This window comes from Scyliorhinus torazame, chromosome 14 (genome assembly GCF_047496885.1).
Source record: "Scyliorhinus torazame isolate Kashiwa2021f chromosome 14, sScyTor2.1, whole genome shotgun sequence".
NCBI classification, from domain to species: Eukaryota; Metazoa; Chordata; class Chondrichthyes; order Carcharhiniformes; family Scyliorhinidae; genus Scyliorhinus; species Scyliorhinus torazame.
In genome coordinates, this window is record NC_092720.1 from 171,128,686 (window position 1) to 171,374,936 (window position 246,251).

General features: G+C 50.3%; 2 protein-coding genes and 1 long non-coding RNA gene across 3 annotated transcripts; all 3 read left to right on the top strand.

The window, feature by feature from the left end:
* Positions 1 to 21,937: 21,937 nt before the first annotated feature.
* On the top strand, positions 21,938 to 136,624 carry LOC140389076 (uncharacterized). Its single transcript, XM_072473237.1, has 15 exons — positions 21,938 to 22,137; positions 43,697 to 43,960; positions 45,880 to 46,155; positions 52,387 to 52,662; positions 54,858 to 54,995; positions 63,458 to 63,508; positions 64,777 to 64,958; positions 69,052 to 69,184; positions 69,290 to 69,460; positions 90,072 to 90,362; positions 120,076 to 120,318; positions 128,388 to 128,660; positions 128,797 to 129,072; positions 134,827 to 134,954; positions 135,065 to 136,624. The coding sequence occupies exons 1-14, from the start codon at positions 22,086 to 22,088 to the stop codon at positions 134,910 to 134,912; spliced, it is 2,712 nt and encodes a 903-aa protein (XP_072329338.1). The 5' UTR covers positions 21,938 to 22,085; the 3' UTR covers positions 134,913 to 134,954; positions 135,065 to 136,624.
* A 15,907-nt stretch (positions 136,625 to 152,531) lies between these two features.
* LOC140390216 (zinc-binding protein A33-like) lies at positions 152,532 to 170,866 on the top strand. Its single transcript, XM_072475186.1, has 6 exons — positions 152,532 to 152,971; positions 160,142 to 160,237; positions 160,318 to 160,551; positions 161,989 to 162,011; positions 164,511 to 164,737; positions 169,910 to 170,866. The coding sequence occupies exons 1-6, from the start codon at positions 152,558 to 152,560 to the stop codon at positions 170,449 to 170,451; spliced, it is 1,536 nt and encodes a 511-aa protein (XP_072331287.1). The 5' UTR covers positions 152,532 to 152,557; the 3' UTR covers positions 170,452 to 170,866.
* A 21,786-nt stretch (positions 170,867 to 192,652) lies between these two features.
* LOC140390219 (uncharacterized) lies at positions 192,653 to 195,668 on the top strand. Its single transcript, XR_011934587.1, has 3 exons — positions 192,653 to 192,733; positions 195,384 to 195,406; positions 195,490 to 195,668. It is a non-coding gene; the product is annotated as an uncharacterized lncRNA (long non-coding RNA).
* Positions 195,669 to 246,251: the final 50,583 nt, after the last annotated feature.

Here is a 246,251-nt window from a genome sequence, read left to right on the forward strand (position 1 = left end):
CGCGGTCATCCATCCCCGGCATGTACGAGGGACACCATCCCCGGCTGAGGGGCTGGTTGCTGGGCGACAGGGGCTACCCATTGCGATCGTGGCTGATGACGCCTATACGGAGGCGACGCAATGAGGCGGAGAACCGCTACAATGATGCCCATGTAGCGACAAGGGGAGTGATCGAGAGGTGCTTTGGCGTGCTGAAGATGCGTTTCAGGTGCCTGGACCTCTCTGGGGGCGCCCTCCAGTATCGGTCAGATAGGGTCGGCCGCATCATTGTGGTGGGCTGCGTCCTGCACAACATAGCCCAGCAGAGGGGCGATGTGCCGCAGGCGGAGGACGGCGGAGTGGAGGAGCAGCAGGAAGAGGCCCAGTCCTCCCCAGATGAGGGGGATGGGGGCAATGGTCAGGGCAGACGGGGTAGACACAGGCGGGTGGCTGTCCACCGTTACCGGCTGGCCCAGCGGGCAAGGGACAGACTGATAGACGCCCGCTTCACTGACTAGATGGGCGTGGGAATCGGGTAGTATGGCCACAGACCGCACACCATGACAACAGCCGACCACCCACACCCCCCACCCATCCACCCACCCAGCACCCTCACCCCCCTCCCCAACCCCACACACCCCACCCGCATGCACACCACCCCCCCCCCCCAATTGCCGATCCACCGGCGGCACAACGGGCCGGGCTCACCCAGTTGCGGGTGGACGCGTGTCTATCGCAGGCCATGGAGGATGATGACAACCCGCCTCCGATGAGCTCCTGGCTCTACATCGTTGGACTATGTCTGACCCATGGCCACAGTACCACCATCCACCCGGACCATCCCTGCATGCGGCTGTGACACTGCAGCGCACGGTCCCGTCCTCTGCCCGGGGGATGTTGATGGCGGCCCAGGGGGAAGGGGGCAGACTCACCTGGGGCTGAGGTAAGACCACCCGTCACACACACACTTGCGCTCAACGTACATGACATGCCCGCACACTTTGGACAGAGCACAAAGGCAGCTTCGGTAGGTGTAACATTGACTTTAATAACCAAAGGAGTTCATGCACGTGCCCTAGCCCCTAAAACTCATCTGTGCCCTGCACCCATGCCAACTTACTCAGTGTCTAATTGTTTGGCCTTACGGGCCCTTTGACTACGTCTACGTGGTTCCCCAGACGGTACAGCAGAACTGGAGGTGGACTCCTGTGATTCCTGCCCTCTGACACGGGATCCCTTTGGCGGCCGTTTCCTGGGGCGTCCTGGCCTAGATGGGCCAGGCTGCGGCCCGGGTGACTGGGATGGCGAGCTGCCAGCCTGTCCTGCCCGTTGCCCACCCGATGCACCTGGGATGGAAGGGGGGGAGTCCGAGGTGTCGCGGTGTACCGGGACCTCCCCTACAGAGGGAGCCGGGACGGACCACACCACCTCCTCCTCCCTCGGGGTGCCCGATGGCCCCCAGGCCTCTACATGGGTGGGGGATGCGAACGGACTGGCCATCCGACGCGCCCCCGACATCTGACGCTGCCAGTCCTGGAGGCCTGTGCTGGTATCGACAGGGGTCTGCAGGTTTGCAGCCATGGAGCCCAGGGGGTTGTCGAACCCTGTCTGTGACAGTGCGACGCCGGCTCGCACATGGCCACTGGCACCGATGCCCTCAGCGATGGCCTGCTGAGACTGGGCCATGGCCTGCAGAGACTGGGCCATGGCCTGCAGAGACTGGGCTATGGCCTGCTGAGACTGGGCTATGGCCTGCTGAGACTGGGCCATGGCCTGCTGAGACTGGGCCATGGCCTGCTGAGACTGGGCTATGGCGTTGAGCGCCTCTGCCATCTGGCGCTGGCACTGGCTCATGGCCTCCTGTGAGAGGGCAGCCATTTCCTGGGCCACAGATGCCGCCTGCATGGAAGGCCCCAGGCCTCGCAAACCGTTCCCCATGTCTGACACCGTCGCACCCATTGCCTCCACCGCGGACGCCACCCGTGCGGTGTCAGCCTGGGTGGCACGCATGACCGGGACCACTCCCACCTCCTGGACGCGGGTGGACTCCTCCACCTGCGACCGCAGCCGCCGCAAGCCACCCGTCACCCTATTCGCTCGTCTCCGTGTCGGTGGTTGCATCGGATATATGTGTGGGTGTGGTAACTGCAGGAACCCTGGATCCATCTGGGCGGCAGATGTTCGCTTGGCCTGGGCTGCCCTCCGACCGCCCGGTCCCTCTGCTGCTCCTACCTCCACCTGCTGTACCGGGACGGCTGTGTTGTGCGCACCAGTGAGTGTACCAGACGCCTCATCGCTAAAGTGCCCAACCGTGGTGAGTGTTTCTGCGATGGTGGAGGGTGTTGGTGACAGCAGTGGCGTTGTGTCGTGCTCTTCGTCCCACTCTGAGTCCATGGCACTTTGGGGTGGGGGTTCGTCTCCACCCATCCACTCTGAGTCACTGTCCGGTATTTCGTCTTCCCGGGTAGGGGTGTCCTGGGTAGTGCTGTCCCGGGTAGTGCTGTCCCGGGTAGTGCTGTCCCGGGTAGTGCTGTCCCGGGTAGTGCTGTCCCGGGTAGTGCTGTCCCGGGTAGGGGTGTCCTGGGTAGTGGTGTCCCGGGTAGGGGTGTCCTGGGTAGTGGTGTCCCGGGTAGGGGTGTCCTGGATAGTGGTGTCCTGGGTAGTGGTGTCCTGGCTCGGATGTGACGGGGGCCTGTGGCTGCCCCCCTCATCGCTGGGTGGTCGCTCCCGCACGTGACGGGGGTGCCGTCTCCCTGTTGCTCCAGGTCTCTCCGTCTCCCGTGGTGTGCGAGGGGCATCCTGCGGGCATCGCATGCTGGAGGGTCCGGGTCTCTCCGTCTCCCGTGGTCTCCGAGGGGCATCCTGCGGGCGTCGCATGCTGGAGGGTCCGTGTCTCTCCGTCTCCCGTGGTGTGCGAGGGGCATCCTGCGGGCGTCGCATGCTGGAGGGTCCAGGTCTCTCCGTCTCCTGTGGTCTCCGAGGGGCATCCTGCGGGCGTCGCATGCTGGAGGGTGCGGGTCTCTCCGTCTCCTGAGGTCTCCGAGCGGCATCCTGCGGGCGGTGTGCATCTGCGGGGATGGGTGCCTGGACGTTTGGTCCTGCGATACACAATGAAGCATGCATGGTTAGACATCAGGCAGTGATCAGGTGATACGGGGGAGGGGGATATAGGGGAGGGGGGATATGGGGACGGGCTGTTGGTGGCTCACTTGCTCGTGGGGCCCCGACCTCTGCATCAGCAACCTCCCGGTCCTCAGGTCCGCCAGCCAGTTCCAGGGCCCTTTCCTCATGTACGGTCAGTGGCCTCTCATCAGCGGGCCCTCCTCCAGTCCTTACATGCTCCCTATTGTTGTGTGCGCGCTTCTCCTGTGGGGGGGGGGGGGGGGGGTTGGTGGCAGGGGTAAAAGGCAACAGTGTTAGGCAGGTATATGAATGCACGCCATCGGTTGCGCGTGCATTGCAGAGGTTAAGGTTAGGGCTGGATTCACTTGGGGATATGGGGGATATGGGGAGGGGGGGATATGGGGGAGGGGGTATGGGGGAGGGGGGATATGGGGGAGGGGGGATATGGGGGATATGGGGGAGGAGGGATATGGGGAAGGGGGGATATGGGGGAGGGGGGGATATGGGGGATATGGGGGAGGGGGGATATGGGGGAGGGGGGGATATGGGGGAGGGGGGATATGGGGGAGGGGGGGTATGGGGTAGGGGGGATATGGGGGAGGGGGGATATGGGGGAGGGGGGGATATGGGGGATATGGGGGAGGGGGATATGGGGGAGGGGGGATATGGGGGATATGGGGGAGGGGGAGATATGGGGAGGGGGGATATGGGGAGGGGGGATATGGGGGAGGGGGGATATGGGGAGGGGGGATATGGGGGATATGGGGGAGGCTCACCCTGCCTGCTCTGACGAGGTCGTTCACCTTCTTGTGGCACTGGGTGCCTGTCCGTGGTGTTAGGGCCACAGCGGTGACGGCCTCTGTCACTTCCCTCCACAGACGCCGGCTGTGGCGTGGGGCAACTCTGCGGCCGTGCCCGGGATACAGGGCGTCCCTCCTCTGCTCCACCGCGTCCAGGAGCGCCTCCACATCGCGTGACTCGAACCTCGGGGCTGAGCGACGGCTAGCCATCCAGTCGGGTGTTGCGGTCGGGTGTTCCGGTCGGGTGGGGGGGTGCTGCGCGGCCTTATGAGCCGTCACGCCGTGCAGCGCGTATGACGCTGCACGGCGTGAACCATTGTGCAAGCGCGGATCCCGTCACGTCGCTGCTAGCCCATTTCGGGCCGGAGACCATCGGCCCATTTTTATGATTAAGTGGGATTTGCGCCGTTTTTTGCGCCGATCGGCGGGCTTTCCGCCGATAACGGAGAATTTCGCCCCAGTTGTCTGATTTTGCACTGGCTTATCAAGCACAGTAGGCATCACTCCCACCTGCGATCCAGCTACATCATTACCCAAGATAAACTGTATTCCTGGACAAGATAATTTCTCTATTACTCGTACTACCACTTTACCACTCTTCACTGGACTTTCCAACCTTACCTGATATAAAGGAAAACTACTCTTCTCACCCTGAATTCCACATAGTACCTCCTTTTCTGGCAACATTCTCCCCAAACTACATAACTCCTCATCTCTTACCATTAAAAATAGCTCCCGTATCTCTTAAAATTGTGACTTCTTTACCTGCTCCTCCTGATACACGAGTAAACTTTACCCACACAAGTAAATTATTTAAAGACATCTGACACCTTTTTATCAATCACCTCTTGAACAGGCTGTACAATCTTTTGCTCCTCCTTCGCTTCACTTGGGCTTTCCTTTACCACTTTAACAAACCCCACTGTCTTATCCTGTTTTACCACATCAGCCTTCCCAGTGCTTTTCTTCACCCACCAACACTATGACTTTACATGGCCTAGTTTATTACAGTGAAAACGTTTGAAACTTTTCATGTCTCTTCCACCCTCCTGGATTTATTTTTTAAACTGAGCTACACTCTGCTGATTATCTCCCATCAGATCACCTTTACCTCTACCACTTGAGTATTTCTGTTTTCCCCATTTTCTATCCCTCACCAGCTGAAATTGATCTCGGAAACCAAGCTTTTATATATGAACTAATTTATAAGCATCTGCCATTTCTGCTGCTAATCTCACAGTTTTAATCCTTTGCTCTTCCACTGAGTTCTCACGACATCAGGAATTGAATTTTTAAACTCCTCCAAAAGTATAATTTCTCTGAGAGCTTCAGACGTTTGGTCTATTTTCAAAGCCCTTATCCACCTATCAAAATTACTCTGTTTGATCCTTTCAAACTCCATGTATGTTTGACCAGGTTCTTTCCTTAAATTTCTAAACCTTTGTCTGTAGGCTTTAGGCACTAGTTCATATGCATCTAAGATGGATTTTTTTCACCTCCTCATACGTCCCAGATACCTCCTCTGATAGTGATGCAAACACTTCACGAGCCCTACCTACCAGCTTTGTTTGAATCAGTAATACCCATAATCTTCTGTGGCCATTTCATTTGTTTAGCTGTCTTCTCAATTGAAATGAAAAAGGCTTCTACCTCCTTCTTATCAAATCTTGGCAAAGCTTGGACATATTTAAATTGATCCCCATCAAGACTTCGACAATGATGCTTTGTCTCTTTTTCCTCATCACTAACCTCCAATTGTACGTTTCCCTTTACTTCCACCAATTTTAACTGACTGTCATGTTTCGTGGCCATTTTCTGAAGTTCAAACTCTCTCTCTTATTCCCTTTCCTCCCTTTCTCTTTCATTTTGTTCTGCTGGGGCTATTCTTTCATTGTTTCTTTCTTCTCTCTCCTTTTCTTTTTCCCTGATCTGTATCTCCCTTTCTCCCTGTTGTTCTCTTTCCTCTTTCTCCATTTCTTTTTCCCTGATCTGTATCGACCTTCTCTCTCTTTTTCTCTTTCCTCGCTCTCTTTTTCTCTCATTTCATATTCAAGCTGTTTTAATTCTTTTTCATGTTCAAGTTGCATGATTTGTAACTGAATGTTTTGCCATTTCTAATGAGTTAGACTGTATCTCAGGCCATTCTAAATTCTCAGCGAGCACCGTAAGTATCTCTTCATTTCGTATTCTGTCAGGTGATGTTAACTGCAATGTTTTGCCAAATCTAAAAGCCTGTTTTTAGTCTCTGTTCGTAAGGTATTGCGTGTGACTGTCTCCACCCCCAAAAACTTCAGAGCCTCTGAAAGAACCATTGTCCACAATACACTCCCTACTTAAACTGGAATACCACACCTGAAAAGCAACCACAATATGCTCACCCCTCACTGTCTTTAAGTTCACAAAGCCAACCCAAGATAGACTTTTATCCCCCTCAAGCCCCCAATTTATTATGGGCCAGGGTTTCGAAACCCCAAAGTATATGTTGGAGATCACATGACCCATAACTTTAAATAGATTGTGGTTATGGGGAGCACAAGGGCCTACTTTACAACATAGAACAGTACAGCACAGAACAGGCCCTTCGGCCCTCGATGTTGTGTCGAGCTTTGTCCGAAACCAAGATCAAGCTATCCCACTCCCTGTCATTCTGGTGTGCTCCATGTGCCTATCCAATAACCGCTTGAAAGTTCCTAACTAAAAGTATTTTTAAACAAAACATAATATTTATTCTATGAATCCAGTTAAGATTTTTAAACACACATAGTAAACATCTTAGCAGTCATCAAATCAAATACTCCCCCCAAAAAATACAGTACTCTATAAGTAACCCTTAATTTTTCCTTGCAACATCCATAAGACAAATACCCTCTTAATAAATATTGTCACAAGTAGGCTTCAATGAAGTTACTGTGAAAAGCCCGTAGTTGCTACATTCTGACACCTGATTCGGGAGGCCGCAATGGGAGTTGAACCCGCACTGCTGGTCTTCTTCTGCATTGCAAGCCAGCTGTCTTAGCCCACTGTGCTAAGACAGAGATCAGATTTAAATTCTTTACTGAGAGCAGTTATCACTTTGAAATCACCAAATGAACACTCTTTAGCTTGTAGAGAAATCCATACTCATCTGCTGGCTTTCACTGCAGCTCTTCTCTCTGAAAATGAAACTAAAATGCACACACACTCACCAGCTTTTGTTCGAAGCGAAAGTAAAAGCAGAGTCACAGCTCAGCTCCACCCACTCTGTTATCACTGCAGCTACGTGACAAACGCCCATTTCTTAGAGGTACATCCACTCCATCTTTTACATAGAACATAGAACATAGAACAATACAGCGCAGTACAGGCCCTTCGGCCCACGATGTTGCACCGAAACAAAAGCCATCTAACCTACACTATGCCATTATCATCCATATGTTTATCCAATAAACTTTTAAATGCCCTCAATGTTGGCGAGTTCACTACTGTAGCAGGTAGGGCATTCCACGGCCTCACTACTCTTTGCGTAAAGAACCTACCTCTGACCTCTGTCCTATATCTATTACCCCTCAGTTTAAAGTTATGTCCCCTCGTGCCAGCCATATCCATCCGCGGGAGAAGGCTCTCACTGTCCACCCTATCCAACCCCCTGATCATTTTGTATGCCTCTATTAAGTCTCCTCTTAACCTCCTTCTCTCCAACGAAAACAACCTCAAGTCCGTCAGCCTTTCCTCATAAGATTTTCCCTCCATACCAGGCAACATCCTGGTAAATCTCCTCTGCACCCGCTCCAAAGCCTCCACGTCCTTCCTATAATGCGGTGACCAGAACTGTACGCAATACTCCAAATGCGGCCGGACCAGAGTTCTGTACAGCTGCAACATGACCTCCCGACTCCGGAACTCAATCCCTCTACCAATAAAGGCCAACACTCCATAGGCCTTCTTCACAACCCTATCAACCTGGGTGGCAACTTTCAGGGATCTATGTACATGGACACCTAGATCCCTCTGCTCAGCCACACTTTCAAGAACTTTACCATTAGCCAAATATTCCGCATTCCTGTTATTCCTTCCAAAGTGAATCACCTCACACTTCTCTACATTAAACTCCATTTGCCACCTCTCAGCCCAGCTCTGCAGCTTATCTATATCCCTCTGTAACCTGCTACATCCTTCCACACTATCGACAACACCACCGACTTTAGTATCATCTGCAAATTTACTCACCCACCCTTCTGTGCCTTCCTCTAGGTCATTGATAAAAATGACAAACAGCAACGGCCCCAGAACAGATCCTTGTGGTACTCCACTTGTGACTGTACTCCATTCTGAACATTTCCCATCAACCACCACCCTCTGTCTTCTTTCAGCTAGCCAATTTCTGATCCACATCTCTAAATCACCCTTAATCCCCAGCCTCCGTATTTTTTGCAATAGCCTACCGTGGGGAACCTTATCAAACGCTTTGCTGAAATCCATATACACCACATCAACTGCTCTACCCTCGTCTACCTGTTCAGTCACCTTCTCAAAGAACTCAATAAGGTTTGTGAGGCATGACCTACCCTTCACAAAGCCATGCTGACTATCCCTGATCATATCATTCCTATCTAGATGATTATAAATCTTGTCCCTTATAATCCCCTCCAAGACTTTACCCACTACAGACGTGAGGCTCACCGGTCTATAGTTGCCGGGGTTGTCTCTGCTCCCCTTTTTGAACAAAGGGACCACATTTGCTGTCCTCCAGTCCTCTGGCACTATTCCTGTAGCCAATGATGACATAAAAATCAAAGCCAAAGGTCCAGCAATCTCTTCCCTGGCCTCCCATAGAATCCTAGGATAAATCCCATCAGGTCCCGGGGACTTATCTATTTTCAGCCTGTCCAGAATTGCCAACACCTCTTCCCTACGTACCTCAATGCCATCTATTCTATTAGCCTGGGGCTCAGCATTCTCCTCCACAACATTATCTTTTTCCTCTATCCTCCACAACATTATCTTTTTCCTTTCTCCTCCACAACATTATCTTTTTTTAGATAAACACCCATTTCTTAAAGGTACTCTCACATGACAGTACGCCACAACAGTACTGTGGAGGCAATGGAGCCAGCACATCAGACTGGAGGGGGCATCGGTGTGGTCGCCGATCTGTGATAACCACCAGTTCGCTCCGGGGGGCTGGACGGGGCTTTAGGAGGTGGCAGCGGACAGGGTTTTAGAGATTTGGGGATCTCTTCATTGAGGAGGGTTTCCCGAGCCTGGAGGTGCTGGAGGAGGAGTTTGAGTGGCCGGGTGGGAATGGATTTTGGTACCTGCAGGTACGAGACTTTGCCCGGACGCAGGTTCCAGGCTTACTTCGTCTCCGTCTAAGGGACTACAGGATAAGGTGATGTCCAAAACAGGGGTTGTGGAGGGAGGGTCTCGGAAATATACAAGGAACTGATGGAGCTGGAAGGGGTCCCAATCGGAGAGGTAAGAGGAAGTGGGAGAATGGTTGCAAGGGGAGTTGGAAGCCGTGATACGGGAGAAGGCCCTGAGAAGAGTCAATGTGCCAGGCTGAGCCTGATCCAGTTGAAGGTGGTCCACAGGGATCATATGACTGTGGGCCGGATGAGTAGGTTTTTTGAGGAGGTGGAGGACAAATGTGGGCGGTGTGGGGGGAGCCCGGCGAATCATGTACATCATGTTTTGGGCGTGTCCGAGCTGAGGGGATTTTGGCAGGGATTCTCAGATGTCATGTCAGAGGTTCTGGAAGGGAGGGTGACTCCGAGTCCAGGGGTGGTAATATTTGGAGTGTCGGAAGATCCGGGAGCCCGGGGGGAAGAAAGGCGGACGCTTTGGCCTTTGTCTCCCTGGTGGCCCGGAGACGGTTTTCGCTGGGATGGAGGGACTCGGAGCCTCCAAAGTCGGGGATATGGGTCAGTGACATGGCAGGGTTTCTCAGGCTCGAACAGATTAAGTTCACCTCAAGGGTTCAATACAGGTGTTCACTCGGAGGTGGCAGCCATTCGTCAACTTCTTTAAGGAAAATTGACTGTCAGCAGGAGGGGCAGGTATGGAGGTGGGGGGGTGAGGGGGAGGGGGACAGGGGAGGCATGGCAGTGAAGAATTAGGGTAGGAATCTAATATATAGGTAGCTAGGAGTTAGGGCGGGGGAAGTTGGGTATGTTACTGTGGAGTTTTTGCGTGTGTCGGACCGCTCTGTTGTTTAGAATGTTAAAATTATTATAAATGCCTCAATAAAATGTTTTCTAAAAAAAAAAGGAGTAAAACCTCACGGTTTTGACGCCGGGGTGGGGACGTAGTCCCAATAATGGAGAATACAACCCAGGCTGTTTAAAAAGATGCACCTTGCTGCTGTGGGATTAGGTCCCGTTAAAATGAAAGTATCGAAATCATCCGGCCCTCACATTCCCCGCACACTCTCCACATCGTATTCATGCCACCTCATGCCCTCCATCCATCCCTGGTCCCAAATACAGCCGTACTGAATTCTACCCTTCCACTCCTTAAATGCCCAATTGGCACTTCCATGGCCCACTGACCCATTATACATGATGAGAACCAATGTGTCCAGTAATGACAGCAGAAATGTAAAGCAAAGTGTGAAAGAAATATTTTATTCATAGATTTCCACTCGATCAAAAATAATTATTTCAGTAGAAGCCATTAAAAGTGTCAATAATCCAAATCCTTTAAATTATCGATAACAAAAGCCACAAGAACTTGCAATCACTGAAACTTGGGACAAGAAACCATAATGAAATTGATCAGAGAGATCAGAGAGACTGAGCAGTCAATCAAGTAATGTTTTATCTGGACTGCAGCTGTTTCAACAGAGTAGTGGATGTCTGGGTTCTCAGTCAAACCTCATTGTGTATTCTGAATGAAGAATTTTAATGGACCCTGCCATTAGTTATTCATGACAGTTAAGGACCACTTCCCACCGAGTGCAAAGGGGGAAGCCGAGGTCAGCCAGCTGACTTCTGGGAGGAACATGGGGGGTGCAACTACGCTAGAGGGGGATCTAGCGGAGGGGGGGGGAGTTAACTGGGTTGCTGCTGCTAAGGAGAAGGGGGAGCTGTTATGGGACGGGGTGGTCGAGACGGGGGGGGGCACCGTTGGTTGGATATACGGGCACGTGGGAACCGGGTGAGGAGCTGGGTTACAAAAGGGGATGGCTAGTCGACAAGGGGTGGGGGGGAAAGAGCCCCCCAACCCGGCTGATCACGTGGAACGCGAGAGGGCTGAACGGGCCGATTAAAAGGGCACGGGTATTCGCACACCGAAAGAAATTAAAGGCAGACGTGGTTACGTTGCAGGAGACGCACCTGAAACTGATAGACCAGGTCAGACTACGTAAAGGATGGGTGGGGCAGGTGTTTCATTCGGGTTTAGATGCGAAGAATAGGGGGTGGCTATCTTAGTGGGGAAACGGGTACTGTTTGAGGCAAAGACCATAGTGGCGGATAGTGGGGGTAGATATGTGATGGTGAGTGGCAGATTGCAAGGGGAGGCGGTGGTTCTGGTGAACGTATACGCCCCGAACTGGGATGATGCAAACTTTATGAGGCGTATGTTGGAGCGTATCCCGGACCTGAAGGCGGGAAAGTTGGTAATGGGGGGAGACTTCAATACGGTGCTTGATCCAGGGCTGGACCGGTCGAGGTCCAGGACTGGGAGGAGGCCGGCAGCGGCCAGGGTGCTCAAGGACTTCATGGAGCAGATGGGAGGAGTAGACCCCTGGAGATTTATTAGGCCCAGGAGTAAGGAGTTCTCATTTTTCTCCCATGTTCACAAGGTATATTCGCGGATAGACTTTTTTGTCTTGGGAAGGGCACTGATTCCAAAGGTGACAGGGACGGAGTATACGGCCATAGCCATTTCGGACCACGCTCCACATTGGGTAGACCTAGAGGTAGACGAGGAAAAAGAACAGCACCCAATCTGGAGAATGGATATGGGCTTATTGGCGGATGAGGGGGTATGTCTAAGGGTGAGGAGGTGTATCGAAAGGTACTTGGAGCTTAATGACAACGGAGAGGTTCAGGTGGGAGTGGTCTGGGAGGCGTTGAAGGCAGTGGTCAGAGGGGAACTGATATCCATAAGGGCACTTAAAGGGAAGCAAGAGGGTAAAGAAAGGAAGAGATTGTTGAGAGAACTTCTGAGGGTGGACAGGCAATATGCAGAGGCACCGGAGGAGGGACTGTACAGGGAAAGACAAAGGTTACATGTGGAATTTGACCTGCTGACCACGGGTAAGGCAGAGGCACAGTGGAGGAGGGCACAGGGTGTACAGTATGAGTATGGAGAGAAGGCGAATCGGCTACTGGCCCACCAACTGAGGAAGAGGGGAGCGGCAAGGGAGATAGGTGGGGTGAGAGATGAGGAGGGAGAGATGGAACGGGGAGCGGAGAGAGTGAACGGGGTGTTCAAGACATTCTATGAGAGGTTATATAAGGCTCAGCCCCCGGAAGGGAAGGAGGGAATGATGTGTTTCCTGGATCAGCTGGAATTCCCGAAGGTGGAAGAGCAGGAGAGGGCGGGACTGGGAGCACAGATTGAGATGGAGGAGGTGGTAAAGGGGATTGGGAGTATGCAGGCGGGGAAGGCTCCGGGACCGGATGGGTTCCCGGTGGAATTTTATAGGAAATATATGGACTTACTGGCCCCGCTTTTGACGAGAACCTTTAATGAGGCCAGGGAAAGGGGGATGTTGCCCCCGACTATGTCGGAGGCGACGATATCGTTACTTTTGAAGAAGGAAAAAGACCCGCTGCAGTGTGGGTCCCACAGGCCCATTTCCCTTTTGAACATAGATGCTAAGCTCCTGGCTAAGGTGATGGCGACGAGGATAGAGGATTGTGTCCCGGGGGTGGTCCACGAGGATCAAACTGGGTTTGTTAAGGGGAGACAGCTGAACACGAACATACGGAGGCTGCTAGGGGTGATGATGATGCCCCCACCAGAGGGTGAGGCGGAGATAGTGGTGGCGATGGACGCCGAGAAAGCATTTGACAGAGTGGAGTGGGATTACCTGTGGGAAGTGTTGAGGAGATTTGGTTTTGGAGAAGGGCTTATTGGATGGGTACAGCTGCTATATAGGGCCCCGGTGGCAAGTGTGATCACGAACAGGCAGAGGTCTGACTACTTCCGTCTTTATAGAGGGACGAGGCAGGGGTGTCCCCTGTCTCCGTTACTGTTTGCATTGGCAATTGAGCCCCTGGCCATAGCACTGAGGGGCTCCAGGAAGTGGAGGGGAGTACTCAGGGGAGGAGAAGAACACCGGGTATCATTGTATGCAGATGATTTATTGCTGTATGTTGCGGACCCAGTAGAGGGGATGCCTGAGATAATGCAGACACTCAGGGAGTTTGGGGAATTCTCGGGGTACAAATTGAATATGGGGAGTGAGTTGTTTGTGGTGCATCCGGGGGAGCAGAGCAGGGGAATAGATGATTTACCGCTGAGGAAGGTAACAAGAGATTTCCGGTACTTAGGGATTCAGATAGCCAGGAGTTGGGGAACCTTACATAGGCTTAATCTAACATGATTGGTGGAACAGATGGAGGAGGATTTCAAGAGATGGGACATGGTGTCCCTTTCACTGGTGGGTAGGGTGCAGGCGGTCAAAATGGTAGTCCTCCCGAGATTCCTCTTTGTGTTTCAGTGCCTTCCGGTGATGGTCACGAAGGCTTTTTTCAAGAAAATCGAGAAAAGTGTCATTAGTTTTGTGTGGGCTGGGAAGACCCCAAGAGTGAGGAGGGGGTTTTTGCAGCATAGCAGGGATCGGGGGGGACTGGCACTACCGAGCTTAAGTGAGTACTACTGGGCCGCCAATATCTCAATGGTGTGTAAGTGGATGGGAGAAGGGGAAGGAGCGGCGTGGAAGAGATTGGAGATGGCGTCCTGCAAAGGAACCAGCCTCCAAGCACTGGCGACGGTGCCGTTGCCGTTCTCCCCGAAGAAATACACCACAAGTACAGTGGTGGTGGCAACACTGAAAATTTTCGGGGCAGTGGAGACGGCATAGGGGAAGGACGGGAGCCTCGGTGCGGTCCCCGATAAGAAATAATCATAGGTTTGTCCCGGGGAGAATAGACGGGGGATTTGGAGCGTGGCAAAAAGTTGGGATTGTGCAACTGAGGGATCTGTTCTTAGACGGGACGTTTGCGAGTCTGGGAGCGCTGACGGAAAAATATGGGTTGCCCCAAGGGAATGCATTTCGGTACATGCAACTGAGGGCTTTTGCGAGGCAATAGGTGAGGGAATTCCCGCAGCTCCCGACGCAGGAGATTCAGGATAGAGTGATCTCAGGGACATGGGTGGGGGATGGTAGGGTGTCGGATATATACAGGGAAATGAGAGACGAGGGGGAGATTATGGTGGATGAGCTGAAGGGAAAATGGGAAGAAGAGCTGGGGGAAGAGATTGAAGAGGGGCTGTGGGCAGATGCCCTACGTAGGGTAAACTCTTCGTCCTCATGCGCCAGGCTTAGCCTGATACAATTCAAGGTTTTGCATAGGGCGCATATGACCGGAGCAAGGCTCAGTAAATTTTTCGGGGTGGAGGATAGGTGTGGGAGATGCTTGAGGAGCCCAGCAAACCACACCCACATGTTTTGGTCATGCCCGGCACTGCAGGGGTTCTGGATGGGGATGGCGAATGTGCTTTCGAAGGTGGTGGGGGTCTGGGTCGAGCCAAGCTGGCGGTTGGCTATATTTGGGGTTGCAGAAGAGCCGGGAGTGCAGGAGGCGAGAGAGGCTGATGTTTTGGCCTTTGCGTCCCGAGTAGCCCGGCAAAGGATATTGCTTATGTGGAAGGAAGCCAAACCCCCGGGCGTGGAGACCTGGATAAACGACATGGCAGGGTTTATAAAGCTAGAACGGATAAAGTTTGCACTAAGGGGTTCGGCTCAAGGGTTCACCAGGCGGTGGCAACCGTTCATTAACTACCTCGCAGAACGATAAAGGAAATGGGAAGGTAACAGCAGCAACCCAGGGGGAAGGGGGGTGGGGTGGGGGGTGGAGGGCTCGGGTGGGTCCTCAGGGGTGTTTTTGTATAGATATTTGTACTTGGTTATGCATATTGGATTGTTTGATTTTATTATTTGGGAGAGTTATTATTTTTGTTATGGCAGTTGCCATTTAGTTTATATATTATTTATTTATTTGTTAAAAACGGTTACTGTTATTTATACTGTTTTATTGTGGTAAAAAGGGAAAAACCTTTGTACTGTTTTGTTTGGCCGAAAAATTTGAATAAAATATATATATTTTTAGAAAGCACCACTTCCCACCCAGGATGCCGGTGGGAAGAGGTTGGGTATGGTGGGGTAGTCTGGGACCTTAGGCAGGAGGAGTGCCTCTTTTGTGATCAGTTCCCTGGTGCCTCCTCTTCACTTGCTGCCATGTGATCACAGATTTACCTTGTCCTGTTGCCCCTGGAACATAGTTTCTGGTCAGAGTAGTTCAAGGAGGGCCATTGCCACTGGTGGGGCTGCTGGGCATGCAGAGCTAGTGGCTACTGAGAGAGGCTGATAGATCTCTGAGATCAGTCATCGTTCTGAGATATCGGCAGCGATCTCACTTCCTGACACCACGGTGCTTTAATTTCCAGGTGGTGACCCTGATTGGTGCAATGCGTCACTTACCTCTCTGATGCTGAGATGGGAAGCTGTAAGAGTGAGATTGAAGAGACCTCGTCCAGCAGCTCCAGTGTAAAGAGAGGAGACACTGGGACCCTGGACTCCACCCTCACAGTGAGATTGAAGAGACCTCGTCCAGCAGCTCCATTGTAAAGAGAGGAGACACTGGGATCCTGGACTCCACCCTCACAGTGAGATTGAAGAGACCTCGTCCACCAGCTCCAGTGTAAAGAGAGGAGACACTGGAACCCTGGACTCCACCCTCACAGTGAGATTGAAGAGACCTCGTCTAGCAGCTCCAGTGCAAAGAGAGGAGACACTGGGGCCCTGGACTCCCCCCTCACAGTGAGATTGAAGAGACCTCGTCCAGCAGCTCCAGTGTAAAGAGAGGAGACACTGGGATCCTGGGCTCCCCCCTCACAGTGAGATTGAAGAGACCTCGTCCAGCAGCTCCAGTGTAAAGAGAGGAGACACTGGGACCCTGGACTCCCCCCTCACAGTGAGATTGAAGAGACCTCGTCCAGCAGCTCCAGTGTAAAGAGAGGAGACACTGGGATCCTGGGCTCCCCCCTCACAGTGAGATTGAAGAGACCTCGTCCAGCAGCTCCAGTGTAAAGAGAGGAGACACTGGGACCCTGGACTCCCCCCTCACAGTGAGATTGAAGAGACCTCGTCCAGCAGCTCCAGTGTAAAGAGAGGAGACACTGGGACCCTGGGCTCCCCCCTCACAGTGAGATTGAAGAGACCTCGTCCAGCAGCTCCAGTGTAAAGAGAGGAGACACTGGGACCCTGGACTCCCCCCTCACAGTGAGATTGAAGAGACCTCGTCCAGCAGCTCCAGTGTAAAGAGGGGAGACACTGGGACCCTGGACTCCCCCCTCACAGTGAGATTGAAGAGACCTCGTCCAGCAGCTCCAGTGTAAAGAGAGGAGACACAGGGACCCTGAACTCGCCCCTCACAGTGAGATTGAAGAGACTGTAGTGATCTCTATATGTGCATGTACACAAGGGGTTAATGTGTAATCAATAGCATCACATGATCACTAGAGGGCCGGACCAACAGGGGTATAAAAATCAACCACATTGGGTCTCTCGCTCTCTCTTGGGTGCAATGTGACCAGGGCATAGCAAACTAGTTCAGATGGCTAGTGGAGTTACGTATAGTTACTGTAGTTAGATCTTGTTAACCTTATCACTAGTATCAAAGTTAAATTAAAGAACTCATGCAATTATTGTTATAGTTACTCAATAAACTTTTTGTTACTACGGGATGAGTTTGAGTGTTCTTCATCGAGATTCAGAAGACCTCATCACTAACCAAGGTTTGAGTATCACATGTTACCTACCACACAGGTAACAAAACATGGTACCAGGCGTATTGGCTTTAGCAGAACTAGTTAGATTAGGTTAGACAAAAAGAGAAGAAAATTCAGACCAGATATTCGACTGTGGAAGACTTTGCAGCAAATGGATCCTCGATGACTAACTATGGGACTCACTGGACCTCTTGGGCAGCTGGAAACAACCGGTAATTTAAGTTATGACTGGAAAAGATTTGAACAGATATTCCAACTATTTATCGCAGCTAATGATTTAAGCACAGTCTCTGACGCAACGAAAATAGCACTACTACTCTCAATAGGAGGGCATGAAGCTAGAGAAATCTATAATTGCTTTAATTACTTAGAAGGTGAAGACAACACCAAATTAGAAGTAATACTCAAAAAAAATCTAATGAACACTGGAGGAGTGAGTCTGGTGAGATGCTGGAAAGATTTAACTCTTGTCATAAATGCCAAAGAAATGGAGGGCCCGTCACTGATTTTATTACAAATCTCAAGTTAATATCACATGTCTGTGATTATGCTGATTTCAGAGACACTATGATAATGGATCAATTAATTTATGGACTATCTGACAAAAATTTGAAGGAAGAACTTTCACAAGATAGGTATCTAACTCTAGAAACTGCTATACAAAAATGACTTGCTTATGAACAAAAACAAAATCAATACTGTGAGTCTTTACAAGCACAGAATCAGTATCTAGAAAACAAAATCAGTAAAAATGTCGCGAACACACACCACGAGGCAGAGATAGGATGTCACTCGATGCAACAGCACTTTTTGATTGGCAGCCATCTTGAGCGAGAGCGTTCCGGCCAGTATGCACATGTGCACTTCTCAAAAAGAAGGAAAATGGCAAAATACACTTGAGAATACACGAAAAGAGCGCACAGTAAAGGAAACTCGAATTGCGCATGCGCAATCGATTCCTACGCATGATGTCACAAGCGTCATGACGTCAGAGGACCCGGACCATGCCCACTTAAAAGGGAAATACACGGAAATGAAAAAAAGAAATGTAAAGCTGCAAAACTCAATTTTCTTGCCTCAAAACAATGCCTGAACTTATACCAGCAGTTGAAAATAACTTTCACAACACCCCGAACAAGCAGTCTGCACCACTCAAAGTGAAGAGCACAATGACAAATCAGAAACCCAAGAAGATGATTTGTTCATTGAACATGAAGAGAACGATAACAACTCCGAAACAAAAAGAGATGATTTGTCTACCGAACAATACACACAATACTACTCAGACATGGCTGAGTTATTCGGATATGCTGATCACAGCATCAGCAACACGGTTGCAAAGCTCAACACAACTCTACTCATGGTAGATGATTCCAATACAATGATGCCATGGCAGATCATCGATACATTGGATGACAGCAACCTGTCAAATACCAAAGAAGAAGACAACGCCACACAGAGAGCACAGAACGACTCCATTGAGAGAGCACAGACCGACTCTACAGCGAGCACACTGCACAACTCCACAGAGAGAGCGATGACAGACTCCACAGAGAGAGCAATGAAAGACTCCACAGAGAGAGCGATGAAAGACTCCACAGAGAGAGCGATGAAAGACTCCACAGAGAGAGCGATGACAGACTCCACAGAGAGAGCAATGAAAGACTCCACAGAGAGAGCGATGAAAGACTCCACAGAGAGAGCGATGACAGACTCCACAAAGAGAGCAATGAAAGACTCCACAGAGAGAGCAATGAAAGACTCCACAGAGAGAGCGATGACAGACTCCAGAGAGAGAGCGATGAAAGACTCCACAGAGAGAACGATGAAAGACTCCACAGAGAGAGCGATGACAGACTCCACAGAGAGAGCAATGAAAGACTCCACAGAGAGAGCGATGAAAGACTCCACAGAGAGAGCGATGACAGACTCCACAGAGAGAGCAATGAAAGACTCCACAGAGAGAGCGATGAAAGACTCCACAGAGAGAGCGATGACAGACTCCACAGAGAGAGCAATGAAAGACTCCCCAGAGAGAGCGATGACAGACTCCACAGAGAGAGCGATGAAAGACTCCACAGAGAGAGCGATGACAGACTCCACAGAGAGAGCGATGACAGACTCCACAGAGAGAGCAATGAAAGACTCCACAGAGAGAGCGATGACAGACTCCAGAGAGAGAGCGATGAAAGACTCCACAGAGAGAGCGATGACAGACTCCAGAGAGAGAGCGATGAAAGACTCCACAGAGAGAGCGATGACAGACTCCAGAGAGAGAGCGATGAAAGACTCCACAGAGAGAGCGATGACAGACTCCAGAGAGAGAGCGATGAAAGACTCCACAGAGAGAGCGATGAAAGACTCCACAGAGAGAGCGATGACAGACTCCACAGAGAGAGCAATGAAAGACTCCACAGAGAGAGCGATGAAAGACTCCACAGAGAGAGCGATGACAGACTCCACAGAGAGAGCAATGAAAGACTCCACAGAGAGAGCGATTAAAGACTTCACAGAGAGAGCGATGAAAGACTCCACAGAGAGAGCGATGACAGACTCCACAGAGAGAGCAATGAAAGACTCCACAGAGAGAGCGATGAAAGACTCCACAGAGAGAGCGATGAAAGACTCCACAGAGAGAGCGATGAAAGACTCCATAGAGAGAGCAATTAAAGACTTCACAGAGAGAGCGATTAAAGATTCCACAGAAAGAGCGATGCAAGCCTCCACAGACAGCTCGGTGACAGACTCAGAAATGGAAACAAGGAAACACTCCATAGTGAACACCATGCATGGACAAGACTCTGAAGGTCTATCCACCTTATCTGCGCAACCAGCAGCAGACTATGAAAGTCTGCCCAGCTTATTTGAGCCACTAGAAGAAGACTATGAAAATCTACCCAGCTCATTTAACCAACAAAAAGACACTGAATGTCTTCCCGCTGTATGTGAGAATAGTGTCAATGTGATCACAATCGACATACAGGATGTGCAGGATCACAGCGAGACTGACAGATCTCAGCTTGTCTGTGCAGAAGTACTCAACAATCAGAGGAGAGCTACCCATGAGTCCAGAGAGACCACATCAATTGAAATCTTGAAGATTTTGACTCCAGAAGAGGAGCACAAAGAAACCAAAGATGATTCAAATGAACCTGAAATGACTCCAAAAGAGGAGCACCAAGAAATCAATGATGCTTCAAAGGAACCAGAAATGACTCTGGAAGAGGTGTACCAAGGAAGCAAAGAAGAGGAATCAAATCCACCACAAATGACTGATGTCACCAACATCAATGCAACATCAGATCATTCTCACAATTCTCAAGAAGAAACGCTCAATGTAACAGATACCACAAAGGACACTGACACCAATAACTGTGCCAATGACTCAAATCATCCACACAGAACACTCATTGAGCGCACAAGAACAACAAAAACTGCAAGAAGCACAGCAGAAACAAGAACAACAACAGCAACAACAAAGGCAACATGCAGCGCAACAAGAACAACAAAAACAACAAGAAGCATGACAGAAACAACAAGCACGACAAAAACAACAAAAAGAACGACAACAACAAGAACGACAACGAAAATAACCAAGACAGAAACAACAACAATGAAACAATGGCATGTACAACATGGTACAACTCTGCACATGAAGGACAATGCCACAGCACACTGTAAAACAATGGCAAGAGTACAAACATGCCATGGCATGGCAACAAATCTCACAAATTCACATTTGCTCCACAACAAACAAGCAAACGAGCTTTCAAGAAAGATGACATACAGGGTTAATACCACAAACACAGGAAAAAGTCCAGGTCAGACAACAAATATGGCATACAGAATCAATACCACAAGCACAGGAAAAAGTTCAGGTCAGACAACAAAGCTGACATACAGAATCAATACCACAAACAGAAGAAAAGGTCCAGGTCAGCTAACAAAGATGTAATTCAGAATCGCTACCGCCAGCAAAGAAAAAAAAGCATAAATCAGACAACAAAGTGATTCGACCATTCAAATACCTCATTGATGACTTCTTGGTTACTTAAACAAAGGAACACTGACGACATTCACAAAGAAATAACAACATCAACATCACCACTTCACCAACAGAAGAAGAAAGCAACTCGACCGAACAAACTCATAAAGCATGGACTCACAAAAAAATGTTTTTTAATTAAGATTGGACTCCTAAATATTAATTGGCTTTGTATAATCATCAAGATCATCACAACTTGTACATAACATCATTTGTCTACCGATTTCACGCAAGCGAAAAAACCTAAGAGGCTAAATATATTAACATTTGACGGGCTAACTCATTGATTTTATGTAATGCATTTGCAAACTGCATCCATTATGTTTGTTCAATTTTCTTTACAACATACAGAAAATATGTAACACGAAAAAAAGGGGGATGTTAAGATCTCTATATGTGCATGCACCACAAGGGGTTAATGTGTAATCAGTAGCACCACATGATCACTAGAGGGCCGGCCAACAGGGGTATAAAAGGCAACCACATTGGGTCTCTCTCTCTCTCTTGGGTGCACTGTGACCAGGGCAATAGCAGACTAGTCCAGATGGCTAGTGAAGTTATGTATAGTTACCATAGTTAGATCTTGTTAACCTTATCACTAGTATCAAAGTTAAAATAAAGAACTCATGTAAATATTGTTGTAGTTACTCAATAAACCTTTTGTTATTACTGGACGAGTTTGAGCCTTCTTCATTGAGATTCAGAAGACCTCATCACTAACCAGGGTTTGAGTAGCACATGTTACCTACCACATAGGTAACAAAACACACCTTACTGCAGTCTCTCTATAAGACACTCCTGAAAATCTACTACTGTGAGATAGTTTTGGGCCATTGGCCTGTGTGTGTCTCTCAGGGTCAATCTTTGTTTTATAAATACTGCCCTTGGGGAGGTTTCAGTTTGTGAAAGGCGCTGTACAGAGATTAATTGTTTTTCAGGCTGAATCCCAACCTGTCTGAGTTTGATCTTCCTGGTAACTAGTGACAGCCCGACTGTTTATCTCTTTAATTGGCTGTTTTTCTGAGATTAACCAATCAGCCATCCTCTGGTTCAGCATTCAGGAAATGATCAAAGTTTAAATCAGACAGTAAAATGGAGTCTGGATAAACCTTTTGTTATTTTTCTTGTTTCCGTCAGTCTATAAAGTTGTTTCCTCCTTCCCAGTCATTGAACAGGAACAGTGGAATTCCAGAATGTTCCTGATCCTTTTCTCCATCTCCCTGTGTTTTTCCTGGGTCTCTCCCGGTAAGTACAGAATTCACTCTTCCATTCTCACTCTCTCTCTCTCTCTCTCTGGGGTTAATGTGAATCTTTTGGGGAGAGTTTGAAATGGGTGATATTTGATCAGACGCCTGTTATCCAGCCAGCCTGATATCTGACACCATTGAAGTCAGCACAGTGTAAAACTCTGATGGGATTTGTGTTTTGGACAGGTAGAAGCACGAAGGGCTGGTTCCCGGAATGAAGTGGGTTGTCTTCCGAGGAAAGGTCGATCCTGTATGCATTGGAGTTTTGGAGTCTGGGAGGTTATCTTATTGAAACATATAAGATCCTTCGGGGAGTTGAGAGGATGGATTCTGAGAGGATGTTTCCTTTTGTGGGAGAAACTAGAACTGGGGGACGCAGTTTTTAAAAAGGCATCTCTCATTTCAGACTGAAAGTAGGGGAAAGAAATGTTGGGTGGGATTCTCCGACCCCTCGCTGGGTGGGAGAATCCCCGGGGGCCGGCGTGAATCCCGCCCCTGCCGTCCTCCTAATTCTCCCGCACGCCCAAAATTGCCCCGGCGTGAGTTGCGCCACCCGCCTTGGATAATGGCGAGGTCCGGCGCGACTCAATTGGCCCCGGGGCTGACCGAATTCTCCGGCCCGTGATGGGCTGAAGTCCCGCCTGTTCTTTGCCGGTCCCGCCGGCGTAAATTAGAGTAGGTCCCTTACCGGCGGGACCTGGCGGTGCGGGCGGGCTCCGGGGTTCCTGGGGGGGTTGCAGGGGGATCTGGCCCAGGGAGTGCCCCCAAGGTGGCCTGGCCCGCGGTCGGGGCCCACCGATCCTGGGGTGGGCCTGTGCCGTGGGGGCACTCTATTATTCCGCACCGGAGGCCGTGGTCCTCCGCCATTCCCGGTGCGGAAGTGAATACCTCTGCGCATGCGCGGGGATGACGCTGGCGCTCCTGCGCATGCGCCGATTCGCTTTGGCGTGGCGCCAAGCCTCTTTCCCGCCGGCCGGTGGGGCGGCAACCACTCCAGGGCGGTTCTAGCCCCTGAAGGTGCGGAGGATTCCGTACCTATGGGAGGGCCCGACGCCGGAGTGGTTCACGTCACTCCGTGCTGCCGGGACCCCCGCCCCGCCGGGTAGGGAAGAATTCCGCCCATTATCTCTGAGGGTGGTGAGTGTGTGTCACACTTCCCCAGAAAGCCATGGACACAGCATCATTGAATGTTCCTAATGTTATTATTTATAAATATTATATATTTATTAAAGTTTTTTAACACAATTTTTCTCCCTTACAAACAATAACCCCCCCCCCCCCCCCGTAACAAAATAACAAGAAATCGCGCAGAGCAAGATATATACATGGCAAAATTATATGTTTACATAGCTTTACACACTGGCTCTCTCCCGTACGTGCCAGTTTCCCCCACCCTCCATGTTATCTCTTGTTCATCCACCCTCCCAGGCAATCCCCCGTTCCACCCCCCCACACCCCCTCCCAGGACGTCCCCCCCCCTCCCCCCCAGGTTGCTGCTGCTGCTGACCGACCTTCCTCTAACGCTCCGCGAGATAGTCTAGGAACGGTTGCCACCGCCTGTAGAACCCCTGCGCAGACCCTCTCAAGGCGAACTTAATCCTCTCCAACTTTATGAACCCAGCCATATCATTTATCCAGGCCTCCACGCTGGGGGGCTTCACCTCCTTCCACATTAGCAAGATCCTTCGCCGGGCTACTAGGGACGCAAAGGCCAGAATGCCGGCCTCTTTCGCCTCCTGCACTCCCGGTTCGTCCACTACTCCAAATATTGCTAGCCCCCAGCTTGGCTTGACCCGGACTTTCACCACCTGAGATATTGCTCCCGCCACTCCTCTCCAGAACCCCTCCAGTGCCAAGCATGACCAAAACATATGGACATGGTTCGCCGGACTCCCTGAACATCTTTCACATCTATCCTCTACCCCAAAGAACCTGCTCAATCTCGCCCCCGTCAAGTGCGCTCTGTGAACCACCTTAAATTGTATCAGGCTAAGCCTGGCACACGAGGAAGAGGAATTAACTCTACCTAGGGCATCAGCTCACAGACCTTCCTCAATCTCCTCACCCAGCTCCTCCTTCCATTTACCCTTCAGCTCCTCTACTAGCGCTGCCCCCTCTTATTTCATCTCCTTATTTCATTGCCGACACCTTGCGCTCCCCGACCCATACACCCGAGATCACCCTGTCTTGAATTTGTTGTGCCGGGAGCAACGGGAGTTCCCTCACCTGTCGCCTCACAAACGCCCTCACCTGCATATATCTAAAGGCATTTCCCGGGGGTATCTCGAACTTCTCCTCCAGTGCCCCTAGGCTCGCAAACATCCCGTCAATGAACAGGTCCCCCATTCTTCTAATCCCCGCCCGATGCCAGCTTTGAAACCCCCCGTCCTTCTTCGCTGGGACAAACCGGTGGTTACCCCTGATCGGGGACCACACCAAGGCTCCCACGGCACCCCTGTGCCGTCTCCACTGGCCGCAGATCCTTAGCGTTGCTGCCACCACCGGGCTCGTGGTATACTTTGTCGGCGAGAGCGGCAGCGGTGCCGTCACCAACGCCCCCAGGCTCGTTCCTTTACAGGACGCCATCTTCATCCTCTTCCATGCCGCCCCCTCTCCCTCCATCACCGACTTGCGGATCATCGCCACATTTGCTGCCCAGTAGTAGCTCCCTAGGTTTGGCAGCGCCAACCCTCCTCGGGCCCTACTGCGTTCCAGGAACCCTCTCCTGACTCTCGGGGTCTTCTTCGCCCATACAAACCCCGTTATACTCCTACCTACTCTCTTGAAAAAGGCCTTGGTGATCACGATGGGAAGGCATTGAAACACAAACAGAAACCTCGGAAGGACCACCATTTTGACCGACTGCACTCTACCCGCTAGCAAGAGCGGTAACATGTCCCATCTTTTGAAGTCCTCCTCCATTTGCTCCACCAACCTCGTCAGATTCAGTTTATGTAGGGCCCCCCACCTCCTGGCTATCTGGATCCCCAGATACCGAAAGCTCCCCTCCGCCCTCCTCAGCGGTAGGTCCCCTATCCCTCTTTCTTGGTCCCCTGCCTGTAATACAAAGAGCTAACTCTTCCCTACATTGAGCTTATAGCCCGAAAACTCCCCAAACTCCCTTAGAGTCTGCATGACCTCCACCATCCCCTCCATTGGATCCGCCACGTACAGCAACAGGTCATCCGCATAAAGTGACACCCGATGCTCTTCTCCCCCTCGGACCACCCCCCTCCATTTATTAGACTCCCGCAATGACATGGCCAAGGGTTCGATCGCCAATGCAAACAACAGGGGGGACAGGGGGCACCCCTGCCTCGTCCCTCGGTACAGCCAAAGGTACTCCGACCTCCGCCGGTTCGTCGCTCTGTAAAGGAGCTTAACCCAACTGATAAACCCTCCCCCGAACCCAAACCTACGCAGTACCTCCCAGAGGTACTCCCACTCTACTCGCTCAAAGGCCTTCTCCGCGTCCATAGCTGCCACTATCTCCGCCTCTCCCTCCTCCGATGGCATCATTATCACGTTTAAGAGCCGCCGCACATTGGTGTTTAGTTGCCTGCCCTTTACGAATCCCGTCTGGTCCTCGTGGATCACCCCCGGGACACAGTCCTCGATCCTCGTGGCCAGCATTTTTGCCAGCAACTTAGCATCCACATTGAGGAGCGAGATCGGCCTGTACGATCCACATTGCAGTGGGTCCTTGTCCCGTTTTAGGATCAAAGAAATTGTCGCTTCCGACATTGTCGGGGGCAGGGTCCCCTCCTCTCTTGCCTCATTAAAGGTCCTCACTATTAGCGGGGCCAACAGGTCTACGTACTTCCTGTAGAACTCCACAGGGAACCCGTCCGGTCCCGGGGCCTTCCCCGCCTGCATACTCCCCAAACCCTTGCTCAGCTCCTCCAACCCAATTAGTGCCCCCAAACCAGCCACCTCTTGCTCCTCCACCCTTGGGAATCTCAGTTGGTCCAGGAATCGTCTCATCCCCTCTTCCCCCGCTGGGGGCTAGGATCTGTACAGCTCTTCATAGAAGGCCTTAAATACCTCGTTTATTTTCGTCGCACTCCGGACCATGGCTCCCCTTCCATCTTTGACTCCCCCTATTTCCCTCGCTGCCATCCTCTTACGGAGCTGGTGTGCCAGCATCCGACTAGCCTTTTCCCCATACTCGTAGGTCACCCCCTGCGCCTTCCTCCACTGTGCCTCCGCTTTCCCTGTGGTCAACAGGTCAAACTCCGTCTGGAGCCGTCGTCTTTCCCCAAGTAATCTCTCCTCCGGGGCCTCTGCGTATCTCCTGTCCACTCTCAAAATCTCCCCCACTATCCTCTCCCTTTCCATGCCCTCTGTCTTCTCCCTATGAGCCCTGATGGAGATGAACTCTCCTCTGCTCACCGCCTTCAACGCCTCCCATACCACCCCCACCCGAAGCTCCCCGTTGTCGTTGGCCTCCAAGTACCTTTCGATGTACCCCCTCACCTTCCCACACACCACCTCATCTGCCAGCAGTCCCACATCCAGACGCCACAGCGGGTGTTGGTCCCTCTCCTCTCCCAGCTCCAGTTCCACCCAGTGCGGGGCGTGATCCGAAACGGCTATGGCCGAATATTCCGTCCCCTCCACCCTCGGGATGAGCGCCCTGCCCAGAACAAAAAATCTATCCGGGAGTAGGCTTTGTGCACATGGGAGAAAAAAGAAAATTCCCTGGCCTGCGGCATTGCAAACCTCCATGGGTCCACTCCCCCCATCTGATCCATAAACCCCCTAAGCACCTTGGCCGCCGCCGGCCTCTTTCCAGTCCTTGATCTGGAGCGGTCCAGTGCTGGGTCCAACACTGTATTGAAGTCCCCTCCCATTATCAGGCCTCCTACCTCCAGGTCCGGAATGCGCCCCAACATGCGCTTCATGAATCCAACATCATCCCAGTTCGGGGCATATACATTTACCAACACCACCCACGTCCCTTGCAACCGACTGCTCACCATCACATATCGCCCTCCATTATCCACTACGGTAGTCTTGGCCTCAAATGACACCCGCTTCCCCACCAATATTGCAACCCCTCTATTCTTCGCGTCTAGTCCCGAGTGGAATACCTGTCCTACCCATCCCTTTCTTAACCTGACCTGGTCCGCCACCTTCAGATGTGTCTCTTGGAGCATGACCACGTCTGCCTTCAGTCCCTTTAAGTGCGTGAACACTCAGGCCCTCTTCACCGGCCCATTCAGGCCCCTCACGTTCCACGTTATCAGCCGGGTTGGAGGGGCTCTCACCCCCCCCCACCCCCCCGCGCCCCGCTGACTAGCCATCTCCTTTTCGAGGCCAGTCCCGTGTCCACGCCTCCCTCACCCTCCAGTCCCCCAAACGGGGGCCCCCGTCCCGACCACCTCTTCTGTGTCCCATTCCCTTTCGGCCAGTGCAGCAGCAACCCTTTTCTCCCCCCCCCCCCCCCCCCCGCTAGACCCCTGTCTAGCTTTTTTGCTCCCCCCATATCACTCCTGTAAGTCAGCTGACACCTGCTGACCCCGGCTTCCCCTGCCGTCCCATTGACCTCCCGGTGTGGGAGTGTCCCAATCCATATGCGTTCCTTAGTTCCCCTTCCCGCCTTTCTTCCCGCGCGCGGGAAAAACCCCGCGCTTTCCAAAGCCCGCTCCGCCCCCTCTGGCGCAGCTCCTGTCGCGGCCTTGTCTCTCTCGTCCAGCCCATGTAACATTTCCTGCGCGTGATTGACCCCCTATTTACAACAACCATCACACATCAAACCTCAAACATCCCCCCCACCCTCACAAACCCTCAGTTAGAGTCCAACTTTTCGGTTTGTATGAAGGTCCACGCCTCTTCAGGCGTTTCGAAATAATAGTGTTGGTCCTTGTATGTGACCCACAGTCGCGCTGGCTACAGCATTCCGAATTTCACTTCTTTCCGGGACAACGCCGCTTTGGCCCGGTTGAAACCCGCTCTCCGCTTTGCAACCTCCGTGCTCCAGTTCGGGTATATTCGGATCTCTGCTTTGTCCCACTTACTGCTCCGCTCCTTCTTGGCCCATTTCAGGACCCTCTCTCTGTCTGTGAACCGGTGAAATCTCACCACCATCGCCCTTGACGGCTCATTTGCCTTGGGCTTCCTCGCCAGCACCCGGTGTGCCCCGTCCAGCTCCAGCGACCTCGAAGGGGCCTCCGCGCCCATCATTGCCTCGAGCATCGTGCTCGCGTATGCCCCGGCATCGGCCCCCTCCACTCCTTCAGGGAGACCCAGGATCCGCAGATTCTTTCTCCTCGACCTGTTCTCCAGGTCTTCGAGTCTTCCCGCCCACCTCTTCTGTAGCGCCTCGTGCTGCTCCACTCTCACCGCCAGGCCCAAGAGCTCGTCCTCATTCTCACTGACTCTTTTCTGTACCTCCTGGATCTTTACCTCGTGGGCCTTCTGGGTCATCCTTGGTCCTTTAATTGCCAACAGCATAGGCGCCAGCATCTCCTTCCGCAGCTCCTCGAAGCAGCGCTTGATGAACTCCTGCAGCTCCGGACCGCACTCCGCTTTGTCCCCGGCCGCCGCCATTTTGTTTTTTCCCCTCGCTTCTCCCGCTGCTCCAATGCCGCTTTTCTGGCAGTTTCACTTCTGGTCCGGTCCATAAAGGTTGGAGGGGGACCTCTCTCTTCCCTTCCCCACGGGTTGTCTTCGAAAAAAATTCCGTTGGGGCTCCTCTAACGAGCCCGAAAGTCCGTAATAGCGGGAGCTGCCGAATCGTGCGGCTTAGCTCCGCATAGCCGCAACCGGAAGTCCCAATGTTTCTAATGTTGAGTTTGATAGTCTCTTGACAAGAGAGTCAGAGTGTACGGTGGGGAGGGTGGGGGGGTGGTGGTAGTCTGGAAATTAATGTTTTTTTTTTACAAATATTTTATTGAAAATTTTTGGTCAACCAACACAGTACATTGTGCATCCTTTACACAATATTATAACAACACATATAACAATGACCTATTTTATAAACAAAACAAAAAAAAGAATAAATAATAAATAACAAAAATGAAAACTAACCCTAATTGGCAACTGCCTTGTCACAAGTAACACTCTCCAAAAATATAATTTAACAGTCCAATATATAATTATCTGTAGCAACGACCTATACATATTATACAGTATATATTAACAACCCTGAGAGTCCTTCTGGTTCCTCCTCCCCCCCCCCCCCCCCCCACCCCGATCCTGGGCTGCTGCTGCTGCCTTCTTTTTTCCATTCCATCTATCTTTCTGCGAGGTATTCGACGAACGGTTGCCACCGCCTGGTGAACCCTTGAGCCGACCCCCTTAGAACGAACTTAATCCGCTCTAGCTTTATAAACCCTGCCATGTCATTTATCCAGGTCTCCACCCCCGGGGGCTTGGCTTCTTTCCACATTAACAATATCCTGCGCCGGGCTACTAGGGACGCAAAGGCCAAAACATCGGCCTCTCTCGCCTCCTGCACTCCCGGCTCTTGTGCAACCCCAAATATAGCCAACCCCCAGCTTGGTTCGACCCGGACCCCCACCACCGGGCTTGTGGTGTAGTTCCTCGGTGAGAACGGCAATGGGGCTGTCACCATAGCCTGTAGGCTAGTCCCCCTACAGAACGCCCTCTCTAATCTCTTCCACGCCGCTCCCTCCTCCTCTCCCATCCACTTACTCACCATTGAAATATTAGCGGCCCAATAATACTCACTTAGGCTCGGTAGTGCCAGCCCCCCCACTAGCCCTGCTACGCTGTAAAAATCCCTTCCTCACTCTCGGGGTCTTCCCGGCCCACACAAAACCCATGATGCTCTTTTCAATCCTTTTAAAAAAAGCCTTCGTGATCACCACCGGGAGGCACTGAAACACAAAGAGGAATCTCGGGAGGACCACCATCTTAACCGCCTGCACCCTCCCTGCCAGTGACAGGGATACCATATCCCATCTCTTGAAATCCTCCTCCATTTGTTCCACCAACCGCGTTAAATTTAACCTATGCAATGTGCCCCAATTCTTGGCTATCTGGATCCCCAGGTAACGAAAGTCCCTTGTTACCTTCCTCAACGGTAGGTCCTCTATTTCTCTACTCTGCTCCCCTGGATGCACCACAAACAACTCACTTTTCCCCATGTTCAATTTATACCCTGAAAAATCCCCAAACTCCCCAAGTATCCGCATTATTTCTGGCATCCCCTCCGCCGGGTCTGCCACGTATAGTAGCAAATCGTCCGCATACAAAGATACCCGGTGTTCTTCTCCTCCTCTAAGTACTCCCCTCCACTTCTTGGAACCCCTCAACGCTATCGCTAGGGGCTCAATCGCCAGTGCAAACAATAATGGGGACAGAGGGCATCCCTGCCTTGTCCCTCTATGGAGCCGAAAATATGCAGATCCCCGTCCATTCGTGACCACGCTCACCATCAGGGCCCTATACAACAGCTGCACCCATCTAACATACCCCTCTCCAAAACCAAATCTCCTCAATACCTCCCACAAATAATCCCACTCCACTCTATCAAATGCTTTCTCATCATCCATCACCACTACTATCTCCGTTTCCCCCTCTGGTGGGGCCATCATCATTACCCCTAACAGCCTCCGTATATTCGTGTTCAGCTGTCTCCCCTTCACAAACCCAGTTTGGTCCTCGTGTACCACCCCCGGGACACATTCCTCTATTCTCATTGCCATTACCTTGGCCAGGATCTTGGCATCTACATTTAGGAGGGAAATAGGTCTATAGGACCCGCATTGTAGCGGATCCTTTTCCTTCTTTAAGAGAAGCGATATCGTTGCTTCAGACATAGTCGGGGGCAGTTGTCCCCTTTCCTTTGCCTCATTAAAGGTCCTCGTCAATACCGGGGCGAGCAAGTCCACATATTTTCTATAGAATTTGACTGGGAATCCATCCGGTCCCGGGGCCTTTCCCGCCTGCATGCTCCTAATTCCTTTCACCACTTCTTCTACCTCGATCTGTGCTCCCAGTCCCACCCTTTCCTGCTCTTCCACCTTGGGAAATTCCAGCCGATCCAAAAAGCCCATCATTCTCTCCCTCCCATCCGGAGGTTGCGCTTCATATAATTTTTTATAAAATGTCTTGAACACTCCATTCACTCTCTCCGCTCCCCGCTCCATCTCTCCTTCCTCATCCCTCACTCCCCCTATTTCCCTCGCTGCTCCCCTTTTCCTCAATTGGTGTGCCAGCAACTTGCTCGCCTTCTCCCCATATTCGTACTGTACACCCTGTGCCTTCCTCCATTGTGCCTCTGCAGTGCCCGTAGTCAGCAAGTCAAATTCTACATGTAGCCTTTGCCTTTCCCTGTACAGTCCCTCCTCCGGTGCTTCCACATATTGTCTGTCCACCCTCAAAAGTTCTTGCAGCAACCGCTCCCGTTCCTTACTCTCCTGCTTCCCTTTATGTGCCCTTATTGATATCAGCTCCCCTCTAACCACCGCCTTCAACGCCTCCCAGACCACTCCCACCTGGACCTCCCCATTATCATTGAGTTCCAAGTACTTTTCAATGCACCCCCTCACCCTTAGACACACCCCCTCATCTGCCATTAGTCCCATGTCCATTCTCCAAGGTGGGCGCCCTCCTGTTTCCTCCCCTATCTCCAAGTCTACCCAGTGTGGAGCGTGATCCGAAATGGCTATAGCCGTATACTCCGTTCCCCTCACCTTCGGGATCAACGCCCTTCCCAGCACAAAAAGTCTATTCGCGAGTAGACTTTATGGACATAGGAGAAAAACGAGAACTCCTTACTCCTAGGTCTGCTAAATCTCCACGGGTCTACACCTCCCATCAGCTCCATAAAATCTTTAAGTACCTTGGCTGCTGCCGGCCTCCTTCCAGTCCTGGACTTCGACCTATCCAGCCCTGGTTCCAACACCGTATTAAAATCTCCCCCCATTATCAGCTTTCTCATCTCTAGGTCCGGAATGCGTCCTAGCATCCGCCTCATAAAATTGGCATCATCCCAGTTCGGGGCATATACGTTTACCAAAACCACCGTCTCCCCCTGTAGTTTGCCACTCACCATCACGTATCTGCCCCCGTTATCCGCCACTATAGTCTTTGCCTCGAACATTACCCGCTTCCCCACTAATATAGCCACCCCCCTGTTTTTCGCATCTAGCCCCGAATGGAACACCTGCCCCACCCATCCTTTGCGTAGCCTAACCTGGTCTATCAGTTTCAGGTGCGTTTCCTGTAACATAACCACATCTGCCTTAAGTTTCTTAAGGTGTGCGAGTACCCGTGCCCTCTTTATCGGCCCGTTCAGCCCTGTCACATTCCACGTGATCAGCCGGGTTGGGGGGCTTCCTACCCCCCCCTTGTCGATTAGCCATCCCCTTTTTCCAGCTCCTCACCCGGTTCCCACGCAGCTGTATCTCCCCCAGGCGGTGCCCCCCCGCCCATCTCCTCCCATACCAGCTCCCCCCTCTCCCCAGCAGCAGCAGCCCAGTAATTCCCCCCTCCCACCCCCCCCCGCTAGATCCCCCGCTAGCGTAATTACTCCCCCCATGTTGCTCCCAGAAGTCAGCAAACTCTGGCCGACCTCGGCTTCCCCCCGTGACCTCGGCTCGCACCATGCGACGCCCCCTCCTTCCTGCTTCTCTATTCCCGCCATGATTATCATAGCGCGGGAACCAAGCCCGCGCTTCTCCCTTGGCCCCGCCCCCAATTGCCAACGCCCCATCTCCTCCACCTCCCCTCCTCCCCCATCACCACCTGTGGAAGAGAGAAAAGTTACCACATCGCAGGATTAGTACATAAAACTCCTCTTTCCCCCCTTTTTAACCCCCCTCTTCGCCCCCCACATTCGCCCCACCACTTTGTTCAAACGTTCTTTTTAATAACCCGCTCATTCCAGTTTTTCTTCCACAATAAAAGTCCACACTTCATCCGCCGTCTCAAAGTAGTGGTGCCTCCCTCGATATGTGACCCACAGTCTTGCCGGTTGCAGCATTCCAAATTTTATCTTCTTTTTATGAAGCACCGCCTTGGCCCGATTAAAGCTCGCCCTCCTTCTCGCCACCTCCTCCCTCCAGTCTTGATAAACGCGGATCACCGCGTTCTCCCATTTACTGCTCCGAGTTTTCTTTGCCCATCTAAGGACCATTTCTCTATCCTTAAAACGGAGGAATCTCACCACTATGGCTCTGGGAATTTCTCCTGCTCTCGGTCCTCGCGCCATCACTCGGTATGCTCCCTCCACCTCCAACGGACCCGCCGGGGCCTCCGCTCCCATTAACGAGTGCAGCATCGTGCTCACATATGCCCCGACGTCCGCTCCCTCCGCACCTTCAGGAAGACCAAGAATCCTCAGGTTGTTCCTCCTTGCGTTGTTCTCCAGTGCCTCCAACCTTTCCACACATCGTTTCTGATGTGCCTCATGCGTCTCCGTCTTCACCACCAGGCCCTGTATGTCGTCCTCATTCTCGGCAGCCTTTGCCTTCACGACCCGAAGCTCCCGCTCCTGGGTCTTTTGCTCCTCCTTTAGCCCTTCGATCGCCTGTAGTATCGGGGCCAACAGCTCTTTCTTCATTTCCTTTTTGAGCTCTTCCACACAGCATTTCAAGAACTCTTGTTGTTCAGGGCCCCATGTTAAACTGCCACCTTCCGACGCCATCTTGGTGTTTGCTTGCCTTCCTTGCCGCTGTTCTAAAGGATCCACTGCAATCCGGCCACTTTCTCCTCATTTTTTCATCCGTATCCAGGGGGGATTCCCTTCTGGTTTACCGCACAGTGTTTTTAGCCGTCAAAATTGCCGTTGGGGCTCCTATCAAGAGCCCAAAAGTCCGTTTCACCGGGAGCTGCCGAAACGTGCGACTCAGCTGCTCATCGCCGCACCCGGAAGTCTGGAAAGTAATGTTGAGGCACAATCTGATCAGCCATGATCTTATCAAATGGTGCAGCAACTCGAGGGGCCGAGTGGCCTACTCCTGACCCAGTTTCTATGTTCACAACACCCGGATCAGAGAAACTGGGAACAAATGGAAAATGGTTCAAATGGACAGTTTTAATTTTCACATCGATTGGGAGAAGTAAAAGACGTCTGGCTGTGAAGACGGTGAATTTGTATTGTGTTTCCTGAGCAGTTTTCAATATGTTTTATAAAGTAACAAGTTAACAGGCTGCACTCGATTTTGAAACGAGGAAATGAACCATAATTAATTTAAATCAGGGCAGCAAAGGGAACAATTCTCAAACAGTGAACATCCCATGGTGGAGTTTGACATTTAGCTTGAGGTGGAGAAAGATTCAAATCGAGGAATTAAGTTTAGTAAAAGGCTGTGACTGCCAAGGAAGGAGAATGGAGATGAACCTGTTAAACTAGGCCCAGCTGTCAGAGATGCACCTACAGGGTGCGGCGATGACCAGCTGAGTCGCACGTTTCGGCAGCTCCCTGTGAAACGGACTTTTGGGCTCTTGATAGGAGCCCCAACGGCAATTTTAACGGCTGAAAACACCGTGCGGTAAACCAGAAGGGTGTTCCCCCTGGACACGGATGGAAAAAGGAGAGGAAAGTGGCCGGATTGCAGCGGATCCTTTGGAACAACGGCAAGGAAGGCAAGCAGAAACCAAGATGGCGTCGGAAGGTGGCAGTTTCATATGGGGCCCTGAACAACAAGAGTTCTTGAAACGCTGCGTGGAGGAGATAAAAAAGGAAATGAAGAAAGAGTTGTTGGCCCCGATATTACAGGCGATTGAAGGGCTGAAAGAGGAACAAAAGACCCAGGAGCAGGAGCTTCGGGTCGTGAAGGCGAAAGCAGCAGAGAATGAAAACGACATACAGGGCCTGGTGGTGAAGTCGGAGATACAGGAGGCACACCAGAAACGATCTGTGGAGAGGTTGGAGGCACTGGAAAATAACGCAAGGAGGAACAACTTGAGGATTCTTGGCCTTCCTGAAGGTGTGGAGGGGGCGGACGTCGGGGCATATGTGAGCACGATGCTGCACTCATTAATGGGAGTGGAGGCCCCGACGGGTCCGTTGGAGGTGGAGGGAGCATACCGAGTTATGGTGTGAGGACCGAGAGCAGGAGAAGCTCCCAGAGCCATAGTGGTGAGATTTCTCCGTTTTAAGGATAGAGAAATGGTCCTTAGATGGGCGAAGAAAACTCGGTGTAGTAAATGGGAGAACGCGGTGATCCGCGTCTATCAAGATTGGAGTGCGGAGGTGGCGAGAAGGAGGGCGAGCTTTAATCGGGCCAAAGCGGTACTTCACAAAAAAAAGATAAAGTTTGGAATGCTGCAACCGGCAAGACTGTGGGTCACATATCAAGGGAGGCACCACTACTTTGAGACGGCGGATGAAGCGTGGACTTTTATTGTAGAAGAAAAATTGGAATGATTGGACTACGAAAATGAACGTTTGGACAAAGTGGTGGGACGAGTGGGGGGGGGGGGGGGGGGGGGGGGCGAAGAGGGATTGTATGATTAATCCTGCGGTATGGTAACTTTTCTTTCTCCCACAGGTGGTGATGGGGGGAGGTGGGGAGGGAGAGGAGATGGGGCGTTGGCCATGGGAGGCGGCGCCGAGGGAGAGGCGCGGGCTTGGTTCCCGCGCTATGATAATTATGGCGGGAATAGAGAAGCAGGAAGGAGGGGGCACCGCACGGGGCGAGCCGTGATCACGGGGGGAAGCCGAGGTCAGCCAGAGTTTGCTGACTTCTGGGAGCAACATGGGGGGAGTAATTACGCTAGCGGGGGATCTAGCGGGGGGGGGGGGAGGGGGGAACTACTGGGTTGCTGCTGCTGGGGAAAGGGGGGAGTGGGTGCGGGAAAGGATGGGCGGGGGGGCACCGTCTGGGAGAAATACAGCCGCGTGGGAACTGGGCGAGAAGCTGGAAAAAGATGATGGCTAACCGGCAAGGGGGGGGGTGGGAAGCCCCCCAACTCGGCTGATCACGTGGAACGTGAGGGGGCTTAACGGGCCGATAAAGAGGGCACGAGTACTCGCACACCTTAAGAAACTTAAAGCAGATGTGGTCATGTTACAGGAAACGCACCTGAAACTGATAGATCAGGTTAGGTTGCGCAAAGGATGGGTAGGGCAGGTGTTCCATTCGGGGCTGGATGCGAAAAACAGGGGGGTGGCTATATTAGTGGGGAAGCGGGTAATGTTCGAGGCAAAGACTATAGTGGCGGATAACGGGGGCAGATACGTGATGGTGAGTGGCAAATTACAGGGAGAGATGGTGGTGTTGGTAAACGTGTATGCCCCGAATTGGGACGATGCCAATTTTATGAGGCGAATGCTAGGACGCATCCCAGACCTAGAGACCGGAAAGCTGATAATGGGGGGAGACTTTAACACGGTGTTGGAACCAAGGCTGGATAGGTCGAAGTCCAGGACTGGTAGGAGGCCGGCAGCAGCCAAGGTGCTTAAGGATTTTATGGAGCTGATGGGAGGGGTGGACCCGTGGAGATTCAGTAGACCTAGGAGTAAGGAGTTCTCATTTTTCTCCTATGTCCATAAAGTCTATTCACGCATAGACTTTTTTGTGTTGGGTAGGGCATTGATCCCGAGGGTGAGGGGAACGGAATATACGGCTATAGCCATTTCGGATCATGCCCCACACTGGGTAGACTTGGAGATAGGGGAGGAAACAAGAGGGCGTCCACCCTGGAGAATGGATATGGGACTAATGGCGGATGAGGGGGTGTGCTTAAGGGTGAGGGGATGCATTGAAAAGTACTTGGAACTCAATGACAATGGGGAGGTTCAGGTGGGAGTGGTCTGGGAGGCGTTGAAGGCGGTGGTTAGGGGGGAGCTGATATCAATAAGGACACATAAAGGGAAGCAGGAGAGTAAGGAACGGGAGCGGTTGTTGCAAGAACTTTTGAGGGTGGACAGACAGTATGCGGAAGCACCGGAGGAGGGACTGTATAGGGAAAGGCAAAGGCTGCATGTGGAATTTGACTTGCTGACCACAGGCACTGCAGAGGCACAATGGAGGAAGGCGCAGGGTGTACAGTATGAATATGGAGAGAAGGCGAGCAGATTGCTGGCACACCAATTGAGGAAAAGGGGAGCAGCGAGGGAAATAGGGGGGATGAGAGACGAAGATGGAGAGACGGAGCGGGGAGCGGAGAGAGTGAATGAAGTGTTCAAGACATTTTATAAAAAATTGTATGAAGCTCAACCCCCGGATGGGAGGGAGAGAATGATGGAGTTTTTGGATCGGCTGGAAATTCCCAAGATGGAAGAGCAGGAAAGGATGGGATTGGGAGCACAGATCACGGTAGAAGAAGTGGTGAAAGGAATTAGGAACATGCAGACGGGAAAGGCCCCGGGACCGGACGGATTCCCAGTTGAATTTTACAGAAAATATTTGGACTTGCTCGCCCCGCTACTGACGAGGACCTTCAACGAGGCAAAGGAAAGGGGACAACTGCCCCCGACTATGTCAGAAGCAACGATATCGCTTCTTTTAAAGAAGGAAAAGGATCCGCTACAATGCGGGTCCTACAGACCAATCTCCCTCCTCAATGTAGATGCCAAGGTCTTGGCCAAGGTAATGGCAATGAGAATAGAGGAATGTGTCCCGGGGGTGGTTCATGAGGACCAAACTGGGTTTGTGAAGGGGAGACAGCTGAACACGAACATACGGAGGTTGTTAGGCGTAATGATGATGGCCCCACCAGAGGGTGAAACGGAGATAGTAGTGGCGATGGATGTCGAGAAAGCATTTGATAGAGTGGAGTGGGATTATCTGTGGGAGGTGTTGAGGAGATTTGGGTTCGGAGAGGGGTATGTTAGATGGGTGCAGCTGTTGTATAGGGCCCCAGTGGCGAGTGTGGTCACGAATGGACGGGGATCGGCATATTTTCGGCTCCACAGAGGGACAAGGCAGGGATGTCCTCTGTCCCCATTACTGTTTGCACTGGCGATTGAGCCCCTGGCGATAGCGCTGAGAGGTTCCAAGGGATGGAGGGGAATACTTAGGGGAGGAGAAGAACACCGGGTATCTTTATATGCGGATGATCTGCTACTATATGTGGCGGATCCAGCGGAGGGGATGCCAGAAATAATGCGGATACTTGGGGAGTTTGGGGATTTTTCAGGGTATAAATTGAACATGGGAAAGAGTGAGCTGTTTGTGGTGCATCCAGGGGAGCAGAGTAGAGAAATAGAAGACCTACCGTTGAGGAAGGTAACAAGAGACTTTCGTTACCTGGGGATCCAGATAGCTAAGAATTGGGGCACATTGCACAGGCTAAATTTGACGCGGTTGGTGGAACAGATGGAGGAAGATTTCAAGAGATGGGACATGGTAGCATTGTCAATGGCAGGGAGGGTGCAGGCAGTTAAGATGGTGGTCCTCCCGAGATTCCTTTTTGTGTTTCAGTGTCTCCCGGTGGTGATCACGAAGGCTTTTTTCAAAAGGATAGAAAAGAGTATTATGGGTTTTGTTTGGGCCGGGAAGACTCCGAGAGTGAGGAAGGGATTCTTACAGCGTAGTAGGGATAGGGGGGGGCTGGCACTACCGAGCCTAAGTGAGTATTATTGGGCCGCTAATATTTCAATGGTGAGTAAGTGGATGGGAGAGGAGGAAGGAGCGGCGTGGAAGAGATTAGAGAGGGCGTCCTGTAGGGGGACCAGCCTGCAGGCTATGGTGACAGCCCCATTGCCGTTCTCACCAAGGAACTATACCACGAGTCCGGTGGTGGTAGCTACACTGAAGATTTGGGGACAGTGGAGACGACATAGGGGAAAGACCGGAGCACTGGGGGGGTCCCCGATAAGAAACAACCATAGGTTTGCCCCGGGGGGAATGGATGGGGGATATGGAATGTGGCAAAGAGCAGGTATAACGCAATTGAAAGATCTATTTGTGGATGGGAAGTTTGCGAGTCTGGGAGCGCTGACCGAGAAATATGGGTTGCCCCAAGGGAATGCATTCAGGTACATGCAATTGAGGGCTTTTGCGAGGCAGCAGGTGAGGGAATTCCCGCAGCTCCCGACACAAGAGGTGCAGGACAGAGTCATCTCAAAGAAATGGGTGGGGGACGGTAAGGTGTCGGATATATATAGGGAAATGAGAGACGAAGGGGAGACTATGATGGACGAACTAAAAGGGAAATGGGAAGAAGAGCTAGGGGAGGAGATTGAGGAGGGGATGTGGGCAGATGCCCTAAACAGGGTAAACTCGTCGTCCTCGTGCGCCAGGCTAAGCCTGATTCAGTTTAAGGTATTACACAGGGCACATATGACTGGAACACGGCTCAGTAAATTTTTTGGGGTGGAGGATAGGTGTGCGAGGTGCTCGAGAAGCCCAGCGAATCATACCCATATGTTTTGGTCATGCCCGGCACTACAGGGGTTTTGGATGGGGGTGACAAAGGTGCTTTCGAAAGTAGTAGGAGTCCGGGTCGAACCAAGCTGGGGGTTGGCTATATTTGGGGTTGCACAAGAGCCGGGAGTGCAGGAGGCGAAAGAGGCCGATGTTTTGGCCTTTGCGTCCCTAGTAGCCCGGCGCAGAATATTGCTAATGTGGAAAGAAGCCAAGCCCCCGGGGGTGGAGACCTGGATAAATGATATGGCGGGGTTCATAAAGTTAGAGCGGATTAAGTTCGTCCTAAGGGGGTCGGCTCAAGGGTTTACAAGGCGGTGGCAACCGTTCGTCGAATATCTTGCGGAAAGATAGATAGGGGAGAACAAAGAAGGCAGCAGCAGCGGCCCAGGACTTGGGGGGGGGGGGGGGGGGGGGGGTGTGGCCTGAGACAAGGCAGTTGCCAATTAGGGCTAGTTTTTATTTTTGTTATTTAATATTTATTTATTTGTTGTTGTTTTCTTTTGTTCTTGTTTAAATAAAAAAGGTCATTATTATCTGTATTGTTATAATGTTGTGTAAAGGATGCACAATGTACTGTGTTGGTTGACCAAAAATTTTCAATAAAATATTATTTAAAAAAAAAAAGAGATGCACCTACAGAGAAACATTGGGAGCTGCTGAAAGGAGTATTTAGCACAGCACAAGACCAAAACATTCCCCGAAAGAGCAGCAATTTCACGTCTGCAGTCAGGCAGCCAAAGTCCAGGAAGTGGGGTGTGACGCAGTGTAAAGATTCAGGAAATGGTTCACACAAATACAAGCGACAAGTGGGAAAGTAAAGTGTGGTGAATGTAAATACAGTTAATTCACCAGTTATGTTCTATGCTATTAACCCTGTGGGTTTTATCTGTGGGCCATTGTATGGCTTCACCCACAGGGGGAGATGTTGGAGGATGTGGAGCATGTACGGGCTCAGCCCATGGCTCCGCCCCTTTGAAGGAGTATAAGAGTAGCTGGCCTGTGGGACTGTCCTCAGTATGTACCAGTCGCAGGCAGGCAAAGTTGATAGTTAATTAAAACTACTGTTTACTCCGATACGAGTCCTTGAGTGAAATAATGGTCGCATCATAAAGTTCCAGAAATAGAGCGAACAACAAAGGAACAGAAGGTTTAAATTGAGGGTTTTCAGAAGAACAAAAATCAGAGTTTGGGGAGTAGAAAGGTGATAGTAAAACTTTTTGGAAGCTGGTTGAGAGTAAGGGAGTGGCTCTGGGAGATGTGTGGCCATTAAAGGCCGACAAGTGGTACTGTAGATAATATGGAGGGTTATTAACCAAGGATGTCCCACAGCCTCGATGAAGTACTTTTTGAAGTGTGGTCACTGTGATAATTTGAGAAAGACAGCAAATAATCTGTAATGCTAAAGTTGATTCAGGGAACAATATTGGGGCAGGGCAAAGGGTACAATCGAACCCTAAAGATCCCACACTCCACACACTGCTTCTATTTGATGTAGTCACCCAGAGTTTTATACGATTACCAGAGAAAGCACAGAAAGCCGGGGATTAATGGCTCAAAGAAAGACAGCACAACTCACAATGCAGCACGCCCTCAGTACTGACCCTCTGACAGAGCAGCACTGCCTCAGTACTGACCCTCTGACAGTGCAGCACTCCCTCAGTACTGACCCTCTGACAGTGCAGCACTCCCTCAGTACTGACCCTCTGACAGTGCAGCACTCCCTCAGTACTGAACCTCTGACAGTGCAGCACACCCTCAGTACTGACCCTGTGACAGTGAGGTACTCCCTCAATACTGACCCTCTGACAGTGCAGCACACCCTCAGTACCGACCCACTGACAGTGCAGCACGCCCACAGTACTGACCCTCTGACAGTGCAGCACACCCTCAGTACTGACCCTGTGACAGTGCAGTACTCCCTCAATACTGACCCTGTGACAGTGCAGCACGCACTCAGTACTGACAGTCTGACAGTGCAGCACTCCCTCAGTACTGACCCTCTGACAGTGCAGCACGCCCACAGTACTGACCCTCTGACAGAGCAGCACTGCCTCAGTACTGACCTTCTGACAGTGCAGCACTCCCGCAGTACTGACCCTCTGACAGTGCAGCACGCCTCCGGTACTGACAGTCTGACAGTGCAGCACTCCCTCAGTACTGACCCACTGACAGTGCAGCACTACCTCAGTACTGAACCTCTGACAGTGCAGCACTTTCTCAGGACTGACCCTCTGACAGTGCAGCACCCTCTCAGTACTGACCCTCTGACAGAGCAGCTCTCCATCAGTACCGACCCTCTGAAAATGCAGCACACCCTCAGTACTGACCCTCTGACAGTGCAGCACACCCTCAGTACTGAACCTCGGACAGTGCAGCACTCCCTCAGTACTGAACCTCGGACAGTGAAGCGTTCCCTCAGTCCTGACCACTGAGAGTGCAACCCTCCCTCAGTACTGACCCTCTGACTGTGCAGCACTCCCTCAGTACTGACCCTCTGACAGTGAATCTTTCCCTCAGTACTGACCCTCAGACAGTGCAGCACTGCCTCAGTACTGACCCTCTGACAGTGCAGCACTCCCTCAGTACTGACCCTCAGACAGTGCAGCACTGCCTCAGTACTGACCCTCTGACAGTGCAGCACTCCCTCAATACTGATCCTCTGACAGTGCAGCACTTCCTCAGTACTGACCCTCTTTTAGTGCAGCACTCCCCCCATTACGTACCCTCTGACAGTGCAGCACTCCCTCAGTACTGACCCTCTGACAGTGCAGCACTCCCTCAGTACTGACTCTCTGACACTGCAGCACTCCCTCAGGACTGACCCTCTGACAGTGCGCCACTCCCTCAGTACTGACCCTCTGCCTGTGCAGCACTCCCTCAGTACTAACCCACTGACAGTGCAGCACTCCCTCAGTAGTGACCCACTGACAGTACGGCACTCCCTCAATACTGACCCTCTGACAGTGCAGCACTCCCTCAGTACTGGCCCTCTGATAGTGCAGCACTCCCTCAGTACTGACCCTCCGACAGTGCAGCACTGCTTCAGTACTGACCCTCTGACCGTCCAGGACTCCCCCCATTACGTACCCTCTGACAGTGCAGCACTATCTCAGTATTGACCCACTGACAGTACGGCACTCCCTCAGTACTGTTCCTCTGATAGTGCAGCACTCCCTCAGTACTGGCCCTCTGATAGTGCAGCACTCCCTCAGTCCTGTCCCCCTGTCAGTGCGGCACTCCATCAGTACTGACCCTCTGACAGTGTGCCACTCCCTCAGTACTGACCCTCTGACAGTGCAGACCTCCCTCGGTACTGACCCTCTGACAGTGCGGCACTCACTCAGTACTGGCCCTCTGATAATGCAGCACTCCCTCAGTACTGGCCCTCTGATAGCGCAGCACTCCCTCAGCACAGACTCTCTGACAATGTAGCACTCCCTCAGGATTGACGCTCTGACTGTGCACCACACCCTCATTACTGATCGTCAGATGGTACAACACTCCTTCTATACTAACACTCGGACTGACAGTGCAGCACTCCCTCAGTACTAACCCTCTGACAGTGCAGCACTCCCTCAGTACTAACCCTCTGCCTGTGCAGCACTCCCTCAGTACTGACCCTCTGACAGTGCAGCTCTCCCTGCCATGTGAGAGTACCTTTAAGGAATGGATGTTTATCAAATAGCTGTACTGCATGCACCTTTAAGAAATGGCTGTTTATCAAATAGCTGCAGTGATGTCAGTGTGTGGGTGGAACTGAGCTGTGACTCTGCTTTTACTTTCGCTCTGAGCAAAAAGGCTGGTGTGTGTCTGCGTGTTACCCCCCTCTTCCGTCCTCACCCCCTCCCTCACTGCCTCCTCACTGCCCTACCTCAGTTCCCACCCTCTCTCCCCTCCCCTCTGCTTCACCAACCCTACCTCCCTCGCATCCCGAAACCCCCTCGCATCCCTCCCCTCACTCCTCCCTCTCTTACTGACACTCCATCTTCCACCCTCCCCCTCTCTTCTTGCTCTTTAAGATCAGGCCCTGTGGTGCATAGCCTTTCATCACATGTCTTTCATCGTCATTTCTTCATTCGTTTTTTTGATTCGTTTTCATCAAATAAGCATTGATCTGAATATTTTTTCGTTAGTTTCAGCTTCGTCGGCCCTCGTGCAGATTGTGTTGGGCCGGAGTCGTGGTGTTGGGGTGGAGGGGTGTGTGGTAAAGTCTTCATGTTGCTGTCCCTGTAATGAGGGTGGATTTTGTTTTGCCTTTTACAGTGAGGCACTCTCTGATGTATTACTACACTTCGATGCTGAACAGTGGTGAGTTCCCCAACTTCATTCACGTTGGAGTGCTCGATGGGCTTCAGATTACTTACTTTGACAGCGAGAGCAAGATTGACATCGCACGGATGCCCTGGATGAACTCATCAGTGGAGCCAGACTACTGGACTCAGGAGACACAGAGATTGATGGATCGAGAGAAGCTATCGATGGCCAACGTGCGCATCGCAACCAAGAGAACAGGCAGCAATGACAAAGGTAAGTGCACAGTCGTGTTGGAGCGAGACCCAGGTTCGGAGAGGGCTTGTGTAATGGTGAATATGCACTCGTGTTGGAGCGAGACCCAGGTTTCGGAGAGGGGTCGTGCAATGGTGAACATGCACGCGTGTTGGAGCGAGACCCAGGTTTCGGAGCGGGGTCGTGCAATGGTGAACGTGCACTCATGTTGGAGCGAGACCCAGGTTCGGAGAGGGGTCGTGCAATGGTGAACGTGCACTCGTGTTGGAGCGAGACCCAGGTTCGGAGAGGGGTCGTGTAATGGTGAACGTGCACTCGTGTTGGAGCGAGACCCAGGTTCGGAGAGGGGTCGTGCAATGGTGAACGTGCACTCGTGTTGGAGCGAGACCCAGGTTCGGAGAGGGGTCGTGCAATGGTGAACGTGCACTCGTGTTGGAGCGAGACCCAGGTTCGGAGAGGGGTCGTGCAATGCGGATCAATCTGACTTGTTTTGCTGCTCGATGTGGATGCGAAAATATTGCAACAGTCCTGGCAAGGGACTGGAGAACTGCGTACCAGAGGTGGTCGCAGAGGATCAAACAGGCTTAGTTAAGGGTAGACAGTTAACATCCGGGAAGAGAACACCAGAGGTGATCGTCTCCCTGGATACAGAAAAGGCCTTCAGCAGAGTCGAGTGGAAGTACCTCGGGCAGCATGGTAGGATAGTGGTTGGAACAGCTCCAGTGTCCCAGGTTTGATTCCTGGCTTGGGTCACTGTCTGTACGGAGGGTGTAATAGTGATCACACACACTCGTCTTAAAGTGACACAGTTTCACAGAGTTGTGTGTGATGGTGAACACAGATTCATGTGAGCATATGACACAGGTTCACCATGGAGTGCATAACAGTGAGCACATACTCGTGTCGGAGAGTGACAAAGGTCCACGGGGTGTGCAATCGTGAGCGCACACATGGCTGAGAGTGTCCCAGGTGCACGGATGAGCGTGCACTCATGTTAGAAAGTTACAGGTTCACATTGGAGAGTATAATAGTGAACACACACGTGTTAGATGTGACCCAGGTTCAAAGGGGGCGGTGCAATACTGAACACATGCTTGTCGTAGAAAGTGATCCAGTTTAACGGTGTGTGTAATGGTGAGCACACTCCTGTTTCATAGAACTATTTCATTCAATTTACGGTGCAGAAGAAGGCAATTTGGCCCATCAAGTCTGCACTGGCCCTTGGAAAGAGCACACCATTTAAGCCGACACTTCCACCCTATCCCCGTAACCTAGTAACCCCACCTATCCTTTTTGGACACTAAGGGCAATTTAGCGTGACCAATCCACCTAATGTGCACATCTTTGGACTGTGGGAGGAAACCGGAGCACCCGGAGGAAACCCACGCACACACAGGGAGAACGTGCAGACTCCGCACAGACAGTGACCCAGCAGGGAATCGAACCGGGGACCCTGGAGCTGTGACGCAACAGTGCTAATCACTGTGCCACCGTGCTGCTGCCAACGAGTGGCACAGGTTCACAATGGAGTGTTCAGTAGTGAACACACTCATGGAAAAGAATAACCGAGGTTCACGGGTGTGTGTAATGGTGAACACACACTCGTGTTAGAGAGTGACACAGGTTCACGGGAGTTTATTGGTGACCCCCCCATGTTAGAGCATGACAGTTCCGCATTGAGTTTAATGGGGAACACACACTCATGTTAGAAAGTGACCAGATTCACAGAGAGTGTGTTTAATAGTGAACACACACTTGTGTTAGAGAGTGACCGAGGGAATGAAGCACGATGGTGAGCAAGCCCCGTTGTTAGAGTGTGCATAATGGTGAGCTGGCTCTCGTGTAAGAGTGTTGCTTGGGTTTTGAGTATTTGAGTTGCAGTGTAAGTGACTGACTTCATGTCCTTGAGATGTTGGTGCTGATTATTGGCCTGTCTTTAGATCGGAACTTCCTGCAGTACACCTCAGGCTGTGAGGTGGGTGATGACGGACAAGTGAGCGGAGTTCGTCAATATGCTTTCAACGGGCAAGAGTTGATCAGCTTTGACGTGGAGCGTGCCACCTGGGTTGCTGCCTCTCGGTTCGCCCGGACCACCCAGGACAAGTGGAATAAGAACAAGGCCGACAACCAATACAAGCAACAGTACACCAAGAAGATCTGTGTTGATTGGCTAAACACCTACCTCGGGTATGGAGCTGCGGCACTCAATCGCAAAGGTAGGTGTGACTCGGGACATCCTGCCACATTATCCAGTAAAGCAGTGGGAATCACATTCTCACATCATCACCCCCTCTGCACACACATTCTACCTCATCCAGTTACAGTGCAGGCATCTTCCAACCTGGGGAAACACAAGATCCAACTGCACAGGGCACAGTGCATGGAGAATTGGGCACGGGTCACAGAGACAGCACAGAGCAGAGTACACCGGGCACAGAGACAGCACACAGCAGAGTACACCGGGCACAGAGACAGCACACAGCAGAGTACACAGGGCACAGAGACAGCACACAGCAGAGTACACCGGGCACAGAGACAGCACACAGCCGAGTACACAGGGCACAGACACAGCAGAGTACACAAGGCACAGACACAGCACACAGCAGAGTACACAGGGCACAGAGACAGCACACAGCAGAGTACACGGGGCACAGACACAGCACACAGCAGAGTACACAGGGCACAGACACAGCACACAGCAGAGTACACGGGTCACAGAGACAGCACACAGCCGAGTACACGTGTCACAGAGACAGCACACAGCCGAGTGCACGGGTCACAGAGACAGCACAGAGCAGAGTACACCGGGCACAGACACAGCACACAGCAGAGTACATAGGGCACAGAGACAGCACAGAGCAGAGTACACCGGGCACAGAGACAGCACACAGCAGAGTACACAGGGCACAGAGACTGCACACAGCAGAGTACACAGGGCACAGAGACAGCACAGAGCAGAGTACACCGGGCACAGAGACAGCACACAGCAGAGTACACAGGGCACAGAGACTGCACACAGCAGAGTACATAGGGCACAGAGACAGCACAGAGCAGAGTACACCGGGCACAGAGACAGCACACAGCAGAGTACACAGGGCACAGAGACTGCACACAGCAGAGTACACAGGGCACAGAGACAGCACAGAGCAGAGTACACAGGGCACAGAGACAGCACACAGCAGAGTACACAGGGGACAGACACAGCACACAGCAGAGTACACGGGGCACAGACACAGCACACAGCAGAGTACACAGGGGACAGACACAGCACACAGCAGAGTACACCGGGCACAGACACAGCACACAGCAGAGTACACGGGTCACAGAGACAGCACACAGCAGAGTACACCGGGCACAGACACAGCACACAGCAGAGTACACAGGGCACAGACACAGCAGAGTACACAGGGCACAGAGACAGCACAGAGCAGAGTACACAGGGCACAGAGACAGCACACAGCAGAGTACACGGGGCACAGACACAGCACACAGCAGAGTACACAGGGCACAGACACAGCACACAGCAGAGTACACGGGTCACAGAGACAGCACACAGCCGAGTACACGGGTCACAGAGACAGCACACAGCCGAGTGCACGGGTCACAGAGACAGCACAGAGCAGAGTACACCGGGCACAGACACAGCACACAGCAGAGTACATAGGGCACAGAGACAGCACACAGCAGAGTACATAGGGCACAGAGACAGCACACAGCAGAGTACACAGGGCACAGACACAGCACACAGCAGAGTACATAGGGCACAGAGACAGCACACAGCAGAGTACACCGGGCACAGACACAGCACACAGCAGAGTACACAGGGCACAGAGACTGCACACAGCAGAGTACACAGGGCACAGAGACAGCACAGAGCAGAGTACATAGGGCACAGAGACAGCACACAGCAGAGTACACGGGGCACAGACACAGCACACAGCAGAGTACACAGGGCACAGACACAGCACACAGCAGAGTACATAGGGCACAGAGACAGCACACAGCAGAGTACACCGGGCACAGACACAGCACACAGCAGAGTACACAGGGCACAGAGACTGCACACAGCAGAGTACACAGGGCACAGAGACAGCACAGAGCAGAGTACACAGGGCACAGAGACAGCACACAGCAGAGTACACAGGGCACAGACACAGCACACAGCAGAGTACACGGGTCACAGAGAAAGCGCACAGCAGAGTACACAGGGCACAGACACAGCACACAGCCGAGTACACGGGTCACAGAGACAACACACAGCCGAGTACATGGGTCACAGAGACAGCACACAGCCGAGTGCACGGGTCACAGAGACAGCACAGAGCAGAGTACACCGGGCACAGACACAGCACGCAGCAGAGTACATAGGGCACAGAGACAGCACACAGCAGAGTACACCGGGCACAGACACAGCACACAGCAGAGTACAGAGGGCACAGAGACTGCACACAGCAGAGTACACAGGGCACAGAGACAGCACAGAGCAGAGTACATAGGGCACAGAGACAGCACACAGCAGAGTACACCGGGCACAGACACAGAACACAGCAGAGTACACAGGGCACAGACACAGCACATAGCAGAGTACATAGGGCACAGAGACAGCACACAGCAGAGTACACCGGGCACAGACACAGCACACAGCAGAGTACACAGGGCACAGAGACTGCACACAGCAGAGTACACAGGGCACAGAGACAGCACAGAGCAGAGTACACGGGGCACAGACACAGCACACAGCAGAGTACACAGGGCACAGACACAGCACACAGCAGAGTACACGGGTCACAGAGACAGCACACAGCCGAGTACACGGGTCACAGAGACAGCACACAGTCGAGTGCACGGGTCACAGAGACAGCACAGAGCAGAGTACACCGGGCACAGACACAGCACACAGCAGAGTACACAGGGCACAGAGACTGCACACAGCAGAGTACACAGGGCACAGAGACAGCACAGAGCAGAGTACACAGGGCACAGAGACAGCACACAGCAGAGTACACAGGGGACAGACACAGCACACAGCAGAGTACACCGGGCACAGACACAGCACACAGCAGAGTACACGGGTCACAGAGACAGCACACAGCAGAGTACACCGGGCACAGACACAGCACACAGCAGAGTACACAGGGCACAGACACAGCAGAGTACACAGGGCACAGAGACAGCACAGAGCAGAGTACACAGGGCACAGAGACAGCACACAGCAGAGTACACGGGGCACAGACACAGCACACAGCAGAGTACACAGGGCACAGACACAGCACACAGCAGAGTACACGGGTCACAGAGACAGCACACAGCCGAGTGCACGGGTCACAGAGACAGCACAGAGCAGAGTACATAGGGCACAGAGACAGCACACAGCAGAGTACACAGGGCACAGACACAGCACACAGCAGAGTACATAGGGCACAGAGACAGCACACAGCAGAGTACACCGGGCACAGATACAGCACACAGCAGAGTACACAGGGCACAGAGACTGCACACAGCAGAGTACACAGGGCACAGAGGCAGCACAGAGCAGAGTACATAGGGCACAGAGACAGCACACAGCAGTGTACACCGGGCACAGACACAGCACACAGCAGAGTACACAGGGCACAGACACAGCACACAGCAGAGTACATAGGGCACAGAGACAGCACACAGCAGAGTACACCGGGCACAGACACAGCACACAGCAGAGTACACAGGGCACAGAGACTGCACACAGCAGAGTACACAGGGCACAGAGACAGCACAGAGCAGAGTACACAGGGCACAGAGACAGCACACAGCAGAGTAGACAGGGCACAGACACAGCACAGAGCAGAGTACACGGGTCACAGAGACAGCACACAGCCGAGTACACGGGTCACAGAGACAGCACACAGCCGAGTACATGGGTCACAGAGACAGCACACAGCCGAGTGCACGGGTCACAGAGACAGCACAGAGCAGAGTACACCGGGCACAGACACAGCACACAGCAGAGTACATAGGGCACAGAGACAGCACACAGCAGAGTACACAGGGCACAGACACAGCACACAGCAGAGTACATAGGGCACAGAGACAGCACACAGCAGAGTACACCGGGCACAGACACAGCACACAGCAGAGTACAGAGGGCACAGAGACTGCACACAGCAGAGTACACAGGGCACAGAGACAGCACAGAGCAGAGTACATAGGGCACAGAGACAGCACACAGCAGAGCACACCGGGCACAGACACAGCACACAGCAGAGTACACAGGGCACAGACACAGCACACAGCAGAGTACATAGGGCACAGAGACAGCACACAGCAGAGTACACCGGGCAGAGACACAGCACACAGCAGAGTACACAGGGCACAGAAACTGCACACAGCAGAGTACACAGGGCACAGAGACAGCACAGAGCAGAGTACACAGGGCACAGACACAGCACACAGCAGAGTACACAGGGCACAGACACAGCACACAGCAGAGTACACGGGTCACAGAGACAGCACACAGCCGAGTACACGGGTCACAGAGACAGCACACAGCCAAGTACATGGGTCACAGAGACAGCACACAGCCGAGTACACGGGTCACAGAGACAGCACACAGCCGAGTACACGGGTCACAGAGACAGCACACAGCCGAGTACACGGGTCACAGAGACAGCACACAGCCGAGTACACAGGGCACAGAGACAGCACACAGCAGAGTACACAGTGCACAGACACAGCACACAGCAGAGTACACGGGCCACAGAGAAAGCGCACAGCAGAGTACACAGGGCACAGACACAGTACACAGCAGAGTACACAGGGCACAGACACAGTACACAGCAGAGTACACAGGGCACAGCACACAGCCGAGTACACGGGTCACAGAGACGGCACACAGCAGAGTACACAGGGCACAGAGACAGCACACAGCCGAGTACACAGGGCACAGAGACAGCACACAGCCGAGTACACGGGTCACAGAGACAGCACACAGCCGAGTACACGGGTCACAGAGACAGCACACAGCCGAGTACACAGGGCACAGAGACAGCACACAGCCGAGTACACGGGTCACAGAGACAGCACACAGCCGAGTACACAGGGCACAGAGACAGCACACAGCCGAGTACACAGGGCACAGAGACAGCACACAGCAGAGTACACAGGGCACAGAGACAGCACACAGCAGAGTACACAGGGCACAGAGACAGCACATTGCAGAGTACACCGGGCACAGAGACAGCACATTGCAGAGTACACCGGGCACAGAGAGAGTATGCAGCACAGTACACAGGTCACAGATTGTGGGTCACAATGTGCAGGTCTAGGGGACAAATATGTGGGCGACAGCACCAGGCAAGGACGAGCAGAAAGCATTGCATTCAGGGGATGAATCACAGTAACAGAGCACTGCACGTGGTACAGTGAGGGGAAGTGGTACGGAGCATGGCAGAAGGACACACACACACACGTACGGGTCCACACACATACGGGTCCACACACGTATGGACCCGCGCACACGTACGGACCGGCGCACACAAATAGAGACACAAATGTACACAGACGCACACCTATTGACAGCCACACGCATATACAGAGATACACACACGCAGACCCACACACACACGCAGACCCACACACACACGCAGACCCACACACACACGCAGACCCACGCACATACATGGATCCACACACATACACGTACCCACACACACTTACAGATCCATAGAGATCCACACACACAAACCCACATGCATACACACCCACACATTTCTGCATGCAGACCCACACACACGGATCCACGCACATACAGACCCACACACACGGATCCACACACATACAGACCCACACACACACGGATCCACACACACACAGACCCACACACACACGGATCCACACACACACAGACCTACACGCAGGCATACAGATCCAGAGATCCACACCCACAAACTCACACGCATACACACCCACACACCTCTACACACAAGCACACACACGGATTCACGCACACACAGACCCCGACACACACACACGGATCCACACACACACACGGATCCACACACAGACATACAGATCCATAGAGATGCACACACACATGCACACATGCATACACGCCCACACACCTCTTCACACACACACACGACCACATACATACAGACAGGCACCCACCCATACACATACAGACACACAGACACACTCACACACATAGTCACCCACACATACATAGACACACAGACACAGACATACAGACACCCACACACAGTCACACACCTATGTACACACTGACACAAACACACACACAGATACACAAAGACATGAAGATATATACATATATATATATACAGACACACACATGGGCACAGACAGACACACACACGGACGCAGACAACGACAGAAACACACATACACAAGGATCCAGTATAGTGTACGGTCAAAGTGATCCCCCCTCACGCACTCTTTCTGTGTCTCCTCAGATGTCCCAGACGTGATAGTCTATCACACAAAGACCTCAGACGGCCAGAATGTCAATGTCCACTGTCTGGTCACTGGCTTTTATCCACAAGCCATCAATGTGAGCTGGCATACGGACGGAGAACCCCTCGTACGTCCCCAAAGCACTGGCATTCTGCCCAACCACGATGGCACCTACCAGACAAGGATATACTTCGAGACCAAAGCCGGTGATTCCCGCAGCCACGTGTGTCATGTCCAGCACAGCAGCTTGCCAGTAATATTGAAGAAACCCTGGGGTAAGAAATGGTGGAGGCTGAGTGACCTGCTGGGGGTGGGGGGTTGGTACAACCCAGCTCCAGGAATGGGAATGAACAATTATCTGGGATAAAGTACCAGAATAATCCAGGAGAGGGAGAGGTCATTCCTGGGACAAGGAACGCGAAAGGTCTGGCAGAAAGAATAGGGATATCCTGCAAAAAGGCATGAGGATGACTCGGGAGTTGGGCATTGGGAATAATCCTGGGACAGAATGGGGAGGATGCTGGGTAAGGGATGGATGGGAGCTGGGAGATGGAATGAGAATTTAACAGGGTAAGCGATGTGGATCACCGGAATAAGCAAGGGGAACGATAAGGGGATGGGAACATGGAGATCTTGTGGTGCAGTGGGTAGCATTCCTGCCTCTGAGCCGGAAGCTCCGGGTTTGAGTCCCACCCCCAGGACTTGATGGATAAGGAAGGAGCGTTCATAACGTGGCCTCACAGGGAAAATAAACTCGGAAATCCTTCCAGCTCACACCAATCACAAACGGGAAGTGCAGGGGCAAATGCTGGTCAGCCATGTGATGGAAAGAAATGGGAGCCTCCACCGTCCCTATCCACAACTCCAGGCTCCAACATGTTGGAAAGGTTCACTTAGCAACTCAGACTCTTTTGATGGGGGGTTGGTGCTGGTTGGCTGAGTGGGCGGGGAACAGGGCGGAGAGGTGGTCATTGGTGTTGGGTGGGGGGGGGGCATTGGGAATCGGAGTGGGGCCAATAGCATTGGGTTTGATTCCTTATTGTGGCTGGAACGGACACGGGGGCCTCCAGCCTCACCCCACCCATGATGAACGTTGTGCCTCCGGCAGAGAACTGGAGAAGAAGGAATGGGAATGGACCGGGATGGGAAAACAGGAAGAATGTGTGCTGAAATTTTCCGGCCCTTCCCGCTGGCTGGGCGATGTGTATCCCCCTTTATCCTCTGTGCAACCCTGCCTCTTCCCCTCAACTCCCTGCAGAGCCAAACCTCCCCTTTCAAACACAGACCCCGCAACGTCAGCATCCTCGCTCACCTCATTCCTCCCCTAGGGAGCAGCGCACAGCTGCCTTGAAGCATCCTGGTGAGCTCGGGATAAATAAGGACCTTCCCCACAACCACTGAGGGAGAGGTTTGGTCGAGGTGCACGGGGCTGTTGAGGGGGGTAGGAAATCATGTGCAGGGGAGATGGGAGAAGCCATTTACCCCACTCAGAGGGGTCAGGGACTGTAGGAGGCATGGTTGAAGGGGAGATGGGGATGAAACGCAGGCAGACACAGGGAGAATGTACAAAGTCTGCACAGACAGTGATCCAGGACTGGGATCGAACCTCAAAGCCAGCAATTTAGCCCTGTGCTAAACAGCCCCTGGAAGGGGGGGTGGGGGGAATGAGCAGGGATATCCAGGAGTGGCAAGTACCTGAAATGCTCCTGGTGATGGCCTGCATGGGAATGATGGGCCGAAGGTGGCACAGTGGTTAGCACTGCTGACTCACAGCGCCAGGGACCTGGCCTCAATTCTGGCCTTGGGTGACTGTCTGCGTGGGTTTCCTCCGGGTGCTCCGGTTTCCTCCCACAGTCCAAATAGGTGCAGGTTAGGTGGATTGGCCATGTTAAATTGCCCTTAGTTTGTTTAAATATAAATTTATGGTACCCAATTATTTTTTTTCCAATTAAAGGGCAATTTAGCGTGGCCAATTCACCTCACCTGCACATCTTTGGGTTGTGGGGGTGAAACCCAGGCAGACACAGGGAGAATGTGCAAACTCTGCACAGACAGTGACCCAGGACTGGGATCGAACCTGGGTCCTCAGTGCAGTGGGCAGCAGTGCTAACCACTGCACCACCTTGCCACCCCCTAAATTGTCGTTAGTGTCCAAGATGTGCAGGTTAGGTGGGGTTATGGGGGATAGGACAGGAGAATGGGGCTAGTCAGGGTGCACTTTCAGAGGGTCAGCGCAGACTCGGTGGACCGAATGGCCTCCTTTTGCACTGGAGGGGTTTTCTGGTAGGATTCGATATCAGGAATGACGCTTGAGGCCAGTTCTCTCTCATCAGTTCTCTCGAACCCCGAGCCCAGTGATACAAGCTCAGGAACATGCTATGGGACAAAGAACACCCCTTGCACAGGGTTGGGATATACGGTGTTCGGAGATGGGCGCTGGGAGCTGAGACTAATCATGTGATTTAATCAGTTGAAGGTGGCATATCGGGTGTGATTATCGGTGTCGTTATGGTGATGATCCTGATTGCCTTTGTTGCTACTGCTGTCACTTACGACTGGAAACACAATAAGCTGCTAAAGAAAAAATTAGGCTACTTTTGTGGCGGAGGTAAGATTTCATTTTGTGTACTCATTCCTCCCTCACAGTCCTCAGTCGTCACACCACATCTGGCAGCCTCTGAATATTAAAAGAAAGATTCATGATTATGACAGACCTGTGAATGTCACCGCGATGTACTAAATCACACCCCCCAAAAGGTGCACAGCAACTCCCCACTAAGAGCAGTAAACACGTGAGCAAATGAACGTGTAGTGCTGACGGCGCAGGTGTCAATGTTGTCCAGGTTACGAAACAACATTTGACTTCTCTACTTCGCAGGGCACCATGGGATCATTAACATTCACCCAACAGGACAAAATGTGCCCCAGTGGAATGAGGGACCCAAATGTCAGCATCTCTGACAGTGCAGTGCTCCCTCAGTACTGACCCTCTGACAGTGCAGCGCTCCCTCAGTACTGTCCCTCTGACAGTGCAGCACTCCCTCAGTACTGACCCTCTGACAGTGCAGCACTCCCTCAGTACTGACCGTCTGACAGTGCAGCACTCCCTCAGTACTGACCCTCTGACAGTGCAGCACTCCCCCAGAACTGACCCTCTGACAGTGCAGTGCTCCCTCAGTATTGTCCCTCTGACAGTGCAGCACTCCCTCAGTACTGACCCTCTGACAGTGCAGCACACCCTCAGAACTGACAGTCTGACAGTGCAGCACTCCCTCAGTACTGACCCTCTGACAGTGCAGCACTCCCCCAGAACTGACCCTCTGACAGTGCAGTGCTCCCTCAGTATTGTCCCTCTGACAGTGCAGCACTCCCTCAGTACTGACCCTCTGACAGTGCAGCACACCCTCAGAACTGACCCTCTGACAGTGCAGCACTCCCTCAGAACTGACCCTCTGACAGTGCAGCACTCCCTCAGTACTGAACCTCTGACAGTGCAGCACACCCTCAGTACTGACCCTCTGACAGTGCAGTGCTCCCTCAGTACTGACCCTCTGACAGTGCAGCGCTCCCTCAGAACTGACCCTCTGACAGTGCAGCACTCCCTCAGAACTGACCCTCTGACAGTGCAGCACTCCCCCAGAACTGACCCTCTGACAGTGCAGTGCTCCCTCAGTATTGTCCCTCTGACAGTGCAGCACTCCCTCAGTACTGAACCTCTGACAGTGCAGCACACCCTCAGTACTGACCCTCTGACAGTGCAGTACTCCCTCAGTACTGAACCTCTGACAGTGCAGCACACCCTCAGTACTGACCCTCTGACAGTGCAGCACTCCCTCAGTACTGAACCTCTGACAGTGCAGCACACCCTCAGTACTGACCCTCTGACAGTGCAGCACTCCCTCAGTACTGACCCTCTGACAGTGCAGCACTCCCTCAGTACTGACCCTCTGACAGTGCAGCACTCCCTCAGTACTGACCCTCTGACAGTGCAGACTCCCTCAGTACTGACCCTCTGACAGTGCAGCACTCCCTCAGTACTGACACTCTGACAGTGCAGCACTCCCTCAGTACTGACCAACTGACAGTGCAGCACTCCCTCAGTACTGAACCTCTGACAGTGCAGCACACCCTCAGTACTGACCCTCTGACAGTGCAGCACTCCCTCAGTACTGACCCTCTGACAGTGCAGCACTCCCTCAGTACTGACCCTCTGACAGTGCAGCACTCCCTCAGTACTGACCCTCTGACAGTGCAGACTCCCTCAGTACTGACTCTCTGACAGTGCAGTGCTCCCTCAGTACTGACCCTCTGACAGTGCAGCACTCCCTCAGTACTGACCCTCTGACAGTGCAGCACTCCCTCAGTACTGACCCTCTGACAGTGCAGCACTCCCTCAGTACTGACCCTCTGACAGTGCAGTGCTCCCTCAGTGCATTTTTAAAAAACATTTTTATTGACCTTTTTTGATTTTGACAGAATAACAATTTAACGAACAGTGCACTTGATATTTACATGTTGTGCAGCTTCTTATTTACGTACTTTCTAACATGCATTCTCACCATCCACTCTCCCTCCCTGCCCCCGTTGGTTGCCCCCCCCCCCTTCGCCCTGGGTGTCATATTACTGAACTCTGCTCATCTTTTCCGCGGCTTTTGTTGTTGTCCTTGTGCGTTCGGGGTGGGGCGGGAGGGTGGCTTCCTGCTCCCTCTCCTCCTCCCTTTTTCCCCATTTTTCTCTCTGTTACTCCCTTGGGTTCCCTTCTCGTCTCCTCTTTCCCCTTTGCTCCTTGTTGCGTGCGTTCTTGTCTGCTCTCCCCCTTCCCCCACCCCTCGCCCCTCTCCCTAGTTGTCGTTGGCCGAGAACAAGTCTTGGAATAAGCTGACGACTAGCCCCCATGGTTTGTGGAAGCCCTGGTCCGACCCTCGGATGGTGTACTTAATCTTTCCGCCAGGTCTGCCCGCCAGTCTGCAGCTGTGGGTGGTGCTACTGATCGCCAGCCGCGCAGGATTTTCCGGCGTGCAATTAGGGAAGCAAAAGCGTCGGTCCCCTTCCCTATCTGAAGCTCTGGCTTGCCCGAGCTCACGAAGACGGACACTCTCGGGCATGGCTTCACCCTCACTCCCACAACCTTGGACATTGCCTCTGAGAAGGCTGCCCAGAACCCCACATGTCTGGGACAAGCCCAGAACATGTGGGTGTGGTTGGCCGGGCCCCTCTGGCACTGTTCGCATTTGTCCTCCACCTCCGAGAAGAACCTGCTCATACGGTTTCTGGTCAGGTGCGCTCTGTGCACCACTTTAAGCTGCAGGAGGCTGAGCCTTGCGCAGGAGGAGGTGGAGTTCACCCTGCTCAGTCCTTCGCTCCACAGGCCCCAGCCCACTTCTGTATCCAGTTCCTCCTCCCATTTTCGTCTGGCTTCATCCAGTGGTATTCTTGCCCTATCCAGTAACCGTCCATAGATGCTCCCACTATTCCCCCCCTCCTTGCTGTTTGTGTTTATTAGTTCCTCTAGTAGTGTGTCCCTCGGGGTCTTGGAGAGCCTCGCCATCTCCTTACGGAGAAAGTGTTTGACTTGGAGGTGGCTGCGTTCCTGTCCTATCGGTAGTTCTAGATCTTCCGTCAGTTCACCCAAGGTCGCTAGTCCGTCCGCTACGTAAAAGTTCCTGACTGCTAGCGTTCCCACACACACGCAGATGCCATGATCATTTTGTCTATATTATGGAAAAAGGCCTTGAGGATGAAGATCGGTACGGATCTAAACAGGAAGAGGAGCCAGGGCATTACGTTCATCTTGATCATCTGCGCCCTCCCCGCCAGGGAAAGTGGGAGTGCATCCCATCTCTGTAGGTCCTTTTTAACTTCCTCCGCCAGACTGGTCCGATTCCAATTGTGGATCCGTGTCCAGTCATGGGCTATCTGGATCCCCAGGTAGTTGAATTGATTCAGGGCTAGTTTAAATGGGAATCCCTCCAGCTCTGCCCCTTCCCTGTTTGGGTTCACAGGGAATGCTTCCCTCTTGCCCAGGTTGGGTTTGTAGCCCGAGAAGGCTCCAAACTCTTTCAGGAGCTGCATGATTGCTTTCAGGCCATTCTGTGGATTCGAGACGTAGAGGAGGAGGTCATCCTCATAGAGTGAAACTCTGTGCTCTCTGCCCCCTCTTCGGATATCCTTCCAGCTTTTCCCGTCTCGGAGAGCATCACCAGGGGTTCAATTGCTCGGGCAAACAGGAGCGGGGACGGTGGGCAACCCGGACTTGGGCCTCTGTGCAGCTGGAAGCATTCAGGGCTGGTGGTGTTGTTCCGAACGCTCCCCTTGGGGCATTGCACAGGAGTTTCACCCACAAGGTGAAGCCCGCTCCGTGCCCAAACCTCTCCAGCAGCTCAAAGAGGTACTTCCACTCGACTCTGTTGAAGGCCTTTTCTGCGTCCACGATGACGATCACCTCTGGTGCTCTCTTCCCCACTGGGTGGGGGGAGCGGCATCTGATGTTTCCAGTTAGCTCTCTACCCTTAACAAAGCCCGTCTGGTCCTCTGCGACCACCTCCGATACGCAGTTCTCTTTGTCTCTGTGGTAAACCACTGAGTTCTGATATTAGTGCCTCAATTTATTAGTATCAGATTCAGAAGATGGACCTCCGGATTAAACCAGATCGCCTGCAGCTGGATCCACACGCAAGCGACGCCAGAAAGGACTTCCAGCACTGGCTAGCTTGTTTTGAAGCATATATCAACGCAGTGCCGATCCCTGTTCCAGAGGCTCAGAAGATCCAAATCTTGTACTCCAGACTCAGCTCCAAAGTCTTCCAGCTGATCCAGGATGCGACCAATTACGCTGATGCCATGACTCAACTCACAGAAAATTATGAACAGAAGACGAACACGCTCTTCGTCAGACACGCGCCTGCAACGCGTACTCAACTACCTGGTGAGTCAATCGTGGACTTCTGGAGGGCCCTGATCCCACTAGTTCGGGACTGTGACTGCCAGGACATTACAGCTAAGGAGCACTCAGATCTCCTTATGCGGGACGCTTTTGTAACTGGGATTGGTTCTGATGTTATCAGGCAGCGGCTCCTAGAAGGGGCGACTTCGCAGAGACTAAAACACTAGCGCTCTCCATGACGGTCGCCCTGCGCAATGTCCAGTCCTACGCCCCCAACCGCGCGACCCACTCCTCCTACGCTTCATGGGCCCCACATGCAGCTGCCCCAGCGGGGGCGCTACCCACCCAATACACCTGCGCTACGCGCCAGCCAGTGATCTCAGGGGGGCCCCGGTGCTATTTTTGCAGCCAGCAAAAACACCCCCGCCAATGCTGCCCGGCCCGCGCTGCTCTTTGTAAGGCCTGCGGGAAGAAGGGCCACTTCACTGCGTTGTGCCAGGCCCGCTCAGCGGCCGCGGTCTCCCCCACCACCCCCCGGTCACGGACAATGGTGCCGCCATCCTCCTCTCCTCCCCAGGCCATGTGCGACCAATGGGTGTCGCCATCTTCTCCCCCGCACAACACGTGCGTTCCATGGGCGCCGCCATTTTGTAATCTCAGGATCTCAGGGCGCCGCCATCTTGTCCACCCCGCAGCACATGGATACCAACGGCTGCCTCACTACCTGACGATCAACCACGGCTTGCCTCCATGGCAATCGACCAGTCCCGACCACACACTCTGACCAACGCATCCACCAGCGTGAAAGTCAACGTGACCTCCTGCCTACTGGACCCCGGGAGCACCGAGAGCTTTGTACATCCAAATACGGTAAGGCGCTGCTCCCTTAAGGTACACCCTACCAATCAAAGTATCTCCCTGGCCTCCAGATCCCATCGCGTAGCGATCCGGGGGTACTGCACGGTCACTGTCCAAGGCCTAGAGTTCCCCGGCTTTCGCCTCTACGTCCTCCCTAACCTCTGCGCTGCCTTTATCCTCGGCCTGGACTTCCAGTGCGGCCTCCAGAGCCTGATCATTAAATTCAATGGACCCTTACCGCCCCTCACTGTGTGCAGCCTCGCGACCCTAAAGGTCGATCCTCCTTCCCTCTTTGCCAATCTAACTCCAGATTACAAACCCGTCGCCACAAGGAGCAGACGGTACAGCACCCAGGATAAGGCCTTCATCAGGTCCGAGGCCCAGCGTTTGCTTCGGGAGGGAGTCATAGAGGCCAGCAACAGTCCCTGGAGAGCTCAAGTGGTAGTGGTTAAGTCTGGGGAGAAAAACCGAATGGTCGTGGTCTACAGCCAGACCATCAACAGGTACACGCAGCTCGACGCGTACCCCCTCCCACGCATATCTGACATGGTTAACCAGATTGTGCAGTACTGGGTCTTCTCAACGGTGGACCTGAAATCCGCCTACCACCAGCTCCCCATCCGTAAATCGGACCGTCCATACACTGCCTTCGAGGCAGGCGGCCGGCTATATCACTTCCTCAGGGTCCCCTTCGGCGTCACCAATGGGGTTTCGGTCTTCCAAAGGGAGATGGACCGAATGGTCGACCGGTAAGGCTTGCGGGCCACGTTTCAGTACCTGTACAATGTGACCATCTGTGGCCATGATCAGCAGGACCACGACGCCAATCTCGCTAAATTTCTCCGCACCGCCACTCTCCTCAACCTCACATATAGCAAGGAGAAGTGTGTGTTCCGTACAAACCGCCTAGCCATCCTCGGCTACGTGATCCAGAACGGAGTTCTGGGGCCCGATCCCGACCGCATGCGCCCCCTCATGGAGCTTCCCCTCCCCCACTGCCCCAAGGCCCTCAAACGCTGCCTGGGGTTCTTCTCATATTACGCGCAGTGGGTCCCAAACTATGTGGACAAGGCCCGCCCACTCATCCAGTCCACCCTTTCCCCCCTGACGGCCGAGGCTCAACGGGCCTTCGCCCGGATCAGAGCTGATATTGCCAAAGCTGGAATGCACGCTGTAGACGAGACACTTCCTTTCCAAGTAGAAAGCGACGCATTGGACGTCGTCCTTGCCGCCACCCTCAACCAGGCGGGCAGGCCCATGGTATTCTTTTCTCGCACCCTCGCCTCCGAAATTCGGCACTCATCCGTCGAAAAAGAGGCCCAGGCTATCGTTGAGGCTGTGCGGCATTGGAGGCATTACCTGGCCGGCAGGAGATTCACTCTCCTCACTGACCAACGGTCGGTAGCCTTCATGTTCAATAACACACAGCGGGGCAAGATCAAAAATGATAAAATCTTGCGGTGGAGAATCGAGCTCTCCACCTTTAATTACGAGATTAGGTACCGCCCTGGCAAACTCAACGAGCCCCCAGACGCCCTATCCCGAGGTACATGTGCCAGCGCACAAGTAGACCGACTACGGACCCTGCACGACAGCCTTTGTCACCCAGGGGTCACTCGGTTGTACCATTTCAATAAGGCATGAAATTTGCCCTATTCCGCCAAGGACTGCCAGGTCTGTGCGGAGTGCAAGCCGCGCTTCTACCGGCCGGACCGCGCGCACCTGGTGAAGGCCTCCCGCCACTTTGAACGCCTCAGTGTGGATTTCAAAGGCCCCCACCCCTCCTCCAATCGACACACATATTTCCTCAGTGTGATCGATGAATACTCCCGGTTTCCCTTCGCCATCCCATGCCCCGACATGACGTCAGCCACCATCATTAAAGCCCTTAATTCTATCTTCACTCTGTTCGCTTCATGAGTGATGAGCTACATCAGTTCCTGCTCAGCAGGGGTATCGCCTCAATGAGGAGGGCCGTCCAGCTGGCCCTACGGTCCAGAAATCTCCCAGCCTCCCGCTGGCAAGAGGTCCTCCCTTATGCACTACATTCCATTCGCTCATTACTCTGCACTGCTACTAACAGTACAGCACATGAACGTCTTTTGGCCTGCCCCAGGAAGTCCACATCCGGAGTATCGCTCCCAATGTGGCTCACAGCTCTGGGAACCGTGCTTCTCCGTAGACATGTGCGGCTCCACAAGGCGGATCCGTTGGTGGAAAGGGTGCACCTGCTCCACGCAAACCCACAGTACACCTACGTGGCGTTCCCCGACGGTCGCCAGGATACCGTCTCCCTCAGGGACCTGGCACCAGCAGGTTCCACCCCTACACCACTCCCGGCGCCCTCGGCGCCACCCTCCTCTCCCCCGCCATCCCCATCACCTTCCCCTAGGACCATCCGTCCTCCCCCTGCCCACCCCTGTTGATGAAGAGGATTTCGGCACGCTCCCGGAGTCAACTTCGACCACGACAGCACCAACATCGCTGTCATCACTTCGTCGATCCCAGAGGACGATCAAGGCGCCGGACCGGCTGTACCTCTGACCGGCCCACCGGATGACCAGAGACATTTTTTACTGCTCTGTAAATATTAAAGATTGCGAATTGTATACAGTTGTCCACCACACCCGCCGGACTCAACTTTAACAGGGGGTGAATGTGGTTAACCACTGTGTTCTGATATTAGAGGTTGTACGGTAGAACCTGTGCTACAGGTTCACCTGGGCCCCTGCCTGCTAGCTCCGCCCAGGAGGCGGGTTATAAATATGTGTGGCCTCCAGCTCGCAGCCATTTCGTCAGCTGCTGCAGGAGGCCACACATCTGATACTAATAAAGCCTCAGTTTGGATTCAACTTCGTCGCCAGTCAAATTGATCGTGCCTCAGTCTCTTGGTCAAGACTTTGGCGAGTATCTTTGCCTCTATGTTGAGCAGTGAAATGTGTCTGTACGATCCGCATTCCGTCAGGTCTTTGTCTTTGTTGGGTATCAGCGATATCGTGGCCTGTGTTATCGTAGGAGGCAGGGTGCCCCTCGCTGGCAAGGCTGCGAACCTATCCGTTAGGTGTGGGGCACTCCTTCAGTGCTGACCCTCTGACAGTGCTGGACACCACTTCATCTGACCACCATCCCATTGCCCAAATCCCTGGTCCCTGTTTTGTTTCCATTCTAACCCGAGTCTAAAACTGAACACACTGTAATAGTTCCTGAGGATTTACTGCTGTTTATCTGACTGTACATAGATAATAAAATGGTTTGTGAAAACTCCTAGTGACTGTAATATATTCAGTATGATTTCTCACGGACTGAAGCGGTGTCTTTTTCATCTTCAGGTTCTGTCAGTAGTGGCTCTTCAACAGGAGTTAGTGGCTCTTTGACAGGAAGTAAGTAAATTGGGAACATCCACATAAATGGACTAAATTTTAGCCCAGAATATTCCGGAATTGATCACGCCCTAAGCAGAGTCACAGTGTCCATCCAAATGTTATCAAGTCCGGTGGCAGGAGGGGGAAATGGGGAACAAGGATGCGAGGAGGGAGGGGGGGGGAAGAGGAGGGAGAAGAGGCAGGGGGTAGCACGAGGAGGCAAGGGGCAGTGTCATAGAATCCATATAATCCTACAGTGCAGAAGGAGGCCATTCGGAGCATCGAGTCTCTGAAAGAACACCCTACCTCGGCCTGCTCCTCCGCCCTAGTCACCCTAACCCCACTAAGGGGCAATTTACAATGGCCAGTCCACCTAACCTGCACATCTTTGGACTGTGGGAGGAAACCGGAGCACCCGGACGATACCTACACAGACACGGGGAGAACGTGCAAACTCCACACAGACAGTGACCCGAGGCCCGAATTGAACCCGGGTCCTTGGCGCTGACAGGCAGCAGTGCTAACCACTGTGCTACCTCCGAGTGTTGGGAGAGAGTGGGAGGGGACGGAAAGGGAAGTGAGGGTAGGTGAGGATGGAGGGGAGGGAAATGTGAGTGGAGGTCTGGTTGAGGGAAAAGAAGGTTGGGTGGGCAACTAAAGGGAGAGGCGGGGAGCGGTGGAGGCGACCTGACAAATGGGAGGTTGGGGGGAGTGACGAGTTACAGTTGGTGAGGGGAGTCAATGGACGGACAATAAGTGGGGATGGGATCAGAGGAGAATGGAGTCATTGCCCCTGTGCTTACTGATAGCAATGACATTAACATTGTCCCCAGCGCTGAGGAATTCTGCAGAGTCTCCCCTTCCTCTCCTGCTCGGCCAATACCCCCTTTTTCCATGCCGATTGGCTTTCTCCTGAAATCTCTGCCGTGGTGGAACGGGAGAAGGCGGGAAAGGTTTTCAGCCCTGCTGTTTTTGTGAGCGGTCCGCCATTTGTGGTGTCTGAGTTATCCGGGAGGGGGGGGGGGTGCACCGTGGCGGAAAGGGCAGCCCCAGCAGGTAGACTGGCCCGACACCCCACTCCGACAGGTCAATGTGACCGACTTCACACCGGAGTCACACGGCGCAGGCTGCAGGTCGGGGTTCTCCTCACGCTGACAGGAAGGGACCGTGACTGCTGTAACCTCAGTGCCTGGTGCACTGTGTCCTGGGCTTAACCCAAACACGCTGAGAGTGATTCTCTGTCGGCTGTGTTTGCTGACACCTTCTTGTCTTGTTCTATTCGTCAGGTTCTGAAATCAGCAAGTCAGCGCCCTCAGAGCACAAGGCAGACGGAGAGGGGGAAGCTGGCGATCCGTTAATGTCCGTAAGCACCTCCAGTTCAAACAGCAGTGTTGAGAATGTGCAGGAACCACTCGTTCAGCATCCGGAGACGGGTATACCCAGGGACCAGGCGACGGTGGAAAGGGGGTGATGGCACTCTGTCGCTATCACACATCCTATCTGAATTTCTCTGTCAATAATTTTAATCTCTTGGTGATTTGAGGTGGGTGCTGACCTGTTTGAAAGGTCACCTTGTGCTCGTGGACTGACCTGTGCTCTGCTGCTGTCAGTCCTGATCTACTGCTTCTACTGAGCATTTCTCATTGGACAATCTCCGCCATTTCCTGACCCGCCCAATCATGTGACTGTAGTAGTCACCACTAGCAGTATTATATGTTTTACGGTAAGACACATATACTAGGGGTACATGGGTAAATCCCTGCCTGCTGGCACCGCCCAGTAGGCGGTGTATAAATGTGTGAGCAGCTGGTAGCAGCTACAGGAGGCACAACATCTTTGCTCAACAAAGCCTCGATTATTCCACTACTCTCGTCTTTGTAGTAATTGATAGTGCATCAGTCACCTTCCCCAATGCCCTGAGCCACTCGCGGTCCGGTGGATCAGGGATCCTTTTCAGTAATTTTTTCGGCCTGTGATGGCCGCTTGTCATCTGAATTAGTGCCTCAGTGGCAGCGGCTCTCCTGGCTGGCTCACTGCGAGGTGTGGGGCGGCTATCTCACCTTAAAAATGGGTGATGGCTGGGCTGGGATTCTCAACAGTCTCGCCTTTAGAGTGACATGGGGAACTCTCAGCTGGGCCTATCCGAGGCTCCGTAACATCCCCACAAATGCAGGGTCAGGTCTCAGGCTTTATGCTGCAACTGGAGGATCGAACACCAAGTGGGACATTGGTACTGAGCAGCCCTGCTCGGGAGCTGTACACCCACTGATCCAGCAACCTAAGCTCCTGGCAGCGAGATGATTGTCAATAGATGCTGTACAGTTTATCCAAATTGTGTTAGTTCTGGTGGTGGGATAGCTTCGTGCTCGGGGCGGGGGGATGGGGTGAGGGGGGTGCAGCTTAAGACTCAGGGAGTATATAACCCTCAAGAGGGCAGCTGAAGGACATATGAAGGCTTTGGTGATTAAAGCTCAAAGCCGGGCTAATGTTCAGTGCAAGTTGAGGGGGTTAATGCTCAGAATGGGTAAATATTTAGTAGGGATAATACTCGGTTAATGCTTGAAGAGGGGTTCAGGCTCAATATGAAGGTTATTGCTCAGTGAGTGTTTTGGGGGGAGGAGGTGAGTGTTCCGGGGGGGGGTGGGGGGGGGAGTGTTCGGGGGAGGGGGGGAGGTGAGTGTTCGGGGGCGGGAGGTGAGTGTTCGGGGGTGGGGGGGAGATGAGTGTTCGGGTGAGGGGGGAGGTGAGTGTTCGGGTGGGGAGGTGAGTGTTCGGGTGCGGGGGTTGAGTGTTCAGGGGGAGGAGGTTAGTGTTCGGGGGGAGGGGGGAGTATTCGGAGGAGGGGGAGGTGAATGTTCGGGGGGAGGGGGAGGTGAATGTTCGGGGGGGGAGGTGAGTGAGTGTTGGGGGGGTGAGGGTTGGCAGTGAACATAGAACATTACAGCGCAGTGCAGGCCCTTCGGCCCTCGATGTTGCGCCGACCTGTGAAACCACTCTGAAGCCCATCTACACTATTTCCTTATCGTCCATATATCTATCCAATGACCATTTGAATGCCCTTAGTGTTGGCGAGTCCACTACTGTTGCAGGCAGGGCATTCCACACCCTTACTACTCTCTGAGTAAAGAACCTGCCTCTGACATCTGTCTTATATCTATCTCCCATCAATTTAAAGCTATGTCCCCTCGTGCTAGACATCACCATCCGAGGAAAAAGGCTCTCACTGTCCACCCTATCCAATCCTCTGATTATCTTGTATGCCTCAATTAAGTCACCTCTTAACCTTCTCTCTAACGAAAACAGCCTCAAGTCCCTCAGCCTTTCCTCATAAGATCGTCCCTCCATACCAGGCAACATTCAGGTAAATCTCCTCTGCACCCTTTCCAATGCTTTCACATCCTTCCTATAATGCGGCGACCAGAATTGCACGCAATACTCCAAATGCGGCCGCACCAGAGTTTTGTACAGCTGCAACATGACCTCATGGCTCTGAAACTCAATCCCTCTACCAATAAAAGCTAACACACTGTACGCCTTCTTAACAATTCTCTCAACCTGAGTGGCTGAAAGTTAGGAGGGGTTGAGTGTTGGGAGGAGGAATTCTTGGATAGAGTTTAATGTTTGGAGGTGTTTAATGGTCAGAAAGATGGTTAATGCTGGGAAAGGACACTATATTCAGGAACCTAACTATCATTTGTTTGTTTTATCCCAATCCTGTACAGTTTTCTTTATTTTGTAACTCAGATTATCTGTCCTCTATTCCTGTTCTTCCCTCTCTATTTTGTAATATGTGCAATACAAATAAAGATAACCTAATGATGACACAAATGAGTCCGAAAGAATCACTCGACACTCGGGTCTGCTCCAATCGTCAACTGTTTATTGATTTAACACCGGCGGGAGCAAGTCACTGGGCTCACCATGGCCTTCTCCACGAACAAAGACAATCCTCCAGTTTAATACAGTTACTCAGCCCAGCCTGGCTGGACACAATCCCATTATAATGTCTGTCGATTATATACATTGTATCTGGGTCCAATGAAATTAGTAATTTAAACATGATGGGGCTGTGTGATCATCTCCTGGACAGTGAGAGGCCCTCTCATAATGTTTACTGATGCCTTATCTGTATAAATGCCAGATCAGTCTGCTTTACACTGGTACAGACAGGCCAATTAGACAGTTTTCTAAAAATTAATAGTCCGCCCCAGTTGGACTTGATCAAATCCTTTGAGCTGTCAATTTTATATTGACCAGTGAAATTTACTTGAAGCAACATACCTTAAAAGATCACCTTTATACTGCTTTGTTCCTGAATTCAGCTCCTTATTAATGGGCTGTTCACCAGAGGCCCTGGAGCTCATACCAGCACTGCTGTGTCCTGTTGTGAATTCTCACTGCAGCAGGTTTAGTTGTGAAATCCTAGCCCTTTTCCCTCATTATGAAACAATCCATTTTAAATTCTTCAGACCTGTTGCTTGCTTGCTCCTAACACAGTGAAACAGTCTGTCTTCAGCCCAGGCCACGTGACGTCAGTGTACAGGGAAGGCGTGACCTGTTCTCTACCGACATTCCAGGCAGAAAAACTCTTGATTTTAAAAAAAAAATCTGCTCCTAGGTGTAGGAGTGTTTCCAAGGACTGAGTATTGAGCTGGCTTTTACGTGGGGTTCCTCCCACTTAGTAACAGCTCAGTTGAACACACAGACCTGCAGACACATTAACTCCGGTAAAACGGCTTTATCTTTCCAAGCTTGGTCCACGAACGTGGGAGAGGGATCTGCATAGATGCCAGATCAGTCTGCTTTACACTGGTACAGACAGGCCAATTATACAGTTTTCCAAAAATTAATAGCCCTCCCCAGTTGGACTTGATCCAATCCTTGGAGCTGTCAATTTTATATTGACCAGTGAAATTTACTTGAAGCAACATGATGACTGTGATCAGCTCATGATTTTGCCCCATCATGCCACTTGTTGTTTACTAGGATACTGTATCCATTTTAAAGTTGTTTTTCTGATATTCCCATCTTCGTTATCGCAGCCAGTTGCTGTCCACCTCATTGTTCATCTAGGGGCAGGATGCCAAAGTTGGTTCCTCTTTGCACCATGGATTGTCTGGGACAGGATGTTGGGGGCACTGATAAGAAGTGCTTACTGAGCTGACTGTGTTATTGCTGACCACACTACTTCTGTCTAATCCTGTTTGTCTCAAAAACATGGGCAGGTTAGCTAGCTTAAATCCCATCATGCATTGTGGCCAGTTTGTAGCACGAATTTGAATGCTTATCACTGCTATGTCCTAACAATACACGTTTAATGGTTAATAATGATTACTGGGTATACTTTTGATGATTTCAATACTCAATAAACTAACTTATATAGAACTATTCTAGTCTTATCCTAGCTATTCAGTTTTAAGGGGTCTCATCTCAGGACACTCCCTTTCAGTCCCCTCTCCACTTTTGGCCCTTGGCTATCCCAAGAATAGGCCATTAAATAGACATGCTGAATTTGTTGGATTCAGACCGAAGTGTAGAATGGTCAGTTTCTCTTTATCTAGGGGGCAACTGTCTTTCCGTCATTCCCTAATGCGGCGTCTGAGGTAACAGAGTGTAATAAAAAAGACGAGCAGTATAAACAGCTGCAGAATTACAACATTGTGCGATATAATGCGTATCCATGGATGGATATTGGTATTCAGTTCCCAATTCCATATTTTAGAGAAAAAGTTCTGTGATTTAAACAGTTCCTCAGCTTTCTCGGCGTGAGTGTTAATTAGCTCATGCTCCTTGTTCCAGAGGTGGTCAATCTGAGTCGCCTCTTTCTCCTGTCCTTCCCAGTCGACCCGGATGCGTGGAAGTCCTTTCTGGACGTATCGGTGAATTCGTTGATCATCATCAGTTCGCTCGAGGTCATCTGCGTCCACGATGGACACATCCCTGTATGGAGTCAGCTCAGGATGGCCAATGGTAATAGACTCAGATAAATTGATTAGAGCAACATTGTGCCCGGGCAATTCACACACAACGCCTCGCTTAGTATAGTTGCTATACGTCATAAATCTGGTTGTTTACTTCGACCGCTAATGTGCAGTTCTCGTATGAAGTGTAACACAGTAATCTTCCGTACTAATGGCTATCTCTGGGCACAACCAGTTATTTCCCCCTCCTTTGCAGACCCGGAGGTCGATGAAGTCTCCCCTACCTGACTTGTGGATTGCATGTTCAGGGGCATCCTTCAGTTTAACTAACACACTATTCCCAACCTGAAGAGGTTCATGAGTACTGTTCTCCCCTGCCCTGGGAATATGCAACATCATTCCCACTAGGAGGTTATCATTTGCAAAGAGAAGGAGATTGGTCAATGTCAATTCCCTTAGGCGTTCAGGAGCCTGGTGGGCTGTTCTGACCCAAGCCTTCAATTTATCATTGCTCACCAATTAGGTACTCGGTGTGCATCCAGCTGGAGTAGGTTGGCCTGGAGGCTTTGTAATAAGTGTGTTGCATACATATTACATGCCTGCACTCGGTAAATTTCCTTCGAGGTAGCATGCTATTAATTAACTCATTAATTGTTGTCTGATGTGGCTGCAACTGTTTAAGTTCCTTGCACACGAGCTGATATACTCGCTGACTAAGATCTGTAGGCATTCCGGCATCCTGGTATATGTCTTTAACTGCAGCTCTCATTTGCTATTTCGTAATCTCAATCTCTTCATTTATTTCTGCAATGTCGAGGGCGTTGACAGTGAATCTCCTGCCCCACATCCTCCAATCGCTAGTTGCACTATGTCTCTCTGTTGTCACTTAGTGTTTTCAATCCACTCCCCTCCAAAATCTCCCTCTCCAGGGCTACAAACAATCCCTGACCACAGCATTAGGCTGGTAAGTGTAAACTGGCGAGATTAACCATAACGTTCACATGTTCATATCCAGGTACTATCGTTACTAATTTGTCAGTGGGGGTCACAACTGACCCATGTCCCACAGTGTGGCTAGTGAGATACCCGTCACATTCGGGTCTGGGGTTTGTCCTTGGGCTTGTGGTTGTAACCGAGCCGGAGCTCACCGGTGTCACAGTGGTGGTTGGAGGCTTCTGCCTGGTCCCTACCCTTATCCGGTGGCGTCCTTGCTTCCTGCAATATCCCACCCGATTCTCGGGCTCCTGTGCTGCCTGGCTGCCTACTGTACTTCCCTGATACATGTCGTGTTAGGTACACTGGTCTAACACTGGCTGCAACTTGTGCAGCTTAGATCAGAATGATACTCCAGACCTTGAAGTTAGTTCAATCAAGTTTATTGAACTACCAGCACAGTTCTCTGAGTTCGACTCTCTGCTAACTTAAGTGTGGTTACTCTGTCTGACTGAACCAGACTAGCTCTTAGCCACGTGGTGGAGGTGTGAGATTGTAACAACACCCTTGACTGACTCTGTAGATGTTCATCAGTGGAAAGAGGCGGAGTGTGAGTCCCTCGTGTCTTTTATAGTCAGATCCCACCCCTGAGTGTCCTGCCTGCTTATTGGTCAGGTCCTGTTCTCTGTGTCCATTAGCTGCTTGTCTGTATATCATTATGTGTGTGTCTGCATATCATGACAATACAAAACTGTTCATCTATCACATATCATCTCATAATCTTTCGTACAATAAAGTGCCTGGCAGAGATCTACACAGTGAATCTCCAGACGGTCCCCTATAACTTTATATTTCACAACAGGGCGATTTGGGTCATTGAGGGCATTTAACGCTCTCTGATCGGTCATTTTAAAAAACAATGTTATCTTGCCTGGGGGCAAAGGTCCTGCATCGCAACTTTCCGTATCACCTGTAATTCCCTTGATTCTGGGTTCCCAACTGATATAGGGCCCAGGTATTTCGGAATTGCAAGTAATTTGTATAAGTTGCACCACAGGAACATATAGAGTCATGTTTGTGCATACATCCTGAGTCCTGTCATAATAAAAACCTAAACCGGATTTCCGGGTGCGGCTATGCAGAGCTAGGTCGCATATTCGGCAGCTCCTGCTTGGAACGGACTTTTGGGCTCTTTTACAGGGCCCCCACGGCATTTGTTTGACATTTCCCGGTGTGGGAAGAAGACTGCAACATTCCCCTGACAGTGTCCCCCAGGAATGGTATGTCTAATGGTTACCAGACCCGGCAGAAACAGTAAAAGATTTGGCCGTAACTGCAGGGGAGAGAGGGGCCTCTTCCAGCATGCAGGCAGGGGAAGGGCAAGCTTAAAGCTGCAAGCTGACTTGAGGGCCTCTATTAAAGGTGAATTCTAGCAGCAGAGGGAACAACTGTGAAGAGATCTACCAAGGCCATTGAAGAAGCGGGGACGAGGCTTCTGGTGGCGGCCATGGAGGAGTAGGTCGCGCATTCGGCAGCTCCCGTCTGGAACGGACTCTCAGACCTTTTTCAGGAATTTCCACAGACTTTTTGTGACAGGTTGGTGAAGCGAACACTGCCAAAAGGATTCCCTCTCGAGATTTCCGGTTGCGGCTATGTGGAGCTAAGTCGCACATTCGGCGGCTCCCGCAAAAACGGACTGTTGGTCTCGTTTCAGGGCCCGGCCCTGAAACGTCTTCGACGTTTCCCGGTGTGGGAAGGAGTTAATAATAGCTCCCCGTCAGTATATGGCTTTAACTAGGAGCAGGGCGACATAAAAGGTGGTGGTGGACCAGAAGAAGGGAGGGAAGAAGGACAAAATGGCGGCGGGCAGAGACCAGGCAGCGTGGATGCAGTGGGCGGAAGAGCAGCAGGAGGGTATCCAGCGCTGCCTCAGACAGATTAAAACGGATTTACTAGAGCCAATGAAGGCTTCTATTGATAAGCTGCTGGAGTCACAGACGGCCCAGGGGGTGGCAATCCGAGAGGCTCGACAAAAGATCTCTGACAATGAGGACGAGATCTTAGAACTGGCGGTAAAGGTGGAGGCGCACAAGGCGCTCCACAAGAAATGGCAGGAGCGGTTCGAGGAGATGGAGAATCGGTCGAGGCGGAAGAATCTGCGGATTCTGGGCCTCCCGGAGGGGCTGGAGGGGCCGGACATGGGGGCCTATGTGGTCACCATGTTGAACTCGCTGATGGGAGCGGGGTCCTTCCAGGGGCCCCTGGAGCTGGAAGGGGACCATAGAGTGTTGGCGAGGAGGCCCAAGGCTAACGAGCCTCCACAGGCGGTGCTGGTGCGGTTCCATCGGTTCGTCGATCGGGAGTGTGTGCTCAGGTGGGCCAAGAAGGAGAGGAGCAGCAGGTGGGAGAACGCGGAGGTTCGGATATATCAGGACTGGAGTGCGGAGGTGGCGAAGAGGAGGGCCGGGTACAATCGAGCGAAGGCGGTGCTGCACAGGAAGGGGGTGAAGTTTGGCATGTTGCAACCGGCGCGACTGTGGGTTACCTACAAGGATCGGCACCATTATTTTGAGTCTCCGGAGGAGGCGTGGGCCTTTGTTCAGGCCGAGAAGCTGGACACAGACTGAGGGTCGGGATGGGCGATTGGGGACTGCGGTGGATATGTTATGCCTATTTGTGGTTCCGGGGGGGGGGGGGCCTTTGCATTGTTTTGGGTTTCTTTTTCTCTGTGTTTTTCTCTTTCTGGTTGGGGAGGGAGGATGGGGCGGGTTGGGCACTGTTTTGGTTGGTGGCGGGGCCTGGTAGGTGGAGAGCGCGGGCTTTTTTCCTGCGCGAAGACTGGGGGGGCGGGGCCGGGGCGGGGAAGCGAGGATTGTTTCCCGCGCTTAGAACGGAGGGGGAGAGCCGGTGGATGGGGAGCGGGAGAGGAGGGTGTGCCACACAATGGGAGGAGTCGAAGGGGAGGCGGGAGTGGCCGGGGTCAGCAGGAGTCAACTGACTTGCGGAAGTGCAATGGGGGAGTAAACCAGCTAGGATGGGTCCTAGCCGGGGGGGGGGATCGAGTTGCTGCTGCTATGGTCAAGGAGGAGCTGGAGCGAGTGGGGGGGGTCAAGACGGGGGTATGTCGCTGTGGGGAACGGGCCGGATGTGGGGTGCGGGCGCGTGGCTGGCCGAGGAGGGGTCATGACTAGTTGGCGGGGGAGGGGGGCGGGTAGCCCCCTGACCCGGCTGATAACCTGGAATGTAAGGGGACAGAATGGGCCGGGTAAGCGGGCCCGCGTGTTCGCGCACCGGAAGGGGCTCAAGGCTGATGTGGTTATGCTCCAGGAGACACACCTGAAGGTGGCAGACCAGGTAAGACTGAGGAAAGGGTGGGTAGGTCAGGTGTTTCACTCGGGGCTAGATGCCAAAAATCGAGGGGTGGCGATCTTGGTGGGACAGAAGGTGTCATTCGAGGCGTCGAGCATTGTGGCAGATAATGGCGGTAGGTACGTAATGGTAAGTGGTAAGTTGCAGGGAGAGAGGGTGGTACTGGTCAATGTGTATGCTCCGAACTGGGACGATGCGGGTTTTACGCGGCGTATGTTGGGTCGGATCCCAGACTTGGAAGTGGGGGGCCTGATAATGGGGGGAGACTTTAACACGGTGTTTGATCCGGCACCGGATCTCTCCAGGTCTAGGATGGGTAGGAAGCTGGCGGCGGCTAGAATGTTGAGGGGATTTATGGACCAGATGGGAGGGGTGGACCCTTGGAGATTTGCAAGGTCGGGGGTTAGGGAATTTTCATTCTTCTCACATGTCCATGAGGTTTATTCTCGAATCGACTTTTTCATTTTGAGTAGGGCGCTGATAGCGAAAGTAGAGGATACCGAGTATTCGGCAATAGCCATTTCGGACCACGCCCCGCATTGGGTGGACTTGGAGATGGGGGAGGAGAGGGACCAGCACCCGCTGTGGTGCTTGGAGGTGGGGCTGTTGGCGGACGAGGAGGTGAGCGAGCTGGTCCGAGGAAGTATAGAGAGGTACTTGGAGACCAACGACAAAGGGGAGGTCCGAGTGGGGATGGTATGGGAGGCACTGAAGGCGGTGGTGAGGGGAGAGCTGATCTCTATTAGGGCCTACAAGGAGCGGGGGGAGAGGGAGAGGCTGGTGGGGGAGATGGTGAGGGTAGACAGGAGGTATGCGGAAGAGCCTGAGGAAGGATTGTTGAGGAAGAGGCGCAGCCTCCAGGCCGAATTCGACTTGGTGACCACCAGGAAGGCGGAGGTGCAGTGGAGGAAGGCCCAGGGGGCGGTTTATGAGTATGGGGAAAAGGCAAGCCGGATGCTGGCGCATCAGCTTCGGAAGCGGGATGCTGCTAGGGAGATCGGGGGAGTTAAGGACAGGGGAGGGAGCGTGGTGCGGAGTGGGGTTGGCATCAATGGGGTCTTCAGGGACTTCTACGAGGAATTGTACCGATCCGAGCCCCAAACGGGAGGAGGGAGGGATGGGCAGTTTCCTGGACCAATTGAGGTTTCCAAAGGTGGAAGAGGGACTGGTGGCGGGACTGGGGGCCCCGATTGGGCTGGAGGAGCTGATCAAAGGGATAGGAAGCATGCAGGCGGGGAAGGCACCAGGGCCGGACAGTTTCCCAGTCGAATTCTATAAAAAATATATGGACCTGTTGGGCCCGCTGTTAGTTAGGACCTTTAATGAGGCAAGAGAGGGGGGGCTTTACCCCCGACGATGTCCCGGACACTGATCTCCTTGATCCTGAAGCGGGGCAAGGATCCTCTGCAATGTGGGTCTTACAGACCGATTTCCTTGCTAAATGTAGATGCCAAGGTGCTGGCGAAGGTCTTAGCCACGAGGATTGAGGATTGTGTGCTGCAGATCATCCATGAAGACCAGACGGGGTTTGTGAAGGGGAGACAGTTGAACGCGAATGTGCGGAGGCTTTTGAACGTTATCATGATGCCGGCGAGGGAGGGGGAGGCGGAGATAGTGGTGGTGATGGACGCTGAGAAAGCCTTCGATCGGGTAGAGTGGGGGTACCTGTGGGAGGGGCTGAAGAGGTTCGGGTTTGGGGAGGGGTTTGTCAGGTGGGTTAGGCTGTTGTATGAGGTCCCGATGGCGAGTGTGGCCACACATAGGAGGAGGTCCAAGTATTTTCGGTTGCACCGAGGGACGAGACAGGGGTGTCCCCTGTCCCCCCTGCTCTTCGCACTGGCGATTGAACCCCTGGCTATGGCACTGAGAGAGTCGAGGAACTGGAGGGGGTTGGTGCGGGGTGGGGAGGAGCATAGGGTGTCGCTCTATGCGGACGACCTGCTGCTGTATGTGGCGGACCCGGTGGGAGGAATGCCAGAGGTAATGAGGATGCTTAGGGAATTCGGGGACTTTTCGGGGTACAAGCTCAATATGGGGAAGAGCGAGCTGTTTGTAGTTCAGCTAGGGGACCAGGAGAGGGGGATTGACGAGCTCCCACTGCAAAGGGCGGAGAGGAGTTTCAGATATTTGGGGGTCCAGGTGGCCAGGAGCTGGGGAGCCCTGCATAGGCTTAACTTTACAAGGCTGGTGGAGCAAATGGAGGAGGAGTTCAAGAGGTGGGACGCGTTGCCGCTGTCCTTGGCGGGTAGGGTGCAGTCAATCAAAATGACGGTGCTCCCAAGGTTTTTGTTCCTGTTCCAGTGCCTCCCTGTGTTTATCCCGAAGGCTTTTTTCAGGCGGGTTAACAGGAGTATAATGGGGTTTGTGTGGGCGCGAGGGACTCCGAAGGTGAGAAGGGTGTTCCTGGAGTGGAGTAGAGATAGGGGGGGGGCTGGCGCTGCCCAACCTCTGTGGGTACTACTGGGCCGCCAATGCGACAATGGTGTGCAAGTGGGTGATGGAGGGGGAGGGGGCTGCATGGAAGAGGCTGGAGACGGCGTCCTGTGTGGGTACAAATCTGGGGGCGCTGGCAACGGCACCGCTGCCGCTCCCTCCAAGGAGGTATACCACGAGCCCGGTGGTGGCGGCCCTCAAAATTTGGGGGCAGTGGAGGCGGCATAGGGGGGAGGTTGGGGCCTCGGCGTGGACCCCATTACGGGGGAACCACCGGTTCACCCCAGGAAGAACAGGTGGAGGATTTTCGGGGTGGCACAGGGCAGGGATACGAAAGTTGGGGGATCTGTTTGTGGACGGGACGTTCGCGCGCTTGGGTCAGCTGGAGGAGATACGGGCTCCCCCCGGGGAACACTTTCAGGTACTTACAGGTAAGGGCGTTTGCCAGACGGCAGGTGGTGGAATTCCCGCGGCTACTGCCACACACAGTACAGGATAGGGTGCTCTCGGGGGGGTGGGTGGGTGTGGGGAAGATCTCGGAAACCTACCAGGTGATGCAGGAGGAGGAGGAGACCTCAGTGACGGAGTTGATAGGTAAGTGGGAGGAGGAGTTGGGAGAGGAGATCGAAGAGGGGACGTGGGCAGATGCCCTAGGGAGGGTGAATTCTTCCTCTTTGTGCGCGAGGCTCAGCCTCATACAGTTTAAGGTGCTGCACAGGGCACACATGACCGGGACAAGGATGAGCAGGTTCTTTGGGGGTGAGGACAAGTGTGTTAGGTGCTCAGGGAGCCCAGCAAATCACACCCATATGTTCTGGGCATGCCCAGCACTGGAGGAATTTTGGAAGGACGTAGCGAGGACGGTGTCGAGGGTGGTAGGATCCAGGGTCAGACAGGGCTGGGGGCTCGCAATATTTGGGGTGGCAGAGGAGCTGGGAGTGCAGGAGGCGAAAGAGGCCGGAATTCTGACCTTTGCGTCCCTGGTAGCCCGGCAAAGGATTCTCCTTCAGTGGAAAGATACGAGGCCCCCAAGCGTGGAATCCGGGATCAGCGATATGGCAGGGGTCATTAAATTGGAGAGGGTGAAATTCGCCTTGAGAGGGTCGGTACAAGGGTTCTTTAGGCAGTGGCAACCATTCTTAGACTTTCTGGCAGAACGATAGACATTGGTCAATGGCAGCAGCAGCTTGGGGGGGGGGGTGGGGTTTACTTTAGTTTTGTTTATGTTACACTGGAGGGTCTGAGGGGGTGTATACACCTGTTGTGTTAAGACGGGGTGTTAATGTTAATTTATTGTTTATGTACAGGGGGGAGGGGTTTGGGGGGTTGCTTTTTTAGATTGTGTTTTGTACTTAACCCTGTTGGGTTCTTTTTTCTTTCTCACTTTGTTATTGATATTTTATGAAAACCTTTAATAAAAATTTTTTTTTTTTTTAAAAACCTAAACCACACCTTCCCCTTAAGTCTCTCATAACATTTACAGCATCCCGACGCACCCGTGTGACATTAGTATACATGCAATCATTGTTTTTTTGTCAGCGATGTCCGGCTCCTTCTGTGTCCATGGTGAGGTCGATGTCGGTGGGTGTTTTGCGGCCCACATCGGCGATCTTCACGACCCACGCTGGCCGACGTTCGTGACCCATAACAGCCGACCTTCACGACCTACGCCAACCAACCTTCACGACCCTTTGTGTCCATGGCGAGGAGGTCGATGTCGATGGTTGCAACCAGAGATGAAGTGGGGCCCCAAAGTGTGCTCGCAATAGAATCCTGTGCTTCCAGCGCTCAGTTACCGTGCTTTTGTCCCATATCCTGAGCCACAATGGTGGCCCATCTACTAATCCAGATAATTCCTTTTCCAATGCCATGGCTACCCCCTGCTCCTTGGGTTCACTGACCCATCAATGGGTTCTCTCAATCCTTGTGACTATGGGACTACTCATGAGGGTATGGTCTCAACAGCGTCCAGTGCCACCACCGCGGACTGGGTTTCTCGTCTTTTTTAAAAAATATATTTTTGTTAACCCCCCCCCCCGTCACAAAATAACGCAAATTCTCCCGGAGCAAGATATATACATGGCAAGATGGTATATTTACATAGCTTTATACACTGGCTCTTGGCCGCGCGTACCGTTTCCCCCCACCCTCAATGCTATCTCCCGCTCGTCCATCCCCTCAAACAGTCTCTCGTTCCCCCTCCCCCGCCCCAAGGTTGCTGCTGCTACTGATCGACCTTCTTCTAACGCTCCGCGAGATATTCTAGGAACGGTTGACACCGCCTGTAAAACCCCTGCGCAGACCCTCTCAAAGCAAACTTGATTCTCTCCAATTTTATGAACCCCGCCATGTCATTTATCCAGGCCTCCAGGCTAGGGGTCTTCGCCTCCTTCCACAATAGTAAGACCCTTCGCCGGGCTACTAGGGACACAAAGGCCAGAATTCCGGACTCTTTCGCCTCCTGCACTCCCGGCTCAGCCACTACTCCAAATATTGCTAGCCCCCAGCTTGGCTTGACCCGGACTTTCACCACCTGGGATATTACTCCCGCCACCCCTCTCCAGAACCCCTCCAATGCCGGGCATGACCATAACATATGGGCATGGTTCGCCTGGGCTGCCTGAACATCTTTCACATCTATCCTCTACCCCAAAGAACCTACTCAGCCTCGCCCTCGTCAAATGCGCTCTGTGAACCACCTTAAATTGTATCAGACTGAGCCTGGCATATGAGGAGGAGGTGTTAACCCTACACAGGGCATCAGCCCATAGCCCTTCCTCAATCTCCTCCCCCAGCTCCTCCTCCCATTTACCTTTCAGTTCTTCTACTAGCGCTTATCCCTCTTCTTTCATCTCTTGGTATATTTCCGACACCTTGCCGTCCCCGACCCATACCCCCGAGATCACCCTATCTTGAACTTCTTGTGCCGGGAGCAACGGAAATTCCCTCACCTGTCGCCTCACAAAAGCCCTCACCTGCATATATCTAAATGCATTTCCCGGGGGTAACTCAAATTTCTTCTCCAGTGCCCCTAGGCTCGCAAATGTCCCGTCAATGAACAGGTCCCCATTCTTCTTATCCCCGCCCGATGCCAGCCTTGGAAGCCCCCGTCCATCTTCCCCGGGACAAACCGGTGGTTACCCCTGATCGGGGACCACACCGATGCTCCCATTGCACCCCTGTGTCTTCTCCACTGGCCCCAGATCTTTAGTGTTGCCGCCACCACCAGGCTTGTGGTGTATTTTGTCGGCGAGAGCGGCAGCGGTGCTGTTACCAACGCCCCCAGGCTCGTTCCTTTACAGGACGCCATCTCCATCCTCTTCCATGCAGTCCCCTCTCCCTCCATAACCCACTTACGGATCATCGCCACATTTGCTGTCCAGTAGTAACTCTCTAGGTTTGGCAAAGCCAACCCTCCTCGGTCCCTTTTGCGTTCCAAGAACCCTCTCCTAACCCTCGGGGTCTTATTTGCCCACACAGACCCCATAATACTCCTACCTACTCTCTTGAAAAAGCCCTTGGTGATCACGATGGGGAGGCACTGAAACACGAACAAAAACCTCGGAAGGACCACCATTTTGACCGACTGCACCCTACCCGCCAGCGAGAGCGGGAGCATGTCCCATCTTTTAAAATCCTCCTCCATTTGCTCCACCACCCTCGTCAAATTCAGTTTATGTAGGGCCCCCAACTTCTGGTTATCCGAAAACTCCTCTCCGCCCTCCTCAGCGGTAGGTCCCCTATCCCTTTTTCTTGGTCCCCTGCCTGTAATACAAAAAGCTCACTCTTCTCTACATTAAGCTTGTAGCCCGAGAACTCTCCAAACTCCTTCAGAGTCTGCATGACCTCCACCATCTCCTCCATTGGGTCCGCCACGTATAGCAGCAGGTCATCCGCATATAGCGATACCCGATGCTCCTCTCCCCCGCGGACTATCCCCCTCCATTTCTGAGACTCCCTAAGTGATATGGCCAAGGGTTCAATCGCCAATGCAAACAACAGGGAGGACAGGGGGCACCCCTGTCTCGTCCCTCGGTACAGCCAAAAGTACTCCAACCTCCGCCGGTTTGTCACTACGCTCGCCACCGGGGCGCTGTAAAGGAGCTTAACCCATCTAATAAACCCTCCCCCGAACCCAAACCTGCGCAATACCTCCCAGAGGTACTCCCACTCTACTCGGTCAAAGGCTTTTTCCACGTCCATAGCTGCCACTATCTCCGCCTCTCCCTCCTCCGATGTCATCGTTATCACGTTTAAGAGCCGTCGCACATTGGTATTTAACTGCCTGCCCTTTATGAATCCCGTTTGGTCCTCGTGAATCACCCCCGGGACACAGTCCTCAATCTTAGTGGCCAGTACCTTCGCCAATAGCTTAGCATCCACTTTGAGGAGCGAAATCGGCCTGTACGATCCACATTGCAGTGGATCCTTGTCTCGCTTTAGAATCAGGGAGATTGTCGCCTTCGACATTGTCTGGGGCAGGGTTCCCTCCTCTCTTGCCTCGTTGAAGGTCCTCACTGGTAGCGGGGCCAGCAGGTCCACATATTATCTATAGAATTCCACCGGGAACCCGTCCGGCCCCGGGGCCTTCCCCTCCTGCATGCTCCCCAAACCCTTACTCAACTCCTCCAGCCCAATTGGTGCCCCCAAACCAACCGCCTCCTGCTCCTCCACCCTCGGGAACCCCAGCTGGTCCAGGAATCGCCTCATCCCCCCTTCCCCCCCGGGGGCTGGGATTTGTACAGCTCTTCATAGAAGTCCTTAAATACCTTATCTATTTTCGTTGCACTTCGAACCGTAGCTCCCCTTCCATCTTTGATTCCCCCTATTTCCCTCGCTGCCGCCCTCTTACGGAGCTGGTGCGCCAGCATCCGACTAGCCTTTTCCCCGTACTCGTAAGTCGCCCTTGCGACTTCCTCCACTGTGCCTCTGCCTTGCCCGTGGTCAGCAGGTCAAACTCCGCCTGGAGCCGTCGCCTTTCCCCAAGTAATCTTTCCTCCGGGGCCTCTGCGTATCTCCTGTCCACCCGCAAAATCTCCCCCACTAGCCTCTCCCTTTCCATTCCCTCTATCTTCTCCCTATGAGTCTCGTCTCTTAAGGCACATATTTGTCCAGCAAGGATTACTGCATCGGGTCCCTCCCATCAAACCCCTAATCCCTTTTTATCCTTCATGAGTTTGACCATTACCCTATCCCCTGGTGTTGGTAGTTTTGGGGTATCCTTTCCAGTCATTTTGGTCCAATCTCTATGCTGTTGCTGTGCAATAACCTGACCCTTAAGGACATGCAGGCGGTTCACCAGATCTTTCATATATCGGAGTGCAGTTCCTTTGCTTATCTCGAGTTCCGTCCCTCCCGTTATCACCTCCGGGAGGCGCATTGCTCTTCCTGGCATTAACTCAAAAGGGGTTAGACCCGTTCCCCGGGCGGGGGTTGATCTTTGTCACAACAATATTGCGGGCAAGGCCCGTACCCAATTATTCCCATCCTGCAGTATGGCTTTGGCAAGGCTGTTTTTTAAGGTTCAGTTCATCCACTCTACCATTCCCGAGCTTTGAGGATGGGATGGGATGTTGAACCTTTGCTGGACGCCAAAAAACCCACAAGCCTCCCTCATGACTTTCCCAGTGAAATGTGCACCTTGGTCAGAATCCAGTTGGAGGCCCCCCCCCCTTGGTATTATTTCATTAGCCAATATCAAAGCCACGGTGCTAGCGGTGGCGCCCTTACACGGAAAAGCTTCCACCCACCGGGTGAATTGATCTACAACCACCAAACAGTATGCTTTACCCTGTATCCGAGGCAATGGCCCAGTAAAATCGGGTTGCAAATTTCCCCCTGGTCCCTTGGGCCGGAGCTGACTTCCCATTTTTATCTTGCAAGGACGGCCTGGTTCCACCAGGGCGCACTGTATGCATCGCTGGCAGAATTCGGCCACATCCCTGTCCATTCCCTTCACCACCAACATTCCTTCAATAGTTTGATCCTATTGTCTCTCCCTGTGCGCGCTTGTACATGGTCAATGTCTAACAGGGATTGTTGCACGGCCTCGGGGGCTATTATCTTTCCCTCTCTCCTCCATATTCCGTTATGGCCTATCTTTCCCTGTTATTTTTCCACCTCACTTTTTCCTCCACTAGTGCTTGTTCTTGCATCTGCCTTACATCAGTATCGCAATTATTTGTGGCCTTCATGGCTGCATTTCCTGGAGGCTGCATCCCCACCCGTTCCTGCTCTAATAGGTCTTTTGCTGCCTGATTAGCCCAACTATTACCTTGCTGTGCATGATTCTCAATTTTTCGATGGGCTTGGACCTTAATCACGGCTGCTTCTAAGGGCTGTCGGGTGGCCAGGATCAAGTCCTTGATTAAATTCTCATGCTGTATGCGTCCTCAATCTCAATAGCACAAGCCTCAATCTCGCTAATACCAAAGAAAGACAAAGACCCGACTGAATGCTGTTCATACAGACCCATCTCACTAAACGTAGACGGCAAAATACAGGCCAAGATCCTAGCCAAAAAGCTGGAGAACTGCGTTCCAGAGGAGGTCGCAGAGGACCAGACGGGCTTTGTCAAAGGTAGACAGCTAACATCGAACATCAGGCACCTGCTCAACGTGATCATGATCCCATCTGGAGAGAGAACCCCTGAGGTGATTGGACGCAGAAAAAGCCGTTCGACAGAGTCAAGTGCATTACCTCATAGAGGTACTGGAGTGGTTCGGACTTGGAACAGGGTTCACCTCCTGGGTAATGCTCCTGTACAACACTCCCATGGCGAGCGTACGGACAAACAACACCAACAGCCAGTACTTCCAGCTACACCCTTGCCTTTGCCTCCCTGATCGGCCGCCGTAGAATCCTGTTCGGCTGGCGGTCAGCAGCACCACCTAAAGCTGCAGACTGGCTGTTCGACCTGTCGGAGTTTCTCCAAATTCGCTATCCATGGGCCGAAAGATGGCTTCCTCAAAACATGGGAGCCATTCACCCGGCTGTTCCGGGACATGTTTGTGCCAACACATAAATAAATAAGCAGCCAGGAGCTAGGGACAAGTAGCCAAGACAAGATAGAAGAGAGGGAGGGGGGGGGGGGGGGGAGCCAGAAGGGTAGCCAAACCCAGCAGTAAAGTAAATGGGGTAGCAGAGAGAAGGGGGGGGGGGGGGGGGAGAGGGGGGGGGCAGGGAGGGAGGAGGGCAGGGAGGAGAACAATAGAGGGGAGCCAGAAGGAAGAAGAGGACACAAACTGGGAGGAGAGCACAGGGGAAGACAGCGACCACATAACCATAGCAAGGCGAGAGAAAGTAAGAAGAAACAGGAAGAAGGAATGACCAACGGCAGGTGCTGATCCAACCGTACGGAAAAATGTAAATAGCATTAGGGGCACCACCCGGGTGCCACCTCCACCCTCTTTTGTTTTTAAAAAGGAAAGAGAAGAAAGGTGGGGGGTGGACCCTCTTTGCTGTAACGTGTTTTCTGCGTCTTTTGTGTTTTATTTTTCTGTGCGTATATTTGTAATAATATCATGTGCAAAACCAGTAAAAACATTTTTTTTAAAAAAATCCAGCTATTGGAGCTGAGTGGTTCCCAGGGATCTGTTCTCCTGCAATCAACTCACCTTCACTATCCATTACAGCCCATGCTGTACGGGGCTCTCCTCCTCTATACTTCCTTGCTCCATCCACATCTACGTTGCTCATTCCCTCTCCCACTAGTAGCTCTTCTGCAAAGCCTCCACTAGTGTCCTCCTCTACTTCCACAACGCATTCATGCTCCGTTCCTTGTATCGTTAACCCGATTGTGGGATTTTCCCTCATATCTTTACAAATTTCCACATGTCTGTCCCCAGGTAACAATATTAGCTTCCTACTTTGGGCGCCGACTATCCGAGACATCCTTCAGTCTTCCAGCCTCTCAGATTTGAACAATGGTGTGAGGGCTAAGGGGGATTATCTTACCCGTCAGTGTGATGGGTTCGGATGCATTTATTGCCCATGAGGCGCACGCCAAAGCCGGCACACATCGATGCATGCCTGTGGCTACCGCATCCATTTGGGCGGAGTAATAACCTCGGTATTAATTTATCCCCATGCCTCTGGGCTACTACAGCGGCCTGGATTCCACTATCCTCATGGCAGAAGATGTGGAATGGTTTACTGAGCTCCGGCAACCACAGGGCGGGCACCTTCATCATTGCTTTCTTTAGATTGGAAAAAAGCTGCACCTCCTCCTCCCCCCACTTTATTTTGTCTTTGCTAATCCTTCCCCATTTGCTAAACCTTGTCGAGGTTTTGCAAGGGTTGTTTACCCTCCCACTAGATTTTAAATTATGCCAACTATTGCTGCACTATTAAAAGTATACAAATAAATTCTGAAATTCTCGAAGCTACTGCAAATCTTGTTCCAATTGCAGTTACCTAGAAAGTAAAACACAAAAGATTCATTCTGCTTGGGGCAAAATGTAACCCATTAGTCTGGAATATCTGATAATTCAAACTTAAATTTCTCAATTCCTGTAAAAAAATAGCATCTTCAGCTGTTAACAGGCAAGGGTTAATTCTCTGCTGTTTGAAAAGGTTTTCAACTGGACATCATTACATCACCACCCTCCTTTGTTTGACTTAACCAGAAACACGATGAGGACCTTCATTAATCTCTACTTTATAACCATTTTTTCTCTTCAAAATTTGTTTCCTTTCTTCCCCGTTGTATTAGTTGTGTCAGGAATAATTATTTTTTTCAACCTGATCCGAATTTTTAACACAAGATCAATCCAACACAGGTCAGCCATAATCATTTCAGATATCCCAAACTCCAATCAATCCTATTAAATTAAAATGGTCTCATTCTTACATATGTGAATTTATATCCAGATCAAAATTCCCATACGTTGTTCAAAGATACCCTGGAATCATACCTCTGACCAGCAAACATGACTGCAGGTTTTTGTCATCTGTTTTGACTTAAATCATTTAAAAGATTAAACTTCAAAAATCACAACTTCAGACAGCACGTGCTTTGAAACAACAATAAACAACATGAATTATGTAATTGTCCTTGCATTTGTTTTTCTACACTTCCGATATCTGTAATTTAAAAACTCAAGGTTAATGCCCCAGAAAGATAAACCTTAATGATAACATTACTCGATGATTCTCCCCAAAACAAACAAAACACAATTTTTGCTCGTCAAGTTCAGTTAATCATCAGCCTTCTCTAGCTGAACTGCAAGCTGACACTCTCTTGGCTAAAGAATAAACAAGATCCTCTACTCTTCTTCATTACAAGACTCAAATTATTTATTTGATTAATTTATCTTTTTCTTTTCATTTAAGCCAATCCTCAACAACTGATTTCATAGGCATCACCGCTCCTTTATTAAATTCAAATCTCAAAGGCATTTCACTCAAACACATTATGAGCTACAAAACCCTTGTTCCCCAGCAGAGGTGATGTGATCGCACAATAGAATTCTCACATTTGTTCCAAATTTCCTATAGAGCTTGCTTAAAATTTCTACTTTTAACTGGTGTCATTAAATTTCCATAAATCCACAATCCAACCTTGTATCAAGAAATTTACACATGTTTCTGGGCAATTTAAAAACCAATCAATCGCATGCTGAAATAGTTAACTTGTGTGCTCCAATTTATTTTCCTTTGTCCTTTATTTTTCCTTCAAACCGATTCAAATTCCAAGTTTGAAAGAAATCTTGCCAGTTCACTTTTAACTTGTTCTGAAGAAATCAAATTGGATCACCACCGGACTGCGAGGACCTATCTGTGCAGGGTGGAGGCTGGCTGTCTCTCCCTCTAAATCCTCAGTGATGTTTCTCCATGGCTGCCCTGAAGCATTAGTCATGGGGTTTAAATCTTGATGTACATACAGACTCAGAACATCATAGCAGCAAATATGACAGCTGCAATTTCCAGGTTATCTTTTGACCTGCCGTACCCACCAAGTCTTCTGCTCGGTCTCGGGCACTTCTGAATCATATCCTCTCTCAACCATCTTTCTGAACAACTTCTTATGCTCAATAACAATGGTTTGTATCATACTGCCATTGGGTCCCTCCTGGGGGTTCCCAGTTTTAGCCTCCATCGAATCGTCGTGGGGCCCGACCTTCTCCAGTCTTTTTAACTTGCGGCAGTTTATCCTGCACAGCTCATCGACGTGATAAGTCCGTCTTTGCCCACCCAACGTTAGCACGTTCTCAGTGTTGCTTGTGTCTGCTGCTACCTACTTCACAGCTTTTACTATTCGAGTGTCATCCTATTCAGTTTTAAGTGGTCTCATCTCAGGACACCTCCCTTCACTGGGTCAACATGCTGACATCAGGAGGAGGCGGTCTACCCGGCTGGGCTCAGAGCCTGTGCACTGCTGGGGGGGGTACAGACCGCCGGCATTCTGAAAGCTGGTCGCGGTCGGTATTGTGAAAAGCTGTTTGCGGCCATTGGGCGTGACGTCCTGTGATCGGGAACAACGTATGGCCCCGCGACCCTCCTGACACCCGCACCCGACCCACCCGCAGGTCATGAACCTGGGTTTGAAAATCACTGTTTTACAGCATTTAAGGTTTAAGACCCAGGTTCTTTTTAAAAGAGTTTGGGGTCTCTGCCTCCACTACCAAATTGGGCAGCGAATTCCAGACTCCCACTATCCTCTGCGTAAAAAGGTTCTTCCCCATGTTCCCTCTACATTTTCTGCCACTTATCTTGAACCTATGACCAAATAAATCAATTTTATCCTGTTCACTCTATCTCTTCACCTCATAATTTTGTACACCTCAATTAAGTCACCCCCTCAGCCTTCTTTGTTCCACGGAAAGTAACCCCAACCTATCCACTCTCTCCTCATAGCTACACTTTTCTAGCCCTGGCAACATTCTTGTAAACCTCCTCTGCACTCTCTCCAGAGGAATTAGATCCTTGGGGATTTGGGGGTAGAAGGTCGAGGAGTCCAGGAGTGAGGGGTAGATGGGTGAGAGAGAGGATGGGGAGGAGGACAGGGGTGAAAGCAAAGTAAATGGCAGAGGACTGAAAAGGTACTGGAGTCTGCAGGCAAGAGTGAGGGCTGGAGATGTGAGAGTTTGGGGGGATGGGAGTAAGGGGTGGAGGAGTGAGTGGATTAGGAGAGAGGGGTGGAGGAGGGAGGGGACAAAGTGGAGATGTGATGGGTGGAGGAGTGAGTGGTGGATGTGTGAGGAGGCAAGCAGTGAGGGGTGAAGAATTGAGGGGACAGGGCTTATGTGTGGATGAGTGAGGGGAGGAAGAGTAAGGGGGAGTGCAGGAGTAAGAGGTGGAGGAGTGAGAGGGGAGAAAATGTGGAGTATGAGTGAGGAACAGAGGAGTGGGGGCATGAGGAGTGGGGGATGGATGAGTGGGGGAATTAGCAGTGAGGTGTGGAGGTGTGAGAAGTATAGGAACGAGGGGTGGATGATTGAGGGATGGAAGAGTAAAGTGTGGAGTGGTCAGAGGACGAGGAGTGAGAGGTGGATGTGAAGGAACAAAGAGTGAAGTGAGGGATGAAGCAGTGAGGGCTGGATGTCAGAGGATGAGGAGTGACAGGTGGGTGAAGGATTGAGGGTTGGAGATTGACAGTGGGGGAGTGAGGGTTGGAGAGGAGAGAAATAAAGGAGTGAGGGATGGATGTCAGGGATATGTATTGAGGGGCGGAGGAGTGCAGGGTTGAGTAGACAGGATGAGGGGATGGGCAGTGAGGGCTATTGTAGTGAGGTGAGTGTCGCCATGTAAACAACTTGCTCCTGACTAGCAGATAGGCCATATCGCACACATAGACCTGCTGAACCTGAGAAAAAACTTTCCTTTCAAAATAAATCTGAACTTTCTGAGAACTTTCACCCAATACTTGGCAAATCACAGCTGTCCCGAGTAGCATACACAGATGTGTCTGTTAAATATAGTACTTTTATGGAATTGGTGTACTCGTGATTAGTGGCGGTACAGTGGCTAGCACTGCTGCCTCCCAGTGCCGGGTTCGATCGCAGCCTGCCGTGACTGTCTGTGAAGTCTGCACGTCCTCCCCGTGTCTGCGTGGGTTTTCTCCGGGTGCTCCGGTTTCCTCCCACAGTCCAAAGATGTGCAGGTTGGGTGGATTGGCAAAGCTAAATTGCCCTTAGTTAGGTGGTGTAGCCACCGAAATTGGCCAACTCCCGATTTAAAATGGCGAACGGCAAAGGTTGATGGGAAAGTCAGCCAACATAGACAGAAACCAGCAGCTGCAGGTTTGCTGTGTATTTACCTCTGCAAAGGCCAGGCAACATCGATACCAGCGACCATCAGCATAACAAAGTAACAGCCATCTGCATACTGATGAGCAATCCCCGGGAACAATAAGTAACATTTTGGACACACAAAGCAAAGCCAGACTCCTCGGCGCCAGCAGGAGCCAACACAAAGGAGGTGAACGAGCACCTCAAGACCGCCCATCGATCAGGGAACCGCTCCAGCATTGGAGAAAATCGAACCAAGCGATTGGGACAAAGTCCAATCACTTGGGACCAGGTACAGGGTCCGCCCCGAAAGGCGGGAAGCCCCTGGGGACTATAAGAGTTGAGCCCCAAGTTCAAATCGCTCTCTTCTTCTCTCTTCACCTCTTCTTCCTGCCCGGGTCACCCAGCAACACGAACCAACATTGACCGTGACTGGTGCTGTGATCGCCGAAAGCCCGTAAGTCTTAATTCAACGCTCGCTACGAGATAGGCGCTCCTAGCTACCAATCCGTACCAACTTCGAATCCCGCAGACTCAGAACCCGAACGAAAGGCCATTTGTTCCCCTGACCTGGTGGGCCAGTCCGAAGTTAAGTATAGGCCTGTTAGTTGTAGAAGTAGCTTAGACGTAGAATTTGTGCATGAGTAGCGATTACTGTGTATAATAAATGTGCTTTGATTTAAACCTTACTAATCGGTGTATTGGGTTATTGATCATTACTCGGACTTGAACCTTGTGGCGGTAAAGATACCTGGCGACACGAGAGCAAAGGTAATAAAACAGAGCAATTGAACCAAGGAGAAGGTTAGCAACAGTGGGCCTACCAAAGTGGGGTGCTCTTTCAGAGGGTCGGTGCTGACCCGATGGGCTGAATGGCCTCCTCTGCACTGTAGGGATTCTATGACAGAAATTAAAATAGACCTAACTCCCTATTATCTAGGACTTGGTCAGTAAAAGTCATGTTTCCCATTTAAAATGTGTAAAATTAAAAGAATGGGGTTCCCATGGTTAAAAATAAACTTTCTAATAAATATCCCATTCAGAATAACTGAATATCTCAGCCACATCAGAAACATGGATGTATCTCCATGGTGGGGGGGAAAACGTCCCTTCCCGCGCACTGTAGCCATGGTGTGGAACAGTGGCCCCCAGGCCCGAATGAAGCGCTCCGATCGGCCCGCCCCCGACTGTGGCGCCGGACTGAGTCCGCAGAGGAACCGCGACAGTGTGAGGGCAGGTAGCCCACGCCATTGGGAGCGCGGTCGGTCGGCAACGGAGCATGGCGGGGCGGGCCTCGGCCAATTGACCCCACAGTTTAAAATGCAGCTCTCGAGTTTTAACAAATGAGTTTTTCTTTGAGGCACCTTTTTGCAGGTGATGCAATCCGACAGGAGAGACATTAGGAGGTGCCAGGTTAGAGTGGACAGCTTGCTGCACCTTGCCTAGTGTGGGTGTGGTGACCGGGAGAGGCTGTGGTTATCACCCCTCCGGTGGAATAACAAAGCTGACACATTGTATTGTCCTCCCAGCAAGATTGCAGAAGTCTTCCCGGAACTGCTGTACTCTGGACTCATTTCTAACGAAGGGCAGAGGTTTCGACCCTTGTCCACACGAATTGTGATGGAAGCAGCGTGCTGCCTCACAGGGCTTTGGGAATTCATTCTGAGCACTTCCCCTTCCCTGTGCTGGTAAACTGACCGCACGCCGACCGGTTGGACTGGTTGACCAATGTTTCAGCCCCTCCCCTGCACAGTGTCAGACTCACTCCGGGAGACCTTCAATCCGGGCGGCTATTAGACAGAGGATCCTGGTCAGGAGTGCAGCCAGGCAGTGGACCGGAGTCACTCAGATCCAGGCACGGTTGCTGCTGCCAGTGTTTGCTCCGGATAGTCTTCATATTCTCCAGGATGGAGGCTTGGAAGATGCATATGGCAGGGACACCTCTCATTGTGCTAACTTTCTGCCTCACAACAGGAGTCCATGCAGGTAAGGAAATGGCTTCCTGGTGGGAGGGGAGGGAGGAAAGAGAGGCCATGAGGTGGGGTGGAGAATGGGCACCGGTTCGGAATGCCAGTGGAACTGCCCTGAGTGGCAATGGGTGCAGCCTGGCATGATGGAACTCTACTCTGTATAACACCTCGACAGCAGCACAGAACAGGAAACCCACAGATCCGGTTCCGAAACAGCATTGAGGTCGCCAACCCACTGCAGGCAAACGATCCAAAATTAGCAAGTGTTGCCCGGTCAGAGGGTCAGGACTGAGGGAGTGCTGCACTGTCAGAGGGTCAGTACTGAGGAAGTGCTGCTCTGCCAGAGGGTCAGTACTGAGGGAATGCTACAGTCAGAGGGTCAGTACTGAGGAAATGCTGCAGTCAGAGGGTCAGTACTGAGGGAGTGCTGCACTGTTAAAGGATCAATACTGTGGTACTGCTGCACTGTCAGAGGGTCAGTACTGAGGGAATGCTGCACTGTCAGAGGGTCAGTACTGTGGGAATGCTGCACTGTCAGAGGGTCAGTACTGAGGGAGTGCTGCACTGTCAGAGGGTCAGTACTGAGGGAGTGCTGCACTGTCAGAGGGTCAGTACTGAGGGAGTGCTGCACTGTCAGAGGGTCAGTACTGAGGGAGTGCTACACTGTCAGAGGGTTAGTACTGAGGTAGTGCTGCACTGTCAGAGGGTCAGTACTGAGGGTGTGCTGCACTGTCAGAAGGTCAGTACTGAGGGAGTGCTGCACTGTCAGAGGGTCAGTACTGAGGGAGTGCTGCACTGTCAGAGGGTCAGTACTGAGGGAGTGCTGCACTGTCAGAGGGTCAGTACTGAGGGTATGCTGCACTGTCAGAGGATCAATACTGTGGTACTGCTGGACTGTCAGAGAGTCACTACTGAGTCAGTTCTACACTGTTAGAGGGTCAGTACTGAGGGAGTGCTGCACTGTCAGAGGGTCAGTGCTGAGGCAGAGCTGCACTGTCAGAGGGTCAGTACTGAGGGAGTGCTGCACTGTCAGAGGGTCAGTAGTGAGGGAGTGCTGCACTGTCAGAGGGTGAGTACTGAGGGAGTGCGGCACTCTCAGAGGGTCAGTACTGAGGGAGTGTTGCACTGTCAGAGGGCCAGTAGTGAGGGGGTGCTGCATTGTCAGATGGTCTGTACTGAGGGAGTGCTGCACTGTCAGAGGCCAGTACTGAGGACGTGCTGCACGGTCAGAGGGTCAGTACTGAGCGAGTGCTACACTGTCAGAGGGTCAGTACTGAGGGTGTGCTGCACTGTCAGAGGGTCAGTACTGAGGGAGTGCTGCACTGTCAGAGGGTCAGTACTGAGGACGTGCTGCACTGTCAGAGGGTCAGTACTGAGGGAGTGCTGCACTGTTAGAGTCAGTACTGAGGGAGTGCTGCACTGTCAAAGGATCGATACTGTGGTACTGCTGCACTGTCAGAGGGTCAGTACTGAGGGAATGCTGCACTGTCAGAGGGTCAGTACTGTGGGAATGCTGCACTGTCAGAGGGTCAGTACTGAGGGAGTGCTGCACTGTCAGAGGGTCAGTACTGAGGGAGTGCTGCACTGTCAGAGGGTCAGTACTGAGGGAGTGCTGCACTGTCAGACGGTCAGTACTGAGGAAGTGCTGCACTGTCAGAGGGTCAGTACTGAGGGAGTGCTGCACTGTCAGAGGGTCAGTACTGAGGGAGTGCTGCACTGTCAGAGGGCCAGTACTGAGGTAAGTGCTGTACTGTCAGACAGTCAGTACTGAGGAAGTGCTGCACTGTCAGAGGGTCAGTACTGAGGGAGTGCTGCACTGTCAGACGGTCAGTACTGAGGAAGTGCTGCACTGTCAGCGGGTCAGTACTGAGGGAGTGCTGCACTGTCAGAGGGTCAGTACTGAGGGAGTGCTGCACTGTCAGAGGGTCAGTACTGAGGTAAGTGCTGTACTGTCAGACAGTCAGTACTGAGGAAGTGCTGCACTGTCAGAGGGCCAGTAGTGAGGGGGTGCTGCATTGTCAGAGGGTCAGTACTGAGGGAGTGCTGCACTGTCAGAGGGTTAGTACTGAGGGTGTGCTGCACTGTCAGAAGGTCAGTACTGAGGGTGTGCTGCACTGTCAGAAGGTCAGTACTGAGGGTATGCTGCACTGTCAGAGGATCAATACTGTGGTACTGCTGGACTGTCAGAGAGTCACTACTGAGTCAGTTCTACACTGTTAGAGGGTCAGTACTGAGGGAGTGCTGCACTGTCAGAGGGTCAGTAGTGAGGGAGGGCTGCACTGTCAGAGAGTCAGTAGTGAGGGAGTGCTGCACTGTCAGAGGGTCAGTACTGAGGGAGTGCTGCACTGTCAGAGGGTGAGTACTGAGGGAGTGCTGCACTGTCAGAGAGTCAGTACTGAGGGAGTGCTGCCCTGTTAGAGGGTCAGTACTGAGGGAGTGCTGCACTGTCAGAGGGTCAAGACTGAGGGACTGCTGCACTGTCAGAGGGTCAGTACTGAGGGAGTGCTGCACTGTCAGAGGGTTAGTACTGAGGGAGTGCTGCACTGTCAGAGGGTCAGTACTGAGGGAGTGCTGCACTGTCAGAGGCCAGTACTGAGGACGTGCTGCACTGTCAGATGATCAATACTGTGGTACTGCTGCACTGACAGGAGGTCAGTACTGAGGGAGTGCTGCACTGTCAGTGGGTCAGTACTGTAGTAGTGCTGCACTGTCAGAGGGTCAGTACTGAGGGAGTGGTGCACTCTCTAATCGTTAGTACTGCATCAGTGCTGCACTGTCAGTGTGTTAGTAGTGAGGGAATGCTGTACTGTCAGAGGGTGAGTACTGAGGGAGTACTGCACTGTCAGAGGGTCAGTACTGAGGGAGTGCAGCACTGTCAGAGGGACAGTACTGAGGGAGTGCCGCACTGTCAGTGGGTCAGTACTGAGGGAATGCTGCACTGTCAGAGGGTCAGTACTGTGGGAATGCTGCACTGTCAGAGGGTCAGTACTGAGGGAGTGCTGCACTGTCAGACGGTCAGTACTGAGGAAGTGCTGCACTGTCAGAGGGTCAGTACTGAGGGAGTGCTGCACTGTCAGAGGGTCAGTACTGAGGGAGTGCTGCACTGTCAGAGGGTCAGTACTGAGGGTGTGCTGCACTGTCAGAAGGTCAGTACTGAGGGAGTGCTGCACTGTCAGAGGGTCAGTACTGAGGGAGTGCTGCACTGTCAGAGGGTCAGTACTGAGGGAGTGCTGCACTGTCAGAGGGTCAGTACTGAGGGTATGCTGCACTGTCAGAGGGTCAGTACTGAGGGTATGCTGCACTGTCAGAGGATCAATACTGTGGTACTGCTGGACTGTCAGAGAGTCACTACTGAGTCAGTTCTACACTGTTAGAGGGTCAGTACTGAGGGAGTGCTGCACTGTCAGAGGGTCAGTGCTGAGGCAGAGCTGCACTGTCAGAGAGTCAGTAGTGAGGGAGGGCTGCACTGTCAGAGGGTGAGTACTGAGGGAGTGCTGCACTGTCAGAGGGTGAGTACTGAGGGAGTGCTGCACTGTCAGAGGGTCAGTACTGAGGGAGTGCTGCACTGTCAGAGGGTCAGTACTGAGCTAAGTGCTGTACTGTCAGACAGTCAGTACTGAGGGAGTGCTGCACTGTCAGAGGGCCAGTAGTGAGGGGGTGCTGCATTGTCAGATGGTCTGTACTGGGGGAGTGCTGCACTGTCAGAGGCCAGTACTGAGGACGTGCTGCACGGTCAGAGGGTCAGTACTGAGCGAGTGCTACACTGTCAGAGGGTCAGTACTGAGGGTGTGCTGCACTGTCAGAGGGTCAGTACTGAGGGAGTGCTGCACTGTCAGAGGGTCAGTACTGAGGACGTGCTGCACTGTCAGAGGGTCAGTACTGAGGGAGTGCTGCACTGTCAAAGGATCAATACTGTGGTACTGCTGCACTGTCAGAGGGTCAGTACTGAGGGAATGCTGCACTGTCAGAGGGTCAGTACTGTGGGAATGCTGCACTGTCAGAGGGTCAGTACTGAGGGAGTGCTGCACTGTCAGAGGGTCAGTACTGAGGTAAGTGCTGTACTGTCAGACAGTCAGTACTGAGGAAGTGCTGCACTGTCAGAGGGCCAGTAGTGAGGGGGTGCTGCATTGTCAGAGGGTCAGTACTGAGGGAGTGCTGCACTGTCAGAGAGTCAGTACTGAGGACGTGCTACACTGTCAGAGGGTTAGTACTGAGGGAGTGCTGCACTGTCAGAAGGTCAGTACTGAGGGTGTGCTGCACTGTCAGAAGGTCAGTACTGAGGGAGTGCTGCACTGTCAGAGGGACAGTACTGAGGGTATGCTGCACTGTCAGAGGATCAATACTGTGGTACTGCTGGACTGTCAGAGAGTCACTACTGAGTCAGTTCTACACTGTTAGAGGGTCAGTACTGAGGGAGTGCTGCACTGTCAGAGGGTCAGTAGTGAGGGAGGGCTGCACTGTCAGAGAGTCAGTAGTGAGGGAGTGCTGCACTGTCAGAGGGTCAGTACTGAGGGAGTGCTGCACTGTCAGAGGGTCAGTACTGAGGGAGTGCTGCACTGTCAGAGGGTCAGTACTGAGGGAGTGCTGCACTGTCAGAGGGTCAGTACCGAGGGAGTGCTGCACTGTCAGAGGGTCAGTACTGAGGGAGTGCTGCACTGTCAGAGAGTCAGTGCTGAGGCAGAGCTGCACTGTCAGAGAGTCAGTAGTGAGGGAGTGCTGCACTGTCAGAGGGTCAGTACTGAGGGAGTGCTGCACTGTCAGAGGGTGAGTACTGAGGGAGTGCTGCACTGTCAGAGAGTCAGTACTGAGGGAGTGCTGCACTGTCAGAGAGTCAGTACTGAGGGAGTGCTGCACTGTCAGAGGCCAGTACTGAGGACGTGCTGCACTGTCAGATGATCAATACTGTGGTACTGCTGCACTGACAGGAGGTCAGTACTGAGGGAGTGCTGCACTGTCAGTGGGTCAGTACTGTAGTAGTGCTGCACTGTCAGAGGGTCAGTACTGAGGGAGTGGTGCACTCTCTAATCGTCAGTACTGCGTCAGTGCTGCACTGTCAGTGTGTTAGTAGTGAGGGAATGCTGTACTGTCAGAGGGTGAGTACTGAGGGAGTACTGCATTGTCAGAGGGTCAGTACTGAGGGAGTGCAGCACTGTCAGAGGGACAGTACTGAGGGAGTGCCGCACTGTCAGTGGGTCAGTACTGACGGAGTGGTGCACTGTCAGAGGGTCAGTACTGAGGGAGTGCTGCACTGTCAGAGGGCCAGTACTGAGGAAGCGCTGCACTGCCAAAGGGTCAGTACTGAGGTAGTGCTGCACTGTCAGAGGGTCAGTACTGAGGGAGTGCTGCACTGTCAGAGGGTCAGTACTGAGGGCGTGCTGCACTGTCACTGGGTCAGTCCTGACATCAGTGGCACGCAGTGACTAGTGGGGTACCACAAGGTTCAGTGCTGGGACCCCAGTTGTTCACAATATACATTAATGATTTGGACGAAGGAATTGCATGCAATATCTCCAAATTTGCAGACGACACAAAGCTGGGTGACAGTGTGTGCTGTGAGGAGGATGCAAAGAGGCTGCAGGGTGACTTGGACAGGCTGGCTGAGGTGGCAAATACTTGGCAAATGCAATATAATGTGGGTAGATGTGAGGTTATCCATTTTTGTGGCAAAAACAGGAAGGCAGATTATTAGCTGAATGGTGGCAGTTTAGGAAAAGGGGAAGTGCAACGAGACCTGGGTGTCATCGTGGAACAGTAACTGAAGATTGGCATGCAGGTACAGCAGTCGGTGGGGAAATCTAATGGCATGCTGCCCTTCATATCGAGAGGATTTGAGTCTAGGAGTAGGGATGTCTTGCTGCAGTTACACAGGGCCTTGGTGAGGCCACACCTTGAGTAATGTGTGTAGTTTTGGTCTCCTGGTCTGACGAAGGACATCTTTGCTACTGAGGGTGTCCAGCGAAGCTTCACCAGACTAATTCCTTGGATGGCAGGACTGACAAATGCAGAAAGACTGGATCGACTGGGCTTGTGCTCACTGGAGTTTAGAAGAATGAGGGAATCTCGTAGAAATATATAAAATCCTGATGGGACTGGACAGGCTAGATGCGGGAAGAATGTTCCGGTGTTGGGGAAGTCCAGAACTAGGGGTGACAGCCTAAGAATAAGGGATAAGCCATTCAGGACTGAGATGAGGAAGAACTTCTTCTCTCAGAGAGTTGTAAACTTGTGGAACTCTCTACCACAGAAAGCTGTTGGGGCCAGTTTGTTTGATATATTGAAGAGGGAGCTGGGCGTGCCCCTTGCATCTAAGGTGGTATACCGAGAAAGCAGGAGTGGGATACTGAATTTGCATGATCAGACTTGATCATACTGAATGGTGGTGCGGGCTCAAAGGGCCGAATGGCCTCCTCCTGCACCTATTTTCTTTGTTTCTATGTTTCTGAGGGAGTGCTGGCCTGTCGGATGATCAATGCTGAGGGAATGCTGCCCTGTCAGAGGTTCAATACTGAGGGAGAACAGCTCTGTCGGAGGGTCAATATTGAGGGAGTGCTGCCCTGTCAGAGAGTCAATACTGACAGGGAGCTGCTTTGTCAGAGGTTCAATACGAAGGGAGTGTTGCACTGTCAAAGGGTCTGCACTGAGGGAGTGCTGCACGTCAGATGGTCAATACTGAGGGAGAGCTGCCCTGTCGGAGGGTCAATACTGAGGGAGAACTACCCTGTCGGAGGGTCAATACTGAGGGAGAACTACCCTGTCAGAGGGTCAATACTGAGGGAGTGCTGCACTGTCAGATGGTCAATGCTGAGGGAGCACTGCCCTATCAGAGATTCAATACTAAGGGAGTGGGTAGTGGAAGTGTTGTTTAACAGTTCAGGATTGGGGAGTGGAGGAATGACTGCTGGAGGAGTGATGAGTGGGGGAGGTTTTAAAAATGCTTTTCTTAAAGTTTTTCAAATTTACCAAATGATACACAAAAACATAGCTGTTTTGCAAAACCACCATTACAACATGGAAAAAAAATACTAAACGTAGCTGAAACCCATGCACCTAATCCCCTTTTCCCCATTTCCAACCCTTCTCTCCTTCTAGTAACTGACAGTGATTAATTCCTTAAAATAGGCAAAGAAAGGCCACCACTTCTGATTGAATCCCTCAACCGATCCCCTCACGATGTACTTGCCCTTCACTCGATACAGGATCTCCATAAGGTCCCTTCACCAGGCTGCAGTAGGGTTGGGGACCTCGACCCCAGCAGAACCTGCCTCCAGGCAATCAACAAGGCGAGGTCGAGAACATTCCTCTCTGCCCCTGTCTTCAGCCCTGGCAGTCCCGACAGCAACCAGGGGACAGGGCTCCAATTCAAAATTAACAACCTCCAACATAGTGCTAAAGAAGGAAACCGAAAAGCACACAGGTTTGGGATAGGACCTGTAGCCATCTGGGATGGCCACTTCCAGAATACAAAATGGACGCTCGCAAAGAATATAGGGAACTGTGGACAATGCTAGAAAACAAGCAGGCACAGAGCCTGAATGTATATTTGGGAAACAGCTCCCAGACGGAATTGAAACTATGGGTCGATTAGCAAATTGATGGCCCATCTCCGGGAAACAAAGGAATGACACTCAGGCAACCGATTCTATTGCAGACATCCCGGAGCCAGCTCCCCAACCGAAAAGCACAAACAAAGCGAGGCCAACGAAGACACGCCCAGCCATCAGGGCGCCCACCCCTTTATTGGTCAAGATTGATAACCGTGATCGAGAAGCGGCCCAATTAATTGGGACAAAGTTTAAGGCCCGCCTAAAAGCGCGCAAAGCCCCACCAAGTATAAGAAGGAACTCCCCATGAGAGCTTCGTTCTCTTGGACTTGGCTCTCAAAGCGGAGAGACCCATCCACCAGCATCACCAGAAGCAAGTACGTTCAGGGTCAACACTCGCTACCAAACGAACGACCTTAGCTGTTCTCCTGTATATCTTCAAACACAACAGCCTCCGATCCAAACAACGGCCATTGTTCCTCTGACTAAGTGGGCACCCAAATTTAAGTATAGGCGTTAGCGTTAGAGATAGTTTCGTTTGTAGTACTGTTGTGCATGAGTAGATATTACTGTATGTAAATAAATAGTATTGACTTTGAACTAACTAACTGGTGTATTGGCTCTTTGATCAGTATTCGGGTTTGAACCTTGTGGCGGTATCGAGAGATACCTGGTGACTCTAAAGTAAACATAATTAGGATTAAGGAAGGCAACCATATTGACCGCCATATTTATAACCAGATAAACAGAGCAACAGACCCGAACATGTGCGTGTGGTTGGCCGGGCCCCCGGAATGCTGCTCACACTTGTAGAACATAGAACAGTGCAGCACAGTACAGGCCCTTCGACCTACGATGTGCCGACCATTTATTCTAATCTCAGATCAACCTAACCTACACCCCTTCACTTTACTGCTGTCCATGTGCCTGTCCAAGAGTCGCTTAAAAGTCCCTAATTACTCTGACTCCTCCACCTCTGCTGGCAGTGCATTCCACGCACCCACCACTCTCTGTGTAAAGAACCTACCTCTGACATCTCTCCTATACCTTCCTCCAATCAGCTTAAAATTATGTCCCCTCGTGACAGCCATTTCCACCCTGGGGAAAAGTCTCTGGCTATCCACTCTACCAATGCCTCTTATCACCTTGTACACCTCTATCAAGTTATCTCTCTTCCTTCTTCGCTCAAGTGAGAAAAGCGCAAGCTCCCTCAACCTTTCTTCATAAGACGTGCCCTCCAGTCCAGGCAGCATCCTGGTAAATCTCCTCTGTACCCTCTACAAAGCATCCACATCCTTCTTATAATGAGGCAACCAGAACTGGACACAATATTCCAAGTGTGGTCTAACTAGAGTTTTGTAAAGCTGCAGCAAAACCTCGCGGCTGTTAAATTCAATCCCCCTGTTAATGAAAGCCAACGCCTTCTGAACAACCCTGTCAACCTTGGTTGCAACTTTGAAGGATCTATGTAAGTGGACCCCAAGATCCCTCTGTTCCTCCACACTTCCAAGAATCCTGCCTTTAACCCTGTATTCAGTATTCAAGTTCGACCTTCCAAAATGAATCACTTCACATTTATCTAGGTTGGACTCCATCTGCCACTTCTCAGCCCAGCTCTGCATCCTGTCAATGTCCTGCTGTAACATGCAACAGCCATCGACACTATCTCCAACTCCCCCAACCATCATGTCATCGGCAAACTTACTAACCCACCCTTCCACTTCCTCATCCAAGTCATTTATAAAAACCACAAAGAGCAGAGGTCCCAGAACAGATCCCTGCGGAACACCGCTGGTCACCAACCTCCAGGCGGAATACTTTCCATCCATTACCACTCGCTGTCTTCTTTTGGCCAGCCAATTTCTGTATCCAGACAGCCAAATTTCCCTGTACCCCATGCCCGCTAACTTTCTGAATGGGAAAGGGGAAAATGTTTTGAAGGGGAACGGCCACGAGGGATACCTGCACTGTCTGCCCATTCGTTTTCCTTCCCCTGCACTTTGGGTGTGGTTACCTCCCTGTAACTCCTCTCTATTACCACCTCTGCCTCCCGGATGATCTGAAGTTCCTCCAGCTCCAGTTCCCTAACACGGTCTCTGAGGAGCTGGAGTTGGGTGCACTTCCCGCAGGTGTCGTCAGCGGGGACACCGGTGATATGCCTCACCACCCACATCCTACAGGAGGAGCATGCAACTGCCCTAGCCTCCGTCCCCTCTGATCTGAATTCCCAAATAGTTTTCAAGGGGGAAAAAAAGAAGAGATTAAACACCCGTTAGGCCCTTAAAAAAATAAATATATATATATACTGCTGCTACTCTCCCAAGTGAACCCTCGAAAACTGGTGATTCTGTTGAGTGATACAATGATAGCTTGCTACCCCCCAAAAATAAAATAAACACAAAAATAAATAAAAAATTAAAATTTAAAAAACCCTAAAACAAACAACTCTTACCTTACAGAATGTAGCTGCCCTGTGGACCAACTGGATCTCCGCCCTCTGACTCTGCTCCCAGTCAGCTGCACTCTCTGTAAACTCCCGGCTCCCTTCACGCTCTTTAAGGAAATGGAGGAAATGAATTGAAAGGAGCACCTTACTCCCTCCTCACCTAACTCCCTCAGTCACCAAACTCTCACTCTAACACTCTAATGCAACCCAGTCAGCACTCCAGTGCGAACCCCAGTCAGCACTCCAGTGCGAACCCCAGTCAGCACTCCAGTGCAAACCCCAGTCAGCACTCCAGTGCGAACCCCAGTCAGCACTCCAGTGCAAACTTATCATCCGCCTCCGGGAAAAGACTTGGTCAGGTGTGTGCCCTAAACATTGCTTTAAGTTGGATGAAGCCCAGCCTTGGACACGAGAACGAGGAGTTCCCCGTACGAAGGCCCTCACTCCGCACCTTGTCATCTACTGTGGGTCTCAGCTCCCCTTCCCACCTCACTCTCACCCCCTCCTCCTGGCCCACTTCCTCTGTCATGACCTGCCCATAGATACTGGATGTGCTACCCTCCTCCGACCCTGCCAGATGTTGGTGGAGCCATGGGAAATATCGGCAAGGACAATTCCGAACCTGGAGACACCTAAACGGATATGACCCCACGAGGCTGTACTTCACCGTCAATTCCTCCCACGCTGGTAAATAGCCCTCCAAAAACAAGTCTCTTAATCTCTCCACCGTGTTATTTCAGTCAGGCTTTTTTACAAAAACAAACCGAAGCAGAAGCAAAATTGTACAACATTATAAATAACCAACACCAACCCCCCCCCCCCCACTCTCGCCCCCTCCTCCCGCCCTGCCTGCCACATTTTAACTCGCTCCTCCCCCTCTGGTGACTCCTCAATTCTCCTGAAAGAAGTCAATGTTCGGCTTTCACCTCCGGGTGAACCCATTAAGCGACCCCCTCAGGACGAACTTGGCCTTCTCCAGCCTCAGGAATTCTGCCAGGTCGCAACCTCCCACCCCCCTCCCCCTCCATCCATCCATCCATCCAAGCAAAATTCATCTTCGGGCTAATGGGGAGGCAAAGGTCAAAACATCGGCCTCTCTCACCCCCTGGACTCCCGGATCTTCCGACACCCCGAATATCATTACCTAATAATAAGCTAATAATCTTTGTTAATGTGACAAGTAGACTTACATTAACACTGCGCTGACGTTACTGTGAAAAGCCCCTCGTCGCCACACTCCGGCGCCTGTTCAGGTACATAGAGGGAGAATTCAGAATGTCCAAATTTCCTAACAGCACGTCTTTCGGGACTTGTGGGAGGAAACCGGAGCACCCGGAGGAAACCCACACAGATACGGGAAGAACGTGCAGACTCTGCACAGACAGTGACCCAAGCCGGGAATCGAACCTGGGACCCTGGTGCTTTGAATCAACAGTGCTAGCCATTGTGCTACCGTGGACTCGGGGCCACCTTTACCCCCAACACCTCGGATATTACGCCTGTAAACCCCTGCCAGAATCCCCTTAACTTCGGACACGTCCAGATAATGTGGATATGAATCGCGGGCCTCCCCACGCACTGCCCACACTTGTCCTCCACCCCCTCAAAAACCTACTCACCTGCGCTACGATCATATGTGCCCTATGGACCACTTTAAACTGAATGAGGCTTAGCCTCACACACGACGAGGATGCATTCACTCTCCGCAGGGCCTCAGCCCACGTCCCGTGCTCCACCTCCCCTCCCAGCTTCTCCTCCCACTTTATGATTTATGTCCCCCACCAGGGCCCCTCTTTCCATCAGTTCCTTATTTACCTCAGACACCTTCCCCTCCCCTATCTCCTCCTTCGCCAGCACCTTGTCTTGCAACCCCAAGGGCGGTAACCCAGGAAAAGATGGCACCTCTCTCTTCACAAAATCCCAAAACTGCAGGTACCTGAAACCGTTCCCCTTGGGCGGCTCGTACTCTTCCTCCAGGTCCTCGAATTTTGTGAAACTGCCCCCTATAAACGGGTCCCCGAATCACTCAATCCCTGCCTACCTCCAAGCCCAACACCTCGCATCCAACCCCCCTGCCCACGTGCAAACCTGTGATTATCACAGATCTGTGCCCACACTGAGGCACCCTCCAGTCCCAAATGCTGCCCCCCATCCCTACAAGGCCGAGCTCACAGAGTACCTGGCCAGTGAGAACGGCAAAGGCGCTGTCAACAATGCCTTCAGCTCTTTCCCCTACAAGAAGCTGCCTCCATCTGCCTCCGTGCCAGCCCCTCCCCCATTACCCATTTCCTAACCATGGCGATGTTCGCTGCCCAGCAGTAGTTCATTATATTTGGCAATGCCAGCTACCGGACCCAGTCCACAAACCCGCCCAAACCCAAATTGCCTCAGCTCCTCCAACAGATATTCCCACTCCACCCTTCCCTACCTTTAATAGTGATATTGGATGGTACGATCCACACTGCTCTGGATCCTTGTCCTTTTTCAATATCAAAGAGATAGGTGCCTGCGAGAGTGTAGGGTGGCGTTCTCCCCTCTCCCCAGCCTCATTATACACCCTCACCAGCTACCGAGGCCTTCCCTGCCTCCATCGCCCTCAAATTCTCCATCGCCTCCTTCAACCCGATAGGGGCACCCAATCCCTGCACCAACTCCTCTTCCACCCTGGGAAACACCAGCTATCCAGAAACTGCCGCATTCCCTCCGTCTTGGCTGGGGGCTCCAACTCCTACAATCTCCTGTAACAAGCCTCAAATGCCCCATTCACCCCCACCGGGTCCAACACCACCCTTCCCATCTCGTCCTTTAGTGTGCCAATCTCCCACGCTGCCTCTTGCTTCTTCAGATGGTGGACCAGCTCCTACTCGCCTTCTCTCCATACTCATATACTGCCCAGCTGGCTCTCCGCAGCAGCCCCACTGCATTCCCTGTGGACACTAGTCCTAACTCCATCTGGAGCATCTGTCTCTCCTTCAACAGCCCTGCTCGGGGGGCCTCCGAGTACCTCCTGTCCACCCTCAGAATCTCCTCAATCAGCCTTGCCATCTCTGCCCGCTCTACCATCTCCTTGTGTGCCCGAATTGAAATAAACTGCCCCCAAACACTGTCTTGACTGCCTCCTACAGCCTGGTGGCTGTGACAGCCCCTGTGTCATTGAGCTCCACATACCCGCGGATGGCAACCCTCACCCACTCGCAAAACGCCTCATCTGCCAGCAACCCCACATCCAGCCTCCACTGTGGGTGCTAAACCACCCCCCCCCCCCCGCCCCCCCCCGTCCACCCGTCCACCAGTGCCGCACATGGTCTGAGACAATGATCGCCGAATACTCCACGGGCCCACCTCCCACCATGTGCTCCATAACCCCCCCCCCCCTTCCCATGATCAACCGGTGCGAGCCCAGGTCAGGAATCTTCCCCAGCATCCACCTCATGAAATCTACATAATTCCAATTTGGTGCGTAAACATTTACCAGAACCACCGGCATCCCCTTCAACTGTCCACTCACCATCATGGAGCTCCTTCCCCCGGATCTGCCACACCAATGCTCCCCACCTCGAACGGCACCCGCTTGTTTACCAGCATCGACACCCCGCCTCGTCCTCATGTCCAGTCCCGAAAGGAACACCTGCCCCACCTATCCTTACCTCAACCTTGTTTGGTCTCCTATCTTTAGGTGCGTCTCCCGCAAAAACGCTACATCCGCCTTCAGACTCCTCGGGTGCACAAACACACGTGACTGTTTGACCGACCCATTCAGCCGCCACATGTTCCACGTGACCAGCCTGGTCGGGGTCTCCCTCCGCCCCCCCCCCTCACCTGCCGATCAGCCATATCACTTTTTGGGCCAGCCCAAGACCCATGTCACGCGACCCTCCAGGCCCACCCTCGGACGTCCACCGTCATCACTCCCTTTCAAACAACCACACCCTTGTTAGCAACCGTTCCCCCCCCCCGCCCCCCCCCACCCTTCCCAAACATAACAACAACCCTATCCCTCTCCCCTACGCCTACCTCCTGACAACCTCCTACTGCACTCCCGTTAACTAGCCTGCCCAGCTAGCATGGTGGCAGCCGCCCAAGGCCTCTGAACCCCCTACCCACCCCAATTTCCTTTACCCCACCCCCTCCCATCCACACTCCAACCAAAAAGCAGAAAAGGTGCACTCATCCTTGATGTTCCCCCCACGGAGGCACCTGCACTCCAAACACCTCGCTATCAAAACCAAAAGAATATTTCAAGGGCAAAAGTTTCCTGAGAACAAAGAAACTTCCTCACAAACTCCTCCAAAGTTCAATGTCCTCCTTCTCCTGCCAGTGCATTGCCCCTCATAAACTCCATCGCCTCCTGTGGCGATGATCAAAATAATATTCACGCTTTTGGAAAGTCACCGAGAGCTGGGCCGGGTCCAGCACCCCGAACCTCACCCACTTCTTGAAGAGGGCAGCGCTGACCCGATCAAACCCAGTTCTTCTCTTCGCCAGTTCTGTGCCCAGGTCCTGGTACACCTGGGCACAAGAATCTTCTCCTTGTGCAGAAAGCAGTGCCAACTGCACTACCATCGCAATTGGCGGCTCGCCCAGTTGCGGCCTCCAGATCAGCGCCGTGTGCATTTGGTTGACCTCCAGGGACCGCGGTGTCAAAGGCCTCCTCTCCCATCAACTGCTCCAACATTTTGGCCACATACGTGCCATCCTCCAAAGTTCAATACCTTCGGGCATCCCCACAATCCTCAAGGTTTGCCTTCTGGAGCCCTTCTCCAGATTATCCACCTTCTCCTTCAGCCTCTTCTGGGTCTCCCGCATCACCCCCACCTCAGCCACCAGCTGCTCTTCGTGCTCCCCCACTGCCTCCTCCACTTTCTGGATCGCCTGGCCTTGGGACATCAGCCTCTGCTCCACTCTCTCAATACCTGCTCTAACTGGCTCCACCACCGTGGCCAGGTCCTCCAAGGCCCCATTCCTCTGCTGACAGCACTTTCCATTCAGAAAGTCCACCATCTGCCTCGTTGGCGACTGGGCGGGCAGCACGTCTCCCCCTTGCCCTCCGCCATCTTAGCCTGTGACGCATCTCGAAGACTCTCCTGTTCCAGCAGCTCCTTTCTTCTCGTTCCACTCCTAGTTTGTGGACCCATCCACCAGCCACACCAGAAGAGTAACACGTTCGCCAGGTAGGCCTACACCTTTGCCAACCAGAACATCGCCCTTCAGATGGGGAAGGGATCAAAAAATACCACCTTGAATGGGAGCCATCAAATGTGCGACCGCTCACTCCATGGCTGCCACCGGAAGTCCACTTCTGCAGCCTGTCCCTTCCCCATTCCCCAAACACAGCGCCCAGCGTGCCGGCTCAAATGGATGGTTGGTACAAATAGGGGTCAACTTCGACAGAAACTCAATGTGGATACGACCACCGGACTTGGAGAGCATTTTGTCGGCGAAAATGGGAATGAAGCCGTCACCAGTGCACCCAACCTTTACTCCCTACATGACCTTGCCTCGACCTGCACCCGAGCTGCCCTTGGGTCACTATAACAACCCACACGCTTTCCATATTGGCTGCCCAATAATAAAAAAGCAAATTGGACAATGCCAGGCCCACCGATTATCTATCCTTCATAGAATTGTTCTACAAATTCTCGGAACCTTACATGCCCATATAAAAGCTGCTATCAACCATCCTAAAAAAGGATTTAGGGAGGAAGACATTGAAAAAGAAACAAAAACTATGGGAGTATATTCATTTTGACAGACTGGAACCTGCCCACCAAGGACAGGGGAAGGTTATCCCACCTTTGCAGATCAGACGGCACCTTGCACACCTGACTGGAGTAATTCAGTTTATGGAACCAGGCCCAATCCCGAGCCACTCAAAGTGTTGGTACATACACTAGCCGATGGGGCATTATACAGTAAACTTATCCACAATAGAAACTTCAGTCCAAGACAGAATCTCTCCAAAATTGTAAACAGGTATTTCTGCTCCACCCAATCAAATGCCTTCTCGGCATCCAAGCACCTCTGGATCGGGCCCTGCCGGCGGGGAGGGAACTAACAGCCGCCGGACGTGAGACAAATCTTGTCAGCTTTTCACCTATCACCCTCTGGAAACATGGGCGTGATTCTCCTGTACCCGGCGGGGCGGGAGGTCCCGGCGGCACGGAGTGGGGTGAACCACTCTGGCGTCGGGCTGCCCCAAAGTTGCGGAATCCTCCGCACCTTCAGGGGCTCGGCCCGCCCCGAAGTGGTTGGCGCCCCGCCGGCCGGGGCCGGCCGGCACGTGTCCGCGCATGCGCGGGAGTGTCAGCGGCTGCTGACGTCATCCCCGCGCATGCGCAGGAGGGTTCACCTACGCGTCGGCCATCGCGGAGGCTTACACGGCCGGCACGTAGGAATAGAGTGCCCCCACGGCACAGGCCCACCCGCCGGAGGGTCGGAGAATCCCACCCCTTGTCTCTAACCTCATCGCTCGTACCTTAGCCAATAACTTGGCATCCACATTCAGCAACGAAATAAGACGATACTACCCACCTTCCACTTGGCCCTTATCTTTTTTCAACACCAGGGAAATCGATGTCTGCACTGGCATCGCCGGAAGGGAGCCCCGGGTCAGAGAGTCCTTAAACATGTCCACCAGCAACGGGACCAATTAATCGGCAAACTTCTCATAAACCTCCAGAGAAAACCCATTCGGTCCTGTAGCTTTGCCTGTTTATTTCCACCCTATAGCTTCTCATGGATCTAACAGTGCCTCCAACTCTTCACGCTCCTCCTCCGCCACCACAGGAAATTCCAGGCCCTCCAAAAATGCCGATATATCCGACCCCCACTGACGGTTCCGACCTGTAAAGATTCTTATAAAAAAACCTCAAACGCACCGTTAACTCTATCCGAGGTGGACACCAGACTGCTGCTCGAGTCCCTGACCTATATAATCTCCCGATAGCCTGCCTGCTGTCTCAGCTGGTGAGCAGGAGATACCTGGCCTTCTCCCATATTCATTGAACGCCGCAACTGGCAAACCACCTTACCTGTAGACAACAGATCGAATTGCTTTTGCAGTTTACTCGCCAGGCGCTCCAGGGTAGGGTAACTCGAATATCTGTGGTCCACATCCAGTATATCGCCAACTAGCTTCTGGTGGTCCTCTCTTACCTCCCTATCCATGTGCATCTTGTCTGATATAATTGCCCCTCTGATAACTGTTTTCAGGGCCTCCCACAACATTAAGGGACAGACAAACCCATTCCCATTGTACCTGACACACTCCAGCACCTTAGAAATGCGCCCCCAAAACCCCATATCCACCAACAGCACAACATTTACCCTCCACGCCGGAAGTTGATCAGGACCCACCTCTAAAATTAAGGACACCAAGTACGGAGCAGGGTCTGAAATGACTATAGTTGAATATGCTGCTTTCCTCGCCCCGGAAGAAGCGGCCTACCCATCAAAAAGAAGTCTATCCGGGAGTATACCTTATGAACTGGGGAGAAGAATGAGAATTCTATATCTCCCAGATGCCTGAACTGCAACAGGCCCGCTCCACCATCTCTTCCAGAAACGCTAGCAGCGCCTCCGCTCCCCCTGAAGGAGCTAACAACTTTGGTCTGCAGTGCCCTAACATCGGCTCCAGTGCACAGTTTAAATCTCCCCCCAGGGTCAGTTGGTGTGTGTCCAAATCCGGAATGGAGGCCAACAACTTCCTTATAAATGCCATATCATCCCAGTTTCGGGCAGATACGTTGAGCTATACTACCAACCTATCCATCCATGGCCCTGTAACAATCACATACCTGCCCCCCAGGTCGGCAACGACCTTGTCCGCCAAATCGCGAACCCACTTGTTAACGAGAATTGCCAACCCCCGGGCCCTACTGTCGAAGCCCAAGTGAAGTACCTTCCGGAGTCTGAGCTGGTCCTTCAGCAGCAAATGAGTCTCCTGCAAAAGCACCACATCAGCCCTCAAGTTCTTCAGGTGAGTGTAAACTCTCGCCTTCTTCACCGGGTCCCCTAACACCCGCGCGTCCCATGTGTGACCAACCTGATCGGGGGTCTCTCACCACCCTCAACCCAGAGTCAGTCATTTCCGCCATGAAGTATTATCCCGCACCTACACCAAATACCCAGACCTCAGGCCCACCCAAGATGGCTGCCAACCCCAGCCAAAGGGTGCGACAAAGAAAAAACCCTCGTCACCGTCCGAGCACCAACTTTCCCCCCAATTTCCCCCCCTCTCCCCCCCCCCCCCCCCCCCCCCCCCCCCCCAGCCACTCCTCAGCACCCCCCCCATGAACTTTCTGATCACCTACCAGAGAGCAATGCTCCCTCCTCACCAGCTGCATCCCCCCACAAAACAAACAAGCGAGGCTCATTGAACCCCGTCTAAACAGGTCCAACAGACTGCAGCCCCTCCCCCCACCACACTCCCGCTCTCGAGCTGAAATCTTGTTGCCAGCGAGGTTGCCCTTACTCAGGGTAGATATGAAGGAACAAAGAAAAAAACAAAGCTCCCTAGCCTGTCCCCCCGTTACAGGCACAAAAAACAAAATCCAACACCCATGGAAAACCCAAATTCCCTCAGGGACCATGCATTCCATTAATATTACCGTAACCACTGCCCCCGACCCACATTGGTCCCCCATCTCCTCCCATAACACATATGCAAAGCCCACAGAACAACAAATATATACAGTGCACAAGAAATCCCAAACAAATCCATCCCATCAACAACCATAAAAGTCCCCAGAGAGCCCCCTTTCACTGAGTCTAAGTCCGGGTTCTTTCGCAAAGGCCTCTACCTCCTCTGATGTATTGAATTAATGATCCTTTGACCCAACAGTAACCTGCAGCTCGCTGGGTACATCACCCAAGCCCTTCTCTGCTCTGGCCTTCACCTTATGAAAGGCCCGCCTCTTCACCAGCTCCCCTCCGAAGTCCTGATATATCCAAATGACTCTCCCTTCCCATCGCGAGCATTTGGCCTATTTCAGGATCTGCTCCTGAAACTGGGACGGGGGAGATGGGGAGGGGGGATTGCAATGTGACAAGAGTTGGAGACTGAGCATGGTCATGGGCAGTTAAGATGGCCCCGGTTCAGGGCAGTATTAAAGGAGGCAGAACTGGAGGGCGATGATAGTTATTGTCTCTATGGATGCAGAGGAAGGCCTTTGATTTGGTAGAGTGGAGGTATCTTTTCAAGATCTTGTGGAGGTTTGGGTTTGGCCCGAAGTTTGTGGCGTGGGTGCGAATGTTGTGTGTCGCCCCGGTGGCGAGTGTACGTACGAACGTGATGAGTTCATGAAGTTTTGGGCTTCACAGGGGAATGAGGCAGGGGAATCTGCTGTCGCCATTGTCGTTCGGTCCGGCAAGAGAGCCATTGATGATGACTGTTAGGGGCTAAGCGGAACGGCAGGGGATCGTGAAGGGGAGAGGGGAGCACCGGGTGTCGTTGTACGCAGGCGACCTCTTGTTTGTGTTGGACCCGCTGGAGAGTATGGATGGGATTAGGAAAATATTGGAGAGGTTTGGGCCTTCCCTGGATATAAGTTAAATGTCGGGAAGCGTGAATGCGGCGGGGTGAAGGGCGAACCTTGGGGTGTTGCCATTTAAGTTAACTAGGGAAAGGTTTAGTTGTGGGGATTCAGGTGAGCGGGGAGTGAGCTACGATGCACAGCTGGAATTTGACAACATTCGTGGAGGAGATTAGGGGGGAGTTTAAAAGATGGGACACACTACACTTGACACTGGCGGGGAAGGTGCAGATGGTACAAGCTGAGTTTGTTGCCAAGGCTGCTGTTTGTTTTCCAGACCATCCTGATCTTTCTCCCTGAGGCCTTCTTCCGGAAATTGGAGACCGTGATTTTGGCGGGAAGGTGCCGAGGGTAAAGAGGGCCCTGCTACAATGGCAGAGTCAGAAAGGGGGGTTGGCGCTCCCGAACCTGCTGCCCCATTACTGGCTGGCAAATGTGGCGAAGGTGCAGCAATGGGGTGTGGTCAAGATGGAGGAGGAGTCCTGTAGGGGATCCAGTCTGAGGGATATGGTGACGGCTCCGCTGCCACTCGTTCCGGGGAAGTATACGGGGAGCCCGGTGGAACAATCGACAGCCAGGGTGCGGAATCAGCTGCGGAGACACTTTAAGTTGGGGGATGTCGTTGTTGACACCGCTGTGCGGGAACCATAGGTTTAAACCGGGAGAGATGGATGGGATGTTTGGGAAGTTGAGGGAGGCAGGGCTGGGGAGGGATTTGTACTCGCGAGGGAAGTTTGCAGATCGGGATGAGTTGCGGGAGAGGTTTGATTTTCCGCGGAGGGGTGAATTTAGATACATGCAGATGAGGGACTTTGTGCGGAAGGAGTGGAGGACATTTCCCAGGTTTCCGGGATACATGTTGTTGGAGCAACCGCTGCTCCCGGATGAGGGTAGGATCGGGAATATATAAGAGAGGATGGGAGAGTGCGTGGGGGGGTGGGGGGGGGGGGGCTGGTGGTGAGGAACAAGAACAAATAGGAGGAGTTGGGAGGCAGATAGGCTGGGGACTGTGGTGTGAGGCAATGCGTAGGGTGAATTCAACCGTCTTCTTGCGTGAGGATGGACTTGATACAGTTTAAGGTGATGCACAGCGTGCATATGACCCGGGCAAGGATGAGTGGGTTCTTCCAGGCAGTGGCCGATGGGTGTGAGAACTGTGGGGCGAGGGCTGGTGAATCACGCTCATATGTTCTGGGGTTGTGAGAAGCTGGAGAGATACTGGGAAGTGGTGTTTGGGTTGTCTAAGATTCTGGGGGTGGAGGTCAGGCCGGACCCAATGGTGGCGATCTTTGGCGTATCGGGAATGCCGGAGCTGATGGAGGGGTAGGGGGCCGGTGTTGTAGTCCTCGCCTCTCTGATTTCCCGGCATAGGATATTGCTAAATTGGAGGGCGGAGGGTGGACTGAGTTTGTTGAGGGTGTTTTTGTGTCTGTTATATTTTTACAAATGTTTGGCGTAAAATACATTTAAAAAGTAAAGATCTCAGCCTCCAACGAGATGATTTGATCACTGACGTGACATTGTTGCCTCCACTCAACTCGATGCCTCTCCGAGCTCCTTCTCAATCTCCGAGGTTTTCAGCACCTTCTCCCGAATCGGACCAAGCGCCCTCTCAGTCGACCCGTTGAAGGTTTCCATTATCACCTGCCCTCGTTTCTCACAGTGTTTTCCAAACTGATTCTCAGACTCTGAGACCACGGCCCCTGCCAGCCTACCTGCTGTGAAGGGAGCGTCCGCACCCTCTGGAGTTTATCCAGCATCTTTCCCCCCCCTCCCTCCCCCGGTGAGACACACGGACTCCCCAACTCCGTTGCAGGATTCCCACTTACATTCTTTCTGACAGTCTTTCTTGAGACTTTCGACATTGTTCCTTCGACAGGCTCACTAAACTTTTAGACGGGCCATGTTTGTCTGCCAAAATTTCCTGGGAACTCCGCGAAAAGGACCAAAAATCCAGTCCCTGGGCTGCAGCTAGCTAGTATGCGACCGTCTCTTACATGCTGCCACCAGAGGCCTACCTGAGTGGAGGAATTAAGGCATGGGGTGGGAGTAGCATAGATAGCGGCAGACAGGTGTAGCACCATTGTCGTGAGGCGTTTGGTTCGTGGTGGTGCACAGCAGGGACCGGATAGAATGAAGGGCATCCGGGAGAACTTCCTGCCAGCGGGAAGTTGGGAGACTCCTAGACCGTAGGGCCAGTAGGACGGTCTTCCAGACCATTCCGTTCTCCCTCTCTACCTGCCCGTTCCCCCGGGGGTTGTAGCTGGTCGTCCTGCTCGAGGCTATGCCCTTGCTGAGCAGGAATTGACGCAGCTCGTCACTCATGAAGGAGGACCCCCTATCGCTATGGATGTAGGCGGGGAAACCGAACAGGGTAAAGATGGTGCAGAGGGCTTTAATGACCGTGGCCGCGGTCATGTCGGGGTAGGGGATGGCGAAGGGGAAACGGGAGTATTCGTCAACGACGTTAAGAAAGTACGTGTTGCGATCGGTGGAGGGGAGGGGGCCTTTGAAATCCAGACTGAGGCGTTCAAAGGGACGGGAAGCCTTTATCAGGTGCGCTCTATCTGGCCTGAAAAAATGCGGTTTGCATTCTGCGCAGATTTGGCAGTTCCTGGTGACTGTTCGGACCTCCTCGACGGAGTACGGGAGGTTGCGGGCCATTATAAAGTGGGAGAAGCGAGTGACCCCCGGGTGGCAGAGGTCCTCGTGGAGGGCTTGGAGGCGGTTAATTTGTGCGTTGGCACATGTGCCGCGAGATAGGGCATCGGCCGGCTCGTTCAGCTTTCCGGGACGGTACAAGATCTCATAGTTGTAGGTGGCGAGTTTGATCCTCCACCGCAGGATCTTGTCGTTCTTTATCTTGCCCCACTGTGCATTATCGAACATGAAGGCTAACGACCGTTGGTCAGTGAGGAGAGTGAATCTCCTACCGGCCAGGTAATGCCTCCAATGTTGCACAGCTTCCACTGTGGCTTGGGCCTCCTTTTCTGAGGAGTGGCAAATTTCTGAAGCGTGGAGGGTCCGGGAGAAAAAGGCCACGGGTCTGCCCGCTTGATTGAGAGTGGCCGCCAGAGCTACGTCGGATGCGTCGCTCTCGACTTTGAAGGGGAGGGACTCGTCGATGGCGCGCATCGTGGCCTTTGCGATATCCGCTTTGATGCGGCTGAAGGCCTGGCGGGCCTCTGTCGACGGGGGAAAAGTAGTGGACTGGATTAGTGGGCGGGCCTTGTCTGCGTACTGGGGGACCCACTGGGCGTAATAAGAAAAGAAGCCCAGGCAGCGTTTCAGGGCTTTGGCACAGTGGGGGAGAGGGAACTCCATGAGGGGGCGAATGCGTTCAGGGTCGGGGCCTATCACTCCATTACACACTACGTAGCCCAAGATGGCTAGATGGTCGGTGCTAAACACGCATTTTTCCTCGTTGTAGGTGAGGTTAAGGGCGTTAGCGGTCTGGAGGAATTTGCGGAGGTTGGCGTCGTGGTCCTGCTGGTCGTGGCCGCAGATGGTGACGTTGTCGAGGTACGGGAACGTGGCCCGTAAACCGTGCTGGTCAACCATTCGGTCCATCTCCCATTGGAAGACCGAGACTCCGTTCGTGACACCGAATGGAACCCTTAAGAAGTGGTATAGCCGCCCGTCTGCTTCGAAGGCAGTGTACTTGCGGTCGCTCGGGCGAATGGGGAGCTGGTAGTAGGCGGACTTAAGGTCCACGGTGGAGAAGACCTTGTACTGTGCAATCCGATTGACCATGTCGGATATGCGGGGAAGAGGGTACGCATCTAGCTGCGTGTACCTGTTGATGGTCTGACTGTAGTCTACGACCATCCTCTGCTTCTCCCTGGTCTTAACAACTACCACCTGTGCTCTCCAGGGACTGTTGCTGGCCTGGATTATGCCTTCCTTCAGCAGCCGCTGGACTTCGGACCTGATAAACGTCCGGTCCTGGGCGCTGTACCATCTGCTCCTAGTGGCGACGGGTTTGCAATCCGGGGTGAGGTTCGCAAACAAGGAGGGCGGTTCGACCTTGAGTGTCCCGAAGCCGCACATAGTCAGTGGGGGTATAGGGCCACCAAATTTAAATGTTACGCTCTGGAGGTTACATTGGAAGTCCAATCCCAGGAGAGTGGGAACGCAGAGATGGGGGAGGATATACAGCCGGTAATTTTTGAACTCTCTCCCCTGCACCGTTAGGTTTGCGATGCAGAGCCCATTGATTGCAACGGAGTGGGACCCTGCCGCCAGGAAAATTTTTTGGATGCTTGGCCGAATTACAATGGAACAGCGTCTTACCGTGTCCGGATGAATAAAACTCTCCGTGCTCCCTGAGTCGATCAAACATGGCGTCTTGTGCCCGTTCACCAGCACCGTTGTCGTCTGGAGTGTCCGGGGCCGCGACTGTTCGAAGGTCACCGATGCCAAACGTGGTTGCTGCATCAGATCGTTGTCTTCAGGCAGTGTGGAGCCGTCCACGCCGGGGTCCTTGCCTGTCAGCCAAGATGGCGGCGTCCATGGATCGCACGCTGCCGCGGGTGAACAAAATGGCCGCTCCCAAGGGTCGCAAGCGACCGGGGGTGGACAAAATGGCCGCTCCCATGGATCGCACGCGGCTCGTGTGTAGGAAGATGGCGGCGCCCTTCCCCCCCTCGTGGTGTCCAGGGTCCAAAATGGCGGCGCCCATTGGCCGCCCGTGGGTCGCTGGGGGGGTTGAGACCGTGGTCCCGTTTGTTCCCCGGAGATAGCGGCGACCCCACAGGACTGGCACACCGCTGCGTAGTGCCCCTTTTTGCCGCAGCTTTTACAGGTGGCCGAGCAGGCCACGCAGTGCTGGCGGGGGGTTTTCGGCTGCCCGCAAAAGTAGCAGCGGGGCCCCCCCCGAGTGCGCTGGGATTCTGGCCGCGCACGCTTGCGGAGGGGTGGGGGGTGCCGGGGAGTCGGACGTGGCGGGGATCCACGGAGCCCAAGGGACTGTAGTGCGGTCGGGGGCATAGGCGCGGGCGTTTTGGGAGGCCACGTCGAGGGAGGCTGCAAGGGCCCGTACCTCTGTGAGTCCGAGAGAGTCTTTCTCTAAAAGTCTCTGGCGAATTTGCGACGATGCCAAACCTGCTACGTAAGCGTCTCTGATCAGGAGGTCCGTATGTTCATTCGCCGTTACCGCTGGGCAGTTGCAGTTTCTTCACAGGATCGTCAGCGCATTGAAGAATTCGTCCAGCGATTCCCCGGGGATTTGTCGTCTCGTCGCGAGCTGGTAGCGTGTGTAGACCTGGTTGATGGGCCTAATGTAGATCTGTTTCAGCAATTTGATCGCCGCTGGGAATTCTTCCGCGTCCTCGATGAGTGAGTAGATTTCGGGACTCACTCTGGAATGCAGGACCTGCATCTTCTGGTCTTCCGTTGGTCTGCCGGGGGCTGTTCGGAGGTTACCCTCAAAGCACGCCAGCCAGTGCTTAAACGCCGATGTTGCGTTAGCTGCTTGGGGGCCGATTCGCAGGCACTCCGGGGCGATCCGGAGCTCCATATTCCTTTTTATGTCTGCTCAATAAATTGTAGCACCATCGGTCACCCACGGGGCGAGACGTAGAGAACTTCAATCGAGGCTTTATTGAGCAGACTTGTTCAGACTTGTTCCCCAGCAGCTCATTCACAGAATGCAGCTGCAGGGAGTAAACCGGGTTCTTATACCCCGCCTATCTGGGTGGAGCCCAGTAGGCGGCAGATCCAATCGGGACCCAGCATCTGTCCTCCAATAGCTCCTCGGCATTCATGGTGTACCATATTACCCCTAATACATACCCCCACAACAGGAAAGGATTAATGTTGAACCAGTCTCCCATTGAGTGACAGTCAGATCACAATCATCACATTCCAGCCGTGAGGACTGGACTAGGCTCTGAATGTAGCTGCAGAGAAAAAGCTGACACTTGAATACTGACCGAATGCCTGTTCCTGATTTTTCAGGAATGTCACAGTCTGCCTGCACCATTACTGGAAGATGTCACAAGAAGTGCTCAGTTCCGTTCTGAGGCAATGACCAGACGCTGGCTCAATGTGGAATGATGTAACCATGGGGAAGTGAGAGTCTTGGACTGTGTCTGATCAGCTCAGCAGATTGTGATGCCTTTCAAGCCTTGGGTCTAATTTAGGCTACTCCCCCACCAGGCTGGCAGCCCACCATCACTCCTTCCCTCTGTGGTTCCTCCACTCCGAGAGCTGATTCCTGTTTGATCGGGTGGGTGAGGCTCGTTGAACAACGCAACAATTCCATCCCTACCTTCTCCGTGCGAGTCAGATGCACTGGGAATGAGGGAGATTGGGGGCTCTAAACCATTCTCCTTCATACACAAGATGCCATGCATTTTTTATTCATTGCTGACTATGGGACCTTACAGTCGGGAAACTATGGCTCGTGCCTTTCTGACATTCCATCTGCCAACACACCTCAATCCCATTGTTCCAATGTCTAGACTCTGAGCCTAAGGTTAAAGGTTAACCCTTGAGCCTGTGGGCCAAAGTAATAAGCCAAGGGGCAGCACGGTAGCATAGTGGATAGCACAATTGCTTCACAGCTCCAGGGTCCCAGGTTCGATTCCGGCTTGGGTCACTGCCTGTGTGGAGTCTGCACATCCTCCCCGTGTGTGCGTGGGTTTCCTCCGGGTGCTCCGGTTTCCTCCCACAGTCCAAAGATGTGCAGGTTAGGTGGATTGGCCATGATAAATTGCCCTTAGTGTCCAAAATTGCCCTTAGTGTTGGGTGGGGCTACTGGGTTAAGGGGATAGGGTGGAGGTGTTGACCTTGGGTAGGGTGCTCTTTCCAAGAGCCAGTGCAGACTCGATGGGCCGAATGGCCTCCTTCTGCACTGTAAATTCTATTCTATTCTATTCTAAGCCAAGTGGATAATGGGCATTCTGTAGATGTATATGTGGAATTCCAGAAGGCATTTGATAAGGTGTCGCACAGAGGGTTAATACACAAGGTAAGATCACATGGGCTTAGTGGTAATTTATTAGCTTGTTAGAAGACTGGCTAACCGACAGAAGGCAGAGTGTCGGGATAAATGTGTCTTTCTCTGGTTGGCAAGATTTAACTAGTGGAGTGCCACAAGGTTTCGTCCTCAGGCCCCAACTATTTACAATCTATATTAATGACTTGGATGTAGGGATGGAAGGTAGGATTGGCAGACTTGCACATGATCCTGAAATAGATGGGATAATGAGGAACTAGGGACTGGATTCCCCGCCCCGCCACATCTCTGCCTCGCCCCGGCCGGCGGGATTCTCTGAGACGCCGGCCGTTCAATGGGGTTTCCCATTGTGGGGCAACCCCACGCCGTCGGGAAACCCCCGGGCTGCCGCCAACACGGAGAAACCCATCGGTGGAGAATCCCGCCAAAGAAATTTGAAAATCGATAAGTCAGGTGAATGGGCCAAAATTTGACAGGAATGTGGATAGGTGTGAGGTTATCCATTTTGGGTGGAAAAATGGAAAGACAACTTATTATCTATATGGAGAGAAACCTCAGACTGCGTCAGTGCAGAGGAATCTGGATGTCCTTGTACATGAATAGCAGAAAACGAGCACGCAGATACAACAGGTAAAAAGAAAGGCAAATAGAATTTAGGCTTCCATAGTTAAAGGAATAGAGCATAAATGTGGAGAAGTGTTGTTGAATCTGTACAAGGCATTGGTGAGGCTGCACCTGGAGCAATGTGTATAGTTTTAGTCCCCTTAGTTGAGGAGGGCTATAGCTGCATTAGAGGTAGTTTAGAGGAGCCGGTTTGGGGGCCGGTTTAGCTCCGTGAGTTAGACAGATGGTTTATGATGCAGAGCCAGGTCTGCAGGTTCAATTCCCGTACTGGCTGAGGTTATTCATCGAGGCCCGCCTTCTCAACCTTGCCCCCTGCCGGAGGTGTGGTGATCATCGGGTTGAATCGCAACCAGTCAGCTCTCCCCCTCAAAGGGGAAAGCTGCCTGAGGTCATCTGGGGCTATGGTGACTTTATCTTTCCTGCTTCAGAGGAGCTTCACTAGATTGATTCCAGAGAATCTTTGGAATTCACTACCTCAAGAGTCGAGTGAATGGCGGGAAATTGAGTAAATTTAAGGAAGAGATAGACATATTTTTGATCAGTAATGGGTTGAAGGGTGATGGAGAATGGGCAGAAAGTAGAGTTGAGGCCAAGAGGAGATCAACCATGATCATATTGAATGGCGGAGCGGGCTTGAGGGGCTGTATTGCCTAATTCTGCTCCCAGTTCTTATGTTCAAAGGCCTCAAATGCAGGCCCATCAAGGTGCACGCGACACCCGCCGCTCGGAAATATATTTGGCCCGAGGCCCAGTCCTCAGCCTTTTTCAGAATCTGAGCACAGCCTCAAATCTGCACACTGGAGGACGGTGTCCAGACTGGAGGACGGTGTCCAGACTGGAGGACGGTGTCCAGACTGGAGGACGGTGTCCAGACTGGAGGACGGTGTCCAGACTGGAGGACGGTGTCCAGACTGGAGGACGGTGTCCAGACTGGAGGACGGTGTCCAGACTGGAGGACGGTGTCCAGACTGGAGGACGGTGTCCAGACTGGAGGACGGTGTCCAGACTGGAGGACGGTGTCCAGACTGGAGGACGGTGTCCAGACTGGAGGACGGTGTCCAGACTGGAGGACGGTGTCCAGACTGGAGGACGGCGTCCAGACTGGAGGACGGCGTCCAGACTGGAGGACGGCGTCCAGACTGGAGGACGGCGTCCAGACTGGAGGACGGCGTCCAGACTGGAGGACGGCGTCCAGACTGGAGGACGGCGTCCAGACTGGAGGACGGCGTCCAGACTGACTCCTGCCTGCCCTTCTATTTCGCTATTTGAATTCAGACATCACTGTTGCCAGATCGCCCCCACCCATCCCTGCACAGCCCGTGCCGTTCCACCTTCAGGCCTCTTGCTCGGGTTTGTCGCCTGCGAAAGCCATCGGCAGCAGTCTGGGATGGCTGCCGTGCCCACTGTTCCACTCTCAGGGGCCTCAGAGTCCATCCTCAATCTGCCCCCATCCTCCCCTGCACGTACACAGCTCGGCTGGGCCCAGCCGGGCTTTGGTGAGACCACACCTGGAGCAGATTTCAGGCCGGAGCACCCCCCCCACCCCCCCCCCCCCACCCAAAGCCCCACCGTGCCGCGTTTTCCAATGGCAGCTGGCGGTGGTGTCGTCCAGTCCATTCGATATCCGCAGCGTTTTCCATGGCTCGCCCATTCTAATATCTAACTGGGGCTGTTTAGCACACTGGGCTAAATCGCTGGCTTTGAAAGCAGACCAAGGCAGGCCAGCAGCACGGTTCAATTCCCACACCAGCCTCCCCGAACAGGCGCCAGAATGTGGCGACGAGGGGCTTTTCACAGTAACTTCATTTGAAGCCTACTTGTGACAAGCGATTTTCATTTCATTTCACATCGGGGAGCACCCCGCCTGGGAGGGGAAGGGGGGTCGCCACCAGCAGGGCCAGGAAATTCGGCCGCTGTAAAGGGTTGGAAAATCCCACCCCTGCAATCTTTTACCTCTATCTGAAAAAGATTTACTGGAGTTGCAGGCATTATGTTCTTGATTAACAAGGGGGTGAAAGGTTATCGCGGTGAAAGGCTATCGTGGGGGGGGGGGGGGAGGCAGGTATGTGGGGTTGAGGTTACAATCAGACCAGCCATGAGCTTGTTGAGTGATGGAGCAGGCTCCTGCTCCAAATGTCTTTATTCAAATCTTTGAATTATACAAGATTCTGAAGGGGCTTGACAGGGTAGACACTGAGAGATTCTTTCCCCTGGCTGGGAAATCTAGAAAATGGAATGTGTGTCGTAGAATAAGGGGATGATCATTTAGGACTGAGATGAGGAGAAATGCCTCCACTCAAGATGTTATAAATCTTTGTAATTCTACTCTAGAATGGTGTTTATACTCCATAGTTCAATACATTTAAGACTAAGAGAGATTCAGGGATGTGGGGGAGGGGCGACAGCAGGCGGGAAAGTGGTGATGAGTCTGAGGATTGGCCAAGATCATATTGAGTGGCAGAGTAGGTTTGACAGGCTATCTGGTCTAGCCCTGCTCCTATTTCTCAAGCATTTATTACCTGTCTCTTTCTCCCGGGGACGGGGGGTGATCAAAGAAGGTTCCTGTGCCTGGGAGGTTGGGGCCTGACCCTCATTCACGATCCTTCTCTGCTTATTTCCCTCAGGCTCCCACACTTTGCAGCACCTCTTCATCCACAAGGTAACTGGCGTGCCGAGGTTCTCCATGGCGGGAATGCTGGATGACCTTCAGACGCAGTACTACGACAGCTCCTTGGGGACGACTGAGCCCCGGCAGCAGTGGATGGCCGACAGCTTTGCGGATGACTACTGGAGCAAGCAGACCAAGATTGCGGAGACTCTTCACCACCTTCTCTCCAGCAACCTTGATGCATACCTCAAGCGGTTCAGTGCGTTTCGTTCAACCTCCGCTTTCATTCTCGGGAAATAAAATGGAGCTAGATTGGCACTGTTTGCGTCAAGGGTTTCTCCCTGGGTATCTTTGATGCTTGCGAGAGACAGTGAGGATGGGATCTTTGACTCTCTGGTTACAGAATTGGATGGGAAAAAGAAAACAAAAAACACAACCTGCATTTATCTTGCACATTTAAGGTGGCACAGGGGTTAGCACCATTGCCTGAGAGCAGCAGGCACCCAGGTTCAATTTCAACCTTGGGTGACTGTCTGTGGTGTTTGCACTTTGTCCCTGTGTCAGTGTGGGTTTCCGCCGGGTGCTCCGCTTTCCTCCCACAGTCCAAAGCTGTGCAGGTTAGGTGGATCGGCCACGCTAAATTGCCCCTGTCCAAGGTGAGGTGGGGATAGGTGGTGAGTGGGCAGAAGGCTATGGGACCGAGATAGAGTGGTGTTTCAGAGGGTCGCTGCAGACTCGATAGGCCGAATGGCCTCCTTCTGCACTGCACAGATTCTATGACTGTCCCAAGGTGTCTCTGAGGAGGGTTGGCAAACAAGATTTGACACTGACCCCCACTAACCCACGTAAGGAGGTATTAGGCCAGAGATCCTACGTTGGGACAAAGGAAGTGTCTTAAAGGAGGAAAGTGGGGTAGAGAGGTGCAGAAGGTCACCTGAGGCCTGTTAAGGGGCACAAAGGTACACATTGTATTCTTCTCTTTGAGGTTTTAGTGTGAGTCATCCTAAAGTCTGTGTAAAAGACAGACAGAAAGCGCACTTAGTAAGCATTACGCTGGTCAAGGAGACACAGCCTGAGTGAGTGAGACACGGACAGAGTGAGAATTTGGTGCAGTGAGGTAATTCAGTGCAGAGTGGGAGAAGGTGTTTTTTCCCGACTGTTTTGTTCTCTCTCTTTCTTCGGACCTAATTTTGGGAGCCGTTCGGAGGAGGGGGAGCAGTCTCTGTGAGTATAAAAACCTAACGGTAACTTCCTGTTTTCCAGTTTTTTTCCCCCTAAAGTGACGTCACAGGGAAGCTGTGATCTGATTGGTTGAAAGCAAATCTGCCCCCAATTTTTAAAAAAACACAGCTAAACTCGTAAACTTAAATTAAACTAATTAATTATTCTCCCGCGGATGGATATGGCTGGCACGAGGGGACATAACTTTAAACTGAGGGGTAATAGATATAGGACAGAGGTCAGAGGTAGGTTCTTTACGCAAAGAGTAGTGAGGCCATGGAATGCCCTACCTGCTACAGTAGTGAACTCGCCAACATTGAGGGCATAAAAAAGTTTATTGGATAAACATATGGATGATAATGGCATAGTGTAGGTTAGATGGCTTTTGTTTCGGTGCAACATCGTGGGCCGAAGGGCCTGTACTGCGCTGTATTGTTCTATGTTCTATGTTCTAATTAATTAATCAGTGATGGCTGGTCAGGTGATGTGCTTGAGCTGCTTGATGTGGGCGCTGGCAGATCCCATTGCGAGCTGCAGCGACCACATCTGCAGTAAGTGTTGGCTGCTCGAAGAGCTCCGGCTCAGAGTTGATGAGCTGGAGTCTGAGCTTCAAACACTGAGGCACATCCGGGAGGGGGAGACTTACCTGGACACTGTGTTTCAGGAGGCAGTCACACCTGTCAGAGTAAGTAGTTTAAATCCTGCCAGTGGCCAGGGACAGCAGGGTGTGACTGCAAGTCAGGCAGGTAAAGGGAACCAGCAGTCAGGAACTCAGGAGCCTCAGCCTTTGACTCTGTCCAACAGGTATGAGGCACTTGCTCCCTGTGTGGATGGCGAACAGGGTTGCAGGAAGGATGAGTCAGCTGACCAAGGCACCATGGTTCAGCAGGCCATTCAAGTAGAGGGAGTAAATAGGCAAGTTGTAGTTGTTGGGGATTCTATTATCAGGGGGATAGATAGTATCCTTTGTGAGCAGGATAAAGAGTCCCGCATGGTATGTTGCCTGCCCGGTGCTAGAGTGTGGGACATCTCTGACCGGCTTGAAAGGATACTGGAGAGGGAGGGGGAGGATCCAGTTGTTGTGGTCCATGTCGGTACCAACAACATAGGCAAGTCTAGAAAAGAGGATCTGTTTAGAAATTATAAAGAGCTAGAATTCAAATTAAAAAACCGGTCCTCAAGGGTCATAATCTCCGGATTACTGCCCGAGCCACGTGCAAATTGGCATAGGGAGGCACGAATAAGGGAAGTTAACAATGGCTGAAAGAGTGGTGTGGGAAAGAGGGGTTCCTTTTCATGGGACACTGGCATCAGTTTTGGGACAGGGGGGACCTATACCATTGGGATGGTCTCCACCTGAACTGAGCTGGGACCAGTGTTCTGGCGAAAAGAGTAAATAGGGTGGTCAATAGGACTTTAAACTCGAGATTGGGGGGGGAAGGAAAAGTCAGGGAACCAAGAGGTGAAGTAATCAGTGGGAAGCGTAGCTGCTTAGGAATACAAAAAAGCACGAAAAGACAGAACTCAGGAGAGTTTACGATAGTCCCCATCCCACAAAATATGACACAGTGTATGGAAAGGCTCAGTAAACCAAGGTCCACCACACTAAGAAAACAAAAAGGGACGGTCAATGGAGAATTAAAGGTGCTACACTTAAATGCTCGCAGTGTACGGAACAAGATAGATGAGCTTGTGGCCCAGATTGTGACTGGCAGGTATGATGTGGTAGGCATCACAGAGACGTGGTTGCAGGGGGTTCGGGACTGGCATTTAAACATCCAGGGATTCACAACCTATCGAATAAGACAGAGAGGTGGGCAGAGGGGGCGGGGTTGCCTTGTTAATTAGGAATGAAATTAAATCAATAGCACTAAATGGCATTGGGTCAGATGATGTGGAGTCTGTGTGGGTAGAGTTGAGGAACCACAAAGACAAAAAAACCATAATGGGAGTTATGTACAGGCCTCCAAACAGTGGTGAGGACCAGGGGCACAAAATGCAGCACGAAATAGAAAATGCATGTCAGAAAGGCAAGGTCACAGTGATCATGGGGGACTTCAATATGCAGGTGGACTGGGTAAATAATGTTGCCAGTGGACCCAAGGAAAGGGAATTCATTTAATGTTTACAGGAGGTCTTTTTGGAACAGCTTGTGATGGAGCCCACGAGGGGACAGGCCATTCTGGACTTAGTGTTATGTAATGAGCCAGACTTGATTAAAGATCTTAAAGTAAGGGAACACTTAGGAGGCAGTGATCATAATATGGTAGAATTCAATCTCCAATTTGAAAGAAAGAAGGTAGAATCAGATGTAAAGGTGTTACAGTTAAATAAAGGTAACTACAGGGGCACGAGGGAGGAACTGATGAAAATCGACTGGGAGCAGAGCCTAGTGGGAAAGACAGTAGAACAGCAATGGCAGGAGTTTCTGGGAGTAATTGAGGACACAGTACAGAGGTTCATCCCAAAGAAAAGAAAGGTTATCAGAGGGGGGATTAGGCAGCCATGGCTGACAAAGGAAGTTAGGGAATGCATCAAAGCAAAAGAGAAAGCCTATAATGTGGAAAAGAGTAGTGGGAAGTCAGAAGATTGGGAAGGCTACAAAAACAAACAGAGGATAACAAAGAGAGAAATAAGGAAAGAGAGGATCAATTATGAAGGTAGGCTAGCCAGTAACATTAGGAATGATAGTAAAAGTTTCTTTAAATACATTAAAAACAAACGGGAGGCAAAAGTAGACATTGGGCCGCTCCAAAATGACGCTGGTAATCTAGTGATGGGAGACAAGGAAATAGCCGAGGAACTAAATAAGTACTTTGCATCAGTCTTCACAGTAGAAGACATGAGTAATATCCCAACAATTCCGGAGAGTCGGGGGGCAGAGTTGAATATGGTAGCCATCACAAAGGAGAAAGTGCTAGAGAAACTAAGAGGTCTAAAAATTGATAAATCTCCGGGCCCAGATGGGCTACATCCTAGAGTTCTAAAGGAGATAGCTGAAGAAATAGTAGAGGCGTTAGTTATGATCTTTCAAAAGTCACTGGAGTCAGGAAAAGTCCCAGAGGATTGGAAAATCGCTGTTGTAACCCCCCTGTTCAAGAAGGGAACAAGGAAAAAGATGGAAAATTATAGGCCAATTAGCCTAACCTCGGTTGTTGGCAAGATTCTAGAATCCATTGTTAAGGATGAGATTTCTAAATTCTTGGAAGTGCAGGGTCGGATTTGGACAAGTCAGCATGGATTTAGGAAGGGGAGGTCGTGCCTGACAAACCTGTTAGAGTTCTTTGAAGAGATAACAAATAGGTTAGACCAAGGAGAGCCAATGGATGTTATCTATCTTGACTTCCAAAAGGCCTTTGATATGGTGCCTCACGGGAGACTGCTGAGTAAAATAAGGGCCCATGGTATTCGAGGCAAGGTTGACGATTGGCTGTCAGGCAGAAGGCAGAGAGTTGGGATAAAAGGTTATTTTTCGGAATGGCAACCGGTGACGAGTGGTGTCCCGCAGGGTTCAGTGTTGGGGCCACAGCTGTTCTCTTTATATATTAACGATCTAGATGACGGGACTGGGGGCATTCTGGCTAAGTTTGCTGATGATACAAAGATAGGTGGCGGGGCAGGTAGTATGGAGGAGGTGGGGAGGCTGCAGAAAGATTTAGACAGTTTAGGAGAGTGGTCCAAGAAATGGCTAATGAAATTCAACGTGGGCAAGTGTGAGGTCTTGCACTTTGGAAAAAAGAATAGAGGCATGGACTATTTTCTAAACGGTGACAAAATTCATAATGCTGAAGTGCAAAGGGACTTGGGAGTCCTAGTCCAGGATTCTCTAAAGGTAAACTTGCAGGTTGTGTCCGTAATTAAGAAAGCAAATGCAATGTTGTCATTTATCTCAAGAGTCTTGGAATATAAAAGCAGGGATGTACTTCTGAAGCTTTATAAAGCATTAGTTTGGCCCCATTTAGAATACTGTGCGCAATTTTGGGCCTCACACCTCAGGAAGGACATACTGGCACTGGAGCGGGTCCAGCGGAGATTCACACGGATGATCCCAGGAATGGTAGGCCTAACATACGATGAACGTCTGAGGATCCTGGAATTATATTCATTGGAGTTTAGGAGGTTGAGGGGAGATCTAATAGCAACTTACAGGATAATGAATGGCTTAGATAGGATGGACGTAGGGAAGTTGTTTCCATTAGCAGGGGAGACTAGGACCCCGGGGGCACAGCCTCAGAATAAAAGGGAGTCACTTTAGAACAGAGATGAGGAGACATTTCTTCAGCCAGAGAGTGGTGGGTCTGTGGAATTCATTGCCACAGAGGGCGGTGGAGGCCGGGACGTTGAGTGTCTTTAAGACAGAAGTTGATAAATTCTTGATTTCTCGAGGAATTAAGGGCCATGGAGAGAGAGCGGGTAAATGGAGTTGAAATCAGCCATGATTGAATGGTGGAGTGGACCCGATGGGCCGAATGGCCTTACTTCCACTCCTATGTCTTATGGTCTTAAGGCCAAGGGACCGAGGCAACTAAAGGCTGGGTCACCAATGGTAGAGCAATTTTAAAAGTCTGGGACACCTGTTAGGCCATACGTCTCTGAGGATGTTTGTCCGGAGATTACTGAGATAGGGGAGCGGACAAGGCCCTGGAGAAATTGCGAAACAAGGTTGAGCATTTCAAAATCGCAACATAGAACAACCGGGAGTTGATGTAGGTCAGGGGTGACAGGGAGTTGGACTTGCTGTGAGTTAAGATAGGGGCATCGGGCTGGATTTGAATGACCTCGGGCTGGATTCTCCGCACCCCGACGCCGAAATCGCGTCCGGCGCCGGGGCAGAGAATCCATTTCCACACATGGAATTAGGACTGGTGCCGGTTCCTCGATTCTCTGGCCCCCGAGAAGCCTCGTACCCGGGAAGTACACCACGCCGTGTATCCCCCACCTGCAACCATTGCCGGAGGCCCGCTCCACTATTCTCTGCCCTCGACCGACCGAAGTCCCGATGGCGTGCATCGCCATTCCAGCCATTCGGGAAACTCGCAAGGCGGCTGCGGACTCTGCCTGCGGCCGCCATGGCCGGGGGCGGGCCGATCGGAGGGAAGGTGGGGGGGCCTCCTACCAGGGTGTTCTTTTAGCGGGCGGTACAGGTCGGGCACGCAGCCGATCGGGGGAGCTAGTTACGGGGTCCAGCTCCGCGGTCTGAGTCCGCCATGGAGCACGGTGAGGCCACTGGAGGCCGCCGGCGTGCGCGGCCGCGACCGGAAATGCGGGGGTCCGTATCTGCAGCTGGAGACGGTCCCTCCCTGCTAGCTCCCTGCAGGGCTGTGAATATGTGGCCTTTTGACGCCAGTTTTTGTGGCGTGAAAGGCCACAGTTTTCACGGTGGCGTGGGGACAAGACCCTGGAACGGAGAATCAAGCCCCTCAACTTTGTGGGTGGTAGGATGAAATGGTCAAGGGGGTAGGTAACGAGGATGCATTGTTTGTGGCAGATGAGCTGAGACGGGAGTGGGGCAAAGGCGGCTGATGTTCCAGATGTGTAAGTTGGGTTAAGAAGTTACTGGTATAGGCCAGGGAATGGGCTTGGGTGGAGTGTTCTCTCAGACGGTCAGTGCAGACCTGATTGGCTGAATGGCCTCCTTCTGCACTGTCGGGATTCCATGATTCAATGAGATGTTGCCGACTTGCTGACAATGAGGACATCTAGTTGGAAGCTCACTGCCAGGTCTGGTAAGACAGCAGGGCTGCAAATGGTCTGGTTTAATCTCAGACTATCAGGAAGAATGACGGTGCCGGTGTCGGTAGGGAACGGAGTTTCGAGTGAGGGCTGCAAACAATGTCCACCCAATATTCTCTTCCCACACCTCGGGGGTGCAATAAGACAGACTCTTGTCTGTTTCCATTGTGGGTCATTCCCAGAACAGGTTGCGGGTCTGTTGCCGGGGGTTATGGTTTAAGAGGCTCCAGTCCACATCAAGAGTGGCTGACCAGGAGTATCTCCTGCCCTTACCACCAGCCATTGGCGTGTCGGAAGGATTTGGTAGGTTGACACTCCATCGGTTTGGCCGCACTGTAAGCCTACACGTGACAATAATAAAGATTACTATTGTAACGATATCAGCCATGATCATATTAAATGGAAGATCAGGCTCAGAGAGCTGCATGTCCTACTCCTGCTCCTCTGTTCCTATTGAAGTGTGGAAAGATGGAAATGGATTTTGGCGAGGGTCACACTTTCAAAGGAAAGGGAGTTGCAGATGAGACATGGGGCGGGATTCTCCGAGCCCGCGCCAGGTCGTAGAATCGCCATTCCCACCCGAACTCCACGCCACGCCGCTCCGACAGCAGGAAGCGATTCTCCGGTCGCCACCAATCGACGCGCTGCCAGTCGGGGGCCACTGAAAGAGGCCCCTGCGGCGATTCTCCGCGGTCAACCGGCCAAATACCTGCCGAGTCCCGCCGAGTCCCGCCGGCGTGGTTCCAACCTGGTACGACCCGGCGAGAGCTCGGACCCGCGGCCGCGGTGGCCATCCTGGTGGGGTGGGGGGGGAATCTGACTCCGGGGGGGCCTCCACGGCTTCCAGGCCCACGATCGGGGGCTACCGATCGGCGGGCACACGCAATCTGGAGGGGCCTACCTCCTTCCGCGCGGGCCCGCTGTAGGGCTCTGCCACGTTGCTCGGCTCCAGCGCGGAGACGGCTGCCGCGCGCATGAGCGGACCCGCGCTGGCAGTGCAGGGCCGCCTTTCAGTGCTGGAGCAGCGCGCAGCACTCCAGCACCGTGCTGGCCCCCAGAGGTCCGCTGGGCCAGCAGGCCCGCCGATGTCGGTGTGCACCACTCCGGCGATTACGTTGGCGTCAACACTTGGCCGGGATTTCGGAGAATCCCGGTCATGGTGTGCCAGAATAGTGGCTCCGATACTTGGTTTGTGGAAGGTAAGGGTGATGACGGCAGATTGAGGAACAGAACCGCACTCAGCCTAGAGAAATGATTAAAAATGTCAGGTGAGGCTGTTTTGGGCAGAATGCGGGTATGCATTACCCAACAGAGAGATGCATTGAGATTTCAGCCAGCAATGCCTGGTTGACCTATTCATCGTTTTGTTTGCAGATGTCCAGTACATCCAGGGGCTCTGGAGCTGCACACAACAAAACAACATGAGCACCATCGGTTTGGTAAAGATCTACAGTGTCTATGGAGAGATTCAATGTCAAATGGCCACAGAGCATTGCAGCGGGACAGGCATTATAAAAGACTTTCTAAAAGACATTTTTCAAAAAATCCGCATCACCAATGTCGATTTGGTCCAGTCACTAAACGACAGCTGTGTTCAAAATATGCAGCGAACTCTTCAGGCTGGTAAAGCAGCGCTGGAAAGAAAAGGCAAGTGGAATATTACCGTTAGATTCGGAATGTGATCTGGATTCCGAGTGCGACCCGGATCAGGATTCTGAATGTAATCTGTCGGGTGAATTAAGTTCCTTGATATAGTACCTCTAATATTTTTGTTCTTCCTCAGTTGCCCCTGAGGTTCTGGTTTTCAATGACATCTCCAGTGACGAGGTGCCCATGACTCTCCTGTGCCTCGTCACTCCCTTCTATCCCCGTGCCATCAACGCCACGTGGCTGCAGAACGGAGAGCCTGTGCCGGACGACCTTACGATGACAGTGGTGCCAAACCACGATGGTACGTACAGAATGGAGATTCTCGTGGACCTCGAGGACAATGACCCAAGGGGCTACACATGTCAGGCTCAACACAGTAGCCTGTCCAAGACACTGAGAGTGGAGGCAGGTAAGTTACCAGAGAATGATAGAGCACAGAGGGTGGCCATTCGGCATTCCTGTGCCAGCTCTTTGGCATTGTGGGGGGTGCAGCCGCAGGTTAGCGGAGGTGATGGAGTATGTGTTAGCGGGAGGGATAGAGTTTGGTAAAACAAAAGAGAGTGTGAGGAAAGGTCAAACTATAAGTGTTGGCCAACTGAACTTCGACTACAAGCATGCCAGTCGTGGTGGGGTTGGGGGTAAAACACTTACCCGCCAGTCTGAGTCTCGCTCAGTTTTAAAGACACTCAATCAGAGCCACCACAGATCTGACAGGCAAATCCTTTCAAACTAACTTGACTGAATTCATATAGGCAGGAGGAGGCCATTCGGCCCTCCGACCTGCTCCACCATTCAATATGATCATGACTCATCATCCATCTCCATAGCCTCATCCTGCCTCCCCCTCCCCATACTGTTTGATCCCCTTCGCCCCAAGCGCCATATCTAACTGCTTCTTGAAAACATACAGTTTTGGCCTCAACTACTTACTGCGGTAACAAACTGCACAGGCTCACCACTGAGTCTGGGTGAAGAAATTTCTCCTCATCTCGGTCCTAAATGGTCCGATCTCATCCTGAGAATATGACCCCTAGTTTTGAGCACCCCACCATCGGTGACATCCTTCCTGCAATTACAGCAGGCACACAACGGCAAGAATGGTTGCACCTGGGCTCATTGATCTTCTCAATTTTCACCTCAACAAACTAGGTCCAGGAGAAGGTAGCAGCATTGTCCACTGTGCAGACTTGACAAGGTAGTAGATGGTGATGGGAGCAGTTATAGGGTTCAGGGTGACATGGACAGGATGGTGAAAAGGACAAAAACACAGCAAATGGTTTAACGTGGGGAAGCGTGAAGTGATGCACCTTTGGAAGATTAATATGGGGAAAGAGTATAACGAATAACCACCATTTTGAAAAGTGAAAACTTGGGGTGTGATTTTCCATCCCCCCCCCCGGCATGGCGTGTTTACCAAAGCCAGGCACAGCTCGCGATCGGCCACTGGTGGGATCGCCGATGTCTACGCCATTTTGCGTGGCTCAGCCCACGTGAGATGGGGGGGGCTGCTTTTGGTGGGACCGGAAGATCCTGTCGGCGGGAAGCGCTGGAAAATCCCGCCCTTTGGCAACCATATCGTCGAATCCTGAGAAAGGTGGCACAACATGTTAAAAACTGACGGAGGGAAGGGCAGTCTTAGGATAAGGGGACCACCATTTAGGATTGAGATGAAAGGGCAGGCACGGTGGCGCAGTGGTTAGCAGTGCTGCCTCACGGCGCCGAGGTCCCAGGTTTGATCCCGGCTCTGGGTCACTGTCTGTGTGGAGTTTGCACATTCTCCCCATGTTTGCGTGGGTTTCGCCCCCACAACCCAAAAATGTGCAAGGTAGGTGAATTGCCCATGCTAAATTGCCCCTTAATTGGAAAAAAATCAATTGGGCACTCTAAATTAAAAAAAAAAAAGGATTGAGATGAGGAGACATGAGTTCACTAAAAGGGTGATGGTGAACCTCTGGATTTCTCGACCGCAAAGGGTTATAGATGCCCCATCATTGACTACATTTAGGGTTGATTTAGAGAGATTTTTGATCTTTCAGGGAATAAAGGGATAGGGAGAATGGGAAGAAGAGGGGAAATATGGAATTGAAGCCCATATTTACAGCCCTGATTGTATAGAATGGTCAAGCGGGCCCAATGAGCCTTGTGGTCCACTCCTGCTCTTATTTGGTGCGCTCTTATTAAAGCAGATGGGTTACTTTAGTTTATAAATAGAGGCACAGAATATAAACTCTAGGCATTGCAGAGCAGGCTTTATAGACCAATGGTTCAGCCTCAGGTGCCACACTTTCGGAAAGGTGGACAAAAATGTACAATCATGGAATCCCTATAATCCAGAAGGAGGCCATTCAGCCCATCGAATGCACATTGACCGTCTGAAAGAGCACCCTGCCTAGGCCCAATCCCCTGCCCTATTCCCGTAATCCCACCTAATGTTTGGACACCAAGGGACAGTTTAGCATGGCCAATCCACCAAATCTGCACATCTTTGGCCTGTGGGAGGAAACCGGAGCACCTGGAGGAAACCTATGCAGACACGGGGAGAGCATGCAAACTCCACACAGTCACCCAAGGCCAGAATCCTGGTGAGGTCCTGTGCCTAAACTTTGACGGAAACTTGCAAAATTAAATTAAAACTTTGTTACCCGGGGCTAAAGCTGCCCTCCAGCCCCCATGATGCCCACCAGCCACTGAATGATCCTTTTTTATGTGGGCCGGAAGACAATCAATACTCATCATCTGCTTCCATTAACCTGAACCATAGAATTGACATTAACAAACTCTGACATATGAAATAGGAGCAAAAATAGGTCATTCGGCTCCTCAAACCTGCTCCGCCATTCAATAAGATCCTGTTTGTGTTTGGAGTTCCACATTACCATCTGCACCCCGATAACCTTTCATTCCCATGCCTAATGAGAATCTATTGACCTCCACCGTAATATTCAGTGACCCTGCCTCCAACGCCTTCTGATGCAGAGAGCTCCAAAGTGGCATAACACACTCAGAGAAAAATATCTCCTCATCTCTTCCCGAAAAGGGCAACGCCAAATTTTCAAACAGTGCCCCTTAGTCTGGACTCACTCACAAGAGGAAACATCCTTTCCACGTCCACCTTGTTGAGACTGTTCAGGATCTTATTTACTTCAATCAAGTCACCCTTTCACTGTTCTAAACCCCAGTGGAAACAATCCCAATCTGTCCAATCTTTCCTCATAAGGCAACCCACTCATTCCAGGTATCAATCGAGTAAACATTCTCTGCACCACCTCCAACGCATTTACATCCTTCCTTCAATAAGGAGACCAACATTGCACACAGTATTCGGGAAGTGGTCTCGCCAATGCCCTGTATAACTGAAGCGTAACATCCTTATGTTACGTTCGATTGTTTTCAATCATCATGTTCAATTCCTCTCGTAGTAAAGGACAGCATTTCATTAGCCTTCTGAATTATTTTCTGTACTCGCGTACTAACCTATGCAGTAGAACACTAGATCCCTCTACACATCGGAATTCTGCAGTCGTTCGCCAGCTAAATAATACTCTGCTTTTTGATTCTTCCTCCCAAAGTGAACAACTTCACACTCTGCCAAATTTATACTCCATCTGTTTGCCTACTGAATCAACCTATCTATATCCATCTGCAAAGTCCGTGGGTGGGAGTTTCCGTCCCGCCAGACGCGTTTTCTGGTGTGGCGTGGCGCCCCCCCCCCTTGCTGGCAGCGGGATCCTCCGTCCTGGCAGCCGGCCAGTGGTGTTTCCCATTGTGGCCGCCCCCACGCCATTGGGAAATCGACGGGGGTGAGTGCGTTGCCGGCGAAGCGGAGGATCCTGCCGATGGAGCATCCCGCTACATATGTCTTCTTCACAAAAGACTTCGCGACCCATCTTTGTGCCATCTGCAAATTTAGCTTGCATGCCTTCGCTCCCCTCATCTAAATCATTGATGTAAATTGCGAAAGGTTGAGGACCCAACTGTCGGACTCCACGTGTCACATCCTGCCAATCAGAAATGTAATTGATAAGACATTGACAGCAGGGAGCACACTCTCTGCTGCTCACCATGCCTGCCACTTCCAATCAGGCTTATTCTGAGTGGCTGGTCTCTTCCTCCAGCTCACAGGAAATTATACTTTTCCCCGAGCCGTCCTAGTATGCAACAAGAACACTACGGAAGTGCCTGAGAGTCAAATTGGGGTGAGGGGGGATAGTGTTCCCATATTACATTTCTATTCTGGTGTTTGTTGAAACCTCAGAGACCAAGCAAGGATACAACCTCTTTGTGCTCCCGCGTACACTGACCTTAGGTTTGCTCCACCCCCTATACCCGGGGGCCCGCTCAGTTGGCGAGACATCTGGGGCGGGATTCTCTGCAATCGGCGCGATGTCCGCCGACCGGCGCCAAAAACGGCACGAATCAGTCCAGCATCGCGCCGCCCCAAAGATGCGGAATTCTCCGCATCTTGAGGGGCCGAGCCCTCACCTTGAGGGGCTAGGCCCGCGCCGGACTGATTTCCGCCCGGCCAGCTGGCTGGAAAGGCCTTTGGTGCCCCGCCAGCTGGCGCGGAAATGACTTTGCCGTGCGGCGCATGCGCGGGAGCATCAGCGGCCGCTCGCGGCACCCCCGCCCATGCGCAGTGGAGGGGGTCTCTTCCGCCTCCGCCATAGTGGAGACCATGGCGAAGGCGGAAGGAAAAGAGTGCCCCCACGGCACAGGCCCGCCCGCGGATCGGTGGGCCCCGATCACGGGCCAGGCCACCATGGGGGCACCCCTCGGGACCAGATCGGCCCGCACCCCCCTCAGGACCCCGGAGCACGCCCACGCCGCCTTGTCCCGCCGGTAAGGTAGGTGGTTTGATTCTCGCCGGCGGGACAGGCATTCCAGCAGCGGGACTTTGGCCCATCGCGGGCCGGAGAATCGCCGGGGGGGGGGCCCACCAACCGGCACGGCGCGATTCCCACCCCCGCCGAATATCCGGTGCCGGAGAATTCGGCAACCAGCAGGGGCGGGATTCACGCCAGCCCCCGGCGATTCTCCGACCCGGCCGGGGGGGGGGGGGGGGGGGGGGGGGCAGAGAATCCCGCCCCTGGTTCGTGATGCAGAGCAAGGCCTGGTTCAAATCCCCCACTGGCTGAGGTTATTCATGAAGGCCTCTCATTCTCTACATTGCCCCTCGCCTGAGGTGTGGTGATCTTCAGGTTAAATCACCACCAGTCAGCTCTCCCCCTCAAAGGGGAAAGTAGCCAATGGTCACCTTGGGACTTTACCTTTACCTACCCCCTCTTTTACATTATAAAATCCACCACGATTCTCCCTCTCTTTAATTCTGATGAAGAGTCATACTCGGAACGTTAACTCTGCTTCTCTCTCTAGAGATGCTGCCAAACGTGCTGAGTTTTTCCTGTGTTTTCTGTTTTTATTTCCAACATCGACAGTAAATTGCTCTTTTTACAAAAGGATAGAAACATTCTGAACCCCTGATGCCTTCCATTAACGGCTGTCGGTCACACTGTTTTTTTAATGTTCTGTCCGAAAATGTGGAAGCAGGTTTAACAGCATGACTGAGTTAAACAGCCACGGCAAAGCCCCTTCGCTTACAGTCTGGCCCACGCCACTTCCACCCTGCTGTGTGAAAGTTGGTTTGGTTAAAAACTCTACCGGTGCTTTGTGCAGTGGACATATGGAGGGTGCGGTGTTGAGTAAAGTCCACGCAGTCATTACTGAAAATTCAACAGGCCGCCATGTCCTCCACGCAGCCCGTGCAATTACCTTGCTTCAAAGCTGAATCCTGGTGAGAATTCAAGACGGGCCATTCTCCAGCTCTCTGGGGAAACATACCGACATTGGGCAGTTGCTCAGGAACTGGCGAGCGAGTCGGGAGCTCAAAGACAACGGAGGAGAAAGGTGTCAAGCGGGGAACCCAAAGGCTGTTCCTCAGGGCCCGTTGATGGGGGAGCTGAAAGTGGAACGGTTTCCCTGTTGGGTGGGATTGCTGTTTGGTGGGTGGGGAGGGGTACACGACGTGCGCTGCGAGGGATGGGGAAGGGGGGGTGCCTCCATTATCAGTGCCGTTAGTGCGCCTGGTGAAGTGGGGGTTCGGACCTTCAGCTCCTGGTATTTCACTGTCACCGCTTCTGAACATGCTGGTGTGTTCTTTACACAGGAGTCGGAGGGCTGAGTGAGATTGTTCGTTCGGGTCCAACACTGGGCCTCCTGGCTGTATTGGCAGTAATGGGAGGAGTGCCCTAGAGACGCAGGGCAGCAGGGAGAGAGGAAACGATACAAGCACAGGTGAGTAATGGGAATTCCGCTCTCACACACTGCTCATCCCTGAAAAACAGATGACAAGTTAATGAGTGGCAACGTTCCAGCTTTAACCTCCTCCTGTTTCTCCCCTCCAGGTAAATATTAATTCTCAACCAATCCGAGACTCTCGCCAGCCGCCCAGCTCTGTATCCCGGGATGGACACTCTCTCTCTCGCTCTCTGTTATACTAATGAGTGACTGAGCCTCATCACTGTTGCCTCTAACATGACGATTGGCTGGAGGTGGACCTTTTTACCAATTTGCATTGCATCAGGGGCTGTTTAGCACAGGGCTAAATCGCTGGCTTTGAAAGCAGACCAAGGCAGGCCAGCAGCACGGTTCAATTCCCGTACTAGCCTCCCCGAACAGGCGCCGGAATGTGGCGACTAGGGGCTTTTCACAGTAACTTCATTTGAAGCCTACTTGTGACAATAAGCGATATTCATTTCATTTCATTTTCATTTCAGTTCATTTACTTTATAAACTATTTTGGAAAAATGTTCTGTCAGCGTGCGTCCTGGACCTGGATTCAGTGCACTGCCCCTTGGCCTTTGAACCTTGGCATCTGTTCATCATCCAGATCCTTCCCACTTGAGTGTACAGAAACACCCTTTGAACCCTGACTGACCTGTTAGCAACTTGACCTTCGAACCCAAATGTGACGAGGCACGCAGGACAGCCTCTCATCGAGTTAAGTTAAGAGTCTCCCCCTCCCCCCACAATCCAATTCCAAGCCTTTCCCAAGTAGTAGAGCAAAATGGCTGTGGAGGGATCAGCCCCCTAAACATGACAGGACAGTGAACTTCACTGGGCAATGTGACCGTGCGTTGCCGGCAGTGGGAATGCTGGACGCCCACGTCGGACAGTCAGGAAACCATTGCGCTCCGACACCATAATGTACAATAGGAACCCCTGGTAGGTTGAGGGAGGGGAGAGCAGCACCTTTATACATTGTACTTAAACATGATTGGGTAGCCCTTGGATACTGGGACAAGCATTCACCCAATCGGCTGAGGCAGATTGCACCAATCACATCAAAGCTGGAATGAATTGCTGCTGAGGGATATGCAAACTGCTATCTGCTTGGTAGCATTGCTGAGAATAGGTAGATGCTGTTGAAGCTTTTCACTTTACATACATCAGGTCAGGTTCGCAAGGATACCAAATGTCAAAGCGAAGTACAAACTCTTTAATTTTCTTTATATTCACTCATGGGATGTGGGGGTAGCTACAAAGGCCAGCATTTATAGCCCATCCCTAATTGCTCTTGAACTGTGTTGCCTTGCTCAGAGGGCAGTTAAGAGTCAACCATATTGCTGCGGGTCTGGAGTCACATATCAGGATGTCAGTGAACCAGATGGGTTTCTACAGCCGCCGATAATGGTTTCATGGTCACCATCACCGGGACTAGCTTTCAAATCCTGAATTTTATTAACTGATTTGAATTCCACCAGCTGCCACTGTGGGATTTGAATTTGCGACTCCCAGAGTGTTAGCCTTGGGTCCCTGGATTACAATCCCAGCGCCATTACCGCTACACCACCGTCTCCCCATCTTAGTCTACTGTTAACAAGCTTGGACCAATAGTGTAATCAATACTGGAGCAATGTACTGTGGATGCTGGAAATCAGAAATAAAAACAGAAATTTCCATAATCACTCAGCAAAGAATGTTTGTTTCAGGTCAGTTCACCAGAACATAAAACACTGCAGTGGAATTTGCAGACTCGCAATTGCTGCATTAATGTTTCCTTAACTGGAGGATTCTTTATTTTGAAATGTTTGGTTTGAAGGCTCCCTCCCCCCTCCCCATTTCCTTGGTACTAGACGTGTGTCCTCATGGTGCTGTGTTTGTTAAATAAAGCCACAGTGAAGATTCCACATGAGTTAGACAGCTGGATGTGTGTGCGCGTATCTGTTTGCGTGTGTGTATCTGTTTCTGTTATTACGATCCCAGACCAGACTCCAGCAGTGGCTAGGATACTGGAACAAAACCCAATATTTGAGTTTATTTTGCAAGACCGTGTGGAAAGAATGATTCGCTCCAGGAGTGATTGCTCAAAGGAATAGGGATTCGGTATTTGTAAAACAAAACTTTATTATGAATACAATACTGAACTCTTTAACAACACACCGGAAAATAGCTTACTATTACCCCTTAAACTAATACAGTTCATACTGTACTGTAATCCCTTAATTACTATCTATTTCCAATTAAACTACAGGAAAGGAAAAAAAACATACAGCACTCAATGCATCCCAATAGCACAATAATGCTTGCTTTCCAGAACAGATTTAGTTCCTGATAGACCCTGGATGTCTTCAAAAATCTGTTTCAACTGGATTGTTTCAGCCTCCCCCTTGCCTCAGACAAGTCTGCTCTGCTTTAAATATTATTGCTCTTTATTTTAACTCACCGGTTTAGCCCACACTTCAACTTTTTTTCAGCACTGGGGAGCTGAATTCAGATCTCGGCCCGCCATTTTGAAAGGGTGCCCCGATCGCTAAGTGACCTTCCAAACCCATGACCACTACCATTTAGCAGGACAAGGGCAGCAGATACCTGGGAGCACCATCACCTGGAGATTCCGTCCAAGTCACTCACCACCCTAACTTCACATTGTGTCTGCACTGGCGCTCTGGAAGCACATTCTACCTCATCCCACGTTCCTGCCTTATCCCTGTAACCTTGCACATTCTTTCTTTTAGGATAGAATTCAAATTCCCTTTTGAATACCTCAATCAAACCTGCCTCCACTACCCTCTCAGGAAGTGCATTCCAGACTCCAACCACCTTCTGGGTGAAAACATTTCTCCTCACATCGCTTCTACTTCTTTTGTCCATTATTTTCAATCTGTGCCCTTAGTTCTTGATGTTCTCTTGAAAGAAAACTGTTTCTTGCTATTTACCCTGGCCATACACCTCAGGATCTTGATTAACAAGTCTCCTCTCAGCCTTCTTTACTCCAAGGACCAGATACAACCTCTCCAATCTACCCTCATAGTTACGGCTCTCTAACCCTGGAATCATTCTTGTGAATCTCCTCTGCAATCTCCAATGCCTTCACATCCTTCCTCAAGTATGGTGTCCAGAACTGGACAGTATCCAGATGAGGCCTAACTATTGTCTTATACATGTTCAGCACGACCTCCTTACTCTTGCACTCAGTGCCCATATTAATAAAGCCTACGACACTATATGATTAATTACCTGCTCTCTCAACATGATTTTCAATGCCCTTATGTGCATCTACACTTTGTTCCTGCACCTATTTAGGAGTTTCTCTCTTTACTGTGTCTCCACATTCTTCCTTCCAAAATGAATCACCTCACACATCTCTTGATTTGAACTTCATCTGCCACTTGTCTGTCCAATCCACCAATATCCATGTCCTTTTGAAGACTATCCTCCTCGCAGTTGACAACACTTGCAACCTTCGTATAATCCGCAAAACAGTGGGTAGCACTGTTGCTTGACAGCTCCAGGGTCCCAGGTTCGATTCCCGGCTTGGGTCACTGTTGTCTGTATGGAGTCTGCACGTTCTCCCCGTGCCTGCGTGGGTTTCCTCCCACAAGTCCCGAAAGGTGGGCTGTTAGGTGAATAGGGGCTTTTCACAGTAACTTCATTTGAAGCCTACTTGTGACAATAAGCGATATTCATTTCATTTCATTTCATTGGACATTCTGAATTCTCCCTCTGTGTACCTGAACAGGCGCCGGAGTGTGGTGGCTAGGGGATTTTCACAGTACCTTAACTGCAGTGTTGATGTAAGCCTGTTTGTGACAATAAAGATTATTATTATATTATTAAAAAATTTGAAATCATGCCCTGCGATTCACAGTCGAGGTCATTAACATATATCAGGAGGAGCAAAGGTGCCAACACTGACCCCTGGGGAACTCCACCAGCCTTCCTCTAATCTGAAAAGCAATTATTTATCACTGCTCTCTGTTTCCTGTCACTCAGCCAATTTATTATCCAAGTGACCAGTTTACCTTTTAGTCCATGAGCTAGAATTTTGCTCACAAGTCTGCCATGTGGCACTCCGTCAAATGCCTTTTAAAAAATCAATTTACATCACATCAACAGCTTCACCCTTATCCATCTTCTCTGTTCCCTCTTCAAGAAACTCAAGCAACTTAGTTCAACATAAATCTCCCTTAATGAGTCCCTACTGACTTTCCTTAACGATCCTGCACCTGTCTAGGTGATTATTGATTTTGTCCCAAACTATAATTACCGGAAGTTCATAAAATCATAGAATTTACAGTGCAGAAGGAGGCCATTCAGCCCATCGAATCTGCACCGGCCTTTGGAAAGAGAGCCCGACATGAGTCCACACCTGCACCCTATCCCAGTAACCCCACCTAACCTTTTTGGAGAGAGACTAAGGAGCAATTTAGCATAGCCAATCCATCACCCTGCCCTCTTCCCGTAACCCAACCTAACCTTTGGACACTAAGGGGCAATTTAGCATGGCTAATCCACCTAAACGGCACATCTTTGGACTGTGGCAGGAAACCAGAGCAGACACTGAGAGAACGTACAAAGTCCACACAGACAGTCACCCAAGGCCAGAATTGCACCCATGTCCCTGGCGCTGTGAGGCAGCAGTGCTAACCACTGTGCCACCCGAACATCCGAAGCCAGATTGACTGCTCTGTAGTTGGCGGCATTAGCCTTGCTCCCCTTTTTGAACAAGGGTGTAACGTTCTCAATTCTGCAGTTTTTCCCTTCCCCTCTAGTCTCTCCGTATTCAGCCTGATTCTCCATTGTTTTTTCCACCTGACATTAGAGCCATTCCGCTGCCTTTCCCCCACACCCCTGCACATTTTTTCTATTCAAATACTCATCTAATGCCCTCTTGAATGCCTCAATGAAACCTGACTGCAACACACTTCCAGGCAACGCATTAGTTTTTTTTCTGTAGTACTTCCCACTCTCTCACCCCCTCTCCTAAAGGTGCTGCCTGCTATTGGGTAAGGATCGCTGGGAGAGGAGCGTCTGGGACCGCACTCGAGGAGTCATTCTTTATCTGGAACCTAAGGTTGAGAGCTTCAAGCATGTGGGCAACATTTTTATTTGACATCCAGATTTTCCAGTGAGATTCACTGCACAGTGAACAGACTGCGTCACCTGAGGAAGGAGCAGCGCTCCGAAAGCGAGTGACATCGAAACAAACCTGTTGGACTTTAACCTGGTGTTGTAAGACTTCTTACTGTGCTCACCCCAGTCCAACGCCGGCATCTCCACATCTGTAATGTCTGTTCACTGTACACACTGAAGGCTATACACTGTAAACACTCAGCAGTATTTACTGATACAGAAATTATGGACTGGGTACTGAGTCCATTTGTACAGACATCAGGATTCTCCGTTAGCAGACACCGAAATCGGGGCTTGCGAGCAGGCGGAGAATAGCTCCCGATGCCGAAATCGCGGCAGGTGCCGGGTTGGCACCGAATCGCAATGCTCCTCCCTGAAAATGGCGTCAATGCGGCGCATGCCGCGTGCAGTTGAAACGGCGTTCATATATCATTAGTGGGCCCACCCGCGATGCTCCACTTCCGAAGGGCTGTGCTCCCAACGGCGCAGTCCATGTGTGTTCTCTCAAATCGTGAACCTGGTGCGGTGGCTGCTGAGAGAGACAGAGGGCGTACAGCCAGTGTCCAGCACCGCCATACTTCACCGATAGCCGTGTCACTTTCTGGGGGGCTTCTGCCAGGGCCGGGGGGAGTAGTGGAGGGTGGCCAGGAGGTGGGCTGTGGGGTTGGGGTGGACGGGTACGCAACACCATTACCGCAGCCGGCAAGGCAGCCATGCAGCTGCGCATGCCGCTGGCAGCCCGCTTTAAACCTGGTGCCCTGGGTTGTATAGGTGACCCCGCCCCCAGGGGGCACCCTGCGTGCCCTCTAGTCTCAGCCGACCCATCAGCTGTATGGGCACTCCAGCACAACCTATCCCATCTTTTTGGCCCTGATCAGTGTGTGTGTGGTGGGTGGGGGTGGGGGGGGGGGGTGTATTGCTTAAGCGCGGCTGCAGCTTGTCAGCCCTGTGAGTGTTCATCACGGACCCGGTGATTCCCGCACCGTTTTTCATGGGTTTTGATGGTGTTCCACGTGGCCCCGGTGCTAGTCCCTCACCAATAACAGAATCAGTGCAGGTGTGGCACTGATTTTTCTGACGTGGAAGTCCACGGATTCTCCTTTGCCATCAACACTTAGACCCAGAAACGGAGAACCTGGCCCGGGATGTTAACCTGGATCTACCCACCTTCCATTGTCTAAAATATTTAACATGACGCCTCTTTAATTTTCCCCAGTTCCAGCCTCACCTAACCTGGGCCCAAACACAGCGCATCGTAACCTCGTTGTGTCTGAGGATCAGCCCAACTGAGATATAGCGATACAAAATTACAGATTCCTGATATTCCGGAGAAATTTGACATGTGTCCATGTGTCCTGGGATCAGAGGGATTCACATCAGGAAAACATTACTGGGAGGTGGCGCTCGGCGACAAGACTGACTGGGAGATGGTGTGGTCAGAGAGTCAGCCAATAAGAAGGGAGAGATAAGACTGGGTCTTGGCAATGGTTACTGGGCAGTGTGGCTGTGAAATGGGAATGAAGAGCAAGCTGTCGAAAGGTCGTCAGTCCCCCTGATCCTGAGTGTGAATCCCAGGAACATCGGAGTTTTCCAGACTATGAGGGAGGACCTTTTACGGTGCCGATGACATGTCCGTTCTCCACTTTCACTGACACCTTCACTGAGAAACTTTTCCCTTATGTCCTGTGATGTCCCGTTCCTCTTAAACTGCATCACTTTGAGCCCTAGATTCCTGAAATGTTTTGTCAGAATATGGAGTGAAATGGGGTAATTATTTGACCCCCACTCTTTGCCCACAAAGGGAGGGGAAGGATAAGGGCTTTGGGGATAAGGGGAAAACTAAGATGTCACGAAACCTGACGCCCCGGCCCATCATTAATGTGTTTTAGTGATGGTGGGACGCTTGATTTCTCAGTGTCTCACTTTCACAGTGCCAATAGCCATCTGTTGGAAATTCATCTCTCTGGCTTGGTGTCCAGCATGCGGGATAGCTGTGCACGGAATGAGTTTGGGAATAGCCGGATCAAGCAGGAAGTGTTTTTTTCTTTGCCATTGTTGGAGGAGCAGCAACGCCAACGCCTGTTACCCACCCCCCACCACAAACAAATCTTACGCCAACCGTACCATCTGACCACTGCCAAGAACCGCCACCACCCAACCAGCTGTAAGTCCATATTCCTGGATTTTCCCTGTTCCCATCAGCCACACAAATACACATTTCCACTCACCCCCAACTCCCTGTAGCACCTGGCTCCTCTCCCCCAGTTATCCGATCTGATTTTACTGGTCATTCTGCTGGGAGAGGCTGTGCTGTTCTCTCCGGGTCCGGGATCTATGTCTGAAATTCCAGCCGGGACATTCGCTGTCACTGGGGTAATGGGATCCCATAAGACCACAAGACATTGGAGCAGAAGTAGGCCACTCGGCCCATCAAGTCTGCCCAGCCATTCAATGGGATCATGGCTGATCTGATACAAACCCCAACTCCACTTTCCCGCCTTATCATCATAAGCCTTGATTCCCATACTGATTACAAATCTGTCTATCTCAGCCTTGAAGATACATAATGACCCAGCCTCCACAGCTCTCTGTGGGAAGGAATTCCACACATTCACTACTGTTTGTCTATTTGCTGTCCTGGAGTCACACAAAGGCATAGTAAGAGGGAAAAGTGCATCAAAGCGGGTCATTTTGAGGGTTGACGTAAGCTTACTCCAGACTATGTTCCACACAACTCGTAGCAACGAGACACTTAAGAGGCCTTTGGCTGAGCGGACAGACTGAAAGCTTTTGTCAAAGGGTTAGACTGAGCTGGGCCAGTGTTTTCAGATGATGGGAAGGACTTTGGTAGTCAGAAGATTTTCTGATTATTGTCGAAGCAATTCTAAACGGTGCTTCAATTGTCGATATTGTTTGATTTTGGTGTTTTATTTTCCTGCACTGTAATAAGTTGCCTCTTGTATGCCCAAAGACACAGGTTATCCCTGAAAAATGAGCCACTGGGTTCAATATAAAAGAGACTTTGTACTTGGTGAAATCAATGGAATCAGCACCAAACATACAGCTAGCTTGGCACACTCTGAATGTTACTGTAACCCGAATGAACATCTCTGAATCACACACAGGCATCAGCCAACATGCTTCAGATGTTTCTACATAATCAAAAAAAAATTCAATTTGTTAGGAGACTGATTGGCGTACACCACTGAAAAGAGTAAACAGTTCAATGCTGATTTCAAAATTATTTCCAGAGTTTTAAAACTCTGAATTGACTCGAATGCCTCAAACTGAGTATCGAACCTCGTTTATTTTGTTGCTCCCTGGATTCCTCTCGGTCAGGGATGTGGTATTATCATAACTATCAGCATTACAAGGGTTAATGTAGTGTCGAGAGCAGCCACTAGAGGGAGCTGCAGTGATGCTAGACCTTAGGGGAGGATTGTATGTAGGAGACAGCTAGTGAAGGTCATAAGAGCAGTTAAAGTGAGAAGGTTAGATTATAGTTTATACCAGTAGTGAGATTAGAAGTAGATAGGTGTGGTTAAATGTTATTGATCAATTCTGTATTCTAAAAGACGAAGTGTCGAAACCCAGTTTAGTAGTGCAAATAAAATCATAGCTTTGTTTAAGTAAAAGCTATACTGTGGTCTTTGTGAACACTACGCAAACCATCCTAAATAAGCAACAAAAAAAACAGCACAAGGGGAGAGAGAGGCTTTTGCTGATTTGAAGTCCTGAAGCCGATATAAATTGTTGTCACTGAACTAGCAGTCTCACCCCGGAGGGTAATCTGGAGCGGTAGTGGCGCTCCTGTCTTTCAAGAAGACTTTGAGGGCTGGATTTTCTCCTCCCTTATTTGCCTTGGGGTTTAGTCAGAAGTGAAGCCGTGAGGTGGCATTTCAGTGTTATCCCTACATTCCCAAATCCACACCTTCCTTCCCTCGCCGGGAAACACATTGAACCGCAACCCTGCGCAATTTCCCGGTTGTTATATCCCCCACAAGACCCATGGGAATGACCCGATTAATCTCCCAATGAGCCTGGAGTACGAGCTCCCCCACTGAGGGGCGGACCTCACCAGTGGGATAGTTAACTCTGGACATTAAATGCTGGCCCAGGTAGGAGCCGAGCTAGAGAGTAGTCCCCGGCTAGACTGTTAAGTGTTTGTACTTTACTTTGGTAATAAATCATCCATTTTAACTCTCCTTCCCGGACTCCTCTGTAATGTCAGGTTCACCTTTTCTATAAAAAGAAAAATTTGAATTTCACCCTCCCTCACCACCACACCATGCATAGCACAGTGGTTAACACTGTTGCTTCACAGGGTCCCAGGTTCGATTCCCTACTTGGGTCACTGTCTGTGGGGAGTCTGCTTGCTCTCCCCGTGTCGGCGCGGGTTTCCTCCGGGTGCTCCAGTTTCCTCCCACAAGACGTGCTGTTGGGTAATTTGAACATTCTGCATTCTCCCTCAGTAACTTCATTGCAGTGTTAATGTAAGCCTACTTGTGACAATAAAGATGATTATATTATGCTACTTTTGTCACAACAGGAAGGATTTAGAATCCTATGAGAATCCCCCTCCATCCCGCAAAGTGTGTTCCTGAAGCTTGGCGGGGAACCTGTTCAGCAGTACGAAACCATTTAACAGTTAAGTTTAGAAGCTCTTTCCAATGACTCTCATAACACCATGTCCTTCTCAGGCTTAACTCTAACAATTCAACAGGCTTCTCACAACTCCATCGACTGATCAGTCGAAAAGTGAAGTGATAATCTCAACTACTTTGATTGAACCGAATAAACTAAATTCAATAAACTGAGGGACAAATTAAAATGGGCAGCACTTAAAGAGATAGTGTCTGATACAAAAAAAAATCACAAATGAAACTTAAAACACTGAACTGAAATGCGAAGAAAAGGATCAATAAGGCACCCCAGATCCTATGGTGCCCAGCGGGCATGAAAGGCCGTGATGGTGCCCGTGAATAACGCATGCTCCTCTCCAGGTACACCCGGCCACAAATGTAGCAGAGAGGTCAGGCTGGATGACCCCCTCAGGCGCCTGCAGCCTGGACCTGTTCATGGTGAGTTTGGCCAGACCCAGGAGTAGGTCCTCCTCCCTCCCCACCCCTCTCCGCACTGGGTGGCAGTACACCAGGAGCTGAATCCCAAAGAAGACTTTGAGGGCTGGATTTTCTTGAGAATCCCAAAATATGGATAACATGCTAATGACAATGGCAACAATTTTAGACCTTAAAGATATGGAAGCTCACCTTAGCCAGGTTTTATTTTAAATATGTTTATTGAAATGTTTTTCATTATAAACAAAAGAATATAAAACAATTAATTCAAGTTACAATGACAAAGAACACAACAAACAATCAAAAGCACTAATTAACTTACCCCCCCCCCCCCCCCCCCCCCGCAACATTAAACTAAACCCCTTAACAGCTGACAGTGACAAACTCTTTAAAAAAGGAAATGAATGACTGCCATCTTAGGTAGAATCTACCTAAGGTGTACTTCACAGGGCGACATGGTGGCACAGTGGTTAGCACTGCTGCCTTACAGCGCCAGGGACCCAGGTTCAATTCTGGCCTTGGTTGACTGGAGTTTGTCCATAATCCCCGTGTCTGCGTGGGTTTCCTCCGGGTGCTCCGGTTTCCTCCCACAGTCCAAAGATGTGCAGGTTAGGTGGATTGGCTATGATAAATTCCCCCTCGGTGTGAAGGTTGGGTTATGGGATTACGGGGATAGGACGGGATGGATGGGTGAGTGGACACAGTGGGCTACACAGCTGGCTTATAATGCAGAACAAGGCCAGCAGCGCGGGTTCAATTCCCGTACCGGCCTCCCCGAACAAGTGCCGGAATGTGGCGACTAGGGGCTTTTCCATTTTATGACAATAATCGATTATTATTATTATTCTATGGGTAGAGTGCTCTTTCGAATGGGCGGTGCAGATTCGATGGAATGAATAGCCTCCTTCTGCATTGTAAAGATTCTATATCTAGTCCATATGTTTTTTTTGTATCTATTCCATATCTTATCAAATGTAAGTACGACATGAGATCACCCAACCAAGCCAAGGCAGTGGGTGGAATAGGAGGTCTCCACCCAAACAGAACTCGTCTCCGAGCTATTAATGAGGCAAAGACGAGGACATCTGCCTTCACCCCCGTCTGCAGCACCGGCGAGTCTCACACCCCGAAAATGGCCACCAGTGGACATGGCTCCAGATCAACATTGACTATCTCTGACATGGTGCTAAACAAAGAGATCCAAAAGCTGACTAACTTGGGACAAGACTAGCACATATGAATGTGGTTAGCCGGCCCCCGAGAACAACACTCACACCTGTCCTCCACCCCTGAGAAAAAAACGAAAGCTAGATATGACAAGGTGAAAACGTAGCATTCCCAGATAGGCTCCACTCCCCGGGGGTGGGGGAGGGGGGGGGGGCAGGGGTGGGAGTGGGGGGGGTTTACTGGGAAGTATTCGCTCTTATCCAGATTCAACCTATACCCAGAGAAGGAGCCAAAGCTCCCAAGAATCGTCATTATCTCATCCATAGTGGATACTGAGTCTGTAATATAAAGAAGCAGTAAGAAGTCTTACAACACCAGGTTAAAGTCCAACAGGTTTGTTTCGAATCACTAGCTTTCGGAGCGCAGCTCCTTCCTCAAGGGAATGGAAGGAGCAGTGCCCCGAAAGCTAGTGATTTGAAACAAACCTGTTGGACTTTAACCTGGTGTTGTAAGACTTCTTACTGTGCTCACCCCAGTCCAACACCGGCATCTCCACATCATAAAGAAGCAGGTCATCCGTGTACAAGGACACCCTTTGCTCCGCCCCTCTCCGATTTATCACCCTTCACTTACTGGAAGATCTAAGCATGATGGCAAATAGTGGCATTGGCAGCCTGCTTCATTACAACCTTACTTAAAACACTATGCATATTTATTCCACGTTATGAACAATATCGCGGCATCTGAACCCGTGAGAAGTACAGGCACAATTTGTATCCGCATCTGCTGTCTTTCCCCGAATGTACCTGCAGCCACGCATTAAAATAAGTTCTATCATTGTTCCAGTCACTGGCTGCTGGGATGCATATCCCGTCAGTAAAATTATATAAAGCCCCATAGTTCTAGCTACGTTCATCCTGTGTTAGTTGTGAAATAAGTGACGTTCCTGCGCTATTATGTGCTTGTCGTTGTTCTGAGAGCTCAAGAGCCATCACGAGCCCCCACAGCTGAAGTAGCCGCTGTCGTTCCATCCTTTTGAATGTTTAATCTGAAAATTTAAAGGAAAGGGTCCTGGTCGTCGCCAGATGTTATGTTTTGTCCGTATAAAGTTTTTCTTGTATGGGCCGAACACGTCTGTTATTCAAGGGTTAATAGTTCTCATTTTTACAATCTTTTCATACCTATTTTCCTTGTGGTACCTGATTCTGTTGCGCTAGAACCTGATCCTGACGTGCTTGTGCGTGTTTAGTCAGTTACCTTAATATAACCCGTATCCTCTCCCCAACTATCTCAAATTACTGAAGCTACTGCAAAGCTTGTTCCACTTGCTGTTACTTGTAAAGCAAAACACAAAAGATCCATTCTGCTTGGGACAGAGTGGGTTAACTAATCTGAATATATCAAACAATTCAAACGTTAAGGTTTGTAATTCCCAATTAAAAATACATCTTCAGCTGCTAACAAACAAGGTTCAATTCTCTGCTGCTTTGAAAAGGGGTGGAGTAAGAGTTCTCCACCAGATGTCATTTTGTCACCACCGTTCTTTTGTTTAAACAAGAAATATGATCATGGACCTATTTTATTTACCCATCTGTCCTTTACACGTCTTTCTGCAATCTCAGAATTATTCCTTCTGCGTTGTGTCAGGGAAGTTTTAACCCTGGACTAATCCAACACTGGATTGGTCATCTGCATTTCAACTGTCTCAAATTCCAATGAACCCTATCAAACTAATATTTTCTTATTCTTACATACGTGAATTTGTATCTTGATTAAAATTCCTCATGTGTATCAAAAATACCCTGCAATCGTCAGTAAACATAGAGTTAGATTGATAACTTTTGAAAAGAAAGATTTGTCAATTACATTTCAGTTTGTTATCGGTTTGACTCAAACCATTCAAACTATGATCTCAAAATCACAATGTCAGACGACACACAAACATCACCACACTCACACTTCAGTGCTTTGACTAAAATTAATTTGGTAAACATCCGTGTAGTTCCTGTTCTAAACTTCCAAATTATAAACTCAAGGTTACTTCCCAGAAGATAAACCTTAGCAGAGATGTACGAACATCCACAAATCAAACACACACATTCTCACAACTCGCAAATATCACGGTTAACTGTTAGCCTTCTCTCACGGCTACAGATTCTTAAGGAGACAGAAATTTCACAATCGCTTAATTAAAATACTAAACAAGGGCCTCCATTTGCCTTCATCATAAAACTTTTATTAATTTGATTCCATTCCAGTCAATTTCCAATGATTGATTTTATAGGCATTAGCTCTGTTAAGAGATGGGTTTTTTTGGACAATTTAGAGCAGATTAACTGTCTGCTGAAATGGTTAATTTTCCTACAGAACCTAAAGGGGCGGAGAATGGGCGGAGAAACTTGGAACGCCATTGCGTCCCTTCACATAACCTAAAGATTTATTTTGTTCTTTCCTTTAATTTTACTCAAATTTTTTTCTTGTTCTTTGAACTGATTTCAATTTCCAAAGTTCGCTACTTAACCAGTGTTTGAAAGAAATCTTACTAGTTTTCTTTAAACTCAAATGAATTGAATTACTGCTGATTTATGAATTTATCTCGGAGGCACTGGCCTGGACGACTTGAATGGCTTAATCTCAAACTCAAATCCAATCTTCCAAATTTGAAACACTCTGAATTTCATTTGGACAGGGAGCCATTTGTTACGTTTCTAACCTTCATCTTCTATTTACTTTACTCCTTTTTTGTTTTGGGAGGGGGTCAGCTGCGGTATACAGCAAAGCTAAGGGGGATCTGTCATCCCCTGATATTTCTGAAAAAAAGCTTATTGAGCTTTCCAGCCCTTTTTACTGTGCAGAGTGTCTATTGAAATCCACCCGGCTTCCATATTTTATCAATTGGGTTACAACGCTTCTGGGTGAGGAAAAGGGGCATTGTACCTTCCCCTCCTCATTCCTTAATGACTCCGAGGTCTGTATTTTGGATTTGGCTTTATTTGAGTTTCCTTCTTTTTCTTTTTGACATGCCTTTTTAATCTAAATGGTGATGGAAGATCTAAACTTTGTGCGAATTCGGGGCATCCCCCTTCCAGGAAACCTCACCACTCAATAAAGTTCAAATTGGATCTAATCAACTTATCGGTAAACTTTTGTTCTAGCTGCCAAATGGCACATCGGGGACCATTTTACTTGTCATGACTGGGACTAGAACCGTCAGGAATCTACTCTCAGAGGTCTTCTCTTACTCGAACGCAACTTGTAGTAGACACGTCTCTTGGCTTTGTCAGATCACAAGTCAGTCACTTACTTATCACAAACCTATAAGCACTTTCAGACAATACCCGACACGCCTACGTCTCTTAACGAACTACCCACCACTGTTTGATTACTGGCCAGACCCTGTTCACAGGTTCGGAATTCGTCAGCCGCTGAATACCGTCCGGTCCCCAGGATAAGTTTATACTCATAATGAGTAACTGTACTCACCCGGGTCTCTGACGATATCGGGCGACTGAAGAATCCGAGTCATGGCACCAAACTGTTAGCGGGAGAGGATCTCAAAGAAATCACTCAACGCCCACGGCCACTGGTCCTCGCATCAAACGGTTTATTTCGCCGGCGGGGAGATGACGTCTGTTAAAGTCCCAGACCATCTCTCCACCGAACAAAGGAAAACATCCATTCTTATACATTTTCTAAACACCTACACAGCCCAGTTCGGCTGGACCTTGTCCAACAATACTGATTATACGTTAATTACATTAGTTATATCTCTAATTAAATTTGACATTACGTAAAGTGGGTTGGTACCTGACCAGCCCCTGACTTCATACAGGCAGCTCAGCCAGTGGGTACCTTTTGTCTAAAAACCTTCTTTCTAAATCTGACTTCAACAGTGCCTGAATTCAAAGCAATTGTGCAAACACTAGCAGTGGAGACCCTATATAATATCCAAATCCCTTTATAAACTTTTGTCCATACCAAGCCTCCCATGAATCGCAAAGAGATACCCCTATCAAATGCCTTTTCAACATCTAAGGAAGCAATCATCTGTGGATCAGGCACTGTAGAGGGGGAGAGAGCATTAAGACGATGTACATTGGCTGACAATTGCTGACCCTTGACGAAGCCTGCCTGATGTTCTGAGATCACCTCTGGGAGGCAGGACACTAACTGCAGTGTCAACACCTTTCTAAGTAACTTAGCATTTAAAAGCGAAATAGGTCGGTATGACCCGCATTCTGGAGAGTTCTTGGCTGGGATTCTCCGAGCCCACGCCGCGTCGGAGAATCGCCGGGGGGTGGGGGCGATAATCCTGCACGCCGCTCCGACGGCAAGCGGCGATTCTCCGTGCTTGATGGGCCGAGTGCCTGCCGAGTTCCGCCAAGTCCTGCCGGCGTGGTTCACATATGGCCCCACCCGGCAGGACCTCGGCGTTCTGGCTGCGGGGGCCATCCTGGTAGGGGGCGGGGGGATCCAACTCTGGGGGGGGGGGCCTCCACGGTGGCCAGCCTCGCGACCGGGGGCAACACACTCAACAATACAAGGCTCAACAGAGATGCCAGGAGGCAGCAGCTCCAGAGATCACAAGACACCAGAAATGGCGGCAAAGGACAGGAGCGGCGAGCGAGCAGGACAGCGGACCCACGACCACTCCCGAGAGCGGGAGACAGATGACCCGAAAAACAAGCTCTCCCCCAGCCCGCCATTGGATGGATGAAAGATATTCCTCACGAGGAAACTGAAAGATATGAAGGAGGAGTTAAGGACGGAAATCAAAGCGGCGGTCAAGGTGGCAGTGACGAAAGCGCTGATCACCATGCAGGTGGCCCTCGACAAAATGGGAAAGAGGCTAGAGGCCCAGGGGAACACGTTAAAGGAGCTGGAGAAAGCCTCGATGGAGCAGAGTGACCAGATCATCGCCCTGGACGCCATAATAAAGAGGTTGGTAGCGACCCAGGGGGTCCTGAAGGGGAAGGTGGAGGACCAGGAAAATTGGTCAAGACGTCAGAGCATCAAGATAGTGTTCCTGCCAGAAGGAACCGAGGGTGTGGCCCAGATGCTGGGGAACCTGGTGGGGAGAGGCAGCTTCCCCAACCCACCGGAGATTGACAGGGCCCATAGGTTACTCTGGCCGAAACCCAAGGCAGGGGAACAGCCGAGGGCGATCATTGCCAGGCTTCACCGGTACCAAGACCGGGAGAGAATCCAACATTGAGTCAGGCAAATGAAGGCCTGTAGCTGGGAAGGAGACAGGATCAGGGTGTACCAGGATGTTGGGGCAGATCTGGCAAAGATCCCACAGTCCAAAGATGTACAACTAGGTGGTTTGGCCCTGAGTGTCCAAAAAGGTTAGGTGGGGTTACTGGGATATGTCAGGGGAATGGACCTAGGTAGTGTCATGATATCCAGATCAGCATATCATGGTGCATATCATGGTGCAATCACACACACACTGATAGACAGGCAGTTGGACCAACCAGCACACACATAACATCGCAGCCAATCACCAGTGAGAGCACACGCACTATAAAACAGGGAACACCACAGTTCCCGCTCATTCTACCAGGAGATAGCTCAGAGCACAGAGCTCACAGCACGCACACTCAGACATAGACCATGTGCTGAGTGCCTCGCTAAGATAGTGAGAGGGCTGGGTCCACAGGTTAGCTGGTAAAGCACGTACCCAAGCCAGCAGTTAGTTGTAACCGTTGTCAAGACAATAAAACAGAGTTGTACCATCTCCAGCCGTGTTGGATCATTTGTGCATCAGAACACCCAACACGACAGGTAGGGCACTCTTTCGGAGGATGTGTAGACTTGATGGGCTGAATGGCCTCTTTCAGCACTGTAGGGGTTCTATGACTACCAAAAACTACAAAAATACAAATGCTAAAGGGTCATGGACAGATGAATCTGCGGCAGGCAGGTTGGTGAGGATGGGGGTCCAGAAAATTGAAACAAAGGAGATAGATTAAGGGCTTGCCCTGTCCAATCAGGGCATTGGCTTTGTAACTTTTAAGAATGGAATAAAAAATTTAAAAGTTTTTTTTATAAAACCTTTTGAAGTATATGTGCTCTCAATGTCGTAGCCGACCTGTGGAGATGCCCATTCAGTTACTGAGCTGTGTAACTGACAAACAAGCAAATTAATTTGAATGGTGGTGACCCAATCGTTTTACCTCTTTAAGAGGACAATGAAGTGAAACTGAAATTAAATTGAGCGGCAGCAACGGAGAGATGGCCGCCAGTAAACACGTCTTAACCCTGAGCGAGGATTTAACCTGCTCCGTCTGCCTGTCTCTGTTTGTGGAGCCGGTGCGGCTGGACTGTGAGCACAACTTCTGTAAATCCTGTATCCAGAAGTGTTGGGAAAACCAAGGGGAGGAGGTTTCCTGCCCGGAATGCCGCGCGGTTTCCCCCCAGAGAAAATGCACCAGTAACAGGGTGTTGGGCAACCTGTGTGAGAAATTCAGGCAGCTGGAGCTGACACTGGAGCCAGAGGCGGTGGTCTCTCGGTGTGAGGAACACGATGAGAAGCTGAAACTGTTCTGTGAGGACGATCACACCCTGATCTGTGTGATTTGCAGAGATTCCCCCGCACATTCCCAGCACAGCTTCCTGCCCGTGGCGGATGCAACGAGAAAGTACAAGGTAAGGGAGAGGTGATGGATATTTTCCAACTCTCACCCTGCTGCCTGTGTGTATTGTGGGTGGTGCCTCTTCCACACAGATGGAATCATTCATGGACAGGTGCTTGTAACATATCCAGTATTCCCAGGAAAACTCAGCCTATGGAAGTCACCTTGCAGCCTTCGGAATCACACAAGTTATATATGTGCCCTTTCAGGCAGCGAATTCCAAACTTCCAACCCTATGGGTGTAAAAGCTTTTCCTCACGTCCACCCTACATCTCCTGCCCCTGGTCTGTATCCTCCTGTAATCTCAGGCTATCACGCTCACTATTTACCACCCCAACCATTTTCATATCATCCGCAAACTTCACCAACCCTCCTACATTCATATATATATCACAAACAGCAGGGGCCCCAACACTAATCCCTGCAGGACCCCACTGAACACAGACTTCCAGTCAGAAAAACACCCATTGACCATCACTCTGCTTCCTGCTACTCTGCCAATTTTGGATCCAAATTTCCTTGGATTCCATTACCTTTGCTAAGTCTCCCATGTGGAACCTTCTCAAAAGCCTTGCTGACAACCATGTCAACTACGTCAAATGCATTTCCCTCATCTACACACCTGGGCCGGGATTCTCCCCTACCTGGTGGGGCGGGGGGTCCCGGCGGGATGGAGTGGCGGGAACCACTCTGGCGTCGGGCTGCCCCAAAAGGTGCGGAGCCCACGCCGGAGTGGTTGGTGCGCCGCCGGCTGGCTGGAAAGGCCTTTGGCGCCACGCCAGCTGGGGCCAAAGGGACAGCGCTGGGCGGCGGAAGTCCGCGCATGCGCGGGAGCGTCAGCGGCTGCTGACATCATCCCCGCGCAGGGGGAGGGGGTGTCACTTCCGCATCGGCCGTCGCGGAGGCTGTGGCCGAGGTGGAAGGAAAAGAGTGCTCCCCATGCACAGGCCTGCCTGCGGTTCGGTGGGCCCCGATTGCGGGCCAGACCACTGTGGGGGCCACATCGCCCCGCGCCCCCCCCCCCCAGCACCCTGGAGCCTGCCCGCGCCGCCAGGAAGGTAGGTGGTTTGATTCACGCTGGCGGGACTGGCATTCCAGCAATGGAACTTCGGCCCATCGCGGGCCGGAGAATCGCCGGGGGGGGGTTCGGTGCCGGAGAATTCGGCGGGGGCGGGATTCATGCCGCCCCCCCCCCCCCGGGCAATTCTCCGACCCAGCGGGGAATGGGAGAATCCCGCCCCGTGTCACCTCTTCTCAAACTTCAATCAAGTTGATCAGACATGACCTTCCCTTAACAAAACCAGGCTGATTGTTCTTGATTAATCCCTGCCTCTCCAAATGCAGATTAATTCTGTCTCTCAGAATTGCTTCCAATAGTTTCCTCACCACTAAGGTTAGATTAATTGGAATTTGTGGCGGGTGTAAATCGCTGCTCTGGCATTTAGATGATTCTATTTTGGCTTGTTTACAAAATATTTTGGTCAACCGCTGTGCTCCTTGAAGTTGGGTATAAATTTCCTATATAATCCGCACATGCCCAGGAACCTTAATCTCCCATTTGGTGTTGGGAATGGGGAAATTTAGTAACCTCTTTACCTTGCCATTCTGTGTACCACTCTCTTTCCCTGTCCCACAACATGCTCACTTTTGCTTTGACAAACTTTCTTTTGCCAAATTGATGTCTAAATCGACCAATTGCAGTGTTTGAATAACTTCCCTAATTGTTCCACGTGTTACTGCAAACTACTACATCGTCCAACTAGAGCACACAGTTAGACATTCCAGCCACATGGTAGCACAAGTGGATAGCATTGTGGCTTCACAGCGCCAGGGTCCCAGGTTTAATTCCCCGCTGGGTCACTGTCTGTGTGGGGTCTGCACGTCCTCCCCGTGTGTGCGTGGGTTTCCTCCGGGTGCTCCGGTTTCCTCCCACAGTCCAAAGCTGTGCAGGTTAGGTAGACTGCCCATGATAAATTGCCCTTAGTGACCAAAAAGGTTAGGAGGGGTTATTCGATTGTAGGAATATGGTGGAAGTGAGGGCTTAAATGGTTGGTGCAGATTCGATGGGCCGAATGGCCTCCTGCACTGTATGTTCTATGTTCAGCCACTACGTGTTACATAAGCCGTTGGAATGTTGCTGGTACATTTTTAAATCCAAACGGAATGACACTGATACAATTCCCTTGGAGTCACAAAGGCAGATATCTCCTTAGCCCTGGGCATTAACAGAACCTGCCAATGCCTGTTCTTTTTTTTTAGGTAAATATTTGCCAGGAATAAGGCACTCCCTATCCCAACGACACAATCCTCCAACCTTGGAATCAGATACAAATCTGTTTTGGTGATGGCATTGACGTCCGGTATAGTTCTAGGCAGAACTGGGTTGTCCCATCTGGCTTGGGCACTAACACATCTGCCAAACTCAAAATACCGCTACTCGGCTCAATTACATGAATTTCCAACATGTATTGGATTTCTGCTTCAAGCTGAGTTTGTTTTTGTGGGTGATTGTTTTATCGCGTTCGAGTCCCCTATGTATACATCATAGAATTGAATCGTAAAAACACTACAGTGCAGAAGGGGGCCATTCGGCCCATTGAGTCTGGACCGATCCTTTGAAAGACCACCCCGACTTGGCCCACTCCCCCACATTATGCCCATAACCCTACCTAACCTACACATCTTTGGACACTATGGGAAATTTAGCATAGCCAGTCCCCCTAACCTGCTCATCTTTGGACATTAGGGGAAATTTAGCATGGCTAGTCTGCCAAACCTGCACATGTTTGGCCTTTGGGAGGAAACTGGAACACCAGGACGAAATCCACGCAAACACTGGGAGAAAGTGCAAACTCCACACTGTTACAATACCCGGGGCGAGTGAGTCAGTTCCAGCACACAGACCCCGGAGTCCCAATATAAGTGAACTTTAACCAACTGTTTATTTGTAACGAGAGTAAAAGATGAACATACAAAGGAAATAATTGAACAATGGTCTACCAGTCTACCTGTTCCCAAAACCCCGTCCCACCTTCCACCCAGACACACATATGACAGATACATTATAAAGGGGTAGGGGAAGGATTAAGATAATGGGAATTGAAGGTAAAGGTTTGAGATTAATCTTCGCTGTTGTGGCCTCTATGGGCGCTGGTTTTCTCTGGACATGACCCTTTGGGAATCATACAAGAGATTCAGGTCGGTGCATTTCTGACCTTCGACCACCAGATGGAGCCTCTGCCTCCCTGAGATATTACTGGAGCTTTGAACCTGAGATATCAGACTTTTCCGTTTGCCTGAACTCCGAAACCTTGGCTGTATGATGAAGAGAGTTCTCAGTTTGGGCTTTTCCCAGCCACTCAGACATGGTGAGAAACTGCTTGCAGCTTTTCACTGCAGAAGATCCCTTCACAGATCTAACTGCTGTCTTCCAAATTAGAATGGCTTCACAGGTCTGAACGGGAGTGAGGGCAGTAAGAGTGCCTTCCAGCTGCTTCCTGCCTGTAGCTTCTCACAGAACTCAGGACAAAATGGAGCTCTTCCCATTACCCGCCTTTCTTCCTGGAAGATTCTGAATGGCTCCACCAATCGCAAGCACCAGCAAGAGATGGCTTAGAATTCCAGACACACTGATTGTCTGCTGGCCAAGTCCATCAAACTGACATCATGGGCTCTGCCACAGAACTTAAAAGGAGAAATCCTGGTCAGTCCATTAGGAGTGTTTCAGTTTTGCCTGAGGCCTGTCATTTTAATCAAATGCTCGTGTGGCAGCAAGAACTGTGGATGAAAGGCAGTCAGCAGGACAGAAAATAAAAAGGAAACACAACTATAAGTTTTACAACAGTACCCTAACAAAGGTGGAAGTGAAGGCTTAAGTGGGTCGGTGCAGACTCGATGGGCCGAATGGCCTCCTTCTGCATTGTATGTTCTATGTTGTAACACAGTCACCCAAGACCGGAATTGAACCCAGTTCCCTGGTGCTGTGATGTAGCAGTGCCAACCACTGTGCCACCATGATGCAATGCACCTACAATTCTGCTTTTGCAATATCCTTAAAATCTTTTTGTTACTCTTTTAGGAAAACTCAGTTTCTAACTGTTCCAGCCTTACTGTATTTGTTAGTCATACCACAGGAGGGTCACTGTGAACTGTCAGCGTCTTCTCCTCACTCTTACTATCTCTGTCCACCTGACATACTGCTTCCTTCCTGTCTTCCTCCCTATGATATTTTTTCAACAGATTTAGTGGCATAATCCTTCTCGCTACAATCTGGAGCATCTATTTGGTGAGTCACCACACTCCACCTCCTAAATACCTTTTTATAGGGGCTACTTAATTTCACTTTCAGAGGTTTGCCCTGTAACAGCAACAATATTAGTACCTCATCCCCAGCTGGAATCTTCTGGATCTGGCATGTTTGTCTGCCCACTTTTTCATTCTATCTCCAGAAACCTTGAAATGCTCTCAGGCTACCTGACCAGCTCCTGTGAGTGTTTCCAGAAACGTGGACACATAGACACACAGATTTGTTTGAGAATCTCTGGTGGCAAATAGTAAAAAATCCAGGGCAGGATTCTCCGAAACGGCGGCTAAGTGTTGACGCCAGTTTAAACACCGGAGCGTTTCACGCCGGCGTCAACAGGCCCCTTGGCCCAGCGATTCTGCGGCCCACTGGGGGCCAGCAGGGCGCCGGAGTGCTTCGCACAGCTGTGGCTGCCGATACGGGGCTCTGCACTTCCAGCCGCGGGTCCGCGCATGCGCGCAGTGGGTGCCTGAGGCGGCGGCCCCGCGCAACATGGCGGACCCACACAGCGGACAGGCCCTCACAATATATGGCCTCCCCCGAGATGTGCGCACCGGCCAATCGGAGGCCACTGATCGCGAGGCCTGAAGGCCCCCCACACACCCCGGTGACGGATCCCCCCACCAGGGCGGCCGCGGACTGAGTCCGCAGCTGCCACCCCGAGTGCCCGTCGGATGGAACCATGAGTGAACCACGCCGGTCCCCGGAGAATCACGGGAGCGTCGGCGGACCTGATCGCGGCTCTGACGCCCATTCCCCGACCCCATGCCGAGTGCGATTGCGGCACGGAGGCTCGGAGAATCCTGCCCCTTTTCTTTTGTCCCAATCTCGTGGATATTAATGGCAATAGACCCGAATCATGATTTTGAGGGTCTAATGATATCTCTCCAAAGCTCCCAGAGTTTGTGGATGATAAGCCGTTGATTTAAGTTGTTTGATACCAAAACCACAAATTATGCCCTGGAAAATTTTAGACAAAGTTAGAATCCTGGTCATCTTGTACTTCTGAGGGCCGGCCATAGCGTATGAAAAACTGCGTTAACGTTTCCATGACGACCTTATGATGCCCTGCCTTTGTTTTAGGCAATGGTCCTACACAGTCTACCAATACTTCACAAAATGGTTCTTCAAACACTGGTATGGGCATTAAAGGTGCTGATTTAATCTCATATTGCGGTTTACCTCATACCTGACAGGTATAGAATCATTGAACCATAGAATTTACAGTGCAGAAGGAGGCCATTCGGCCTAGCGAGTCTACACCGGCCCTTGGAAAGAGCACCCTACATAAGCCCACACCTCCACCCTATCCCCATAACCCAGTTACCCAACCTAATCTTTTTGGACACTAAGGGCAATTTAGCATGACCAATCCACCTAACCTGCCTATCTTTGGACTGTGGGAGGAAACGGGAGCACCCGGAGGAAACCCACGCAATAAGGGGGAGAACGTGCAGACTCCGCACAGTCACCCAAGTGGGAATCAAACCCGGGACCCTGGAGCTGTGAATCGACAGTGCTAACCACTGTGCTACCACGCCACCCCTACCGTGCGGATCTACAGAATCACACTACATTCTTATGCAGTCCTGGCTTGGAAAAATGTCTGTTGACTGATGTCTGAGGTTTGCGAATTCCCACATGTCCTGCCCTTGGAATCTCGTGCTATCTGCAGTACTTCCCAAGATATTTGGGCGGTACCACGATCTGATGAACAACCATCCATTCCTCGTCCAAAAGTCTGATGATGTCTCCATTTCCTCATCAAAACTCCATCCTTAACATAATAGCACTCTGGAACCCACTCAGCCCCAACTTCTGTGAGAGCTGACTGTGTTAATCTACGTGACTCTGGGCCTATCTCCTGGGCCTCAGTTAATGAAGTACTAACAAATACTTCATCCTCAAGGACTCATCCTCAAGGATTGTTTCAGCTGCTCTTAACATTTGATTGTGGCATGACTTTAATTTCTGGTGATGAACTTTGTTTAGCCATTGCTCTGATCACCACACATGACACAAAAATATCTGGAAACTGTTCTGTCCCCTTATCCTCCCTCGGATGCTCTGTAATTCCACAAAATTCACTCTACTCTATCCACTGGTTACTTCTTAACCACCCTGACCACTATTGGTCCTGACAATAAATCACACTCCAATTGTACCTTATACAATGTAACAGGGATATAATCTCCACATCACATTCACTAACCCCTTACCTTGCATTGAACTCTCCAGTGCGAATTTGCGTAGCACCTGTGTCACTTAAAATAGTTTTGGGTTCGGCCACATCATTTGAGGAAAATGGGTGGCCTTCCCCTTAGACAAGAGCCCTGCACATCTCTCATCAACATCATTCATCACACCTGCTCCCACAGCAGAGTTTACCTCAGGTCTCCTAGGTCTAGCTATAGCTATAGCCTGCCCTGTTGTATTCTCCACTTTTTTTCCCTTTTCAGGATCCTCCTTCTGAATCCCAACAATTGCCATGGGCTTTCCTCAACTTCTAACCAGCTGAACGAACGTGACTCACTTTATTGCATTGGTAACACCTAGGCCTTCGAGTCTCACCTCTTATTTTACCCCATGTCACGTTTGCTGTGGGGCTACTAATAGAGGATTGGATCACGCCAAACTGAAGGGTTGGGGAAAATGCAGTACCACTTATAAAGGGGAAATCATAAAATAGCAAACACCTTTTCTGTTTATGGATGGGCAGTCCTGTTTGTAAAAGTCTGCAAAGGTTTCCAATTAACTGCATAGCTCACATAAGTAAGGCAACACAACATAACCAGTGTCCAGTAAAAGACTCCATCCTCAGTGTGTGATATAACAGCAGACATGACAATGAATCGTGCTGAGATCTGATTCCATTTTTAGGACCAACTGAAATTATCCTTGGATTCCATGGAGAATGAAAAGAAAAATCAAAGTGAATTAAAACAGCAGCAGAAGATGAAGATTTCAGAATTGGAGGTGAGGATTACTTCAATTCCTTTTAAACACTGAAACCCTTTAACAACCCGCTGTTTAAATGATCTCTCTCACTATCATAGAAGCTCACTGGATCCCTGGCGCTAGGCATCTCTGCACAATTTGCTAAAATCCATCGATATCTTGAAGACAAAGAGAAACATTTAATCGAAAAGCTGAGGCGACAAAAGGAGAAAGATCTGCGAGCAATGGAAGAGAATCTGAGAAGAATTGAAGAGGAACTGGCCTCACTTGAGGAGACGATATCCAATATTTCTGTAGACATCAAGCAACAAGACAATGTCTCCTTTCTTCAGGTGACCCTTTATAACCCAGTCCTCAAATTGTTGGCGTAATTGTAAATAACAATTTATGATCGAAAATACAATAGTTGAACTCCAATGTTTTGTTCAGAAGAATGCTGAAAGGTAAGGTGAGATGCTGTTCCTCGAGCTTGCATTGAGCTTCATTGGAACAGTTCAGCAGACCAAGGACAGAAAGATTGGAGTGAGAGGAAAGTGGAGAATTAAACTGGCCAAAGGCACAAGAGATCAGGGTGGGAATAGGGTGGAGAATTGGCATGATACCGACAATACATTCAGGGTCATGCAGACTGGTTGTGCTGCACAACGGGGTCACCCGATCTGCATTTGTAATGGGGGAGACTACGTCGGGAACAGTGCATCTTAAATTGAAAAAAAGTGCAAGGAACATAGAACATTACAGCGCAGTACAGGCCCTTCGGCCCTCGATGTTGCGCCGACCTCGGAAACCACTCTAAAGCCCATCTACACTATTCCCTTATCGTCCGTAATAGAACATAGAACACAAATCGCCATGTCGCTTGGTAGGAGTTTTTGAGGACATTGTTGGTGACCGGAGATGAGGTAAAAGATGTTTCAACTCCTACGCTTGCATGGAAAGGTGTTGAAGGGAGGGAGAAAGAAGGTGTTAAGGCTGACTGAGGAGTGACCTGTTGTTCGTCAGTCCCATGGGGGCTGGTCCTGAGATCAGTGACCTATTGGGGACAGTCCCATGGGGGCTGGTCCTGAGATCAGTGATCTATTGGGGTCCGTCCCATGGGGGCTGGTCCTGAGATCAGTGACCTATTGGGGTCTGTCCCATGGGAGCTGGTCCTGAGATCAGTGACCTATTGGGGTCTGTCCCATGGGAGCTGGTCCTGAGATCAGTGACCTATTGGGGTCTGTCCCATGGGGGCTGGTCCTGAGATCAGTGACCTATTGGGGTCTGTCCCATGGGAGCTGGTCTTGAGATCAGTGACCTATTGGGGTCTGTCCCATGGGAGCTGGTCCTGAGATCAGTGACCTATTGGGGTCTGTCCCATGGGGGCTGGTCCTGAGATCAGTGACCTATTGGGGTCCGTCCCATGGGGGCTGGTCCTGAGATCAGTGACCTATTGGGGTCTGTCCCATGGGGGCTGGTCCTGAGATCAGTGACCTATTGGGGTCAGTCCCATGGGGGCTCGTCCTGAGATCAGTGAGCTGATAGGACACTGGGCTTTCAAAGTTTTCAGCATCCATGGAAACCTTGTTGAGACTAAATGGTGGGGGAGGAGGGGGGGGGTGAGGTGAATAGAGATGTGTGATTGCAATCGCATCAGTGGAACTAGTCAGCGAAAACTCCACCCAGATCCCTTCACATTTTACTCAAATATCTGATTCTACATAATTGAAAATTACAATGTAAATAGCACTGTGTATATTTATTAAAGTGTTTCTAATTATCTCCTGCAGGAACTGAAAAGGTTGAAAGAATGGTGAGTGTCGAATCTAAACTCTCACAAAGTTTTATACGATGCTCAGTCTATATTTTATTATGATCCCATCCAAGCCCCAACAGTGTCTAGGATACTGGACAGAAACCCCAATATTTTCTTTTCTTTTTGGAAGACTGTGAGGGGAGGATACCTCACTCCAGGAGTGATTGCACAAAGAAATATGGGTCTGGATTCCCCGCTGCCCAACTCCGTCATCGGGAACGGCATTGGAGCGGAGAACAGCTCCCCATGCCGAAATCGCAGCAGGCGCCGGTTTGACGGTGGGTCACGATGCTCCATCACCTCCAAAGCGGCGTCATTGCGCCGAGTACAGTTGCAACCACGTTCGCATCTCATTAGCGGGCCCACCCGCGATGCTCCGCCTCTGGTGGCCCGAGTTCCCGACGGCGTGGAGCACGTGTGGTCACAACAGTCGTGAGCCTGGCGTGGTGGCAGCGGAGAAGATCGGGCGTACGGACAGTGTCGAGCATCCCCATACGTCGCCGACAGTCGTGTCGCTGGCCGGGGGCTTGTGCCAGGGTTGGGAGGAGTAGTGAGGGGTGGCCGGGAGGTGGGCTGTGGGTTCGGGGTGGACGGATATGAGGCCCAGCACAACCAGCTCCATCCTTTCAGGCGTGATCGGTGCGTGTGTGTGTGTGGGGGGGGGGTTGTAAGTGTACGCGCGGCTGCAGCTTGTCAGCCCTGCTCATGTCCAGTGCGGACCTGGCAATTCTCCCAACGTTTTTCACGTGTTCCGCGGGTGTTTCACACGGTGGCGGTGCTAGCCCCTCACCGGTAGTGGAATCGGTGTGGGTGTGGCACCGATTTTTCCGTCGTGGAACACCACAGATCCACCATTGTCATTAGCACTTAGCCGCAGGAACGGAGAATCCAGCACATGGTATTTTAAAACCATATTAAAACATCCTTAACATCACACCAGAAAATAGCATACAATTACCCCTTAAATAATACCACTCAATACAGTGAATACAACACCCTTAACTGCTATCTTTATTCCCACTAAAACAAGAAAAAACACATTGGCTCTCAATCCACCATCAAAATACCTTTCACATTCAGGAGTACCTGCTTTACAGAGATGTCTGGATAATCCACTTTGAGAAAGAAAGATCTTTTGACACTGCTATAATGAAAAGATCTGACTCCTATCAGAACCATGCAGAAACTCTGGCTGTATTTCTTCAAAAGCTGTTCGCCTTCCAAACCACAATGCTCCTCTGTCTGCAGACATATCTTTTAACTGAACTGCAGAAAGCGAACTGCTTGACTTCTGTTCACACCTTTATCTAGCCCACAACTGAACCTGCATTCTGCAAACTGCCTGATACCTTCACTCCACCCAGTAATGACATCATCTTACCAAGCTCAAATCTAATTACCTCCCCAGGGAATCCCCTTAATCCAAACAAAACTGCATTAGCCCAAGCTTTTTACGATGCCTGAATTGCAACCTTGGCCCCAAAAAACTTTGGGCGGTATTCTCCCCCCACGCACGCCGGGTGGGAGAAAAGCCGGGGCGCCGCGTGAGTCGTGCCTTGCCACCCCGACACCCGCACGTGATTCTCCCACCCCCCCAAACCAACGCCGCGAGAATCGCGCCGGGCCGCTCGGAGAATCTCCGCTCCCCGTTTGCAGCGATTCTCTGGCCCGGATGGGCTGAGCGGCCGCTCCAACACGACAGGTTCCCTCTGGCGCCATCCACAACTGGTCGCTGCCGGCAGGAACTGTGCGGGAACGCTGGGGGGGGGCGGCCTGTGGGGGGGTGGGAGGGTGAGGGGGGTTCCTTCACCGGGGGGGGGCTCTGATGGGGACTGGCCCGCGATCGGGGCCCACCGATTGGCGGGCCGGCCTTTCTAAAGGAGGACCTCCTTTCCTCCGCCGCCCCGCAAGATCCACCCGCAATCTTCTTGCGGGGCGGCTTCGGGGAAAATGGCAACCGCACATGCGCAGGGGACGTCATTTATCCGACGCCGGGCGCGTCATTTACGCCACGCCACTTGTTACGCGGCGGCAAGGCCCAGCCCGCGTAAATGACGCGACCCCGCTCCTAGCCCCCCGGGGACGGGAGAATAGGGGGCTGGGAGCGGGCTCCCTTTGGGAGAATCGCGCCCATTGTCTTTCAAACTAGGATTTACTTTGAAACATGACTGGAGCAGTCACACCCCAAGATTTTAACCCTTACTGTACCAAATACCTGTATCACAATACATCTGAACTTCCTGCATTCATCACCGTAGGCAGCAGGGAGTGATTAATAAATCCATAGGGGCTGTTTAGCACAGGGCTAAATCGCTGGCTTTGAAAACAGACCAAGGCAGGCCAGCAGCACGGTTCAATTCCCATAACAGCCTCCCCGAACAGGCGCCGGAATGTGGCGACGAGGGGCTTTTCACAGTAACTTGATTTGAAGTCAACTTGTGACAATAAATGATTTCATTTCATTTCATTCATTTCATTTCAATTGCATTTACACAGGTATCTGGATGAAGAGGAGGATGGGGAAGGTGCAGAGAGACGTGAAGAGGACAACAATGAAAAAGAAGTTGCATGGGAGGATTTAGAAATTGAATACAGTGAAGCTGCAGGAATTGAATACGGTGAAGCTGCAGGAATTCTGGTGTCTGCAGGACAGAAATTCGCAGGATTTCGAGGCCCGTTACTATACACAGTGTGGAAGGAAATGAAACAGATCATCACTCCCGGTAAGAAACCCCACAGCTTGGAATTCACTTTCTGTCGAGTTTCCTGGTCTCTCACCCCCACGCTCTGGAAGGTGCTGCCTGTTACTGGGTACAGATCACTGGGCCAGCAGCATCAGGTACCTCACCCCAAGGACAGTTCTTTCTGTGAAATCTGAGATTTAGTCACTCAAACATGAGGGGCTCAGAACTTCATTTTATCCAAATTCTCAGATTTCCAGTGAGACTCTGGGATGGATTCTCCGGTCCCCCAGGCGAGTGCTTCTTGGAGGCGCGCCGTTCACTTGAGCAGCATTCTCCTCAATGGGATTCCCATTGAAGCCACCCCACGCTGCCAGGAAACCCGGGTCTGGGGTGCTCTGCCAGAGGGAAAAAAGAATCCCAAAAATCGGATTCTGACCACCGTTTGATCATCATCCCAGTGAGAGTCCTAACTGTGTTCCCTCATCAGGACTCATTGGGCGACGGTTATCAGATTACATCTCTCTAATATCTTATTAAAAATAAATTTAGAGTACCCAATTCATTTTTTTCCAATTAAGGGGCAATTTAGCGTGGCCAATCCACCTAGCCTGTACATCTTTTGGTTGTGGGGGCGAAACCCACGCAAATACGGGGAGAATGTACAAACTCCACACAGACAGTGACCCAGAGCTGGGATCGAACCTGGGACCTCGGCGCCATGAGGCAACTGTGCTAATCAATGTGCCACCGTGCTGCCCACATTTCTGTAATATCTGTTCACTGCACACACTGGAGTCTGGGAATATATCTGACTGTACACCGTACCCAGTCTGTAATATCTGTTAACTGTACACACTGGAGTCTGGGAATTTATCTAACTGTACACTGTACCCAGTCTGTAATATCTGTTGACTGTACACACTGGAGTCTGGGAATATATCTAACTGTACACTGTACCCAGTCTGTAATATCTGTTGACTGTACACACTGGAGTCTGGGAATATATCTAACTGTACACCGTACCCAATCTGTAATATCTGTTGACTGTACACACTGGAGTCTGGGAATATATCTAACTGTACACCGTACCCAGTCTGTAATATCTGTTCACTGTACACACTGGAATCTGGGAATATATCTAACTGTACACCGTACCCAGTCTGTAATATCTGTTCACTGTACACACTGGAGTCTGGGAATATATCTAACTGTACACCGTACCCAGTCTGTAATATCTGTTCACTGTACACACTGGAGACTGCGAATATATCTAACTGTACACCATACCCAGTCTGTAATATCTGTTCACTGTACACACTGGAGTCTGGGAATATATCTAACTGTACACCGTACCTAATCTGTAATATCTGTTCACTGTACACACTGGAGTCTGGGAATATATCTAACTGTACACCGTACCCAGTCTGTAATATCTGTTCACTGTACACATGAGTCTGGGAATATATCTAACTGTACACCGTATCCAGTCTGTAATATCTGTTGACTGTACACACTGAAGTCTGGGAATATATCTAACTATACGCCGTATCCAGTCTGTAATATCTGTTCACTGTACACACTGAAGTCTGGGAATATATCTAACTATACGCCGTATCCAGTCTGTAATATCTGTTCACTGTACACACGAGTCTGGGAATATATCTAACTGTACACCATACCCAGTCTGTAATATCTGTTCCCTGTACACACTGGAGTCTGGGAATATATCTAACTGTACACCGTACCCAGTCTGTAATATCTGTTCACTGTACACACTGGAGTCTGAGAATATATCTAACTGTACACCATACCCAGTCTGTAATATCTGTTCACTGTACACACTGGAGTCTGGGAATATATCTAACTGTACACCGTACCCAGTCTGTAATATCTGTTCACTGTACACACTGGAGTCTGGGAATATATCTAACTGTACACCGTGCCCAGTCTGTAATATCTGTTCACTGTACACACTGCAGTCTGTGAATATATCTAACTGTACACCGTACCCAGTCTGTAATATCTGTTCACTGGACACACTGGAGTCTGGGAATATATCTAACTGTACACCGTACCCAGTCTGTAATATCTGTTCACTGTACACACTGGAGTCTGGGAATATATCTAACTGTACACCGTACCCAGTCTGTAATATCTGTTCACAGTACACACTGGAGTCTGGGAATATATCTCACTGTACACCATACCCAGTCTGTAATATCTGTTCACTGTACACACTGGAGTCTGGGAATATATCTAACTGTACACCGTACCCAGTCTGTAATATCTGTTCACTGCACACACTGGAGTCTGGGAATATATCTAACTGTACACCGTACCCAGTCTGTAATATCTGTTCACTGCACACACTGGAGTCTGGGAATATATCTAACTGTACACCGTACCCAGTCTGTAATATCTGTTCACTGTACACACTGGAGTCTGGGAATATATCTAACTGTATACCGTACCCAGTCTGTAATATCTGTTCACTGTACACACTGGAGTCTGGGAATATATCTAACTGTACACCGTTCCCAGTCTGTAATATCTGTTCACTGTACACACTGGAGTCTGGGAATATATCTAACTGTACACCGTACCCAGTCTGTAATATCTGTTCACTGTACACACTGGAGTCTGGGAATATATCTAACTGTACACCGTACCCAGTCTGTAATATCTGTTCACAGTACACACTGGAGTCTGGGAATTTATCTAACTGTACACCATACCCAGTCTGTAATATCTGTTCACTGTACACACTGGAGTCTGGGAATATATCTAACTGTACACCGTGCCCAGTCTGTAATATCTGTTCACTGTACACACGAGTCTGGGAATATATCTAACTGTACACCGTGCCCAGTCTGTAATATCTGTTCACTGTACACACGAGTCTGGGAATATATCTAACTGTACACCGTGCCCAGTCTGTAATATCTGTTCACTGTACACACGAGTCTGGGAATATATCTAACTGTACACCGTACCCAGTCTGTAATATCTGTTCACTGTACACACTGGAGTCTGGGAATTTATCTAACTGTACACCGTACCCAGTCTGTAATATCTGTTCACTGTACACACTGGAGTCTGGGAATTTATCTAACTGTACACCGTACCCAGTCTGTAATATCTGTTCACTGTACACACTGGAGTCTGGGAATATATCTAACTGTACATCGTACCCAGTCTGTAATATCTGTTCACTGTACACACGGGAGTCTGGGAATATATCTAACTGTACACCGTACCCAGTCTGTAATATCTGTTCACTGTACACACTGGAGTCTGGGGATATATCTAACTGTACACCGTACCCAGTCTGTAATATCTGTTCACTGTACACACTGGAGTCTGGGAATTTATCTAACTGTACACCGTACCCAGTCTGTAATATCTGTTTACTGTACACACTGGAGTCTGGGAATATATCTAACTGTACACCATACCCAGTCTGTAATATCTGTTTACTGTACACACTGGAGTCTGGGAATATATCTAACTGTACACCGTTCCCAGTCTGTAATATCAGTTCACAGCACACACTGGAGTCTGGGAATATATCTAACTGTACACCATACCCAGTCTGTAATATCAGTTCACAGCACACACTGGAGTCTGGGAATTTATCTAACTGTACACCGTACCCAGTCTGTAATATCTGTTCACTGTACACACTGGAGTCTGGGAATTTATCTAACTGTACACCGTGCCCAGTCTGTAATATCTGTTCACTGTACACACGAGTCTGGAATATATCTAACTGTACACCATACCCAGTCTGTAATATCTGTTCACTGTACACACTGGAGTCTGGAATATATCTAACTGTACACCATACCCAGTCTGTAATATCTGTTCACTGTACACACTGGAGTCTGGGAATTTATCTAACTGTACTTCGTACCCAGTCTGTAATATCTGTTCACTGTACACACGAGTCTGGAATATATCTAACTGTACACCGTACCCAGTCTGTAATATCTGTTCACTGTACACACTGGAGTCTGGAATATATCTAACTGTACACCGTACCCAGTCTGTAATGTCTGTTCACTGTACACACTGGAGTCTGGGAATATATCTAACTGTACACCGTACCCAGTCTGTAATATCTGTTCACTGTACACACTGGAGTCTGGAATATATCTAACTGTACACCGTACCCAGTCTGTAATGTCTGTTCACTGTACACACTGGAGTCTGGGAATATATCTAACTGTACACCGTACCCAGTCTGTAATATCTGTTCACTGTACACACTGGAGTCTGGGAATATATCTAACTGTACACCATACCCAGTCTGTAATATCTGTTCACTGTACACACTGGAGTCTGGGAATATATCTAACTGTACACCGTACCCAGTCTGTAATATCTGTTCACTGTACATACTGGAGTCTGGGAATATATCTAACTGTACACCGTACCCAGTCTGTAATATCTGTTCACTGTACACACTGGAGTCTGGGAATTTATCTAACTGTACTTCGTACCCAGTCTGTAATATCTGTTCACTGTACACACGAGTCTGGAATATATCTAACTGTACACCATACCCAGTCTGTAATATCTGTTCACTGTACACACTGGAGTCTGGGAATATATCTAACTGTACACCGTACCCAGTCTGTAATATCTGTTCACTGTACATACTGGAGTCTGGGAATATATCTAACTGTACACCGTACCCAGTCTGTAATATCTGTTCACTGTACACACTGGAGTCTGGGAATTTATCTAACTGTACTTCGTACCCAGTCTGTAATATCTGTTCACTGTACACACGAGTCTGGAATATATCTAACTGTACACCATACCCAGTCTGTAATATCTGTTCACTGTACACACTGGAGTCTGGGAATATATCTAACTGTACACCATACCCAGTCTGTAATATCTGTTCACTGTACACACTGGAGTCTGGGAATATATCTAACTGTACACCGTACCCAGTCTGTAATATCTGTTCACTGTACACACTGGAGTCTGGGAATTTATCTAACTGTACACCGTACCCAGTCTGTAATATCTGTTCACTGTACACACTGGAGGCTATACACTGTAAACACTCAGCAGTATTTTCTGATATAGAAATTATGTGCTAGGTGCCAAGTCAATTTACAGACATCAGGTCTTAACCTGTATTCATCCACCTTCCTCTGTCTAAAATATTTAACATGACGTCTCTTTAATTTTCCGCAGTTCCAGCCTCACTGACCCTGGACCCAAACACAGCGCATCGTAGCCTCGTCGTCTCTGAGGACCGGACCAGTGTGACTCACGGCGACACGGAATTACAGATTCCTGATAATCCGGACAGATTTGACACGTGTTCCTGTGTCCTGGGGTCACAGGGATTCACATCAGGGGAACATTACTGGGAGGTGGAGGTCGGGGACAAGATTAACTGGGATGTAGGTGTGGCCAGAGAGTCAGCCAATAGGAAGGGAGGGATAACACTGGGTCTTGACCATGGTTACTGGGCAGTGTTGCTGAGGAATGGGAATGAGTACACAGCTATCGAAAGCCCATCAGTCCCCCTGATTCCTGGTGCAAATCCCAGGACCATCGGAGTTTTCCTGGACTATGAGGGAGGACAGGTGTCCTTTTACAATGCCGATGACATGTCCGTTCTCCACACTTTCACTGACACCTTCACTGAGAAACTCTTCCCTTATTTTTGGATTGGATTCTGTGCAGATGAGAATGCTGCTCCTCTCAAACTGCGTCATTTTGAACCATAGATTCCTAAACCCGTGTCCCAGTCTAATGGGAAATGGGGCTGAGGAGGTAGGGGAGATGGACCTTTGTTTCCAGGTAGGGTGGAGATTTTGGTAGGCAGAATCTTTATTTGTGATCAAGCAATTTTATATCCAAGATCTATAATAAACAGTCGACCGGGTCCTCTGATGCCAACAGCGGTGAACATTGAGATGTCCGCCATTGTTTCAGTTCAGTATCCAGTGGAATTCCAGACCACCGCACTGGGGAGTAATGGGTTAATGAATAAGTTAATGAAACCGTGATGTTAATGAAAATGTGATATCTGTAGTCCCATTGAGCCAGGAACAGAATCGTGTGTGACCTGAACATCATGTTCACATCCTGACGCCTTTGCAAATGGTTCTGAATAAAAGGTTCAAAGTTGAATTTAATAAACTATCTCAAATCTGTTGGAAGGACCCAAGACCCATCAAGATTAGATTATCATAGATTATCATAGAATTTACAGTGCAGAAGGAGGCCATTCGGCCCATCGAGTCTGCACCGACTCTTGGAAAGAGCACCCTACCCACGGTCAACACCTCCATTCTATCCCCATAACCCAGTAACCCCACCCAACACTAAGGGCAATTTTGGACACTAAGGGCAATTTATCATGGCCAATCCACCTAACCTGCACATCTTTGGACTGGGAGGAAACCGGAGCACCCGGAGGAAACCCACGCACACACGGGGAGGATGTGCAGACTCCGCACAGACAGTGACCCAAGCCGGAATCGAACCTGGGACCCTGGAGCTGTGAAGCAATTGTGCTATCCACAATGCTACCGTGCTGCCCTATAAAGCTTGGGTGGTGAATGAAAGTTCACTAAATAGATCATAGATCATAGAATTTACAGTGCAGAAGGAGGCCATTCGGCCCATCGAGTCTGCACCGGCTCTTGGAAAGAGCACCCTACCCAAGGTCAACACCGCCACCCTATCCTCATAACCCAGTAACCCCAACACTAAGGGCAATTTTTGGACACTAAGGGCAATTTATCATGGCCAATCCACCTAACCTGCACATCTTTGGACTGTGGGAGGAAACAGGAGCACCCGGAGGAAACCCACGCACACACGGGGAGGATGTGCAGACTCCGCACAGACAGTGACCCAAGCCGGAATCGAACCTGGGACCCTGGAGCTGTGAAGCAATTGTGCTATCCACAAGGCTACCATGCTACCCCAAAGCGAGGCTCCAGCACCAACAGCCACTAAAACAAACACATAACCTCCCGGGATATTTACATTATGATGGGATGATTTGCATTGTCTGGAACTGAGAATGTTGCTCCGTTTACCTGGATACTTATCCCAGTATTGTTCTGCTCGTTAATCTCCAGGGCAGGTCAATGCTTAACGGTGAGACTGAACCCATCGTCCCAACTGACACTCCAATAACACCCCCCTGACACAGCTGCCTATACCCTCGTCCTCTTGAGCAGATGCTGGGAGGTTAGCACTGATTCCCACTGTCCTCCCAGGAGTCTCTTATTTCTACTGAATCTGAATAGCGCTGTTCCTTCCGGAATCTGCTGTCCGGTATGGGACTGAAATGTCCCACCGGGCACAGCTGGTTTTGAGTGATTGGAGACTGGAGGCTGGGCAAGGTATCTTGGGAGACAAGGCTGCTGTTAGGGTTGCTTTTCCAGCCCCGAGATTTGGAAACTTCTGACAAAAGCATCACTAATGGGACTTCTCCTGTGTTTGAGGTACTTGATCATCTAAATCTCTGCTTCACCTCGGAACACAGCTGCTCAGTAAACCATGACTTTAGTCTTGGGTATGAGATCCTGGTTTTCAAATACTTCCCCCCCCTTCCCCTCCCCCCCCCTCCCCCCGCCACCACCCCGCCCCGCTGATAGCAGATTGGAGGAAATGGTGGAATTCATCATCTCAAGGTATGGAAAAGGATCCCCATTTTCCAGGATCTCTCCATTGGTTTGAGTCGTCTGGTTGGGGCGGAGCATGGGTGTGGGGGGGGGGGGGGGTGATGGAGGAGTGGCAGGGGGTGGGGGGAGCAGCAGGGGCACGCCAATAGGGTGGGGAGGAGCGGCGGGGATGCAGTGGGGCCATGGGGGTTGGGAGACGGGGCAGTTGTCCTGCTCTGGGAGCTGAGTGGATGTGGACCTTTTCCAGGTGTTTAGCCAAAGGCCTGTTTTCTCATTCACTTCAGAGAAGGAATTGACAGCTGGGTTTCTGAGCGAGCGCACCGACACCAACGTCACCTGCCCCCCCCCCAGTCACTCAGTAACCAACTCCAACTGAGAACCACTTTGAGCTCTTTAAACACTCCGCTGAACAGGGTGTTGTAAAATGGTCTCCGCGATGCTCTCCTGTGTCAGTGCTCCCAGCTGGGAGGGTCAGCCCTGAAGCACCATTGCTTCGGCTGGGCAGGACGACATGAGTGCCCAGATGCAAGAAGGTGCGGTCTCGGGTACTGTGGTATTCAGGACGGCATCCCCGGCGTTGCTGACAATGGAGAAAGGTTGGGCCTATCCTCTTTGGAGGTTAGAAGAATGGCGGCTGATCTTGGTGAAGCACAGAAGATGCTGAGGGGACTCGACAGGGTGGATCACGAGAGAGTGGTTCACCTCGTGAGGGAGACTATGAACAGGGAAACGGGGTTTATTAAAAAAATGTCTCCCTTTCAAGTTGGGGACGAGGTCTGTAAAGAGGGTCAGTGGTCTGTGGAATTTTCTTTCCCCCAGAAAACAGTGGAGGCCAGGGCAGTGAATTTATTTAAGGTGGAGAAGCACAGGTCTTTGAGAGAAAAGGGAATCGAGGGTGATGGGCGAGCAGGGGGGATAGACAGGAAATGATCTTACAGAATGATGTAGCAGCCTCAAAGGGCCGAATGGCCTCCTGCCCCTAAGTCCTTTTCACTCTGACTGGAAGATCTGAGCCAAGCTTTGATTCTAACTCAGTTCAGATTTCCGCTATTTAATTGACGACATTTTTCTTTATAAACCTGGTTCAGAAATTTACTAGCAAAAACAAAACAACCATGATGCGACCATCAATTCACTCGAAGACACGTGGAGAAGTAAACTGTGGTTTTAATCAGCTTAGAACTGAGCCTGCCTGTGACCGGTACAACACTGAAGGCGGCCCCGCAGGTCAGCAGCTCTTATACTTCCTGTAAAGGGAGTGGAGCCATGGGCGGAGCCCGTACATGCCCCAACATATCCCCTGTGGGTGAAGCCACACACTGGCCCATAGGTAGAGCCCACAGGGTTTATAACATAACACAGTGCACGGGTGAATTATCAGTAATACATTCACCCCATTTAAAAATGAAGTCCGGCAGGGGTGACGGGCTCATAGATTCAGTCGGTCCGGTGCCCGGATCGTACGTTGCGACCATGCTTCGGGTGGCTGTGGAAGTGGGTCCGGAGCTGGCACAGGCGTGGACTCCGGGAGCGGCTCTTCCGGAGCTTCATTCCTGCGGACCGGTGCGGCGGTGGGAGGGAGCGCGGGAACCATATAGGGGTGGGGGCACTGAACATGGGAGGTTGGACGGGACATAGTGTGGGGGATGCAGTAGTGGGAGTGGTGTCGGAGCCTGCGGGCCCCAGGTCCCGGAGGGAGACGGTATCTTGCCGGCCAATGGGGTGTTCGACGTACGCATGGTGTGGGTTGGAATGCAGGAGCTGGATCCTCTCTACCCGGGGGTCGGTCTTATGGCTCCGAACATGTTTTCAGAGGAGGACTGGACCCGGTGTCATCAGCCAGGGCGGAAGCGAGGCCCCTGAGGTAGCTCCCCTAGGGAAAACAAACAAGTGGTCATGAGGAGTCTGGTTTGTGGCCGTGCAAAGGAGGGGCCTAATAGAGTGGAGCGCATCGGGGAGGACCTCCTGCCAGTGAGAAACCGAAAGATTCCTGGACAACAAGGTCAGTAGGACGGTCTTCCAGACCGTCGCGTTCTCCCTCTCCACCTGCCCGTTTCCCCTGGGGTTATAACTGGTAGTCCTGCTCGAGGCGATGCCCTCACGGAGCAGGTACTGACGCAGTTCGTCGCTCATGAACGACGAGCCCCTGTCGCTGTGGACATAACTGGGGAAACCAAACAGGGTGAAGACACCGTGCAGGGCTTTAATGACAGTGGGGGTGGTCATATCGGGGCAGGGGATGGCAAACGGATGTTAAGGAAGTACGTGTTGCGGTTATTGGAGGGGAAGGGCCCTTTGAAATCGATACTGAGGCATTCAAAGGACCGGGATGCCTTTACCAGGTGGGCCTTATCCGGTCGATAGAAGTGCAGTTTACACCGCACAGATTTGGCAGCCTCTGGTTATAGCTCTGACCTCCTCAGTGGAGCAAGGCAGGTTGCGGGCCTTGATGTAATGGGCGGGCCAGGTGACCCCCGGGTGGCAGAGGTCATCGTGGATAGCCCGTAGTCAGTCATCTTGTGCGCTGGCGTATATGCCGCGGGACAGGGCATCTGGGGGCTCATTGAGCTTCCCAGAATGATACACTATATCGGAGTTATAGGTGGAGAGTTCGATTCTCCACCTTAAGATCTTATCATTCTTGATCTTACCCCGCTGCATATTATCATACATGAAGGCAACCGATCGTTGGTCGGTGATGAGGGTAAACCTCCTACCAGCGAGGTAGTGCCTCCAGTGCCGTACGGCTTCCACGATGGCTTAGGCTTCTTTTTCGACCGAGGAGTGTCGAATTTCGGAGGTGGCGAGGGTGTGTGAAAAAAACGCTACCGGTCTGCCTGCTTAGTTGAAGGTGGCGACAAGAGCGACCTCTGAGGCATCGCTCTCCACCTGGACGGGGGCGGACTCGTCCACCGTGCGCATCGCAGCTTTGCCGATGTCCGCCTTGATGCAGTTGAAGGCCTGGCGAGCCTCGGCTGCCAGTGGAAAGAGGGTGGCCTTAAATAGTGGGCGGGCTTTATCCGCATACTGGGGGATCCACTGGGCGTAATAGGAGAAAAATCCAAGGCACCTCTTCAGGGCCTTGGGGCAGTGAGGGAGAGGGAATTGGAGGAGGGGGCGCATACGGTCAGGGTCGGGCCCTAGGACCCCGTTTTCCACGACGTAGCCGAGGATGGCTAGCCTGGTTGTGCGGAAAACGCATTTCTCCTTGTTGTGGGTGAGGTTGAGTTTTTGGCCGGTTTGGAGAAATCGGTGGAGGTTGGCGTTGTGGTCCTGCTGATCATGGCCACAGATGGTGACATTGTCCAAGTACGGAAATGTGGCCCGCAGCCCGTACTGGTCCACCATTCGGTCCATCGCTCGTTGGAACACCGAAACCCCGTTCGTGACGCCAAAGGGGACCCGGAGGAAATGGAAAAGGCGGCCATCTGCCTCAAACACCATGTAGTGGCGGTCCTCCGGGCGGATTGGGAGCTGGTGGTATGCAGACTTCAGATCCACCGTGGAGAACACGCGGTAGTGCGCAATCTGATTTACCATGTCTGCAATCCGGGGAAGGGGGTACGCATCGAGTTGCGTAAAGCGGTTAATGGTCTGGCTGTAATCAACCACCATCCGGAACTTTTCCCCGGTCTTGACGACCACAACCTGGGCTTCTCCAGGGGCTATTGCTGGCCTCTATGACCCCCTCCGCAAGAGACGCTGGACCTCGGACCTAATGAACGTCCTGTCCTGCTATACCGCCTGCTTCTGGTGGCTACTGGCTTGCAATCAGCGGTGAGGTTTGTGAAGAGGGGGGAGGGTCGATTTTTAGGGTCGTGAGGCTGCGTATGGTGAGCGGGGGCAGGGGCCCCCTGAACTTAAGAGTTAGGCTCCTGAGGTTGCCCTGGGAGTCGAGTCCCAAAAGGAGAGGAGCGCAGAGGTCTGGGAGCACATATAGTTGAAAATTAGCGTACTCAGCGCCCTGTATCGCTAGGGTTGCAGTAGTGCACCCTTGGATTTGCACCGAGTGCGACCCAGAGGCGAGGGATGTGGTTTGTTGTGTCGGGAATATTGGGAGCGAGCAACGTCTCACCATGTCCGGGTGAATGAAGCTATCTGTGCTCCCGGAGTCGAAAAGGCAAGGTGTCTCGTAGCCGATAACCCGGATGGCCATCATGGCGCTCCGGAGGTGCTTAGGTCGCGGGCAGTCCAGGGTGACCGCGCTGAGGTGTGGGTAGCCGGCGGTGTATTCGGAGGTGCTGGGGCGGTCCTGTGATGGTTGTCCGTGTAGATCGTACGCGTCGAGCGGCGTTGCAGATGGTGGCCCCCGTTGGTTGAGCGTGGCGGGCGGTGAGGATGATGGTGTCCAAGATGGCGGCCCCCATGGATCGCATGTGGCTGGCCGCATGGGGAGGATGGCCAAGATGGTGGCCCCCATGAGCTGCACATGTTATGCGGAGGCGGAGTCGGCAGAGACGCTGCCACCTTGCGGGGTGTGCGGGCCTGTGAGTCTGTGGATCGGGTCTGTGAGTTCGAGATCTTACACCTGGCCAGGCAGACCTTGGCGAAGTGTCCTTTTCGCCCGCAGCTGCTGCAGTTCGCGTCGCGGGCCGGACAGTGCAGTTGGGGGTGTTGAGACTGGCCGCAAAAGTAGCAGGGTAGCCCCCCATGATGGGCGGGCAGCCACGCGGCACAGGCCTGGGGTAGTCTCGGGTCAGGGGCCCACAAGGGGGTCGCGTGATCGGCCGGGAATGCAGTAAGGCTCTGTAAAGCGGCCTCCAGGGAGTTAGCCAGTTTTACCGTGTCGTCCAGGTCCTGGGCCCCTTTTTTGAGTAGGCGCTGTCCCACATAGTTCGATCGGACCCCCGCCACGTAATCGTCTCGGACGGCGAGCTCCATGTGCTGAGTGGCCGTAATGGCCTGGTAATTACAGTTGCGCGCCAGGGCTTTGAGGTCGCGTAGGTAATCATCTAGCGTCTCTCCGGGGCGCTGGCGGTGAGTGGTGAAGACGTGTTGCACGTATACCTCGTTCACAGGCCGCACATAGAGGCGTTCAAGTAGTGCGAGTGCCTCTGTATAGGAAGTGGCTTCGTCGAGCTGGACAGAAATGCGATGGCTCACCCATGCATGGAGGAGGCTCATCTTCTGTTCGTCAGTGACGGATGGTGTAGACAACGCGGCGAGATAGGCCTTGAAGCATCGAAGCCAATGTGAAAAAATTTCTTTTGCCTCCGCGGCCTGTGGATCGAGTTCCAATCTGTCAGGTTTGAGGGCTGATTCCATAGTAGTATTTTAAGCTGATTAAATTGATGCGACCATCAATTCACTCGAAGACACGTGGAGAAGTAAACCGTGGTTTTAATCAGCTTAGAACTGAGCCTGCCTGTGACCGGCACAACACTGAAGGCGGCCTCGCAGGTCAGCAGCTCTTATACTTCCTGTAAAGGGGTGGAGCCATGGGTGGAGCCCGTACATGCCCCAACATATCCCCTGTGGGTGAAGCCACACAATGGCCCATAGGTAGAGCCCATAGGGTTAATAACATAACACAGTAATTATACATTCACCACAAACCACAAGTATAAATATACAGTAGTAGGCTGGTCTAATTTGTGCAGTTTGGATGAAATCAGTCCAAATGATTGTGTAAAACCCAGTTCACAACTTGGTGTAACTTTCACCCTGGTGTGAAAGTCATTTCACTCGATACTGGCCCAGCTCTGGGTGGAACAATGAAGCTGCCGAGTTCCTGCCCCCTAGAGGAGAGATGTTGAATTGAGCATCTGGTGACACACACAGGGAAACACTCTCTGTTATAATTCTGCCACACTAATTTTATTGAAAAGGATTTAATTTGAGAAGAAACTGACTGGTACACACCAGGAAGGTTGCAAATGGTTGAGTTTAAATTATTTTCAATCAGAGATGGGGGAGACTCACCAACAGATGAAACTCTGTTTTCAGCACCATTCTTCATTTCGAGGGTAACCTGGACCCCCCACCTTGGAAGCAATGTTTGAGCGACCAGAAACATCACCTCGCATGGTGCCACTTTCATGTGGATGAGTCTGGGAGAAGGGCGGGAAGGGGGCATCTGGAATCGGGAGCTCCAATTCCAATGCTCTTCCCGTACCTAGTGGTGCATTGAGGTAGACGTTCGTCTGTTTCCACAAGTAGTTATTTTCAGAACAGGTTGTTCATTTGTCGTCAGGAATTGGGCGTGGCTCCCATTCAGTCGCAGGGTCCCCAAGTGTGTGACATTAATGCAGAGACGCATGGTCATTGCAGACATCCGGAAACGTGTGAGGTGACGCACTTGAGCAGGACAAACAAGGCAAGGGAATCCGTGATAAATGGCAGGACGAGCGGAGAATCAGAGGGATCTTGGTGTGCATGTAAACTGGTCCCTTAAGGTAGCAGAGCAGCTGGATTCAGTGGTTAAGAAGGCATATGGCGAGTTTGATGCCTTCTCAGGCTACAAACAACATGAGCAAAAGCAAGATCTTCCCGGTACACCCACAAGTAGGTAGGGCAGCACTAATGGGACTGTCGTTTAAATAAGCCCGACACAAATTCCGCTACCTGGGGATCCAAATAGCCCATGACTGGAAAGAGATCCACAAATGGAACCTCACCAGTCTGACAGAGGAAGTCAAAAAGGACTTGCAAAGATGGAACACACTCCCACTCTCCCTCGCAGGAAGAGTCCAGGCGATCAAAATGAACGTGCTGCCCAGGTACATCTTCCTACCTAGCTCTCTCCCGATCTATATCCCCAAGGCCTTTTTCAAATCACTAGACAAACTAATCATGGCGTTCGTATGGGGGAAGAATGCTAGGATACCAAAGAAGGTCTTACAATAAACAAAATCCAGGGGAGGGCTAGCCCTCCCAAACCGACAACTTTACCACTGGGCGACGACGGCCGAGCGAATAAGGGGATGGATCAAGGAGCCAGAAGCCGAGTGGGTGCGCGCGGAAGAGGCCTCCTGCATGGGGACCTCCCTCTGGGTCCTCGCCACGGCGGCAACTTTAAAACTTCCTGCGGAAGGAGACAAGGAGGTACCCACGCCCGCCATGACTGACACGATTAGAGGAGTTACTTGACACGAACACCCTAGGTAAAGGAAACTGTAACGACTTGTATGAACGACTGGTAGAAAAGACTGACACCGTACTGGACGCAACAAGAAAGAAATGGGAGGAAGACCTGGGGATCGAAATAGGGTGGGGACTCTGGAGCGAAGCACTGCATAGGGTCAACTCCAACTCCACGTGCGCAAGGTTCAACCTGACGCAACTAAAGGTGGTACATAAATCCTTAACAAGAACCCGAATGGGTAGGTTCTTCCCGGAGGTGGAGGACAGATGTGAACGATGGCAAGGAGGCCCGGCCAACCACGCTGTTTAGCACAGGGCTAAATCGCTGGCTTTGAAAGCAGGCCAGCAGCACGGTTCAATTCCCGTAACAGCCTCCCCGAACAGGTGCCGGAATGTGGCGACTAGGGGCTTTTCACAGTAACTTAATTTGAAGCCTACTTGTGACAATAAGCGATTTTCATTTCATTTCATTCATGTTCTGGTCTTGCCCCAGACTTGCTGGGTACTGGGGCAGCCTTCTTTGAGGCAATGTCCAAGGTGGTGAGGATGAGGGTGGATCCATGCCCAAAGTTGCGGTCTTCGGGGTATCAGACCAGCCAGATCTAAACATGGGGAGGAGGGCGCACACCCTTGCCTCCCTAATCGGCTGCCAAAGCTGCAGACTGGCGGTCTGACCTCTCAGAATCTCTCCAAATGGAGAAAATCAAATTCGCCATCCGAGGGTCAGACGACGGATTTTACAGAACGTGGGAGCCATTCACTCAACTGTTCCAGGACCAGTTTGTAGCCAACGAACAAGCTGAAGAATAATCAAGTACAAAGAACAAAGAAAAATTACAGCACAGGAACAGGCCCTTCGGCCCTCCAAGCCTGCGCCGATCCAGATCCTCTACCTAAAACTGTTGCCTATTTTCTAAGGATCTGTATCCCTCTGCTCCTTGCCCATTCATGTATCTGTCTCGATACATCTTAAATGATGCTATTATGCCCGCCTCTACCACCTTCGCCGGCAATGCGTTCCAGGCACCCACCACCCTCTGCGTAAAGAACTTTCCACGTATACCTCCCTGAAACTTTTCCCCTCTTACCTTGAACTCGTGACCCCTAGTAGTTGAATCCCCCACTCTGGGAAAAAGCTTCTTGCTATCCACCCTGTCTATACCTGACATGATACCTCTCAAGTAGCCAAGAGCCAGGCGAAAGTAGCCAAGGCATGAGGAGGAGGGAAAGACCCAGGGGGGAGGGGGGAGGGGGGGGTGGCGGGAGCAGTGCAGGGCGATAGCAAACTCAAGAGAAAGGAAAGGTGAACTGCAGGGAAGGAGATGGGGAGGGGCAAGGGTGAGTGGGGGCGGAGGGAGGGGAAGAAGAAAAGAGGGGAGGCACAGAACAACATAGGGAACCAGAGTGGGGGGGGGGGGGGGGGTGGGGAGACGAGGGAATACAATCTGGAAGGACAGCACAGGAAACGACAATGACCATGGGAAACACAGTAAGAGAGAGTAAGAAAGTACAGGAGGAAGAAATGACGAACGGTCGAAGCAGAGGCGAACGCGCAACAACAACGGCAGCGAAGGCCGACCAGGAGAATCAAGCAACAACATCAGGGGCCCACCCAGGCCCCCCCCCCCCCCCCCCCCCCCCCAGATCCATTTTTTACATTGGCGGGGGTGCGTTCATTCTCTCTGTACTGGACCCAAAAACAATGTATATAAATGAAAGAATGCACAAGATGGGCATCCAGATGTACTGTAATTGTCTCTCCAGTACCTCGATATATATCTACCTCCCCGGTTTCCCCCCACTACATGTTTTTCTTTACTTGTTAATCACATGATTTTGCTAACTATATAGCATTGTTGTTTTTATCTTGTGTATATCTTCTCAGTTGTTTCTTTCTCTTTTGTGTACACCTGTAAATATACTATGTTCCAAAACCCAATAAAAAACATTTATTTTAAAAAAAGGCATATGTATACTTGCCTTTATTAGCCATGTCACATGGTTTATTTTATTTATTTCATTTTATAAATTTTGAGTACCCGATTCATTTTTCCAATTAAGGGGCAATTTAGCGTGGCCAATCTACCTCCCTGCACACCTTTGGGTTGTGGGGCGAAACCCACGCAAACACGGTGAGAATGTGCAAACTCCACACGGACAGTGACCCAGAGCCGGGATCGAACCTGGGACCTCGGCGCCGCGAGGCAGCACTGCTAACCACTGTGCCGCCGTGCTGCCCCTAGGCATATGGTTTATGCTAGAACTGTAAACTTTGGATTGGCCATAGCCAGAATGTGTGCCATTCGGGAACCCACATTACAGGAGGGGTGTGGTAGCCCTGGAAACGGTCCAGAGGAGATTTACCAAGATGTCACCTGGACTTGAAAGTTTTAGTTATGGAGAGAGATTGGATAGACTGGGTTTTTTTTCCTTGGAGCAGAGGAGACTGAGGGGGTAATTGATTGTGATCTATAATATTATAATGGGCACAGATAGAGTAGACAGGAAGAAACCTTTCCCCTAGGTGGAGGGTCAATGACCAGGGGGAATAGGTTGACGGTCAGGGGCAGGTTTTGAAGAAAACGTTTTTCACCCAAAGGATGGTGGGAGTCTGGAACTCGCTGCCTGAAAGGGTGGTGGAGGCAGAGACCCTTATAATATTTAAGAAGTATTTAGATGTGCACAGGCGATGACAGGACATACAAGGCTATGGGCCAAGTGCTGGAAAATGGGATTCGAATAGTTAGGTGGTTGTTTTTGACCAGCACACACGCGATGGACCGAAGGGCCTCTTTTGAGCTGTACACCTCTATAACTCTATGACAGAGTCATGATCTGAGATCCGGTGACCTGAAATACAAACATTTGTTCGATCTCCACTGTTGCTGCCTGACCGGCTGGTGACTGGTGCACACAAGGAAAGGAGCAATTGAGTTTAAATTCATTGCAATTTTTAAAATTCAGAGCTGCGGAGACTCACGAACGGCTCATACTCTGTTCTCAGCACCAACCTTCATTTCGAGGGCAAGCTGGACCCCCCACATTGAAGGCAACCTTTGAGTGGCCTGAGCTCACCTGGCATGGTGCTTATTTCATGTGGATTAGAGTCGGGGGGGGGGGGGGGGGGGGAGGAGGAGGAGAGGGGGGGGGGCTGGAATCGGATGTCAGTCTGTTTCCATAGCCAGTTATTCCCGGAATAGGTTGTGCGTCTGTCGCCAGGAATTGGGAGTGGCCCCCATCCTAAATTCAGTCACAGGGTCATCGAAGGTGTGACATTAAGGCAGGGGCACACGGTCATTACAGACGGTTATATATTGAAGATCTTGGGCGAAATTCTCCCCCCAACGGCGGGATGACCGCCGACTGGCGCCAAAGACGGCGCCAATCAGACGGGCATCGCGCCGGCCCAAAGGTGCGGAATGCTCCGCATTTTTGGGGGCCGAGCCCCAACATTGAGGGGCTAGGCCGGCGCCGGAGGGATTTCCGCCCCGCCAGCTGGCGGAAATGGCGTTTGTTGCCCCGCCAGCTGGCGGAAATGGCGTTTGTTGCCCCGCCAGCTGGCGCGGAAATGCGGCGCATGCGCGGGAGCGTCAGCGGCCGCTGTCAGTTTCCCGGCGCATGTGCGGGAGCGTCAGCGGCCGCTGTCAGTTTCCCGCGCATGCGCAGTGGGGAGAGTCTCTTCCGCCTCCGCCATGGTGGAGGCCGTAGCGGAGGCTGAAGGGAAAGAGTGCCCCCACGGCACAGGCCAGCCCGCGGATCGGTGGGCCCCGATCGCGGGCCAGGCCACCGTGGGGGCCCCCCCCGGGGTCAGATCGCCCCGTGCCCCCCCAGGACCCCGGAGCCCGCCCACGCCGCCTGGTCCCGCCGGTAAATACCAGATTTGATTTACGTCGGCGGGACAGGCAATTCCTGGGCGGGACTTCGGCCCATCCGGGCCAGAGAATCCAGCGGGGGGTCCCGCCAACCGGCGCGGCCCGATTCCCGCCCCCGCTCAATCTCCGGTACCGGAGACTTCGGCGGGGGCAGGATTCACGGCGGCCAACGGCCATTCTCCGACCATGCGGGGGTCGGAGAATGACGCCCGAGATCCGGTGAAAGGTGATTGACCTGAAATACAAATTATTTTCGATCACCACTGTTGCTGCCTGACCTGCTGAGTATTTGCAGTTTCCTGCATTTATTTCAGTTCCAGTTTTCCAGCATCCGCAGTGTTCCACTTTGGAATACCAAAGGAAGTAGAGTTGGGGGGAGATGGATGGATGGAGAGTGGTGGGGTCAGACTGAATAATAGGCCAGAGGAAGACATGAGGAACATTAAAGCTGAACTTGAGATCCACCTAAAACCAGCCCATCGTTAGAGGCTGTGGGAAGTAGACAGTGGGAGTGAGGAGGTTGGAGGGGAAAGGGCAAAGTGTAGGAATGGTTAAACCAGGATTGAGGGTCACAGGAAGGGAGTGCATCCTCAGAGAGTTGTCCCCTTTCAGTGATGGTGATAAAGGTAAAGGATTCTAATCAGACAGAATAAATAATACATCAGTGACAAGTATCCCTTTGAAAAGAATTTCCACCCACCCCTACCCAGATTAAAGATGATCTGTTGCTGGAGCCTCCACTTACTGGAGATCAAACTCAAGGAGGTTCTGACTGTGTCACCACAAGAGTGAAAGTGGGCAGGATCCTCCGACCCCCCTGCCGGGTCAGAGAATCACCGGGGGGGGGCGGCGTGAATCCCGCCCAGGCGCCGGCTGCCAAATTCTCCGGCACCGGTGTTTTGGCGGGGGTGGGAATCGCGCGGTCGGCGGCCGTGGGCAGCGGCCCCCTGGCGATTCTCCGCCCCGCGATGGGCTGAGCAGCCGCCTGTTTTCGGCCAGTCCCACCAGCGTACATTACGCAAGGTTCTTACCGGCAGGACCTGGCTCTGCGGGCGGCTTGCGGAGTCCTCCGGCGGGGGGGGGGTCTGGCCCTGGGGGGGGCGGGCCGCCACGGTGGACTGGCCATGATCGGGGCCCACCGATCCGCGGGCGGGCCTGTGACATGGGGGCACTCTTTCCCTCCGCGGCAGCTGCTGTGAAGCTCCTCAATGGCAGGCGTGGAGAAGAAACCCTCTGCGCATCCACTGAGATCACGCCAGCGGTTCAGCGCTGCGCCAGAACACGTTGGCCTCCCACGCATGCGCCAGCTCGCACTGGCCGACGGAGGCCCTTTGGCGCCGGTTGGCGCGGTGCCAAACACTCCTCCGCTGGCCTTGCCCCCCGAAGGTGCGGAGGACTCCGCACCTTCGGGGCGGCCCGACGCCGGAGTGGTTCACGCTACTCCTTCGCGCCGGTACGGGCCGCCCCGCCGGTTAGCGGAGAATCTCGCCCACTGTCCTGGAAATCCAGACCATTTACCGAACACAAACGTGGAAACAGAGGAGGACAATTTCTGAAGATGCCACCAAAATATTTGGATCAATTTCTTCTCTCAAATGTTTAGCTCAGCTACGTCTCGCAGCTGGTGGGGTGATTGGGACTCCGGGGCGCGGTGGGGGGAGGATGTGTGGTTGGGCCGCGGTGGTATGGTGGGGGCGGTGGAGAGATTGTGACTGGAAGGGCAATTGGGATGAGTACAGGGGGGACTTTGGGCCTGGGGGAGAGAATGGGAAGTGAGGATGATTGGGCGGGTGGAGGGATGGTGTTTGGGCATGGGGGAACTTTGGGCATGGGGGTTGGAATAAGACTGAGGGGTGGAAATTGAAACTGCGGGGGGTGGAAATTGGGACTGCGGTGGGTGGGGGGGAGATTGTAACATGTGACAAATGGAGGATTTAAGGGACATTGGATTCTAAGTATTGAGCAGTTTAAGGGTTAGAAGCCTGGGGTTTGTGAGTTTGACTGCAGTGGTCATGTTTTTCCAAAAGGATCCTGTTTTTCTGGGCACGGAAGCTTTTAGGAGCCAGAATGTGGAATTGTTTAGCGAGGTGCTGAAGAAGGGGGCCTGCCAGAGACAACGACACAGGCAACAATCATGCTAATTCCGAAGAAGGGGAAGGACCCGCTTGAGTGGTTCATACAGGCCCATATCACTGTTGAATACAGATGTGAAAGTACTGTTGGCGAAGTTAGTGGTGGGGAGGATGGAAGGATGCGTTCCGGAGGGTTGGTTGCAGAGGACCAAACGGGTTTTGTAAAGGTTAGGCAACTTTCCATTAATATTAGGCAGTTACTAAATGTGATCATGACCCCGTCGAGGGGACGGGTACTGGAGATAGTGATATGTATGGACGTGGAGAAGGCTTTCATTCAGGTGGAGTGGCGGTACCTGTTCGAGGTTCTGGGAAGGTTTGGGTTTCGGCTGACATTTGTGGCATGGGTGCGTCTGCTGTATGTGACCCCGATGGCGGCTGTACAGACAAACAAGATGAGTTTGCGGAGATTCAGGTTCACACGGGAATGAGGCTGCTATTTGCGCTGGCAATAGAGCCCTTGGCGATGGTCCTTATGGGGTCAACAGAGTGGCAGGGGATTACGAGGAGGACTAGGTAACACCAGGTATTGCTGTATACAGATGACCTGCTGCTGTTCGTGTCAGACCCGCTGGAGAGTATGGGGCGAATTATGGGCTTAGAGAGTTTTGGGGTCTTCTCAGGCTATGAGTTGAATGTGGGAGAAAGCAAGGTGTTTCCGGTGAATGAGGCGGGTTAGGGAGCCAATTTGGGGTGTTGCCATTTAGGGTAGCCAGGAATAGGTTTAGGTATTAGGGGGCCCAGGTGTTGGGGAAATGGGAGGCGATGCACAAATGGAACTTAATAAAGTTGGTGGAGGAGATAAATGAGCACTTTCGGAGATGGGTTACGTTACACCTGACACTGGCGGAGTGGGTCCAGATAGTAAAAATTAACATCATGCCAAGGTTCCTATTTGCATTCCAGACCCTCCTGATCTTCATTCCGAAAGCCCTTTTCCAGAAACTGGACGCAGCAATTTCAGACTTTATGTGAGTGGGAAAGTTGCCTCGGGTGAAGAGGGCTCTGCTACAGAGGCAGAGGCAGAAAGGGGGGTTGGCATTACCGAATCTCCTGCACTACTATTGGGCGGCGAATGTGGAGAAAGTGAGGCAGTGGTGGGAAGGAGAGGGGTTAGAATGGAGGACGAGTCCTGTAGGCAGTCCAGCCTGAGGGCCATGATAACGGCGGTGATACCACTGGCACCAAGGAGATCCCGTTGGTACAGTCCACTATTAGGGTGTGGAACCAGCTTGAGGATGTCGGGGATGTCGGTGTTAACACCGTTGTGTGAGAACCACAGGTTCAAACCAGGGGAGACGGATGGCATGTATAGGAGGTGGAGAGAGGTGGGGCTGGTGATCGCGAGAGCCCTATACCTGGAGGCGAGGTTTGCAAGTATGGAAGAGCTACGGGAGAGGGTAGAGCTTCTGAAGGGAAGCAAATTCAGGTAAATGCAAGTGAGGGACTTTGCACAGAAGGTATGGTTTCCCAAGCTGCCGGAGTATACCCTGTTAGAGTGGTTGCTGCTCTTGCACATGGAAGGAGAGGGTAGGATCGGGGACATATACGGGTGGCTAGGGGGGGGCAGGGGAGAGCGCAAGTGGTGAGGATTAAGAATAAATGGGAGGAGGAGTTGGGGGAGAGATAGGATGGGGAGTGTGGAGTGAGGCGATGCGCAGGGTGAATTCGACCTCCGCGTTTGCGATGATGAGTTTGATTCAGTTTAAGGTGGTACACAGGGTGCATATGACTCAGGCGAGGATGAGTGGGTTCGTCCAGAGGGTGGCAGACAAGTGTGAGAAGTGTGAGCGAGGACAGGTGAACCACGTACATATGGGGTTGTGAGAAGTTGGAGAGGTACTGGGAGGGGAGTTCGGGATGTTAGCAAACAATGTGGGGGTAGAGGCCGGGCCGGATCCTATGGTGGCGATTTTGGGGTATCGGAAATGCCGGAGCTGATGGCAGGAAGGAGGGTCGATGTGGTGGCCTTTGCCTCTCTAGTTGCCCAGTGAAGGATTTTGCTGGAATGACGGTCGACAACGCCGTTGGGGTTGGTGGCCTGACTGAGGGACTTGTACGACTTCCTCCGGCTGGAGAAGATTAAGTTTGAGTTGAGGGGATCAGCGGACGGCTTTGAGACATGTTGGGGACTGTTCATGACCATGTTTGAGGAACTGTTTGTCGTGGGAGGGGGGGGGGAATGAAAAGGGGGAAAACTTTGTACAAACTGTGAACCGTGAGATGTGGAGAATGTTGTCTGATTTATTTATGTTTTTCTACTTTTGAATATTTTTGGACACTCCCACTGGACAGACTTCTGACCGCGGGTGAACTAGGGGATGGCAACTATGCTGACATGTACAGACGACTACTAGAGGAGGCATGGTCACCACTGGACGAGACACAGGAGAAGGGGAGGAAAAGCTAGGTATAGAGATGGGGGAGGACTCTGGGTCGAAGCATTGCACAGGGTGAACTTCATCTCCTCATGTGCAGGGCTGAACCTAATGCAGCTATAAGTAGTGGAGAGGGCTTACTTAACCAGGACACGCATGAGCGGGTTCTTCCCGGAAGTGGAGGACAAATGTCAACGGTGCCAGGGAAGCCCGGCCAACCACGCCCACATGTTCTTGTCCTGTCCCAGATTTGTCGTGAATTGGACTGCCTTTTTCAAGGCCATGTCCAGGGTTATGGGGGTGAGGCTGAAGCCAAGCCCTTTAGTGGTGGTCTTTGGGGATTTGGAACAGCCAACAACGGAGGAAGAAAAGAAGTGGGGGGGGGGGGGGGGGGTGGAGAGGGGCAGATGCCCTAGCCTTTGTCTCGCTGATCGCCTGCCGGAGACTCCTGCTTGGCTGGGGATCAGCAGCGCCAACCAAGGCCGTAGACTGGCTCTGCCACTTGCCAGAATTGCTTAAATTGGAAAAAAATAAAATTGTCAATTTTGGGGATCGGAGGAAGGCTACATGTAGAAGCTATTCACCAGCCTGTTCAAAAACCTGTTTGTACCAGCAACCAATGGAGGAAGGAGAGAGGACAATGGAAGGAGGGAGGACAATGGAGGGAGAGAGGACAACGGAGGAAGAAAAGAAAGAGGAGGGGAAATAGGAAGGGAGGGGGGAGGACATCAAGCAAAACGAAGGGCAGAGGAGCCAGAATGGCCAAGTGACACACATGTGCACAACCACTCAGGAAAAGCTGAGGCACACCCAGTTGACATCAAATGTGCCCGGTGATATATGTTCTAATACCAGGAGGCAGCTTGTACATAATTACAACAGTACAATAGCTGCAACCAATCACCGGGGGCTCACAAATGCACCCCCGCCCCCCCCAACTAGACTTTGTGAAAAAGCTGTTAGGGTCTAGACCAGGGGCTGGATTCTCCGGCCGCCAACGTAGAAATCGCGATCGGCGAACGGCCGGAGAATCCAGAGTTTCCGATCAAATCGCTGGCGGCGCCGCTTTTACGATGCTCCGCCCCCTCCAAAGCGGAGTGCTCTAGGAGTACGGCGCGCCATATATCGACAGCCTCAGGACATTGTCTGAGGCCCGCCCCCCCGATGCTCCGGCCCCGGCCGGCCGAGTTCCCGATGGCATCGGTCGTGTGTGGTCTCATCCGCCGGGAGCTTGGCTTGGCGGCTGCGGACTCAGTCCAGCGCCGCCATAGTCGGGGAGGGCTGATCCACGGGCAGAGGTGGACATTACTCGGGGCTAGGCGCACTGTGGGGGCAGGGGGGGTGTCCGCGGCACGTGAGCCAGGGGGCGACTATTTTGCGTGCCGGGTTCGTGAGTGGTGCCCACCATGTATCTCGGTACAACCGCTGCAGGCCGTCGTTGTGCGCATGCGTGGCCAAGGACACGGCAATTCTCCGAGGTGTATCGGCAGCTAGAGCCGGGTGCTCTACACTGCCACCCTGTTGGCTCCCAGCAAAATGGGAAATCAGTGGCCTTTTTATGCCATTTCTTCTGGCATAAAACGCCACAGTTCCCACGCCGGCATGGGGACATAGCACCAGAATCGGAGAATCCAGCCTCAGATTTGGATTCTGTTGCTAACTTTTGGTTGGTTCAATTGGCTCTGCTTTATAACCTTTGCTCTCGAGTCGCCAGGTATCTTTATGATACTGCCACGAGGTTCAAGTTCAAGTAATGGTCAATAACTCAACACACCAATTAGTAAGATTCAAATCAAAACACATTTATTATACAGTAAATCACTACTCATGCATAAACTCTACTTTCTAGGCTATTCCTATCACTAAAAGGCCTATACTTAGCTTCAGAATTGGCCCACCAGGTCAGGGGAACAAATGGCCTTTCATTCAGGTCCTGAGTCTGCAGGATTCAAAAGCTGGTATGGACTTGTAGCTAGGAGCGCCTATCTCGTAGCGAGCGGTGACTGGAGACTTACTTGGTTGATGCGGCAGCTGAGACAGGTCACTCTCACGGGTTGCTTCGAGTTGCTGAGTGACCCTGCCAAAGAAGGCCGATTTGAACTTGGGGGCTTTACTTTATAGTCCCCAGGGGCTTCCCGCCCTTCGGGGCGGACCCCGTACCTGGTTCCAAGTGATTGGACTACTTTCCGATCACTTGGACCGATTTCTCCAATGCTGGAGCGGTTCCCTGATCGCTGGGCGTTCCTAAGTGTCCGTTGGCCTCCCTTTGTCTTGGCTCCTGCTGGCGCCGAGGAGTCTGGCTTGGCTTTATTCACCTTAACTGTTGCCATTGTGCCTTGGAATCGCTCATTACTATGCAGATGGCTGCTGGTTTCAGTGCTGTCTGGTTGTTTTGCAGGTTTCAATATACATGATTTCTGCACTTGCTAGTCTTTGCCTGTGTTGGCTGAATTTCCCTTCAGCCTTTGCGGTTCTCCATTTTAAGTCGGGAAGTGGCCAACCCAGGTGGCTACAATTCCCATTAATTGATAATGGGTGGGGGTTTTAACTGTGGACTGGAGTCTAAGGTAGATAGATTGTTTCCCAAATCAATGGCGATTTTGGGGATGGCGAGGGAGTTGGTGGTGTTCATCAATCATATATGGGGCGGGGGGGGGAGGGGGTTGGACGGCTGGACCCACCCCATGGGGGTTTAGTCAACTGAATGGGAGGGAATATTCCTTCTTCTCGCATATTCACTGGGTATACTCCCGCATCGTTTTTTTTTTTTTGCCATGGTTCAAGTGGTTTTGATGGGAGTTGTGGGGCAGAGTATGCGGGAATAGTGATTTCGGATCATGGGCTACATTATTTGGATGTGAGGATCAGGTTGGGGCGGACGCAGAGACCGGGGTGGAGGTTGGACTCGGTGCTTTTGAAGGAGAAAGAATTCTGTGATAAGGTGGCATTGGTGATTTAAAAACGACATCAAACTCAATCAAAATGGGGAGGTCTCTGCAGCCACGTTCTGGGAGGCACTGGTTGGTTCGGGGGAAATTATTTTGTATAAGGCCCACAGAGATAGAGTTGAGAGGGAAGAGAGGCAGAGGTTGCTGGAAGATATGGTAGATGCGGATCAGAGTTACTCGGTGGGCCCGACTTAAGGAGTTGCTGGCGGAAAGAATGAAACTGCGGGGCAGTTTGATCGGGTAACAGCGGGGAAAGCAGTGCTCATGACTTCCAGTATGAGTATGGGGAGAAGGCGAGACTAGCAGGCAGCGGCAAGGGAAATTGTGTCGGTGAGGGCAGTGATGGGGGAAGGGGTGAGGGGGTGAGGTGGTGACGGAGGCAGTGAAAATAAATGAGTTGTTTGAGGCCTTTTACCGAGGGCTCTGTGGGGCTGAATCTAGGGGGAGGAGGCAGATACGCTGTGGTTTTTGGTGGGTTGGAGTACCCACAAGTGGAGCAGGGGAAGCGGCAGTCACTGGAGGAGCCACTGGAGTTGGAGGAGGTAATGGAGTGCGAGGGTATGATGCAGTCAGGGAAGGTGCTTGGGCCGGATAGCTTTCCGGCGGAATTTTACAAGCAGTTTTCACCGGAGCTGGCTCCTCGCCTTTTGAGTACGTTTAAAGAGGCGACGGAGAGGGGAGAGTTGCCGGCTCTGCTGGTGCAGGCATCCATTTCGCTAATCCCGTAAAAGGACAAGGATCCAATGGAGTGCAGGTCTGATAAGCCCACCTTGTTGTTGAACACAGACGTGAAGGTGTTGGCGAGGTGGTTGGATGGTGCGTGCCGGATGTCACCTCAGAGGATCAGACTGGGTTTGTGAAGGGGCAGCAGCTCACTCATAATAATAGGAGGCTGTTATATGTGGCCATGACCCCTTCATGGGAGGGTACCAGAGGTGATCGTATCATTGGACGTGGAGAAGGTCTTTGACTGGGTGGAGTGGCGGTACCTGTTGAGATCATTGAGGGGTTTGTGTGTGGGCCAAGGTTTGTGGCTTGGGTACGGTTACTATACCCGTGCCCTATGGCGAGTGTGAGAATGAACAAGACAAATGTGGGGTATTTTAGGCTGTATAGGGGGATATGGCATGGGTGCCATTGTCACTATTTTTGTTCGTGTTGGCGATTTAGCCTTTGGCGATTGCGCTCTGAGCTTCGACTGGGTGGCAGGGGATTGTGAGCAGGGTAGAGAGCATAGAATATCTTCAAACGCTGATGATTTATTGTTGTATGTGGCAAATCTATTGAAACGTATGGGGAGAATTATGGACTTGTTGGGAAAATTTGGGGACATCTCTGGGTATAAATTGAATGTTGGGAAAAATGAGATTTTCCTGGTGAACACTCAGGGGGCGAGTGCAAACCTGGGGGTCCTGCCATTTAAGGTGGCTAGTGTTAGATTTCGATGTCTAGGGATTCTGGTGGCGCACAACTTGGCTAATAGTCACAAGTGGATTTTGATGACTCCAGTGGAGGGAGTTAGCGAGGATTTGGAAAGATGGGACATCCTGCATTTGACATCATCGGGAAGGTTACAGGTGGTGAAGATGAATGTGCTGCGAAGGTTCTTGTTTATTTTTCGATCCCTCCCAATTTTCCTTCCCAGGGCTTTTTTCTGCAGGGTGGATAAACTGGTCTCGGGGTTTGTTTGGGCAGGCATGACGCTGAGGGCTAGCGGGGCCTTACTGCAGAGAAGGAGGTAGGTGGAGGGGTTTGCGTCCCAAACCTTCTGCATTATTATTGGGCAGCCAGTGCTGAGAAGGTGAGACTGTGGTGGTGGGGGGGAGGGGGGGTCAGACTGGCTGTGGCTGCAAGAGAAATTTTGTAGGGGGACGGGTTTTGAGTCTTTCCCCGGGAAAGTAAACGAGCAGTCCAGTGGTGGAGTCTTCAGTTAAGATTCGGAATCAGTTGAAGAGGTACTTCAAGTTCGGGCATATGTCTACATTGACACCATTATGTGGGAACGATAGGTTTGTACCGGGAGAGGTGATGGATCGATGGGATGTATGGGAAGTGGCGGGAGGAAGGGATAGAAAGGGTAAGAGACTTGTTCGTTGAGGGTAAGTTTGCAGAGTTGGGGGAAGTGCGAGAGAGGTTTGAATTAGCGAGAGGAAGAGAGTTCAGATACTGGCAGGTGTGGGACTTTTCCTGCAAGGAACTGCCCTCATTTCCTCCGCTGCCGGATTATATGGTGCTTGAGAGGTTGCAGGTCTCGTATGTGTGGGGGGAAGGGAGGACTGGGGATATCTATGGTGGTTAGGAGAGAAGGGGACAGCCTTACTGAAAGAGACCAGGCAGAAGTGGAAGGAAGAGTGGAGGATCGAGCTGGAGTGGGGGATCTGGAGTGAAATAATGTATCGAATCAACTCAACCTTGTGCGAGAATGGGACTTGTTTAAGGTGGCACATACAGTCCATGGGGCTTAGACCTGGATGAGTGGGCTCTTTCCGAGGGTAGAAGATGTGTGCGGGAGGGGGCTGGCAAACCATGTTCACATGATTTGGGGTTGCGCAAATCTGAGAAGCTTTAGGAGGCGGTGTTCAAGAGCTTGTCAGGGCTGGTGGGGGTTAAGATGACGGCGAACCCTATGGTTGCGATCTTTGGGGTGTCGGAAGCGCCAGGGTGCAGGGAGGGAAGGGGGGGGGCGCGTGATGTCGTTGCCTTCAGCTCTCTGATTGCCTGGCGACGTATGTTATTGAACTGGAGGTCATCAGTGCCATCAGGGTCGCACCTTGGCTGGGGAACTTGTAGGAATTTCTTTTTTTAAAATAAATTTAGAGTACCCAATTCATTTTTTCCAATTAAGGGGCAATTTAGCGTGTTCAATCCACCTACCTGCACATCTTTGGGCTGTAGGGGCGAAACCCACGCAAACACGGGGAGAATGTGCAAACTCCACACGGACAGTGACCCGTGTATGAATTTTAGGCTGGAGAAGATAAAGTTCACCCTGAGGGGTCGGAGAAGGGATTTTATGTGTGATGGAAAAGAATTGAACAAACTGTTTGTGCTACGTTCATTCTGTGCCATGTTCATCTATTTGAGTGTGTTTGCAATAAAATAGATACTTTTTTAAACGAGAGCCCATACCTGTACATATGTTACTTTTGAGGGTACATCTGCTGGTCTTATATTTTTTCCTTTTTGTTTTCCCATTTTTGGAGATACTCCTTTATTAGAACATAGAATCATAGAATTCACAGTGCAGAAGGAGGCCATTCGGCCCATCGAGTCTGCACTGACCCTTGGAAAGACCACCCCACTTAAGCCCTCAGTTCCACCCTATCCCCGTAACCCAATAACCCCTCCTCAACATTTTGGACACTAAGGGCAATTGAGCATGGCCAATCCACCAAACCTGCACGTCTTTGGACTGTGGGAGGAAACCGGAGGAAACACACGCAGACACGGAGAGAACGTGCAGACTCCGCACAGAGAGTGACCCAAGCCGGGAATCGAACCAGGGACCCTGGAGCTGGGTGATGTAACAGTGCCAACCACTGTGCTACCGTTCTGTGATAGCCCGATAGCTCGAGGAAATGTTATTATAAATAAATGTAAAACAAATGTAAAACAAAAAAAGAGAAAATGCTGGGAGGCAATCCACTCTTCACTGATACTGACACTGAGAGCTCGCCAGTGTCCTTAAACCAGGTGCAGTGTGCAGTCAGCAGTATCAATCTGATCTATGTGTCCAGATGTGTTCTTGGTTACAAATCACTGCTGCTGGAAATTACTTGGCTTTCCGAGCAGCTGATTAAGAGCGCATGAGCGAGGGGTAGGTATTAATGTAATAATAATTATAATAATCTTTAATAGTGTCACAAGTAGGCTTACATTGACACTACAATGAAGTTACTGTAAAAAACCCTAGTTGCCACATTCCGACGCCTATTCGGGTACACAGAGGGAGAATTCAGAATGTCCAATTTACCTAACAGCACGTCTTTCGGGACTTGTGGCAGGAAACGGGAGCACCCGGAGGAAACCCACGCAGACACGGGGAGAACGTGCAGACTCCGCACAGACAGCGACCCAAGCCGCAGATCGATCCCAGGTCCCTGGCGCTGTGAAGCAACAGCGCTAACCACTGTGCTACCGTGCTGTCGTAATGTCCTCCTTGCCATGTCGCTCTAATCCTTAACTGATTTGCGACCTCAACATTGGGTCACCAGCTGAATATCTCCAATGGCGTGACAGAGGTTTCCTCCTTCAGAATAACAGTTCCCTCAATCCAACCTCTTCCTTATTCCCCTGTCCTTAAATGAATGAAATATTATTCCCATAGTTTTTAATCCTGAGTGTAGTCATGTGTTCTGATTCAGTCCCATGGGTGCCAGCCCTGAGAGCAGTGAGAGGTTAGAAAGAACCATTGACTCTTCATAGTCTTCAGGGGAAACGCTATTGGTGCATTTGGGGATGGAGGTAAGGGATGTAGAAGTACATTGTAAACTTCACCTAGATCCCTGCACATTTTACCAAAATCACTGGTTCTGCATCATTACAAAAGACAATCTGAACAACACCAAATATTTATTCAAATGTTTCTGATTATCTGTCCTGCAGGAACTGGAAAGAATTATGGAAAGGTGAGTATCTAACACTGTTTTACACTGTTATCACAGACAGTCTGTGTCCAGAGTGAGCGATTAAATCAATCGTATTTTCACAGGTTCCGGGACAAATGGAATGAGAGGGAAGATGTGGAGATCCTGGAGTTTACAACAGGGAGTTACACAGGACTCCGAGGTCCGTTTCTCGACACAATGTGGAGAAAAATGAAACAGATCATCTCTCCTGGTAAAAAACTCCACAGATTGGTGTTCACTTTCTGTCCAATTTGCTGCTCGCACCCCCACGCTCTCGAGAAGGCGCTGCCTGTTACAGGGAACAGATCACTCGGCAGCAGCATCGGGTACCTCACCCCAGGGACTGTCCTTTCTGTGAAATCATCTGACAGTTAGTCTTTCAAGCATGAAGGGCACATAACTTTATTTTTTTTGACATCAACATTCTCAGTATTCCAGTGAGAGTCAGTCAGAATATTGTCCCAGGGAATGCCCTGACTGTTCCTCTCTGAGCCAGGACTCACTGGACAGTGATCAGATTGCACCTCTGTAATATCTGTTCACAGTACACACTGGAGACTGGGAATATATCTAACTGTACACCGTACCCAGTCTGTAATATCTGTTCACTGTACACACTGGAGTCTGGGAATATATCTAACTGTGCACCGTACCCAGTCTGTAATATCTGTTCACTGTACACACTGGAGTCTGGGAATATATCTAACTGTACACCGTACCCAGTCTGTAATATCTGTTCACTGTACACACTGGAGTCTGGGAATATATCTAACTGTGCACCGTACCCAGTCTGTAATATCTGTTCACTGTACACACTGGAGTCTGGGAATATATCTAACTGTACACCGTACCCAGTCTGTAATATCTGTTCACTGTACACACTGGAGTCTGGGAATATATCTAACTGTACACCGTACCCAGTCTGTAATATCTGTTCAGTACACACTGGAGTTTGGAATATATCTAACTGTACACCGTACCCAGTCTGTAATTTCTGTTCACTGTACACACTGGAGTCTGGGAATATATCTAACTGTACACCGTACCCAGTCTGTAATATCTGTTCACTGTACACACTGGAGTCTGGGAATATATCTAACTGTACACCGTACCCAGTCTGTAATATCTGTTCACTGTACACACTGGAGACTGGGAATATATCTAACTGTACATCGTACCCAGTCTGTAATATCTGTTCACTGTACACACTGCAGTCTGGGAATATACCTAACTGTACATCGTACCCAGTCTGTAATATCTGTTCACTGTACACACTGGAGTCAGGGAATATCTCTAACTGTACACCGTACCCAGTCTGTAATATCTGTTCACTGTACACACTGGAGTCAGGGAATATATCTAACTGTACACCGTACCCAGTCTGTAATATCTGTTCACTGTACACACTGGAGTCTGGGAACATATCTTTTTTTTTCAAATAATATTTTATTGAAAATTTTTGGTCAACCAACACAGTACATTGTGCATCCTTTACACAACATTGTAACAATACAGATAATAATGACCTTTTTAAATTTAAACAAAAACAACAACAAATAAATAAATATTAAATAACAAAAAATAAAAACTAGCCCTAATTGGCAACTGCCTTGTCTCAGGCCACCCCCCCCCCCCATCCCCCCGCCCCCCCCCCAAGTCCTGGGCCGCTGCTGCTGCCTTCTTTGTTCTCCCCTATCTATCTTTCCGCAAGATATTCGACGAACGGTTGCCACCGCCTAGTAAACCCTTGATCCGACCCCCTTAGAACGAACTTAATCCGCTCTAACTTTATGAACCCCGCCATATCATTTATCCAGGTCTCCACCCCCGGGGGCTTGGCTTCTTTCCACATTAGCAATATTCTGCGCCGGGCTACTAGGGACGCAAAGGCCAAAACATCGGCCTCTTTCGCCTGCTGCACTCCCGGCTCTTGTGCAACCCCAAATATAGCCAACCCCCAGCTTGGTTCGACCCGGACTCCTACTACTTTCGAAAGCACCTTTGTCACCCCCATCCAAAACCCCTGTAGTGCCGGGCATGACCAAAACATATGGGTATGATTCGCTGGGCTTCTCGAGCACCTCGCACACCTATCCTCCACCCCAAAAAATTTACTGAGCCGTGTTCCAGTCATATGTGCCCTGTGTAATACCTTAAACTGAATCAGGCTTAGCCTGGCGCACGAGGACGACGAGTTTACCCTGTTTAGGGCATCTGCCCACATCCCCTCCTCAATCTCCTCCCCTAGCTCTTCTTCCCATTTCCCTTTTAGTTCGTCCATCATAGTCTCCCCTTCGTCTCTCATTTCCCTATATATATCCGACACCTTACCGTCCCCCACCCATTTCTTTGAGATGACTCTGTCCTGCACCTCTTGTGTCGGGAGCTGCGGGAATTCCCTCACCTGTTGCCTCGCAAAAGCCCTCAATTGCATGTACCTGAATGCATTCCCTTGGGGCAACCCATATTTCTCGGTCAGCGCTCCCAGACTCGCAAACTTCCCATCCACAAATAGATCTTTCAATTGCGTTATTCCTGCTCTTTGCCACATTCCATATCCCCCATCCATTCCCCCTGGGGCAAACCTATGGTTGTTTCTTATCGGGGACCCCCCCAGTGTTCCGGTCTTTCCCCTATGTCGTCTCCACTGTCCCCAAATCTTCAGTGTAGCTACCACCACCGGACTCGTGGTATAGTTCCTTGGTGAGAACGGCAATGGGGCTGTCACCATAGCCTGCAGGCTGGTCCCCCTACAGGACGCCCTCTCTAATCTCTTCCACGCCGCTCCTTCCTCCTCTCCCATCCACTTACTCACCATTGAAATATTAGCGGCCCAATAATACTCACTTAGGCTCGGTAGCGCCAGCCCCCCCCTATCCCTACTACGCTGTAAGAATCCCTTCCTCACTCTCGGAGTCTTCCCGGCCCAAACAAAACCCATGATACTCTTTTCTATCCTTTTGAAAAAAGCCTTCGTGATCACCACCGGGAGACACTGAAACACAAAAAGGAATCTCGGGAGGACCACCATCTTAACCGCCTGCACCCTCCCTGCCATTGACAATGCTACCATATCCCATCTCTTGAAATCTTCCTCCATCTGTTCCACCAACCGCGTCAAATTTAGCCTGTGCAATGTGCCCCAATTCTTAGCTATCTGGATCCCCAGGTAACGAAAGTCTCTTGTTACCTTCCTCAACGGTAGGTCTTCTATTTCTCTACTCTGCTCCCCTGGATGCACCACAAACAACTCACTTTTCCCCATGTTCAATTTATACCCTGAAAAATCCCCAAACTCCCCAAGTATCCGCATTATTTCTGGCATCCCCTCCGCTGGATCCGCCACATATAGTAGCAGATCATCCGCATATAAAGATACCCGGTGTTCTTCTCCTCCCCTAAGTATTCCCCTCCATCCCTTGGAACCTCTCAGCGCTATCGCCAGGGGCTCAATCGCCAGTGCAAACAGTAATGGGGACAGAGGGCATCCCTGCCTTGTCCCTCTATGGAGCCGAAAATATGCCGATCCCCGTCCATTCGTGACCACACTCGCCACTGGGGCCCTATACAACAGCTGCACCCATCTAACATACCCCTCTCCGAACCCAAATCTCCTCAACACCTCCCACAGATAATCCCACTCCACTCTATCAAATGCTTTCTCGGCATCCATCGCCACTACTATCTCCGTTTCACCCTCTGGTGGGGCCATCATCATTACCCCTAACAACCTCCGTATGTTCGTGTTCAGCTGTCTCCCCTTCACAAACCCAGTTTGGTCCTCATGAACCACCCCCGGGACACATTCCTCTATTCTCATTGCCATTACCTTGGCCAAGACCTTGGCATCTACATTGAGGAGGGAGATTGGTCTGTAGGACCCGCATTGTAGCGGATCCTTTTCCTTCTTTAAAAGAAGCGATATCGTTGCTTCTGACATAGTCGGGGGCAGTTGTCCCCTTTCCTTTGCCTCGTTGAAGGTCCTCGTCAGTAGCGGGGCGAGCAAGTCCAAATATTTTCTGTAAAATTCAACTGGGAATCCGTCCGGTCCCGGGGCCTTTCCCGTCTGCATGTTCCTAATTCCTTTCACCACTTCTTCTACCGTGATCTGTGCTCCCAATCCCATCCTTTCCTGCTCTTCCACCTTGGGAATTTCCAGCCGATCCAAAAACTCCATCATTCTCTCCCTCCCATCCGGGGGTTGAGCTTCATACAATTTTTTATAAAATGTCTTAAACACTTCATTCACTCTCTCCGCTCCCCGCTCCGTCTCTCCATCTTCGTCTCTCACCCCCCCTATTTCCCTCGCTGCTCCCCTTTTCCTCAATTGGTGTGCCAGCAATCTGCTCGCCTTCTCTCCATATTCATACTGTACACCCTGCGCCTTCCTCCATTGTGCCTCTGCAGTGCCTGTGGTCAGCAAGTCAAATTCCACATGCAGCCTTTGCCTTTCCCTATACAGTCCCTCCTCCGGTGCTTCCGCATACTGTCTGTCCACCCTCAAAAGTTCTTGCAACAACCGCTCCCGTTCCTTACTCTCCTGCTTCCCTTTATGTGTCCTTATTGATATCAGCTCCCCACTAACCACCGCCTTCAACGCCTCCCAGACCACTCCCACCTGAACCTCCCCATTGTCATTGAGTTCCAAGTACTTTTCAATGCATCCCCTCACCCTTAAGCACACCCCCTCATCCGCCATTAGTCCCATGTCCATTCTCCAGGGTGGACGCCCTCTTGTTTCCTCCCCTATCTCCAAGTCTACCCAGTGTGGGGCATGATCCGAAATGGCTATAGCCGTATATTCCGTTCCCCTCACCCTCGGGATCAATGCCCTACCCAACACAAAAAAGTCTATGCGTGAATAGACTTTATGGACATAGGAGAAAAACGAGAACTCCTTACTCCTAGGTCTACTGAATCTCCACGGGTCCACCCCTCCCATCTGCTCCATAAAATCCTTAAGCATCTTGGCTGCTGCCGGCCTCCTACCAGTCCTGGACTTAGACCTATCCAGCCTTGGTTCCAACACCGTGTTAAAGTCTCCCCCCATTATCAGCTTTCCGGTGTCTAGGTCTGGGATGCGTCCTAGCATTCGCCTCATAAAATTGGCATCGTCCCAATTCGGGGCATACACGTTTACCAACACCACCATCTCTCCCTGTAATTTGCCACTCACCATCACGTATCTGCCCCCGTTATCCGCCACTATAGTCTTTGCCTCGAACATTACCCGCTTCCCCACTAATATAGCCACCCCCCTGTTTTTCGCATCCAGCCCCGAATGGAACACCTGCCCTACCCATCCTTTGCGCAACCTAACCTGATCTATCAGTTTCAGGTGCGTTTCCTGTAACATGACCACATCTGCTTTAAGTTTCTTAAGGTGTGCGAGTACTCGTGCCCTCTTTATCGGCCCGTTAAGCCCCCTCACGTTCCACGTGATCAGCCGAGTTGGGGGGCTTCCCACCCCCCCCCCCTGCCGGTTAGCCATCATCTTTTTCCAGCTTCTCGCCCAGTTCCCACGCAGCTGTATTTCTCCCAGACGGTGCCCCCCCGCCCATCCTTTCCCGTGCCCACTCCCCCCTTTCCCCAGCAGCAGCAACCCAGTAATTCCCCCCTCCCCCCCCCCGCTAGACCCCCCGCTAGCGTAATTACTCCCCCCATGTTGCTCCCAGAAGTCAGCAAACTCTGGCTGACCTCGGCTTCCCCCCGTGATCACGGCTCGCCCCGTGCGGCGCCCCCTCCTTCCTGTTTCTCTATTCCCGCCATAATTATCATAGCGCGGGAACCAAGCCCGCGCCTCTCCCTCGGCCCCGCCTCCCATGGCCAACGCCCCATCTCCTCTCCCTCCCCACCTCCCCCCATCACCACCTGTGGGAGAAAGAAAAGTTACCATACCGCAGGATTAATCATACAATCCCTCTTCGCCCCCCCCCCCCCCACTCGTCCCGCCACTTTGTCCAAACGTTCATTTTCGTAGTCCAATCATTCCAATTTTTCTTCTACAATAAAAGTCCACGCTTCATCCGCCGTCTCAAAGTAGTGGTGCCTCCCTTGATATGTGACCCACAGTCTTGCCGGTTGCAGCATTCCAAACTTTATCTTTTTTTTGTGAAGTACCGCTTTGGCCCGATTAAAGCTCGCCCTCCTTCTCGCCACCTCCGCACTCCAATCTTGATAGACGCGGATCACCGCGTTCTCCCATTTACTACACCGAGTTTTCTTCGCCCATCTAAGGACCATTTCTCTATCCTTAAAACGGAGAAATCTCACCACTATGGCTCTGGGAGCTTCTCCTGCTCTCGATCCTCGCACCATAACTCGGCATGCTCCCTCCACCTCCAACGGACCCGTCGGGGCCTCCGCTCCCATTAACGAGTGCAGCATCGTGCTCACATATGCCCCGACGTCCGCCCCCTCCACACCTTCAGGAAGGCCAAGAATCCTCAAGTTGTTCCCTCCTTGCGTTGTTTTCCAGTGCCTCCAACCTCTCCACAGATCGTTTCTGGTGTGCCTCCTGTATCTCCGACTTCACCACCAGGCCCTGTATGTCGTTTTCATTTTCTGCTGCTTTCGCCTTCACGACCCGAAGCTCCTGCTCCTGGGTCTTTTGTTCCTCTTTCAGCCCTTCAATCGCCTGTAATATCGGGGCCGACAACGCTTTCTTCATTTCCTTTTTTATCTCCTCCACGCAGCGTTTCAAAAACTCTTGTTGTTCAGGGCCCCATATGAAACTGACACCTTCCGACGCCATCTTGGTTTCTGCTTGCCTTCCTTGCCGTTGTTCCAAAGGATCCGCTGCAATCCGGCCACTTTCCTCTCCTTTTTCCATCCGTGTCCAGGGGGAACACCCTTCTGGTTTACCACAAAGTGTTTTCAGCCGTTAAAATTGCCGTTGGGGCTCCTATCAAGAGCCCAAAAGTCCGTTTCACAGGGAGCTGCCGAAACGTGCGACTCAGCTGGTCATCGCCGCACCCGGAAGTCCCTGGGAATATATCTAACTGTACACCATGCCCAGTCTGTAAAATCTGTTCACTGTACTCACTGGAGTCTGGGAATATGTCTAACTGTACACCGTACCCAGTCTGTCATATCAGTTCACTGTACACACTGGAGTCTGGGAATATATCTAACTGTACACCGTATCCAGTCTGTAATATCTGTTCACTGTACACACTGGAGTCTGGGAATATATCTAACTGTACACCGTGCCGAGTCTGTAATATCTGTTCACTGTGCACACTGGTGTCTGGGAATATATCTTTTTTTTTAATAAATATTTTATTGAAAATTTTTGGTCAACCAACACAGTACATTGTGCATCCTTTACACAACATTATAACAATACAGATAACAATGACCTTTTTTATATCAACAAAAAACAAAAAATAAATAAATATTAAATAACAAAAATGAAAACTAGCCCTAATTGGCAACTGCCTTGTCACAGGCTACACCCCCCCCCCGCCCACCCCCCCACCCCCATCCCTCCCCCTCCCCCCCCCCCAAATCCTGGGCTGCTGCTGCTGCCTTCTTTTTCCCCCCACTATCTTTCCGCAAGATATTCGACGAACGGTTGCCACCGCCTGGTGAACCCTTGAGCCGACCCCCTTAGGACGAACTTAATCCGCTCTAGCTTTATGAACCCCGCCATGTCATTTATCCAGGTCTCCACCCCTGGGGGCTTGGCTTCTTTCCACATTAGCAATATCCTGCGCCGGGCTACTCGGGACGCAAAGGCCAAAACATTGGCCTCTCTCGCCTCCTGCACTCACGGCTCTTGTGCAACCCCAAATATAGCCAACCCCCAGCTTGGTTCGACCCGGACTCCTACTACTTTTGAAAGCGCCTTTGTCACCCCCACCCAAAACCCCTGTAGTGCCGGGCATGACCAAAACATATGGGTATGATTCGCTGGGCTTCTCGAGCACCTCGCACACCTATCCTCCACCCCAAAAAATTTACTGAGCCGTGTTCCAGTCATATGTGCCCTGTGTAATACCTTAAACTGAATCAGGCTTAGCCTGGCACACGAGGACGACGAGTTTACCCTGTTTAGGGCATCTGCCCACCGCCCCTCCTCGATCTCCTCCCCTAGCTCTTCTTCCCATTTCCCTTTTAGTTCATCCACCATAGTCTCCCCTTCGTCCCTCATTTCCCTATATATATCCGACACCTTACCATCCCCCACCCATTTCTTTGAGATGACTCTGTCCTGTACCTCTTGTGTCGGGAGCTGCGGGAATTCCCTCACCTGTTGCCTCGCAAAAGCCCTCAATTGCATGTACCTGAATGCATTCCCTTGGGGCAACCCATATTTCTCGGTCAGCGCTCCCAGACTTGCGAACTTCCCATCCACAAATAGATCTTTCAGTTGCGTTATTCCTGCTCTTTGCCACATTCCATATCCCCCATCCATTCCCCCCGGGGCAAACCTATGGTTGTTTCTTATCGGGGACCCCCCCAATGCTCCGGTCTTTCCCCTATGTCGTCTCCACTGCCTCCAAATCTTCAGTGTAGCTACCACCACCGGGCTCGTGGTGTAGTTCCTCGGTGAGAACGGCAATGGGGCTGTCACCATAGCCTGCAGGCTGGTCCCCCTACAGGACGCCCTCTCTAATCTCTTCCACGCCGCTCCCTCCTCCTCTCCCATCCACTTACTCACCATTGAAATATTAGCGGCCCAATAGTACTCACTTAGGCTCGGTAGTGCCAGCCCCCCTTATCCCTACTACGCTGTAAGAGTCCCTTCCTCACTCTCGGAGTCTTCCCGGCCCAAACAAAACCCATGATGCTCTTTTCTATCCTTTTAAAAAAAGCCTTCGTGATCACCACCGGGAGGCACTGAAATACAAAGAGGAATCTCGGGAGGACCACCATCTTAACCGCCTGCACCCTCCCTGCCATTGACAGTGCTACCATATCCCATCTCTTGAAATCTTCCTCCATCTGTTCCACCAACCGCGTTAAATTTAGCCTGTGCAATGTGCCCCAATTCTTAGCTATCAGGATCCCCAGGTAACGAAAGCTTCTTGTTACCTTCCTCAACGGTAGGTCTTCTATTTCTCTACTCTGCTCCCCTGGATGCACCACAAACAGCTCACTCTTCCCCATGTTCAATTTATACCCTGAAAAATCCCCAAAATCCCCAAGTATCCGCATTATTTCTGGCATCCCCTCCGCCGGATCCGCCACATATAGTAGCAAATCATCCGCATATAAAGATACCCGGTGTTCTTCTCCTCCCCTAAGTATTCCCCTCCATCTCTTGGAACCCCTCAGCGCTATCGCCAGGGGCTCAATCGCCAGTGCAAACAGTAATGGGGACAGAGGACATCCCTGCCTTGTCCCTCTATGGAGCCGAAAATATGCCGATCCCCGTCCATTCGTGACCACACTCGCCACCGGGGCCCTATACAATAGCTGCTCTGGGAATATATCTAACTGTACACCGTACCCAGTCTGTAATATCTGTCCACTGTACACACTGGTGTCTGGGAATATATCTGACTGTACACCGTACCCAGTCTGTAATATCTGTTCACTGTACACACTGGAGTCTGGGAATATATCTAACTGTACACCGTGCCCAGTCTGTAATATCTGTTCACAGTACACAGTGGAATCTGGGAATATATCTAACTGTACACCGTACCCAGTCTGTAATATCTGTTTACTGTACACACTGGAGTCTGGGAATATATCTAACTGTACTCCGTGCCCAGTCTGTAATATCTGTTCACTGTACACACTGGAGTCTGGGAATATATCTAACTGTACACCGTACCCAGTCTGTAATATCTGTTTACTGTACACACTGGAGTCTGGGAATATATCTAACTGTACTCCGTGCCCAGTCTGTAATATCTGTTCACTGTACACACTGGAGTTTGGAATATATCTAACTGTACACAGTACCCAGTCTGTAATATCTGTTCACTATACACACTGGAGTCTGGGAATATGTCTAACTGTACACCGTACCCAGTCTGTAATATCTGTTCAGTACACACTGGAGTTTGGAATATATCTAACTGTACACAGTACCCAGTCTGTAATATCTGTTCACTATACACACTGGAGTCTGGGAATATGTCTAACTGTGCACCGTACCCAGTATGTAATATCTGTTCACTGTACACACTGGAGTCTGGGAATATATCTAACTGTACACCGTACCCAGTCTGTAATATCTGTTCACAGAAAACACTGGAGTCTGGGAATATATCTAACTGTACACCGTACCCAGTCTGTAATATCTGTTCACTGTACACACTGGAGTCTGGGAATATATCTAACTGTACACCGTACCCAGTCTGTAATATCTGTTCACTGCACACACTGGAGTCTGGGAATATATCTAACTGTACACCGTACCCAGTCTGTAATATCTGTTCACTGTACACACTGGAGTCTGGGAATATATCTAATTGTACACCGTACCCAGTGTGTAATATCTGTTCACAGCACACACTGGAGTCTGGGAATATATCTAACTGTACACCGTACCCAGTCTGTAATATCTGTTCACTGTACACACTGGAGTCTGGGAATATATCTAACTGTACACCGGACCCAGTCTGTAATATCTGTTCACTGTACACACGGGAGTCTGGGAATATATCTAACTGTACACCGTACCCAGTCTGTAATATCTGTTCACTGTACACACTGGGGTCTGGGAATATATCTAACTGTACACCGTCCCCAGTCTGTAATATCTGTTCACTGTACACACTGGATTCTGGGAATATATCTAACTGTACACCGTACCCAGTCTGTAATATCTGTTCACTGTACACACTGGGGTCTGGGAATATATCTAACTGTACACCGTCCCCAGTCTGTAATATCTGTTCACTGTACACACTGGAGTCTGGGAATATATCTAACTGCACACCGTACCCAGTCTGTAATATCTGTTCACTGTGCACACTGGAGTCTGGGAATATATCGAACTGTACACCGTACCCAGTGTGTAATATCTGTTCACAGCACACACTGGAGTCTGGGAATATATCTAACTGTACACCGTGCCCAGTGTGTAATATCTGTTCACTGTACACACTGGAGTCTGGGAATATATCTAACTGTACACCGTGCCCAGTCTGTAATATCTGTTCACTGTGCACACTGGTGTCTGGGAATATATCTAACTGTACACCGTACCCAGTCTGTAATATCTGTTCACTGTACACACTGGTGTCTGGGAATATATCTAACTGTACACCGTACCCAGTCTGTAATATCTGTTCACTGTACACACTGGAGTTTGGGAATATATCTAACTGTACACCGTGCCCTGTCTGTAATATCTATTCACAGTACACACTGGAATCTGGGAATATATCTAACTGTACACCGTACCCAGTCTGTAATATCTGTTTACTGTACACACTGGAGTCTGGGAATATATCTAACTGTACACCGTACCCAGTCTGTAATATGTGTTCACTGTACACACTGGAGTCTGGGAATATATCTAACTATACTGCGTGCCCAGTCTGTAATATCTGTTCACTGTATACACTGGAGTCTGGGAATATATCTAACTGTACACCGTGCCCAGTCTGTAATATCTGTTCAGTACACACTGGAGTTTGGAATATATCTAACTGTACACCGTACCCAGTCTGTAATATCTGTTCAGTACACACTGGAGTTTGGAATATATCTAACTGTACACCGTACCCAGTCTGTAATATCTGTTCACTGTACACACTGGAGTCTGGGAATATATCTAACTGTACACAATGCCCCGTCTGTAACATCTGTTCACTGTACACACTGGAGTCTGGGAATATGTCTAACTGAACACCGTACCCAGTCTGTAATATCTGTTCACAGAACACACTGGAGTCTGGGAATATATCTAACTGTACACCGTACCCAGTCTGTAATATCTGTTCACTGTACACACTGGAGTCTGGGAATATATCTAACTGTACACAATACCCAGTCTGTAATATCTGTTCACTGTACACACTGGAGTCTGGGAATATATCGTACTGTACACCATACCCAGTCTGTAATATCTGTTCACTGTACACACTGGAGTCTGGGAATATATCTAACTGTACACCGTACTCAGTATGTAATATCTGTTCACTGTACACACTGGAGTCTGGGAATATATCTAACTGTACACAATGCCCCGTCTGTAACATCTGTTCGCTGTACACACTGGAGTCTGGGAATATATCTAACTGTACACCGTACTCAGTATGTAATATCTGTTCACTGTACACACTGGAGTCTGGGAATATATCTAACTGTACACCGTACCCAGTCTGTAATATCTGTTCACTGTACACACTGGAGTCTGGGAATATATCTAACTGTACACCATACCCAGTCTGCAATATCTGTTCACTGTACACACTGGAGTCTGGGAATATATCTAACTGTACACCATACCCAGTCTGTAATATCTGTTCACTGCACACACTGGAGTCTGGGAATATATCTAACTGTACACCATACCCAGTCTGCAATATCTGTTCACTGTACACACTGGAGTCTGGGAATATATCTAACTGTACACCGTACCCAGTCTGTAATATCTGTTCACAGAACACACTGGAGTCTGGGAATATATCTAACTGTACACCGTACCCAGTCTGTAATATCTGTTCACTGTACACACTGGAGTCTGGGAATATATCTAACTGTACACCGTACCCAGTCTGTAATATCTGTTCACAGAACACACTGGAGTCTGGGAATATATCTAACTGTACACCGTACCCAGTCTGCAATATCTGTTCACTGTACACACTGGAGTCTGGGAATATATGTAACTGTACACCGTACCCAGTCTGTAATATCTGTTCACTGTACACACTGGAGTCTGGGAATATATCTAACTGTACACCGTGCCCAGTCTGTAATATCTGTTCACAGTACACACTGGAATCTGGGAATATATCTAACTGTACACCGTACCCAGTCTGTAATATCTGTTTACTGTACACACTGGAGTCTGGGAATATATCTAACTGTACACCGTACCCAGTCTGTAATATCTGTTTACTGTACACACTGGAGTCTGGGAATATATCTAACTGTACACCGTACCCAGTCTGTAAAATCTGTTCACTGTACACACTGGAGTCTGGGTATATATCTAACTGTACACCGTACCCATTCTGTAATATCTGTTCAGTACACACTGGACTTTGGAATATATCTAACTGTACACCGTACCCAGTCTGTAATATCTGTTCACTGTACACACTGGAGTTTGGAATATATCTAACTGTACACCGTACCCAGTCTGTAATATCTGTTCACTGTACACACTGGAGTCTGGGAATATATCTAACTGTACACAATGCCCCGTCTGTAATATCTGTTCACTGTACACACTGGAGTCTGGGAATATGTCTAACTGTACACCGTACCCAGTCTGTAATATCTGTTCACAGAACACACTGGAATCTGGGAATATATCTAACAGTACACCGTACCCAGTATGTAATATCTGTTCACTGTACACACTGGAGTCTGGGAATATGTCTAACTGTACACCGTACCCAGTCTGTAATATCTGTTCACAGAACACACTGGAGTCTGGGAATATATCTAACTGTACACCGTACCCAGTCTGTAATATCTGTTCACAGCACACACTGGAGTCTGGGAATATATCTAACTGTACACCATGCCCAGTCTGTAATATCTGTTCACTGCACACACTGGAGTCTGGGAATATATCTAACTGTACACCGTACCCAGTCTGTAATATCTGTTCACTGTACACACTGGAGTCTGGGAATATATCTAACTGTACACCGTACCCAGTCTGTAATATCTGTTTCCTGTACACACTGGAGTCTGGGAATATATCTAACTGTACACAGTACCCAGTCTGTAATATCTGTTCACTGTGCACACTGGAGTCTGGGAATATATCTAATTGTACACCGTACCCAGTCTGTAATATCTGTTCACTGTACACACTGGAGTCTGGGAATATATCTAACTGTACACCGTACCCAGTCTGTAATATCTGTTCACTGTACACACTGGAGTCTGGGAATATATCTAACTGTACACCGTACCCAGTCTGTAATATCTGTTCACTGTACACACTGGAGTCTGGGAATATATCTAATTGTACACCGTACCCAGTCTGTAATATCTGTTAACAGTACACACTGGAGTCTGGGAATATATCTAACTGTACACCGTACCCAGTCTGTAATATCTGTTCACTGTACACACTGGAGTCTGGGAATATATCTAATTGTACACCGTACCCAGTGTGTAATATCTGTTCACAGCACACACTGGAGTCTGGGAATATATCTAACTGTACACCATGCCCAGTCTGTAATATCTGTTCACTGCACACACTGGAGTCTGGGAATATATCTAACTGTACACCGTACCCAGTCTGTAATATCTGTTCACTGTACACACTGGAGTCTGGGAATATATCTAACTGTACACCGTACCCAGTCTGTAATATCTGTTTCCTGTACACACTGGAGTCTGGGAATATATCTAACTGTACACAGTACCCAGTCTGTAATATCTGTTCACTGTACACATTGGAGTCTGGGATTATATCTAACTGTACACCGTACCCAGTCTGTAATATCTGTTCACTGTACACACTGGAGTCTGGGAATATATCTAACTGCACACCGTACCCAGTCTGTAATATCTGTTCACTGTACACACTGGAGTCTGGGAATATATCTAACTGTACACCGTGCCCAGTGTGTAATATCTGTTCACTGTACACACTGGAGTCTGGGAATATATCTAACTGTACACCATACCCAGTCTGTAATATCTGTTCACTGTACACACTGGAGTCTGGGAATATATCTAACTGTACACCGTACCCAGTCTGTAATATCTGTTCACTGTACACACTGGAGTTTGGGAATATATCTAACTGTACACCGTGCCCTGTCTGTAATATCTGTTCACAGTACACACTGGAATCGGGGAATATATCTAACTGTACACCGTACCCAGTCTGTAATATCTGTTTACTGTACACACTGGAGTCTGGGAATATATCTAACTGTACACCGTACCCAGTCTGTAATATCTGTTCACTGTACACACTGTAGTCTGGGAATATATCTAACTGTACTGCGTGCCCAGTCTGTAATATCTGTTCACTGTACACACTGGAGTCTGGGAATATATCTAACTGTACACCGTGCCCAGTCTGTAATATCTGTTCAGTACACACTGGAGTTTGGAATATATCTAACTGTACACCGTACCCAGTCTGTAATATCTGTTCACTGTACACACTGGAGTCTGGGAATATATCTAACTGTACACAATGCCCCGTCTGTAACATCTGTTCACTGTACACACTGGAGTCTGGGAATATGTCTAACTGTACACCGTACCCAGTCTGTAATATCTGTTCACAGAACACACTGGAGTCTGGGAATATATCTAACAGTACACCGTACCCAGTATGTAATATCTGTTCACTGTACACACTGGAGTCTGGGAATATATCTAACTGTACACCGTACCCAGTCTGTAATATCTGTTCACAGAACACACTGGAGTCTGGGAATATATCTAACTGTACACCGTACCCAGTCTGTAATATCTGTTCACTGTACACACTGGAGTCTGGGAATATATCTAACTGTACACCATACCCAGTCTGTAATATCTGTTCACTGTACACACTGGAGTCTGGGAATATATCTAACTGTACACAATGCCCCGTCTGTAACATCTGTTCGCTGTACACACTGGAGTCTGGGAATATATCTAACTGTACACCGTACTCAGTATGTAATATCTGTTCACTGTACACACTGGAGTCTGGGAATATATCTAACTGTACACCGTACCCAGTCTGTAATATCTGTTCACTGTACACACTGGAGTCTGGGAATATATCTAACTGTACACCATACCCAGTCTGCAATATCTGTTCACTGTACACACTGGAGTCTGGGAATATATCTAACTGTACACCATACCCAGTCTGTAATATCTGTTCACTGCACACACTGGAGTCTGGGAATATATCTAACTGTACACCATACCCAGTCTGCAATATCTGTTCACTGTACACACTGGAGTCTGGGAATATATCTAACTGTACACCGTACCCAGTCTGTAATATCTGTTCACAGAACACACTGGAGTCTGGGAATATATCTAACTGTACACCGTACCCAGTCTGCAATATCTGTTCACTGTACACACTGGAGTCTGGGAATATATCTAACTGTACACAATACCCAGTCTGTAATATCTGTTCACTGCACACACTGGAGTCTGGGAATATATCTAACTGTACACCGTACCCAGTCTGTAATATCTGTTCACTGTACACACTGGAGTCTGGGAATATATCTAACTGTACACCGTGCCCAGTCTGTAATATCTGTTCACAGTACACACTGGAATCTGGGAATATATCTAACTGTACACCGTACCCAGTCTGTAATATCTGTTTACTGTACACACTGGAGTCTGGGAATATATCTAACTGTACACCGTACCCAGTCTGTAATATCTGTTCACTGTACACACTGGAGTCTGGGAATATATCTAACTGTACTCCGTGCCCAGTCTGTAATATCTGTTCACTGTACACACTGGAGTCTGGGAATATATCTAACTGTACACCGTACCCATTCTGTAATATCTGTTCAGTACACACTGGAGTTTGGAATATATCTAACTGTACACCGTACCCAGTCTGTAATATCTGTTCAGTACACACTGGAGTTTGGAATATATCTAACTGTACACCGTACCCAGTCTGTAATATCTGTTCACTGTACACACTGGAGTCTGGGAATATATCTAACTGTACACAATGCCCCGTCTGTAATATCTGTTCACTGTACACACTGGAGTCTGGGAATATGTCTAACTGTACACCGTACCCAGTCTGTAATATCTGTTCACAGAACACACTGGAATCTGGGAATATATCTAACAGTACACCGTACCCAGTATGTAATATCTGTTCACTGTACACACTGGAGTCTGGGAATATATCTAACTGTACACTGTACCCAGTCTGTAATATCTGTTCACAGAACACACTGGAGTCTGGGAATATATCTAACTGTACACCGTACCCAGTCTGTAATATCTGTTCACTGTACACACTGGAGTCTGGGAATATATCTAATTGTACACCGTACCCAGTGTGTAATATCTGTTCACAGCACACACTGGAGTCTGGGAATATATCTAACTGTACACCATGCCCAGTCTGTAATATCTGTTCACTGCACACACTGGAGTCTGGGAATATATCTAACTGTACACCGTACCCAGTCTGTAATATCTGTTCACTGTACACACTGGAGTCTGGGAAGATATCTAACTGTACACCGTACCCAGTCTGTAATATCTGTTTCCTGTACACACTGGAGTCTGGGAATATATCTAACTGTACACAGTACCCAGTCTGTAATATCTGTTCACTGTACACATTGGAGTCTGGGATTATATCTAACTGTACACCGTACCCAGTCTGTAATATCTGTTCACTGTGCACACTGGAGTCTGGGAATATATCGAACTGTACACCGTACCCAGTCTGTAATATCTGTTCACAGCACACACTGGAGTCTGGGAATATATCTAACTGTACACCGTGCCCAGTGTGTAATATCTGTTCACTGTACACACTGGAGTCTGGGAATATATCTAACTGCACACCGTACCCAGTCTGTAATATCTGTTCACTGTGCACACTGGAGTCTGGGAATATATCTAACTGTACACAGTACCCAGTCTGTAATATCTGTTCACAGCACACACTGGAGTCTGGGAATATATCTAACTGTACACCGTGCCCAGTGTGTAATATCTGTTCACTGTACACACTGGAGTCTGGGAATATATCTAACTGTACATCGTGCCCAGTCTGTAATATCTGTTCACTGTGCACACTGGTGTCTGGGAATATATCTAACTGTACACCATACCCAGTCTGTAATATCTGTTCACTGTACACACTGGAGTCTGTGAATATATCTAACTGTACACCGTACCCAGTCTGTAATATCTGTTCACTGTACAGACTGGAGTCTGGGAATATATCTAACTGTACACCGTACCCAGTATGTAATATCTGTTCACTGTACAGACTGGAGTCTGGGAATATATCCAACTGTACACCGTACCCAGTCTGTAATATCTGTTCACTGTACACACTGGTGTCTGGGAATATATCTAACTGTACACCGTACCCAGTCTGTAATATCTGTTCACTGTACAGACTGGAGTCTGGGAATATATCTAACTGTACACCGTACCCAGTCTGTAATATCTGTTCACTGTACAGACTGGAGTCTGGGAATATATCCAACTGTACACCGTACCCAGTCTGTAATATCTGTTCACTGTACACACTGGTGTCTGGGAATATATCTAACTGTACACCGTACCCAGTCTGTAATATCTGTTCACTGTACACACTGGAGTTTGGGAATATATCTAACTGTACACCGTGCCCTGTCTGTAATATCTGTTCACAGTACACACTGGAATCAGGGAATATATCTAACTGTACACCGTACCCAGTCTGTAATATCTGTTTACTGTACACACTGGAGTCTGGGAATATATCTAACTGTACACCGTACCCAGTCTGTAATATCTGTTCACTGTACACACTGTAGTCTGGGAATATATCTAACTGTACACCGTGCCCAGTCTGTAATATCTGTTCAGTACACACTGGAGTTTGGAATATATCTAACTGTACACCGTACCCAGTCTGTAATATCTGTTCAGTACACACTGGAGTTTGGAATATATCTAACTGTACACTGTACCCAGTCTGTAATATCTGTTCACTGTACACACTGGAGTCTGGGAATATATCTAACTGTACACCGTGCCCAGTCTGTAATATCTGTTCAGTACACACTGGAGTTTGGAATATATCTAACTGTACACCGTACCCAGTCTGTAATATCTGTTCACTGTACACACTGGAGTCTGGGAATATATCTAACTGTACACAATGCCCCGTCTGTAACATCTGTTCACTGTACACACTGGAGTCTGGGAATATGTCTAACTGTACACCGTACCCAGTCTGTAATATCTGTTCACAGAACACACTGGAGTCTGGGAATATATCTAACAGTACACCGTACCCAGTATGTAATATCTGTTCACTGTACACACTGGAGTCTGGGAATATATCTAACTGTACACCGTACCCAGTCTGTAATATCTGTTCACAGAACACACTGGAGTCTGGGAATATATCTAACTGTACACCGTTCCCAGTCTGTAATATCTGTTCACTGTACACACTGGAGTCTGGGGATATATCTAACTGTACACCGTACCCAGTCTGTAATATCTGTTCACTGTACACACTGGAGTCTGGGAATATATCTAACTGTACACCGTACCCAGTCTGTAATATCTGTTCACTGTACACACTGGAGTCTGTGAATATATCTAACTGTACTCCGTACCCAGTATGTAATATCTGTTCACTGTACACACTGGAGTCTGGGAATATATCTAACTGTACACCGTACCCAGTCTGTAATATCTGTTCACAGAACACACTGGAGTCTGGGAATATATCTAACTGTACACCGTACCCAGTCTGTAATATCTGTTCACTGTACACACTGCAGTCTGTGAATATATCTAACTGTACACCATACCCAGTCTGTAATATCTGTTCACTGTACACACTGGAGTCTGGGAATATATCTAACTGTACACCATACCCAGTCTGTAATATCTGTTCACTGCACACACTGGAGTCTGGGAATATATCTAACTGTACACCGTACCCAGTCTGTAATATCTGTTCACTGTACACACTGGAGTCTGGGAATATATCTAACTGTACACCGTACCCAGTCTGTAATATCTGTTTACTGTACACACTGGAGTCTGGGAATATATCTAACTGTACACCGTACCCAGTCTGTAATATCTGTTTACTGTACACACTGGAGTCTGGGAATATATCTAACTGTACACAGTGCCCAGTCTGTAATATCTGTTCACTGTACAGACTGGAGTCTGGGAATATATCTAACTGTGCACCGTACCCAGTCTGTAATATCTGTTCACAGAAAACACTGGAGTCTGGGAATATATCTAACTGTACACCGTACCCAGTCTGTAATATCTGTTCACTGTACACACTGGAGTCTGGGAATATATCTAACTGTACACCGTACCCAGTCTGTAATATCTGTTCACTGTACACACTGGAGTCTGGGAATATATCTAACTGTACACCGTACCCAGTCTGTAATATCTGTTCACTGTACACACTGGAGACTGGGAATATATCTAACTGTACACCGTACCCAGTCTGAAATATCTGTTCACTGTACACACTGGAGTCTGGGAATATATCTAACTGTAAACCATACCCAGTCTGTAATATCTGTTCACTGTACACACTGGAGTCTGGGAATATATCTAACTGTACACCGTACCCAGTCTGTAATATCTGTTCACAGCGCACACTGGAGTCTGGGAATATATCGAACTGTACACCGTACCCAGTGTGTAATATCTGTTCACAGCACACACTGGAGTCTGGGAATATATCTAACTGTACACCGTGCCCAGTGTGTAATATCTGTTCACTGTACACACTGGAGTCTGGGAATATATCTAACTGTACACCGTGCCCAGTCTGTAATATCTGTTCACTGTGCACACTGGTGTCTGGGAATATATCTAACTGTACACCATACCCAGTCTGTAATATCTGTTCACTGTACACACTGGTGTCTGGGAATATATCTAACTGTACACCGTACCCAGTCTGTAATATCTGTTCACTGTACACACTGGAGTTTGGGAATATATCTAACTGTACACCGTGCCCTGTCTGTAATATCTGTTCACAGTACACACTGGAATCGGGGAATATATCTAACTGTACACCATACCCAGTCTGTAATATCTGTTTACTGTACACACTGGAGTCTGGGAATATATCTAACTGTACACCGTACCCAGTCTGTAATATCTGTTCACTGTACACACTGTAGTCTGGGAATATATCTAACTGTACACCGTGCCCAGTCTGTAATATCTGTTCAGTACACACTGGAGTTTGGAATATATCTAACTGTACACCGTACCCTGTCTGTAATATCTGTTCACAGTACACACTGGAATCGGGGAATATATCTAACTGTACACCATACCCAGTCTGTAATATCTGTTTACTGTACACACTGGAGTCTGGGAATATATCTAACTGTACACCGTACCCAGTCTGTAATATCTGTTCACTGTACACACTGTAGTCTGGGAATATATCTAACTGTACACCGTGCCCAGTCTGTAATATCTGTTCAGTACACACTGGAGTTTGGAATATATCTAACTGTACACCGTACCCAGTCTGTAATATCTGTTCACTGTACACACTGGAGTTTGGAATATATCTAACTGTACACCGTACCCAGTCTGTAATGTCTGTTCACTGTACACACTGGAGTTTGGAATATATCTAACTGTACACTGTACCCAGTCTGTAATATCTGTTCACTGTACACACTGGAGTCTGGGAATATATCTAACTGTACACCGTGCCCAGTCTGTAATATCTGTTCAGTACACACTGGAGTTTGGAATATATCTAACTGTACACCGTACCCAGTCTGTAATATCTGTTCACTGTACACACTGGAGTCTGGGAATATATCTAACTGTACACAATGCCCCGTCTGTAACATCTGTTCACTGTACACACTGGAGTCTGGGAATATGTCTAACTGTACACCGTACCCAGTCTGTAATATCTGTTCACAGAACACACTGGAGTCTGGGAATATATCTAACAGTACACCGTACCCAGTATGTAATATCTGTTCACTGTACACACTGGAGTCTGGGAATATATCTAACTGTACACCGTACCCAGTCTGTAATATCTGTTCACTGTACACACTGGAGTCTGGGAATATATCTAACTGTACACCATACCCAGTCTGTAATATCTGTTCACAGAACACACTGGAGTCTGGGAATATATCTAACTGTACACCGTACCCAGTCTGTAATATCTGTTCACTGTACACACTGGAGTCTGTGAATATATCTAACTGTACTCCGTACCCAGTATGTAATATCTGTTCACTGTACACACTGGAGTCTGGGAATATATCTAACTGTACACCGTACCCAGTCTGTAATATCTGTTCACAGAACACACTGGAGTCTGGGAATATATCTAACTGTACACCGTACCCAGTCTGTAATATCTGTTCACTGTACACACTGCAGTCTGTGAATATATCTAACTGTACACCATACCCAGTCTGTAATATCTGTTCACTGTACACACTGGAGTCTGGGAATATATCTAACTGTACACCATACCCAGTCTGTAATATCTGTTCACTGCACACACTGGAGTCTGGGAATATATCTAACTGTACACCGTACCCAGTCTGTAATATCTGTTCACTGTACACACTGGAGTCTGGGAATATATCTAACTGTACACCGTACCCAGTCTGTAATATCTGTTTACTGTACACACTGGAGTCTGGGAATATATCTAACTGTACACCGTACCCAGTCTGTAATATCTGTTTACTGTACACACTGGAGTCTGGGAATATATCTAACTGTACACCGTGCCCAGTCTGTAATATCTGTTTACTGTACACACTGGAGTCTGGGAATATATCTAACTGTACACCGTACCCAGTCTGTAATATCTGTTCACTGCACACACTGGAGTCTGGGAATATATCTAACTGTACACCGTACCCAGTCTGTAATATCTGTTTACTGTACACACTGGAGTCTGGGAATATATCTAACTGTACACAGTGCCCAGTCTGTAATATCTGTTCACTGTACAGACTGGAGTCTGGGAATATATCTAACTGTACACCGTGCCCAGTCTGTAATATCTGTTTACTGTACACACTGGAGTCTGGGAATATATCTAACTGTACACAGTGCCCAGTCTGTAATATCTGTTTACTGTACACACTGGAGTCTGGGAATATATCTAACTGTACACCTTACCCAGTCTGTAATATCTGTTCACTGTACACACTGGAGTCTGGGAATATATCTAACTGTACACCGTACCCAGTCTGTAATATCTGTTCACTGTACACACTGGAGTCTGGGGATATATCTAACTGTACACCGTACCCAGTCTGTAATATCTGTTCACTGTACACACTGGAGTCTGGGAATATATCTAACTGTACACCGTACCCAGTCTGTAATATCTGTTTACTGTACACACTGGAGTCTGGGAATATATCTAACTGTACACAGTGCCCAGTCTGTAATATCTGTTCACTGTACACACTGGAGTCTGGGAATATATCTAACTGTACACCGTACCCAGTCTGTAATATCTGTTTACTGTACACACTGGAGTCTGGGAATATATCTAACTGTACACAGTGCCCAGTCTGTAATATCTGTTCACTGTACAGACTGGAGTCTGGGAATATATCTAACTGTACACCGTACCCAGTCTGTAATATCTGTTTACTGTACACACTGGAGTCTGGGAATATATCTAACTGTACACAGTGCCCAGTCTGTAATATCTGTTCACTGTACAGACTGGAGTCTGGGAATATATCTAACTGTGCACCGTACCCAGTCTGTAATATCTGTTCACAGAAAACACTGGAGTCTGGGAATATATCTAACTGTACACCGTACCCAGTCTGTAATATCTGTTTACTGTACACACTGGAGTCTGGGAATATATCTAACTGTACACAGTGCCCAGTCTGTAATATCTGTTCACTGTACACACTGGAGTCTGGGAATATATCTAACTGTACACCGTACCCAGTCTGTAATATCTGTTCACTGTACACACTGGAGTCTGGGAATATATCTAACTGTACACCGTACCCAGTCTGTAATATCTGTTCACTGTACACACTGGAGTCTGGGAATATATCTAACTGTACACCGTACCCAGTCTGTAATATCTGTTCACTGTACACTCTGGAGTCTGGGAATATATCTAACTGTACACCGTACCCAGTCTGTAATATCTGTTCACTGTACACACTGGAGACTGGGAATATATCTAACTGTACACCATACCCAGTCTGTAATATCTGTTCACAGCGCACACTGGAGTCTGGGAATATATCTAACTGTACACCGTACCCAGTCTGTAATATCTGTTCACTGTACACACTGGAGTCTGGGAATATATCTAACTGTACACGGTACCCAGTCTGTAATATCTGTTCACTGTACACACTGGAGTCTGGGAATATATCTAACTGTACACCGTACCCAGTCTGTAATATCTGTTCACTGTACACACTGGAGTCTGGGAATATATCTAACTGTACACCGTACCCAGTCTGTAATATCTGCTCCCTGTACACACTGGAGTCTGGGAATATATCTAACTGTACACCGTGCCCTGTCTGTAATATCTGTTCACTGTACACACTGGAGTCTGGGAATATATCTAACTGTACACCGTACCCAGTCTGTAATATCTGTTCACTGTACACACTGGAGTCTGGGAATATATCTAACTGTACACCGTACCCAGTCTGTAATATCTGCTCCCTGTACACACTGGAGTCTGGGAATATATCTAACTGTACACTGTACCCAGTCTGTAATATCTGTTCACTGTACACACTGGAGTCTGGGAATATATCTAACTGTACACCGTACCCAGTCTGTAATATCTGCTCCCTGTACACACTGGAGTCTGGGAATATATCTAACTGTACACCGTGCCCTGTCTGTAATATCTGTTCACTGTACACACTGGAGTCTGGGAATATATCTAACTGTACACCGTGCCCTGTCTGTAATATCTGTTCACTGTACACACTGGAGTCTGGGAATATATCTAACTGTACACCGTGCCCTGTCTGTAATATCTGTTCACTGTACACACTGGAGTCTGGGAATATATCTAACTGTACACCGTACCCAGTCTGTAATATCTGTTCACAGCGCACACTGGAGTCTGGGAATATATCGAACTGTACACCGTACCCAGTGTGTAATATCTGTTCTCAGCACACACTGGAGTCTGGGAATATATCTAACTGTACACGGTACCCAGTCTGTAATATCTGTTCACTGTACACACTGGAGTCTGGGAATATATCTAACTGTACACCGTACCCAGTCTGTAATATCTGTTAACAGTACACACTGGAGTCTGGGAATATATCTAACTGTACACCGTACCCAGTCTGTAATATCTGATCACTGTACACACTGGAGTCTGGGAATATATCTAACTGTACACTGTACCCAGTCTGTAATATCTGTTCACTGTACACACTGGAGTCTGGGAATATATCTAACTGTACACCGTACCCACTCTGTAATATCTGTTCACTGTACACACTGGAGTCTGGGAATATATCTAACTGTACACTGTACCCAGTCTGTAATATCTGATCACTGTACACACTGGAGTCTGGGAATATATCTAACTGTACACCGTACACAGTCTGTAATATCTGTTCACAGTACACACGAGTCTGGGAATATATCTAACTGTACACCGTACCCAGTCTGTAATATCTGTTCACTGTACACACTGGAGTCTGGGAATATATCTAACTGTACACCGTGCCCAGTCTGTAATATCTGTTCACTGTACACACTGGAGTCTGGGAATATATCTAACTGTACACCGTACCCAGTCTGTAATATCTGTTTACTGTACACACTGGAGTCTGGGAATATATCTAACTGTACACCGTACCCAGTCTGTAATATCTGTTCTCTGTACACACTGGAGTCTGGGAATATATCTAACTGTACACCGTACCCAGTGTGTAATATCTGTTCACTGTACACACTGGAGTCTGGGAATATATCTAACTGTACACTGTACCCAGTCTGTAATATCTGTTAACAGTACACACTGGAGTCTGGGAATATATCTAACTGTACACCATACCCAGTCTGTAATATCTGTTCTCTGTACACACTGGAGTCTGGGAATATATCTAACTGTACACCGTACCCAGTGTGTAATATCTGTTCTCTGTACACACTGGAGTCTGGGAATATATCTAACTGTACACCGTACCCAGTGTGTAATATCTGTTCACTGTACACACTGGAGTCTGGGAATATATCTAACTGTACACTGTACCCAGTCTGTAATATCTGTTAACAGTACACACTGGAGTCTGGGAATATATCTAACTGTACACCGTGCCCTGTCTGTAATATCTGTTCACTGTACACACTGGAGTCTGGGAATATATCTAACTGTACACCGTACCCAGTCTGTAATATCTGTTCACAGCGCACACTGGAGTCTGGGAATATATCGAACTGTACACCGTACCCAGTGTGTAATATCTGTTCTCAGCACACACTGGAGTCTGGGAATATATCTAACTGTACACGGTACCCAGTCTGTAATATCTGTTCACTGTACACACTGGAGTCTGGGAATATATCTAACTGTACACCGTACCCAGTCTGTAATATCTGTTCACTGTTCACACTGGAGTCTGGGAATATATCTAACTGTACACCGTACCCTGTCTGTAATATCTGTTCACTGTACACACTGGAGTCTGGGAATATATCTAACTGTACACCGTACCCAGTCTGTAATATCTGTTAACAGTACACACTGGAGTCTGGGAATATATCTAACTGTACACCGTACCCAGTCTGTAATATCTGATCACTGTACACACTGGAGTCTGGGAATATATCTAACTGTACACTGTACCCAGTCTGTAATATCTGTTCACTGTACACACTGGAGTCTGGGAATATATCTAACTGTACACCGTACCCAGTCTGTAATATCTGTTCACTGTACACACTGGAGTCTGGGAATATATCTAACTGTACACTATACCCAGTCTGTAATATCTGTTCACTGTACACACTGGAGTCTGGGAATATATCTAACTGTACACTGTACCCAGTCTGTAATATCTGATCACTGTACACACTGGAGTCTGGGAATATATCTAACTGTACACCGTACACAGTCTGTAATATCTGTTCACAGTACACACGAGTCTGGGAATATATCTAACTGTACACCGTACCCAGTCTGTAATATCTGTTCACTGTACACACTGGAGTCTGGGAATATATCTAACTGTACACCGTGCCCAGTCTGTAATATCTGTTCACTGTACACACTGGAGTCTGGGAATATATCTAACTGTACACCGTACCCAGTCTGTAATATCTGTTTACTGTACACACTGGAGTCTGGGAATATATCTAACTGTACACCGTACCCAGTCTGTAATATCTGTTCACTGTACACACTGGAGTCTGGGAATATATCTAACTGTACACCGTACCCAGTCTGTAATATCTGTTCACTGTACACACTGGAGTCTGGGAATATATCTAACTGTACACCGTACCCAGTCTGTAATATCTGTTCACTGTACACACTGGAGTCTGGGAATATATCTAACTGTACACCGTACCCAGTCTGTAATATCTGTTCACTGTACACACTGGAGACTGGGAATATATCTAACTGTACACCGTACCCAGTCTGAAATATCTGTTCACTGTACACACTGGAGTCTGGGAATATATCTAACTGTAAACCATACCCAGTCTGTAATATCTGTTCACTGTACACACTGGAGTCTGGGAATATATCTAACTGTACACCGTACCCAGTCTGTAATATCTGTTCACAGCGCACACTGGAGTCTGGGAATATATCGAACTGTACACCGTACCCAGTGTGTAATATCTGTTCACAGCACACACTGGAGTCTGGGAATATATCTAACTGTACACCGTGCCCAGTGTGTAATATCTGTTCACTGTACACACTGGAGTCTGGGAATATATCTAACTGTACACCGTGCCCAGTCTGTAATATCTGTTCACTGTGCACACTGGTGTCTGGGAATATATCTAACTGTACACCATACCCAGTCTGTAATATCTGTTCACTGTACACACTGGTGTCTGGGAATATATCTAACTGTACACCGTACCCAGTCTGTAATATCTGTTCACTGTACACACTGGAGTTTGGGAATATATCTAACTGTACACCGTGCCCTGTCTGTAATATCTGTTCACAGTACACACTGGAATCGGGGAATATATCTAACTGTACACCATACCCAGTCTGTAATATCTGTTTACTGTACACACTGGAGTCTGGGAATATATCTAACTGTACACCGTACCCAGTCTGTAATATCTGTTCACTGTACACACTGTAGTCTGGGAATATATCTAACTGTACACCGTGCCCAGTCTGTAATATCTGTTCAGTACACACTGGAGTTTGGAATATATCTAACTGTACACCGTACCCTGTCTGTAATATCTGTTCACAGTACACACTGGAATCGGGGAATATATCTAACTGTACACCATACCCAGTCTGTAATATCTGTTTACTGTACACACTGGAGTCTGGGAATATATCTAACTGTACACCGTACCCAGTCTGTAATATCTGTTCACTGTACACACTGTAGTCTGGGAATATATCTAACTGTACACCGTGCCCAGTCTGTAATATCTGTTCAGTACACACTGGAGTTTGGAATATATCTAACTGTACACCGTACCCAGTCTGTAATATCTGTTCACTGTACACACTGGAGTTTGGAATATATCTAACTGTACACCGTACCCAGTCTGTAATGTCTGTTCACTGTACACACTGGAGTTTGGAATATATCTAACTGTACACTGTACCCAGTCTGTAATATCTGTTCACTGTACACACTGGAGTCTGGGAATATATCTAACTGTACACCGTGCCCAGTCTGTAATATCTGTTCAGTACACACTGGAGTTTGGAATATATCTAACTGTACACCGTACCCAGTCTGTAATATCTGTTCACTGTACACACTGGAGTCTGGGAATATATCTAACTGTACACAATGCCCCGTCTGTAACATCTGTTCACTGTACACACTGGAGTCTGGGAATATGTCTAACTGTACACCGTACCCAGTCTGTAATATCTGTTCACAGAACACACTGGAGTCTGGGAATATATCTAACAGTACACCGTACCCAGTATGTAATATCTGTTCACTGTACACACTGGAGTCTGGGAATATATCTAACTGTACACCGTACCCAGTCTGTAATATCTGTTCACAGAACACACTGGAGTCTGGGAATATATCTAACTGTACACCGTACCCAGTCTGTAATATCTGTTCACTGTACACACTGGAGTCTGTGAATATATCTAACTGTACTCCGTACCCAGTATGTAATATCTGTTCACTGTACACACTGGAGTCTGGGAATATATCTAACTGTACACCGTACCCAGTCTGTAATATCTGTTCACAGAACACACTGGAGTCTGGGAATATATCTAACTGTACACCGTACCCAGTCTGTAATATCTGTTCACTGTACACACTGCAGTCTGTGAATATATCTAACTGTACACCATACCCAGTCTGTAATATCTGTTCACTGTACACACTGGAGTCTGGGAATATATCTAACTGTACACCATACCCAGTCTGTAATATCTGTTCACTGCACACACTGGAGTCTGGGAATATATCTAACTGTACACCGTACCCAGTCTGTAATATCTGTTCACTGTACACACTGGAGTCTGGGAATATATCTAACTGTACACCGTACCCAGTCTGTAATATCTGTTTACTGTACACACTGGAGTCTGGGAATATATCTAACTGTACACCGTACCCAGTCTGTAATATCTGTTTACTGTACACACTGGAGTCTGGGAATATATCTAACTGTACACCGTGCCCAGTCTGTAATATCTGTTTACTGTACACACTGGAGTCTGGGAATATATCTAACTGTACACCGTACCCAGTCTGTAATATCTGTTCACTGCACACACTGGAGTCTGGGAATATATCTAACTGTACACCGTACCCAGTCTGTAATATCTGTTTACTGTACACACTGGAGTCTGGGAATATATCTAACTGTACACAGTGCCCAGTCTGTAATATCTGTTCACTGTACAGACTGGAGTCTGGGAATATATCTAACTGTACACCGTGCCCAGTCTGTAATATCTGTTTACTGTACACACTGGAGTCTGGGAATATATCTAACTGTACACAGTGCCCAGTCTGTAATATCTGTTTACTGTACACACTGGAGTCTGGGAATATATCTAACTGTACACCTTACCCAGTCTGTAATATCTGTTCACTGTACACACTGGAGTCTGGGAATATATCTAACTGTACACCGTACCCAGTCTGTAATATCTGTTCACTGTACACACTGGAGTCTGGGGATATATCTAACTGTACACCGTACCCAGTCTGTAATATCTGTTCACTGTACACACTGGAGTCTGGGAATATATCTAACTGTACACCGTACCCAGTCTGTAATATCTGTTTACTGTACACACTGGAGTCTGGGAATATATCTAACTGTACACAGTGCCCAGTCTGTAATATCTGTTCACTGTACACACTGGAGTCTGGGAATATATCTAACTGTACACCGTACCCAGTCTGTAATATCTGTTTACTGTACACACTGGAGTCTGGGAATATATCTAACTGTACACAGTGCCCAGTCTGTAATATCTGTTCACTGTACAGACTGGAGTCTGGGAATATATCTAACTGTACACCGTACCCAGTCTGTAATATCTGTTTACTGTACACACTGGAGTCTGGGAATATATCTAACTGTACACAGTGCCCAGTCTGTAATATCTGTTCACTGTACAGACTGGAGTCTGGGAATATATCTAACTGTGCACCGTACCCAGTCTGTAATATCTGTTCACAGAAAACACTGGAGTCTGGGAATATATCTAACTGTACACCGTACCCAGTCTGTAATATCTGTTTACTGTACACACTGGAGTCTGGGAATATATCTAACTGTACACAGTGCCCAGTCTGTAATATCTGTTCACTGTACACACTGGAGTCTGGGAATATATCTAACTGTACACCGTACCCAGTCTGTAATATCTGTTCACTGTACACACTGGAGTCTGGGAATATATCTAACTGTACACCGTACCCAGTCTGTAATATCTGTTCACTGTACACACTGGAGTCTGGGAATATATCTAACTGTACACCGTACCCAGTCTGTAATATCTGTTCACTGTACACTCTGGAGTCTGGGAATATATCTAACTGTACACCGTACCCAGTCTGTAATATCTGTTCACTGTACACACTGGAGACTGGGAATATATCTAACTGTACACCATACCCAGTCTGTAATATCTGTTCACAGCGCACACTGGAGTCTGGGAATATATCGAACTGTACACCGTACCCAGTGTGTAATATCTGTTCTCAGCACACACTGGAGTCTGGGAATATATCTAACTGTACACGGTACCCAGTCTGTAATATCTGTTCACTGTACACACTGGAGTCTGGGAATATATCTAACTGTACACCGTACCCAGTCTGTAATATCTGTTCACTGTACACACTGGAGTCTGGGAATATATCTAACTGTACACCGTACCCAGTCTGTAATATCTGCTCCCTGTACACACTGGAGTCTGGGAATATATCTAACTGTACACCGTGCCCTGTCTGTAATATCTGTTCACTGTACACACTGGAGTCTGGGAATATATCTAACTGTACACCGTACCCAGTCTGTAATATCTGTTCACTGTACACACTGGAGTCTGGGAATATATCTAACTGTACACCGTACCCAGTCTGTAATATCTGCTCCCTGTACACACTGGAGTCTGGGAATATATCTAACTGTACACTGTACCCAGTCTGTAATATCTGTTCACTGTACACACTGGAGTCTGGGAATATATCTAACTGTACACCGTACCCAGTCTGTAATATCTGCTCCCTGTACACACTGGAGTCTGGGAATATATCTAACTGTACACCGTGCCCTGTCTGTAATATCTGTTCACTGTACACACTGGAGTCTGGGAATATATCTAACTGTACACCGTGCCCTGTCTGTAATATCTGTTCACTGTACACACTGGAGTCTGGGAATATATCTAACTGTACACCGTGCCCTGTCTGTAATATCTGTTCACTGTACACACTGGAGTCTGGGAATATATCTAACTGTACACCGTACCCAGTCTGTAATATCTGTTCACAGCGCACACTGGAGTCTGGGAATATATCGAACTGTACACCGTACCCAGTGTGTAATATCTGTTCTCAGCACACACTGGAGTCTGGGAATATATCTAACTGTACACGGTACCCAGTCTGTAATATCTGTTCACTGTACACACTGGAGTCTGGGAATATATCTAACTGTACACCGTACCCAGTCTGTAATATCTGTTAACAGTACACACTGGAGTCTGGGAATATATCTAACTGTACACCGTACCCAGTCTGTAATATCTGATCACTGTACACACTGGAGTCTGGGAATATATCTAACTGTACACTGTACCCAGTCTGTAATATCTGTTCACTGTACACACTGGAGTCTGGGAATATATCTAACTGTACACCGTACCCACTCTGTAATATCTGTTCACTGTACACACTGGAGTCTGGGAATATATCTAACTGTACACTGTACCCAGTCTGTAATATCTGATCACTGTACACACTGGAGTCTGGGAATATATCTAACTGTACACCGTACACAGTCTGTAATATCTGTTCACAGTACACACGAGTCTGGGAATATATCTAACTGTACACCGTACCCAGTCTGTAATATCTGTTCACTGTACACACTGGAGTCTGGGAATATATCTAACTGTACACCGTGCCCAGTCTGTAATATCTGTTCACTGTACACACTGGAGTCTGGGAATATATCTAACTGTACACCGTACCCAGTCTGTAATATCTGTTTACTGTACACACTGGAGTCTGGGAATATATCTAACTGTACACCGTACCCAGTCTGTAATATCTGTTCTCTGTACACACTGGAGTCTGGGAATATATCTAACTGTACACCGTACCCAGTGTGTAATATCTGTTCACTGTACACACTGGAGTCTGGGAATATATCTAACTGTACACTGTACCCAGTCTGTAATATCTGTTAACAGTACACACTGGAGTCTGGGAATATATCTAACTGTACACCATACCCAGTCTGTAATATCTGTTCTCTGTACACACTGGAGTCTGGGAATATATCTAACTGTACACCGTACCCAGTGTGTAATATCTGTTCTCTGTACACACTGGAGTCTGGGAATATATCTAACTGTACACCGTACCCAGTGTGTAATATCTGTTCACTGTACACACTGGAGTCTGGGAATATATCTAACTGTACACTGTACCCAGTCTGTAATATCTGTTAACAGTACACACTGGAGTCTGGGAATATATCTAACTGTACACCGTGCCCTGTCTGTAATATCTGTTCACTGTACACACTGGAGTCTGGGAATATATCTAACTGTACACCGTACCCAGTCTGTAATATCTGTTCACAGCGCACACTGGAGTCTGGGAATATATCGAACTGTACACCGTACCCAGTGTGTAATATCTGTTCTCAGCACACACTGGAGTCTGGGAATATATCTAACTGTACACGGTACCCAGTCTGTAATATCTGTTCACTGTACACACTGGAGTCTGGGAATATATCTAACTGTACACCGTACCCAGTCTGTAATATCTGTTCACTGTTCACACTGGAGTCTGGGAATATATCTAACTGTACACCGTACCCTGTCTGTAATATCTGTTCACTGTACACACTGGAGTCTGGGAATATATCTAACTGTACACCGTACCCAGTCTGTAATATCTGTTAACAGTACACACTGGAGTCTGGGAATATATCTAACTGTACACCGTACCCAGTCTGTAATATCTGATCACTGTACACACTGGAGTCTGGGAATATATCTAACTGTACACTGTACCCAGTCTGTAATATCTGTTCACTGTACACACTGGAGTCTGGGAATATATCTAACTGTACACCGTACCCAGTCTGTAATATCTGTTCACTGTACACACTGGAGTCTGGGAATATATCTAACTGTACACTATACCCAGTCTGTAATATCTGTTCACTGTACACACTGGAGTCTGGGAATATATCTAACTGTACACTGTACCCAGTCTGTAATATCTGATCACTGTACACACTGGAGTCTGGGAATATATCTAACTGTACACCGTACACAGTCTGTAATATCTGTTCACAGTACACACGAGTCTGGGAATATATCTAACTGTACACCGTACCCAGTCTGTAATATCTGTTCACTGTACACACTGGAGTCTGGGAATATATCTAACTGTACACCGTGCCCAGTCTGTAATATCTGTTCACTGTACACACTGGAGTCTGGGAATATATCTAACTGTACACCGTACCCAGTCTGTAATATCTGTTTACTGTACACACTGGAGTCTGGGAATATATCTAACTGTACACCGTACCCAGTCTGTAATATCTGTTCTCTGTACACACTGGAGTCTGGGAATATATCTAACTGTACACCGTACCCAGTGTGTAATATCTGTTCACTGTACACACTGGAGTCTGGGAATATATCTAACTGTACACTGTACCCAGTCTGTAATATCTGTTAACAGTACACACTGGAGTCTGGGAATATATCTAACTGTACACCATACCCAGTCTGTAATATCTGTTCACTGTACACACTGGAGTCTGGGAATATATCTAACTGTACACCGTACCCAGTCTGTAATATCTGATCACTGTACACACTGGAGTCTGGGAATATATCTAACTGTACACCGTACCCAGTCTGTAATATCTGTTCACTGTCCACACTGGAGTCTGGGATTATATCTAACTGTACACCGTACCCAGTCTGTAATATCTGTTCACTGTACACACTGGAGTCTGGGAATATATCTAACTGTACACCGTACCCAGTCTGTAATATCTGTTCACTGTACACACTGGAGTCTGGGAATATATCTAACTGTACACCGTACCCAGTCTGTAATATCTGTTCACTGTACACACTGGAGTCTGGGAATATATCTAACTGTACACCGTACCCAGTCTGTAATATCTGTTCACTGTACACACTGGAGTCTGGGAATATATCTAACTGTACACCGTGCCCAGTGTGTAATATCTGTTCACTGTACACACGAGTCTGGGAACATATCTAACTGTACACCGTACCCAGTCTGTAATATCTGTTTACTGTACTCACTGGAGACCTGGAATATATCTAACTGTACACCGTACCCAGTCTGTAATATCTGTTCACTGTACACACTGGAGTCTGGGAATACATCTAACTGTACACCGTACACAGTCTGTAATATATGTTCACTGTGCACTCTGGAGTCTGGGAATATATCTAACTGTACACTGTACCCAGTCTGTAATATCTGTTCACTGTACACACTGGAGTCTGGGAATATATCTAACTGTACACCGTACCCAGTCTGTAATATATGTTCACTGTGCACTCTGGAGTCTGGGAATATATCTAACTGTACACCGTGCCCAGCCTGTAATATCTGTTCAGTACACACTGGAGTCTGGGAATATATCTAACTGTACACCGTGCCCAGCCTGTAATATCTGTTCAGTACACACTGGAGTTTGGAATATATGTAACTGTACACCGTACCCAGTCTGTAATATCTGTTCACTGTACACACAGGAGTCTGGAATATATCTAACTGTACACCGTATCCAGTCTGTAATATCTGTTGACTGTACACACTGGAGTCTGGGAATATATCTAACTGTACACCTTGCCCAGTCAGTAATATCTGTTCACTGTACACACGAGTCTGGGAATATATCTAACTGTACACCGTACCAAGTCTGTAATATCTGTTCACTGTACACACTGAAGTCTGGGAATATATCTAACTGTACACCGTACCCAGTCTGTAATATCTGTTCACTGTGCACAATGGAGTCTGGGAATATATCTAACTGTACACCGTACCCAGTCTGTAATATCTGTTCACTGTACACACTGGAGTCTGGGAATATATCTAACTGTACACCGTACCCAGTCTGTAATATCTGTTCACTGTACACACTGGAGTCTGGGAATATATCTAACTGTACACCGTGCCCAGTGTGTAATATCTGTTCACTGTACACACTGGAGTCTGGGAATATATCTAACTGTACACCGTACCCAGTCTGTAATATCTGTTCACTGTACACACTGGAGTCTGGGAATACATCTAACTGTACACCGTACACAGTCTGTAATATATGTTCACTGTGCACTCTGGAGTCTGGGAATATATCTAACTGTACACCGTGCCCAGCCTGTAATATCTGTTCAGTACACACTGGAGTCTGGGAATATATCTAACTGTACACCGTGCCCAGCCTGTAATATCTGTTCAGTACACACTGGAGTTTGGAATATATGTAACTGTACACCGTACCCAGTCTGTAATATCTGTTCACTGTACACACAGGAGTCTGGAATATATCTAACTGTACACCGTATCCAGTCTGTAATATCTGTTGACTGTACACACTGGAGTCTGGGAATATATCTAAATGTACACCTTGCCCAGTCTGTAATATCTGTTCACTGTACACACTGGAGTCTGGGAATATATCTAACTGTACACCATGCCCAGTCTGTAATATCTGTTCAGTACACACTGGAGTTTGGAATATATCTAACTGTACACCGTACCCAGTCTGTAATATCTGTTCACTGTACACACAGGAGTCTGGAATATATTTAACTGTACACCGTACCCAGTCTGTAATATCTGCACACACTGGAGTCTGGGAATATATCTAACTGTACACCTTACCCAGTCCGTAATATCTGTTCACTGTACACACTGGAGGCTGGGAATATATCTAACTGTACACCGTACCCAGTCTGTAATATCTGTTCACAGAACACACTGGAGTCTGGGAATATATCTAACTGTACACCGTACCCAGTCTGTAATATCTGTTCACTGTACACACTGGAGTCTGGGAATATATCTAACTGTACACCGTACCCAGTCTGTGATATCTGTTTACTGTACACACTGGAGTCTGGGAATATATCTAACTGTACACAGTACCCAGTCTGTAATATCTGTTCACTGTACAGACTGGAGTCTGGGAATATATCTAACTGTACACCGTACCCAGTCTGTAATATCTGTTCACTGTACACACTGGAGTCTGGGAATATATCTAACTGTACACCGTACCCAGTCTGTAATATCTGTTCACAGCGCACACTGGAGTCTGGGAATATATCGAACTGTACACCGTACCCAGTGTGTAATATCTGTTCACAGCACACACTGGAGTCTGGGAATATATCTAACTGTACACAGTGCCCAGTGTGTAATATCTGTTCACTGTACACACTGGAGTCTGGGAATATATCTAACTGTGCACTGTACACAGTCTGTAATATCTGTTCACAGTACACACTGGAGTCTGGGAATATATCTAACTGTACACCGTACCAAGTCTGTAATATCTGTTCACTGTACACACTGGAGTCTGGGAATATATCTAACTGTACACCGTACCCAGTCTTTAATATCTGTTCACAGTACACACTGGAGTCTGGGAATATATCTAACTGTACACCATACCCAGTCTGTAATATCTGTTCACTGTACACACTGGAGTCTGGGAATATATCTAACTGTACACCGTACCCAGTCTGTAATATCTGTTCACTGTACACACTGGAGTCTGGGAATATATCTAACTGTACACCGTACCCAGTCTGTAATATCTGTTAACAGTACACACTGGAGTCTGGGAATATATCTAACTGTACACCGTACCCAGTCTGTAATATCTGTTAACAGTACACACTGGAGTCTGGGAATATATCTAACTGTACACCGTACCCAGTCTGTAATATCTGTTCACTGTACACACTGGAGTCTGGGAATATATCTAACTGTACACCGTACCCAGTCTGTAATATCTGTTAACAGTACACACTGGAGTCTGGGAATATATCTAACTGTACACCGTACCCAGTCTGTAATATCTGTTCACAGTACACACTGGAGTCTGGGAATATATCTAACTGTACACCGTACCCAGTCTGTAATATCTGTTCACTGTACACACTGGAGTCTGGGAATATATCTAACTGTACACCGTACCCTGTCTGTAATATCTGATCACTGTACACACTGGAGTCTGGGAATATATCTAACTGTACACCGTACACATTCTGTAATATCTGTTCACAGTACACACGAGTCTGGGAATATATCTAACTGTACACCGTACCCACTCTGTAATATCTGTTCACTGTACACACTGGAGTCTGGGAATATATCTAACTGTACACCGTCCCCAGTCTGTAATATCTGTTCACTGTCCACACTGGAGTCTGGGATTATATCTAACTGTACACCGTACCCAGTCTGTAATATCTGTTCACTGTACACACTGGAGTCTGGGAATATATCTAACTGTACACTGTACCCAGTCTGTAATATCTGTTCTCTGTACACACTGGAGTCTGGGAATATATCTAACTGTACACCGTACACAGTCTATAATATCTGTTCACAGTACACACGAGTCTGGGAATATATCTAACTGTACACCGTACCCACTCTGTAATATCTGTTTACTGTACACACTGGAGTCTGGGAATATATCTAACTGTACACCATGCCCAGTCTGTAATATCTGTTCACTGTACACACTGGAGTCTGGGAATATATCTAACTGTACACCGTACCCAGTCTGTAATATCTGTTTACTGTACACACTGGAGTCTGGGAATATATCTAACTGTACACCGTACACAGTCTATAATATCTGTTCACAGTACACACGAGTCTGGGAATATATCTAACTGTACACCGTACCCACTCTGTAATATCTGTTTACTGTACACACTGGAGTCTGGGAATATATCTAACTGTACACCATGCCCAGTCTGTAATATCTGTTCACTGTACACACTGGAGTCTGGGAATATATCTAACTGTACACCGTACCCAGTCTGTAATATCTGTTCACTGTGCACAATGGAGTCTGGGAATATATCTAACTGTACACCGTACCCAGTCTGTAATATCTGTTCACTGTACACACTGGAGTCTGGGAATATATCTAACTGTACACCGTACCCAGTCTGTAATATCTGTTCACTGTACACACTGGAGTCTGGGAATATATCTAACTGTACACCGTGCCCAGTGTGTAATATCTGTTCACTGTACACACTGGAGTCTGGGAATATATCTAACTGTACACCGTACCCAGTCTGTAATATCTGTTTACTGTACTCACTGGAGACCTGGAATATATCTAACTGTACACCGTACCCAGTCTGTAATATCTGTTCACTGTACACACTGGAGTCTGGGAATACATCTAACTGTACACCGTACACAGTCTGTAATATATGTTCACTGTGCACTCTGGAGTCTGGGAATATATCTAACTGTACACCGTACCCAGTCTGTAATATCTGTTCACTGTACACACTGGAGTCTGGGAATATATCTAACTGTACACCGTCCCCAGTCTGTAATATCTGTTCACTGTGCACTCTGGAGTCTGGGAATATATCTAACTGTACACCGTGCCCAGCCTGTAATATCTGTTCAGTACACACTGGAGTCTGGGAATATATCTAACTGTACACCGTGCCCAGCCTGTAATATCTGTTCAGTACACACTGGAGTTTGGAATATATGTAACTGTACACCGTACCCAGTCTGTAATATCTGTTCACTGTACACACTGGAGTCTGTGAATATATCTAACTATACGCCGTATCCAGTCTGTAATATCTGTTCACTGTACACACTGGAGTCTGGGAATATATCTAACTGTACACCGTACCCAGTCTGTAATATCTGTTCACTGTACACACAGGAGTCTGGAATATATCTAACTGTACACCGTATCCAGTCTGTAATATCTGTTGACTGTACACACTGGAGTCTGGGAATATATCTAACTGTACAACTTGCCCAGTCAGTAATATCTGTTCACTGTACACACGAGTCTGGGAATATATCTAACTGTACACCGTACCCAGTCTGTAATATCTGTTCACTGTACACACTGAAGTCTGGGAATATATCTAACTGTACACTGTACCCAGTCTGTAATATCTGTTCACTGTACACACTGGAGTCTGGGAATATATCTAACTGTACACCGTACCCAGTCTGTAATATCTGTTCACTGTACACACTGGAGTCTGGGAATATATCTAACTGTACACCGTACCCAGTCTGTAATATCTGTTCACTGTGCACAATGGAGTCTGGGAATATATCTAACTGTACACCGTACCCAGTCTGTAATATCTGTTCACTGTACACACTGGAGTCTGGGAATATATCTAACTGTACACCGTACCCAGTCTGTAATATCTGTTCACTGTACACACTGGAGTCTGGGAATATATCTAACTGTACACCGTGCCCAGTGTGTAATATCTGTTCACTGTACACACTGGAGTCTGGGAATATATCTAACTGTACACCGTACCCAGTCTGTAATATCTGTTTACTGTACTCACTGGAGACCTGGAATATATCTAACTGTACACCGTACCCAGTCTGTAATATCTGTTCACTGTACACACTGGAGTCTGGGAATACATCTAACTGTACACCGTACACAGTCTGTAATATATGTTCACTGTGCACTCTGGAGTCTGGGAATATATCTAACTGTACACCGTGCCCAGTGTGTAATATCTGTTCACTGTACACACTGGAGTCTGGGAATATATCTAACTGTACACCGTACCCAGTCTGTAATATATGTTCACTGTGCACTCTGGAGTCTGGGAATATATCTAACTGTACACCGTGCCCAGCCTGTAATATCTGTTCAGTACACACTGGAGTCTGGGAATATATCTAACTGTACACCGTGCCCAGCCTGTAATATCTGTTCAGTACACACTGGAGTTTGGAATATATGTAACTGTACACCGTACCCAGTCTGTAATATCTGTTCACTGTACACACAGGAGTCTGGAATATATCTAACTGTACACCGTATCCAGTCTGTAATATCTGTTGACTGTACACACTGGAGTCTGGGAATATATCTAACTGTACACCTTGCCCAGTCTGTAATATCTGTTCACTGTACACACTGGAGTCTGGGAATATATCTAACTGTACACCATACCCAGACTGTAATATCTGTTCAGTACACACTGGAGTTTGGAATATATCTAACTGTACACCGTACCCAGTCTGTAATATCTGTTCACTGTACACACAGGAGTCTGGAATATATTTAACTGTACACCGTACCCAGTCTGTAATATCTGCACACACTGGAGTCTGGGAATATATCTAAATGTACACCTTACCCAGTCTGTAATATCTGTTCACTGTACACACTGGAGTCTGGGAATATATCTAACTGTACATCATACCCAGTCTGTAATATCTGTTCACTGTACACACTGGAGTCTGGGAATATATCTAACTGTACACCGTACCCAGTCTGTAATATCTGTTCACTGTACACACTGGAGTCTGGGAATATATCTAACTGTACATCATACCCAGTCTGTAATATCTGTTCACTGTACACACGAGTCTGGGAATATTTCTAACTGTACACCCTACCCAGTCTGTAATATCTGTTCACTGTACACACGAGTCTGGGAATATTTCTAACTGTACACCGTACCCAGTCTGTAATATCTGTTCACTGCACACACTGGAGTCTGGGAATATATCTAACTGTACACCGTACCCAGTCTGTAATATCTGTTCACTGTACACACTGGAGTCTGGGAATATATCTAACTGTACACCGTGCCCAGTCTGTAATATCTGTTCACTGTACACACTGGAGACTGCACACTGTAAACTATCTGCAGTATTTATTGACACTATAATTATGGTCTAAGCGCCGAGTCCATTTATACAGACATCAAGGTCTGGCTTCTCTGGGCCCAGCCCCGTGTTTCCCGGCAGCCCGCCATGTGCTGGTGGCAGGGTTCACTATTCCTGGCCCTTTTTAATGGGATTTCCCGGGTCACATTCTCCGACCCCCCGCCGGGTCGGAGAATCGCCGGGGGGCTGGCGTGAATCCCGCCCCCGCCAGTTGCCGAAGATTCTGGCACCAGGGATTCGGCGGGGGCAGGAATCGGGCCGCGCCGGTTGGCGGGCCCCCCGCTCTATTCTCCGGCCCAGATGGGCCGAAGTCCCGCTGATAAATTGCCTGTCCCGCCGGCGTAAATTAAATCACCTACCTTACCGGCGGGACAAGGCGGTGTGGGCGGGCTCCGGGGTCCTGGTGGGGGCGCGGGGCGACCTGGCCCGGGGGTGCCCCCACGGTGGCCTGGCCCACGATCGGGGCCCACCGATCCGCGGGGGTACCTGTGCCGTGGGGGCACTCTTTCCCTTCCGCCTCCGCCACGGTCTCCACCATGGCGGAGGCGGAAGAGACTCCCCCCACTGCGCATGCGCGGGAAACTGTCAGCGGCCGCTGACGCTCCCGTGCATGCGCCGCCCCGAGATGTCATTTCCGCGCCAGCTGGCGGGGCAACAAAGGCCGTTTCCGCCAGCTAGCTGGGCGGAATTTCCTCCGGCGTCAGCCTAGCCCCTCAATGTTGGGGCTCGGCCCCCAAAGATGCGGAGCATTCCGCACCTTTGGGGCGGCGCGATGCCCATCCTGCACCGGGTGGGGGGCCCAAATGGGATCTGGCCTGCGATCGGTGCCCACCAATCTGCGGGCTGGCCTCTCTGAAGGAGGACCACCTATCCTTCGCTGCCCCGCAAGATCCATCAGACATCTTCTTGCGGGGCGGCCGCGGTGGAGGATGGGAACCGCGCAAGCGCGGGTGCCGGTCGCGTCATTTATGCGGCGTCGCTTTTACACGGCGCCAAGGCCCCGCGCGCGTAAATGACGTGGCGCCGCTCCTCGCCCCCCGGAGGCGGTAGAATAGGGGTCTGGGAATGGCCTCCGACGCCGGAGTGAAACACTCCGGTTTTCACTCCAGCATCGGGACTTAGTCTCATAGAACATAGAACATAGAACGATGCAGCGCAGTACAGGCCCTTCGGCCCACGATGTTGCACCGAAACAAAAGCCATCTAACCTACACTATGCCATTATATTCAATATGCTTATCCAATAAACTTTTAAATGCCCTCAATGTTGGCGAGTTCACTACTGTTGCAGGTAGGGCATTCCACGGCCTCACCATTCTTTGCGTAAAGAACCTACTTCAGACCTCTGTCCTATGTCTATTACCCCTCAGTTTAAAGCTATGTCCCCTCGTGCCAGCCATTTCCATCCGCGGGAGAAGGCTCTCACTGTCCACCCTATCTAACCCCCTGATCATTTTGTCTGCCTCTATTAAGTCTCCTCTTAACCTTCTTCTCTCCAACGAAAACAACCTCAAGTCCATCAGCCTTTCCTCATAAGATTTTCCCTCCATACCAGGCAACATCCTGGTAAATCTCCTCTGCACCCGCTCCAAAGCCTCCACGTCCTTCCGAGAATGCGGTGACCAGAACTGTACGCAATACTCCAAATGCGGCCGTACCAGAGTTTTGTACAGCTGCAACATGACCTCCTGACTCCGGAACTCAATCCCTCTACCAATAAAGGCCAACACTCCATAGGCCTTCTTCACAACCCTATCAACCTGGGTGGCAACTTTCAGGGATCTATGTACATGGACACCTAGATCCCTCTGCTCATCCACACTTACAAGAACTTTACCATTAGCCAAATATTCCGCATTCCTGTTATTCCTTCCATAGTGAATCACCTCACACTTCTCTACATTAAACTCCATTTGCCACCTCTCAGTCCAGCTCTGCAGCTTATCTATGTCCCTCTGTAACCTGCTACATCCTTCCACACTGTCGACAACACCACCGACTTTAGTGTCGTCTGCAAATTTACTCACCCACCCTTCTGCGCCTTCCTCTAGGTCATTGATAAAAATGACAAACAGCAACGGCCCCAGAACAGATCCTTGTGGTACGCCACTTGTAACTGAACTCCATTCTGAACATTTCCCATCAACCACCACCCTCTGTCTTCTTTCAGCTAGCCAATTTCTGATCCACATCTCTAAATCACCCTCAATCCCCAGCCTCCGTATTTTCTGCAATAGCCTACCGTGGGGAACCTTATCAAACGCTTTACTGAAATCCATATACACCACATCAACTGCTCTACCCTCGTCTACCTGTTCAGTCACCTTCTCAAAGAACTCGATAAGGTTTGTGAGGCATGACCTACCCTTTACAAAGCCATGCTGACTATCCCTGATCATATTATTCCTATCTAGATGATTATAAATCTTGTCTCTTATAATCCCCTCCAAGACTTTCCCCACTACAGACGTGAGGCTCACCGGTCTATAGTTGCCGGTGTTGTCTCAGCTCCCCTTTTTGAACAAAGGGACCACATTTGCTATCCTCCAGTCCTCTGGCACTATTCCTGTAGCCAATGATGACATAAAAATCAAAGCCAAAGGTCCAGCATTCTCTTCCCTGGCCTCCCAGAGAATCCTAGGATAAATCCCATCAGGCCCCGGGGACTTATCTATTTTCAGCCTGTCCAGAATTGCCAACACCTCTTCCCTACGTACCTCAATGCCATCTATTCTAATAGCCTGGGTCTCAGCATTCTCCTCCACAACATTACCTTTTTCCTGAGTGAATACTGACGAAAAATATTCATTTAGTATCTCGCCTATCTCTTCAGACTCCACACACAACTTCCCATCCCTGTCCTTGACTGGTCCTACTCTTACCCTAGTCATTCGCTTATTCCTGACATACCTATAGAAAGCTTTTGGGTTTTCCTTGATCCTACCTGCCAAATACTTCTCATGTCCCCTCCTTGCTCGTCTTAGCTCTCTCTTTAGATCCTTCCTCGCTACCTTGTAACTATCCATCGCCCCAACTGAAACTTCACACCTCATCTTCACATAGGCCTCCTTCTTCCTTTAAACAAGAGATTCCACTTCTTTGGTAAACCACGGTTCCCTCACTCTACGTCTTCCTCCCTGCCTGACCGGTACATACTTATCAAGAACACACAGTAGCTGATCCTTGAACAAGCTCCACTTATCCAGTGTGCCCAACACTTGCAGCCTACTTCTCCAACCTATCCCCCCCAAGTCACGTCTAATGGCATCATAATTGCCCTTCCCCCAGCTATAACTCTTGCCCTGCGGTGTATACTTATCCCTTTCCATCACTAACGTAAACGTCACCGAATTGTGGTCACTGTCCCCAAAGTGCTCTCCTACCTCCAAATCCAACACCTGGCCAGGTTCATTACCCAAATCCAACGTGGCCTCGCCTCTTGTTGGCCTGTCAACATATTGTGTCAGGAAACCCTCCTGCACACACTGTACAAAAAACGACCCATCTAATGTACTCGAACTAAATCTTTTCCAGTCAATATTTGGAAAGTTAAAGTCTCCCATAATAACTACCCTGTTACTTTCGCCCTTATCCAGGATCATCCTTGCCATCCTTTCCTCTACATCCCTCGAACTATTTGGAAGCCTATAGAAAACTCCCAACAGGGTGACCTCTCCTTTCCTGTTTCTAACCTCAGCCCATACTACCTCGGAAGATGAGTCCCCATCTAGCATCCTCTCTGCCACCGTAATACTGCTCTTGACTAGCAGCGCCACACCTCCCCCTCTTTTGCCTCCTTCTCTGAGCTTACTAAAACCCCTAAACCCCGGAACCTGCAACAACCATTCCTGTCCCTGCTCTATCCATGTCTCCGAAATGGCCACAACATCGAAGTCCCACGTGGAGAATTGCGCCCCAGATTCCTGATAATCCGGAGAGATTTGACATGTGTCACTGTGTCCTGGGATCACAGGGATTCACATCAGGGGAACATTACTGGGAGGTGGCGGTCGGGGACAAGACTGACTGGGATGTGGGTGTGGCCAGAGAATCAGCCAATAGGCAGGAAGTGGTAATACTGGGTTCTGACCATGGTTCCTGGGCTGTGAGCCAGACAATTGAAAAAGAATATGTAGCTCATGAAAGTGATGAAAGTGTCCCCTGACTCCTGGTGCAAATCCCAGGACCATTGGAGTTTTCCTGGACTATAAGGGAGGACAGGTATCCTTTTACAATGCTGATGACATGTCCGTTCTCCACACTTCCACTGACACCTTCACTGAGAAACTCTTCCCTTATTTTGGTGCTGGATGGTATGAAGGACTTGAGAATGCTGCTCCTCTCAAACTGCGTCATTTTGAACCATAGATTCCGAAACCCGTGTCCCAGTCTAATGGGAAATGGGGTTAAGGTGTTAGCCTTTGTTTCCAGGTTAGGATAGAGATCTGGGGAGGCAGAGGGCTCGAGTCTCCAAAATTGCGGCTATGTCAGCAGGATCCATCGCGTTTTACGCTGGAAAATTCGGCGGTGCCCCTGCTCCGATTCCGGGACTGCTGAGGGGCTAGCAGCCGCACCACGTATTACGCCCTGCATCGACAACATAAACGACCGGAGAATTGCCGGGTCCGTGGCCGCGCATGCACAAGGCGACAACCTGCAGCGGTCGCGCAGTAAAACATGGCACCAGCTGTGCAAGGACCCAGCCTGCCAGATAGTGACCCTCTGGACACCCCCTCTTCACCGCCCCTGGCCACCCTGCACCAGTCCCCCCAGCCCTCGCCGAAGCCCCCCAGACCTCGCCGAAGCCCCCCAGCCAGCAGCACGGCTCCTGCCCGACTCTGGCGGCGCTGGATATTAGTTTATGCCAGGGAAACACTGGGGGGTCGATGGAGTGGCGGCAGTGGCCGGGGTCAGCCGACTTACGGGAGTGCAATGGGGGGAGCAACGCAGCTCGTGTGGGGCCTAGCTGGGGGGGGGGGGGGGTGCAGGGGGGAACTGGGCTGCTACTGCATTGGCCAAAGGTGAGCTGGAGCTCGGAGAGTCGGGGCGCGGGTCTACCGCTGGGGGGAATTGAGAGTGCGGGAGGCGCGGGCACGTGGCTGGCTTAGAAAAGGGGATGGCTAATCGGCGGGAAGCCCCCTGATCCGGCTGATAACTTGGAATGTGAGAGGCCTGAACGGGCCGGTCAAGAGGGCCCGTGTGTTGTGTTCGCGCACCTGAAGGGACTGAAGGCAGATGTGGTTATGCTCCAGGAGACGCATTTGAGGGTGGCAGATCAGGTTAGGCTGAGAAAGGGGTGGGTAGGGCAGGTTTTCCACTCGGGGTTGGACGCAAAGAATCGAGGGGTGGCAATTTTGGTGGGGAAGCGGGTGTCGTTTGAGGCGCTGAACATCGTGGCAGACAATGGAGGTAGGTATGTGATGGTGAGCGGAAAACTGCAGGAGGTGCGGGTGGTATTAGTGAATGTATATGCCCCGAATTGGGACGATGCCGGATTTATGCGGCTCATGTTGGGCTGGATTCCAGACCTGGAGGCAGGGAGCTTGATAATGGGGGGAGACTTCAACACGGTGCTGGATCCAGCATTGGACCGCTCCAGGTCCAGGACGGGTAAGAGGCCGGCGGCGGCCAAGGTGCTGAGGGGGTTTATGGACCAGATGGGAGGAGTGGACCCATGGAGGTTTGTCAGGCCGGGGTCCAGGGTATTTTCTTTTTTTTCCCACGTCCATAAAGCCTACTCCCGGATAGACTTCTTTGTTATGAGCAGGGCACTAATTCCGAGGGTGGAGTGCACGGAGTATTCGGCCATTGCCATCTCAGACCATGCCCCGCATTGGGTGGAGCTGGAGCTAGGGCAGGAGAGGGACCAGCGTCCGCTGTGGCGCCCGGATGTGGGCTTGCTGGCGGATGAGGAGGTGAGCGGGCGGATCCGGGGGTGCATTGAAAGCTATCTAGAGGCTAACAATAATGGGGAGGTGCAGGTGTGGGTGGTCTGGGAGCGCTGAAGGCGGTGATTAGGGGAGAGTTAATCTCCACTAGGGCCCACAAGGAGAGGAAGGAGAGGAGAGAGAGGGAGAGATTGGTGGGGCAGATTTTAAAGGTGGATAGGAGGTATGCAGAGGTCCCCGAGGAGGGACTACTCAAGGAGCGACGAAGCCTCCAGGCCGAGTTTGACCCGTTGACCACCAAGAAGGTGGAGGTGCAGTGGAGGAAGGCGCAAGGGGCGGTGTATGAATACGGGGAGAAGGCTAGCCAGATGCTGGCACACCAGCTTCGGAGGCGGGAGGCGGCGAGGGAGTTTGACGGAGTTAGGGATAATGGGGGAAACACGGTGCGGAGTGCGGTGGGAATAAATGGGTTATTTAGAGACTTTTATGAGGGGCTGTATAGGTCTGAGCCCCCGACGGAGGAGGGGGGGGATGTGTCGTTTTCTGGACCGGCTGAGGTTCCCGAGGGTAGAGGAGGAGCAGGTGGCTGGGCTTGGGGCACCTGTAGGGCTGGAGGAGCTGACTAAGGGGCTGGGGAGTATGCAGGCGGGGAAGGCACCGGGGCCAGATGAGTTCCTGGTGGAATTTTACCGGAAGTACATAGACCTGCTGGACCCTCTATTAGTGAGGATTTTCAACGAGGCGAGGGAGGGCGGGCCCTACCCCCGACGATGTCCAGGGCGCTGATCTCGCTGATCTTGAAGGGGAACAAGGACCCATTACAGTGTGGGTCGTATAGGCCAATCTCTCTCCTCAACGTGGACACGAAGCCATTAGCGAAGGTGTTGGCTACCAGAACTGAGGACTGTGTCCCGGGGGTGATTCACGAGGACCAGACGGGTTTTGTTAAGGGAAGGCAGCTGAATACCAATGTGCGGAGGCTCCTTAACGTAATCATGATGCCTGCAGTGGAGGGGGAGGCGGAGATAGTGGCGGCGATGGACGCAGAGAAGGCCTTCGATAGGGTGGAGTGGAGGTACCTCTGGGAAGTGTTGAGGAGGTTTGGGTTCGGGGAGGGGTTCGTTAGTTGGGTTAGATTACTTTACGGAGCCCCGGTGGCGAGTGTGGCCACGAATCGGAGGAGATCGGAATACTTTTGGCTGTACCGGGGGACGAGGCAGGGGTGCCCCCTTTCCCCCTTGCCTTTTGCATTGGCAATTGAGCCTTTGGCTATGGCTCTAAGGGAGTCCAGGAACTGGAGGGGGCTGGTCCGAGGAGGAGAGGAACACCGGGTTTTGTTGTATGCCTATGACCTGTTACTGTATGTGGCGGGCCCAGTGGAGGGGATGCCGGAGGTGATGCGGATCCTCAGGGAGTTTGGGGACTTTTCCGGGTATAAGCTCAACATGGGGAAGAGTCAGCTCTTCGTGGTACACCCAGGGGACCAGGGAAGGGGGAATGGATGAGCTTCCACTGAAGAGGGCGGAAAGGAGTTTTCGGTACCTGGGGATCCAGGTGGCCAGGAGCTGGGGGGCCCTGCACAAGCTCAACTTGACGAGGCTGGTGGGGCAGATGGAGGAGGATTTTAAAAGGTGGGATATGCTGCCACTCTCCTTGGGGGGTAGGGTACAGTCGGTGAAGATGACGGTGCTCCCGAGGTTCCTTTTTATATTCCAGTGCCTCCCCATCCTGATCCCTAAGGCCTTTTTTAAGCGGGTCAGCAGGAGCATCATGGGATTCGTGAGGGCAAAAAAGACCCCGAGGGTGAGAAGGGTGTTTCTGGAGCGGAGCAGGGACAGAGGAGGGTTAGCGTTACCTAATCTGTGTGGGTATTACTGGGCTGCCAATGTGGCGATGATACGCAAGTGGGTAATGGAGGGGGAGGGGGCGGCGTGGAAGAGGCTGAAGATGGCGTCCTGTGTGGGCACGAGTCTGGGAGCGCTGGTGACAGCACCGCCGCCGCCGACAAGGTAAACCACGAGTCCGGTGGTGGCGGCGACTTTGAAAATTTGGGGGCAGTGGAGGAGCCACAGGGGTGAGGTAGAGGCTTCGCTGTGGTCCCCGATCCAGGAGAACCATCGGTTCGTCCAGGGGAGAATGGATGGAGGGTTTCTGAGCTGGCACAGGGCAGGAATTAGAAGGATGGGGGACCTGTTTTTAGATGGGACGTTTGCGAGCCTTGGGGCGCTGGAGGAAAAATTTGGGCTTCCCCCCGGAAATGCCTTAAGGTACATGCAGGTAAGGGCGTTTGTAAGACGGCAGGTGAGGGAGTTCCCGCTGCTTCCAGCACTCAGGATCCAGGATAGGGTGCTCTCGGGGGGGTGGGTTGGAGAGGGCAGGGTCTCGGCGATCTACCAGGAGATGCAGGAGGAGGAGGAGACCTCGGTGGAGGAGCTAAAGGGTAAATGGGAGGAGGAGCTTGGGGAGGAGATAGACAAGGGTGCGTGGGTGGACGCCCTGGGTAGGGTTAATTCTTCCTCCTCTTGCGCCAGGCTGAGCCTGATACAATTTAAGGTTCTTCACAGAGTGCATATGACAGGGGCGAGGCTGAGCAGGTTCTTTGGGGTGGAAGACAGGTGTGGGAGGTGCTCGGGGAGCCCAGCAAATCATACCCATATGTTCTGGGCGTGCCCGGCGCTGAGTGGGTTCTAGAGGGGTATTGCGAGGACGGTGTCTGAGGTGTTGAACACCCGGGTTAAGCCGAGCTGGGGGTTAGCACTATTTGGGGTATCGGACGAGCCGGGAGTGCAGGAGGCAAAAGAGGCCGGTATTCTGGCCTTTGCGTCCCTGGTAGCCCGGCAGAGGATTCTGCTACAGTGGAAAGATGCGAGGCCCCCAAGCATGGAAGCCTGGATCAGCGACTTTGCAGGGTTCATTAAATTGCAGAGGGTAAAATTTGCCTTGAGAGGGTCTGTGCAAAGGTTCTTTAGGCGGTGGCAACCATTCCTAGACTTTCTAGCGGAGTGTTAGGAGGTGGTCAGCAGCAGCAGCAACCCAGAGAGGGGGGGAGGAGGATGGGGGGGGGGGGGGAGGGGGGTGTACTTTGGGGAACAGTTCTAGCAGATTAAAGCCTATTAGTTATGACTCACCTTGCCTCAAGAGTAATTGATTGCACATCAAACCCCGAATCTGCTTCCTCTTTCAAGTAATGGTCTACTGGATACTTTG

Coding starts and splice junctions, on each gene's coding strand:
- LOC140389076 (XM_072473237.1), top strand. CDS start 22,086: ATGTTCCTGATCCTTTTCTCCATCTCCCTGTGTTTTTCCTGGGTCTCT. Junction 69,461..90,071: donor TCAGCTCAGGATGGCCAATG/GTAATAGACTCA, acceptor TGCTGGTAAACT/GACCGCACGCCGACCGGTTG. Junction 90,363..120,075: donor CACAACAGGAGTCCATGCAG/GTAAGGAAATGG, acceptor TATTTCCCTCAG/GCTCCCACACTTTGCAGCAC.
- LOC140390216 (XM_072475186.1), top strand. CDS start 152,558: ATGGCCGCCAGTAAACACGTCTTAACCCTGAGCGAGGATTTAACCTGC. Junction 160,238..160,317: donor TGAAGATTTCAGAATTGGAG/GTGAGGATTACT, acceptor TCACTATCATAG/AAGCTCACTGGATCCCTGGC. Junction 162,012..164,510: donor CTGAAAAGGTTGAAAGAATG/GTGAGTGTCGAA, acceptor GCATTTACACAG/GTATCTGGATGAAGAGGAGG.